Genomic DNA, 288,358 nt, shown 5'->3' with positions numbered 1-288,358 from the left:
TCAGGTCGTTCTTTCAGGCATTGCTGTTTCTTGATCATACATCACGGGACACAAAAGCTCATTACATAGTGGGTTATATAGGCACCTCTGGTGATTGGACACTGGTTAACCCCAATTAAGGAGAGTTCCTCCCCTATATAACCCTTCCCATATGGGAGGCACCTCAGTTTTTTCGCCAGTGTCTATGGTGGTTGGTCACGTAAAACCATGTGCTATGAAGAAAGCTCTGTGCAGGTCCCTGTGGGGGGCCTAAGGGCTACAACAAACCGGATCCATACCTCGGGCCTATATTTGACTCCCAAGATGGTATGGTACCCGGTCTTCGTCATCCGAAAAAATGAGGTTTGGCCTGTAAGTCCTCTACTATTGGAAGACTGGGCTCTGGGTAAACCAGACTTGGTGTACTGTTTACACATGTGGCACGAAAGTTTCTGGCAGAGTCTTTTACAAGGTCCAGGTAGGAGGTTCTTCTGAGAAAGAACCCCAGAAAAACCTGAAGGTTGGCAAACTCTGCCCGCCGTGATGGGTGAAGGCTGGAATCTGTCTGTTTTCAGCAATTCCTGCGGCGAGGACAGGTAAGGGAAGTTAATCCTATATATAATTATATGATGGATTTCTTAATTTGAGTAGTTGTATGTCTTACCTGGTTTCCACCAATAGAGTGAGTAAGAGCAGCCTGATGCATACTTACATGCCTTTCAGTACACACGCTCAGTGAAGCCTGGTTCTCCAGAGGTCTCACGTCTCCACTGCAGTCCCTGCCACAATAAGGTAATACAGGGGTCCCACGTAGTCTGGGGGTCCCACGCAGCTCTGATGAGATTCATTCCCCCCCCCCCTAGATTCCGGCGGTCCTCGTGCATGCGCGCCGAACGCGCTCCCGGGCTAATGGAGGAGGGGGGAGTGTGGTTGTGAGCCGTGCACGTTGGTGTGCACGGCGCTGTACTGCGCCAGGCGGCAGTTTTAAAAGCCCAGAGCGTCAGGGGGGCTGTAAGTGAGAGACACAGGAGCTGTGAGCAGTAAGCATCCCAGGGGATTGGATCCAGGCAAACTTTAGACACCTACTCAGCATCAGGTTGTGCAGTATTAAAGAGGGATTCCACCAAAAAAAAAAATATTAAAGCCAGCAGCTATAAATACTACAGCTGCTGACTTTTAATAAATGGACACTCACCTGTCCCGGGTTCCAGCGTTGCCGGCAGCCGAGGCCGATCGATCGCTCGGCCCTCGGCTGCTGCCGCCACCATTCTAGGTGAGGGAATCAGGAAGTGAAGCGAATTGGCTTCACTTCCCGGTTCCCTACTGCGCATGCGCGGGTTGCACCGCGCAATAGGAAATCTCCGCGCTGTCACTGGGACCCGTGTGTGTCCCAGCAGACAGCACGGCAGGGCAGGAAATGGCGTAGACTCCCACGGGAGTCTATGCCCGGAAGTGTCTTTGACAGGTATCTCCACCCCCCTCCCCCCTGAAAGGTGTCAATTGTGACACCGGAGGGGGGGGAGGGATCCGATCAGCGGAGGTTCCACTTTAGGGTGGAATCCCGCTTTAAGCATATATATTTTATTGTGAGACTTTTAGCACAACAGTGATTGCACTTTGTATTAGTACCTCTGCTTTGTAGCTTAGGACTATGTCTCCTCGTAAGAGGGTCTCAGGGGGAGGTAACAAGGGCACTGGTAAATCACTGCCTAGGTCCAGGGGTTTATAAAAATGCCTGTAAGTTACCATCCCCCCTGCAAGACTGGAGCCAGCCTCACAGGATGAGTCAGTGCCCCTGTCAGGTTTTGCAGCCTCTCCTAATGTCTCAGCCCCGGTATACGTCACTGAGGACTCCCTTAGGGCTACATTGGAGGGTTTTGAAGGGAGAATCATGAATTTTATTTCTGCTTCCCTAAAAGATAGCAGGAAAAGGGGTAGATCCCCTCCCTCTGCTAAGATTCCTCTTTCAGATGATTCTTCTGACAATGAGGAGAGATCCCTATCTTGGGACAGGGATCTTGAGTAGTCGGAGGAATCCGAGGAAGAGGAGAGTGTCCCCTCCTCCCAGGCATTCAGAAAGCAGGTGCAGTATTATACTGAATTGGTGCGTACCACATTCAGAATGCCTGCTGCTGAAGTTGCTATGTCCTCTGTTTCTTCCCTGGGAGTCAGGAAAATCCCACAGACTGCTTTTTCCTTTCCAATTCATCCCTTAATGGATAAATTGATGTATGAGGATTGGGGACATCCCGATAAACTGTTTGCTCCTCCTAAAAGGTTTCTATGCATTATCCTCTGGAGGAAAGTTTCACCAATAAATGGGGGGTCCCATCTGTCGATGCGGCTGTTTCTTGCGTGAATAAAAACCTGACCTGTCCATTGGATAATGCTCAGGTATTTAAAGATCCAACTGATAAGAGGTTGGAAACATTATTAAAAGCCTCCTTTTCCATGACTGGTGCTGTGGTGCAACCTACAGTCGCAGCCGTGGAGTTGTGTCAGTTCCTCAAGGAACAGGTTAAGCAGATGTTTGGCCTCCTTCCCAGTGAGGAAGTGGAAAATTATGCAGAAATACCTCAAATTCTGTGTTTTATGATTGATGCAATTTTGGACTCTGTCCAACAGGCATCTCGTTTTGTCTCTCCTATTGGTACACATGCGAAGGGCCCTGTGGCTAAAGAATTGGGCTGCCGAGCTATCATGCAAGAAGCATTTGATTGGGTTCCTGTTTAAAGGGGAAAGTTTGTTTGGAGAAAAATTAGACAAATTCATCCAAAAAATTTCAGGGGGTAAATCTACTCTCCTTCCAGTCAAAAGGAACAAACGTCCATCTTTTAGGCGTTCTCTCTCTCCCGGAGCATCAAGCTCTAAGCAGTGGCGACGGCCTTCTCAACCCTCCTCTACAGGAAGGGTTCAGGGCCAGGGGCAGAAAAAGACTTGGGGGCGAAAGCCTGCCAAGCAGAGCCCAAAAGCTTCCTTGTGAAGGGGCGCCCCCGCTCGGCCGAGTGGGGGGAAGGCTTCGGCAGTTTGCGGAATCCTGGCGGGAAGAGATCCGGGACAAGTGGGTGATCTCTTCTGTATCTCTGGGCTACAAGCTAGAGTTTCAGGAGATTCCACCTTCTCACTTTCTAAGGTCAAGGATCCCCAGGGACCCAGTAAAGCAAAAACCGCTATTTCTGGCCTTAGATCATTTACTATCCCAGGGGGTGATAGTAGAAGTGAACCCAAAAGAACAAGGTTTAGGGTTTTACTCGAATCTCTTCACCGTTCCAAAGTCAAATGGAAGTGTCAGACCTATCCTGGATCTGAAGGATCTGAACCGGTTTTTACGCATCCGGTCCTTCCGAATGCAGTCAATTCGCACTGTGGTCTCCTCCCTGCAAGGGGGAGAATTTATGGCATCAATAGACATCAAGGATGCATATCTCCATGTGCCAATTTTTCCCGCACACCAAAAGTATCTAAGGTTCACGGTAGAGCGGCGCCATTTTCAATTTGTGGCCTTGCCGTTCGGGCTCGCTACGACCCCTCGAGTCTTCGCAAACATTCTGGACCCTCTCTTGGCAAACCTAAGAGCTCAGGGTATAGCTGTCATGGCTTATCTAGAGGACTTGCTTCTCATGGAGAAAACAGTAGCGTTCCTGAAGCTCAGTGTTTCCAGAACGCTAGAACACCTGCAGCGCCTAGGTTGGATTATAAACCTAGAAAAGTCGTCCCTACAGCCTGCTACCAGGTTGGAATACCTGGGTATGTTAATCGACACCGCTCAGGGCAAGGTGTTTCTTCCAAGGCCAAAAGCCTTGGCCATTGGGGATCTGGTGCGCCTAATTCTGGGCAGGAGATCTTCCAGCATTCGCTTGTGCATGAGACTGTTAGTGAAAATGGTCGCCTCCTTCGAGGCCGTTCCATTTGCCCAGTTCCACTCAAAGCTTCTGCAAAGATGCATCCTTGCGGCTTGGAACAGGAAGCCCCAATCCTTGGATCTTCCTATGCGTTTATCCCCAGGGACACACAAGAGTCTCGTCTGGTGGTTACAAACCGAGAATTTGCTGAAAGGCAAAACTTTTCTTCCTCTTCAATGGAAGGTTATTACGACAGATGCCAGCCTGACAGGCTGGGGAGCAGTGTTAGAGGAGGCGTGCTCGCAGGGGAGATGGTCTGCGATCGAGAAGCTATTGCCCATAAATGTCTTGGAGATCCGGGCAGTTTACATGGCTCTCATAAAGTGATCTTCCAGACTACGGGGTCTCCCTATTCGGGTTCAGTCCGACAATGCCACAGCAGTGGCCTATATCAATCACCAGGGCGGTACCAGGAGTCTGGTTGCGCAAAAAGAGGTGAATCGCATACTTGTTTGGGCAGAAAAGCATGTTCCATGCCTTTCTGCAGTCTTCATTCCAGGAGTGGAAAATTGACAGGTGGATTTTTTGAGCCGCCAGCGGTTGTGCCCAGGAGAATGGGCTCTGCACCCCGACGTGTTTTTGGACATATGTTGCAGGTGGGGTACTCCAGGCGTAGATCTGTTTGCGTCCAGGTTCAACAGAAAACTGGATAATTTGTGTCACGAACAAGAGATATACTTGCTCAGGGGTCAGATGCTCTGACAGTTCCCTGGGATCAGTACAATCTGATTTATGCCTTCCCCCGTGCCCGCTTTTATCGCGGTTCCTGGGAAGAGTCAAGAGGGAGACAAAATCGGTCCTTTTGGTAGCCCCGGCTTGGCCCAGGCGACCGTGGTATGCAGAGATCATGAAGTTGGCAGTAGGCAGTCCATGGATCCTCCCTCTCCGGCCAGATCTGCTCTCACAGGGTCCGATTTACCATCCTGCTTTACACAGTCTGAATTTGACGGTTTGGCTGCTGAGACCCACATTCTGAGAGATCGTGGGCTTTTGGGGCCAGTCCTTTCTACTCTCGTTAATGCCAGAAAGCCGGCCTCCAGGCTTATTTACTACAAAATCTGGAGGACATATGTTTCCTGGTGTGAACTCAGGAAATGGCATCCTAGAAAGTATGTCATTAGCAGAATCCTGGCCTTCCTCCAGTCAGGCCTAGAAATGAATTTGGCCGTAAGCACTATCAAGGTGCAGATTTCGGCCTTGTCAGTGTTTTTTCAGAAGCCACTTGCATCACATTCCCTGGTGCGGGCTTTCATCCAGGGGGCTATGCGGATAAGGCTGCCAGTCAGACCTCCGGTATGCCCATGGGATCTGAATTTGGTTCTCTCGGCTTTGCAGGGGCAACCTTTTGAACCTTTGCATCTGGCTTCATTGGTTCTTTTGACCAAAAAATTGATTTTCTTGGTAGCCATATCCACGGCTAGAAGAGTGTCAGAACTAGCAGCTCTCTCCAGCAAAGAGCCGTATCTAATTGTTCATAAGGACCGGGTGGTCATGTGCCCCCAACAGGTCCTTTCTACCTAAGGTGGTTTCGGGATTCCATTTGAATCAAGATGTAATCCTACCATCCTTTTTTCCGGACCCACAGTCCGCAGAAGAAGAATCTTTGCACACTTTGGATGTGGTTAGGGCAATCAGTATCTATCTTCAAGCAACTGCTCAGATAAGGAAAACTGATTGCTTATTTATTTTGCCAGAAGGGCCAGGCGGCATCAAAATCCACTAGACAGACTATTTCTCAGGCCTATAGTGTTAAAGGGAAAATCCCTCCTTTTCAAGTGAAGGCGAACTCTACTAGGGCTGTAAGTGCTTCTTGGGCAGTGCATCACCAGGCCTCCCTGGCTCAGATCATCAGTCCACACATTCACCAGATTCTATCAGGGGGATGTCAGAGGGCAAGAGGATATCGCCTTTGGGCGCAGTGTACTGCAGGCTGCAGTTTAGGTCCTCCGGCCCATGGCGGTCTATAATTATGATCTGTGTCTCCCTCCCCTCAATCTGAGCATTGCTTTGGGACATCCCACTATGTAATGAGCTCCTGTGTCCCGTGATGTATGATCAAGAAAATAGGATTTTTATATACAGCTTACCTGTAAAAATCCTTTTCTTGAGAGTACATCACGGGACACAGGGCTCCTGCCCCTCTTGTTTTTTTTTTATGTGGTTTCCTATTGCTTTGCTACAAAACTGAGGTGCCTCCCATATGAGAGGGGTTATATAGGGGAGGAACTCTCCTTAATTGGGGTTAACCAGTGTCCAATCACCAGAGGTGCCTATATAACCCACTATGTAATGAGCTCCTGTGTCCGTGATGTACTCTCAAGAAAAGGATTTTACAGGTAAGATGTATATAAAAATCCTATTTTATCAGTGCTTTCTGTTGTCCGTTCTGACCAGCCGACCGTTTTCAAACCATGTTTCGTCTACGTACTCGTCATAGAGTTTGTGCTGTGCAGGGGCTTCGTGTTGGGGTTCTTACTTTGACACAAGCCCGGTCCATGAACAGGGAGGGGAGGCGTTTGTGGACCAAGAATTGGTTGCGCCAGCGTGACCAGTTCTCACACATGCCTTTGCTCCGTGAGATCCGGGAGAATAATCCTGATGATTTCAGGAATTATCTCCGGATGACGGACCCCGTTTTTCACCGTCTGCTGGCTTTGCTGACCCCTTATATCAGCAGGCAGGATACCTGCATGCGGCAAGCCATCACTCCAGAGCAGAGGCTCATCGCCACGTTGCGCTATTTGGCGACAGGGAGAAGCCTTCAGGACCTCAAGTTCTCTACAGGCATCACCCCCCAGGCTCTGGGGATCATTATTCCAGAGACCTGTTCTGCCATCATTCAGGTCCTGCAGAAGGACTATATGAAGGTAAATTTTCTCCTTTAACATCACATTCTATGTATTTAATGATTGCTAATGTCTTGCATTTCTTCCCTCATTCCCTAATTACCATCATTGCAATATGCTCTAATTCATATGCTCTGCCCCCTTGTCCTCATGCATATTTGCCTCACTAACTTCCCGAATCCCCACCATGCTCTTCTTGGCCCATAAAACTATAATCTTACCAATGTCTTTTGTCAGCTCCATAGTATTGCTTTCCCCTAAACACCCCCTAAAATGTCTACAAATGTTATGTGTGTGCTTCAATTCATGCAAAGTGACATTTTTTTTGGTTGTGCCAAACTCATTAGGAACCCCCGCTCCCCAACTGCTAGCTCAGCTGCTAGCAATCCTCTATCTGCTGACTTTACCAAACCCAATACACACTATATCTACCTTTTTGATGATCACATTTATGGACGAATTCACCAAAGCATGTAGTGCAAGGGCCTGCCTCAATACTTTCAAATGCTGTCATTTTTTTTGATTTTTCCCCTATTATTATCTTGATATGTAATAGCAGAATGTCAAAATGTGCTTCCATTTTGTTTTCTTTTTGTTATTATGACACTTCTTACCTGTCCGGTGGGCTGCCAATAGTGTAAGTAAAGGAGGGGCTTCCCAAAGTATCACACATTATTTAGGCATTCAGCTCTCAATCAAGTGGAGAGGGTTAGCTGTCCAAAACATCCCCCCCCCCTAATTTTTTAGCAAGGGCCCATCAGATGGGGGTGATGACTTTTATAAGGGGACCTTATACTTAAGGCTTTAAATACTCAGTTCCCAAAATGTTATACTGATCTTGGCCAAAAATGTTGGTGTCTAATCTGCTTGCAATGTTGGTTTGCAAAATTACAAATTTTTGGTCTTGTTTCACTCCACAGTGTCCTTCAATGCCACAGGATTGGCAGACTGTGGCCTCCCACTTTGCCAGTCGTTGGGACTTTCCCAATTGTGGAGGTGCGATTGATGGGAAACACGTCCGCATCGTCCAACCACCCAACTCGGGGTCGTACTATTATAACTATAAGGGGTTTCATAGTATCGTGATGTTGGCAGTGGTGTCTGGGACATATAAGTTTTTGTATGTGGACGTGGGGCAAAATGGCCGGATGTCGGATGGTTTAGTGTTCGCACGGATGGAGTTCTACTGGCGTCTCCAGAGTGGCAGTATGGGCTTGCCACCCCCAGAAGAGAATCAGGAAGGACTCCCGTTCGTCTTCATCGCGGATGAGGCGTTTGCCCTGGCAAACCATCTGATGCGGCCTTTCCCGATGAGGACCCTCACCCCGGACCAGAGGATTTTTAATTTCCGCCTGTCCAGAGCCAGAAGAGTGGTGGAGAACACTTTTGGTATACTGGCCAGCCGGTTCCGCCTTTTTTTAACGCCTATTCACATGGCGGAATACAAACTAAATCACATTGTGCTGGCGTGCTGTGTTCTTCACAATTTCCTAAAAAGACATTCTGCAAACTATGCAGTCTCAGTTGTCCAAGAAGCAGACTTGCTTGAAAATGAGAACCTCACGGGCCTTGAAGCTGCTCATCCTGGCTTGCCCCCCCAAAGCGCCCGTGAGGTTAGAAACCAATACATGGAATACTTTGTGGGTAGGGGGGCCATTGATATGCTAGACAATGTCTGAGCGGCATTTTAGGAATACATTTTTCTTTGAAACTCCAATATTTGTTTTCATTTACTGCTTGGCTTGGTTTTAGGTGTCTCCTAGGTAAATTTATGTTTTTTCTTGTTGTGCCTTTTTCTACAACAGTGCAAACCCAAGTTCTGAGCGAGATGAGGGGACAGTCTCTTCTTCAGATAATCTTATTATGTTGTGGGTCTGCTACACACACACCTTGTTTTTGTTAACTAATGTATGTAGTGCATTACTGACCAAAATCTTGCTCATTTTCAGCACCATGACAGAAATCTGTGGGCTCAGGAAAATGGCATGATTGTGAAAATTAACACATCACTGTGGGTGTTATTTACTAAAGGCACATTCACTATGCACTACAAGTGCACTGCAAAAGTACACCTGAAACTGCACTTGGAGTGCAAAGTGGAGTTGTCTTTAGTAAATAACACCCATTGTCACAGAAAACAACAACTTTACTACAAATACTGCTTTTCCGCATTGAAAAAGGAAGCCACACATTGTTGATAATTTAACTTTTTAATCAAAGCACATTCACATGTGCGTTTAAAAAAGTGTTTTACAACAAAACAAGAAATTGGGTGTATCAAAAACATTATTTCAGGTAATTTTTTTGTAACTTGGTGTTTTTGTGTAAACAGGCATGTATCAAAGCGTAACATACAGAACACAGGAACTTACAAAGTTCAACTTTGAAAAGTGAAGACAATATCAGACATGAGTATGTACAAACTGGGCTGATATTGCTATCATCACATGGGGTGTCACCCCTGGAAAAGCCAAATTTGGAAGATGCACACAGTGTGTGAACATGTGCTATCTCCCATCATGGGGGATCAATGTACATGTTTTGGGGCTGCAACCCCTTCATCTCAGCCACTTTCCACAAAACACGTACATTGATCCCCCATGATGGGAGATAGCGCATGTTGACACACTCTGTGCATCTTCCAAATTCGGATTGTTATAAAAGACAAAAGTTGTTATTTAAAAGCAAAAAAATAAAACACAAGCTAGTTTGTGGTGTTTCACACTCTCCCCAAAACATCAATGATGTTCTTCATTTTATTTTTAACATCATTGATGTTTTGCTGTATATTTTCTAAATCCCGATTGCACCCCATTATCTCCCCAATCAGGATCTGGGCACTTTCACTGGTAAAATGTGATTCTTCTTCCACATCACCTACAAAACAAAGCAAAAAAACACGCCATATATTATAAATATGACGACATACATTGATGAGCTTACCGGAAGCTGTGTTCTCCGACACTCACCTGTTGTAGGACAATTTGTCCAACTTCAATGATCTCTCCTTCCTCCTCCTGCTCCTCTGCTTCTAGTTTTGGAATTTTGCCTTCTTTGGGAGGGGTGGGGTCCCTGGTGTCCCCAGACTTCCCGAGTCTTCTCTCCCCTATGAGAATGTAAAAAAGGAATAATTAGCACACAGAGGGCAGAAATAGGAATATGAAACATTGTTTGTTAGTGTTGTACAATTGTGTTTTTTGTCCGACTTCAACGGTGAGAACATTATTGTGGACACTTTTAAGCTGGAATACTTACCTGCAGAACGATGTTTCTTACGAACGAATGAAACCATGAACTTGAAAGTGGCCATTTTAAACTGCACAACATGAAATCAAAGCACATGGAGCAGTATGCAAGCAAGAATAATCATATGAACACACGACAACTACTTACTTTTTTGAAGAACACGCTTGATTCTTCTGTACTGATCGTGCTCCCTCAGTTTCAGGTCTGACCAGCGTTTTCTCAGTTGATCCTTGGATCGGCGTACCCCAAAATTCTTCTGAAGACTCTTCACAACTTTAGTCATGATCTTGGCCTTTCTGATATTTGGGTTTGGGTAAGGTCCATACTTCCCATCATAGTCGGTCCTGTTCAATATGTCCACCATCTCCAACATCTCTACAAAAGACATATTTGAGGCCTTAAATCTTCTCTTCCTGGATTGGGACGTTTCAGGCTTCGGGCTTTCCTCACCCTCCTCCTCGTTAGTGGAACTCTGATTGCACATCTGCGTTCTCTCCGCCATGTGCTCTCCCCACTGCGCCGAAAGCGAAGGGGCGATGAATAGTCTAGAAAGAAATAGAATAGAATAGAACTAGAAAGTATATAAAGCGCAACACGCGTGTGTTGTCCGTACGATCTGTGAACAGAATGAGGAGCTGACGCGACGATCGTGCAAACGAAGGTAAAATTTTGAACTTTGTACATCACTAGACTAGACTGTTTCTATCTAGGCCAATGTTGGGACAAGATTAGGAGGGTTTATCATGGCATTATTAGTATTTTAGGGTTTGTCTTGTGTTGTGTCTTGCAGACAAGATGGATCCCTTCCAAAACCCCAATTTTATGGGGCTATTCCTTGAAGTGTACAGGGAGCTGCCCTGCCTGTGGCAGATCAATAACCCTTTTATCACGACTGAAGAAAGAGGAACGCAGCGCTGGAGAAACTTCTTTCTTTGGTGCGGATCATGGTCCCCATGGCAGACATGGCCTATGTGAACAGGAAAATTGGTGCCATGAAGATTACATATCTCAGGGAGAGAAAGAAGCACCTGGAGTCCCTGAGATCAGGAGATCCAGATGCCATTTATTACCCCAGAATGGTTTACTTCGAGAGGCTGCATTTTCTGGTAGACCAGGGGGAACCCAGGCCACCACTCTCCAGTCTTCCTTCAAGGCTTGCTTCACCCCCAGCTGAGGCTTCCAACGTCCAACCTGAGCCTTCCAGGCAACAACATGTGGTGGGGCCCAGCTTGAGACAGGTATTGCGTTGTTGAACATATTTCTTGTTGTACATTTAATGATGTTAACTAGATGTGATTATTGATCAGTAAGTTGTGATTTAACAAAGTGGTTTACATATCAATAGACAGTAGTGACCAAAAATGATTGGGACAAGAATGAAAAATGCTGGGCTCAGAATGATAGTCTGTTCTATTTGGTAACATTCAATTTGCAACAGTCATGAGCTAAAAATGGTGTGATTGATGAGCAAAAAACTAAAACTATGTCCCATTTTCATACACAGGAAGACCTCAGCCGGGGGGAGGTTGTGGCAAGTGGCAGCCAGGAGGTCGACCAACGCCCTCCTTCTCCTCCTCCTGCCACAACTACAGGAGCCCAGCCACAGCCTCGAAGGATGCCTGGCAGGAAGTGCCTAAAGAAGACGAGAGAGTGATGGTCTGGGTTCAGTCTGGTCTGACAGAAGATGCAGCCTCTTGAAGAACCACATCCTGGGGACATAGATGGCATCTGCTTTTCCTGATCTCTAGGACTTGTGGACCAGACTTCTCTCCCTGAGATATGTACTCCTCAGGCCACCAATTTTTCTTTTTCTAATTAGTTCATGTCTGCCCTGGGGGCCAAAGGCTTCTCCAAATTGACAAGTTTATCCAGCGCTGCCTTCCTCTTTTTAGTTGTTTGAGACCTAAATAAAGTTTTTTTTGGTTTGAAGAAATACTTGTGTATGTGTTTTACTTCAAAAAGGCCAGTTTAGTTGTGAGCAGGCAGGTACATTTCAAAAATACTAAGTGAAATGAATAGCAAGGGGTACCAACACTAAACAACCTCCTGTAGATTAAAAAAGAAAATATAAAAAAGATAATAATGTTGTTGTGGTAAGTTTACACACAAAACACACCCCAAAAAATGGAAAGATGAGCAAACTGTCAAAAAAGGAGATGTTTATGAAAACAAACAAACACAAAATTCACCCAAAAAACAATAAACAAAAAATAAAATTGTGTAGATGTGACGATTTCAAAAATTGTATTGCTGAAATGAGTAAAAAAGAGTCAGGAAATACGTTCTGGAGAAGTGTGTGTGACTATGAGCATCAAAAGAAGTTCATTCTTGCAGCATTGTAAAGAACAAGAGGATGCGCTTCATGAAAGAATTTTTAACATTGCAGCATGACGAATGTGCTATATCGATTATGAGCAGTAGTTTTACCTGAGTGATCGCTTCCATGTCGGAATTTGATTGTGAGCATGCGTGGCACCTTGTCCGTCGGAGTAGGTTACACATGATCGGAGTATATCCGATCGGAGCATTTTGTCGGAAAATTTTACCGGCAAGTTGGAAAAGTTGGTCCGTCAGATACTCCGATGGAAACAGTCCGATGCAGACCACACACAGTCGGAATATCCGACAAAACGCTCCGATCGGAAAACATTCCGTCGGAATCTGCGACCGTGTGTACAAGTGCTAAGAGCTGTGAAAAATAGGATTTTTATATACAGCTTACCTGTAAAATCCTTTTCTTGAAAGTACATCACGGGACACAGGAGCTTCATTACATAGTGGGTTATATAGGCACCTCTGGTGATTGGACACTGGTTAACCCCAATTAAGGAGAATTCCTCCCCTGTATAACCCCTCCCATATGGGAGGCACCTCAGTTTTGTAGCAAAGCAATAAGAAACCACGTAAAACCCAAGAGGGGCGGGAGCCCTGTGTCCCGTGATGTACTCTCAAGAAAATGATTTTACAGGTAAGCTGTATATAAAAATCCTATTTTCTTGATCATACATCACGGGACACAGGAGCTTCATTACATAGTAGGATGTCCCAAAGCAATGCTCAGATTGAGGTGAGGGAGACACAGATCATAATTATAGACCGCCAGGGACTGGAGGACCCAAACTGCAGCCTGCAGTACACTGCGCCCGAAGGCGATATCCTCTTGCCCTCTGACATCCACCTGATAGAATCTGGTGAATGTGTGGACTGATGACCAAGTTGCAGCCTTACAGATCTGAGCCAGGGAGGCCTGGTGATGCACTGCCCAAGAAGCACTTACAGCCCTAGTAGAGTGCGCTTTCACTGGAAAAGGAGGGATTTTCCCTTTAACACTATAGGCCTGAGAAATAATCTGTCTAATACACCTTGAGAGAGTGGATTTTGACGCTGCCTGGCCCTTCCTAGGGCCTTCCGGCAAAATAAACAAGCAATCAGTTTTCCTTATCCGAGCAGTTGCTTGAAGATATATATACTGATTGCCCTAACCCCATCCAAAGTGTGCAAAGATTCTTCTTCTGCGGACTGTGGGTCCGGAAAAAAGGATGGTAGGATTACGTCTTAATTCAAATGGAATCCCGAAACCACCTTAGGTAGAAAGGACCTGTTGGGACGCATGACCACCCGGTCCTTATGAATAATTAGATACGGTTCCTTGCTGGAAAGAGCTGCTAGTTCTGATACTCTTCTAGCCATGGATATGGCTACCAAGAAACCAATTTTTTAGTCAGGAGAACTAATGAAGCCAGATGCAAAGGTTCAAATGGTTGCCCCTGAAAAGCCGAGAGTACCGGAGGTTTGACTGGCGGTCTTATCCGCATGGCCTCCTGGATGAAAGCCCGCACCAGGGAATGCGATGCAAGTGGCTTCTGAAAAAACACTGACAAGGCCAAAATCTGCACCTTGATAGTGCTTATGTCCAAATTCATTTCTAGGCCTGACTGGAGAAAGGCCAAGATCCTGCTAATGACATACTTTCTAGGATGCCATTTCCTGAGTTCACACCAGGAAACCTATGTCCTCCAGATTTTGTAGTAAATAAGCCTGGAGGCCGGCTTTCTGGCATTGACCAGAGTAGAAAGGACTGGCCCTGAAAGGCCACGGTCTCTCAGAATGTGGGTCTCAGCAGCCAAACCGTCAAATTTAGACTGTGTAAAGCAGGATGGTAAATTGGACCCTGTGAGAGCAGATCTGGCCGGAGAGGGAGGATCCATGGCCTGCCTACTGCCATCTTCATGCTCTCTGCGTACCACGGTCGCCTGGGCCAAGCCGGGGCCACTAAAAGGACCAATTTTGTCTCCCTCTGGACTCTTCCCAGGAACCGAGACAGAAGCGGGCTCGGGGAAAGGCATAGATCAGATTGTACTGATCCCAGGGAACACAGGGAGCATCTGACCCCTGAGCAAGTGCATCTCTTGTCCTTGACACAAAATTGTTCAGTTTCCTGTTGAACCTGGTTGCAAATAGATCTACGTCTGGAGTACCCCACCTGTGACATATGTTCCGAAACACATCGGGGTGCAGAGCCTATTCTCCTGGGCACAACTGCTGGTGGCTCAGAAAATCCGCCTGCCAATTTTCCACTCCTGGAATGAAGACTGCAGAAAGACATGGAACATGCTTTTCTGCCCAGACAAGTATGCGATTCACCTCTTTTTGCGCAACCAGACTCCTGGTACCGCCCTGGTCCTGGTACCGCCCTGATTGATATAAGCCACTGCTGTGGCATTGTCGGACTGAACCCGAACAGGGAGACCTCGTAGTCTGTAAGACCACTTTATGAGAGCCATGTAAACTGCCCGGATCTCCAAGACATTTATGAGCAATAGCCTCTCGATCACAGACCATTTCCCCTGCGAGCACGTCTCCTCCAACACTGCTCCCCAGCCTGTTAGGCTGGCATCTGTCGTGATAATCTTCCATGGAAGAGGAAAAAAGTTTTGCCTTTCAGCAAATTCTTGGTTTGTAACCATCAGACGAGACTCTTGCGTGTCCCTGGGGATAGACGCATAGGAAGATCCAAGGATTGGGGCTTCCTGTTCCAAACCACAAGGATGCATCTTTGCAGGGGCCTTGAGTGGAACTGGGCAAATGGGACGGCCTCGAAGGAGGCGACCATTTTCCCTAACAGTCTCATGCATAATCGCATGGGGAATGATCTCCTGCCCAGAATTAGGCGCACCAGATCCCCAATGGCCAAGGCTTTTGGCCTTGGAAGAAACACCTTGCCCTGAGCGGTGTCGATGACCATACCCAGGTATTCCAACCTGGTGACAGGCTGTAGGGACGACTTTTCTAGGTTTATAATCCAACCTAGGTGTTCCAGTTGTTTTAGCGTTCTGGTAACACTGCGGTTGAGGAGCGCTACTGTAAATCATCTAGATAAGCCATGACGGCTATACCCTGAGCTCTTAGGTTTGCCAAGAGAGGGTCCAGAATCTTCGTGAAGACTCGAGGGCCTGTAGCAAGCCCGAATGGCAAGGCCACAAATTGAAAATGGCGCCGCTCTACCGCGAACCTTAGAAATTTTTGGTGTGCGGGAAAAATTGGCACATGGAGATATGCATCTTTGATGTCTATTGATGCCATAAACTCCCCCCCTTGCAGGGAGGAGACCACAGTGCGGATTGACTGCATTCGGAAGGACCAGATGCGTAAAAACCGGATCAGATCCTTCAGATCTAGGATAGGTCTGACACTTCCTTTTGGCTTCGGAACAGTGAAGAGATTCGAGTAAAACCCTGAACCCTGTTCTTTTGGGTCCACTTCTACTATCACCCCCTGGGATAGTAAGTGATCTAAGGCCAGAAATAGCGGTTTTTGCTTTACTGGATCCCTGGGGATCCTTGACCTTAGGAAACGAGAAGGTGGAATCTCCTGAAAACTCTAGCCTGTAGCCCAGAGATACCGAAGAGATCATCCACTTGTCCCGGATCTCTTCTCGCCAGGCCGAGCGGGGGCACCCCTTCACAAGGAAGCTTTTGGGCTCTGCTTGGCAGGCTTTCGCCCCCAAGTCTTTTTCTGCCCCTGGGCTCGGCCCTGAGCCTTTCCTGTAGAGGAAGGCTGAGAAGGCCGTCGCCACTGCTTAAAGCCTGATGCTCCGGGAGAGAGAGCGCGCCTAAATGAAGGACGCCATAGGGCCCTTCGCATGTGTCCCAACAGGAGAGACAAACGTGATGCTTGTTGGACAGAATCCAAAATCGCATGAATCATGAAACACAGAATATGAGGCATTTCTGCATAATTTTCTACTTCCTCACTGGGAAGGAGCCCAAGCATCTGCTTAACCTGTTCCTTGAGGAACTGACACAACCCCACGGCTGCGACTGTAGGTTGCACTACAGCGCTAGCCATGGAAAAGGAGGCTTTTAATAAGGTTTCCAGCTTTTTATCAGTTGGATCTTTAAATACCTGCACATTATCCAAGGGACAAGTCAGGTTTTTATTCACGCAAGAAACAGCCGCATCGACAGATGGGACCCCCCACTTCTTGGTGAAACTTTCCTCCAGAGGATAATGCATAGAAAACCTTTTAGGAGGAGCAAACAGTTTATCGGGATGTCCCCAATCCTCATACAACAATTCTTCCATTAAGGGATGATTCTGACTCACAGGGAAGAAACAGAGGACGTAGCGACTTCAGCAGCAGGCATTCTGAATGTGGTACGCACCAATTCAGTATACTACTGCACCTGCTTTCTGAGTGCCTGGGAGGAGGGGACTCTCTCCTTTTCCTCTGCATCATCCGACTGCTCATGATCCCTGTCCCAAGATAGGGATCTCTCCTCATTGTCAGAAGAATCATCTGAGAGAGGAATTTCAGCAGAGGGAGGGGATCTACCCCTTTTCCTGCTATCTTTCAGGGAAGCAGAAATAAAATTCATTATTCTCCCTTCAAAACCCTCAAATGTAGCCCTAAGGGAGTCCTCAGTGACATAAACCGGGGCTGGGACATTAGGAGAGGCTGCAAAACCTGACAGGGGCACTGACTCGTCTTGAGAGGCTGGCTCCAGTCTTGCAGGGGGGGATGGTAACTTACAGGCACTTTTAGAACCCCTGGACCTAGGCGGTGATTTACCAGTGCTCTTGTTACCTCCCCCTGAGACCCTCTTACGAGGAGACATAGTCCTAAGCTACAAAGCAGAGGTACTAGTACAAAGTGCAATCACTGCTGTGCTTAAAGTCTCACAATAAATATATATGCTTAAATTGCACAACCTGATGCTGAGTAGGTGTCTAAGGTTTGCCTGGATCCAACCCCCTGCAATGCTTACTGCCCACAGCTCCTGTGTCTCACACTTACAGCCCCCTGACGCTCTGGGCTTTTTTAAAACTGCCGCCTGGCACCTGCGCAGTACAGTGCCGTGCACACTGACGTGCACGGCTCACAACCACACTCCCCCCTCCTCCATTAGGCTGGGAATCCAGGGGGGAAGGAAGACTCCATCGGAGCTACGTGGGACCCCTGTATTACCTTTATTGTGGCAGGGACTGCAGTGGAGACGTGAGACAGCTGGAGAACCAGGCTTCACTGAGCGTGTGTACTGAAAGGCATGTAAGTATGCATCAGGCTGCTCTTACTCCCTCTAGTGGTGGAAACCAGGTAAGACATACAACTACTCAAATGAAGAAATCTATCATATAATTATATATATAGGATTAACTTCCCTTACCTGTCCCCGCCACAGGTATTGCTTGAAACAGACAAATTCCAGCCTTCACCCATCACGGAGGGTAGTGTTAGCCAACCTTCAGGTTTATCTGGGGCTCTTTCTCGGAAGAGCCTCCTACCTGGACCATGCAAAAGACTCTGCCAGAAACTTTCGTGCGCTCTGTGTAAACAGTACACCAAATCTGTTTTTCCCAGAGCCCAGTCTTCCAATGGAGAGGACTTACAGGCCAAACCTCGTTTCTTCGGCTGACGAGGCCCGGGTACCATACCATCTTGGGAGTCAAATATCTGCCCGAGATATGGATCCGGTTTGTTGTAGCCCTTAGGCCCCCGCAGGGACCTGCACAGAGCTAAAGTTTTACATGACCAACCACCATAGACACTGGCGAAAAAACTGAGGTGCCTCCCATATGGGAGGGGTTATATAGGGGAGGAATTCTCCTTAATTGGGGTCAACCAGTGTCCAATCACCAGAGGTGCCTATATAACCCACTATGTAATGAAGCTCCTGTGTCCCGTGATGTATGATCAAGAAATGTGGAATAGACTCCCTGCAGAGGTGGTTCTGGCCAGCTCAGTGGATTGCTTTAAGAAGGGCCTGGATTATTTCCTAAGTGTACATAATATAACTGGGTACTAACATTTATAGGTAAAGTTGATCCGGGGAAAATCCGATTGCCTCTCGGGGGATCAGGAAGGAATTTTTTCCCCCGCTTTAGCAAATTGGATCATGCGCTGCTGGGGTTTTTTGCCTTCCTCTGGATTTAACTGTGGGTATGGAATTGGGTATATGGGATTGTATGATATTATTATAATTTTTTTTTTTTTTTTTGTGGTTGAACTTGATGGACATGTGTCTTTTTTCAACCTGACTAACTATGTAACTATGTAACTTTGCCTTTTGGAGTATAAATGGCCATAACAGCCTTTAAATAACAAATAATAATAAATAACTCCCATCTCAAAATATATACAGGTATATATAAGCATAAACAACATAACCACACACATCGTAACATTTTAACCCAGATTATTGGTCTCTGACGGCGACCCACCTTTTTCCATATGTTTATCTCACCACACACTGCGGGACCATTTAAAATCAGTTAGCCTACAGCTGTGACCGCTCGTATACACCCACCTTCCCGCAGTGCTACCATTACCAAATTCCAGCCCCCTTGCTGGAAACCACTGGAGGGTCTGATCAGAGATGAGCCCCCCACCCCATTTTTCATCACATACGTTTACTGCCACCAACCAGTAACACCGCCACAGCTGTAGTCACGTCCCCGCTGTTATGACGAATCTGCCGCAATCTGAAAGAAAAGAAAGCCAACAACCCGCAATATCACAATGCACGCATGTCCACAGGAAAAACAGGGAGGGAGGGTGGGAAAAACTGCCTCCTCTTGCTAAAACTTTCTTCAACAACCCGTTCCTGACTCCTCCTACCCCTTTTATATCATCGCTCTCCCTCTCACCAAATGTTCCTCTCCCCCTCCTACTTCCTCTCCTCACACTGTCTCAGCCAGAGTTAACCCTTAACATGTTCCTCTCTGTCCACACTGTCATGCCCGGCTCTCTGCTACCATTCCTTATATTCTTTTCGCTCCGAGCCTCACTTTCATAGAAGGCCTGATTCAGCTAAGTACTGGGAGATTTTATCTTGTTTGTCCTTAGAAGGTCTCTGTAAAATTCTGTAAAGATCTCTGTAAAATTCACAGAATTGTTTCTCCACTGTATGAAGTAAGCCTCCCTTTCCAGAGTCTATAGACTGAATGTAGGAACGTGCCCTCGCTTCCTTGAGAGCTAGGGTCCCGGACAGTTCGGGTTTGGAATCATGCCTTCAGGTTTCAGACCACCTGCAACCCGGACACATTATTCAGACCAGACTATGGCTTCTCAGCAGGGTTGCTGGCTGCAGTTGTGTAAGCTGAGAGTGTCTATTCCACTCTTTCACACTGCCCAAAGCCAGAATTAACAACCCCCCCCCCCCCCCACACACACACACACACACACACAGACGGGAGAGGAGAGAGGGCTTGATCTGCTCCTCTTTCTCCCTCCCCTACTCCTCTGTATCTGTCCATACTTCAATCCCTGGCACTTTGCCTCAGAAAAGGGAAGTGGGGGCCAGAAATTTGAAGTCTAGCAGTCTCAGCTACATCTGGATGAGAGGTGCTAACTGCCAAGGCGTGAGTGAGCTCACCATGCATCCCAGCCTGTGACTGAAGTCTCCCCCTCTCTCTCTTGCCTCTAAATGAGTACACTAAGGTAAATCAGGGTTCTCAGAGCACCCCTTACATCAGAGTTCCCCTTTATGCCAGGGGCCACAGTGTCCCCTCTTACATCAGAGTCAGGATTCTCAGAGCATCTCTTATGGCAGAGTCCCCAGAGTTCTCCCTTACATCAGAGTCTCATGAGTCCCCCCCCCCCCTTACATTGTAGGGGAGCTCTGTGAGTTCAGATTTAAAAGAGGAACTCTGTGGACTATGATGTAAAGGGTGACCCTTGTGATTAATTTCATTTGATTAGAAATGTTATTTAATTGCAAAATATATGTATAGTTTATACTATAAAAAAAAGATTGCTGTGCGTCACTAAAGTGTTCGGGCTTGACTTAAATAAAAGGTGGCAACCCTACTGAGAGCTGTTGTTGGGAGCCTGCCTGTTTGTTTCCCCACACTAACATTTTTTGCCTTACTCTAGAGAGATTATTTTTTTAACTTTATTGAGAAGATGCTCGTTCGACTTGTAATGAAATATACTGTATGTACAGTAGCTGAGTTAGAGCAGACAGAGCCAGGGTTCTTTAATGTACTATTTTTCGTTTTTGAATCTGAGACATCAATGCGTATATCTGTTGTGATCTAGTTATTTAGACAGGATTGTTGGGAAATAAGAATCCCAATGATCACACATTGTATGTGTTTCCCAAATTGTCATTGAGGTAGAATCTGTGTGTCTGTGATTTTGGAAAACCAAGGTAAAAAATTGGGAACAAAGAAAACTCAGGATGATGGCAAAAGGGGAGGAAGGAACGGGGTGAAATAGAGGAAATATTAACACATTAGACACATGCATACAAACGTGTACATGTATGTTTGCTGTCTGGTGATGAAATAATTTATTCACTAACTCTGTATTCTTCTTGTGGGTCATAAATCCTCCCCTGTACATTTCTGATAAAATATTCAACATTTCAGTCCAACTTCATGAAATGATAATCACATTTTTATACTGACTACTAAAACGCTTATTACAATGGAGCAGGTTTGATGTAAAGATTAATACATATACTCAAAAATATTTTTTATTTATATTGCCTGTATAAACTTGTAGACATCAGCAGAAATAAATAATTAGTTTTTTGGAAAATATAATAATATCTTACATGCTTTACCTATAGAGCTTTGTTATTCATTAAGCTTGTTATTAACTAACCACTGACCAGATTTTGTATGTCATTTTTTACTAATTCTGGCGTGCTTTTGTTTGACCACTAGGTGTCTCAGTTGTAATGTAAAAAAAAACATAAAGTCTGTCAGGATTGGAAGTAGATACTACATAACTAACTGGCTGCTGGCCATGGAAAAGTTTGTTGAACGTTCTAGCATTTTTATTCCAACAGGCCCTTACTGGAGGTACATTACATTTTCACTTTTGAAAACTGGAGTGGTGGTTTTGAACATGGGAGTTTTCATGCCAGGATTTTTAGCTCAAACAATTTTGGAATCAATAATCTACCATTTGTCATTTTGGCAAAAAGGACATTTTCCACAAGTCAGAAACAAATTGCTAAACTGTAACTTAAGCATGATCTCTAAACATATACCTTAGCTTAAACCTAAATGCTTCTCCTCTTTAGTGTGAATCTAAAACTACTCCAGACTCCTTTGGCAACATTTACACTTTCATGGTAGTAAATAGTATATTACTATTGGTGTATAAAGCATGAACATTTGTGATGTCTATATTTAAACACAAAGGTTGTTCAGCAATGATTAATTACCGAACAACCTTCAACGGAATTCCCACGGTCAACTCAAATCTTGATCTTGCCAATGTTTTGCTGGTCCGCATACCCTACTCTCTAGTCTAGCCAATGGATCCTGAGATTGTAAAATGATACATTTTCATTATAGGGGGTGTGTACATCTCTAAAGACAGGTCCTAGAATAACAGATCTTAGTAATTTTTATTTAATACACCTTAGCTGAGGAATTTCTCTAAGCCTTACCATCAATGGCCTACTTATGAAAATGCTCATCACTGGTTTCTATACACCTGTGTGCTTTATGTCATGCTAATATATTTGTCAAGGAGTGCTTTGTACAATCATTATTGTACATGTTAGACCCTTTCTGGAGTTGTCCCCAGCAAATTCAACTGTGAAAATATTCTAGGACAGTCTCTGATGAGACTGATAGGATTTTAAAACTCATAGGTATGCAAATACCATAAGAACTTTAGAGCTAAAGTGAGCATAGCCTGCCCTGACTAGCTGTTAATTTCCTAATTTAACTGGTATTAGCTAATGCAAGATTAAATAAGCACCCATGAGCTGCTTCTAAAATGATTGCTAGAGATGATTTTATTAGTGGGAATGCGCTCTACTTGCATTATTTATTTTGTTCTGCCACCCAAAGAATGTATTTTCTTTCTAATCTAAGCCTCTTGTTTCATCTCTGCAACCCTGAAATAAATCCAATTTTTCACAGCTGTTTCACAATTGCAAAGAATTTAAGGTTTTTTTTTTTTGTTTTTTTGTTTTTACAAATATTTTGTAGGATTTAGTTTTTTTTTTTTTCTGCACCAATAACACCCCAACACAATATATCTGCATAAAACAAATGATTCCGGATGGCTGCACTTCCAAAAATCCTCTTTATTAAAGATTCATGTGAAAGGTGGTTAACAGACAGAGCAGGGGACAAAGAGGTAGAGGAGTTTTGTGCAAATGTTAGTGCATATTCGTTACCTCATTACCTTAGGTAAAGACTAAGCCCTGACATTTGTGCGAAATGCGTCTACCTCTTTGTCCCCTGCATCCATCTCTTAACCACCTGTCACATGAAGCTTCAATAAAAAGGATTTTTGGAAGTGCAGCCTTCAGGAATTGTTTGCTTTATGATACACAGCATGAGAGCTGGGCTAGCACCCGACTAGTGTATTAACTGGAGAGTCAATGAATATATTCAGTCCAAACGGCTTTTAATAAGGCATGATCACATCACAAGCAAGAGAGTGCAACGTTTCCGAGTCAAGCAAAACCCCTTTGTCAGGCATGTGACTAGAGAATCATTCACCTGGAGTGGCTTCCTTTGTTTCATTGAGGACAACTTTTCCATTGAACTTGGGCATTGCAGGCCCCCAGAGCTTTTTAATATGCTATTTTCAAATTCTTTGTTAATTTGTTTGGCACTCTTTTGGGGGGGGGGGAGGAGAACCCCTTACTTCCCCTGCAGTCTTTTGGGATAAATTACAGGTCCCAGAAGACTACGGAACTATTCACAAGGTTGCAGCATAACTCACGCATGCGCAGTAGGAAACCTGCTGTGACGCCACAAGATTTTACTGTTTCCCTTACTTCAGATGCTGGCACCTGCACCTCAAAGCCGATTGAAGACACAGCTTGGGTGAAGACATCACTGGATCCAGGGGCAAGTAAAGGTCCTTATACTAAAAGTCAGCAGCTACACTACTTTTTTTTTTTTTGGGGGGGGGGGCAGCCTGGAGCTCCTCTTTAAGCAATCTACATATCCTTGGTGAGGTGTTATTGACATCTGACCTAGGGAAGTGACAAAGGCCAGCTGGACAGATAGTTGAGCTTCCTTCCCAAACATCAGGAGGTACAGTGAATAGCCCGTAGCGTTGTTTTCAGTGCTATTATAAGCATGTTTTACAGCTGTAATGTGCCTACACCAGTGCTGATTCTTTTTGCCTAATAGAGACTCAAGCATTTCTAGAAGGGTGCAGTTGAACAGTTGAATTCTTATGGCAGGGGGGTCCCCTTGAGAATGATAGGGGGTTCTGGATTTCTGAATACCCAGCAGATCTAACAGTCTTTTGATACGCTTACTCTCAAAGTCTCTTCCCTGATCGGAATGGTTACACTGAGGCAGGCCATAGTGGACAAAGAACCTTTCCACAAGAAGTTTGGCTACAGTTAAGGTTTGTTCATCTTTGGTTGGAAAGCCTGGGCATACTGAGTAGAGTGGTCGATTACTACCAGCACATTTCCTTGCCTTATCTAGCCAGGCTCCTGACACAGGAAGTCAATCCACACCAATTTTATTGGTCTTTGACTTTGGAGATGGCCCATGGGTTGGTTGGTTGGTAAAGACTTTTGCTGAATACACCTCAGGCAAGAGTGACAGTAACCTCCAACTTTAGCTTTCATACAAGGTTAATAAAAGCAGTCTCTGACTAGCTTGAAAGTCCTCTCTGGGCCTAGGTGGCCATGCTCATCATGTAACCTGTTAATACGGTCTTTCAGTTTTTCTGTTAGGGAACAGCTGTCATCTGTCATCATGATTTCCTGTGGGGCCTCTTCAGTAGATCACCCCATCTATCAACTACAACTGATTCCACTCCCTGTGGACTCATTGTACTTTCAGAGTATCTGTTAGTAGCAAGTCTGGGTTTTGATTCTCTAGAGTTTCAGTATTAAATTGACGAGGGGATCTTCTTGTTGGTCTTTATGTAGATCCTTTTTTGACAACCTGGGTAGGCCTTCACCTCTTTTTGGGAAAGTTCACAGTAATATTTGGAAACACCAGCTGCGGTGACTCTGAAAACTTCAGCACCTCTACCGCAAAGCTCCAACCTTTGACACAGAACTTGTACCCATTCTGAAGTTAGTTGCGTCCAGCTATCTGTGGGGACGTCTGAACCATAGGGCTTTCTGGAGAGAGCATTGGCATCCCTGTTTCTGACTCGGGGGTAATACTTGAGGCTGAATTGAAACCCAGACAGAGCAGCCAACCATTGGTGTCCTGTCCTCTAGTTAGGCCGTGGTGAGTACATACAGTAGGTAAATAGGTTGTTGGTTTTGACCAAGATGTCTGCACCATACAGGGAGTCCTTTAGCTTGTCCACCACTGCCCACTATAAGGCCAGAAACTCTAACTTGTGAGTGGTGTAGTTGCTTTCCGCAGGGGTCAGACTTCTGCTCACATATGCGACTGGATGCCATCATGCACTTGGTGTAGTACCCCACCTAGTCCCTCTTTGCTAGCATCAATGTGTAGTTCCTGTGGTTTAGAAGAGTCAGCCTAGGCTAGCACTAGACTGTTGGTTAGACTCCTCTTCAACTGGAAAAAACCTGATTGCACCAATCTGTCCTCTGGTCTTGAATACATTTTCAAGTCTTTTTTTGCTTGGCTTATATGGCTTGGGTGCATTTTCTTCCTCATTCTTTAACAACTTATTGAAGGGTTGGGCAATTTTAGTGAACCCTTCAACAAATCCTTGGTGGTAGAGACAAAATCCTAAAAATTACCTTAGTTCAGTGATGTTGTTTGGTCTAGGCCAGGAAGTGACAGCTTGTAGTTTTCTGTGTCAGTGGTGACTCCCTCTATGGAGACAACATGCCTCAGATAGGTGACTAAGGGTTGGTAGAATTGACATTTCTCAATTTTCCCTTCTTCATGCAGTACCTTTTTCAGTCGCTTCTCGTGTTCCTCAAGGGTCTTCCCGAAGATGATGATATCATCAAGATAAGTGGTAATAACTGCTTTTCAGATCTAACCACTTCACCTCAATAGGCACTGTGGAGCTTCCTCTATCCATGGAGTGGTGTATTGGTAAGGAATTGTTTCTTGGTTGAGTGTTCGATAATTGGTGCACATTCTGAGAGAGACATTCTTCTTCCTTAATGCCACAACGGGGGAGGCATAAGGGCTTTGCAACGTTCTGATTATCCCTGTCTGCTTCAACTATGTTGCTGAATTCAAATTCTGTGTTGAACACAGCCCATATTGTAGTAATTTTTGGAGAACATCTCTTGACATTTAAAGACACACCCTTTGACCCTCTCCTTCCACTCCTGGGGAGTTCTAACGGTAAAATCTGTCTTCTGATATTTCCTCTGTGGCTCCCCCCACCAAACCAGAAGGTGCCACTAAAGTAACTGTCTGGGAGATCTTTATTGTTTTGGATACTGACAGGGATCTTTCTGTGATTTCACTGCAAGGCTTTAGTTGACATTACCTAGGTAATCGGCTCCACTTCAGTGTCCTCTCCCTGAGAATTGGCTACAAGGGCAACAAATGGCCCAGGTCTGGTCCTAGGTTAGCTTCACAGTGGCTCTCAAGCAAGCTATTTACCCAGTTTGTGGGATTCTTTCATCAGAGCTGAGTCTACAGAGCTTTCCTACCCCTTCCATTGGGGCCTTCTGCTCTTGCAGAACACGTTGTTAAGTGTGAAAAAACAATATAAAAAACGATACTTAATAAAAAGTCCACTTTATATATAGCAGCGCTTATCACTTTTCTCTAAGTGAAAAAAACCTCTATCTGAATTTAAATTTTGTTAATGAGGTAAGCATGTTAGGAGTGATTGAAAAGTTCTTATTGTGGTTGACAGAGAAAGCTTCCACCCAAATTTTCACCACTCGTGGCTCGGGAATCCCCTTTGGGGATGCACTCACCAAAACATCAGAAATAATAGACCTTCAGAAAATCATCAATCCCTTGTTGATTCCTCCTTATCAACTAAATGTCACTATTAGCGGGTTGGGGCTCCGGTGTACCATCTGGAAGGAATAAAACATAGAACCATAGTGTAATCCTGCTTTACCCTTTTATTGATACAATGGCCCCCCAATAATCATTAAGCGTACCAGAAATTATCTATTGAAACAGCAGTTAAAAATCAAGTGCACTGTGCCTTTATACCTATCCTGGTTGCCGGAAGAGTGTCGAGCATTCGCTGTGTACATCAGCGAGTCACTTCCTGCTACTCTGGCTTGTGGAATGCGGGGATGAGGCGCATGTGTCACTTTCAGTTGGCTATGTCACTGACGCGTTTCGTCATATCTGACTTCGTCTGAGGGCGTAACCAACTAACCAGAAGTGGTTGTTTATATACACATCGAATTTTCAGCATCCAATCAATTCGATGTGTATATAAACAAGCACTCCCGGTTAGTTGGTTATGATGAAACGCGTCAGTGACGTAGCCAACCGGAAGTGACGCATACGCCTCATCCCCGCATTCCACGAGCCAGAGTAGCAGGAACTGACTCGCTGATGTACACAGCGAACGCTCAACACTCCTCTGGCAACTGAGATTGGGATAAAGGCACAGTGCACTTATTGGGGGGCCATTGTATCAATAAAAGGGTAAAACAGGATTACACTATGGTTCTATGTTTTATTCCTTCCACATGGTACACCGGAGCCCCAACCCGCTAATAGTGACATCTAGTGGACAAGAAGGAATCAACAAGGGATTGATGATTTTCTGAAGGTCTATTATTTCTGATGTTTTGGTGAGTGCATCCCCAAAGGGGATTCCCGAGCTACGAGTGGTGAAAATTTGGGTGGAAGCTTTCTCTATCAACCAGAATAAGAACTTTTCAATCACTCCTAACGTTTACATCATTAACAAAATTTAAATTCAGATAGAGACATTTTTCACTTAGAGAAAAGTGATAAGCGCTGCTATATATAAAGTGGACTTTTTATTAAGTATTGTTTTTTTATATTCTTTTTTTTACAGGTATACTATATTTTAAAGCAGCTGCTTGATTTAGATATTGATTTTAATTATTGTAAAGTAAACTGGTTATCCATATAAATTAATCCATAGGCGCTGAGTTGTGTTCAAATAGGGCGCAATTTTTTGGGCATACTGTCTTGTATGTTGTTAAGTGTGACGTAGGTTATATAGTTACATAGTTAGTCTGGTTGAAAAAAGACATACAGTTCAAGCAATAAAAGGAAAACAAATGTATACAATCCTGTATACACACAGTGATGCAATTTGCTCCAGCAGATGTAAAAAATCCTTCCTGATTCTCCAAGAGGCAATCGGATATTCCCTGAATCAACTTTATCCTTAAATGTTAGTATACAGTTATATGATGTACATTTAGGAAAGAATCTAAGCCTTTTTTAAAACAATCTACTAAGCTAGCCAGGACCAGCCCCTGAGGAAGTATATTCCACATTTTCACAGCTCTTACTGTGAAAAAACCTTTCCATATTAGAAGATTACATCTCTTTTCCTCCAGTGGTAAAGAGTGCACCCTTGTCCTCTGTAATAACCTAAAATTTAATAACTCTACACCAAGTTCACTATATGAACCACTTATGTATTTATGTACAGAATCTCACAAAAGTGAGTACACCCCTCACATTTTTGTAAATATTTTATTCTATCTTTCATGTGACAACACTTAAGAAATTACACTTTGCTACAATGTAAAGTAGTGAGTGTACAGCTTGCATAACAGTGTAAATTTTCTGTCCCCTCAAAATAACTCAACATCCAGCCATTAATGTCTAAACCGCTGGCAACAAAAGTGAGTACACCCCTAAGTGAAAATGTCCAAATTGGGCCCAAAGTGTCAATATTTTGTGTAGTCACCATTATTTTCTTGCAATGCCTTAATCCTCTTGGGCATGGAGTTCACCAAAGCTTCACAGGTTGCCACTGGAGTCCTCTTCCACTCCTCCATGACGACATCATGGAGCTGGTGGATGTTAGAGACCTTGCGCTCTTCCACCTTCCATTTGAGGATGTCCCACAGATGCTCAATAGGGTTTAGGTTTGTAGACATGCTTGTCCAGACCATCAACTTTACCCTCAGCTTCTTTAGCAAGGCAGTGGTCGTCTTGGAGGTGCGTTTGGGGTTGTTATGTTCGAATACTGCTCTGTGGCCCAGTCTCTGAAGGGGGGGATCATGCTCTGCCTTCAGTATGTCACAGTACATGTTTGCATTCATGGTTCCCTCAATGAACTGTAGCTTTCCAGTGCCGGCAGCGCTCATGAGCCCCAGACCATGACACTCTAACCACCATGCTTGACTGTAGGCAAGACACACTTCTCTTTGTACTCCTCACCTAGTTGCTACCACACATGCTTGACACCATCTGAACCAAATAAGTTTATCTTAGTCTCATTAGACTACAGGACATGGTTCCAGTAATCCATGTCCTTAGTCTGCTTGTCTTCAGCAAACTGTCTGCAGATTTTCTTGTGCATCATCTTTAGAAGAGGCTTCCTTCTGGGACAACAGCCATGCAGACCAATTTGATGTAGTGGGCGGCGTATTGTCTGAGCACTGACAGGCTGACCCGCCCCACCCCTTCAACCTCTGTAGCAATGCTGGCAGCACTCATACTTCTATTTCCAAAAGGAAACCTCTGAATATGACACTGAGCATGTGCACTCAACTTCTTTGGTCGACCTCAGAGAGTTATTTGCCATGAGGTGCTATGTTGAACCTTCAGTGATCAGTATAGTTTCATAGTTTCATAGTTAGTAAGGTTGAATAAAGACACCAGTCCATCCAGTTCAACCTGAGTGAGTGTCTACAATCACCCCTGCACACTCACATCGGTCCCTACCCTCAAAGAGCCTACAATCCAAGGTGCCTAATTAATATACTAGGGCCAATTTTAGACAGAAGCCAATTAACCTACCTGCATGTCTTTGGATTGTGGAAGGAAACCGGAGCACCCGGAGGAAACCCACGCAGGCACAGGGAGAACATGCAAACTCCAGGCAGGTAGTGTCGTGGTTGGGATTTGAACCAGCGACCCTCCTTACTGCTAGGTGAGAGTGCTAACCACTACACCACTGTGCCGCCACTGTGATAGAGTGAGAGCGATAACACCAAATTTAACACACCTGCTCCCTATTCATACCTGAGACCTTGTAACACTAACGAGTCACATGACACTGGTAAGGGTAAATAGCTAATTTGGCCCAATTTGGACATTTTCACTTAGGGGTTGTACTCACTTTTGTTGCCAGCGGTTTAGACATTAATGGATATGTGTTGAGTTATTTTGAGAAGACAGCAAATTTAAACTGTTATAAAAGCTGTACACTCACTACTTTACATTGTAGTAAAGTGTAATTTCTTTAGTCGTGTCACATTAATAGATATAATAATTTATTTACAAAAATGTGAGAGGTGTACTCACTTTTGTGAGATACTGTATGTTGATTAGGGATGAGCCGAACACCCCCCGGTTCGGTTCGCACTAGAACTTTGGAACGGACCGCAAATTCGTGCGAACATTAGAACCCCATTGAAGTCTATGGGACTCGAACATTTGAAATAAAAAGTGCTAATTTTAATGGCTAATATGCAAGCTGTTGTCCTAAAAAGGGTTTGGGGACCTGGCTCCTGCCCCAGGGGACATGGGTCAATGCCTAAAATGTTTTTAAAAACTGCCATTTTTTTCGGGAGCACTGATTTTAATGACGATTAAAGTGAAAAAAAAGTGAAATATTCCTTTAAATATCGTGCCTGTGGGGTATCTATAGTATGCTTGTGAAGTGCCACGTGTTTCTTGTGTTTAGAACAGTCCCTGCACAAAATGACATCTTACGGAAAAAAAGTCATTTAAAACTTCTTGCGTTTTTTTTTTTTTTTAAATCAACCAGGTTTATTTCGATTCACAGTGCATGCATGTTACAGATTACAGTTACAAAAATGCTACAGATCGTACAGCTCCTCAGATAACAATTGTATAACCATCTCAAATCGTCAATGTCACATCACGTTTTATGTATGAAATAACTAAAGCCAAAAGGTACCTTGTGTCAGTGGTTTGGGCTACTTCACTACCCAGAGGCCGGAGGATCTACTTGTCATTTACATTACTATGTATTGTGCATAGACCGGCTATGAACAAGTGCTAGACTCCTGCAGCCACCTGTCCCAAATTTTGTAGTATTTCTCAGGACAACCCCTATTGGTGTATATACATTTTTTGTAGGGGAGGGTGTTGTTTATTTCTGCTTTCACTTCTTGCGGTTTTAATGTAATATCTGGTTCTGGCAATATGGATGAAAATCATTGAGAAAAATGGCATGGGTAGCCCGCTCTGCCTATTACCAGCCCCTTTGGGTTTTGTACGGATATTAAGGGGAACCCTGTACCCATATTAAAAAAAGGAAAGGCTTGGTGCCCCCAGGCCCTATATACTCAGAACAGCAGTATACAGGCGATGCAAACAAGACAGGGACTGTGTAGGTTTGTTGTGTTAAGTAGAATCTGTTTGTAATTTTGAACTGGTACATTTTTAAAGTGTAGCTCCAGTCAAAAAAATAAATTTTTAAGCTTTTTGGAAAACATAGGGAAGGGTTATCACCCCTGTATAATTTGTTTTGCTGTCCATCTTTTTCAATCTCACTTCCTGTTGTCTCCTTCCGTTTGCAAGTAGGAGACGTTTGTAAGTTGGATGTTTGAAAGTAGGGGCCTGCCCTATATGCTCTGCAGAAATGGCGGAACAAGGTGTTGGTGTTGCCACAACATTGTAAGCCCTCAAAGTGACTCTTGGTGGGCGCTGGAGCGCCCTGCTGTGAACGATTATATCAAGAATTGTAATTACATGCCATTGTTGAACAGTGGTAGAAAAATTGGGCCTTTGGTGGTGGTGGTGGTGGTGCTGGTGCCAGAACACTATAAGTCCTCACAGTTACTCTCGGTGGGCACAGGAATGGGCCCTGCTGTGAAATATTATATCAAGAATTGTAATTACATGCCCTGTTGGCTGAAAAATTGGGCCTTAGGCACTGGTGCTGGTGCCACGACACTGCAACCTCTCCTATATACTCTAGTTGTAGTGCAGGAATGAGCCCTGCTACAAAGCATTGCTTCAACAATTGTAATTAAACGCTCCTGTTAAACAGGGGCTGAAAAATTGGGCCTTAGGCACTGGTGCTGGTGCCACGACACTGCAACCTCTCCCATATACTCTAGTTGTAGTGCAGGAATAAGCCCTGCTGCAAAGCATTGCTTAAAAAATTGTAATTAAACGCCCCTGTTAAACAGGGGCTGAAAAATTGGGCCTTAGGCACTGGTGCTGGTGCCACCACACTGCAACCTCTCCCATATACTCTAGTTGTAGTGCAGGAATGAGCCCTGCTGCAAAGCATTGCATCAAAAATTGTAATTACATGCCCCTGTTAAACAGGGGCTGAAAAACTGGGCCTTAGGCACTGGTGCTAGTGCCACGACACTGCAACCTCTCCCATATACTCTAGTTGTAGTGCAGGAATGAGCCCTGCTGCAAAGCATTGCATCAAAAATTTTAATTACATGCCCCTGTTAAACGGGGCTTAAAATTTGGGCCTTAGGCACTGCAACCTCTCCCATATACTCTAGTTGTAATGCAGGAATGAGCCCTGCTGCAAAGCATTGCATCAAAAATTGTAATTAAACGCCCCTGTTAAACAGGGGCAGACAAATTGGGCTGGTGGCATCACTCAGAACCAAAAATGTTCTTCCAAGATATCAGCGGAGGAGGAAGAGGATAGACAGTCAACATAACAGGACAGTCACTCAGCATCAGCATAGGCAGTCTTGAAGGGATGTGATATTTAAAAAAAAATATTCGGTTACATCAGCTTCAGGTGCTTGGTAGCTGTGGGTGATCCAAGACTGATTCATCTTTATGAAGGTCAGTCGATCAACCGAGTCGGTGGACAGGCGCATCCTATGATCGGTAACAAAGCCACCAGCAGCACTGAAGGTGCATTCCGAAAGAACGCTGGATGCAGGACAGGCCAGTAGCTCAATTGCATACTGTGCAAGCTCTGGCCAGTGATCCATCCTCAAGACCCAGTAAGCCAGAGGATTTTCGGTGGGAAAGGTGTCCAAGTCTGACCTTGCCCCTAGATATTCCTACACCATGTAAATCAGACGCTGGCGAAGGTTGCTGGAACCAATCATACCTTGGAGCTGCGGACTAAAAAATTGTCTGAACGCATCGGTCAGACGGCCACCTTCTCCACCGCTCCTTCTGACCGATGCCTCAGCAACATGTTGTCCAGGACCAGGAGTTTGCAACCTCCCAGTCTCTGGGAACGCATTGCAGGGACCTTTCTGCAAGGCCTCCCGGAGATGTCTCATCCTCTGCTCCCTCTGCGACGGCAAGATAAGGTCGGCAACCTTACCCTTGTACCGTGGATCAAGGAGAGTGGCCAGCCAGTAATGGTCCCTCTCCTTGATCCGAAGAATACGAGGATTCTTCTGCAGGCTTTGCAGGATCAGGGAGGCCATGCAGCCTAGGTTAGCTGAGGCATTCGGTCCGGAGTCCTCTGGGTCACTAAGGACAACATGATCCGCAGCTACCTCCTCCCAGCCACGTACAAGTCCACGGGTTTCTTGGGACTGTAAATCATCCCTACAAGACTGCTGCTGCTGCTGAGTGCCATCCTCCACCTCCATGCTGACACAATCATCCTTCTCCTCCTCCTCTTCCTGTGTGATGGGTGGGACAGCAGGAACACTGTCTAGATAAAGGGGGCCTTGAGAGGCAAGGAAGTCCTCCTCTTCCTGCCTCTGTATTGCCTCAAGTGCCCTGTCCATTATTCCACGCAGCGTATGCTCCAACAGGTGGACAAGAGTTACAGTGTCACTGATGCATGCACTGTCACTGCTCACCATCCTTGTGGCCTCCTCAAACGGTGACAGGACAGTGCATGCATCCCTGATCATGCCCCACTGGTGTGGTGAGAAAAAACCGAGCTCCCCTGACCCTGTTCTGGTGCCAAAGTTGCACAGGTACTCATTGATGGCCCTCTGCTGCGTGTGCAGCTGCTGCAGCATGGCCAACATTGAATTCCACCTGGTGGGCATGTCACATATAAGGCGGTTCTTGGGCAGGTTCAACTCCTTTTGGAGCTCAGCCGCCGAGCACAGGCATTAAATGATCGGCGGAAATGCACACAGACTTTCCTGGCCTGCTTCAGGACATCCTGTAAGCCCGGGTACCTGCCCAAGAACCGCTGCACCACCAAGTTAAGGACGTGAGCCACACAGGGCACATGGGTCAGTTGTCCCTGTTGGAGGGAGGAGAGGAGGTTGGTGCCATTGTCACAAACCACCAATCCTGGCTTAAGCTGGCGTGGCGTCAACCACCTCTCGGCCTGCCCCTGCAGAGCTGACAAAATATCTGCCCCAGTGTGGCTCCTGTCCCCCAAACAAACCAGCGCAAGCATGGCATGGCATCGTTTTGCCTGCGTACTTGTGTAGGCCCTTGAACACCTATGGAGCACCGCTGGTTGAGAGGACAGAGCACTGGAAGAGGCCACAGAGGAAGAAGAAGAGGAGGGTGTGGAGGAGAGAGGTGTGTCATAACCAGTAGTAGCATTTTGGAGGCGTGGTGGCGGAACAACCTCCAACACTACTGCACCTTGTCCTGCATCCTTCCCAGCTGCCAGAAGAGTGACCCAATGGGCTGTGAAAGACAGGTAATGTCCCTGTCCATGCCTGCTGGACCATGAGTCAGCGGTAATATGCACCTTACCGCTGACTGCCCTGTCCAGCGAGGCAAGGACATTGCCTTCCACATGCCGGTAGAGAGCCGGAATCGCCTTCCGTGAGAAAAAGTGGCGTTTGGGGACCTGCCACTGAGGAACCGCACATTGCACAAACTCACGGAAGGGGGCCGAGTCTACCAACTGAAAAGGCAGCATTTGAAGTGCTAGCAATTTAGCCAAGCTAGCATTCAACCGCTAGGCATGTGGATGGCTGGGAGTGAACTTCTTTCGACGGTCCAGCAGCTGGGGCAGGGAAATTTGCCTGCTATAATCGGACGTGGGTGTACTGCTAGCAGACTGCCCGCAAGCACTTGGCTGTGACACACCTAATTCTACACCTTCATTCCTCTCAGCACAGGTTTCAGAGAGGACTGGAGGTCTAGTGGGGTTGGAGATCCCAGCTGATGAGGAGCAAGGAGAGGTCCGCTTTGTTCTTTGGTGTGAGTCTTTGAGGTACGCTTGCCAACGAGCTGCATGGCAGGTCAACATATGTCTGGTCAAGCATGTGGTGCCCAAGCGGGCTGATGCTTTGGCCACGTGAGATACGCTTGAGACAAATGTTGCAAATAGCAGCGGTGCGATCTGATGCACTCGTCTCAAAAAAGGCCCACACCAAAGAACTTTTAGAATAACCCGCAGAGGCAGCGCCCTGCACAGGCGGAGCTCTGCAGTGTGATTCAGGGGGTGTGCTGCCCCTAAGCTGGCCCCCGGAGGGCATCCTGCCTCGTTGGAGATGTGCCTCCTCCTCTCTCCTACCAGGCACCCACGTGGAGTCAGTGCCCTCATCATCCCCTCCCTCTTCATCGCCGGAGCAAACCTGGCAGTATGCTGCAGCTTGTGGAACATGATGCCAGATTGCTGTCCTTCTTGAACATCCCCTCTCTCTGCGCTCACGCTACTGCCTTCCTCTAGCTGAGTATCATCATCAGAGCCTACAAAACACTGGGCATCCTCCTGGAGCATGTACCCAACACTGTGCTCAAAGAGTTCAAGGGACTCCTCAGGAGGACGTGGTGGGTCTAGGGAAGGAGTCACTGATGATGACATTGAGACGAGGGAAGAGGATGCGTTGGCAGCTGCTTTGCTATTACCCTGAGCCTGGGTGAGAGAGGATGAGGAGGATGAAGAGGGCTTGGTCATCCACTCTACCAAGTCTTCGGCATGATGCGGCTCAACACATCTAGCTGCCAAAAATAAGGACAAGCGTGTCCCATGGCCACGTGCTGATGACTATGCACCGCGTCCACGACCAGCACTGTTGTCTCTAGACACAGAGCCTGCTTGCCCTCTTTTATTGGCTCGTGCCTGTGTGCCTCTCCTTGTTGGCCTTCCAGACATGGTAATGGCCTGAAGGGAGATGGGAAAACCAGCAATTGGGTAGTGTATATTGTGCTGGAGGCACACAACACCCACTAACTCCTGCAGATGCCTTTATTATAGAACAACAGGAATTAAAGGGTAGATGCCGGTGTATACTGTGCTGTGCTGGAGGCACTCAACACCAACTAACTCCTGCAGATGGCAGATGGCTCAATTAGAGAGGAGCAAAACAGGTGGATAATGGTGTATACTGCACTCAGGTCACACAGACAACACCCACAAACTCCTGCAGATGGCTGAAAGCTCAATTACAGAAGAGCAATATAGCTGTATAAGTGGATGTTGGTGTATACTGCACTCAGGTCACACAGACAACACCCACAAATTCCTGCAGCTGGCTGAAATCTCAATTACAGAAGAGCAATATAGCTATATAGGTGGATAATGGTGTATACTGCGCTCAGGTCACACAGACAACGCCCACAAACTCCTGCAGATGGCTGAAAGCTCAATTACAGAAGAGCAATATAGCCATATAGGTGGATAATGGTGTATACTGCGCTCAGGGCACACAGACAACACCCACAAACTCCTGCAGATGGCTGATAGCTCAATTACAGAAGAGCAATATAGCCATATAGGTGGATAATGGTGTATACTGCGCTCAGGGCACACAGACAACACCCACAAACTCCTGCAGCTGGCTGAAAGCTCAATTAAAGAAGAGCAATATAGCTATATAGGTGGATAATGGTGTATACTGTGCTCAGGGCACACAGACAACACCCACAAACTCCTGCAGCTGGCTGAAAGCTCAATTACCGAAGAGCAAGAACGCTAAATTGGTGGATAACGGACGGTGTATACTGCGTTGAAGGTACACAGAGAACACCCACTAACTCCTACAGACGCCAACACACTTATATAGTGTGGGGCATGTACTACACAGCCTGAGCTATAATTGGCCACAGGCAAACCTTCCTGTGGCCAATCATGGCTCTCCTCGCTGCCGGCGCTGTGATTGGCAAAGCATGCGGGGTCAGAGTGCATGCTTGGCCAGTCATGAGCCAGCAATGCACTGCGATGGCGCAGTACATTGTGGGCCGTGAGCGCCACACGAATTTGTCGTGAACGGCCCACAGAGTTCTGGCTTCGCCGAACGGGCGAACAGCCGGTGTTCGACTCGAACACCAAGCTCATCCCTAATGTTGATCATATAAAAAATCTATAAAATCAGTTCAGCTAATCTTTCCTCATAGCTGAGCTCCTCCATGCCTCTTATCAGTTTGGTTGCCCTTCTGCACCTTCTTCAGTTCCCCAATATCCTTTTTGTGAACTGGTGCCCAAAACACAACTGCATATTCCAAATGAATAGTGTAAGGCAAAACTGCGCTATTCAAACAAACCACCCTGTGAGCAGCAGCTCAAATCGTTATACTACGACACTCAGAACTCTATAAAATAAGGAGCTGCGCTAAATACAATGAAAATTTTTTTTTGTGGCAAAAAAATCATAAACCAAACCACATACAACAAATATTGTATACTACCACCCACACATGTACAAACTCATAATGTGACTGAATAAATAAATCAATAAATAAATATATAATATCTCATTAATGTGAATAAGTTAATTATATATACAAGATAAATAAATGAATAAATTAATTAAATAAATTCATATATATAATGTGAACCAAATTAATACACTAAATTAAGGGACTTATAGTCCATATTCCAGTGTACAACCCATAATGAACAAAAAAAAAAATTATATAATAGTCCGAGCAAATCGCAAAAGATTTAGCATGCAAGGGCTCTTATGAAGTCCAGTGTTAAAATGGAAAATAACACCAACAGGAATACGTATTGAAAGAAGTCCAAAGAAGCACCGCCACCAATAAATAATTCTGGCCGCTTACCAGAGCACAAGATCTCAGGTTTAGATGAGATCAGAAATCGCATATTCACTCACATTATGAGTTTGTACACGTGTGGCTGGTAGTATACAATATTTTTTTCATTGTATTTAGCGCAGCTCCTTATTTTATAGATATTCCAAATGAAGTCTTAGTAATTATTTGTACAGGTCTAAATTATGTCTGTCTTTCTCTGGAGTCGTTACCTCTTAATACAAGAAAATATTTTGCTAGTTTTAGAAATTGCAGCTTGGGATTGCATGCTTTTATCAAGTCTATGATCTACCAGAACACCCAGATCCTTCTCCACCATTGAATCCCCCAGCTGTTCTCCTTTTAGGATGTATAATGCATGCTTAGTTTTAGCCTCCAAGTGCATTACTTTACCTTTATCAACAATAAACCTCATTTGCCACACAGTTGTCCAATTATACAGGGAATTAAGTATGGCTTGTAAATTGGAGACATCAGGTAAGGACATAATTGCACTGCATAGCTTGGTGTCATACTTTTAATCCCAGACCCTATATCATGTATAAATATTGTATGTTAAAACGTAAGGGTCCCAACACTGAACCTTGGAGTACACCATCAATAACCTTGGACCATTCAGAGTATGAACCCTTAACCACTTCCCGACCGGTGCACGCCGATGTACGTTGGCAGAACGGCATGGACAGGCAAATGGGCGTACCTGTACGTCCCTTTAAATTTGCCACCGTGCAATCTGGTGCACGCTGGTTGGGACCTCCATGAGTCAGTGTCACTGATTTCTGCTCCCTGTCATCGGGAGCAGAGATCAGTGACGTATCACACACAGCCACGCCCCCCCACAGTTATAAACAAGCCCCAGTACACACTTAACCCCTACACTGCCACCTAGTGGTTAACCTCTTCACTGCCAGTGTCATTTACACAGGAATCAGTGCATTTGTATAAATAAAATTAAAAAATCAAAGGAAATACAATTTCCTTTGATTTACCGCTTGGGTTTCTTTTAGCTGTCTTCTAGGTTCTCCAATGGGCTTTTCTTTTTGGCCATTTTCTTCAATAGTGCAAACATAATTTATTTGATACATGAGGTGACAATCTCTTCTTTAGCTAACTATTATTATGTTGCGGGTCTGCTACACTCACGCCTTGTTTTTGTTGTTAATGTATGTAATGCATTACTGAGAAAAATATTCATAATTTTCAGCACCATGAATGAATTTTTGTGAGTCACGAAAATGGTGTGATTGGGGCAAATTATAAAGCACTATGGGAGTTATTTACTAAAGGAAAATCCACTTTGCATTCCAAGTGCACTGCAAAAGTGCAATTGAAATTGCACTGAAAGTGCACTTGTAGTGCAAAGTGGATTTGCCTTTAGTAAATAACCCCCATTTCAGTGTAAACACCAGCTTAGTCCAAAAAATGATATTGAAAGAAGAAGCCACACATTGTTGAGTAGAAAACGTTTTACTCTGTGCACATTCACATGTGCATTAGAAAAGTTTTTTTGAAACAACCAAGGTGGCGGGGGTAAGTAGTAGCCAGGAGGTGGCCGGGCCCAGTAGCCGGCCCGAATCCCAGGTCCCTCCCCTCTGCCTTCAAAAAAGAAGTCCCAGGAAGACGAGTAACCTGGAGGAGGCAGCAATTGGCCTATTTCGGAAGGCTATAGGAGCCCTCAGAACCCCCACTCAATCATGAAGACGACTATGCCTACATGGCAGCCTACAAAATGCAGGAAATGGAGGAGGGCCAACACCTCTTATGTGAGGAGGTGATGTTAAAAGCCCTAAATAAGGGGATGAGGGGTGAACTCACAAGCCAAAGCAACATTTGTGAGTTCAACCATGGACCTCCTCCTTCACCTCCTGCCACAACTCCAACACCAGAGCCACAGCCTGGAAGGAAGCGTGTAAGGAAGACAAGAGAGTGATGGCCTGGGTTCAGTCTGATCTGACAAAAGACACAGGCTGTTGTAAGACCACAGCCTGGGGACATATATGTCATCTGTTGCTGTTCCTGATCTCTTGTATTCCTGGACCGGATTGTGCTTACTATTATAAGGAATACCCAGGCCACAAATTTTGACTGTAAAATAATTGATATGTGCCCTGGGGTACAAAGGCTTTGCAAATGTCGCCAGTTTCTCCAGCATTGCCTTCCTTTTTATTTTGTTATGAACCAGAATAAATGGCTATTTATTTTTGACAAATACTTGGCTATGTGTTTTACTTCAAAAAGTACAGTTTGTTTGTGAATAGGCAGGTACATTTCAAAAAGACAATGTCAAATTAACAAAGGGCACCAACACCAACCAACCTCCTTGAGGTTAAAAAATAAAAGATAATAATGGTGTTGTGGTAACTTGAGACAAAAAAAGCTTGAGAAAGAAAAAATTATGGAGATCACTATAAAAAAAACAAAAAAAACCCCACTATAACCAAAAATTCTAAACATTATTATGGAGATCTGATGAAAAAAAATAAAAAATTCATGAGATCACGAGAAATAATAAAGAAATCAGTTTGTTAGAAGTCTGTGTGAATAGGAGATGCAAAACAATTTCATTTTTCTTGCATTCTAAAGAAGAAGAGAATGCGCTGCATTAAAAGATTTCAAAATTTGCAGCGTGACGAATGTGCTATCTCCATTACGAATGCTAGTTTTACCAGACCGAGCGATTCCGTCTCGTAATTGATTCAGAGCAGTGTGTAACTTTGTGCGTCGGAATTGTGTACACACGATCGGAATTTACGAGAACGGATTTTGTTGTTGGAAAATTTGTGTGTCAGAATTTCCGACAGAAAGCTCCCATCGAACATTTTTCGTTGGCAAATCTGACCGTGTGTACGCGGCATAAGAGTCATTAACCTCTACTCTCTGAATTTTGTCTTTTAGACAGTTTTCTGTCCATTTACAAATTGATCCTTCTAAGCCTGTAGACTTTACCTTACATATGAGTGTGGGGAACTGTGTCAAATGCTTTTGCAACATCCAAGTATACCACATCCACAACCACGCCTCTTTTACTTACCTCCTTATAAAAAGAAATCAGGTTTGTTTGACAACTTCTGTCTTTCATTAATCCATGCTGTCTGTTGCTTAAAATATTTTTTATTAAACTCGCCAGTATCTTCCCGATTATAGAAGTTAAACTAACAGGTATATAGTTACTTGGTAAAAACTTTGATCCCTTTTTAAATATAGTCACCACATTGGCCCTGCGCCAATCCAGTGGTATCATTCCAGTTATTAAAGAGGAAGTAAACCCTGATGGACCTACAGGTAAGCCTTAATCTAGGCTTACCTGTAGGTCAAAGTTGGTTGTAAGGGTTTACAACTAAGGATGGCCGAACGGTTCGCCCGGCGGTCGTTTCGCGGCGAATTTCGGCTGTTCGCGGTCCGCCCGATCGGCGGACTTCCATGTTTACTGTGTAAAAGAACTTTGACCTATGATGACACATCCATCATGGGGTACAGGACAGCCAATTGAGACATTACAGCACATGGACACTTGGACATTCCCCCTAACTTATAAATAGACCCGATCCGGCGGCCATTTTACATTCTTTCTTCTGTCACTATAGGGAGAGGTTGCTGTGTGGAGCAGGTAGAGACTGCAGTGACCCAAATCGCTAGCTATTAGGTCCACAAAAGTTATTTTAAGGACTGGTATCATGGTATAGGTGTTAGGTGTAGCTCGGGATATAGGTTTGAGGCACTGCTATGCTATTGATTGTTGCAGCAGCCTGTCTTTTGTCAGTGTAGAGAGAGGGACAGGACGCTGTGTGCAGCAGGGACAGTCAGTTTAATCATTAGCTGTTACTATTAGGTCCACAAAAGTCCTTTTCAGGACTGGTATGGTAAAGTAGTACAGGATATAGTTTTGAGTGCTATTCAAGTTATTGTTCCAGCAGCCTGTGTTTTGTCAGTTTAAATAGGGTCAGGCAGGAAGCTGTGTGTGGCAGTGAGGGACAGTCAGTTTAATCAGTAGCTGTTACTATTAGGTCCACAAAGGTTCTTTTCAGGATTGGTATGGTAATAGGCTTGTACACGTATAATATTCTTTCTTCCAAATATAGAAAGAATATTATACTTGACTGCTGCCCTTCTGCTGCAGTAGTCCTTTATGAGTATAGGGACTGAGGTACAGTCTGCTAATCATTCACAACCTACTAGTTCCACAAAGGTCCTTATAAGGACTGGTAAGGTATAGGGTACTACAGTACATAGGGTTGAGTGAGGTACAGTCTGCTATTCCTTAAGGACTGGTATAGGTCCACAATATATAGGGTTGAGGTGCACTACTGCTGACTGCTGCCCTATTCTGCAGCAGTCCTTTATGAGTATAGGGACTGAGGTACAGTTTGCTAATCATTCACACCCTACTAGTTCCACAAAGGTCCTTATAAGGACTGGTAAGGTATAGGGTACTAAAGTACATAGGGTTGAGTGAGGTACAGTCTGCTATTCCTTAAGGACTGGTATAGGTCCACAATATGTAGGGTTGAGGTGCACTACTGCTGACTGCTGCCCTTCTGCTGCAGTAGTCCTTTATCAGTATAGGGACTGAGGTACAGTCTGCTAATCATTCACAACCTACTAGTTCCACAAAGGTCCTTATAAGGACTGGTAAGGTATAGGGTACTACAGTACATAGGGTTGAGTGAGGTACAGTCTGCTATTCCTTAAGGACTGGTATAGGTCCACAATATATAGGGTTGAGGTGCACTACTGCTGACTGCTGCCCTATACTGCAGCAGTCCTTTATCAGTATAGGGACTGAGGTACAGTCTGCTAATCATTCACAACCTACTAGTTCCACAAAGGTCCTTATAAGGACTGGTAAGGTATAGGGTACTACAGTACATAGGGTTGAGTGAGGTACAGTCTGCTATTCCTTAAGGACTGGTATAGGTCCACAATATATAGGGTTGAGGTGCACTACTTCTGACTGCTGCCCTATACTGCAGCAGTCCTTTATCAGTATAGGGACTGAGGTACAGTCTGCTAATCATTCACAACCTACTAGTTCCACAAAGGTCCTTATAAGGACTGGTAAGGTATAGGGTTGAGTGAGGTACAGTCTGCTATTCCTTAAGGACTGGTATAGGTCCACAATATATAGGGTTGAGGTGCACTACTTCTGACTGCTGCCCTATACTGCAGCAGTCCTTTATCAGTATAGGGACTGAGGTACAATCTGCTAATCATTCACAACCTACTACTTCCACAAAGGTCCTTATAAGGACTGGTAAGGTATAGGGTACTACAGTACATAGGGTTGAGTGAGGTACAGTCTGCTATTCCTTAAGGACTGGTATAGGTTCACAATATATAGGGTTAAGGTGCACTACTGCTGACTGCTGCCCTATACTGCAGCAGTCCTTTATCAGTATAGGGACTGAGGTACAGTCTGCTAATTATTCACAACCTACTAGTTCCACAAAGGTCCTTATAAGGACTGGTAAGGTATAGGGTACTACAGTACATAGGGTTGAGTGAGGTACAGTCTGCTATTCCTTAAGGACTGGTATAGGTCCACAATATATAGGGTTGAGGTGCACTACTGCTGACTGCTGCCCTATACTGCAGCAGTCCTTTATCAGTATAGGGACTGAGGTACAGTCTGCTAATCATTCACAACCTACTAGTTCCACAAAGGTCCTTATAAGGACTGGTAAGGTATAGGGTACTACAGTACATAGGGTTGAGTGAGGTACAGTCTGCTATTCCTTAAGGACTGGTATAGGTCCACAATATATAGGGTTGAGGTGCACTACTTCTGACTGCTGCCCTATACTGCAGCAGTCCTTTATCAGTATAGGGACTGAGGTACAGTCTGCTAATCATTCACAACCTACTAGTTCCACAAAGGTCCTTATAAGGACTGGTAAGGTATAGGGTTGAGTGAGGTACAGTCTGCTATTCCTTAAGGACTGGTATAGGTCCACAATATATAGGGTTGAGGTGCACTACTTCTGACTGCTGCCCTATACTGCAGCAGTCCTTTATCAGTATAGGGACTGAGGTACAATCTGCTAATCATTCACAACCTACTACTTCCACAAAGGTCCTTATAAGGACTGGTAAGGTATAGGGTACTACAGTACATAGGGTTGAGTGAGGTACAGTCTGCTATTCCTTAAGGACTGGTATAGGTTCACAATATATAGGGTTAAGGTGCACTACTGCTGACTGCTGCCCTATACTGCAGCAGTCCTTTATCAGTATAGGGACTGAGGTACAGTCTGCTAATTATTCACAACCTACTAGTTCCACAAAGGTCCTTATAAGGACTGGTAAGGTATAGGGTACTACAGTACATAGGATTGAGTGAGGTACAGTCTGCTATTCCTTAAGGACTGGTATAGGTCCACAATATATAGGATTGAGGTGCACTACTGCTGACTGCTGCCCTTCTGCTGCAGTAGTCCTTCATCAGTATAGGGACTGAGGTACAGTCTGCTAATCATTCACAACCTACTAGTTCCACAAAGGTCCTTATAAGGACTGGTAAGGTATAGGGTACTACAGTACATAGGGTTGAGTGAGGTACAGTCTGCTATTCCTTAAGGACTGGTATAGGTCCACAATATATAGGGTTGAGGTGCACTACTGCTGACTGCTGCCCTTCTGCTGCAGTAGTCCTTTATCAGTATAGGGACTGAGGTACAGTCTGCTAATCATTCACAACCTACTAGTTCCACAAAGGTCCTTATAAGGACTGGTAAGGTATAGGGTACTACAGTACATAGGGTTGAGTGAGGTACAGTCTGCTATTCCTTAAGGACTGGTATAGGTCCACAATATATAGGGTTGATGTGCACTACTGCTGACTGCTGCCAATTCTGCAGCAGTCCTTTATCAGTATAGGGACTGAGGTACAGTCTGCTAATCACAACCTACTAGTTCCACAAAGGTCCTTATAAGGACTGGTAAGGTATAGTGTACTACAGTACATAGGGATGAGTGAGGTACAGTTTGCTAATCCTTAAGGACTGGTATAGGTCCACAATATATAGGGTTGAGGTGCACTACTGCTGACTGCTGCCCAATTCTGCAGCAGTCCTTTATCAGTATAGGGACTGAGGTACAGTCTGCTAATGACAACCTACTAGTTCCACAAAGGTCCTTATAAGGACTGGTAAGGTATAGTGTACTACAATATATAGGGTTGAGTGAGGTACAGTCTGCTATTCCTTAAGGACTGGTATAGGTCCACAATATATAGGGTTGAGGTGCACTACTGCTGACTGCTGCCCTATTTTGCAGCAGTCCTTTATCAGTATAGGGACTGAGAGTTTTGTCACAGGGTCATTTAAAAAATGACAGGCAGAGGAAGAGGCAGGCCCTTCCACAGGGGTGGTAGGGATAGGGCAGGAGCAACAGGCTTGAGCCAAAGTGGGAAATTGCAGAAGGTATGTGCGATTACGTCAAAGGAAGCACCAGAATTGGTTGACTGGCTCACTCAGCCTTACTCTTCTGCATCCTCCTCATCCTCTCGATCTGCACCCTCTTCTTCACTCTCTGCTATGTGCACCCCCAAAGACACTACCACCAACAACACCACCACCACCACATACCTTCCGCTTGAGTCACAGGAATTATTTTCCGATCCATATCAAGACATTTCTGATGCGCAGCCACTCTTGGCATTGGATCAGGAAGAGGAGGTAGCAACAACCGCCACTCAGCAGTCTGACGACAGTACCCAGATCAGCCCAAGGAGGAGGTTGGTCCCCGGTGTTGCTGCCTACTCCGAGATCTCTACTTATAGCGGTGGGGAAGGTGATGTCGATGATGTGTCTAGTGATGTCACGTGGGTGCCCACAAGAGAGGAAGAGGAGGGGAGTTCAGAGGGAGATATGGACCAGCAGATAGGGAGGAGAAGCAGGAATAACTTACATTGCACAGGAGGGACAAAGCAGACTGCTAATGTATCAGGAGCGAGTCATCGACCATGTACGGTCACATCTGGCGCTCCCAGGACGCCGACACATGGCTCCGCAGTGTGGGCTTTTTTTAACGTGTCCACTGCTGACAATAGTGTTGCCATCTGCAATCTTTGCAGTCAACGCATTAGTCGCGGTAAGCCCAACACTCACCTAGGGACGACCACCTTAAGAAGGCACATGAGCTGCCATCACCGAGCCCAGTGGGAGCAACGGAACACACAAAGCCACACTCTAGGCTCTCACCGTCCAGCCTCGTCTTCTACTTTTCCTTCTCCTCTCTCCTCACAATTGTCCTCCACTCCACCTTCCATCATGCCAAGCTCACGTTTTTCTGCAAAAAGGCAGGCTTCCGTGAGCCTAATGTTCGAGCCTAAAAAAATGATGACACCGGATAACCCTCTTGCCCAACGGTTGACGGCTGGCTTGTCAGAACTAATAGCCTGCCAACTACTGCCATAAACTGGTGGACTCTGAGGCCTTTCGAAAATTTGTGGCCATTGGAACACCACAATGGAAGGTCCCAGGAAGGAAGTGCTTCTCACAGAAGGGCATCCCAGAGCTATATGGCCATGTTCAGCGGCAAGTGAATGTATCTCTGGCACACAGTGTCGGTGCCAAGATCTGACCACAGACACGTGGTCTAGCAAACACGGGCAGGGAAGGTATATCACTTTTACTGCCCACTGGGTGAACCTTCTGACGGCCATCAAACATGTAACCCATAGACATGGGCGCCGTCAATAAATTAGTTTCCTTCAGTTCCGTTTCGATTCGTAATAAAATTAATTTGTACTTCGTATTTCGTGTCCGAAATTCCGTTCTGTTTCGTACGAAATACGAATTGTCGTTAGGTTCGTTAACGTGTACGAACGTTCTTTACGATGAATTTAAAGGCAAAAACATTGCTCATTATGCTTATTATGACTTGCAAAAGACTTCTGTGATAGAAGTCAATGTAAATTGCCTGAAGACATCAGTGAAGGACTTTCCTCCTCTCTGGGCAGGCTGCCAAGAAAAGAACAAAGTGATACAATGTTTCTTATTCAATGGGCTGAACTCTGTGTGTAGAAGTTCTCAGTTTAACCATTTAACCACTTGGGATCCGCGCTATTGCCAAATGACGGCATTAGCGCGGACCTACTTTTCCGGGACTACGTCTATTGACGTCGTCCCGTGCACGAGCGGCCTGCGCGCCCTGTGATCGGCGAGTCCATGAGACTCGCCTGATCACCGATCCGTGCAAGGGGTCGATCCCGACCCCTTATCACGTGATCAGCTGTCAGCCAATGACAGCTGATCAGGTGATATAACGGAGCCGGTAATCGGCTAGCTGTCAGCGCGAGGAGAAAAAAAAAAGCCGATCACCGGCGGCCGTGATCGGGACATCAGTCCCGATCACGGCCAGCAATGCAAGCGCCCACCTGCCCCCTGCCAGTGCCCACCTGCCCCCTGCAGTGCCACCCTGATAAAAAGTAAGTGCCCCCGTCAGTGCCACCCAGCAGTGCCCATAGTGCCACCCAGCAGTGCCCACAGTGCCACCCAGCAGTGCCCACAGTGCCACCCAGCAGTGCCACCCACAGTGCCACCCACAGTGCCCACAATCTGCCTCAAAGGTGCTGCACCCCAGTGCTGCCCATCAGTGCCAGCAGTGCCACCCATCAGTGCCCAGCAGTGCCACCTATCAGAGCCACCTATCAGTGCCACCTATCAGTGCCCATCAGTCCCATCTATCAGTGGTACCTATCAGTGCCCATCCGTGCCACCCATCCGTGCCACCCATCCGTGCCATCTTATCTGTGCCCATCTTTGCCCATCAGTGCCGCCTTATCTGTGCCCATCGGTGCCGCCTTATCTGTGCCTATTAGTGCCGCCTTAACTATGCCTATCAGTGCCCACCAGTGTAGCCTATCAGTGCCCACCAATGCAGCCCATCAGTGCCCACCAATGCAGCCTATCAGTGCCGCCTAATCAGCGCACTTCAATAAAGGAGAAAAATGACCCGTTTGCAAAATTTTAGAACAAACTATGAAAACATGATTTATTTATTTATTTTTTGCATCTTTTTTTTGTTTGTTTAGCAAAAAATAAAACTCCGAGCTGTAACTAAATACCACCAAAAGAAAGCTCTATTTGTGGGAAAAAAATGATAAAAATTTCATTTGGGTACAGTGTTGTATGCCCGCGCAATGGTCATTCAAAGTGCATCAGCGCTGAAAGCTGAAAATTGGTCTGGGACTGAAGGGGGTTTAAGTGCCCAGTAAGCAAGTGGTTAAAGACTAAATCTTTTCTGACGCTTGTTGCTTACAAGTAAAATTACAGTATTTTCTGGTAGAAAATCACTCAGAAGCCCCAAAAATTATATATATTTTTTTAGTAGAGACCCTAGGGAATAAAATAGCGGTTGTTGCAATATTTTATGTGACGCGGTATTTGCGCAGAGGTCTTTCAAACGCAAGTTAGCCCTTTTTTTTTCGGTCGACCTCTAGAGAGCACTAACATTAGCAGCGTGACATACAGCAATGACACCTGCACCGTGATAGAGTGATCTGACACCAGCACCGTGATAGAGAGCACTGACATCAGCAGCGTGACATACAGCAATGACACATGCACCGTGATATACAGCACTGACACCAGCACAGTGATATACAGCACTGACACCTGCACCGTGATAGAGTGATCTGACACCAGCACCGTGATAGAGAGCACTGACACCAGCACCGTGATATACAGCACTGACACCTGCACCGTAAGCAGCCCCAGGAGGAAGTCAGCATAGCACAGGGATGGTGGGAGCCCCTCATAATAAGCAGCCCCAGGAGGAAGTCAGCACAGCACAGGGATGGCGAACTTTACAAACCTACAGGTCATATTTGCCGCCACAAAATAATTACTAGCTGTGCACACATAGTCCCACCACATGGCCAATGACATAACACATGTATGAGGTGAATCTGGAATCGACAACTACAAGCATTCTTTTTTTACATGTGAAATTCTGAAAATTCAGGAATCTTGAGACAATGGAGGCGAGGGAAGGTGAGGGTAGGCAAAGAAGAGGGTGCAGGAGATGATCACCAGCACCGTGATATAGAGCACTGACACCTGCACCGTGATAGAGTGATCTGACACCAGCACCGTGATAGAGAGCACTGACATCAGCAGCGTGACATAAAGCACTGACACCAGCACCGTGATATACAGCACTGACACCTGCACCGTAAGCAGCCCCAGGAGGAAGTCAGCATAACACAGGGATGGTGGGAGCCCCTCATAATAAGCAGCCCCAGGAGGAAGTCAGCACAGCACAGGGATGGTGGGAGCCCCTCATAATCAGCATAGCACAGGGATGGTGGGAGCCCCTTATAATATGCACAGCAGAGGACGGTACAGCCCCAGGAGTAAGTCAACATAGCACAGGGATGGTGGAAGCCCCTCATAATAAGCAGCCCCAGGAGGAAGTCAGCATAGCACAGGGATGGTGGGAGCCCCTCATAATAAGCAGCTCCAGGAGGAAGTCAGCACAGCACAGGGATGGTGGGAGCCCCTCATAATGAGCATGATCACAGTGCAGGTGTCAGTGCTCTATATCACGGTGCTGGTGATCATCTCCTGCACCCTCTTCTTTGCCTACCCTCACCTTCCCTCGCCTCCATTGTCTCAAGATTCCTGAATTTTCAGAATTTCACATATAAAAAAAGAATGCTTGTAGTTGTCGATCCCAGATTCACCTCATACATGTGTTATGTCACGGTGCTGGTGTCAGATCACTCTATCACGGTGCAGGTGTCAGTGCTCTATATCACGGTGCTGGTGCTGCTGATCATCTCCTGCACCCTCTTCTTTGCCTACCCTCACCTTCCCTCGCCTCCATTATCTCAAGATTCCTAAATTTTTAGAATTTCACATATAAAAAAAGAATGCTTGTAGTTGTCGATCCCAGATTCACCTCATATATGTGTTATGTCACGGTGCTGTTGTCAGATCACTCTATCGCGGTGCAGGTGTCAGTGCTCTATATCACGGTGCTGGTGCTGCTGATCATCTCCTGCACCCTCTTCTTTGCCTACCCTCACCTTCCCTCGCCTCCATTATCTCAAGATTCCTGAATTTTCAGAATTTCACATTTAAAAAAAGAATGCTTGTAGTTTTCGATCCCAGATTCCCCTCATACATGTGTTATGTCACGGTGCTGGTGTCAGATCACTCTATCACGGTGCAGGTGTCAGTGCTCTATATCATGGTGCTGGTGATCATCTCCTGCACCCTCTTCTTTGCCTACCCTCACCTTCCCTCGCCTCCATTATCTCAAGATTCCTGAATTTTCAGAATTTCACATATAAAAAAGAATGCTTGTAGTTGTCGATCCCAGATTCACCTCATACATGTGTTATGTCACGGTGCTGGTGTCAGATCCCTCTATCACGGTGCAGGTGTCAGTGCTCTATATCACGGTGCTGGTGATCATCTCCTGCACCCTCTTCTTTGCCTACCCTGACCTTTCCTCGCCTCCATTATCTCAAGATTCCTGAATTTTCAGAATTTCACATATAAAAAAAGAATGCTTGTAGTTGTCGATCCCAGATTCACCTCATACATGTGTTATGTCACGGTGCTGGTGTCAGATCACTCTATCACGGTGCAGGTGTCAGTGCTCTATATCACGGTGCTGGTGATCATCTCCTGCACCCTCTTCTTTGCCTACCCTCACCTTCCCTCGCCTCCATTATCTCAAGATTCCTGAATTTTCAGAATTTCACATATAAAAAAAGAATGCTTGTATATGTCGATCCCAGATTCACCTCATATATTTGTTATGTCACGGTGCTGGTGTCAGATCACTCTATCGCGGTGCAGGTGTCAGTGCTCTATATCACGGTGCTGGTGCTGCTGATCATCTCCTGCACCCTCTTCTTTGCCTACCCTGACCTTCCCTCGCCTCCATTATCTCAAGATTCCTGAATTTTCAGAATTTCACATTTAAAAAAAGAATGCTTGTAGTTGTCGATCCCAGATTCCCCTCATACATGTGTTATGTCACGGTGCTGGTGTCAGATCACTCTATCACGGTGCAGGTGTCAGTGCTCTATATCATGGTGCTGGTGATCATCTCCTGCACCCTCTTCTTTGCCTACCCTGACCTTCCCTCGCCTCCATTATCTCAAGATTCCTGAATTTTCAGAATTTCACATATAATAAAGAATGTTTGTAGTTGTCGATCCCAGATTCACCTCATATATGTGTTATGTCACGGTGCTGGTGTCAGATCACTCTATCACGGTGCAGGTGTCAGTGCTCTATATCACGGTGCTGGTGATCATCTCCTGCACCCTCTTCTTTGCCTACCCTCACCTTCCCTCGCCTCCATTATCTCAAGATTCCTAAATTTTTAGAATTTCACATATAAAAAAAGAATGCTTGTAGTTGTCGATCCCAGATTCACCTCATATATGTGTTATGTCACGGTGCTGTTGTCAGATCACTCTATCGCGGTGCAGGTGTCAGTGCTCTATATCACGGTGCTGGTGCTGCTGATCATCTCCTGCACCCTCTTCTTTGCCTACCCTGACCTTCCCTCGCCTCCATTATCTCAAGATTCCTGAATTTTCAGAATTTCACATTTAAAAAAAGAATTCTTGTAGTTGTCGATCCCAGATTCCCCTCATACATGTGTTATGTCACGGTGCTGGTGTCAGATCACTCTATCACGGTGCAGGTGTCAGTGCTCTATATCATGGTGCTGGTGATCATCTCCTGCACCCTCTTCTTTGCCTACCCTGACCTTCCCTCGCCTCCATTATCTCAAGATTCCTGAATTTTCAGAATTTCACATATAAAAAAAGAATGCTTGTAGTTGTCGAACCCAGATTCACCTCATACATGTGTTATGTCACGGTGCTGGTGTCAGATCCCTCTATCACGGTGCAGGTGTCAGTGCTCTATATCACGGTGCTGGTGATCATCTCCTGCACCCTCTTCTTTGCCTACCCTGACCTTTCCTCGCCTCCATTATCTAAAGATTCCTGAATTTTCAGAATTTCACATATAAAAAAAGAATGCTTGTAGTTGTCGATCCCAGATTCACCTCATACATGTGTTATGTCACGGTGCTGGTGTCAGATCACTCTATCACGGTGCAGGTGTCAGTGCTCTATATCACGGTGCTGGTGATCATCTCCTGCACCCTCTTCTTTGCCTACCCTCACCTTCCCTCGCCTCCATTATCTCAAGATTCCTGAATTTTCAGAATTTCACATATAAAAAAAGAATGCTTGTATATGTCGATCCCAGATTCACCTCATATATGTGTTTTGTCACGGTGCTGGTGTCAGATCACTCTATCGCGGTGCAGGTGTCAGTGCTCTATATCACGGTGCTGGTGCTGCTGATCATCTCCTGCACCCTCTTCTTTGCCTACCCTGACCTTCCCTCGCCTCCATTATCTCAAGATTCCTGAATTTTCAGAATTTCACATATAAAAAAAGAATGTTTGTAGTTGTCGATCCCAGATTCACCTCATACATGTGTTATGTCACGGTGCTGGTGTCAGATTACTCTATCACGGTGCAGGTGTCAGTGCTCTATATCACGGTGCTGGTGCTGATGATCATCTCCTGCACCCTCTTCTTTGCCTACCCTCACCTTCCCTCGCCTCCATTATCTCAAGATTCCTGAATTTTCAGAATTTCACATATAAAAAAAGAATGCTTGTAGTTGTCGATCCCAGATTCACCTCATACATGTGTTATATCACTGTGCTGGTGTCAGATCACTCTATTGCGGTGCAGGTGTCAGTGCTCTATATCACGGTGCTGGTGCTGGCGATCATCTCCTGCACCCTCTTCTTTGCCTACCCTGACCTTCCCTCGCCTCCATTATCTCAAGATTCCTGAATTTTCAGAATTTCACATATAAAAAAAGAATGCTTGTAGTTGTCGATCCCAGATTCACCTCATACATGTGTTATGTCATGGTGCTGGTGTCAGATCACTCTATCACAGTGCAGGTGTCAGGGCTCTATATCACGGTGCTGGTGATCATCTCCTGCACCCTCTTCTTTGCCTACCCTCACCTTCCCTCGCCTCCATTGTCTCAAGATTCCTGAATTTTCAGAATTTCACATATAAAAAAGAATGCTTGTAGTTGTCGATCCCAGATTCACCTCATACATGTGTTATGTCATTGGCCATGTGGTGGGACTATGTGTGCACAGCTAGTGATTATTTTGTGGCTGCAAATATGACCTGTAGGTTTGTAAAGTTCACCATCCCTGTGCTGTGCTGACTTAGTCCTGGGGCTACCTATTATGAGGGGCTCCCACCATCCCTGTGCTATGCTGACTTCCTCCTGGGGCTGCTTACGGTGCAGGTGTCAGTGCTGTATATCACGGTGCTGGTGCCAGTGCTGTATATCACGGTGCTGGTGTCAGTGCTGTATATCACGGTGCTGGTGTCAGTGCTTTATGTCACGCTGCTGACGTCAGTGCTCTCTATCACGGTGCTGGTGTCAGATCACTCTATCACGGTGCTGGTGTCAGATCACTCTATCACGGTGCAGGTGTCAGATCACTCTATCATGGTGCAAGTGTCATTGCTGTATGTCACGCTGCTGATGTCAGTGCTCTCTATCACGGTGCTGGTGTCAGATCACTCTATCACGGTGCAGGTGTCATTGCTGTATGTCACGCTGCTAATGTCAGTGCTCTCTAGAGGTCGACCGAAAAAAAAGGGCTAACTTGCGTTTTAAAGACCTCTGCGCAAATACCGCGTCACATAAAATATTGCAACAACTGCTATTTTATTCCTTAGGGTCTCTGCTAAAAAAACATATATAATTTTTGGGGCTTCTGAGTGATTTTCTAGCAGAAAATACTGGATTTTTACTTGTAAGCAACAAGTGTCAGAAAAGATTTAGTCTTTAAATGGTTAAACTGAGAACTTCTACACACTGAGTTCAGCCCATTGAAGAAGAAACATTGTATCACTTTGTTCTTTTCTTGGCAGCCTGTCCAGAGAGGATGAAAGTCCTTCACTGATGTCTTCAGGCAACTTACATTGACTTCTATCACAGAAGTCTTTTGCAAGTCTAATAAGCATAATGACTGAGTCGTCGTCCGAAATCCGGAATTCGTAAACAAAAGTTCGTATTCCGTACAGAATTCAGACGCACGGCAATTCGTATTTCGGATCCTCCCGAACGTACGAATTTTTAGAAATCGAAAACGAATCGCACATGTCTAGTAACCCGTGGCACCCGTATAGATTTGGTTTTACCGCCACGGATTGCATGCAGGCCTGGCTCTTCTTCTCCTCCTCCTTCTACTCCATCCTCCTCCCTCTTCTCCTCGGCTGACTCCTCCTTTTCCACTGCTAGCGTCTCTTCCGCTGCGCCGCCCAAGCTCCCCAGAACCTATTCGACATGCCAGGTGAGATGTTGCCATGCCGTGCTGCGTCTGTTGTGCCTGGAAGCCAAGAGCCACACTGGCCCGGCACTCCTTCCAGCTTTGTGTTCACAGGCAGATCAGTGGCTAACACCGCTCAATTTGACAGTTGGTAAAGTGGTGTGTGACAACGGTGCCAATCTGCTTAGCGCATTGAAACAGGGCAAAATCACGCACGTGCCATGCATGGCACACGTCTTAAACTTGGTCGTGCAGCGATTCGTTGTCAAATACCCTGGGGTCCAGGACATCTTGCGGCAGGCAAGGAAAATCTCGGCCCATTTCAGAAGATCTTACACGGCCACAGCTCGCCTTGCTGACATTCAGCGGTGACACAATCTGCCGGTCAGACGTCTTATTTGCGATTGCCCGACGCAATGGAACTCAACCTTCTATATGCTTGATAGGCTGCTCCAGCAGAAACGTGCAGTTAACGTCTACCTGTATGAACTCTGCGGCAGAACAGGTTCTGGGGAGCTGGGTTTTTTTTCACTGCGCCAGTGGCTGCTCATGAGCGACACATGCAGACTTCTGTGGCCATTTGAGGAGATCACCAAACTGGTCAGTCGCAGCCATGGCGCCATCAGTGACATGGTACCTTATGCCTTCTTTATGGAGCGTGCATTGCGTCGTTTCATTGATCAAGCTGTGGAGGAGCAGGAGCGGGAAGATGAGGAAGTTGCAATGCTGGATGAATTCCGGGGGGGCTACTCTATCTGAGACAAGTGAACAACAGGAGTCTGAAGAGGTGTCAGAGGAGGATGGTGCCGGGGCGGATGAGGAGGAGCAAGAAGAGCATGCTTTAAACCTTTCTGGGATCCCTGTTGTTGTGCGTGGATGGGGAGAGGAGAATGAAGAGGACGACATTATCCTGGATGATGAGCAGGAGCCAGGCCACCACACCGCTTCCAGTTTAGTGCAAATGGGGGCCTTTATGCTCCAGTGTTTTAATAGGGACCTCCGTATAAAAAGCATAAGGGTCAAGGACCAGTACTGGGTGGCAACGTACTTAGACCCCCGGTACAAACATAAAATGGCGGAAATGTTACCGCCGTCACAGAGGGCTGTCAGAAGGGAGCACTTCCAGGCCTTGCTTCGAGAAATGCTGCATTCTGCTTTTGCGTGCACTGGCAGAGGAGCAATTCCCACTCCCAGAGAAGGAGTTGCAGGTACCAATCCAACAGCGCCTGCAAGAAGAGGCCAGTTTGAAGATGTGTTGGTGACTTCTGATATGAGGTAATTCTTTCAGCTGACCCATCGACAGGTGTCATCCTGATCCAGCATCAGGGAACGCCTAGACCGTCAGGTGTCCGACTACATCGGGTTAACGGCCGATGTGGATGCTCTGAGGAGTGATGAACCCCTGGACTACTGGGTGGGCAGGCTTGACCTCTGGCCAGAGCTTGCCCAATTTGCAATCGAACTGTTGGCTTTCCCCTCGTCCAGTGTCCTGTACGAAAGGACGTTCAGCGCAGCAGGGGGGATCGTGACCAATAAGCGTACTCGCCTAGCTCACGACAGTGTTAACTACCTCACATTTCTAAAAATGAATGAGGCATGGATCTCGGAGGAATTCAACACATGTGACCAGTAGACCATGTATATGTCTATAAACGATTTTTTTATTCGAGCACACAGACCTTCTTTCTTCATTTGGCTCACTTCCTTGTCCAAAAAAAGCACACCGTACTATATGCCCGTACCCTCCTCTTTGAAGAGGTTGAGCGGTGTCATATTTCTACTGGGGCTGCTTATTATGAGCGGCTCCCACCATCCCTGTGCTGTGCTGACTTCCTCCTGGGGCTGCTTATTATGAGGGGCTCCCACCATCCCTGTGCTGTGCTGACTTCCTCTTGGGGCTGTACCTCTGCTGTGCATATTATGAGGGGCTCCCACCATCCCTGTGCTATGCTCATTATGAGGGGCTCCCACCATCCCTGTGCTGTGCTGATTTCCTCCTGGGGCTGCTTATTATGAGGGGCTCCCACCATCTCTGTGCTATGCTGACATCCTCCTGGGGCTGCTTATTATGAGGGGCTCCCACCATCCCTGTGCTGTGCTGACTTCCTCCTGGGGCTGTACCTCTGCTGTGCATATTATGAGGGGCTCCCACCATCCCTGTGCTATGCTCATTATGCGGGGCTCCCACCATCCCTGTGCTATGCTCATTATGAGGGGCTCCCACCATCCCTGTGTTGTGCTGACTTCCTCCTGGGGCTGCTTATTATGACGGGCTCCCACCATCCCTGTGCTGTGCTGACTTCCTCCTGGGGCTGTACCTCTGCTGTGCATATTATGAGGGGCTCCCACTATCCCTGTGCTATGCTCATTATGAGGGGCTCCCACCATCCCTGTGCTATGCTGACTTCCTCCTGGGGCTGCTTACGGTGCAGGTGTTAGTGCTGTATATCACGGTGCTGGTGTCAGTGCTTTATGTCACGCTGCTGATGTCAGTGCTCTCTATCACGGTGCTGGTGTCAGATCACTCTATCATGGTGCAGGTGTCATTGCTGTATGTCACGGTGCTGATGTGAGTGCTCTCTATCACGGTGCTGGTGTCAGATCACTCTATCACGGTGCAGGTGTCATTGCTGTATGTCACGCTGCTGATGTCAGTGCTCTCTGTCACGGTGCTGGTGTCAGATCACTCTATCACGGTGCAGGTGTCATTGCTGTATGTCACGCTCCTGATGTCAGTGCTCTCTATCACGGTGCTGGTGTCAGTGCTGTATATCACAGTGCTGGTGTCAGTGCTTTATGTCACGCTGCTGATGTCAGTGCTCTCTATCACGGTGCTGGTGTCAGATCACTCTATCACGGTGCAGGTGTCATTGCTATATGTCACGCTGCTGATGTCAGTGCTCTCTATCATGGTGCTGGTGTCAGATCACTCTATCACCGTGCAGGTGTCATTGCTGTATGTCACGCTGCTGGTGATCATCTCCTGCACCCTCTTCTTTGCCTACCCTGACCTTCCCTCTCCTCCATTGCCTTCATGCGCTCCATAGTCCTGAATTGTCACAATTTCACATATAAAAAAAGAATGCTTATAGTTGTCGATCCCAGATTCACCTCATACATCTGTTATGTCATTGGCCATGTGGTGGGACTATGTTTGCACAGCTAGTAATTATTTTGTGGCTGCAAATTTGACCTGTGGGTTTGCAAAGTTCGCCTCCCATTGAAGTCAATGGGGCCCGCCGCGAACGTTACGGTTTGTGAACTATCGGCCGCGTTCGCTGTCCGCGTTTGCGAAACGTCCCGTCGGAAGTTCGTCCATCACTAGTCCCTGGAAAGCACAAGTTGGCTGACCGCAGGAAGTTGCAGCCTTATGTCATTTGCAAACAGCTGCCAGGACTCCCAGTGTATCAAATCCGGCCAGAAGGGAGCACAGACTTGGCACTGCCACCATCTATTGCCTCGGTCAGGAGCAGTTCATGTGCCACCACAGCCAGATTCACAGTCCACATCCATAGTCTCTCAGAGATCCAGATCGGTGACTAGGTCTCAGTCAGTGCCTCTTGCTGAAGAGGATGAGAATAGTAAGGATGAAGAGATGGGAATGGATTTGCTGTGGCCATCCCAAATATCAAGTCCGGCCACCCCCTTTCTTCTCCTCCCAAGGCGACTGACATCGGGATCCTTAGGCCAGAAGCTCCTGAGTTTGTGCCTCTTGAAGGGTTGGAAGACCCCCAATCTCCTCTGCCGACAGTAGATCCCGGAGACTTCCCATACTTTACTGAGGAGGAAGCTGAATCTGATTTGCAGGAAGGAGAAGATAAAGCTGTTGATGAGGAAGAGACCAGTGTGCTTGGAAGCCCAGAGCCAGAGAGCAAAATGTTATTCACCCACCAAAAAGACTAACATATGACATTCTGGGTGAAAACACTGAGGAGGTCATCCTCACCTCTCAAAGGAGATGCCTGGTTCTTCCACCACAGATTTGGTGGAGGACAACCTCAACTCACCCCCTGGCACATCAATGGGGGGTCACACCAGCATTGGTGGCTTTTGCACAAAACAACCTCCCTTCCACTGACAATTGGTGGGAGGTTAATCTGTCGAATTTATGTCAAGACATGAGCTGAAGGAAATCCCATTTCCTCTTTTTCAATTCAATAGGGATGAAAGCACACTGCTACACCATTTTATCCTCAATACCATCTGTGACTTAACTCTGCCATTTATTTTTATTCCATACAGGGGCCCACTCTGTTAGTCGGGGTTGGGTAATCATCCATTGTCCCCGGGAGCTGCGACTCACACCACATACTTCCCCTCCCTTGTTTGGAGGCGGGGCAGTCTCCTGCTGTGGGTCAACGCCATGCTTGCACGTCATGCATCACGATGTTAGTTATGAAGTTGCGGTGCTGACTTGTATGTCTATTCTGCGTGTACTATGTCATGCCATAATGCCGAGCATCGGTTTTCTGCTCAGGCAATGGTGCCGCCCTCCTTCTTCGCATTGCGTGTCATTGGTGGTTGCCCTCAGTTGATTGGCTGCAATTTACATCCATATGCACCGTGCCATCATCATTGGTTTGTTCGTCTCTCCTTCACTGGTGCACCTCTTGTCATTCCTCCTTTTTACCGTTCCAGGTATCCTATGGACTTCCATACTTTGTCACTCATTACACTTCTTTCACTTGGCTGGTTTCGCACCATACTACCTATTTAACCATTTCACACCCTATTCATCACTATATATTAACCACTTGACCCCTGGGCACTTAAACACCCTTAATAACCAGACCAATTTTCAGCTTTCGGTGCTCTCACATTTTGAATGACAATTACTCAGTCATGCAACACTGGACCTATATGAAATTTTTGTCCTTTTTTTCACACAAATGGAGATTTCTTTTGGTGGTATTTAATCACCGCTGGGTTTTTTATTTTTTGTGCTATAAAAGAAAAAATACTGAAAATTCTGTAAAAAAATGAATTTTTCTGTGTTTCTGTTATAAAATTTAGCAGATTAGTAATTTTTTCTTCATAAATTTTGGCCAAAATTTATACTACTACATATCTTTGGTAAAAATAAGTACAAATTGGTGGATATTATTTGGTCTTTGTGAAAGTTATAGAGTCCACAAGCTATGGTGCCAATATCTGAAAATTGATCACACCTGAAGTACTGACGGCCTATTTGAATTCTTGAGACCCTAACATGCCAGAAAAGTACAAATACCCCCCAAATGACCCCTTTTTGGAAAGAAGACATTCCAAGGTATTTAGTAAGAGGCATGATGAGTTTTTTGAAGTTGTCATTTTTTCCCACAATTCTTTGCAAAATCAATATTTTTTTTACTTTTTTTTTTTTTTTTCACAAAATTGTCATATTATCAGTTTATTTCTCACACAGCATATGCATACCACAAATTACACCCCCAAACACATTCTGCTATTACTCCCGAGTACGGCGATACCACATGTGCGAGACTTTTACACAGTGTGGCCACATACAGAGGCCCAACATGCAGGGAGCGCCATCAGGCGTTCTGGAGCACTCAGGACAATTCTGACATTTCTCTCCTACATGTAAAAATCATCATTTATTTGCTAGAAAATTACATAGAATCCCAAAACATTATATATGTTTTTTTTAGCAAACACCCTGGAGAATACAATGGTGGTCGTTGCAACTTTTTATCTCGCACGGTATTTGCGCAGCAATTTTTCGAATGCTTTTTTTTGGAAAAAAAACTGTTTTTTGTGCTTAAAAAAAAAAACACAGTAAAGTTAGCCCAATTTTTGCATAATGTGAAAGATGAAGTTACACCGAGTAAATCGATACCTAACATGTCACTCTTCAAAATTGCACAGGCTCGTGGAATGGCGCCAAACGTCGCTATTTAAAAATCCCCATAGGCGACGATTTAATTTTTTTTTACTGGTTATATGTTTTGAGTTACAGAGGAGGTCTAGGGCTAGAATTATTGCTCTCGCTCTAACGTTCGCAGCGATACCTCACATTTGTGGTTTGAACACCGTTTTCATATGTGGGCGGGACTTACGTATGCGTTCGCTTCTGCATGCGAGCACATGGGGACAGGGGCGCTTTAAAAAAAAAAAAAAATGTTATTGTTCATTTTACTTTATTTATTTTAGTTTGACATTTTTTTCCCCCCCAAAAATTTTTTTGATCACTTTTATTCCTATTACAAGGAATGTAAACATCCCTTGTAATAGGAATATGTCATGACAGGTCCTCTTTACAGTGAGATATGGGGTCAATAAGACCCCGCATCTCACCTCTAAGCTGGGAAGCCTAAAAAAAAAAAAAATTCTGGATTTGATCGTATTGGCGAGTCGGTAGAAGCACCGGAGGGCGGGGTGTCTATGGCTGGGTATTGCAGTTTATCACCGACTATGGCTGGGTATGGCTGGGTATCTCAAAGTATGGCGTTGCAGAGTATTGCGTTGCAGAGCATTGCAGGATATTGGAGGGTGTTGCAGAGCATTGCAGTGTTGCACGGTATTGGCGGGTGTTGCAGAGCATTGCAGAGTGTTGCAGGGTATTGGTGGGTGTTGCAGAGCATTGCAGAGTGTTACAGAGTGTTGCAGGGTATTGGCGGGTGTTGCAGAGCATTGCAGAGTGTTGCAGAGTATTGCAGAGTAATGCAGAGTATTGCAGAGTAATGCAGAGTATTGCAGAGTAATGCAGAGTGTTGCAGAGCATTGCAGAGTGTTGCAGGGTATTGGCGGGTGTTGCAGAGCATTGCAGAGTGTTGCAGGGTATTGGCGGGTGTTGCAGAGCATTGCAGAGTGTTGGCGGGTGTTGCAGAGTGTTGCAGGGTATTGCAGAGTGTTGCAGGGTATTGCAGAGTATTGCAGGGTATTGCAGTGTAATGCAGAGTATTGCAGGGTATTGCAGAGTATTGCAGTGTATTGCAGAGTATTTCAGAGTAATGCAGAGTAATGCAGGGTATTGCAGAGTATTGCAGGGTATTGCAGAGTAATGCAGAGTATTGCAGAGTAATGCAGAGTATTGCAGAGTATTGCAGAGTAATGCAGGGTATTGCAGAGTATTGCAGAGTAATGCAGAGTGTTGCAGGGTATTGCAGAGTAATGCAGAGTAATGGCAGGGTATTGCAGAGTAATGCAGAGTAATGGCAGGGAATTAAGGGGTTAATTTTCGGTGAGCAGCGATGTGGGCACTGCAGATGCAGCCCACATCGCTGCTGACACCGATCTCTTCCCCCTCCGCTGTTCCGATCGGTACAGAGAGGGGGAGGGAGGAACCGGCGTCATAACATGACACCGGTTTGTTTACAAGTGATCACTCCGTCATTTGACGGAGCGATCATGTGGTAAACGGCGGTCACGGATGCTCTCGAGTGCGCGCCCCAGGGGGCGCGCAAGAGCGGAATTCTGGGAGGACGTCATATGACGGCCTCCCAGAGATAAGAAACCGCCCTGTAGCCGTCATTTGGCTATAGGGCGGTTATTAAGTGGTTAAGCATATTCGGTTGTGGTTTTTATCCCTCCTTTACAGCTACTTCCTTATCTCACGGGCTATCATGCTCACTTACCTTAAAACACATTGATTCTCAGTCACACCCTTTGGTCTGATTTATGTTACTTTCACACCCATTTTTCCATCACACTTGTTTTCTCATGTCCACTTGGTTGTGGTTCTCCCTCTCCAGCTTTCAGCTATATCATCAGCTGATCGTTCAATTATCTATCTTTACAGAAATTCTTTGGAATTATCTATATTTTGAACACTATACATTACTAATCATACAGATTACAGCTGAAGTACTGGAGATCCCTTTCTACATGCCTTCCTTCTGGCCTTGGTGCTGCCACCATGTCTCAGGGGTATACCACATCAGTTCCCGGGGATGACGTTATATCTAGCAATGCTAAATTATGGTCACCATTTATAATATTTTTACCCATATACTACAACTAGGTAAGAGTGGTTGTGATCCTTTTTGCTGCCCCTCTTTCTTTTATGTTCTATATTTTGTTTTTTACTATATCATTTTTGGTAATTTTTTCTAGATATTCCCAAAACCCTGCATCTGCTCCTGACGAGTGGTATAATAACCACGAAACGCCTAGAGCTTTCCTATGATGCGACATCACAGTTTCCCATGTTTTACCATCTTACCTGATTACCATCACAATATTATGATGAACCAATTCATCATTGTTTATATATTCATATGTTACTATCACAATCTGGTTTACATACCCTAGGTCCATTATTATGTTTATTGTCTTGAGTTTAATATGTAATATTTACCGTTTTTTAACATACAAGTTCTATATGTGACCTATTATTGATTATGCTATTTTAATTAATTTATTAATTAATTTATTTATACTATGTTACAATGTTATGTATGCCATGTGTACTAATTAAATAATGTTTACATTGATTGGCTCTAATTATGTTATGTAGCAGTGTGCCTCATATAAAGTCCCAAATCTCTCTTCTTATTCCAGGCAAGACACTCTGTCCTTTCCCCTACTTCTTCATTGTCAGAGGAAAGACAGTCAATCAAGGGAAGACTGTAGGAGGAGAAAGGAATTTTGGGATATGAAGTTCCAGCACAAAGCAGCCTGACTGACTTTTCAGGTGACAGGCTCACTGCAGAGTGTCAAGAAAATTGTGGGGGAGACTATAAAAGTAAAGGTGGACTAGGCCCAGGCTCTTTGTTTCCTGGATCCTCACATGTAAACACCATCCTGTTGCTGTGAGAGGGGGATTGCAGCCTACCACGAGATCTACAATGTTCCAACCCAGATGAGAGGGGCCTGGCTCTTCTTGCTGTTCACCTGTCTTCCATCCAGCACCACTTGGGTCACCTGTCAACCTGTGTACTGAGCTTCACATTGGGAGATCGATATGGCGGATCTGCTGCAGGAATGTTGCTACAAGAGCTACTGTCCAGAAGCCATCGAATCGGCCTGGTCATTGGTGAGAGGGCAGTCATCCACATTTACAAATCCTTTCTCATGGTTTCACTGGAACACTTTGCTCTGCAATAGGAATACTTTACTGAACCTACTTTGAACACTGTGCAGAGACACCTTTAGCTCTCCTCATTTTGAGAAACCTATTGCTTGCTACTATACCTTATTAGATAAAAGTTAATGAGCTCCTCCGTGCCGGTGAAGACAATCAGATCAGCAACTGGGACATTAATGTCATTGCTGCTGTAAGGCCCTTATACCACTATTTTTAAATCAGACCTCTTATTAGAGTTAACGGTTAATAGTTTGGCCTGGATTTCTCCTTTAGTATTGGTAATATCTACAAGTACTCAATGGTTTTGAAGAAGGTATTTATGGATTATCTGTCACTGACTGTATTGATGCTGTCTATTTGCATATTTGTTTGAGCACTATAAAAATCACTTCAACCAAATCCTGGTTGTTTGTCCGGGATCTGGCTGACCAATACCATTTTGAGTTCTTGCCTAAGTAAATAGAAAGAAAACATTAATACTTGAACTGTGTCAGTGGGGTTGATTTACTAAAGGCAAGTCCACTTTGCACTACAAGTGCACTTGAAAGTGCAGTCGCTGTAGATCTGAGGGGAAGATCTGAAATGAGGGGAAGCTCTGCTGATTTTATCATCCAATCATGTGCAAGCTAAAATGCTGTTTTTTTATTTATTTATTTATTTTTTATTTTCCTTGCATGTCCCCCTCAGGTCTACAGCGACTGCACTTCCAAGTGCACTTGTAGTGCAAAGTGGATTTGCTTTTAGTAAATAACCCCCAGTGTGTCATTACTGTGGTATTCTATTAATCACATTGCCAGGTTTGCCAGAGGGGCTGAGGACATTCCTGGGGTTGAGAGGCAGAGTAACAGACTGAACCAATTTAAGCAGCTCCTTCGGGAGTATCAATATAAGAAAATGTATTACATGAAAAAATACATATATTATTATTATATTATTATTATTATTATTACAGTGAAAAAACATAATCAAATTGCATTCAGAAACCTTCAAGTTTGAAAAGACCTGACATCAACATATGGCAACTGAGCGTCTGAGAAGAACACTAAGCAAATCCTCATCAGTAAATCTTATTTGACTGGGAAAACACTAAATATTCTTTCTCTCCCTCTTATATAAAATATTTGTATTATTATATTCTGCCTTTTTCCAGCAGGGAGGGTGGCAGCTATGCGCTCATAACCAGTTTTGCCAGCTTGAGATGAAGTGGAAGACATAGCACAGGTGCGGCTGAGACCTGTCAGCTTGAAAAACTTGTTTCGCTAACTAGTCTGTACATGGGTCTGGCTGCCATTCCCAATACATTTGCTTGAAGTATCTCTCAAGGGAGACTTTGAGAGATGGGACTTGATGTTCAGTAGTAACCAGTTTCTTTCTCAAGTACATTTTAAAGAATTTTGCTAGCTTCACATGGATCATTTGTTGAACTTCCTTGTGGTAACTTGCTGGGAAAGAAGAAAAAGCCGTAGCTGTGGATTATCTAAGAACCGATTGTACAACTACTGTTGTGTCTTCCTAAAGGATTTGTAAGGGCAACCTAAAAGGAATTTTGGGAAGGTCTAATTGACTTAGAAATATCTTGGTTTCTATCAGACATAATCCAGAAAAAGAGTGTTCCTCTCAGTTTACTCAACACAGCAGACTTGTTTTGGAGGCTTCTGTCTCTCATCTGAGGCTTCACTGAATAGAAGATGAAACTGTCACTCAGGTGAAAGTGGAGGATTGGGGTCTGCCAGTTTGGACACTTGGTGTTAACTTGTGATATGCCGTGGTGGTGTTTGTGGTGCTTCTGCCCTCCCTGTCTGTCTGAAGATGACAAAGCAGCACTGGCTATTAACAGAGAAATTAACAGGGTGCTTAAATTTCACAAGAGCCGGGATCGGAGAGAGTTAAAACTTCTTCTTCTAGGTAAGTGTCACTGATAATTACTGTCCTATAGCATAGGTGCATACATGTCTTTTACCTTGATGGGGTTTTTTTTCTTAGTGTGGCTATCTTAGGTAAATTGAAGCTGTCCTGGTAGTCAATTACAATGAAAACCTCTGCTGAAGAGGGATGTTTCAAAAACATTTTTTCAAAAATTGTGTAGAACTTGGGAGCCACAAATCAACATGCTAAAAGCATCACATAGGAGTTAATTTAATGAAGGAGAAGAAGCTGTTCACTGAGCATGATAAGCTTAGTTAGCTGAACCAGCGTTTACTTCAGTCAACCAATCATGACCAGAATAAATCCTGTTATTTAATTTTCCTTGTACGTAGTGGGGTATTCGAAGCAAACAAAGGGTCACCTTCTATACTAACATTTATGTTTCAATTCAAACATTCACTTTTCTAATGGTACAGCTTATTCCTTTTAAAGTATCCCCGTTGAAGCTGATTTATGAATACTCGTGCAAAAGTGAATTTTATTTTTGCTTTAGCATTTAATTGTCAGCTCCCCTTTTGGTAAAATTTATGTTGGCGCTTTCTTCTGAAATCAACAGTCCCATGACATTTTTAAAAACAATATTCACTATGGAAGATGTATTCTGAACTGATGTTTTAAATAAGTAGTATTGTTGTTTTAAATAAGTAGTATACCAAAAAAGCTTATAGAAGATTTCTAAAAGAGGAACCAATTTCCTTGCTTGCTTCCCTCCAATGATTCTACATCTGCTAGGTCTCTCGCTAGCATCTTTTCCTTGGATTCTTCTGGGTGTCAGGCCTTTACTGTCTTGATTGGCTGTTGCAGGATGATGTTACTCTTATATGTGGGCAGGAGGTCATTCATCCATCATACCATTCTGAGAATGTGCCCTGAACTGCACATGTGCAGCTCAGAGTACATTTAAAAAAAGTTCTGCGAATTGGCAAGTAAGTTTATTTTTTGCAGCAATGACAAAGCATGTCTCTTATACAATTAATTTCCTGACTGTTTGCAATTGTTTTTTTTTCATAGGTATAGTTCCATTTTAACAGCTTGATGTCCTTAGATCGTTTTAAAATGTCCTTGACTTCAAGTGGTTAAAGCAAGCTATTGGTAGCAGTTGCAGCTGCAGCCATAAGCTTGGAATTATTTTTTTTACTTGGTGATTGGCTGTTTAATAAAAGTGATCTGGGTCTCTCTACAGCCACCCAATCACTTTTACAGCAGTGAGAAGGGCAGCTACCGCTCCTCCACCACTGCTCCTTGCTGCTTGTGGTGGTTCCCGGGTTCTCCCTTTCCTCCGGGGAGCCCAGGACTGCTGAAATATGCCCCATCCATTAAGCAGAAGGAGATTGCAAGTAATGAAGCCAGAAGCTAAAATGGTTTAGAGCTGTCATTCCCCATAGACTGCAGCCAGGGAAGCAGTTAAACAAGCACACGATTTGTACTTGATTAGCTGCAGTGGAGGGCAGGGGAAAGATTGTGTGTCCATGTCCCCCCCCCCCCCCCCTATATACATGTTAATGTGAATGTTCATGCAGGGCCTGTGCATGTATGTAAACAGCAATTTTGCCACACATGAGGTATAGACCTGAACATCAGAGTGACAGAGTGTTTACAAAAGCACAGAACTCTGTGTACAGTAAACAGCAATCTGGAGAATAAACAGCCAGATAGTAAAGTAACAGCAGCACACATTACATACATTACACATTGTTCGGCACACAGCTAACCCCTTAATTGCCCCTAAATGCTAACCTCTTCCCAGCCAGTGTCATTGTACAGTATTATCACTGATCACTGTATTAGTGTCAGTAGCAACATTGGTGTCAGTGACCTTCCCAGATAGAGTCTGTTAACGTCAGATTGCCGCCACACTTATATTTACTGGGATTTGTTTTTACCAAAGATATGTAGCATACAAGTGTTGAATAGCAAAATATGCCCTGGTCATGAAGGGGGTAACACCTTTCAAAGGTCAAGTGGTTAACATCATTTTCCAGCAATATATGCTGATTTTAACATGTGTCTGAAAACTAAATTTAGTGGCATAGTGGTTAACCCCTTCCCAATGCCACCTCCCGGACGTTTAAGAGGTTTTAAATGCCGGGAGGCAGAAACGGGCATTCCAATCACATGACCGCTGTGATCGGCTGTCACAGCAGTCACATGATCGGAAAGCTCCTCATTGAACTTATGTATTGGGAGCTTTCTGGTACCCCCTGGTCTGTCTGCTGGGAGTGCAGGGTTACATAGTTAGTCAGGTTGAAAAAAGACACAAGTCCATCCAGTTCAATCATACAAAATAAATAAATAAAATAAAAAAAAACATACAATCCCATATACCCTATCCTATACCCACAGTTGGTATAAATGTTAATACCCAGTTATATTATGTACATTTAGGAAATAATCCAGGCCTTTTTTAAAGCAATCTACTGAGCTGGTCAGAACCACCTCTGGAGGGAGTCTATTCCACATTTCCACAGCTCTTACTGTGAAGAAATATTTCTGTATTTGGAGATGAAATCTCTTTTCCTCTAGACGTAAAGAGTGCCCCCTTGTCCTCAGTGTTGACCGTAAAGTGAATAACTCAACACCAAGTTCACTATATGGACCCCTTATATATTTATACATGGTGATTAAATCCCCCCTTAATCTCCTCTTCTTGAGAGTGAATAAATTCAGTTCCTCTAATCTTTTCTCATAGCTGAGCTCCTCCATGCCTCTTATCAGTTTGGTTGCCCTTCTCTGCACTTTCTCCAGTTCTCCGTTAGGCCCCTTTCACACTAACGTCCCGTTCAGGCCCGCCTGTCAGTTTTTCAGGCGGACCTGAACGGGTGCTCCATAGAGCTCTATGGAGCGTCGGATGTCAGCGGTGACATGTCCGCTGACATCCGACCCGCTCCGATCCGAAAAAGTGTGACGGAGGAAAAAGCTATTTTTCCATCCGTCTGCGGATCGGATCGGGTGACGACGGGCACTGCGGTCCGTCGTCATCCGATCTCCCATAGGGGAGAACGGCGCTGTGACAGGTCCGTCCCTGCGCAGTGTGCAGAGACAGACCTGTCATCTCCCTGCTCAGCGGGGATCGGCGGAGTGATCCCCGCTGAGCAAACGGACATCCACGGGGCGGATCAGAACTGATCCGCCCCGTGTGAAAGGACCCTTACCCTTTTTAATAACTGGTGCCCAAAAGTGAACTGCATATTCCAGATGGGGTCTGGCTAGTGATTTGTACAGGGGCAAAATTATATCTTTCTCTCTGGAGTCCATACCTCACTTAATAAAAGAAAGTACTTTGCTCGCTTTGGAAACCGCAGCTTGGCATTGCATGCTATTATTGAGCTTATGATGTACCAAATGCCCCAAATCCTTCTCCACCATTGATTCCCCCAGTTGTACTCCCCCTAGTATGTATGATGCATGCATATTCTTAGCCCCCAAGTGCATAACTTTACATTTATCAACATTAAACCTCATCTGCCACACAGTCACCCAATTAGACATTGGGGTCAGCCTGTAAATTGGAGACATCCTGTAAGGATATTATTTCACTGCATAGCTTAGTGTCATCTGCAAAGACAGAAATGTTACTTTTAATCCCACACCCAAAATCATTTATAAAGATATTAAAAAGTTAGTGTCCCAATACTGAACCTTGGGGTACACCACTGATAACCCTAGACTCTCTGAATTCTGACAGTTTTCTATCCATTTACAAACTGATATTTCCAAGTCTGTAGACTTTACCTTACACATTAGCCGTGTGTGGGGAACTGTGTCAAACGCTTTTCCAAAATCCAAGTATATCATGTGCCACCCCTCTCTCCAAGGTTTTACTTACCTCCTCAGTAAAAGAAATTGGGTTTGACAACTTCTGTTTTTCATGAATCCATGCTGCTTGTTGCTTAAAATATTTTTTTCCAGCAAGAATTCATCTATGTAGTCTTTTATTAAACTCTCCAGTTTCTTCCCGACTATAGAAGTTAAACTAACAGGTCTATAGTTATTTGGTAAAGACTTTGTTCCCTTTTTAAATATAGGCACCACATTGGCCCTACGTCAAACCAGTGGTACTATTCCCGTAATTAACGAGTCCTGAAAAACTAGATACAATGGCATTGTAATTACAGAGCTCAATTCTTTCAGGATCCATGGGTGAATGCCATCTGGTCCAGCTGCTTTATCCACCTTTCTTCTGTCTAAATATTTCTGGGCCATATCCCTTTTGAGCCATTGTGGATCATTTGGGGCTATGTCACTACCACCCCCATTATGGACATGAAGTCCCCCATGCTCCTTTGTATACACAGAGCTGAAGAAAATATTTAATACATTTGCCTTCTCTTTGTCCCCAGTCACCCATCCTAGATTATTTTGTAAAGGGTCTACATGCTCAAACCTGACATTTTTACTATTAATATATTTGAAGAATTTTTTGGGGTTTGTCCTACCATCTTTTGCAATCTGTCATTCGTTTTGTTTTTTGCGTCCTTGATTTCCTTTTTACATATTCTGTTATATTATTGTAACATTTAAACAACACTAGTGTTCCTTAATTTTAATATTTTTTAAAGCTCTTTTCTTATTGTTTATAGCTTTTTTAACTTTGGCCGTGAGCCAATAGGTTTTATTTTTAGCCTTTTAACCACTTCAATACCAGGCACTTAAACACCTTCCCGCCCAGACCAATTTTGAGCTTTCAGCGCTGTCGCACTTTGAATGACAATTGCGCGGTCATGCTACACTGTACCCAAATGAAATTTTTATCATTTTTTTCCCACAAATAGAGCTTTCTTTTGGTGGTATTTGATCACCTCTACGGTTTTTATTTTTTGCGCTACAAATAAAAAAATACCGAAAATTTTGAAAAAAAAAATGTTTTTTTTGTTTCAGTTTCAAAACTTTGTAAATAAGTACGTTTTCTCCTTCACTGATGGGCACTGATGGGGCTACACTGATGGGCACTGATAAGGCGGCACTGATGGGCACCAATGATGTGGCACCAGTGAAGTGGCACTGATGAGGTAGCATTGATGGACACTGATAGGCGGCACTGATGGGTGACACGGATGGGCGACACAGATGGGCGACACGGATGGACACTGATAGGTGGCACAAATTGGCACTGATAGCTGGCACGGATTGGCATGGATGGGCGGCACAGATGGGCATGGATAGGCGGCACAGATGGGCATGGATAGGCGGCACAGATGGGCATGGATAGACGGCACAGATGGGCATGGGTGGGCACTGATAGGCGGCACAGGTGGGCACTCATAGGCGGCACAGGTGGGCACTCATAGGCGGCACAGGTGGGCACTCATAGGCAGCACAGGTGGGCACTCATAGGCAGCATTGGTGTTATACTGTACTAATGGATGCCAATCAGTGCCAAACAATAATGCATGCCAATCAGTGATGCCCATTGTGGGCACTGATTGGCATCCATTATAGGCACTGATTGGCATCCATTGTGCTGACTGGCATCCCTGGTGGTCTAGGGAGGATTACCTTTTGCTTAGCATCCCTGATGGTCTGGTGGCGTCCCTGGTGGTCCAGTGTGGGCATCCTCGGGGGGGGGGGGGCTGTGCTGATAATCGATCAGCACAGACCCCCCCTGTCAGAGGAGCAGCCGATCGGCTCTCCTCTACTCGTGTCTGACAGACGCGAGTGAGGAAAAGCCGATCACCGGCTCTTCCTATTTACACTGTGATCAGCCGTGATTGGACACGGCTGATCACGTGGTAAGGAGTCTCCGTCGGAGACTCTTTACCGAGATCGTAGTTGCTGGGTGTCAGACTGACACCCCGCAACAACGATCGCCGCGATGCACGCCCCCGGGGGCGCGCAGCGGCTCATAATCCTGATCACGTCATATGACGTCCGATCAGGATTATGAAAACACTTTGCCACCGTCAATTTGTAATAGGGTGGGCGGCAAGTGGTTAAACATATTGGCCATGGGAATACACTTTGCAGTGAGTTCACAAAGAGTCACTTTGAAGAATTCCCATTTCTGTTCTGTGCCCATTGATGCCAATATTCTCTCCCAGTCCAAGTCCTGGAGAGCAGCCCTCATCCTTGGATGTTCCTTTATATGAACCTTAGTAGTATGAACCTTAGTAATAAGCTCTGCATGGTTTGAGATTACCAGGTCCAACAGATCATCTTTCCTAGTTGGGGCTTCAATAAACTGGACCATAAAATTGTCCTGTAATAGGTTTATACATTTTTGCCCTTTAACTGTCCCAGCAGTGCCAGTACTCCAGTCAATTTCTGGGTAGTTAGAATCCCCCATTATTATCACCATCCCAGCCTTTGCAGCCCTTTCCATCTGTGCAAGGAGCTGAGTCTCCACCTCCTAATTAACATTGGGTGGTCTATAACAAACTCCAATGATTAACTTTGAACTACGCACATCTATATGCAGTTCCACCTACAATGCTTCAGACTCATCAGACTCTCCATCAGCCAGGTCTTCTTTCACACTCGCTTTGAGATCACTACTCACATAGAGACAGACCTTGCCGCCTTTCCTTTTTACCCTGTCTCTCCGAAAGAATGCATAGCCAGGAATATTAATAGCCCAGTCATGTGAGGAATGAAGCCAAGTTTCAGCAATACCGATTACATCATTGCTCTCATCATGCACCAGAGCTTCCAACTCGCCTATTTTGCTTGGCAGAATTCTGGCATTGGTGAACAAACACTTTAATGCATTATTACATTTTGCTCTGGTGTTTTTCATATCTTGTTTAGTAGTACAAATGGTACTATAATTTCCAATGGTTGATTGCAACATGGGAACGTTCTTGTCACCTTTCACAACCCTCCCCCCATCTATCCCCATTCCACTGCCCGATGGAATTCTAGTTCTAGTGACCCTCCTCCATTATTCCTAGTATAAATACTCCTCCAGCCTTCCCATAAACTTCTCCCCCAGCACAGCAGACCCCCTTCCATTCAGGTGCAAACCATCTTTTGCATATAGGTTGCACCCTTATGAAAAGTCAGCCCAGTTCTATAGAAACCCAAATCCCTCCTCCCTACTCCAGGTCTTTAGCCATGCATTCAGCGCTCTAATCTCCTCCTGCCTTTCCTAATTTGCGCATGACACAGACAATATTTCAGAGAATATCACCTTGGAGGTCCTTCCCTTCAACTTGCAGCCTAGTTCATTAAATTGATTCATAAGAAGCCTCCCCCTTCCAAATGTTATGTCATTGGTTCCAATGTGAACCAAGACAGCTGGGTCATGCCCAGCCCCTCACAGTAATTTACCAACCTGGTCCACCACATGCCGAACCCTAGAACCAGGGAGACAAATTCTTCTGTCAGTCCTTCTGAGTATAGAATCCCCTATTACCTCTAACTGTCTAGGCCTATCTGAACTTCCCTCATCACCTCTACTAGATGGGCTGCTCTCCCGGATGTTAGGGGTATCAATGACATCTAGGGCTACCACCTCTGTGTTTGCAACCTCCACAACTTCACCCAACTTTGCAAATTTGATTTGATGCACAAATACAGGACTGGCCTTCCTTTTCTGTGAGCCCCTTCCACTCTCTCTAATTACATTAACCCATCTTCCTATCTGATAATCCTGACTTGCCCCTCCACCCTTCACATCAACCCTTCTGTCCACCTGCTCACCGAGCAGAGGACCCCTTTCAAGGTTGTCCTTACTGTCCAGTGTTGCAACTTGCCCCTCCAGATCTCTAATGCGAGCTTCCAGAAGGGAAACCCGCTCACATCTGTCACAGCGGTATCCATCCTGGAGCTGTTGCACCAATTTTGCATACATGTGGTGGACTGTGCACTGAGCAAAACCTTCAACCCTGCTAGCACTCATTTCCCAGTTACAACATAATTACTAATAGGAAGTTTAAGATGTTACAGGTTAGAAGACTCCTGTCCTTTCAACTCCTGGTTATTAACTCTCCACTTTAGTTCAAAATTGCACTCATATTTAGGGTGTGTACTCTTAGTGCCAAAAGATGTTTACATAGAGGCGCATATATGCGGCCTCTCAGCATTAAAGCCAACCTGCTGAGTGACCGCATCTATGTGTATGGCCGGCAGCAAGAGGTTAGTTTATCTGTAGTTAAAACATTTTACTGTGTATAGAATAAGGCAGTCCTTTCTTTCCAGGGTTCCTTCAGAGGGTGCTAGGGTCTCCTTGAGATGTGGATTACTGACCTCTTATTTGATGGTGCCTGCATGGTAACAAGTACCAAACTAGAACAAAATTGAGTGGGACTTTACATGTACCTTGTAGGGTTTAAAACACGCACAAATCAAGATTTAAAAGAAAAAGTAAGCATCATTTTATTCTGCACATACAAGTGGTTAGGTTAAAAAAGAGACAAAACTGGTTAAAATCACAGTTACAATTAGGTTGTCCAGGGTGTTGTTGTCCTGGCTGAGGAATCCGAAAAATTGCCTATGCATTTCGCAGGATGACCCACTGCATCAGGGCCTCGGATTATAGTACAAATTATACATATACTGTAATGATACACAAGCATATTATTAGCATCAAATTTTTATAGTGATTAAAAAGCTTTACATTGAAATTTGCAGCAATGTTAGCTAATAATATCACATTTCATTCTAATTATAGTTTAATAGCTTAATAAATCTACCCATTGGAGCATGATAAAGCCTGTTACATGCGCTGCAACAAGCCATGGGGGAGGAAGGAGAGAGAGAGGTCAAACTTCTAAGGCACAGTGCACATATAGGTAAAAAGGAAAAATACAGCGCTATGACCAGGAGAAATAAAAATATACCAAGCAGCTGCTAGAGGTGAGATATACACATAGATAAAATAGAGAAAATGATAGCAGTGCTAAATAAGTGAATTGATAACCAAATTAAACATTAATCAAAACATGAAAATTAAAAACACCCACAATAAATTAATCAATATTGTGAAAAAAATGTGAACAAAGTGAATGTGTGTATATATATATATATATATATATATATATATATATATATATATATATATATATATATATATATATATAAATCCTTCATACATATAAACTATGACGTAATATACATATGTGAACCAGACCTATATACACTCCAAATAAATGATTGGAGATAGCAGTGGAGGATATTATAAATAAAAGAGTCCAGTGAATAATGGAAATGGTGATTTAAAATTCATCAACGATGAAATTAATCCCAGTCCATATGCAACTCCTCAAATATGTGACTATTCCACCACCGCAACCAAAATGTGACCACCTTAAAGCGGGAGTCCACCGGGACTCCGCGTTTTTTTTTAAAAGCCAGCAGCTACAAATACTGCAGCTGCTGACTTTTAAATAGTGACACTTACCTGTCCAGCGCGCCCGCGATGTCGGCACCCGAAGCCGATCGCTCGCTCGGCTGCCGGGTCCCGCCGCCATCTTGGGTATGGGAATCAGGAAATGGAGCCTTTCGGCTTCATTTCCCGGTTCCCTACTGCGCATGCGCGAGCCGCGCGGCGCAATCCGGACGGTCCCCGCTGCCTCTGGGAGCTGTGTGTTTCCCAGCAGGCAGCGGGGCACTTGCTGAAGGGGGCGGGCGCTTGCGGAACGGGGGCGTAACCTACGCTCGTTCCGCAGACAGCTAGCCCGGAAGTGGGTGCAGTTACCTGGATTATCCAGGTAACTGCACCCCCCTCCCCCCTGAAAGGTGCCGATTGTGGCGCCGGAGGGGGGGGGGATTCCGATGAGCGGAGGTCCATTTTAGGGTGGACCTCCGCTTTAAGAAATGCCAGCTTACCAAATGGTAAGCTGATTAAGCTTGCAACCAATACCCGGTCTGGGCCTTTATCCAAAAGTTGGAAGTCAATGCCCCCAAACGAAGCTGTGATCCTGGAACAGAGCCCGATCCCTCTAAGCAGCGATCAACAGAAGCTTCAACACGGTGGTTAGATGAAAGAGGAAAGAGACTCGCCATAGCGTAATTCCAATGAGACATATTTATTTAAATAATAAAAATACACTTACAGTGTTGAAGATAAAAGTAGCAAAATAGCTGGCCGGCTGTGTGTGAACGCCCGTCCACTCAGACACAAGTACGCGATGACGTCAGCACGTCTCCTCCCAACGTACGTTTCATCAAATAATGACATAATTTGGGGCACCTATAAACCTGTATTATAAAATATATTTAAATTTGAAACACACAATAGGCATAAATGACTGTAAGTGCATATTAGAAGATTCACCTGTAAAATGTTAGTGATTGGTTTGATGGAGGTTTAGCTTGGGGAGCCCGTGGGGATTAGCTTTGCACCCTCTCAGCAAAGAAAGGTATTCCCATATATTGATGGCAATTCGTATAATCAAGGTAAGATTGGCGACTATATCTAAAGAGGTGGCTGAATTTTAGAAGGTCTACAAAGGGGAGGGTAGGGAAGGGAAGGGAAGGGGGGAGAGGAGGGGAAGGGAAAGAAAAAGGGGAAGAAGGGAAAGAAAATGGGAAAGGGAAGAAAAGGGAAAAAAAAAGAGAGAGGAAAAAGCAAAGGAGGGGTGAAGGAGGGGGGGGGGAAGGGAAAGGAACGGAAGGGGGAGGGAGGGAAAGGGTAAAGTGGAAAGGGGAAAGGGAAATGGAGGGAAAAAGGGAAAAGGTAGGATGATGAAGGTATGAAAAAAAGAGAGAGGGGGGGGGGGGGGGGGGTTGGAGGGATGAATGATAAGGGAGTGTGTTAGGAGACCTTCCCTTAAAAAAACATGGATATCAATGTAATCGCCCCAAACCTTAGGGGGAGAGGACATGGGAGAGTGGATAAAACCACTTAGAAAATGTTTGCTAGTAGTTTCAAAGTGTATGAGGCCTTAGATAGATCTAAATAAAGATCAACCATAGGCCAATCAAATAGCTGTAAGCAGTGGAATAGATATAAGATGGCAAGGGGTAACATAGGAAGGGAGTGCATGCATCAATAAGCAGAGCATGGAAAACATCCATGCATAGGCTTTAGCATCACAGAATATTTCACAAAATTCCTTACCTAGACTCCAAGTTCTCTGAGCAAGAAAGCTATCTTCACCTCAGGGGCGGATCCAGGGGGGGGGCAACGGGTCAATTGCCCCCTCCGAGAATACCGCCAGCTGGTCCAATCGCGGCCGGTTCCGCGGGTCCAATCGCGGCCGGTTCCGCGGGTACCCGCGGGCCGGTTCCGCGGGTCCAATCGCGGCCGGTTCCGCGGGCCGGTTCCGCGGGTCCAATCGCGGCCGGTTCCGCGGGTACCCGCGGCCGGTTCCGCGGGTCCAATCGCGGCCGGTTCCGCGGGTACCCGCGGCCGGTTCCGCGGGTCCAATCGCGGTCCGTTCCGCGGGTACCCACGCGGCCCGTTCCGCGGGTACCCGCGCTGAGTGGACGGGTGAGGGGGGGGCAGCTGGGCGGCTTAGGAGGGCTGCTGGCCAATCAGGAAGCCAGCAGGCAGGGGAGCAGGGAGATGACATCATCTCTCACTGCCCTGCGTCCCTCCAGTTCCGCCCTCACTGTGTAGGAAGCTGTGTGCAGCAGAGAGATTGCATCATCTCTCTGCTGCCTATCTTCACTCTGGGACCCAACAAAAGACCACCAGTAGGTGACAATCCGCAATGTGTGGCAGGCTACGTGGCAAGTGGCAATCCGCAATGTGTGGCAGGCTACGTGGCAAGTGGCAATCCGCAATGTGTGGCAGGTGACGTGGCAAGTGACAATCCGCAATGTGTGGCAGGTGACGTGGCAAGTGGCAATCCGCAATGTGTGGCAGGCAACGTGGCAAGTGACAATCCGCAATGTGTGGCAGGTGATGTGGCAAGTGACAATCCCCAATGTGTGGCAGGTGACGTGGCAAGTGGCAATCCGCAATGTGTGGCAGGTGACGTGGCAAGTGGCAATCCGCAATGTGTGGCAGGTGACGTGGCAAGTGACAATCCGCAATGTGTGGCAGGTGACGTGGCAAGTGGCAATCCGCAATGTGTGGCAGGCTACGTGGCAAGTGGCAATCCGCAATGTGTGGCAGGCAACGTGGCAAGTGACAATCCGCAATGTGTGGCAGGTGACGTGGCAAGTGGCAATCCGCAATGTGTGGCAGGCAACGTGGCAAGTGACAATCCGCAATGTGTGGCAGGTGATGTGGCAAGTGACAATCCCCAATGTGTGGCAGGTGACGTGGCAAGTGGCAATCCGCAATGTGGGTCAGGCAACTTGGCAAGTGACAATCCGCAATGTGTGGCAGGTGACGTGGCAAGTGGCAATCCGCAATGTGTGGCAGGCTACGTGGCAATCCGCATCTGGTGGCAGGCGACGTGGCAAGTGACAATCCGCAATGTGTGGCAGGTGACGTGGCAAGTCACAATCCGCAATGTGTGGCAGGTGACGTGGCAAGTGACAATCCGCAATGTGTGGCAGGCGACGTGGCAAGTGACAATCCGCAATGTGTGGCAGACTACGTGGCAAGTAACAATCCGCATTTGGTGACAAGTGACAATCCACATTTGGTGGCAGGCGACATGGCAAGTGACATCCTCAGGGCTCCCACTGATTCTGCATTATGGTGAGTTGAACCATTTAATTTTATATTGCAATGTATTAATAGAAATAATGCGCTTCAATCATCCTGACACCATAACAACCATGGTGCCGTAATGATTGAAGCGCCAATACCAGCCATTTCCCATATAAATTGCCCCCCAAAAAACATATTTTATAGCAGTGCCCCTCCCGAGATTAGACTCTGGATCCGCCCCTGGTAGGAAGCTGTGTGCAGCAGAGAGATTGCATCATCTCTCTGCTGCCTATCTTCACTCTGGGACCCAACAAAAGACCACCAGTAGGTGACAATCCGCAATGTGTGGCAGGCTACGTGGCAAGTGGCAATCCGCAATGTGTGGCAGGCTACGTGGCAAGTGGCAATCCGCAATGTGTGGCAGGTGACGTGGCAAGTGACAATCCGCAATGTGTGGCAGGTGACGTGGCAAGTGGCAATCCGCAATGTGTGGCAGGCAACGTGGCAAGTGACAATCCGCAATGTGTGGCAGGTGATGTGGCAAGTGACAATCCCCAATGTGTGGCAGGTGACGTGGCAAGTGGCAATCCGCAATGTGTGGCAGGTGACGTGGCAAGTGGCAATCCGCAATGTGTGGCAGGTGACGTGGCAAGTGACAATCCGCAATGTGTGGCAGGTGACGTGGCAATCCGCAATGTGTGGCAGGCTACGTGGCAAGTGGCAATCCGCAATGTGTGGCAGGCAACGTGGCAAGTGACAATCCGCAATGTGTGGCAGGTGACGTGGCAAGTGGCAATCCGCAATGTGTGGCAGGCAACGTGGCAAGTGACAATCCGCAATGTGTGGCAGGTGATGTGGCAAGTGACAATCCCCAATGTGTGGCAGGTGACGTGGCAAGTGGCAATCCGCAATGTGGGTCAGGCAACTTGGCAAGTGACAATCCGCAATGTGTGGCAGGTGACGTGGCAAGTGGCAATCCGCAATGTGTGGCAGGCTACGTGGCAATCCGCATCTGGTGGCAGGCGACGTGGCAAGTGACAATCCGCAATGTGTGGCAGGTGACGTGGCAAGTCACAATCCGCAATGTGTGGCAGGTGACGTGGCAAGTGACAATCCGCAATGTGTGGCAGGCGACGTGGCAAGTGACAATCCGCAATGTGTGGCAGACTACGTGGCAAGTAACAATCCGCATTTGGTGACAAGTGACAATCCACATTTGGTGGCAGGCGACATGGCAAGTGACATCCTCAGGGCTCCCACTGATTCTGCATTATGGTGAGTTGAACCATTTAATTTTATATTACAATGTATTAATAGAAATAATGCGCTTCAATCATCCTGACACCATAACAACCATGGTGCCGTAATGATTGAAGCGCCAATACCAGCCATTTCCCATATAAATTGCCCCCCAAAAAACATATTTTATAGCAGTGCCCCTCCCGAGATTAGACTCTGGATCCGCCCCTGCTTCACCTGTGTCTCCATGTGAATGGTCAACCATACTGCAATGCTGAGGGAGGGTGGAGGAATCCCTGTGGCTGCCCCTGTCGCCCGGATCAAAGGTCCAGAATGACCTAAGGATCCGGAGGGACGGGAGCAGGCTCATCTTCCCACTAAAATTCCAAGTGTGTGGTGTGTACCAGGGCTGCGGTGCACATCCCATATGTGATCCACCTCCAGAGTGCGCTAACCGCCGCAGGGATGATGCGGCAGGTCCTGCCCTGCCGTTCTTGGGCAGGAAGGGGAGAACAATGAGCTGGAACCTGAGGAAGGGAGGACCGATTCCGGCAGAGCATCAGATATGATGTAACCAGAAGGTGCGTCCCGGTAATGGGAAAAGGAGTGAGAGCTATAACAGCAGCTCCCTCATTTGTCCACAGGCAGTGGGGAGACACGGGCTGAGCCAATGCCAACAATGCCGGAAACGGAAAATAAATAAGCAATCAATGTTTCAATAACATATGTATCAAGGAAGAAGGGAAAAGAAGGGAACCATAACAGGAACTCAAATACAGCCTATCATGGATCAGCCAGGGTTTACAACTGTAGCACCCTCTAGTTAGGGAGGTGCTATAGTGAGTATTTTCTGTCAGAGTAGGAAAATTCAGGCAGACCTATCTGATGGCTAGGCCTGTTTTCATTCTGGGCTGGGAGTGACTCAGGGCAGCAGCTGGTGACTCACAGGCAGCACCATTGTCCTCTCCCTCTTCGTTCTAGAAGGTCCTGGAAGGAGAGAAGGAGGAAAGAAGGGGTGGAGCTGCCTGGGGTATTCTGGGGAGCCCTGACCAACCCCCAACTTGGATTGGCAGGGGACAGGCCTCCTGAAATACCTGGGGTAAGCCCAGCTGGGGAGGAGTTGTCAGGTGGAAAAGCTGGAGTGAGTGGAGTAAGAGAGTGTGGAGGCTGTCGGGGCACACGGGAGCTCCCCAGTCTGGGGTGGATGGTGGGAGGGTGGGCAGTTGACCCTGGGCTGGTGATCAGGTGCATCCAGGAGGAGTGACGAGATCCTGGAAGGAGAGGCACATGAGAGAGCAAGTAGAGGACAGTGGGAGAGAACACTTCTAAGAGTCTCCAGGGAGGACTACTGGTCACATTCGGGAGGGCTGGTGACTAAGCACAGTCAGGAGGACTGAGGATGCAAGCCAGGTTGAGATGGGTGCAGAACCAGAAGAGAGGACTGTGAGAAGGGCAGTGGAAAGAGGTCTTTGCAGCCGGGCTGGTTGGCAGGGCTATCTTGGAGTGGTAGCTGAATAGAAGACAGCTAGCACCTGAACTATTTCTACACCACAGGGGCCAAGGTCCCTGCCCACAAAAGGCAGTTCATTGAGGCCTGGCTGAAGCAGTATCAGGCCTACCCATGCGGTGCTAGCTAGTCTGGAGGAGTAACAGTCTGCAGCAAAGGAAGTGCTGGTGGAGCAACAGTCTGCAGCAAGTGAAGTGCTGGAGGAGGAATGGTGTGCAGCAAGTGTTTGTGCTGGAGAAAGGATTTGAGTGTATATACTGGAGTCTATATAGAAGTCCCAAGTAAGTTTGCACTGAACATTTCTGGGCATCCCATAATTCCCAATTTTCCATCCAAGTTTAATCCGGTCAAATAAAAAAACAAAACAAAGCTATGGACTGGTCTATGTCTGAGTGACTGAGTGACTGAGAGACTGAGAGACTGAGAGATGGATGTTTGGCCGGCCAGGGTGACGGGTGAACCATTACATTCAGCAACCCCTACGGGGCATGGCTACACAACCAGTTTAAGGTGCACTCTTGTAAAACTCTCTCCGTTTGTTGTGAAAGCACAACATGGATAAATGAACTCTAGACAGAAGACAACTTTCAGAGACAAATTAATAATATGAAAAGTCATTTGCCCAAATCCCATCCTACAGAACAAAGCAATATCTTTTTTCTGGGGGTTTTGGACAAGGAAGCAGACACTAAATGCACTTTGATCCAACACTAAAGCCTCCACATCTACTTTCTCTGGTCAAAGGAAACTGCCCTCATCAGTTGTATAAGAATTGTCCAAATTTGCAATATCCAAGTAGTTGTGGAGAAAAAAAATCTTAACATTATGTAAGTTTACTGGTGAAGTAGCACAGTCAACTAAATCATATAATATGAAAAATAACATCTCCCTGCAAAATAATACAGTTGTAGATAGAGGGGGAAGTAAAATATCCAATAGTAGCACAGGCAGTAAAAAATGCTTTTTAAAGCGGAGTTCCACCCGGTTCTGTGTTTATTAAAATTCAGCAGCTACAAAAAGTGTAGCTGACTTTTAATAATCAGACACTCAATCTACGATCCAGTGATGCGGGTGCCAAAGCCTCGCTCCTCTCCCCCGCCTGTCCGTAGTGCTGGCATCATTACTGTGGGCACCCGCCTGCGTCAGCTTGCAGCTTCACACCTGGGTGCGAAACTGCTCATGCGTGTCTCGCTCTACACATCGTGAATGGCCATGCAATTATCTGGGACCTGTGACGTGTCCCAGAAGATTGCAGGGAGGGAGGGGCCACCTAGGGGGAGAGGAAAAGTCGCCTAGGCAGCCTGGAGCAGAAGTGGGAGCTGGGTACCTGTCAAAAAAAAAATGACATGCCAAATGTGGCATGTCCTGGGTAAGAAGCACTTAAAGTGGAAGTTCCACTTTTGTGAACTCCGGGGGGGGGGGGGGGGGGGTGTAGTTTCTGTTGCAAATTTCCCCTCACTACCTGTGTGGTATGAGAAGATCTCTCTAACATGCCCTGGATAGCAGTAAAAAACAGACAGGTGTTTTTCCACCCTCATCCAAAACGACACAGAAAATTATTGCTGGACAAAAAATGGTATACTTATTTTCCAAAAAGAATCCATACTAGCTACTTAACGGCCCTATAATCTGTTTTTCATGAAATTATTTCCTATTGTAGTTTTTTGCCTCCCTGTAAAGTACTGTGAGCTCCCAAACCTATCCTTCCCACTCACTTCCATTTTCTTGTTGCCTGTTAGTTGCAATCATGTACACTGTTCTATGTACACTACAGATCTCATAGTCATAGTCTATAGCAGGTGTAGGCAACCTTAAAGAGATGGAGATCTACCTGAACAACATGGGAGAAGTCAAAGTTTACCGGGCAAAATGTCGCCTCCTTGCACCTGATTTAAACCTCTAATTGGCATGATTGCCTTGTTGTAATCCAGTGCATTGCACAGCAATAATGGATTTAAATCTGGTGGTGAGGAGGCAACATATCATCTCCTCACCACCTGTCAAACATACTCGGACTGCTTTTCAGAGGAGCAGCAGTGATTTAGGGCACGTTCACACATAAAGTTGGGAGGGGGTATAACCCTGCAGTTGAGTCACGGTTTTAACACGCCCCACCTCCTTCAGCTCCTGAGGCAGCAGCCAAAGGTACACATGCCCCAGCAGGAAATAAACTTCCTGTTGCTTTTGGCAGGTGCTACCGCCTGCCAATCGGTACTTATTCAAGTAAATGGAGCTCATCTGCAAGCGCCCCGCAACTGCATGCTTCTGCAGGGTCCAAGAGGTTAAAGCAGGTGGTGAGAAAACAGGGACGTAGATAAGGGGAGTTAGGGGGATTGAACCCTCCCCCTAGAGCATTCATCCACAATGCAGCTGCTAGGCTATTGTAGCCTTTGAGTTGTGGGAGCCACACATCCACACAAGCAGCATGTTTCCTCCACGTGCTGCTAGGACAGTGCAGACGGATATGCTTGCCAGCTGTCCCACAGCTATGTTCCAGGATCTGAATTCTGAGGACAGCTGCAGTGTGCCCTTAATCCCTTTGTGTTCTTAGAATGTAGTGTACAGCAGAATGCCAGGCACTGGAACGCTCTCTGAGCGCCAGCATCCAGCACTGAAAAGAACACTGTACTGTACTAGGCAACCTTAACCACTTCAGCCCTGGAAGATGACCAGGGGATTTTTTTGTGATACGGCACTGCGTCGCTTTAACTGACAATTGCGCGGTTGTGCGATGCTGTGCCCAAATAGAATTGATGTCCATTTTTTCCCACAAATAGAGCTTTATTTTGGTGGTATTTTATCACTTCTGCAGTTTTTATTTTTTGCGCTATAAACAAAAGAAGAGCGACAATTTTGAAAAATATGCTGTAATAAATAACCCACATTTTATTTAAAAAAAAAAAACAATTTTTTTCCTCAGTTTAGACCGATATGTATTCTTCTACATATTTTTGGTAAAAAAAAAAAAAAACGCAATAAGCGTATATTGATTGGTTTGCGCAAAAGTTATAACGTCCTCAAAATAGGGGATAGATTTATGCCATTTTTATTATTATTATTATTATTTTTTTACTAGTAATGGCAGTGATCGCCAATTTTTATTGGTACTGCGATATTGCGGCAGACACATCGGACACTTTTGACACATTTTTGGGACCATTGACAAATATACATCGATCAGTGCTATAAAAACTTACTGATTACTGTATAAATGTCACTGCCAGGGAAGGGGTTAACACTAGGGGGTGATCAACTGTGTTCCCTCATTGTGTTCTAACTGAAGGGGAGAGGGAACTGACTAGGAGGAGACAGAGATCGATGTTCATACTTGTATGAACACACAATCTGTCTCCTCTCCCCTGAAAGAACGGGGATTTGTGTGTTTACACACACAGATCCTGGTTCTCTCTCTGTCATGAGCGATCACGGGTGCCCGGCTGTCATTGCGCCCACAGGGCACACACTGCGGGCGCACGCCCCTACTGGCCAAAATGCAAAGCGATGTAAGGTAACGTAGTTTTGCCCAGCCGTGCCATTCTGCCACAGTTGAACTGTGGCGGCTGGTCAGCAAGCCGTTAAAGAGGTGGAGATCTACCTGAACAACATGGGAGAAATCAAAGATCACCGGGCACAGTTATCTCCACCCACAGTACAAGCAAAGTCCCTGCCTGGAGGGAGAGAGAGCATGCGCAGGAACCTGTAAATGATCCACAATCTGTCACCCTGCCCAGCCCGGCATTCACCTCTCAGTCACTCTTGAGGCAATGAACAGCCTGTGCTTGTTTTTTTTTTGTTATTTTATTGAGGGGATTTGAACTTGGATGAATAAGGGGTTTATGGGATGCCCAGAGGAACCAATAGGAACATCTATGTACACTTTGCAACTCCAGTCTCCTCCAGCACATCACTTGTTTGCAGACTGTTACTCTCTCCCTCTCTCCTGCACAACACTTCACTTCCAGGCACAGCTAGCACATGGTTAGGCTCAACTCTGATACAGTCAGGCCTTAGCAACTGCCATTTGCAGGCAGGGACCGCGGGCCCCTTTTTATGTAGCAAAAATATTAGGAAACTCTTTAGTGCTAGCTGTTTCTCCCACTGGCTCTACATCCATCTCAGACTGCACACTCCCAGTCCGCTCTGCCATGCCTCCCCAGCTTTGCCAACTGTGCCTGTCATTCACCAGTCCTCCTGGCTGCACTCCGGTGGATCCCTCCTGGAGACTTTCCAGGCGACACTAACTCCCGTTGTCCTTCTCGGTCCCTCTCTGTGCCTCCTGTCCAGGTCTTCTTTGTTTCTCAGAAAGGCTTTGACTTTCACCAGAACCCCACAGGCCCAAGGTAACCCCCCCCCCCCAGACTGGGGAGTGTCTCAAAGGCCCTGAGAACCTAGTGCTCCATCTCCAGCTTCTTCCACCCAACAATTCCTCCCCAGCAAGGCTGAACGTAGGTATTTAACCACTTCAGCCCTGGAAGACTTTAACCCCTTCCTGACCAGAGCACTTTTTGTGATTCGAAACTGCGTTGCTTTAACTTACAATTGTGCCGTCGTGTGATGTTGCACCCAAACAAAATTGGCACCCTTTTTTGCCAACAAATAGAGCTTTCTTTTGGTGGTATTTGATCACTGCTGCGGTTTTTATTTTTGCACTATAACATTTTTTTTTTTTTTAAAAACACATTATTTTTGACTTTTTGCTATAATAAATATCAGTTTAGACCGATACATATTATTCTACATATTTTTGGTAAAAAAAAAAAAAAAATAGCAATAAGTGTATATTGATCAGTTTGCGCAAAAAGTTATAGTATCTACAAAATAGGGGATCGTTTTATGACATCTTTATTATTAATTTTTTTTTACTAGTAATGTCGGTGATCTGCGATTTGTATTGGGATTGCGTACATTATGGCGGACACATCAGACAATTTTGACACATTTTTGGGACCATTGGCATTAATACAGCAATCCGTGCTATAAAATGCATTGATTACTGTAAAAATGTCACTGGCAGTGAAGGGTTTAACACTAGGGGGTGATCAAAGGGTGATGTTGAGACAGTAAATGAAAAAATGTGGGATATCAGAACATCACTTTGTGGTAAAAGTGGATATCCCAGTATAATCCTTAATGGAAAAGCGGCAACGTCCGTAATAAGTGCATACAAGAAACAAAACTACTGGGGGGACTTATGGACTTTATAGGTACCAATATAAGACAACAATTTCTTATTATTAAACAATTTTTATTATTCCAAGAATATACAAAAACGATTAAAAGCCAGAAATGGATGGTACATTCATGCGCAGAGACCACAATCAGCAATACATATCATATTACAACTCATATGATAATTAGATTTAGTAAAATAGCCAACAATAAGCCATTGGAGATTAGAGTGTACATATATATTCACAGTAATGATATGCTGATGTGGGTCCCATGCTTATGCCCGACATGTTTTGCGTCCCATCGACGCTTCTTCTGGGGCGCAGTGAGGTTCTTAAAAGCAGAGAAGGAACATGCGTCACAAATGAAATAAAGTAAATAGCACATCGGCATTCAATTTATAATACCTGACGAATAGCAAACAGCTAACATAACGCAAGGTGCTATCAAGAGGCGATATGAGTGTGCAATGCATAGACAGTCATTTTAGGGCACTGTGGGGGCACACAACAATATAGTATTGAAACAAAGTAAAGATAAAATTTAATTGATAAAGATACCAAGATTAAATTACCCTCTGGAATAGGGGCTGGGGAACAGGTAATGTGGCATCTGGATCGCAAAGAGATAGAGAGTCTGAAGATCAACAGCTAGAGATAAAGTATTGGAAGAGAAAAATGCCAGTGTATTATATAATATGTGTGTATATATATATATATATATATATATATATATATATATATATATATATATATGTCTATAATGTATATGATGATATGATAATAGCATTATAATAAGCTCACCAGCATTTAATAATCCATTTTATACATTTCAAAGCAGTCAAATGCATGAAGATAGATATGGAAGTCACATTTGAGTTCCAGACATCAGATATAAGAAGGCAGCCCGCAGACACATCCAGTAAGACAGACCACATAGGGCTGAGTGTCTGGAAAGTATCATTTAAAAAAAGATATCAGTGAAGAAAAAGAAAGGAGAGAACAATGGTGAATAATGTACTAAAGTCAGAGTATATAATCCACAGAAATAGATTACCTGTGTTAGAACCAAATATAGAGCGCAAATGTCCGAACATCCAGAGGGAGAGTGTAAATGAATGTTTCATCTCGAGGAGACGCTTGTACGGCGTCTCCATAAATGTGAGTGCCCCACCCCCCGTCATCCAATAGGCAGACAGCTAGTGATGACGTTGGGTGGGCCGGCGTGTGTCACGTCCAGCCACTCATTCCCCAAAGCGCCTGCGCAAAGTAATTCCAGACGTAGGGGATGAGGGGGAGTGAACAATACCGTTGGAGCGGGGTCTCAGGGGTCGGAGAGATAGAAAGTATATCGGCCAACAAGAGATCCATGACCGTCAACAGGAAAAGACCTGTGACGCTGACTGGCCACACAGCGCCCAGGACCGGCATAGCGCGGCCACCCACACCGCCTCTTAAAGACCAGCACCGCAGATAAATAAAAATTGATTACAATTGACACAATGACAATTACTAGTATCAGAAGAGACTGTACTATATAAAAGTAATAATGTATAATGGGAAATACAATCAAGTGGACAAACAGAAGAAAAAGCATGAAAATTATATATAGCTAAGTAGATATCTATTATATCAGTATAGTTTTTGTTGATGATTCTACCAAAATGTGGTGCTCAAGAGATAGAGGAAAAGAATGTGGAGCAAGTATGTAAGGTTTATAAAAAGGGTTTGTAAGAATGAGATTCATTAATACCCGGGGGAAATATAGCATTTCATTTTTCAATCCATAGAGTTTTTTTTATTTTTATGGATTTGTCCCAGTCACCCCCACGTGGATTTGGAGGGACTACGTCTAGTGCGATAAATTAAATGACTGAAGTGTCAAATTTATGGTACAAATCAAGATGTCTGCTAATGGATGTCACCATTTTGCCACCTGACGAAAAATATACGTGATCTTTTATCCGAGCCCGGAACTGTCTGATCGTCTTACCTACATAGAAGGCGGAACATTTGCAGACCATAAAGTAGATGACTCCACGTGTCTTGCAATCTGCGAAGAATTTGGGGACAAACCGTTCCCCATTAGGTAATATAAAGGACTGACCTGTTCGGATCAGAGGGCAAAAAGGGCATTTGCCGCATCTGAACATTCCAAAAAGAGGCCGATTTGGGGCTGTGCGAGTAAAATGACTAGAGGTTAATTGGTCCCGTAGAGACCTAGCTCCACGAAAAGTGATGTTAGGTTTAGTATTAATGTATTTGGCCAAGATAGGGTCCTCCCGTAGGAGGGACCAATGTGTAACCAATACTTCACGTAATTCGGAATGATGATTAGAATACCTCGTTATGAACCTCACAGTAGGAATTTGTGCAGGATTTTTTTGTTTGTACAGAAGGGAGCTACGGGATTGACATAGTGCCCTGTTGTATGCTTTGCGTAAAATGGATTTCCCGGAACCCCTTAGTTTTAATCGCTCCCGTAATGAATTAGCTTGAATTTTAAAATCTATGGTATGTGTACAGTTCCGTCGTAGCCTGATATACTGAGCATATGGGATGCTGCGTAGTAGGGGGTCTGGATGCGCACTTGTTTCGTGTAGCAGTGTGTTGCCCGCAGTCTCTTTCCGATAGAGAGTAGAGGCAATATATCCCTGATCATCCTTGATTATTGTAAGGTCAAGAAAAGTGATTTTAGAAATGTGACTGGCAACAGTGAATTTCAGATTAAAATGATTTTTACTGAGTTCTGTCACAAAGGTTTCCAGTTCAGCATTGGTACCTGTCCAAATGATGAACACGTCATCGATGTACCTCAGCCAGCAAATAGCGTGGCTGGTGTACATCGACAAGGTGTCATCAGAAAATATGTATCGTTCCCACCCCCCCAGGTACAGGTTGGCATAGGCCGGGGCACATACAGTGCCCATAGCCACCCCCTGCACCTGGAGGAAGTGGGATTCTCCAAATAAAAAACAATTGTGGGTAAGAATAAAGTAAAATAAATCCAAAATGAATTCACAGAATTCCCAGCGCTGGTTAGTTTGTTCAAAGAGGAAGGTACGGGCTGTCGCAACGCCCTGCTCGTGAGGGATGCTGGAATACAGTGCTTCCACATCCAATGTCACGAGCAGGGCGTCGGGAGGCACGACCATTCCTTCAATGTGTTTTAGAAAATCCATTGTATCTTTCACGTATGATGGTAGAGAGCATACATGTGGACTCAGAATGGAGTCCGCCAATCTACTTGCATTTTCTGTGAGTGATCCTATACCTGATATAATAGGCCTTCCAGGAGGATTGGTAGGGTGTGGTATGTATTTTAGGAAGAACATAAAACGTGGCAACTTTGGGAAATTTTATATTTAGAAAGTCGTATAGATCCTTATCAACAAGGGCCTTTTGGTACGCAAGTCCAAGCAAATGTAGGTATTCATTTTTAGAGGTTTGGATATATGATGGTGGAATAGGTTTGTACCAATCTTTTTTTGCACAAGATTTTATGTGCCATAGCGGCGTATAAATCTTTGGTCATTAATACAATGTTACCGCCTTTATCAGCAGGTTTGATTTCTAGATCAGGATGATTTTTTAATCGAGAGATTGATTGTAATTGAGAATTGGTCCAATTGCTAGGTTGAGGTATAAGTCGCAGTTGCTTGATAGCATTTACAGAACTTTTTAAAAAGGCCCAAATATTGGGGTTAGACATCAAATCTGGGAAGCGTTGGGACTTAGGTTTAAAGTAAGGAGTCTTGAAAAATGGGGGATTAACAGAGTTGGGCGTCTCGCGACCAGATAGTTCCTCCACGGGATTCTCCTCGAGGAGGAGCATCAGGTCACGAAGGGCCCTAAAATCATCCATGGTGTAATTTTTGACACATTCCGAAATTTGCTTGTCTTGCAAAGAGCGAAGACGATCATTGTCAAATAAGTATTTATATGTCAGGTTGCGTGCAAAAAGGTATACATCCTTTATAGCTTCATATTTGTCCATACTAGTAGATGGACAGAAGTTTAAGCCCAGACGTAGGACTTCTAGATCTTGGGTAGTAAAGGTATAGGGAGTGAGGTTGATGACCTCAAGATTAGAAATTATGTGAGTGTTGGAGGGTGTGGAGTTGACTGAAAATTTACAGATGGAGAAACATGTGCATCTAAGGTGCTTTGTCGGGTAAACATTTGCAATTGTGCAGTGTGTGGTAAAGAAGGTAGTGAATTAGTCGTCGCCATGTTGATTACGTGTGAATTATTAACAAGTGATGTGGTCACATTGGTTGAGGATCCACCAGGGATCATATTTGATAAAGTATTTTTTGACTGGGTCTGTGAATTCAAGAGGTGAATGGCTTGAAGGGCCGTGGTGCCTAGATATTTACCTTGGGAGTGGGTGTTGGTGCCGAGAGATGAACTATTATCTTGTAGTGATCTGTGTAGGGTGAGAGTGGTGTCAAGAGTGGGGGGACGCTTTTTTGTGTAGGGTGTGTGAGACCCACCACCAAGATCCCGCTTACGTGTTCCCGAGTGAGAAGGATAAGAAGGACCACCACCTTTCCGGAAAGGACGCTGTGAAGGAAAAAGGGTAGAATCTGATTCAGTATCGTCATCAGTAGTAGAGTAAACGGCAACATTATTTTTAGGAGTACGGAAATTGGGTCTTGTACGTTGCCGAGCAGGAGATTGCCAGCGATAGGCAAAGCCTTCGCTGAACGCCAATCTGTCTTTTGAGAGTTTGTTATGTTTTAAAAAAATGATATCTTTGGTAACTCGCCTGATGCAATCCCTGAGGTCTTGTATGCGTCTATCGTAAGATGAATGTGTTTTCAAAGTTTCACTAGTAGATTGTAGAAGAGAGATTTCCTGGTCTAGAGTTTCAAGTTCAATTTGATGTTGTGTAATAAGTAGTTTCATCAAATTGATACTACATGTAGTTAAAGCGGGAGTCCACCGGGACTCCGCGTTTTTTTTTTTTTTTTAAAAGCCAGCAGCTACAAATACTGAAGCTGCTGACTTTTAAAATAGTGACACTTACCTGTCCAGCGCACCCGCGATGTCGGCACCCCGAAGCCGATCTCTAGGTCGTCTGTCGGGTCCTGCCGCCGCCATCTTGGGTATGGGAATCAGGAAATGGAGCCTTTCGGCTTCATTTCCCGGTTCCCTACTGCGCATGCGCGAATCGCGCTGCGCAATAAGGACGCTCCCCGCTGCCTCTGGGATCTGTGTGTTTCCCAGCAGGCAGCGGGGCACTTGCGGGAAGGTGCGGGCACTTGCGGAAAGGGGCGTAAGTTACGCCCCTTTCCGCAGAGAGCTATCCCGGAAGTGGGTGCAGTTACCTGGATTATCCAGGTAACTGCACCCCCCTCCCCCCTGAAAGGTGCCGATTGTGGCACCGGAGGGGGGGAGGGTTCCGATGAGCGGAAGGTCCACTTTAGGGTGGACCTCCGCTTTAAGGCATTTTCCCAAGCCACTCTAAATTCAGGGGTCACATTTTGAATTGGTGGAAAAATTTGTACTCTCAGACCCAAGGGGCTGATTTTTTCTTCAACATATTTGTTGAGAAATTCGATATGCCAGTATAAATAGTTTTTTTTCTTTAAAAGACGTTTTAATTTAGATGTAAACTGATTGATCCCAATCTCCTGCTCGGCATCGACATATCAGACATATATCCTGCCCATGCAGTGCCTGTAAACTCCATAACTTTACCTCTTGGCTCAAAAAAAATATATGAATATAGAACCTATTTAGATAGTGATGAAAAAAACAATATAAATTTATCCACAAGATATATGTAAAAAAGAAAAAACAAGAAAAAAGGGGGTAATATTAAAAATATTCTACCACTAGGAAAGTGAGATCCTAATATATAGGGATCTTACACGATGCCCGGGTGTTCCCACCCTTAATTGAGACAGTAAACAAAAAAATGTGGGATATCAGAACATCACTTTGTGGTAAAGGTGGATATCCCAGAATAATCCTTAATGAAAAAGTGCCAACGTCCGTAATAATTGTATACAAGAAACAAAACTACTGGGGGGACTTATGGACTTTATAGGCACTGTAACATTGGGGTGTTTAGCTCAAGTGGTTAGAGGCATTTTTCAGTCCACATCAGGCAGGCGTTTATAGTTAAGGGCCTGGTAGCCCACGTTTATTAAAAGGAAAAACAAAATAGTCCATCCAGGAATCCCACGCAGGGGACCAATCTTAAATTAAATACACACAATCCAAATGAAAAATGCTAGCCCACCTGGCTACTCTTCAGCAGTAGTGCTGCTATAAGTACTTGCCCCTCAAATGAGCTGCTTGGATACACACAGTCTTAGGCTCCTTGGACGCACACAGCTTCAACCCTTCAACGCACACAGCTTTGGGCTCTTTGGACGCACACAGCTTCAACCCTTCAACGCACACAGCTTTGGGCTCTTTGGACGCACACAGCTTCAAGCTACTCCACCATCCTCCACACTCCATTCCCAACAGCCCTTCATTATATGGCCTGTGTGCAGCTGGGCACACACCCTGCTCGTTATCATCAAGACCTGGACACAGGGCTGGAGATATGCAAACTCTGTCTCTTTTTCCTCCGATTTCATAAGGACAGAGCCTCGCTCTGTCACATATCCCCCCCCCCTTTGTTTCGATCCGGAGGGAGGAACACCAGCACCCATCATGAAGGTTGGGACACCTCTGTGCTGGCTGTCAGCCACGTAGGCCCAACCTTTTTTCCGAGTGTGCTTCCAGGCACGCCTTACCCTGGATCGCAACGGGGTCCTACAGTTCTGTATCCGCAGCCTACTTCCTCTGTCCTTGGGGTTCCTGAGCTCCCATTTATTTTCTGGTGGCCCACCGCCTTTCCTGCTACTTCCTTTCAACTCTGTTTCCAGATTCCGTAGGGAACCTGCTTCAGACACTACACCTGATGAGGAACTACCTTTTCCCCCACTGGTACCTGTGTTCCCCATCACAACAGGTCTCTTGGGTTTACCAACTCCTTTGCCTTTACCCTTGACCACCAACTCCCCAGAGCTTAACGTCTGTGTATCACGCTCATTTTCCAAGAAATTATTCATGTTCATATCAAGGCCATTATTTAAACTAACATTCAGGAATACACCACCATTTCTCCAATTACCAATACTGTCAGTTCTTTCTTGCTCGGGATTTGTTAGGGCCAGGCCCAAGGAGGGACAACACACAGGTGAGCAGCTATCCCCTATGGGATCTTCATAAGGCTTCACTTCACCTGTTGTCCAAATCTCTGTGGGCAATTGTCCTAACAATTGACATTGAACAACGCATGACCTATTTTCACCAGTATCAATCTTTGCCAGCTCACACTTTTCCATGTCACAATTTTTGTTCCTCTCCATACTATATTTGAGAGTGTCTCCGGGTACCCAAACTTGTACCTCTCTGCAGGTGATAGACAGAATCTCTGCTTCTGCCGTGTCCATATCTGGCCCTTCCTTCTTACGAGGTCTAGCGGGTATCGCAGTATCCACACCATTTACTGAACCCTGCTCAGCCGCACCTCAGACTGCACCAGCAGACATGTCTATCACTGCACCAGGCGGAGAGACCTCTGATGTCTCCAGCAGCCCCCTAGAGCGCCTTCCGTACTGAACCGTATCCGGAAGCACTCTCACAGGGAACGGTGAGATCACTTTCCAGACTATTAAGCACCATACCACCCAGTTCCACTGGTGATTAATGTTACCCAGCACAGCTTGCATTACCTGGCTCCACCGTTTGGTACCATGCAGCATTACCACATCTGACTGTAACAGAGGCACCCATGTGTACAAGGAATGTGCTTTCATCAGTTCAAACAGTTCTACTAGCATATCTGTAAATTCTACACACTCCACATCAATATGCAAAACATTTTCGGGGACCTTTCCCTTATTAGAGACATAGAGGGGCTCATTCACTTCAGCGTGAGGGGCCACGACATTTAAGGGGGCCTCCACCTCACTGGAGGTATCCATCACAACCTGATGCTCCTCTGGAACACTGTTAGATGCATGTCTCCCACTCATCCCCTCTAACTCACCAATAAGCCTCTGCAAGTCAAAATGTATTACCGTGTCACCTTGACACTTGACATTTAGCGGCTGGGTTGTGAGCACCACATCTGCCATGCATGCGCCCTGATCTGGTCCTTCCGACAGGAGGGAAACATCCCTTGCAGTGACCAACGCACCCTCAACCATCGGTCGCTCTGCAAACTCCCTGTCTGGCATAGCAGTTGTTGTATTCAGACCACTGTCACTCAATATAGCCTTGTCTAACATGGCTAGTAATTGTTTGTCCCAATCCATTGTGCTCCCATAATGAGGGCTCAGCAGTACCTCTTCTGCTTTAGGAGGCACCTGGGATTCTGCAGCACAATCAGTACCTTTGTCAGCTCTATATAAATCACATTTTGACAAGATGCTTTTATTCTTTGCTAATGCTTCAGCAAACAAGGCAGGGTGCAACACACCATCACCACCTTGCTTCTGGGGTGCAAGCACACTCAGCTGTGTACCTTCAGCTTTGGCTAGTGGACTTAACCCCTTACCAACTGGGTTACACATATGGTAACCAGACTGCTCACACAAACTATCACTGCATGGTGTAGACCCAGTCTGTTCCACCAGAGCAAATTCAGTGCTGTCCTGGAAAATCTCTGGCTCAAACGCATGGAGGGCCCCTGAGACTTCCATGGACAACCCCGTGGCTCTGCGTCTGGTTATCAAGGGAGACATCCCTCTTTCCTCATTACTTTTGAGCAAATCAGAATAAGTACATTTATCATCAGCAATACCTTTACCATCAGCATTGATAGACATAGCAGTATTATTAGCTTTAACAGGCTGTTTTTGGTCTGTACACTCAGTACACTCAGCACCCCGTGTACCACTCAGCACACCACCCTTCCTCTCCAAAGGCATTATTTTGGCTATTAGGGCGGCTTCACAGTTGTCCTGGGAAACCACGTGCCTCACCACTGCGGGCTCCTGGTAGGTTTCCCTGGGCATCTCTGTAGCACCAGTCACTAGGGAACATGGCATACAAACTGTATTGGTCACCCCTAGGTTACCACTTCCAGCACTCTGGTGGATTACACCAGGCACACACAGAGTCCAGTCTTTTTGAGTTCCTAACCTTGCTGCAGGTTGAGCTTCAACCTGTGTCTCTCCACTACTCAGGGTAACACACTGCAGCAAGTCCATTTTTACACCTTCTGCTGATCTTCCAGCCGGATATACTCCCACTTCACTGGAATCAGTCCCACAATAATCTGTAGCAGGTAACTCTGGCTTCATTTGAGTACGTGGTCTCTCCTTTATCGCGCTTTTACTGGCCAACTCTCCCTGGTGGCCATGGAACGAAACTGCAGCAGCCACTTCTGACTCCTTAGCACCCCCTGCAAGCACAACAGGTACTTCCTCACTGTTGCCAGAGGTGACTGACAACATGTTTGCACAAAAATCTAGGCTTGCGGACAAAGACTTCTGCCCAGTAACTACATCTCCAGGCATGTTCCATAACCTGGGACAAGAAAAAATACCATGCCCCAGTTGACCACATTCCAGGCATGGTACATTTCTGTACATATCTTTAGGGGGACGCCGCTCCACATCTCCACTGTAGCTCCTCCTTCCGGTTAACACCCCATCTCTTGTTGCCAAGGGAGATGGCACTCTTCCAGCTGTACTTTGACTCTCCCAAATGCAGCGATTTTGCACTCCTTGAAGCATTGTTGCTTTCACCTTGCCACAATCCTCTGCAGGCCATACTTTTCTCACGTGGTCGTCTGCAGCCTTCACATTACCACGGTTGCTACGGGCAACCACATACTTATTGAACTTCTGATCCACCTTTTGGGCACTCCTGGGACTCAAATCAGGTTTCCTAAACATTTTTGCAGACCTTTGTCCGGCCGTGTCACTTTGTATTGGAGACAGAGACAATGGGCATGTGGCGACAACATGACCCCACTCTCTGCACCGCAAACAGCGCTCTTGTTTCAGAACCTTAACAGGGCTTCCCCAATTGCATCCTCTTTCAAAATTAGGCATCTGCACATTGATAGCTGGCCTGCTTGCACCAGCGTTGTCAGGGGCAACAATATGCACGTCCCCTTTAACTGGGGTTGGTGTAGCAAAAAACAGTCTGCAATACTCACCAGCAGGCTCAAACCCTTGCTTCATCTTTGCAGTCTCTCCACCAGACTTTTGCGCCTTCCAGCAAAAAAATTTAACGCTGTCACTTTAAAGCAAGTTGCTTTTCTCTTCGTGCAAGCTCTCCTCAGCTGCACACACAGATTGTGCTGTCTCATGCACACAAACACAGTTCATAGCAACAAAAAAAAAATTTGACTTTTCATTCACAGGTACACCACCTGCAACACGCAATGCCTTTTGCACAATGCTGTTCGCCTGGCTGCCACACACAGTTAGCAGTAGTTCCTGATGCGACTCACCATGGAGCAAGGACCCGGATTCCACCGTCTACATGCCCGCATTCGAACACCACTTGTGACATTGGGGTGTTTAGCTCAAGTGGTTAGAGGCATTTTTCAGTCCACATCAGGCAGGCGTTTATAGTTAAGGGCCTGGTAGCCCACGTTTATTAAAAGGAAAAACAAAATAGTCCATCCAGGAATCCCACGCAGGGGTCCAATCTTAAATTAAATACACACAATCCAAATGAAAAATGCTAGCTCACCTGGCTACTCTTCAGCAGTAGTGCTGCTATAAGTACTTGCCCCTCAAACGAGCTGCTTGGATACACACAGTCTTAGGCTCCTTGGACGCACACAGCTTCAACCCTTCAACGCACACAGCTTTGGGCTCTTTGGACGCACACAGCTTCAACCCTTCAACGCACACAGCTTTGGGCTCTTTGGACGCACACAGCTTCAAGCTACTCCACCATCCTCCACACTCCATTCCCAACAGCCCTTCATTATATGGCCTGTGTGCAGCTGGGCACACACCCTGCTCGTTATCATCAAGACCTGGACACAGGGCTGGAGATATGCAAACTCTGTCTCTTTTTCCTCCGATTTCATAAGGACAGAGCCTCGCTCTGTCACAGCACCAATATAAGACAAAAAATTCTTATTATTAAACAATTTTTATTATTCCAAGAATATACAAAAACTATTAAAAGCCAGAATTGGATGGTACATTCATGCGCTGAGACCACAATCAGCAAAAAATATCATATTACAACTCATATGATAATTAGATTTAGTAAAATAGCCAACAATAAGCCATTGGAGATTAGAGTGTACATATATATTCACAGTAATGATATGCTGATGTTGGTCCCTTGCGTATGCCCGACATGTTTCGCTTCCCATCTGCGCTTCTTCTGGGGCGCAGTGAGCAGAGAAGGAACATGCGTCACAGATAAAATACAATAAATAGCACATCTGCATTCAATTTATAATGCCTGACGAATAGCAAACAGCTAACATAACACAAGGTGCTGTCAAGAGGCGATATGAGTGTGCAACGCATAGACAGTCATTTTAGGGCACTGAGAGGGCACACGACAATATAGTATTGAAACAAAGTAAAGATAAAATTGAATTGATTAAGATACCAAGATTAAATTACCCTCTGGAATAGGCGCTGGGGAACAGGTAATGTGGCGTCTGGATCGTGAAAAGATAGAGTCTGAAGATCAACAGCTAGAAAGTATTGGAAGAGAAAAAGGTTTGTATAAAAATGCCAGTGTATTATATAATATGTATATATATATATATATATATATATATATATATATATATATATATATATATATATATATATGTCTATAATGTATATGATGATATGATAATAGCATTATAAAAAGCTCACCAGCGTTTAATAATCCATTTTATAAATTTCAAAGCGGTCAAATGCATGAAGATAGATATGGAAGTCACATTTGAGTTCCAGACATCAGATATAAGAAGGCAGCCCACAGACACATCCAGTAAGACAGACCACATAGGGCTGAGTGTCTGGAAAGTATCATTTAAAAAAGATATCAGTGAAGAAAAAGAAAGGAGAGAACAATGGTGAATAATGTACTAAAGTCAGAGTATATAATCCACAGAAATAGATTACCTGTGTTAGAACCAAATATAGAGCGCAAATGTCCGAACATCCAGAGGGAGAGTGTAAATGAATGTTTCATCTTGAGGAGACGCGTCTCCATAAATGTGAGTGCCCCACCCCCCGTCGCCCAATAGGCAGACAGCTAGTGATGACGTCGGGTGGGCCGGCCGAATGCTCCGGCGTGTGTCACGTCCAACGACTCATTCCCCAAAGCGTCTGCGCAAAGTAATGCCAGACATAGGGGCATGTCGGGCATAAGCATGGGACCCACATCATCATATCATTACTGTGAATATATATCTACACTCTAATCTCCAATGGCTTATTGTTGGCTATTTTACTAAATCTAATAATCATATGAGTTGTAATATGATATTTTTTGCTGATTGTGGTCTCGGCGCATAAATGTACCATCCATTTGTGGCTTTTAATCGTTTTTGTATATTCTTGGAATAATAAAAATTGTTTAATAATAAGACATTTTTGTCTTATATTGGTGCCTATAAAGTCCATAAGTCCCCCCAGTAGTTTTGTTTCTTGTAAAGGGTTAATGTTGTTCCCTAGTTTGTGTTCTAACTGTAGGGGGGAGGGGACTGTGCAGGGGAGATGACAGATCGCTGTTCATACTCTGTATGAACAGACAATCTGTCTGTTCTCCCCTCAGAGAACCTGGCAACTGTGTGTTTACACACACAGATCCCAGTTCTTCGTGTGTCAGCGCTTACATCGGCTCAGGGGGCTCTAGTGGCCACAGGGTGAAGCAACATTACATAACTTGTTTCACCCAGCCATGCCGTTCTGCCTCAGTACAACTGCGGCAGCTGGTCGGCAGATGGTTAAGGAGGCCTGCCCCCGCCAATCCAAGTTGCGGATTGGTCAGGGCTCCTTAAAACACCAGAGGCAGCTCCTCCTTCTCTCTTCTAGAAGCCAGAGGGAGGTAACCGAGAAGTGATGGATGCATGTGAGTCACCTGCTGCTACCCTAGGCCACTCCCAGCCCACACAGATCAAAACAAACAGGCATAGTTTACAGCTAGGCCTGATTAAATTTACCTGCACTCACGAAAGTCCTACATCTAGCGCATACTTAAAGTAGAGGGTGCTACTGTTACCGGCCTCAAAATGTGAATTAAGAGAGCCGATGATTGTAGACGCGATGAGATAAGGTGATCAGCTTGGCGTGGACTGCAAAGAATCACACAAACAGCATGAGATATGACCACTGACTTTATGGCTGGAAGTAGTTTAATTTTTACATAACAATACATCTTTTACATTTTTATAGTCACATGTTTATAACCATTAACAATATATATAATACAGATTTTAACTAAAGTATTTTAAAACGTAGTTATAACAATGAACATTACTAAATTTAATAACATATATATCCCTGTTATTCAGTGTTATAGATAATTATCTTTATCTCTCTGGTACACTTTAAGTGTGCAATAATCATACTAGCAATGCATTGCTTTAATACAAATATTATCATGGTGGTACTCTTTTTTAACCACTAGATGGTGCACATTGCATGTCTGTATGATGCAATACATAAGCTTTACATACAATAGGTTTTTTTCTATATTAAATAACAGAAAACATGTGCTTCTATAAATCTATGCAATTTCCAAAAAATCAGGTTTAAATATACCTATTTAGAAAGGTTTAGTGTTTATCATAGACATTTGTTCTGACTAATGCAGTATTTTCATGTTCTTATGCACTTTTCACTTGTTTCTGACACATGCTTTTCTAAACTTCTAATTACAGCAAAACTATAGCATAAAATCTGCTGAGACTTTTTCTGCATCTGCTCAAGATGTTTAGGAATCTTTCTATCACAGGTTAATACAGATTAGGAACAATTTAGAGTACATACCTGCAAAGAATCACACAAACAGCATGAGATATGACCACTGACTTTATGGCTGGAAGTAGTTTAATTTCCAGTCACATGGTGTGTGGCCTTATATAGACTCTGTTTGTGTACCTTCTCTGCCATCTACTGGTTATTAATAGAATAGAAGGGAGATGTTTAGAAATATATAAAAAAATGAATATGTACTTTGCTTTGGGGTGTCTGTTTTGTGACCATATAAACCCCAGTCCGTCACACTCTCCCCTCCTTCAGTTAATGGCTCCCGACATTAAACTCAATTGGTATCTGAACACTATTTAGTGATTTAAGTAACCCAAATAGGTACTTGTTGCCACCAAGGAGCTACGTTAACTACCTGGCATGTCCTGGGAGTAGCTAGCATTGTGTGAGTTTGTATGGTGTGAATCTGACTTGGTATGTATCTTGGCTGACCTAGTGTGTCATACGTAAAGATCTCTTTGGGCTTAGCTTGTCTGGTAGATCTTCTGACAGGAGTTGAGTCTTCTCCATCAACATCATTTTCCATTTGCATATCTTGGTTCACAGGTAAGTTTTGACTTAATGAGGGTAATTCTGCAGTGTCTAGTCCCACCATGTCTGTAGCCCAGATTTGGTCGCCAACTACTGTTCCATCATTTTGTTCTTGTTCAACATTGGGTGTGGTAGTTGTAGGATAGAACTCTTCAGCAGAAACTCTTAATGGGATTTTCTCTACGTTTTGAGAGTTTGGTTGAGACACTACACGATCATGACTTTCTGTAGTCTCTGGTATATAAGAATAATACCATCTTTCTTCATCTGAACATTCCTCCTCCTGGTCCACATCCATTCTGGTATCCTTTCTGTTACTTGATTGTCTTTGTTTCATCGGTACTCTTGGAATGTGTCCTTCAATTGGTAGGTCATTTACTGGTAGTAAAAGATTTCTGTGCAGTACTCGAATAGTCTTTTTACCACTTTCAGGCTGAATTTTGTACACAGGCCCATCTTTGATTCTTTCTACCACTTTGTGTACTGATTCTTCCCAGTATGAACGAAGTTTACCAGGTCCTCCTCTTTCAGAGAGATTTCGTACTAAGACCCGATCACCCGGTTGAAGAGGTGCTCCTTTTATCTGTTTGTCATAGTACTTCTTCCCTTTAGCAGATGATTTTTTTCTATTCTCGGATGCGATTTTGTAAGCTTCTTGCATTCTAGATGCCCATTTATGAGTAAATGTTGGTTGACTTTCTGATTCCTTTTCCAAATTTAGGTTGAGCATTAGGTCAATTGGCAAACGAGGAGATCTTCCATACAATAGAAAGAATGGTGAGTATCCTGTGGCTTCATGCCTGGTGCAATTATATGCATGAACCATATGTGGAAGATGTTCTTTCCAATCTGACTTTTTCTCTTCCTCTAAGGTGCGAAGCATCTGTAACAAAGTACGGTTCAGTCTCTCCACTGGGTTACCCTGTGGATGGTATGGAGTAGTTCTTGAATGAGAAATCCCTGCCAATCATTGCAATGTCTGAAATAAGTTGTTTTCAAATTCTCTTCCTTGGTCATGGTGGAGTTTCTCTGGATAGCCAAAACGTGGTATGAAATCTTGAAAGATCTTTTCTGCCGCCGTTTTTCCAGATTTGTTCTTAGTTGGATACGCTTGTGCAAAGCGTGTGAAATGGTCAACTATTACAAGTATATACTCATATCCTCCTTTGCTTTTCTCCAAGTAAAGATAATCAATGGATACTAACTCCAAAGGTGAACTGGTAGTAATCGAACCCATAGGTGCTCTTTCGGTGATATTTGGACGCTTTTGTTTGATGCAGCTGCACTTCTTCAGCACATATTCATCAATGTCTTTTTGCATAAATGGCCAGTAAAATCGTTCACGTGCTAGGTGGGTTACCTTGTCAGTACCAATGTGACCCATGTCATCATGAAGATTTCTTAAGACCAATGGTTTTAACTTTTCTGGTAGAACTAGCTGTTTTCGGGTTCCAGAGTGTCGGTAGAGGATTCCTTCATCGACTCTGAGTTTATTCCATTCATGTATCAAACGTCTTGTTTTGCTGGTCATACTCTCCTTTTCTTTGTGGTTTGGAATCCAGTCGTTCTCCTTAAGCCAGACCACTTCTCTAATGTTGGTATCGTCTTGTTGTAATGCTCTGATATTCTCCTGAGTCATTGGGCAGATTGTCTGTCCTTTCAGCAATTCTTCGGCCACATCACTTTCTGAGTGAAGAGTCAATGAAGCCACCCATAATGCCTCTTCTTCGTCAACAGCTTTGCTCCCTTGCCACATAGCTGACACAACCTCAGATGGTACAAGCTCTGTGTACTCACTCAGATTCTTCGTGAGTTCCACTGGAAATCGTGACAGTGTATCTGCGTCTGCATTCTGTTTACCTGGCCTGTACTTGATATCGAAGTGGAAATCAGCCAACTCGCCAACCCAGCGATGACCCACAGCATTCAGTCTGGCAGTACTCAATACATATGTCAATGGGTTGTTGTCTGTGTAAACGGTGAATGTTGGAGCGTAGTACAAGTAATCTCTGAATTTGTCACAGACTGCCCACTTGAGAGCTAAAAACTCAAGTTTACCAGAGTGAAGATGGTAATTGCGCTCTGCTGGAGTCAATGTTCTGGAGCCAAACTCAATAACACGAAGTTTTTCTCCTTGTCGTTGGTATAGTACAGCACCTAGGCCTTCATTGGAAGCATCAGTGTGTAAGACGAAGGGTAAGTCAAAATCAGGGTATGCTAGAATTGGTGGATTGGTTAGCATGTCCACCAGTCTGGATACTACAGCTTGATGTTTGGGTGTCCATTGAATCAGTGTTTTAGATGGCACTTGTGCTTTGTTCCCGTTTTTCTTTGTAGATTCCCTCCGATTGTTTTTGGGGATGGATGTAGCAGATTCTTTCTCAGTGTTCTGCAAAAGTTCATACAGTGGTTTAGCAAGTCGAGAGAAATCTTGAATGAAGGACCTGTAGTAGCTCAGGAATCCTAACAAAGATCTGACTCCTCCCACTGTTTTTGGTTCTTTCCTTTTCAAATGTAATACCGCTTCAAGATCTTTTGGGTCAATTTTTATGCCTTCTTCTGACACCATTCGTCCAAGGTATCGAATCTGTCGTTTAAAGAGTTCACACTTCTTCGGTCTAAGTTTGATACCATGCTCACGCATTCGACTAAGCACTTGTCTAATATCATTGACATGCTCCTGAAAAGTTTTGGAGTAGCAAAGTACATCATCCAAGTATGGAGAACAACATTTGTCTCTGATGCCCTCTAATACATTCTCCATGCATCTCTGAAAAGCTGCTGGGGCATTCGTTAATCCAAATGGAATACGGTTCCACTCCAGGAGTCCCCAGGTGGTGCTGAAAGCCGTCAGATGTCTGGAGTCTTCATGCACAAAGCCTTGATGATACGCACTACCCTGGTCCAGGATTGAGAACCACGTAAATCCTCCTAAGCTATCCAGCAGATCTTGTATTCTGGGTAGTGGATGTCTATCTGGGATAGTCTTTCGGTTTAACTCCCTAAAGTCAACACATAGTCGTAGGCTACTGTCCTTCTTTCGAACACAAACAACTGATGATGAGTATGCGGAAGAAGATTTTGTTACCCAACCTCGGTCAAGAAGGTTTTGGATATATTCTTTCACTTCTTTGTATAGGGTTTTCGGTATCGAATTGTAGCGTTTCTGGACAGGAGTTTCATCTTTCAGATTTATCCTCAGTTTCAGGTTAGGGATGCATCCTATGTCTCCCTCATCTCGAGCAAAGACATCTGATTCATCATATAACATTTGTCTCGCTATCTCCTGTTCTTCTTCTGAGAGATCTTCCAAATTGACAGGTGGGTGCCACTTAACAGATTTGTTAGTGGGTAGCTGATTTCCAGTGTCCACTTGATTCAACTGGTTTACATGAAACACCCTTTTCTTCTGGTCAATTCCCTTTCCATCGTCTTTGTTTGGAGACAATGGTAGAATCTCAGCTGCTGGAGAGATGGTACCCAATACTGTTCTGGGTGGAAGGTAGATGTCATGTTGAGCATGGTTCAGTATAGGTATCTTCACCAGTTTAGAGAACCCATTTGGCACATCTACCACTGAAGGAAATAGTTCAAGTCCTTCCTCAATTGGGTATTCGGGAAGTGGTTCAAATGGCATGATTCCTCCTTTCGGCCACGCTCTAATTCTGCATTTGACTTCACAGAGCTCGCCTCCTTTAATCTGGAGTCCCTTCTTCCCCACTTTGACCATACGATTATCGAATATTTCTCCTGGGTCAGTTGCTTGACTGACAGCATTGACAATGTTATTCGCTACACTCTGTCTTACTTTCATAGCTTCACTCAGCAAGATAGTCAGGTTTTGGGTGCTGTTTGGTCGGTCACGGTTTTCTCTGATCAATTCTTCGATAACATTAAACCCAAGAATTGGATTGTCATTACAGCAGTCACTCACCAGCATTGGCACATAAATGGCTGAGTTTCCATGTCCACTACTTTCGAATTCCAGGCAGACTTCAATCCATCCGATGAATGGAATGATAGAACCATTTGCAGCTGTAATGGATAAGTTGTCATCACAAAGTAAATCTTGGATGTGCCTAATGGAGACGCTGGGTAGAAACTTTTCTAACCACGCCTTCCCGACAATGCTGACCTGAGCTCCTGTATCCATCAACATGTCAACCGGAACACCATTCATCCGACATGACAGTAGGCATTTTCCTCCAATTAATTGTGTTACGTGTTGTTTGGAGAATCCATTCTCTTTTGGGAGTGTTCTAGTTGACCGGTGGGTGAATACCCTGTTTACCTTAGCATGGGACAGATCATTTGAGGTGGTCACTGGTTGTCCCTTTCCCAGTGACCGTCTGTCGTTTCCCGACTGCCTTCTTTTCTTCAAGCAATCAACCGCTCTGTGTCCTGTCCAACCACAGTAGAAACAATGGTAGCAGTTCTGACTCTCTCGTTTAATGCAATCATCACACCTGGGCTTGCAGTGAGTTGTATCTGGAACTTGAACATTGGTTAGTGGCTTAGTCATTTGGTTTCCAACAATAGGAGTTAGCTTCATCATCTTTTCCAGGTTCTTTGTGAGAGCAGAGACCTGTGTTGTTAGTTCCATTAATGCAGTGTGATTTGCTTTAACATCTCCCTCAACTCTCTTTTGCAAGGTGTCTTTTTCACTATTACCTGGTGTCTGTGATGAATGAACAGTAATAGGTTTATGTTTAGGAGCACTGTTTAAGCGTCTCTGCCTTTCTGTTTCCTCATCAACTGATCTGGTGACTTGCTCTATGATAAAGTCATCCGTTACTGTCAAATCAGACACGTAAGGCTTGATATCTCGTCTAACATTAGAATTTTTCTCATTTAGTCCCTGATACAGTGTATGAAGGAATATGCCTTGCACCAGTTTTTTGTCATAGCTAAGCTCTCGCCTATCATGTTGTGATGTAGACAGAACTTTTTGTTTTAACCCCACTAGCCTGTAAACAAATTGTTGTGCTGTTTCTCTTTCTTGCTGGGTAGCATTGCTAAGGTCCTGAAATAACTCATTACCACTTCGTTCTCTCATATGCGACTTCAAAAACCTTTTCAATTCAGCAACAGTAAGGCCGCGTACACACGCACGGACTGTTTGCCCAACCTTGTTCGTCAAACAGTTTCGGCAAACAGTCCGCTCAAAATTTGCATGAGCGGACTTGCCCACACACGAGCGGACTGTTTGACGAACAAGGTTGGGCAAACAGTTCGCTCAACTTTTGAAATGAACGGACTCGCCCACGTAAGGAGGAGGCAAATCCGCCCATTTCGAGCGCGTGTACAGGTAGGCGGGGCCCGCGAAGGAGACGTCGCGGGCTCCGCCGCCTGGAATGGGCTTAAAGGGGAACCCCAACGCCGAAAAAATCGGCGTGGGGGTTCCCCCAAAGTCCACACCAGACCCTTGTCCGAGCACGCTACCCGGCCGGCCAGGAAAGGGGGGCAAGCGAGCGCGCCCCCCCTCCTGAGCCGTACCAGTACGCGTGCCCTCAACATGGGGGGTGCCTTGGGGAAGGGGGGGCCGCGCGGCCCCCCCCACCCCAAAGCACCTTGTCCCCATGTTGATGAGGACAAGGGCCTCTTCCCGACAACCCTGGCCGTTGGTTGTCGGGGTCTGCGGGCGGGGGGCTTATCGGAATCCGGGAGCCCCCTTTAAGAAGGGGGCCCCCGGATACCGGCCCCCCACCCTATGTGAATGAGTATGGGGTACAATGTACCCCTACCCATTCACCTGTGAAATAAAGTACAAAAAAAAACACAACACATGGAAAAAGTATTTTATTGCACAGCTCCGGGGGTCTTCCGTCTTCGGGGGTCTTCTCGCAGGACTCCTCCGCTATGTGTGTGTAGCTCTTTTGCTAGCGGAGGAGTCCGGCTTTCTTCCTCCCCGCCGCCGGCCTCTTCTCCCGACTTCGGGGGTCTTGTCCCCCTCTTCGGTTCTTCTGCCGGGCCACCGCGCCTGGTCCGGTGGCCCGGTCTTCTGTCGCCGTCTTCCGTTCTTCTGTCGCCGCCTTCGGTTCTTCTGCCGGGCCACCGCGCCTTCTTGTAGCTCTTTTACAGGCGGTGGCCCGGTCTTCTGTCGCCGCTGTCGTCGCCGTCGCCGCCGCCGCCGCCGCCTTCCGTTCTTGTTCTTCTTCTTGTTCTTCTTCTTGTTCTTCTCCTGGAGATGTTGACTCGACGATCTCTCCGGCCGGAATGCCAGAGCCGCGCTGTGCGGTCACTTATATAGTGACAATGGGGCGGTGTCACATGGTATATGTCACATGGGTTGGTCACATGGTGACCCCGCCCCCTTACGATGTCATAGTCCCCATGTGACATCAACCCATGTGACCAACCCATGTGACATATACCATGTGACACCGCCCCATTGTCACTATATAAGTGGCAGCGGAGCGTGTCCCTGGCATTCCGGCCGGAGAGCTCGTCGAGTCAACATCTCCAGGAGAAGAACAAGAAGAAGAACAAGAACGGAAGGCGGCGGCGGCGGCGACAGAAGACCGGGCCACCGCCTGTAAAAGAGCTACAAGAAGGCGCGGTGGCCCGGCAGAAGAACCGAAGGCGGCGACAGAAGAACGGAAGACGGCGACAGAAGACCGGGCCACCGGACCAGGCGCGGTGGCCCGGCAGAAGAACCGAAGAGGGGGACAAGACCCCCGAAGTCGGGAGAAGAGGCCGGCGGCGGGGAGGAAGAAAGCCGGACTCCTCCGCTAGCAAAAGAGCTACACACACATAGCGGAGGAGTCCGGCGAGAAGACCCCCGAAGACGGAAGACCCCCGGAGCTGTGCAATAAAATACTTTTTCCATGTGTTGTGTTTTTTTTTGTACTTTATTTCACAGGTGAATGGGTAGGGGTACATTGTACCCCATACTCATTCACATAGGGTGGGGGGCCGGTATCCGGGGGCCCCCTTCTTAAAGGGGGCTCCCGGATTCCGATAAGCCCCCCGCCCGCAGACCCCGACAACCAACGGCCAGGGTTGTCGGGAAGAGGCCCTTGTCCTCATCAACATGGGGACAAGGTGCTTTGGGGTGGGGGGGCCGCGGGGCCCCCCCTTCCCCAAGGCACCCCCCATGTTGAGGGCACGCGGCCTGGTACGGCTCAGGAGGGGGGGCGCGCTCGCTCGCCCCCCTTTCCTGGCCGGCCGGGTAGCGTGCTCGGACAAGGGTCTGGTGTGGACTTTGGGGGAACCCCCACGCCGATTTTTTTCGGCGTTGGGGTTCCCCTTTAAGCCCATTCCAGGCGGCGGAGCCCGCGACGTCTCCTTCGCCGGCCCCGCCTACCTGTACACGCGCTCGGAATGTGCGGACTTTCCGAGCGGGAACAGTCCGCTCATTTCGAAAGTACAGCGGACAGGCCCACACACGGGCGGACTGTTCGCTCAAACACAGTTTCAGCGGACAGTTTTTCGGAATTTCCGAAAGACTTTGTCCGTCCAACTGTCCGCTGAAACTGTCCGCTGAAAGCCCACACACGAGCGGACTGTCCGCCCAAACACTGTTCAGCGGACAAGGTTGGGCCAACAGTCCGCCCGTGTGTACGCGGCCTAAGATCATCTTTGTCAGTCAACATATCTTTAAAATGACCAGGTTTGATTATTCTCAACACTGTGCGTATAATTTCAGATTCAGGGAATTTTTCTGTTAGACCCTCGTCAATTTGTCTGCACACGCTACTGTAACTCATGTCCGAACCATGATCTGAAATTACACCACCATGCATTTTAAATTCTCTATGTGGCAATAAAGCAACAACATCAGTTAATCTCACCACCTCCGATACCTGTTCAGTCCTTGCAGTTCCACTACTTATTTTTTTTGCAGCAGTTGCAATGTCCACAGTTGGTGTACTTTCCTTGTTAAGTTTTAGTTCATTGATCTTGTCTTGGATAATGAGTAGGTAAGACATACCTTGATCTTCCAACTTTTCCAGCTGATCACTTCTCAAGTAGTCTTCAATAAATTCAACAAGTTCCATTTCGTTGGTACCAGTCACTGATGGAACGTCCACGTCTCTTTCATCTTCCAGCGTAATAGCGAGGCTATGCAGCTGTTCTTCATTAAGCAGATGAATTTGTTTCTGGATATCCCACATCAGCGCACGACGAGGAGACGCCATCTCTGTTGCAATCTGAAGACTTGCACTCACGAGGCAGACGACACTCACGACTCTCCTTGTAGCTCTGTAGCAGGCTCACGCTTGTCTCGCGCTTCCCTCTCACTGGTAACCCAACGAATCCCGGACGAGCCCCCAAAATGTTACCGGCCTCAAAATGTGAATTAAGAGAGCCGATGATTGTAGACGCGATGAGATAAGGTGATCAGCTTGGCGTGGACTGCAAAGAATCACACAAACAGCATGAGATATGACCACTGACTTTATGGCTGGAAGTAGTTTAATTTTTACATAACAATACATCTTTTACATTTTTATAGTCACATGTTTATAACCATTAACAATATATATAATACAGATTTTAACTAAAGTATTTTAAAACGTAGTTATAACAATGAACATTACTAAATTTAATAACATATATATCCCTGTTATTCAGTGTTATAGATAATTATCTTTATCTCTCTGGTACACTTTAAGTGTGCAATAATCATACTAGCAATGCATTGCTTTAATACAAATATTATCATGGTGGTACTCTTTTTTAACCACTAGATGGTGCACATTGCATGTCTGTATGATGCAATACATAAGCTGTACATACAATAGTTTTTTTTCTATATTAAATAACAGAAAACATGTGCTTCTATAAATCTATGCAATTTCCAATAAATCAGGTTTAAATATACCTATTTAGAAAGGTTTAGTGTTTATCATAGACATTTGTTCTGACTAATGCAGTATTTTCATGTTCTTATGCACTTTTCACTTGTTTCTGACACATGCTTTTCTAAACTTCTAATTACAGCAAAACTATAGCATAAAATCTGCTGAGACTTTTTCTGCATCTGCTCAAGATGTTTAGGAATCTTTCTATCACAGGTTAATACAGATTAGGAACAATTTAGAGTACATACCTGCAAAGAATCACACAAACAGCATGAGATATGACCACTGACTTTATGGCTGGAAGTAGTTTAATTTCCAGTCACATGGTGTGTGGCCTTATATAGACTCTGTTTGTGTACCTTCTCTGCCATCTACTGGTTATTAATAGAATAGAAGGGAGATGTTTAGAAATATATAAAAAAATGAATATGTACTTTGCTTTGGGGTGTCTGTTTTGTGACCATATAAACCCCAGTCCGTCACACTACAATTGCATTCACTGACCCCAATGTAGGAGGTTATTATTGCACCCACTAACACCAATGTTGGGGTTTATTAATGCTTCCTCTGACACCAGTTTTGGGGGTTATTCTTGCTTCCATTGACTCCCGTGGTGGGGGTTATTATTGCAGCTACTGACACCAATGCTGCATTGGTGTCTCCCCTCCTCACCTTGTCCATTCAGAGAATGCTTTTTATAAATTCTTTATTTTCGCAATGTAGTGATATAATATTCCATATCTAAACACGTCCACACCTACATCTTATGTTTAACACAGTGCCATTCATCATTTAATCGTGCTTAATTTATTCTATTACATTTCCATATTTCCTTCTACTCACTATTACATTTTCCTTAACCTGGGATAACCCTGGTTATCTGTCTTAAAGAAAGAAAGACAAAACAAAAAAAACACAAAAAAAAAAGAAAAGAGAGAAAGGAAAAAGAAAAAAGAAAAAAGGAAATTCGTCCTCCCCTTCCCCTACCCCGTCCCATAAAAAAAGAAAAGAGAAAACCCTATCTAAGGATTTTGTTCCCTATATATAATATAGGGCTTCCACACTTCATGATACCTATCTTCTTGCTCTCTCAGTATCATAGTCAAATTTTCCATTTGCTGAATCTCCGATACCTTGCTCATCCATTGTGATTTGGTTGGAGCCACCGTGGTTTTCCATAAAGCTGGAATGCATGCTTTTGCTGCTGTAAGCAAATGCCTTAAAAGAGACTTTTTATATTTCTCTATGGATAACGGAACATCAAGAGAATGCTTTTCATTGATTAAGAAAATGCAAAGCATTTTCTCAATGGCACCTGTGCTGAGTGGCAAACCTCCTGTGTTCAGAATGCAGCAGGCCAGTCACTAGGTGCAGGACTCCGGAGTAAGTGGAGATCATGGGAGTAACAGTGTCTATTCCAGTGATTTCCAGCTTCCACGGGCTTTGGCCAGGTAAAACATAGTTAAAGCGGGATTGCACTGTGGAAAAAAATATTAAAAGCCAGCAGCTACAAATACTGCAGCTGCTGACTTTTAATAAATGGACACTCACCTGTCCCGGGGTCCAGTGATGCCGGCAGCCGAGACCGATCGATCGCTCGGCTCTCGGCTGCTGCCGCCACCATTCTAGGTGACGGAATCAGGAAGTGAAGCGCTGCGCCTTCACTTCCCGGTTCCCTACTGCGCATGCGTGAGTCGCGCAGCGCAACAAGAATTGTCCGCGCTGTCTCTGGGACCCGTGTGTGTCCCAGCAGACAGCGCGCAGGAACAGGAAGAGGCATAGACTCCCATGGGAGTCTATGCCCGGAAGTGGGTGTAAATACCTGTCTTTGAAAGGTATCTGCACCCCCCTCCCCCCTGAAAGGTGCCAATTGTGACACCGGAGGGGGGGAGGGTTCCGATCAGCGGAAGTTCCACTTTAGGGTAGAGCCCCGCTTTAAGGTACATGGACTGTGGCATATGTTACTGTGCACACAGTGAGTAGGTTAAAATTTGTGGTGTTTCACCCCCCAAAAAAAAATTTAAAGCCAGCAGCTACACATACTGTAGCTGCTGGCTTTTAACAATAGGACACTTACCTGTCCTGGAGTCCAGCGATGTTGGCATCGCTTCTGATGTTTCCATCAGCTGTTGTGTGTTGCCATTGCGGGTAAGGGTACCCGGCAGTGTAGCCTTATGGTGAATTAAGGTGAAAAAACACAAGGGTTTACAAGCCCTTTAAATATATATTTTTTTAGTCTCATGGATCCTGACTTGCTGAGTTAACAGCAGAAATATTGCCAAATGATACTTTCTACAGATCTATAGACCTGAGATGATTATATGACAGTTAGGATTTCTGTTGCCCCTGGCCAGAATTGCATCTGGTCTGGATGTTTGTATGAAATTGGAATTTACAAGACAGGATGTGGATTTTGTTTGTGTTAAATAGACTGGTATTAACCTGCTACCACTATCTATTACAGGCTTTAGGGGCAAAACATGAAATTAATATCCTCCTGTTTATCTACTGTATGAACTCAGAGGCAGCTCATAACAAGGCAGAGACAGTGAAGGATGAATCAAATGACACGTAAGAAATAGTCAGGTAGAAAAGTATAATCTACACAGAGATAAGAAAAAGTGTAGGTGTACATGAAAACACCTTGAGGTATATACAAAGTGACACTACTGGGAAAATATGAGCATCTGCCTTGGTCTTTTTTTTTTTTTAAGATAACTATCAGTCTTCATGTACTTGGGGATTTTATTAAGAATATTATATACCTAGTGTAATGTCCACATGCTTTCTGACAGCTAGAAATATCAGTGGTAGCTTATTTTAAAGCTCATTTACTACTTGTTAAGAATATGAGAATGTTTTCATGTACATGAGCCTTTCCCCTTCAAATTTTCGAAAATGGTGGTGCAAGGATGAATAACAGCATAAAAATAAAGTAAAGTCACAAGGGCTTCTGGCCAATCAGGAAGTAGGTTTTGAGACCTGATTGGACAGGGAGTCTCAGGACCCACTTTCTGTTCGGCCGGGAGGAGAAGTAATGCCCCCTGAGCGAAGAGCGAGATCCCTGTCATCTGCCTCCTAAGGTAAGGAGGCCTCACGCCCATCTCCCGATGCGCGGGGAGGAGGGAGGGTTGGGGGCTCGCCATCTTCCGGGTCTGTCTCCCATAGGGGAATTGGTGTGTGGGGATCGCCTAATGTCTAACACGGTGGGGTTGACATTGGTTTGCCTCCACACCCAAAATATTAAGCACCAGTCACCACTGCACAAGGGCATAGGTATACTTGTGTATTTCTCCCTCAAAATAACAGAACATTTACCAGCTAGTCTGTAACAAAACCAAATTAGTCCCTTCTAACAGTTCACGTTAAAACAGAGGTTTAGCACACATATGCAAACATATGTGAAAGCCACAGTGCCTTTGTATACTGTGGTCCTAATTCTATAGTTTTGAGAGTCTCCAAATTGGAGCACATATAGCAGTGCATAAATTATGGGCAGAATTATTTGCCCATGGGTAAAAGGGGGAGAAAAGGTCCTCTAGAAGTCAAAACAGGGGAAGGCTCCATGCACAGTATCATTTTTTAAGCTCCTAGAAGCTATTATGAGCATCTTTTTACTCCAAGAAGCTAATCATGTTATCCTATATGTCCATGCACACTATTTTATGCTAGAAGCATTTTTCAAGCTTCAGCGTTTAGGAGCAGAAAAAAAACGCTCCTAAATGCTTATAAACACTACTAAAACACTCCCAACAAGTGTTCTTTTTCTTCATGTACTGTAAAAACACTGATGTAGCACCCTGATGTTTAGGCAGGGTTGCTCTTAAATTTATTTGCCAAGTGATAGTTGCTTTGGTCAATTGCTAGGAGGTAACTGACTTCTGGAATTGCTGCACTTCTCTCTTTTGCCTCTAGGTGGCTGCGTACCTGATGGCATTAGATAAGACAAGGGCATTGCGAGGACAGATTGGGAGTATATGGTGTATCTCAGCCAATGAGCAGGGATTTTCTTGAGTCCCTTGACCTGCTGGGAGAGCCTATTTATTTGGGTGGAGTCAGGTGATCAGGGGTTCACCTGTCAGCTGATTTTTCCTTTTTTTTGTGTGCGTTTTTGCACTTTTTTGCCCATTTTTGAGCACTTAGGTGTCTTTTCTGCTCGAAAGAGCCTCTCTGTAAGAGCGCCTGCCTGTAAGAGCATATGCCTGAAAAAGCCATAGTGTGCATGGACACATTGGCTTGCATGGAGGGGAGTTTTAAAGGGATATTATATGCGTACGTGCCGCGTACAGCCTGCCATACAAAAGAATGGCCTTATGTGGCCACACTCTTGTGAACACATCAGGTAAACGCATTCCAGTGAAGGCAAACACACTGCGTCTGCAACCTGCATTTGGGGTGTCGTTAGCACAATTTGTCACAATGTGGCAGGCACATTCTCTTGTTATTGTTCCATGGGTACACAAGACTGAACCCCCCCCCAGGAAAAACAATGATCTCCGACCCTGCCCTGGAGGTTGCGGGCGGGGGAGGGAAAACTTATGCTGGTCCTTGTTTTGTCAGGTACCCCCCCCCAAAAAAAAGTTCTGAAAGGGGAAAAGGAGGATCAGCTGAACCTTGCTTTAGGTGTGATGTTCCTCTTTAACCTCCCTGGCGGTAATCCCGAGTCTGGCTCGGGTTAGGATTTTACTATCATAAGCCGTAACCCCGAGCCAGACTCGGGATCGCATCGCTGGATACACGGAGAGGTTACTTACCTTGTCCCCTGGATCCAGCGATGTCCTCCACGCTGTGTGTGAGAGCTGTCCTCCGCTCGATTCACACAGTGCCCGAGTGCCCCCGAGCTCGACGTTACGGCGCACGGGAGCGGAGATCGGCGCCAAATTCAAAAAAGTTAAAATACACAAAACACACACAGTACTGTAATCTTACAGATTACAGTACTGTATAAAAAAAAATTACACACCCCCTTTGTCCCTAATTGTCTGTGCAGTGCCCTGCATGCACTTTTATATTATAAATACAGTTTTTTCTGCCTGGAATTTGGAGGTTGTCCATAGCAACCAAAAAGTGTCCCTTTATGCCAAAAGTGATTTTAAACCAACTAGAAAACAGCGATAATAAATTATAATCACTTGCAGAATTGAGCTATAGCGATTTGTGGGGAAACTCGTCATCAAACACTAAATCTAATGACAGCGACAATTCTGCAAATGAGCAAATATCAGTGTTTTTGGATTTGATTACATTATTGAATCATTTTTATTATTATTTATTATATTATAAACTTTATCATACCTGGGATGTCTGCTAGACTCTGGCTTGAACAGATTTAAGAGAGTTATTCCTAAGAATTACAGGACTACAATATAAAATGCCAAATTTCCATGCAAAATAATTGTACCGCTTTCAGCACCTAAAACCAGAATGAATCATACCGCCAGGGAGGTTAAAGAAGAACTAAAGGAAAATGTTTTCTTTATTTTTTTTTAAGGTTAAGGCAAGGTTATAATCCTGTTGGTTTATTTATTTATTTATTTTTTTTCTGTTTTTTTTTTTTTATCTGTGTCTTTCTGAGGCAATTTTCCTTCCTGTCCCACAGCTAAAACAGGAAGTGGAAGGATATTCCCCCAAAGTGAGGGAAGCCCTGTTTGTCACCAGGGTCACCAGATCAAGTGTCCCTATTGGAGATTTTGCCCTCTATTCTGGGATGATCACTTTCAACTATAATGGTAAATAGGACAAATAAGGTGAATCTTTCTTTAACGGGGACACAGACAGCAATAAAAACCTGACAAGTGTTCGAATCCCTCTCCACTCTATCCAAAAAAACATTTTTCCTCAACTTTTTAACTGCTACAAAATGTGTTTGTAAAACCCTGTGCACCAGTATGTCATTTGTAAGACAGTAAAGTTTTCCTGAATAAAAGTGTCAGTGCCTTCCTGTAATCCTGTTATGCCCTGTACACACGGTCAGACATTCCGACTACAAAATCCGTCTGATTTTTTCCACAGATTTTGGCCCAAACGTGTCTTGCATACACACGGTCGCACAAAGTTATCGGAAAATCCGATCGTTCAGAATGAGGTGACGTTAAACATGTACGACGAGACTATAAAGAGGGCAGTAGCCAATAGCTTTCGTCTCGTAATTTATTCTGCGCATGCGTGCCACTTTGTCCGTCGGAATTGTTGGAAAATTTTAGATCCTGCTCTCAAACTTTGTGTGTAAATTCAGATGCAAAAAGTCAGATGGAGCCCACACACGATCGGATTTTCCGACAACAAGATCCGATCACACATTTTCCATTGGAAAGTCCGATGTGTGTACAGGCCATAAGTGGTAACAGTCCATGTCTGTTAATTTTTCCCAGATTTGGATAGGGGGCTATTTTTTTTGCCTCATTGGTCTTTTTTTACTTCTTTATTTTCCAATGACATTTTGCCTTAAAGTGATTGTGAGGAAACATTTATATACATACCTGCTCTGTGCATTGTAATTGCACAGATCGCCCCCAAACCTCCTGTTCTCGGGTCCCCTGCTGGTGCTCCTGGCTCCTCCTCTTTGTCCAGTGCCCCCACGGGAAATGGGTTCCCATGGGAACATTTGTGTATGCTTGCTCCCGAGCCACGCTGCTGCGTCCATTGAAACAGAGAGCACTACTCGGCCCCGCTCCCTCGTTACTGGCTTTGATTGACAGCACTGGGAGCCAATGGCTCCTGCATGCCCCAGCAAAGCCAGTGAGACACGGAAGTGAGGGAAGAAAAGAGCTGCAGACATGCACAGCACTGGATCGAATGAGTGCTCAGGTAAGTATAAGGAGGGTGAGAGGGACCAAAACATTTTTTACCTTAATGCAAGGAATGCATTAAGGTAAAAAATGTTTAGGCTTTAGAACCACTTCAACTCGATTTGTAGTGTATATGTGGGAATTATTTTGAACTGATCCATAGAAAACATTAGATATTTTCAGTGATACTTTGGTGACAGGGTGCTATACCAGTAGTAATGTGGATATAAATAAATAAATAAATATAAATATATATATATATATATATATATATATATATATATATATATATATATATATATATATATAGTGGAACAATGTCTACATACATATGTTAAACTTTACATGCTCATTTTTCTACAAAGTACTAGTATTAGTAAATGTATACATAAGTCAACAACATAATTGTTGTTGAGCACTGTATAATAGATAAGCAGCTAGCACATAAAAGTTAACATACAACCTTCAGTAATCAATAAAACAAAAAATGGTGTGTAGCACTCAGCTGTTATGCACAAACAAAAAAACTCTTATTCCGTGTACACACGACCGGACTTTCTGGCAGAAAAGGCTGACTTTTGAACTAACGGACTTGCTCACACATGAACGGACTAAAGTCCATTCGAAAGTCCATTTGTTTTGAACGTGATGACGTACAACGGGTCTAGAAAGGGAAGTTCAATAGCTAGTAGCCAATAGCTGCCCTTGCGTCATATTTGGTCCGTCGGACCAGCATACAGACGAGTGGTTTTCGCGATAGGAATTGAGTCCATTGGACAGATTTGAAGCATGTTCTATTTTTAGGTCCGTTGGAATTTTTAAAAGAAAAATCGGATTATCCCACACACGATTGGAATATCCAACTGAATGATTCCGTCTGACCTATTCTGTCGTGTGTACGCGGCGGTAGTAAGTGATAAACAAATATAGTCCTACAAAAATAAATCTGTGATGGATTGCAGAAATTCTTCCGTGTTCAAAATAATTCAAATGGTAGGTGTGCTCTGTTCAAAATACTCACCAGAAATCAAATGAAAAGTTAGACTGCCACGATCGCACATCTCCACCAATCTAATTGCTTCACACGTGGCCACATATTGGCTCTTACATAATTACATAGTAGGTGAGGTGGAAAAAAGACACGCGTCCATCAAGTCCAACCTATGTGTGTGATTATATGTCAGTATTACCTTGTATATCCCTGTATGTTGCGGTCGTTCAGGTGCTTATCTAATAGTTTTTTGAAACTATCTATGCCCCTGTCAGAAACCATGAATCAGACTGTGACAGAAGTACAATTAAATCACACTTTTTTATGAATAAAAATAAAAAGGTAAATAGAAAAAGCGTAGTCAACCATAGCCAGAGTCCAATAACCAGATCGGGTAGTCAGCCAGTCCAAAGTTCAATAACCAGATCGGGTAATCAGCCAGGCCTGAAGTCAGGGATCCAAGTAGAGCAACTGCAAGCAGGATAAGGGGCCAGGAGGGATGTCAGCAAGCCAGTCTTGAAACAAACCGCAGGCGATGGTTCCTTGTGATGTGACCAACGCGAAGACAGAGGTGAAGTGAGCTGGAAGGCTTTAAGTAGGCAGGTCAGATGAGCATCATCGGGAACAGCTGGTAACTGTGGAGAGAGCTGGCAATTAGCCGACAGCTGAACGGCCAGCCCAGAGAAGGAAGGGCTAAGCCAGCCCTGACAGCCCCCTGCTTAGACCACCACCTGTGGAAGGGAATTGCATATCCTTGCTGCTCTTACAGTAAAGAACCCTCTTCGTAGTTTAAGGTTAAATGTCTTTTCTTCTAATTTTAATGAGTGGCCACGTGTCTTGTTAAACTCCCTTCCGCAAAATGTTTTTATCCCTATTGTGGGGTCACCAGTACGGTATTTGTATATTGAAATCATATCCCCTCTCAAGCGTCTCCTCTCCAGAGGGTTTGCATACTGTTGATGTTAGGCTAACTGGTCTGTAATTCCCAGGGATGTATTTTGGGCCCTTTTTAAATATTGATGCTACATTGGCTTTTCTCCAATCCGCTGGTACCATTCCAGTTGGTAGACTGTCAGTAAAAATTGGGAACAAAGGTCTGGCAATTACTTGACTGAGTTTCCTAAGTACCCTCGGGTGCAAGACATCCAGTCACGGTGATTTGTTAGTGTTACGTTTCCCAAGTCTAATTCAAATTCTGTCCTCTGTTAGCTATGCTTCCTGTGATGTGTCATGAGGATGAACACTGCAGTTTTGGTTACTGAAGCCCCCTGATTCCCATGTGAAGACGGAGCTGAAGAATAAATTCAAGACCTTTGCCCTCTTGTCCTCTTGTCCATAATGACTACATTGCCCTCCTTATTGGAAGGCTTGATGAAAATCTGGTCTTTTTGGACAAGATCCTTTAAGGCCTTCTGCTGTGTGTTAAATTAGGAGTAGGAGTAGTTTTTAGGCCGGGTTCACACTGGAACCGGCTGCAGATTGCACAGGAGAGCTGTGCCTCCATGTTCCCCGTTTCAGGGATGAATCAGGGCCGAATCTATGGCTGAATTCCGCCCTGAAATGGAGCCAAAGATGCACATCGTTTCTGTGCAGTGCGCTCCGTAGCCGCAACAGAGATATGTGAACCGGCTGCATAGGGAGCCGGTCACATTCTCCTGCTATGCGAATTGGCTGTGGGGAAATCTGCATCTAATTCGCATAGGTGTGAACCCGGCCTGAAGGAAAGTTTTTTAACCTCCTTAACTGTTTGTTTGAGGAATGTTTATACATCCGGGCAGGATTGAACTTGAGGAAATTTGGTAGATTTAGCTTAGAAATAGAGGAGGAAGAATATTCTTCCTTAGACATTCCAGCCTGTTTATTCTCATCTAAGAGTTGAATAAGTATTTTTTGAAGTTCGGTAAGCCTGGACTGTAAAGCCCTTATAGGTATCATCTTCCTTGGTCCAAGCATATGAAGCCATAAAAACTGTTCAGAAAAGACTTACAAGAATAGCCGCTGTTCCTACTCCGAGGACACGGTGGCAATGACGTCAGCACGTAGGCCCCTCCCAGTGTAGGATCCTTTTGGATATCACCACCTGATAATGGGCAAGTGTAAGGATTTGAGCAACTTTAACAAGGGCCAAATCGTAATGGATGGCTATAGGACTGGAACAAAGCAATTCCAAAACTGCAGTTCTTGTTGAATGTTTCAGGTCTGCAGTGGTCAGGACTGAAGACTGGTCAGAGTGCCCATGCTGACCCATGCTGACCCATGTTGATAGCCAAAACAATCTACAATTGGACCATGGAACAATGGCCTGGTCTAGAGAATTCAAGAATGGTTTGAGGAAAACAGCGAGTTTGAGGTGTTGACTTGCCCCCCAAGATCTCTAGATCTCAATCCAACGAGCATCTGTGGGATGTACTAGAAATACAAGCCTGATCCATGTCCCCACCTCTCAACTTACAGGACTTAAAGTGGTAGTAAAGATAAAATGGTTTCTGTGTATTAAGGTTGAAATCCTTCTGTGTGAAGTTTCCCCTAACCAGGCCCCCTTATACTTACCTGAGCCCGATCTTGATCCCAGCGATGTGCTGAGTGCAGAGTCTCTCTCTGCTCACACTATTCTCACTAGACATGAAGGCACTGAATCCTGCTGCTGTCAATCGCAGACAGTGAGCAGAGAGCGGGGGCAGGGCCGAGAATAGCTGGGGATTGAGCCGGCTGTGGCTTGCTATAGGGGTACTCATCAGGGGGGAGAAGCCAGGAGCACTGGTGGGGGACCCCAGAAGAGAAGGATGAAAGTTACTCTGTGCAAAACTATTCCACAGAGCAGAGAAGTATAAGATGTTTGTTAATTTATTACATTGATAAGTAAGTTTACAATTACTTTAAAGAATCTGCTACTGATGGCTTGGTGCCAGATACCACATCATACCTTAAGAGGTCTAGTGGAGTCTGTCTCAACGGGATATGGTGGGTGGTCATAATATTATGGCTGATTGGTGTTTTTATATAGTTTTGGTAAACAAAAAACGTAATTTATCAGGTTTTGTCTAACAGAGAAATTTAGGACATTACACAAGCTTATTTTATGCCACTGCTTTGAAAAATCAGATGGTGTTTTTGCTAAGTTATTGTGCAATATGACAGACATTTAATGCAACCTGATTCAAAACTGGTAATATGAGTTACAAGCTCTTGCGATTTTTCCTTGACGTATAGTTAGCATTTCACAACAGGAAGCACAGATGTATAATATTCAATTTCTTGGAAAAACATCCCTAATTATTTTTCTTTTTTCCTGTACAAACAGCTTACATGTTAACGGTAGCCCAAAGAGACTTTATTTAAAAAAATATTTTCTATTCAAGTGTAGCGCTTACCCCTGAAGGAGCTGCTGGTTTTGATTGAGCCTGTACTCTACCTAGAAACCCCACTAACTTGACTCAATCCCCTTGGCACAGCTGTGGTGCAATGTAATACAGTACAATATAAAACAATGCAAAGTACCTGTATTTTACCCTCAGGATCCACTGGCTCCACCTGGTGGGGAAAACAATACACCACACAACTGGATACTTAACCAGAAATATTGTTTACTGTAGAATATTTAGACAGGTGGTTACAGTAATTGTGCTGTCATCCCATAGCACAATATATTTCAATATAACAGAATATAACATATGTGTGTGAATATATTTATATTAACCTGGGAGCTCCCTCTGCTTTAAAGGCTATACGTGAGGCCTCACTTAAAGTACTTCAATCCAGGGTCTTCTTTTCTTTGCTAGCTAAAGTCACTCCTTTGTATTTGTAATCCAAAGTAATGTGGAAGATTAAGCTGAAATGCTCCTGGTGTAATTCCAGTAACTTATTTACATACGCTGAGGCGCCAAAGTAAATAGGCCCCAAGGAGGCCTGTATGAGAGTCTAACTACGTGCAAAGATTAACAAACAGTGGGCCGTAACACGCTCACCAACTGGATCAGAGTTCCATGTGATCACTTTGGTCCGGTGACTGTAACTTGTCTTTCCATCAGCTGGGCCAGATGCTCTGTATTGCTTCGCTGAATCGACCTGGTTCTCTGATTCTCCACCGAGTGTCTTTGGACCTTCTCAATCCGGCTACCGTCTCTCAGGCTCCGTCAGGTCACCTCACAAGAACAAACAGGCTAGCGCTCCACTATAGCTGTCGGCCGCTGTCTCTCGGGACACCCCTCCACAGATCCGCACAGGCAGGTAATGTGGTCCCAAGAGACCTAAAATGGCTGCTCCTGTCCCTTTTATCCCCTACCCAGCATGAACTGCGTAAGAGAGTGTTCATGGGTAGGTCACACGGACTCCTGGGTAACAAGGTCAACCTTCCGAATCCAAAAAAACAGTTACTCCCTGTACAAGTGTTTAGGTTGCTCTGAGGTAATGATAAACAGGTGCGTTACCCATATTTGGTCACTAGACGGTTCTAGTACAAAACCACAGTAATGTCCATATACCTCACATTAAAGCATGTATAATCACATCAATAAACAAGGATGACAGCGCTACACACTCCCCCTGCTTTAACTCTTTGGTCCCCAAAGAGGCTCAAATTGCTGGCTCTATCCTGTATCTTAGCATCTATACGATCAAACAATACGGACAGAGGAGCTTCCCACCAGTTGTCATATGGTGAGGAGCTATCCTGTGCACTCACAGCTGATACTACCATATATCTGTTTATGCAAACTAGGTCCATTGGGCCCTGACTCTCCAGGGGGTCCATCGGGGCAGCCCTCTGAAGCAATGTCTTCCGTTATTTGCACCTGAGGCAGGAATGACAGTAATTCTCCACTTCTTTCCTCATGTAGGGCCAGTGGAATCTGACAATGGAACCACATGGGCAGGCTGTAGAGGTCTCCCGTCAAGAGCCTCAATGGCAAGTGCAGTGTCACGCAGCTGCAGCAGAATCGAGTGCTTCGATACAAAGGCAGCATCAATGAAGAGGCCTGCAGCCACAGAGTTACATAGTTACATAGTCAGTCAGGTTGAAAAAAGACACAAGTCCATCCAGTTCAACCACAAAAAAAATAAAAAATAATATCATGCAATCCCATATACCCAATTCTATACCCACAGTTGATCCAGAGGAAGGCAAAAAACCCCAGCAGAGCATGGTCCAATTTGCTAAAGCAGGGGAAAAAATTCCTTCCTGATCCTAGAGGCAATCGGATTTTCCCCGGATCAACTTTACCTATAAATGTTAGTACCCAGTTATATTATGTACACTTAGGAAATAATCCAGGCCCTTCTTAAAGCAATCCACTGAGCTGGCCAGAACCACCTCTGCAGGGAGTCTATTCCACATTTTCACAGCTCTTACTGTGAAGAAACCTTTCCGTATTTGGAGATGAAATCTCTTTTCCTCTAGTCGTAAAGAGTGCCCCCTTGTCCTCTTTGTTGACTGTAAAGTGAATAACTTGACACCAAGTTCACTATATGGACCCCTTATATATTTGTACATGTTGATCATATCCCCCCTTACTCTCCTCTTATCAAGACTGAATGAATTCAGTTCCTCTAATCTTTCCTCATAGCTGAGTTCCTCCGTGCCTCTTATCAGTTTGGTTGCCCTTCGCTGCACTTTCGTTCCTCAATATCTTTTTTGTGAACTGGTGCCCAAAACTGAACTGCATATTCCAGATGAGGTCTTACTAATGATTTGAACAGGGGAAAAATTATATCTCTCTCTCTGGAGTCCATACCTCTCTTAATACAGGAAAGGACTTTGCTTGCTTTGGAAACCGCAGCTTGGCATTGCATGCTATTATTGAGCTTATGATCTACCAAAACCCCCAGATCCTTCTCCACTATGGATTCCCCCAGTTGTACTCCCCCTAGCATGTATGATGCATGCATATTCTTAGCCCCCAAGTGCATAACTTTACATTTCTCAACATTAAACCTCATCTGCCACATAGTCGCCCAATTAGACAGAGCATTGAGGCCGGCTTGTAAATTGGAGACATCCTGTAAGGACGTTATTCCACTGCATAGCTTGGTGTCATCTGCAAAGACGGAAATGTTACTTTTGATCCCACACCCAATATAATTTATAAAGATATTAAAAAGTAAGGGTCCCAGCACTGAACCTTGGGGTACACCACTGATAACCTTAGACCATTCAGAGTAAGAATCATTAACCACTACTCTCTGAATTCTGTCTTTTAGACAGTTTTCTATCCATTTACAAACTGATATTTACAAACCTGTAGACTTTACCTTACACATGAGCCGTGTGTGCGGAACTGTATCGAAGTTGATTAGAGCCTGTATCTCAGCCCAAGAAAGGATGACCAAAACCAGGGGCCGATCCTTCTGGAAAACTGGGGATGAAACAACACCACCTAAGGTCTGTCTGTGACAGGATCTCAAGGTTTGGGCCTTCCCTGGATGGGTAGGACAAGACTTCAAAAAATAACCTGCCTGGCCACAATAAAGGTACAATCTCTCCCTCCTCCTAAAAGTTCTCTCATCTGCAGAGTGACACGTGAAACTCAAGTGCATGGTGTGACAGACCCCGTACTCAAGATGTCCACTGTAAATGCTTCCTCTGTCCGGTACCTCACAATCCAAGACCCCTTAGCTTTCCCATTCACTAGTCGTAGCTCAGTGTAGGGTAAAATATCAGACCACACCAGTCTTGGAGTACTTAAGGAATAACCTTTTATTTGAGTGTAGCACTAACCCCCAAAGGAGCTGCTGGTTTGATTGGGCCTACCGTTACCTTCTTCACCTCGATTTGTGTCTAGGGGTTCCCGTGGCAGATAGCCCAGAAACTTTAGAGACTGACAACAGATCCGCTCAAAGGGATTTTTATTTGCAAAAACGTAGTTAACGAACAGTCTCTTAGAATAGGATCAGAGGGTTAGGAGGACAAGTTCAGGTACTCTTATACCTCGTACACACGATCAAACTATCTGGCGGACCTTTTTTTCCTCAAAAGTCCAGCCATGTTTGTGCAAGTCCGCCGGACTTTTGAAATGAACAGACTTTCCCGCACACGGAGGAAAGTCCGTTAATTTTGAACGCGGCTCCAGGTAGCCGGGACTAGTAAAGGAAGTCAATGTCGCCGCCTTCGGCGGTGAGATTGACACGTCGCTGGCCCCGTTACCTGGTATGGACTTAAAGGGGAAGAATGAAAAAACTGCGTGGGGGTCCCCCCCAAGGTCCATATAAGACCCTTATTCGAGCACACAGCCCGGCCGGTCAGGAAAGAGGGTGGGGGTGAGCGAGGGTGAGCTCCCGGATTCCAATAAGGCCCCCGCCCGCAGACCCCGACAACCAACGGCCAGGGTTGTCGGGAACAGGCCCTTGTCCTCATCAACATGGGGACAAGATGCTTTGGGTGGGGGGGGGCGTGACCACCCCTCCCCCAAAGCACCCCCCATGTAAGGGGCACGCGGCCTGGTACGGCTCAGGAGGGGGGTGCTCGCTCGTCCCCAACCCCTTTCCAGACCAGCCGGGCTGCATGCTCGGATAAGGGTCTTATATGGACCTTGGGGGGGACCCCCACGCCAATTTTTCGGCATAGGACTTCCCCTTTAAGTCCATACCAGGTGACAGGGCCAGCAACGTGTCAATCTCGCTGACAAAGGCAGCGACATTGCACTCCTGCGCTAGTCTCGTCTACCTGGAGCCACGTTCAAAATAAACGGACATTCCTCCGTGTGTGGGCAAGTCCATTTATTTCAAAAGTATGGCGGACTCCCGCCATAGTTTGGCGGACTAGGTCACGTGTGGACAAGTCCAGTCGTGTGTGGGCAGGTCCGCTAGTACGGAAAGTCCGGCGGACTTTCCGGTGGTTTGTCTGCCAGACTAAGTCCGCCGGATAGTCTGATCGTGTGTATGCGGCATTAGTGTCAAAGTCAGTGATAAAGAACTCTCTTACTTTGACTAAATCCAGAGAATAGCCATTCACAGCTGGATGTTCACTCAAGTTGGATATTCCCTCTCTCACAAGGCCTAGCAGCCAACAAGGTGCTTAAATCAGGAACAAGTCTCTGCCACAGACGTTGTTGTAGAACATGTAAGGATAAGTCTCTGCAACATGTAGGAAACTAGAACTTGTAGAACACTCGTGTAATACCTGGATCTCCTGGAGCCGGTTTGGCGATATCCACAAGATTGGCTTCACTTAGGTACTTCAGCCTCATCAGGCTCTTGCTAAGAAGCCAACCCGTAAGTGGCCTTCTTCTGAAGAGTCCTCCCCTGGATAGCTACAAAGTTGCTGGGCCTCTCCATGACTGGAGACAGCACCGGACCACCCCAGAATCCTTTCTTTAGTTTCCTTGCCTCGGGCTAACCAGCCCCGAGACATAAAGTTGGGCGGATCTGAACCCCAGGCCATAGCCTTCCTGGGAGCTGGTCAGGAGGACCAGGACCATTGAGTCAGAACATACTTTCTGGACCGGAACCCCGAACCACGTGACATCCGCATCTTAAGTACCCTCTCCCAGAAAGCACAGCAAGAGTGACACTCCCACTGGGTGGGTACTGAGCGAAAGTAACCTTAAAGCACCCAACCAGACTGTGGTTCCATGCCTGCCAGAAGAGACAGTGCCCCCAGTGGCCAGGCTGAACACCCTATAGTCCAGTCAGACTGATGCTGAGGTCAAAATTTGGAATAATCATACCCAAACCAAACTGCAGTTCAGGTGTAACCTTAAATTTCAAAAACATAGCGTGTGCTCTTCAGGAGCCCGTGTTCTGTCAAAAAATGTCCGCTATCAAATACTGTCCGCCCCGTAATGCGCAGGCGCAGCTATTGCGCAGTACAGAGCACAAGGAGATTCGGAAAATCTCAGAAGATGAACGGAGCCTGCGCCGTGAATCCAGGTGCAAGCCCCACCATCCAAGTGGACATAGGGCTGCACATAGTTAGAGGGCCCCTCGCGGGCTCGCTTCGCTTGCCACTCTTCGGGCACGGCCTCGCTTCACTCAGCTCTTTTATATTCTAACTCTATGTCCACTTGGATAGTGGGGCTTGAACCTGGACACAGTGCGCAGGCACCGTTCATCTTTGGATATTTTCGGAATCTGCTTGTCATGTGTACTGCGCATGCTCAGTACACAGCGGACACTATCCGACGGGGGACAGTATTTGACTGGACACCGGCGCTACATGAGATTTTCACAGAAATATATACAGCAGGATGTCAAACTGTAACCAGAAACCTAATAAACATGAGCTAATTATCTAATCCTTTAGACAGCCTAAGTGACTAAGAGACATGACCTTTAGGACAGACTTGCCATCTCTTTTAGCTCAAAAGACACAATAATCAACATTATCAACACAGAACTCCTTCATACAATTGCAGGGTTAATTAGAACAAACAACAATGGGTGAAAGACTCTTAGAAGCTGTGGCCAGCCAGACTAGACTCGTTTACATTATAGAGACAGGTGGCTGGAGTTGATGACATTAGCATCTAACAGTATGTGTCCCAACAGTACGAATCAGTCACTATTTGTAATATGGCAAATACAGCATTCCCAGAGTCTGTGTGTCTTGGGGGGATATGGACCTGAATCCAAAGTAACACCACCTCAAGGGTCCCCAGGCATACAGCTCACAAAGAGCACCGTTCCCCCAAATGCCAGGGCCCATGATTGGTCGGCAAGAGGCTAGCATTCAGTCCTCTCCAAAAGCCTCTGTCCTGGCTAGGTCTGTCACACATCAGTTCGCCTTCACCGACCGACTCAGGACCAGGAGGCATGGGAGGTGAGGAAGGCATGGGTGGGACTGCAAAGCTCGGAGACAAACGTATAGGAGGCTTCCGCAAGCGCTTCTTAAAAGAGAATCTTTCTCTGAGTCTGGAGTCAATGAGGATGGCAAAGGTGATCAAATTCTCCAGCTCGGTGGGTAAATCTCAGGCTGCTATCTCATCCTTGATGGTATCCGAGAGACCATGAGAAAAAGCAGCCAGGAGGACCTTATTGTTCCACGCAACCTTTGCTGCCCGAGTACAGAATTCAGTGGTCGGCAACAGTTCTCTTACTCTGTTTGATGGACATGAGGCCCTTGGCAGCAGAAGCTGACCGTGCGGGAACATCAAATACCCTTTTAAACAAAGCCACAAACTCAGGGTAGCTCAAGACAACAGGTTTTTGCGTCTCCCATAGAGGGTTTGCCCAGGCCAAGGCTCTCTCAGAAAGAAAAGATATCATGAAACCTACTTTGCTTATGTCCGTGGGAAACACCTGGGGCAGCATCTCCAAGTATATCTGAACCTGGTTGAGAAACCCTCTGCATTGGACTGGATCGCCCCCAAATTGCTGGGGAAGCAGAGCAGAACCAGACATACCTCTTATAGAGGTAGTACTTGAGGCGAATGCCTGCACAGAGACAGCAGGGTTGGCCTGCAACATAGGTTTTACCGGGGTGGCCAGAGTGGTAGATTCCAGGTGAGCCGTGTGACTTAGGAGCGTTTGTAACGCTATGGCAAACTGATTCATGCAGTGATCCAGTTCATCCAATCTGGAAAATGTATTACCAACAAGTGGATTGTCTTCATCTACTGAATTTATGGCCTTCACCTACTGTGAGAAACCATGAAATCAGGCCGAGACAGAAGTACAGTTAAATCACACTTGTTTAATAATAAAAGTAAAAAGAACAAACGTAGTCAAAACATAGCCAAAGTTAAGTAATCGGAATGGATAGTCAGCCAAGCCAGGAGGCAGGGATCAATGTAGTGGAACAGCAAGCAGGATCTGGAGCCAGAAGGGATGTCAGCAAAGCAAGTCTTAAACAGCATCGCAGGAGATAGTTTCTGTGATGTTGACCAAGGTGAAGGCAGAGATTCTCTGGACTGGACGGCTTAAGTTGGGAGGACTGACGAGCAGGATATCATCAACAGCTGAGTAACGGTGGAGAGATAGCAGCTGGCAATTAGCAGACAGCTGAGTGGCCAGCTCAGAGAAGGAAGGGCTGAGCCCAGCCCTTACAGGAGCCTCATTTTTGCAATGGATGACAGTGCTACACTGGCCAAAATTAAATACTACAGATTTGAGTCATCTGTCTTTAATATTGGGAGGGGTACCCATCAAGGTTGCCCACTCTTGCCACTTCTCTTTGTCTTGGCATTGGAACCCTTGACGGAGGCAGTTTGTTCCCATCCGGATATCAGAGGTATCGCTATAGCGGGCCCCACACATAAAATATCTTTATTTGCCAACAATTTTTTACTAAATTTATCTTCCCCCAGAATCTCCCTACCAAACCTATTCTCTCTTTCAGACACCTTTGTTTCCCTATTGGGACTAAGCATTAACCCTTCTAAATCCAAGGCATTGTCGGTTAATATCACTCCTCCAGTGCTGATGGACTTGAAATCAACTTTCCCATTTCACTGGCCTTCTTCCTTGCCCTTCCTGGGAATTCGTCTCACTTCCTCCTATGCTTGTATCAGGCTAACTTTCCACCCTTGCTCAAAAGATTGTCTGATATGTTATCCTCCTGGTCCCACTTACCTCTTTCTTGGTTCGGTAGGATAACTGCAGTTCACATGTCTTACCTTCCGAAATGACTTTTTTTCGAGTTTTGACCATTCAAGTGCCTTCACATATTTTATGTATACATCAACGTAAGCTTTTACACTTTAAATGGGGATCCACCCATCCTCAAATTAGTAAACAAATCTTGTATGCTAGGAGGATCAATAGTGGCCTCTTGGTTCCTAATCTACAGGCCTATTATACCGCAGCGAACATAGCACCGCTGTTTCACCTTCATGAAACATATCAACTACTGCTATGGGCCACAATAAATCCTGTTGATTCTGATCCCATCTCGGTGTCTTCCCTGCCCTGGCTCCCTCCGTTTTTTCTTTATCGTACATCACAGAGCCATAGTAATGACTATATGGGTTATAGGCCACCTTTAGGTGAATGGACACTGGTATAACCAAAAAGGAAACAGGAAGTGCCCCTCCCTATATAACATCCACTTAGCAACAGTGGATTTTGACGCTGCCTGACCCTTTCTAGGGCCTTTCGGCAACACAAACAAAACATCAGATTTCCGTGTCTGAGCAGTCACTTTCAGATAGGCTTTAATTGCTCTCACTACTTCGAGAGAATGTAATAATTTTTCTTCTGCAGAATGAGGTTCTGGGAAAAAGGAAGGTAAGGAAACATCTCCTGTAAAGAGCCATACTTAATCATTGACAAGGATAAGGTTGTGCTGTGTCTGCACCCAAACATCTTGCATCTCTGCTAAAAATTAGAGATCTACAACTCATGATACAATTGTGTGATGGTCAGTAGGATCAATGGTCCTTACACTTGTGGTCATTGGGAAGAATTACCTCCTTACAAATAGCTAAAAAGATCAATGGTGTCAGTGGGAACTTATCTGAGAGGCAGAAATTGCCGAATGCTGAAGGAACCCCTAGCAACCTTTGGAGGAACCCTAGGGTTCCATCGACCCTGGTTGAGAATCACTGATCTAAGGTGTTGGTCAGGGTTGATAAAGTGCTAAGAGAGCTTCGCTAAGTAATATCTGACGGGATCAAGGGGCTGTGCAAACGGATCCATCTAAAGTGCTTGAAAGCCAAAAGGATGGTACCCAGGCCTCGTACAAGAAGAAACAAGGTTTTTGCCTGTAATGCTTCTCTTTCGGTCATGTTAATACAGCCAAAGAGTTTTCCGGCAGTGGTGCTGTACAGGTTCAAGGGAGTGGACCCGTTAATGGGGACCCGATCCTTGAAAGTCTGGCATGACATGGCCCGCCGTGATGGGTGAAGGCTGGATCTGTCTGTGATAATTTCCAGCAGTCCTGCGGCAGGGATCAGGTAAGTCAGAAAGATAGGGAATTTGTATATATACTGTATATGATTCACTTGATCTTTCTGGTGTATGTGATGCCTTGCCTGTGTTTTGCCACTAGAGGGTGTAAAAGCTACATACCTGGCTTCCAGCATTCCATGCTCCCCCTGTGATGTTCTCAAGTGTCAGGCTTCCTGCAGCAGCATTGCTATTTCTCCTACTCTGTCAGCCATTGTCAGGGGTTTGGGGGGACCATCCACCATCAGAGAGGTCAGGTTCCCCCCTGCTGAAGACCCCCCCCCCCTCGATCCACCCTTGCTACAGGGCCGGCTATCTCCACACAAAGTGTGGGAAAAGAATCCTTAAAAAAAAGGGGGGGCGTGGCGGAGCCTAAGTCCACGGGGGCATGGCGTAAACGCAGCCGGTGTGCATGTGGAGCACAAGGCTCACTGCTTAAAAGCTTTACACTCTGGAAGTGTCTGGTTGACTGACAGAAGGACACAGAGTATACAATTGATATGTAAGCTGTATGGGTATGTGGATAAAGGCATTTTTAAGGGGCACGTTTTACTCAGCATTGAGACTGAGCATTTATAGCAGCATGTTATGTAATTGCTAGACTAAAGCTTGGCAGTAGCTGCATTTTGTTTAGTACCTCTGCTTTTTTTGTGCTTAGCATTATTTCTTTCCCCAGGAGGGGTAATTCATCAGGGGGGAGTGCAAAGTCGCTGTGGTCAGAGCCCGAGGCTCCTAGTCGCACGCCCGCAGGTCAATCCTCCCCTGAAAGACCTGGATCATCTGGCGAATCTGAGGCATTTTGTCTCACAGGCATGGTGGCTACCTCTAATGTCCCAGCCTCTGCATACGTCACTAAGGGTGATTTGGCTTTGGCTATGGCTGGTTTGGAAGGGAAAATAGCCGAGATGTTAGCGTCTTCCTCCCAGGAGGTGAGAAAATGCAGCAGACCCCCTTCTCCTGCCCTTGAACTTCCAGTATTGGAGCAACAATGGACAGATGATATTAAGGTATCTTTGAGAGAAGGAGGTTCAGGTGACTCCTCTTTGGAGGATTCAGTGTCTGAAGAACCTTTCTCAATTTTGCAATTGCAGAAATTGCTAATCCAATCCCTTACGGACTTAGTTCATTCTGGATATAAGTTGCCTCCTGCAGAGGTGGATGAGGAGCCAGTGACGAGCAGTGCGGTGTGTGCACTGTTGGCATGTGAGGAGATCCCAGCTGTTAGCTGTAATCAACTGGCCTTACCATATGCAATTCATTCTGCTGGAAAGTGTGAGTGAAGTTTACCCTTAGTTTATAGGGAATATTCAATGTACTGTCTGCGCAATGGTATTTATATTTGTTGTTTCATACTGTGATAGTTCTTTGAAAGCCAGAAGCCAGCCCATGCTAATGAGCAGCTGAATATATGAGCAAGCCCTCTATCATTGGGGTTACTCATTGAAACCTGTCTAAACTTATCAATCACTAAAGACATTTATTGTGTTTAATAATTTATCATGACATTGATATTTAGTTTTAGGATTTTGTTATGGTGAAGGATGTTATGTTATTTATAATAGGCTCCATTTGCTTATTTTGCGCATGATTCACTGATTAACCATTAGGAGGTTACACAGTGTTATATTGGGAGGTTAATATTAGTGCATTATATATTCTAAATATAAACAGTCCAGGAAAGGGACTCAGGCAAAGGTCAATGCTGTAAAAGAGCTGGTCCAGACAGTCAAGGCAAAGAAGGGTCCTTCCTTCCGCCTTTGCATGAGATTATTAGGGAAGATGGTAGCTTCTTTCGGAGCAGTTTCCTATGCCCAGTTCCATTCAAGACTGTTACAACACAGTATACTGTCTGCTTGGAACAAACAGATCCAAGCCTTGGATTATCCAATGAATCTGGCTCCAAAAATACGTCAGAGGCTCAACTGGTGGTTGATAACTAGGAATTTACAGGATGGGAATCCCTTCATTTCAGTTTCCTGAAAAGTAGTAACTACAGATGCCAGCCTATGGGGCTGGGGAGCAGTTCTAGAAGTGACCATGGTTTAAAGGAAGTGGTCAGAGTCCGAGAAGACCTTGCCCATCAATATCTTAGAGATTCGGGCAGTATGTCTAGCTCTAATAGCCTGGACATCCAGGTTGCGGAGTGCACCTGTCAGGATACAATCCAACAATGCCACAGCAGTGGCCTATATCTATCACCAAGAAGGCACCAGAAGCCACGCAGCCCAAAGGGAGGTCGACCATATTCTGTCTTGGGCAGAGAAACATGTTCCTTGCCGATCTGTAGTCTACATTCCAGGAGTGGAAGATTGTCAGGCAGATTTCTTGAGCCATCAACAGCATTTGCCGGGAGAATGGTCTTTACAACCCAAGGTAATTTTGGCCTTATGCCATAGATGGAGTAGATCTTTTGGCATCCAGGTTCAACAAGAAGTTGGACAACTTTGTGGCGAGAACAAGGGATCCACTTGCACTCGGACTAGATGCATTAGTGATCCCGTGGAATCAGTTTTCACTGATTTGTGCATTACCTCCAATTCAGCTGCTACCACGGCTGCTTTACAGGATCAGGGATGAAGGGAAGCCGGTAATCTTAGTGGCCCTGACATGGCCCAGAAGACCCTGGTATGCAGGGGTCGTGAGAATGGCAGTAGGGGAGTCTTTGACTCTTCCATCTAATTCGGACCTGCTGTCGTTATTCCATCCTGCCTTACAAGCGCTAAATTTAACAGTGTGGCTTTTGAGGCACCATTCTAAAAAATTGGGGGCTTTCAGGTTCGGTAGTAACCACCCTGATTAATGCCAGAAAGCCGGCCTCCAGGACCATTTATTACAGGGTCTGGAACGCCTATGTCACTTGGTGTGAAATCAAGGGTATGGGATCCTCGTAAGTATGTTATAGGAAGAATTCTGGCCTTTATACAATTAGGAGTAGAAATTAAGCTGGCCTTGAGTAGAATCAAGGGTCAGATTTCGGCCTTGGCAGTGTTTTTCCAAAGGCCACTTGCTTCGCACTCTTTAGTCCAGGCATTCATATAAGGGGTAACTCGGATAACTCCGCCAGTTAGAATACCCTTGTGCCCATGGGATTTGAATATGGTTTTGTCGGTGTTGCAAAGACAACCCTTTGAACCTATACGGAATATTCCTTTGATCCTTTTGACAAGGAAGTTGGTATTCCTTGTTGTGATAACCTCTGCAAGAAGAGTATCAGAATTGACTGCTTTCTCCTGTAAAGAGCCATACTTAATCATTCACAAGGATAAGGTTGTGCTGTGTCTGCACCCAAACTTTTTGCCAAAGGTAGTGTCTGGTTTTCATCCAAATCAAGATGTTTCCTTTTTCCCAGAACCTCATTCTGCAGAAGAAAAATTATTACATTCTCTCGATATAGTAAGAGCAATTAAAGCCTATCTGAAAGCAACTGCTCAGATATGGAAAACTGATGTTTTGTTTGTGTCGCCGAAAGACCCTAGAAAGGGTCAGGCAGCATCAAAATCTACTGTTGCTAAGTGGATGTTATATAGGGAGGGGCACTTTCTGTTTCCTTTTTGGTTATACCAGTGTCCATTCACCTAAAGGTGGCCTATAACCCATATAGTTATTACTATGGCTCTGTGATGTAATTTCAACAAGAAAGCCCCCATTGAGGCCATATCATCTACAATGGGAAAACGAACTAGGGAGGCAGTTAGACCCAGAAGATTGACAGATAAGGACTATAGCACTTTCAAAGAGTTCCCAAAATGTCCTTATATTAGAGAATGCCTATAAAGTATTGTATAGGTGGTACTACACACCTGCTAGATTGGCTCAGTTAATCCCAACCTATTCTCCTCTCTGCTTTCGGGGGTGTTCACAGAAGGGCACATATTTGGTGGTCATGCCCAAGGGCATGCAGGCTATGGGTCAAAATCTATACCCTTCTTTGCAATTTATTTCATGTTAACCTCAAAAGGGATCCCTATGAAGCCCTACTAGGACAGGCAATTGTTGAACTACTACGCCTGGAAAGGCAACTGGCCCAACATCTATTTACTGCAACTAAATTAACAATTGCCAAGACATGGAAGACTCCCGTGCTTTGCTTTGAGGCTGTCAAAAATCGCATGAACGATGTCATGGTAAATGAGAAACTAATGCCCATTCTCTCAGATACACATGATAAATTAAAAAGAGTTTGGCAACCATGGATCACTTATTTTCAGCCCTCCTGGTTCGACAGTACGCTCCGCTCAATTTAACGCTCCCTGAAACGTACCCCGTGGACTCTTCTTTCTCTTCTTTCTTTCCTTTTTGGTCTTTCCCCCGTCTTTCAGGTTTCTTATTTTCCCGTTTTTTCTTCTCTTTCTCCTTTTCCTTTTCCATTCAATATGCTTTATGCATTAAGTTAATATCTTTATCGGGCTTAGGATGGTTATTTTCATAATAGTGCTTTTTGTGTTATCTTTACATTTTTCCCTTTTTTTTTTGTTCTATCCTCTCCAACAGGGAGACTCTAGACTATGCATGCCTTTGTTCAGATATCCCAGATTCTATAATTTGACATTTAGGTCTGTAGGCATGGTATGACCTCCATGATACCTCGAAAGGCTGCTGTGTTGGATTGTCTATTAATAAAACCTTTGTACAAGAAAAAATGCCCAAACACTATAAGCACCTAGAATTAACATGCGTTTAAATGTGTTTACCTGTTTTTTTTTTTTTTTTAAGTTTTAAATTTTTTATTGAAGTATTGAAAACACAACATAGACTTATCTCCCGCGCAGGGGATTTCTGGTAACATATTGCTTGATAGGCATGACAGAGTAAAAGAAACTAATTGAAGACCCTTCCCTATGAGGGAGAGGCCTCATGCCTAACAACATAGAGACCGTCAAACAGGTATAATTCCAGGGCATTAACCAGTATTCAGAGCCATGTGAACAAAAAAGCACTCCAGATAGAAAAGAATAACCAATCTAAAAGTAATAAAAAAACATAAGAGCCAATAAAAACATCCTCTAGGTGGACCGAATCCCCGACACCCCAACTGGGAACACGCTGTGTCGGAGTCTCAGGTCCCCCCAGACCTGAAGATAGAACGGGAGGCCTTATTGCTTAACCTTAGCGTAGAGGGTCTGGACTGGTTAATAGCTCAAAAAGAAGTTAATTGAACCTGGCAGGGACACCTGAAAGTCCCAAGTTTTAACATAGTTTAAGGCAACATGTGATGATAGGCCCCAGGAACGGTAAGATCGATATTGCCAAGCTAGCGAGTTTAAGGCCATGTGGAAATAAATATGTCATGGCCTGTTCTGAGAACTAATATCCCGCATTTCCCAGACCAGCTGGGGCTGAGGGAGGGAGTAACAGAGACGAAAGAGGGAAAGAAAGAAAGAGAAAAGAGAGGGTGGAAGGAAAGAAGGAGAGATAGGTTTACAGAGAAGGGTGCCTAGGACAAGGAGAGTCTATGGAAGCCTGGGTACGGTTCGGATCTGGGAGCTAAGCATGTAAAGAGCCATGAATCCGGGCTTATAGGAGAATCCCAACATAATTGGCCCAAGGTTCCCACACCCGTTTAAATTTGTCCATTTTGTCAAGAATAGAATTAGAGGTTTTTTCTTGAAACATAATCCAAGTAATTTTTTGTTTAAGCAGTGGGAAGGAAACCCTGGGGGACTTCCAAGATCTGGCTATCGTCATTTTAGCTCCAATAAAGAAAAAGTGGATCAGGACTCGGCTATTTTTGGGGGTTAGGGGTATCGTTTGATTCAGGAGGGCGATTGCTGGGGATTGAGGAACGGCATGTCCAGTGACTTTACGAATTAGGCCAAAAGTCTTGTTCCAATAGTTTCTGATTCTGAGGCATTCCCATAAGATGTGGAGGAGCGACCCTAGATGACCGCAACCCCTAAAACATAGGGGGGAGGACTGGGGGTAAAATTTAGCTAGACGAGTCGGGACCAGGTACCAGTGGGTAAAAACTTTAACATCCGCCTCCATCAGGGAAGTGTTGAGGATCCCCCTGAAGGCAGTCGTGAAATGGGAGTGCCAAGAGTCCAAGTCCCACTCAATACCCAGGTTGCGTTCCCAGCTCAGCATGTATTGCGCTTTTTCCTTTGGTTCGGCCAAAGCAGAGTAAATCAGGGAGATACCCCCCCTCATGTCCGTGGCTGATGAGCACCAGAGTTCATACGGGGATACAGAGAGGGGGAGGGGGTGGTGGGAAGTCAGAGTGTACAGGAAATGTGCTATTTGATGGAACCTAAATCTTTCTGAGTCCGGCATCTCCAGTTTAGAGATGCAGTGACTAAGCTTGAGTGGCCCAGACGGGTTGAGAAAGTGTCCTATTTAAGGCCTTTATCTATCCACCACTGGAACGCCCTAATATCCATCCCTGGTGGGAATGAAGGGTTATTAAAGAGATGTGTAAGAGGTTGCCATTTCGAAGTAAGGATGTTAGATTTATGTACCGTGTCGCATAAAGTCAAGGAGTGTGAGAGGGTGGGGGACATGACCGGGGGTCTAGATTTCGGGGGGCGCCACAACAGAAAATCAATAGTGTGCTTGGGGACAGCTTGTCTTTCCATCTCTAGCCATTCAGGCTTTGGACCTCTCGAGTATACGTTAGAAATCTGGCAGAGTTGCGCCGCCTGATAGTACCACCAGAGGTTAGGTAACCCTAGTCCGCCCTTCCGTCTAGGTCTAAACAACGTTTTCTTAGGGAGTCTTTGGTTAGACTTGCCCCAGGTAAATCTTATAATCGCAGACTGTAGGGCTTGGATGTGGGATTTGGGGACCGGTATCGGTAGTGAGCGGAAAAGGTACAGTAACCTAGGGAGGAGAGTCATCTTGACGGCATTGACTCTCCCGATCCAGGACAACTTGTGGAGAGACCATTGCTCAAGGTCCTTTTTGAGTTTCTTAAACATGGGCGGGTAGTTGTGTTTGAATAAATGTTCAATGGTGGGCGTGAGCTGGACCCCTAAATAGGGGATGGAAGAAGAGCTCCAGGAAAATGGGAAGTGCTCCTTGAGCCTGTGTACTGGGTCAGGGGGTACAGAGATATTGAGGGCTGTCGACTTGGCCATATTAACATGAAGCCCGGAAACCTGTCCGAAGTTTTGGAGGAGTTGGAGGATATTAGGGGTAGAGGTGAGGGGAGAGGTGACAAAGAGAAGGACATCGCCCGCGAACAAGGCGCATTTATGTGTTGATTGTCCACATTTAACTCCCTGAATGTCTGGGTGATTCCTGATGGAAATAGCTAATGTTTCAATGCCAATGGCGAAAAGGAGGGGGGAAAGCAGGCAGCCCTGTCTAGTTCCTTTGCGAATCAAAAAGGGGTCTGAAAGGTGGCCTTGGAGTCTGACCCGTGCCCTGGGTTGGGAGTGTGTTTACCTGTTTTTAAGCGTGACAAGTGTTTTTTATGCACAAAAGCTCCTCTCCTGAACGCACAAGCGATGTTTTTTTTCTGCCTCTAAACTCCTGTAAACGCATAGACACATAGGTTAACCTGGAGGGGAGTTTTGAGGCAGAGAAAAAAACCTCTAACACTGTTTTCATATTTCTCAATATAGTGAGACCCAAATTATAGAGGAGCGTCATGACTAGAGCTGCTTCACAAAATACTGTAATGTACTGGAAAAAATACAAAATTTCAAATGGTAACAAAAAGATAATCACAGGGACTCATTTCCAGCCACTAACTCTTTAATGACTGCAAATTCATTTTGCAATATGTAAATTCCTTTGCTAATCAAGTATTAACTTTTTATTGTATTATCACAAAACTTGTACTAGGGACAGATTTAGAATTTGAAATAATGTATTATTATTGGAAAAATCAGGGAATATCCATAAAAAGTATGTTTAAAAATGATCTTATACATTTGAGCAAACAATGGTTTTTGCTGTCAAAATGGAACTATATAAATATATTCTGCTGTTTGTTCTGATACCAAACTTGTATGTGTCACTCATTTTATGTTTATTACCTGGTTTCAAAATAGGAACACACATTTCACTTTGTTATGTCTATGTGCATATGAATACAAGGAAATGCTCTACATTAGAAAACCACATACATTTTGCAAAATGTGTCCATGTGCAGTAGTATCATCGACATATGTATTTTTATATACTGATGCAACTTTAACCACTAGATTTCCAGAAGGATTTACCAATTTATGACCAGGGCATTTTTTTTGCTATTCAACACTGTGTTACTTTAACCTCTTCAGCCCCGGAAGGATTTACACCCTTATGCCCCGTACACACAATCAGAAATTCCTCCAGCAAAAGTCTGAAATTAGATTTTGGTCGGAAATTGCGACCGTGTGTATGCTCCATCAAACTTTTGCTGGCGGAATTCTGCCAGCAAAAGATTGAGAGCAGGTTTTCAATTTTTCCAACGGAAAAAGTTCAGATAGGAAATTCTGATCGTCTGTACCAGTTCCGATGTGCAAAATTCCTACGCATGCTCGGAAACAATTCGACGCATGCTCAGAAGCATTGAACTTCATTTTCTCGGCTCGTCGTAGTGTTGTATGTCACTGCCTTCTTGACGGTCGAAAGTTCAGAGAACTTTTGTGTGACTATATGTATGCAAGCCAAGCTTGAGCAGAATTCCGTCAGAAAAACCATCCAAGATTTTTCTGACAAAAAGTCTGATTGAGTGTACGGGGCATTAATGACCAGGCCATTTCTGCGATACAACACTGGGTCGTTTTGACTGACAACTGCAGGGTCATGCGATGTTGTACACAAATAAAATATACCTCCTTTTTCCCACAAAATGACAACCTCTGCATATTTTATTTTTTGCGCTATAAACAAAAAAAAGCATACATTTTGAAAAAAAAAACAATATTTTTTACTTTTTGCTATAATAAATATCCCCCCCCCCCCAAAAAAAAAGTCTTTATCCGTTTAGGCCAATATGTATTCTTCTACATATTTTTGGTAAAAAAAAATGCAATAAGTGTATATTAATTGGTTTGCACAAAAGTTATAGCATCTACAAAATAGGGATTATATTTATGCCATTTTTATTATAATTTTTTTTTTTACTAGTAATGTCAGTGATCAGAGATTTGCAACATTGCAGCGGGCAGATCAAAAACTTTTGACACTTTTTTGGGACCATTGACATTTATACAGTGATCAGTGCTATAAATAGTCACTGATTACTGTATAAATGTCACTGGCAGGAAAGGAGTTAACACTAGGTGGCGATCAAGGGGTTAAGTGTTCCTCAGGGAGATGTTTCTAGTACAGCATCATCATATGACTGGTGTGGCAGTGATCAGAAATACTGTTAGTTTATTATTTTATATGTTTAACTTTTTTTTTTTACAAACTTTTATCAGAGGAGTTCGTGATCAGGTTTTTTTTTTTACACTGCCATTGCTTATGCTTATAACAGTCATGATCACTGTTATAAGCAATAGTTAACAGTCATGAACGGCTTTCCATTCATGACAGCATGCTTACTGTTGACATGCTGTGATTGGCTATAGCTAACATGGTACAGGATGCTGTGATTGTCCCAGGTACCATGCTGGGAATGGAAGCCACTCATAGCTGTTTTGTTGACATTGTAATCATGTGATTGCTATGACCAATCATAGTGATCACATGATACCCCAGCTCACAGTGGCTGGGTACCGAGCCGTGGAGTGGAAGCCACTCATAAATGTTTTGTTAACTTTGTAATCATGTGATCGCTATGACCAATCATAGCAATCACGATCTTCTGTGACTGCGGTCACAGGATCACGCTGCTGCATGCCACTGTGCACCCTAAGGGGCATGCTGATGTGCATGTGCTAGGCAACGAACCAGTGCGTCACCTAGTCCGGCTGGGCCGCACTGTTGCAGTAGATGTACTGTCGGCGGGCTGCAAGCAGTTAAATATATTCTGACAAAAATGCCAAAATGCTACTTTAAATATATTCTACATATTCTGCTGTTTGTTATGATACCAATCGTGTATGTTTTACACATATTTTATGTTTATTATTTTATTTCAAAATGGGCACATTTCTGTTTGTTATGTCTATGTGCATATGCACACTGTACACGGAAATGCTCTATTTTCCTCATGCAAAAAAAAAAAAAAAAAAAAAAAAAAATATATATATATATATATATATATATATATATATATATACACACACACACACACACATATAAATATATATACACACAGTAGCAGTAACCTAAATGTGTAATTTTGTATACCAGCGAATAAAAAAAAATTTTTTTTTCAACAATCCTTGTTCAGCTTGTACAAATTACATAATCAAATACTTATGCTGTTTGCTGAAATACCCCACATATTTTGCGTGTTACCCCCAGTGCTACCACCCACAATCCATAGACGAGCATTTAGACGAATATTTTGACAAGTTTCTACAACCCCTAGTCAGATCTTATTTATAAGACAGTATACAACTGATTACATTATTGGAGATAAAGGATGCTGACCATTGCATTTTGGCCACTATAGATGTCAATAGTATAAGTCAGTGTTGTACAACTCCAGTCCTCAAGGCGCCCCAACAGGTCATGTTTTCAGGTTTACAATTATTTTGACAAGGTGATTTGATCAGTTTCACTGCCTTAGTAATTACCACAGCCGTTTCATCTGAGGAAAATCCAGAACACATGACCTGTTGGGGCACCTTGAGGACTGGAGTTGAGAAACACTGGTATAAGTTAAAAAGCATGGAATTGGCCTTACTATACATGGTCAAACAAATTTGAAACAGGAACACATACATTTTATTTTGGAAGGTCTCAAGTTGGCCATGGAATGTAATTATTTTTGGTACAGAGGAGAGTATTATGTACAAACAAAAGGAGTAACCATGGGAGCTAAGTACACTCCAAGTGTTGCTAACCTCTTCATGAATAAATGGGAGGAGGAGATATACAGTAAAAGCCCCCCACAATTGATGTTTTACAAGCAATATATAGATGACATAGTCATCCTGTGGGAAGGCATTGCAGAATCACCGCAGGAGTTCTTTGAAGATATAAACTACAACAAATATAATATTTCTATAAAAAAATATTTTAAATACTCATGTTACGTGAAATAAAATAAAATCAAAATCAAAAACACTGTAGCTGCTGTCCACAAAGTGCTAAACCACTTCAAAATGAAATAAATAAAAATAATAAAACAGCTCTTACAGTCCAAATTGCATAACAGTGACTACTAATAATGCATATAACATGTGATTTCAAATCTCACATAAAGTGCTTTGAGCTCCAAAAAAATGCTGAAGTGGTTCAACACGTTAGTTCAATTTACAAAACAGTGACAAATAATGATACACTAACATAACATATAGACCAAAATCTTGTATAAAGTGCTCGGTCCTCCAAAGTCTTCTAAAGTGCTTCAAGTAAACAAGCTGTGCAAAGTGCCACACTCCCCCCTCGTATCCCCACTCAACAGATAGAATGGACTCTCAGCTTTTCAGCCTGGGGTTCAGACATCCTTAGTATCTGGTGTTAGGAAATCCCAGGTGCTGATGTTATAGGCAGCCGGAAATATTCACCAGGAGAATCGCTGTAACCAATAGGCATTAAGAAAATAGTGAGGCTCTTACAGATTCGCCGCAGCTCGGTTTGCGCTCCATGGAGGGCAGAAGTAAAATCTACAATCTTGGAACCGTAACTTGCGTCAACGCATTTCGCCCCTTCCACAGGGTGTCATCAATTACATCTTTATCACTGTTATTCAATTTGGACTGTAAGCTCTGTTTTGTTATTTTTATTTATTAAATAAAATATTTAATTTACTGGAGGTTGGAATTATCAAAATATCAACTATCTTAAGCTGGAGATATTTAAGAATAATGGGCTCCTGTTTACAAAACAGATGGACAGAACTGGCTATATACCAACATCTAGCTGCCACCATCCCAAATTCATAGGCAACATACCTAAGGGTCAGTTAATGCAATTACGCAGAAATTGTCAGTCTATCAGAGATTATGATGAACAGGCAGAAGTGTGATTGAAAAGGTTCCAGGAGAAAGGCTATCAGGAAATATATTTGGAATCCATCAAGATATAAGTAAGAAGTATGAAAAGGGAACCTACCTACTAGAAGACTAAAACTATAACTATAAAAATAACTATGAAGTAGCGTTCATTACAGGATTCAGTAGGCAGTACAAAACACTTGAGAACATTATAAAGAAACATTGGCCTATCTTGTGATGGGATTCTACATTATCCAACATATTAACTAATAGACCTAAATTAATTTATAAGAGAGCTCTTAGAAACTATCTGGTACATAATGTAGTGCTGGGGTAGGCAACCTTAAAGAGGTGGAGATCTAACTGAACAACACAGGAGAAGTCAAAGATCAGCGGGCACAGCGTCACCCAGTTTCACCTCCTCACACCTGATTTAAACCTCTTTAAGCAGTACTACCGTTTGCAATTGTGTGCATTGCACAGCAATCATAGATTTAAATCAGGTGGTGAGGAGACAACATATTGCCTCCAAAGGAGCAGCAATGCCTGCTGCACTTTTGACTGAGCCTTTAGTTGCATTCTGCAGCAGCACACTTAGGGCTAATTCACATGTAAAGTTGGGGGGTAATAAAACTATAGGATAAAATAGAAGTCTATGGCTAAGAGCAGCAAACCCACAGGAAAAATGCAGGTACACTGCACTGCACCTGCTATGTGGGTAAACTGCAGTGCATCAGTGTTAAAGCATCCCTATACCATTATGCTCAGTGTATTGGTTCACACTGACCTGAAGATCTCTTCTTTCCTGCTGTTGGCACCACTCTGGAGACCGCTAGCTGGGATAAGAGGTGGGGTACAGTTGGTATTAATCTCCGCATTGGGACAGGAGCCAGCACTACAGAGAAGGCATTGGCTTATGCGGGTTTTGCTTCTTACTACAGCCCCAACTTTACAAGTAGTCCCTCTGCATTGCACTCTGATACAAAATTCAGTGATAAGCTGTGGCATCAATTGTAAAAGATATTTTGTATAAGTGTAACTGTCGCCTTTAAAGTGATGAACCACTTTTGAACTAATTCGAAAAAAGACAAAGGTGTGGCATTACTACATCTGGCTGGCTGGCTGGGTGGGGGCCACAGGCCCCCCCCCCGAAAGAAATTTGAGCACCAGCCACCACTGATATGTAACATATATCATTGAATGCTGGCTCCAATAAGTTTGGAGAACCATTGAAAGGCGCTCCATTATAATTAGAGCTAGTTGGAGTGAGGTGTCAGCCAACTGGAGTCCAATCAATGAGATGAGATTGGAGGTGTTGGTTACAGCAGCCCTGCCCTATAAAAAACACACATCAGTTCTGGGTTTGCTTTACACAAGAAGCATCGCCTGATGTGAATGATGCCTTGCACAAAAGAGCACTCAGAAGACCTACGATTAAGAATTGTTGACTTGCATAAAGCTGGAAAGGGTTATAAAAGTATCTCCAAAAGCCTTGCTGTTCATCAGGCCACGGTAAGACAAATTGTCTATAAATGGAGAAAGTTCAGCAGTGTTGCTACTTTCCCTAGGAGTGGGCGTCCTGTAAAGATGACTGCAAGAGCACAGTGCAGACTGCTCAATGAGGTGAAGAAGAATCCTAGAGTTTCAGCTAAACCACTGCTGTCCAAAAAAAACATTGCTGCACGCTTACAGTTTGCACAAGAGCACCTGGATGTTCCACAGCAGTACTGGCAAAATATTCTGTGGACAGATGCAACCAAAGTTGAGTTGTTTGGAAGAAACACACAACACTATATGTGGAGAAAAAGAGGCACAGAACACCAACATCAAAACCTCATCCCAATTGTGAAGTATGGTGGTGAGGGCACCATGGTTTGGGGCTGCTTTGCTGCCTCAGGGCCTGGATGGGTTGCTATCATTGAAGGAAAATGAATTCCTAAATTTATCAAGACATTTTGCAGGAAAACTTAAGGCCATCTGTCCACCAGCTGAAGCTCAACAGAAGATGGGTGTTGCAACAGGACAACGACCGAAAGCATAGAAGTAAATCAACAACAGAATGGCTTAAACAGAAGAAAATACACATTCTGGAGTGGCCCAGTTAGATTCCTGACCTCAACCCGATTGAGGTGCTGTGGCATGACCTCAAGAAAGCGATTCACACCAGACATCCCAAGAATATTGCTGAACTGAAACAGAAATGAACTGAAACAGTAAAGAGAAATGGTCAAGAATTACTCCTGACCGTTGTGCATGTCTGATCTGCAACTACAGGAAACGTTTGGTTGAAGTTATTGCTGCCAAAGAAGGTTCAACCAGTTATTAAATCCAAGGGTTCACATACTTTTTCCACCTGCACTGTGAATGTTTACATGGTGTGTTCAATAAAAACATGGTAACATTTAATTCTTTGTGTGTTATTAGTTTAAGCAGACTGTGATTGTCTATTGTTGTGACTTAGATAAAGATCAGATCACATTTTAGGACCAATTTGTACAGAAATCCATATCATTCCAAAAGAGTTTACATACTTTTTTTTGCAACTGTAGACATAGACCTCAATTGCTTTATCTCTAATTATTGATATATTGTGTAAGGTTTGCTTTCGTTAATATGTTTTTAAGTATATAATTTTTTATGCCTCTTTTATGACTATTTATTTATTTTTTATTATAGCTTACTTTTTTTTTTAATCATTGTTTTATAACATGCATTTCTATTGGTGATTTGAAAAGTGTTACTAAGTATAGTTTGCATACCATAGAGGGCCCTTTAATCAAGGTGGACTACGATCCTGCTACATAGGAGCGGTATAGTGGCACGCTCTGCCTCTGGCAGTAGCGTAAGCTTAGCTTAAAGGGGTTGTAAAGGTAAATGTTTTTTCACCTTAATGCATTCTATGCATTAAGGTGAAAAAACATCTCACACTGCCAGCGCCCCCAGTCCCCCCGTTTTACTTACCTCACCCCTCGAAAGTCCCGCGCTGGCCCTGCCGGCCTCTTCGCTGCTCAGTCTGGCCGCTGACTGGCTAGAGTGGATGGATTGAAGGCAGCGCAGCCATTGGCTCGCACTGCTATCAATCACATCCAATGACGCGGCGCGCCGGGGATGGGGCCGTGTGATACAACGAGCAGCTATAGCCACCGGCTGTATCACGGGAGCGCGCCTGCACGTGCTTCTCACCATGCGAGGGAGCTCGCATGAACGTGAGAAGTACCTGCGGGAAGAAGCAGAGACAGCCACTGAGGGACCCTAGAAGAGCAGGTTCGGGGCCACTCTGTGCAAAACGAACTGCACAGTGGAGGTAAGTATAACATGTTTGTTATTTAAAAAAAAAAAAAAAATTTACTTTACAATCCCTTTAACATCTAGGGATGGCAATCCCCTAGTGCGCAGCACTGGTCTGTTTTTTCCACACTGGGATGTGCAGGGGTATAGTGGACTGAATGTGGACTTCGACAAAATGACCACTGATCACATGGCGAAGCCACTGCTAGGTAACGGCTGTAAAGGCAATATGGCGCCGCTCTTGATGACATCATAATGATGAAACGCATTGGGTGGGGCTAATTGCGTCACTTCTTGGTTTATCATACTGGTCTGAGGAACGCAGGAGCGACCCGCACATTGTATTTTTAAAACATCAGTGTATACTTTTAGCTTGTAAGTGCAATTTTTACACATTCATTTAATAAAATAAATGGTATAACACTAGGAAGGATTCCCTCTTTTGATTTACATCACATGGTCTGGTTGGAGGAATAAGGAGAGAATTGGAACTACAACCCTTGTGGGGGAGCCTGGAGCCAGTGGACACTTTATCTACAAGTGCAATTTGACCTTCTTATTTACAGTATCTCACAAAAGTGAGTACACCCCTCACATTTTTGTAAATATTTTATTATATCTTTTCATGTGACAACACCGAAGAAATTACACTTTGCTACAATGTAATGTAGTGAGTGTACAGCTTGTATAACAGTGTAAATTTGCTGTTCCCTCAAAATAACTCAACACACAGTCATTAATGTCTAAACCTCTGGCAACAAAAGTGAGTACACCCCTAAGTGAAAATGTCCGAATTGGGCCCGGAGTGTCAATATTTTGATTGGCCACCATTATTTGCCAGCACTGCCTTGACCCTCTGGGGCATGGAGTTCACCAGAGCATAACAGATTGCCACTCCATGACGATATCATGGAGCTGGTGGATGTTAGAGACCTTGCGCTCCTCCACCTTCCCTTTGAGGATGCCCCACAGATGCTCAATAGGGTTTAGGTCTGGAGACATGCTTAGTCAGTCCATCACCTTTACGCTCAACTTCTTTAGCAAGGCAGTAGTCATTTTGGAGGTGTGTTTGGGGTCATTATCATGTTGGAATACTGCCCTTTCGCCCAGTCTCCGAAGGGAGGGGGATCATGCTCGCCTTCAGTATGTCTGAACTATAGCTCCCCAGTGCTGGCAGCACTCATGCAGCCCCAGATCATGACACTCCCACCACCATGCTTGACTGTAGGCAAGACACACTTGTCTTTATACTCCTCACCTGGTTGCCACCACACATGTTATGAACCAAATTATTTTATCTTGGTCTCATCAGACCACAGGACATGGTTCCAGTAATCTTCTATTCAGCAAACTTCCTTTTGGGGTGACAGCCATGCAGACCAATTTGACTTAGTTTGCGGTCTATGGTCTGAGCACTGACAGGCTGACCCCTCACCCCTTCAACCTCTACAGCATCGCTAGCAGCACTTATATGTCTACTTCCCAAAGACAACCTCTGGATATGAGGCAGAGCACGTGCACTCAACTTCTTTGGTTGACCATGGTGAGGCCCGTTCTGAGTTGAACCTGTCCTGTTAAACCTCTGAATGGTCTTGGCCACCGTGCAGCAGCTCATTTTCAGGGTCTTGGCAATCAATCTTCTTATAGCCTAGGCCATCTTTATGTAGAGCAACAATTCTGTTTTTCAGATCCTCAGAGAGTTCTTTGCCATGAGGTGTCATGTTGAATTTCCAGTGACCAGTATGAGAGTGAGAGCGATAACACCAAATTTAACACACCTGCTCCTCATTCACACCTGAGACCTTGTAACACTAACTAGTCACATGACACCGGGAGGGAGGGAAAATGGCTAATTTGGCCCAATCTGGACATTTTCACTTAGGGGTGTAGTAACTTTTGTTGCGAGCGGTTTAGACATTAATGGCTGTGTGTTGAGTTATTTTGAGGGGACAGCAAATTTACATTGTTATACAAGCTGTACACTCACTACTTTACATTATAGCAAAGTGTAATTTCTTCAGTGTTGTCACATAAAAAGATATATTAAAATATTTACAAAAAATATATACAGTTGTGCTCATAAGTTTACACAACCTGGCAGAATTTATGATTTCTTGGCCATTGCAGTCATCTTGCCATCAATTTTGACCAGATTTGCTGTGCCTTTGTAGCTCACATAGCCCCAAAACATCAGTGATCCACCTCCATTTTTTACAGTAGGAATGGTGTACCTTTCATAGGTCTTGTTGACTCCTCTCCAAATGTAGCGTTTAAGGTTGTGGCCAAAAAGCTCAATTTTGGTCTCATCACTCCAAATAACTTTTTGCCAGAAGGTTTGAGGCAGTGTTGCCAACCTACCACACTGAAATTTACTGGCACGACACCCAAAATTTACTGGCACATCCACGTTTTTACTGGCATTTCCAAAAGCTACAAAATTGAAATTTTAAGTTCAAATTTCAGTATTTAAGCTACAAACAAGTACAATATATAATTAGCAATGCGATTTAAGGTAGATATTAAGGTAAAAAAACTCTCATGTTTTTTGATATAGTAAGGGTGGTTTGTTATAACCCATATAGTTTTTGGCACCTATGCCCACAGAGAGAGACCGCTTTGCATTTGCCCCCACAGTAAGGGCCAAGAAAGCCCCTCAGCCAGTCTGCAAAGCCCACCAAACAGACCGCTGCCCCCCCAACCCTTTCCTGGCTCAGGAAGGGCATGATATGATGCCTGGGGGCCAGGGCCGCTGATAAGCCAGTACAACTGGCCCTGTAGTACCGGGCCTGGCCAGCAGGGGGCCCTGGAAATATACTGTAAAAAGGGAATGAAAGAATGCAAAGTAAAAAAAAGTGTTTCCCTCCCCTTTTCCAGCCCGCTCACATTTCACTCTAAACAGTGCTGGAGTGGGGCTGAATGTGAGAGCGAGGAGGGAGACATACGAGGTATGACAACAGCAATACAAGTTCTGCAAGGACACGCAGCTGTGGCTGAATGGAAACAGGATAGTCAGGACCACAGTAACATGAAACTAGTCGGCTGCAGTGTCTTCCAGATATCTGTGTCAGTGAACAGGATGATCAGCCTCCCCTCCCTCTTGTCTTGCTGATGACTTTTTTCTCTTTTATCTGCCTAACCTGACCTGCACATTGTCTGATCACACTGATATGATCTCTGGAAGACTCTGCAGCAGCTGTTAACCATTTCAGTTTATAATCAGCTATTTAGCCAGAGCTCTGTGTGTGCTGCACAGATTGTTTTTTTTTTTTTTTTTTTTGAGGATTTACTGCTGGTTTAGGCTATAAGCTTCACGGCCCCATTAACTGGTTACTGCCCTCCACTAATCCTGACCAGTTCACTGTTTGTAAGAAAATTTGTATTTTGGAAATTGGATGTGAAGCTGTCTTCTGTCACTTGGTTGTACCTTCAAAGGAAAATCACTGACTTGATTTTGCAGAGCTGGTTTAAAAAGAGTGGATCAGTCTCTAACCATCTCCTGTACTATGTCTGCAGTCTCTGATCATCTCCTGTAGTATGTCTGCAGTCTCTAACCATCTCCTGTACTATGTCTGCAGTCTCTGACCTTCTCCTGTACTATGTCTGCAGTCTCTGACCATCTCCTGTACTATGTCTGCAGCTTGTGATCATCTGTTGTACTATGTCTGCATTCTCTGACTATGTCCTGTGCTATGTCTGCATTCTCTGACTATCTCCTGTGCTATGTCTGCAGTCTCTGACCATCTCCTGTGGTATGTCTGCAGTCTCTGACCATCTCCTGTATTATATCTGCAGTCTCTGATCATCTCCTGCTGTACTATGTCTGCAGTCTCTGACCATCTCCTGTGGTATGTCTGCAGTCTCTGACCATCTCCTGTATTATATCTGCAGTCTCTGATCATCTCCTGCTGTACTATGTCTGCAGTCTCTGACCATCTGGGGCAGGTCCTGGGTGGGGCTGAAGGAGGGGCCAGGGGCGGGGCCAGGGTGGGGCTGAAGGAGGCCCCATCAGATCGGCTGTACGGGGCCCCATGATTTCTATCAGCGGCCCTGCTGGGGGCCCCTTGGCACATTATGAAATTGACTGCCTGCCTTTCTGGACAATGAACCCCTCAGTGTCAGTGACATTTTCAGGCAGGTACCAACCCCCCCCCCCCCCCCAACCCTGGCTCAGAGACAGACAGGAGGGCAAGAAAATTTACTCTGACAGCATGTGCAGCTGCACAGATGATGATGACACCCAAGTGTGACTAACTGTGACCTAATCAGACCAACACGAGCGACACACATGTCCCCTCCTCCAGTGACACTGTGACAGTTTCTTTCCACTACTCTAGATGGATGGCACAGGGTGGAGACATTTGGAGTATACAGTATAGCATGCCACAGAGTTAAAGTATAGAGCTTTAAAATATATACAGTAAAGTTCAGTGTACAAAGTGTAGTGGTTAGCAGTAAATGTACAGGATGAGGAGTATATAATGCACAATATGCAGAATGGAGTAAAGTGAAGTGCAAAATATCTAGTTAGGTATACTGAGTGGAGTGGCTGTGCAGTATAAAATATACAGCAGCAGAAATTGAGTGGAGTGGTGGTGTGGTGTTCTGTATAAAAATTACAGTATAAAGGGGTGGTGTGGCATATCCATATAATTGTAGTGGAGGTGTCAGAGAACAGACCATACAGCACAGTGCAGAGTGGAGCCATTCTGAGTATTGAATGCAGGGAACACTGTACAGTAGCCAAGCCATGTAGGGCAGTGGTCATCAACCCTGTCCTTAGGGCCCACTAACAGGCCAGGTTTGCAAGATAACTGAAATACATCACAGGTGATATCATTTGCTGCTCAGTGATTGCAGTATTCTAGTCTGCATCTCCCCAAGGTAATACATAAAACCTGGCCTGTTAGTGGGCCCTGAGGACAGGGTTGATGACCACTGATGTAGGGTACAGAACAGACAGGTCATTATCTAGAGCAGAGTGAGTAGTAGAGAATATATCATTCCTTTTAGTGTGGTATTCATCAGGGTTATGGGACAAGATGTCCAGGAACAAATCTCCACAACATGGGTCTATTGCCAATTATGTACATTTCAGCACTTACTATTTGCACAAAGGTATAATGGCTCGAAGAATGAAAGATATCAAAATGTGAAAGCCAATTCCACAATAACTTAACTAATCTGCCATCTCCAGAAGTCTTAATGCCATACCTTGCTTGTATTATCTCTGAGTATACAGTCCAGTCTTCTATTATGCCAGCCAAGACAGGTGGCCACTGCTCCCTCTAGAGTGCAGACTCCAGTCCAGTCTGCCATTGAGTCACTGACTGTCTGACTGACTCGCTCGTCTGTCTTGGCTTGCCGAGCTCCCGAGTCACGTCTGGTCCTGTCCAATCCACACACATGAGGCCACACTCCGCTTGGCTTCTGAGTCCTGGGGGATTTTTTAGCGTCTGGATAGTGGTGGTGGCAGGAAATGCACCATGCTGAGGACATCACGCTTGCTCGGGTACCAGCTCCGCCTCTATCAGACTCGTCTGCGCCGAACACACCACACTTTCGTCTGCCCGCATCATCTTGTCAAATGTGGTGGGCTGCAGGAGGAGGGCGAGTTTCAGTAATGCTGATTGGCTGAGAGGCCATGGTGGGCAGAGCAACTATCAGAGGTGCAGATCGGATTGTCTTGGCAGCTGGCTCTCGGGCATCTCCGGGAAATGTGCATGCGCAGTTCCAAGCTGAGCTGGTCACAGACATTTTTACTGCCACTTTTCCCATGCTACGGACATTTACAGGCGGGGTAAAAGTGCCCTGTTTTTACGGGCTGAACGTAAAAATACAGGCAGTTGGCAACACTGGTTTGAGGTTTGATTCTTGTCTTTGTGCTCTTTGGCGTATTATAAGTGGGATACTTTGTGGCATTTGTGTAGTTATGGCTTTCCTCTGGTGACTTGACCAGGCAGCCCATCTTTCTTCAAGTGCCTCCTTATTGTGCATCTTGAAACAGCCACACCACATGTTTTCAGAGAGTCCTGTATTTCACCTGAAGTTATTTGTAGTTATTTGTAGTTTACATACTTATATGTGGTTTACATATAGTGGAACCAATTGTTTTCAGAAGTCACCTAATTAGTAGAGTCCACCTGTGTGTAATTTAATCTCAGTATAAATATAGCTGTTCTGTGAAGCCCTTCACAGACGCTCTCCATCCAATCTGACAGAGTTTGAGCTGTTTTGCAATGAAGAATGGGCACAAATTTCACTCTTTAGAATTGCTAACCAGGTAGAGACATCCCCAAAAAGACTTGCAGCTGTAATTGCAGTGAAAGGTGGTTCTACAAAGTATTGACTCAGGGGGGTTGAATATAAATGCAGGCCACACTTTTCAAATATTTATTTGTAAAAAAAATTAAAAACCATTTATTATTTTCTTTCCACTTCACAATTATGTGCCACTTTGTGTTGGTCTATCACATAAAATCCCAATAAAATACACTTACGTTTTTGGTTGTAACATGACAAAATGTGGAAAATTTCAAAGTGTATGAATACTTTTTCAAGGTACTGTATATACTGCTGATGCAAAAATGTATTTAGTATTTAATATTTACTAAAACTTCCATGCTCTACGTACTGTGGGAGACCAGATATAGTGAGGGGTCCTGGGTTTAGTAAAACTTTAACATATATAGTGATGTGAAGGGGACTAATAATAAGATGTTGTGCTTATATGTTTTAAGCCGCGTACACACGGGCGGACTGTATGGCCTACTTAGTCCGTCATACAATCCGACGGACAGTCCGTCATACTTTCGAATGAACGGACTTGACCACACACGGATGCACAAACAGTCCGTCGAAAGCTTGCGCGATGACGTGTACAGCACGTACGACGGGACTAGAAATAGGAAGTTCAATACACAGCAATGCAACCTTTCGCCGTGTAAATCCTTTCTGAGCATGCGCAATTCCTAGTCCGTCGAACTAGCCTACTGACGAGCGGATTGTCCGCTGAAACCACAGTATGACGGACAGAATTTCGAAAATTCCGAAATACTTAGTACGCCAGACTGCACGCTGAAAAAGTCCGCTGAAGCCCACACACGAGCGGACTGTCCGCTGAAATGTGTTTCGACGGACTAAGTAGGCCATACAGTCCGCCCGTGTGTATACGCGGCCTTAGGGGTTCTGTTTTCGTGTATTGTGTTATTGATAAAAAAGGGTTTATTTGTTGACACAGTTTTGTCCGTGGTTCTTCTTTTTTGGAGGGTTTAAAGAATATCTGCAGAATACCAGTAGAATAGTGCACAGCAATCGATCTGGCAGTAAATTTGGCTCTTTAATATTTTTGGGTTTTGCAGATGTGAAAATGTATGTACTTGAAAGAAGGGCAAGGTGTTTTTATTTAATTGGGAATGAGAGAGCTGTATGTACTCCTGAGATGTAGAATATATATGTTTTGTTTGGTAAGTGTAGCTAGAGAGGTATATACTGATACAGGTGTAAAAATACATTTCTCTTCCTTGGAACTTTACTGCAGCAACATACAAGGTTTTTCATAAAACAACATTATTTATTGTACAATAGTTACATAGTTAGTCAGGCTGAAAAAAGACACGTCCATCCAGTTCAACCTTAAAAACAATAAAAAAAAATTAAAAATGCCGTACAATCCAATATACCCAATTTTATACCCACAGTTGATCCAGAGGAAGGCAAAAAAAAACCAGCAGAGCATGATCCAATTTGCTACAGCAGGGGAAAAAATTCCTTCCAGATCACCCAAGAGGCAATCAGATTTTCCCTGGATCAACTTTACCTATAAATGTTAGTACCCAGATATATTATGTACATTCAGGAAAGTATCCAGGACTTTCTTAAAGCAATCTACTGAGCAGGCCATAACTACCTCTGGCGGGAGTCTATTCCACATTTTCGCAGCTCTTACTGTGAAGAAACCTTTCCGAATTTGAAGATGAAATCTCTTTTCCTCTAGACGTAAAGAGTGCCCCCGTGTCCTCTGGGTTGACTGTAAAGAGAACAACTCAACACCAAGTTCACTATACGGACCCCTTATATATTTGAACATGTTAATCATATCCACCCTTATTCTCCTCTTCTCAAGAGTGAATAAATTCAGTTCCTCTAATCTTTCCTCATAGCTGAGCTCTTTCATGCCTCTTATCAGTTTGGTTGCCCTTCTCTGCACTTTCTCCAGTTCCCCAATATCCTTTTTGATAACTGGTGCCCAAAACTGAACTGCATATTCCAGATGAGGTCTTACTAATGATTTCAACAGGGGCAAAATTATATCTCTCTCTCTGGAGTCCATACCTCTCTTAATACAAGAAAGAACTTTGCTCGCTTTGGAAACAGCAGCTTGGCATTGTAGGGAAATTCAGCTTCTAGGACCACCCAGCTAGGTTCAGGTAATGCAGGAAGACTTCCGTAGACCCCCAGGCCCGGAGATATCAATAAGTGAAACAGGAAACTGGCAACCGTTCACTTTATTGAGGTATCTGGCTTAAACCAGGTCACAATGGTACTTTTATGTGGTCTTGAGATGACATAGGAGGAGTTTCTGAAGTGGTACACGTATACAGAAGAAATAGCTTCAGTCAATATTTTACTTATTAGCTGATGCCATGAGCCAAATTTTTACATCATCTTTACTACAAAATATATGTATTCTTGAACAGATGTCGTTATCTTATCTAAAACAAACGTAAGCCTGAGCTAAGTCAAACTCCACGGTCTTAATATATATATCAGAACGACCTCGAGAACATTTCTATAGATAACACTAGAAACATGTGTGAGTTTCAACTTAAACTCATATCTGAATTCAAGAGTGGTCATGTAACACATAAAATCTAATACAAAATGGAGTCTATCTTGCTATCATTCTTTACAGTTCCCCTCTTTGAGGCATTTATATGACTCACTACATTTCACAGTTATGTAATCTTTCTTCTATCATAATACATACTAAGATAAACTCTATTTGCAGCAGCAGGATCAGGGGTTCGGGATGCCTTAACAATTATGCACATTATAAGCTTATAACAGGCATATAGGAACAAAACTAAAAGAATAATCATAGTTATAGTTATGGCAGCACTTTTTAACCATGTAAGTATTCCTATTCCAGAACTTAGGTTTGCAAAAGGATCCCATGTCTTAGCAATGTTTCTAGCTTCATCTTGTAATTTGCTTACTTCTTTCCGGTGTTGTGCAATTATATCGTAGTAATCCGGTACCTCAATACTTGTGTTATGAAACCAGGTACAACACTCATAATCTTCTGTGTTTTCACATATCCCTGTTAAAGCAGCACTCATGCTTTCTATGGCTAACTCGTGTAGTTCTAATTGTTTTCTAATTGCCCTAGTTTCTATATTTAAATTAGTAATATCCTCAGAATTCTTTTCCATTACTTCATCAATGATTCCAGTGTATTTATTCAACCTTTTCATGAAGTCTATTCCCCACCCAGTCCATGAGGGGAACCAAGCCCATGCCATATCTTTTTCAAGAAATAACTCTCTTTTATTGCGGTGTTTGAGGGGGTACCTAGGATGCATGCTAGCTTCAAGGAGGTGTCTTCCCTTGCTATCTCCTACTACGCCCATGATGGGAACTAGGGCTGCGAGATAACACCATCCTTGGGGTTCAGTGGGGATCCAAGGGTGACAGATTTTTCCACAACAAATATAAATACTGTTTCCTAGAGCTAAAGATCGTTTGTTGAATATTGTCATCATTTCATCAGAAAGACTGGAAAAGGTTAAACTCGACAATAATTGTCCTACTGTGGAACCGGAACTGGAGCTAAGAAAGTTTATCAGAGTGGTGTTTAGGTCAGATTCTGAAGTGTGAAAGAAAGGACTTTCAATTGATGTCATTGAAAAGTTAATGTTAGCTTGTTGGCAAACTTCAGCTCCGTTTGTGGAGTTTCCCAACCTAAAACACCAGTCTGGGAAATGACTTCTACCAATAATCTGGAAAGTAAGGGTATTATTTGAAAGCATTCTTGTGACAGTTGTAAGAACGACAGGAGGAGTGCCATTAAGGAGAGGGGTGAAGTTTAGAGGTACGGCCATTAAGGGGATCCTAGCCGTGCTAGGATGGAGTTTACTACATATCCAACATTTTTCAAATCCAGACTTCTGGGCGTAGCTATATTTAAACTTCAATAATAACATTTTATCTGTAAAACTTTCTGAGTATTCATTTCTCTTGTGTCTGTCATGTGTGTTATTCATATTATTCTGTTGTAGAGTGTTAGAGGCTCCACAAATACTCTTTATGGGTCCCAAATCTTCAGGATGATAAATACAGTTAGTTATCAGCAAAGTTGGCAGGAACACAATCAGGGCAGCCCAGCATAAGAGGCACAAGGCCTTCCCAGAAGTCCGTGGTGAAATAAGCGAAGTCATCTTGTTCAGAGTCTTGACTATCTGCTTCACTTCTCTGTGCTTTATCTTTGTCTTTGCCTTGCTTCTTAGGTTCCTGGTTGACCTTCTTTACACGACTTGCATGAATCCAGGCCTGTTGTCCCTCTACCAGAATAGCTGTGCGGGTAACTGCGATCACTGTGGTTGGGGGTCCAAAGGGATACTCCTGTTTCTTGGTGCGTTTCAATTGCTGGACCACCACGGTGTCACCCACCTGAAAAGGGTGTGTAGGTTCCTGTGAAGAAGAAGGAGAGGTGCGAGCAACGTTCCTTTCAACTTGATCCAAAGTTTCAATAAGTTTTTTTACATATTCTTCCTGAATAAGACCTAGGTCCCCTCTTTCTATCATAAGTGGCTGTCTGGCCCATGGGGTGGGGAATGGCCTACCCATTAAGACTTCAAAAGGAGAGTATCCTGTCTTTTTAGAGGGTGTCATTCTTATCTCGGCTAGTACAGCTGGGAGGACCTTCTTCCAATTTGCATACGTACCTCCAGTGGCCTTCCTGATCTTATCCTTAATGGTTCTGTTCATCCTTTCCACTATACCTGAACTCTGGGGGTGGTAAGGAATATGAAATTTCCATTCTATTTTCAGTGTTTTTACCAGGTCTTGACAAACTTTGGCCACAAATGCAGGACCATTGTCAGAATTGATCTGTAGTGGGCAACCCCACCTTGGAATAATTTCTTGTATCAGAATCCTCACTACTGTTTGTGCATCTTCCTTTGTAGTTATAAATATCTCCAACCATCTCGAAAATACGTCCAAAATTACGAGCAAAAATTCTTGCCTTTTACCTAGTTTGGGCATGTGTGTAAAATCTATCTGCAGGTGAGTGAATGGTGTAGATGGATATATCAGATGTTCATGTTTTACTTTGTGAGGGTTCCTAGGGTTATTCCGAATGCATGTGATGCATCTGGAAACATATGCCTTTACAAGAGAGGGAAGACCTGGAATGTAAAAATCCTTATCCAAAAGTTCACATGTGACTTTCCACCCTCTGTGACCTATCCCATGGTATTGTGAAATAAAAATGGGTGCGCTGGCTACAGGGATACATGGTCTCCCCTCTTGGCAGACAAGGTCAGTTTCTGGGCTTGTCTGCACACCTGCTGAGTTCCATTGCTGGATGTCTTGGTCTGTGGCATATGCTTGGAGGTCACGCAATGTTTGATCCAAAAGAGGAATTTCTGGTGAGAGTAATGGCATTTGTGTGTTTGCAGGCTGTGTGAATGCTGCTTCTCTTGCTGCTTTGTCAGCTAAAGCGTTGCCTTTGGCTATGTCATCCTGTTGCCCTGTATGTGCCCTACAGTGTAATATAGCTATGGACCTTGGCAATTGTATAGCTTCTAGCAAACTTGTGACAAGAGTGGAGTGTGAGATGGATTTACCATCTGCTGCTATGTAGCCCCGCCTTTTCCATATAACTCCAAAATCGTGTGCAACGCCGTAAGCGTACTTGGAGTCTGTGTAAATGTTGACATCCTGCCCTTCAAAAAGCTGACAAGCTCTAGTAAGAGCTATAAGTTCTGCAGCTTGTGCTGATTGGAATGGGACAGGGTTTGCTTCCAGTATTTTATCAGGCAGCTGAACAACAGCATACCCTGCATGGTATGTATTATCATTTGGTCTTGAACAAGACCCATCCACGAAGACATTCTGTGCTCCAAGGAGAGCAGTGGAAGACATGTCTGGTCTCGGGGATGTGTCTTGGTGGATGAGGTCCATGCATTCATGTTGAGGCACTACCTCATCTTCTTCACCTTTCAAGCCTAGCAAGGCATTCAGGATTGGAACTGGGCCAGAAGTGGGAGAGGCATATTTTATCTCAAGTTTTGGGTTAGAAAGTAAAATGACTTCATAACCACTCAGCCTCTGGGCTGACATGTGCTGGGTATGGATGTTTTTTAGTAGGATGGATACATTGTGAGTGGTATGCAGTGTGGTGGCATGTCCTAGAGTGAATGATGTAGCCAATTCCACGACCATCGCACACGACGCAAGAGCTCTGAGACATGCGGGCATGCCCTGTACCGGCATAGGCACAACCTTTGAAAAAAACGCAATAGGGCGGAGTTTGCCCCCATGCTCCTGGGCCAGGACCCCCGCCATAGTTTTACAATTGTCCCTTGCAAACAAGTGAAACATTTTCCCATATTCAGGTAGTCCAAGTCCAGGAGCTGTGACCATTGCAGTTTTAAGATACACAAAAGCATTGTACATTTCATCATTCCATTTCACACAATCTGGCATGTCAGTACCTGTGGCTTGCCTCAGGAGATTATCATAGTAGGAACAATCAGGTATCCATTGGCGGCAGTAACCAATCATACCAAGAAAGGATAGCATGTCCTTCTTAGTAAGTGGGCGGGGCAGACCCACGAGAGCCTCAGCTCTCTTGTGACTGATTTTCCTTTCTCCTTTGGAGAGTACAAAACCAAGGTATTCAACAGTTTCCTGACACCATTGTAGCTTTTTCTTAGAAACCTTGTGACCATTGTCTGCTAACCAATTTAACAGATCTAAACCATCATTTTTACATGCTTTCTGGCTTGGACTACACAACAACAAATCATCAACATATTGAAGTAGGACGGAACCATGGCGGGGTGCCCAGGACCGCAGGGTTGCTTGGAGGGCCACTGTATATACTACAGGGGAGTCTACATACCCCATTGGCATTCGACACCACGTCATTTGCCTTTTTCTGAAACTGAACGAGAAAATAGGTTGTGTCTCTTCGTCAACAGAAACTGAAAAAAATGCATTACAAAGGTCAATGACCGAAAAATACTCTGCATCGGATGGTATGGAGGTTAGGAGTGATGGCACGTCAGGCACTATGGGAGCAATGGGTACCACTAGGTTGTTTATAGCTCTGAGGTCTTGTACAAACCTGTAAGAGCCATCCGGCTTCTTTACTGGGTTAATGGGGGTGTTGTAGGGTGAGAGTATCTCTTTAAGAATTCCTTGCTGCAGGAACCTTTCTACCATTGGAGCAACTCCTTCCTCTTTTTCTTTTGAAATGGGGTATTGTTTGTGATAAACCGGCTGTGCCCACGATTTTAAAGTTGCCTTGTATGGGGTACAAGAAATAAGACCTACATCCAAGGAGCTTTTAGACCATACCGGATCATCTGGTGGAGGGAGATCACTATCCTCAGTGTAATATATTGGTATTACCTTGGAGTGTACGAAGACCCCTCCTTCAGTGGTCATTTTCAGTGTTATACCCAATCTTCCCATCAAATCTCTTCCCAAGAGGTTCACGGGACAGTTTGGTATAATCCTGAAACAATGATGCAAGACTGTTGCACCTTCCCCTTCACCATCACTTACTGGTAAAGGCGGTGTTTTGTATGTTTTGGTAAGTATCCCATTAATTCCCATAGAAGGTTCAGCAATTTTGGTCTCACCTCTGTAGTAGTCCTCACTGAGGGTGCTCCGAGTCGCTCCTGAATCGGTTAAAAACGGAACAGGCCTATATTTAACATATAAGGTCACAATTGGTTGCTCATTGTAAGAGTGTGAGATCAAGGGAAATGCTGGGATACTACCTTCTGGGCAGCTTCATTTCAGTTGCTGTTGATTCCACTGTATAGGGAATCGGGGACCCTGTTGTTTTGGGGCAACATGATTCTGTTGGCTAGATTGGGGTCCCTGTGTATGCATTTGATCTTGATCTTGAGTATTCGGGTCATTCCATTCATAAGGACATTGATTTCTCCAGTGCCCCTCCTGCCCACAGTTAAAACAACATGTGCGTGACTGCTGGGGGGGTTTGGAAAAACCATGTCCTTTCCCTCTTATTTTTCCTCTTCCTCTGCCTCTACCTCTATTTCCACTGTCCCATTGTCCACCATTAACTTGGGGAGGCTGGGCTTGCACTCCACCCTGATAATGGGTACTCACTGCTTTCTCTTTTATTACATCGAAACACCCTGCTGCTTCTTTCTGTATTAAAGTTTCCTGAAATTGGTCAATCGTCTGTGTGGTCCATTCCGATATCATCTGTTTGACCACCAAGGCGAACTGGGGTTTTAGATTATTCATATAAGTTTGAATAAACAAAGCTCCCACATCAGTAGTTGTAGCTAATCCAGCTTCTGTTGTCCAATTTTCATGAAACCTTTTCCAGAACTCAACTACAGTCTCTCCTGACTTTTGTTTGCATGCTATGGCAGTAGGGAGGGAACTTTTATTTTTAAATACTCTCATCATTTCAGTCTCTAATTCCGTCCACATGGTGTTCCTACCTGGTACTGTGTTTAACCCATATGTTCCCGCATTTCTAGTGTCAATAGTGTTTATAGTTGCAACATTTGCCCAGTTCCAGGAACTGGTGTGTCCTATGATGCCATCAATGATAAGACGCATATCTTCCTGTGTGTAATTTCTACCCTTACAGGCCTTTTTTAAGTAAGTTAAAGTACCTCCTGCAGAGGCGGTGGGTTTGGGGCAATGTTTTACTATCCTGTCAATGTCCTCAATGTCTATTGCCTTTTTCAATATTTCATTTCCAATGGTCATGAAAGGCACTTGAAGATTAGGGTTACAATATACAGCTCCACTCTTTGTTTTAGGGGGACTGAATATTCTATCCCTATCAGCGTTTTCCTGTTCTTCCTCCTGCTCTTGGCCAGGTGGTGAAACTACCTCTCCTATAGCTCCCTGATCTTCTGGTTCAGCTACCTGGACTTGGGCTCCCGCTTCTCTCCTCTGTGGGTGCTGTCTATCTTGTTGTGGAGCAGGAACAATCTGCTGTTGTGGTTGTGGAGCGGGAGGGACCTGCCGTTGTCTGGTTGCATAATGTCCAGCCAGAAGATCAATATCTTCCTTTGCTAAACTTGGATAGACATGTACATATGCGGGTGGAGGATGACTGACTGTTGGCAGAGATGGGGCTGTTGGGTCAGGGAAAACTCTCTTTCTATCGGCTTCTTCTCTATGTTTCTGGTCATAATCTTCCTTACTTAGACATTTGGTGGGCTTTTTCTGTTTCTTATTTTCCCTCTCAAACCAATATGGGGCGTATTTTAACCAGTTCTCCCCTCCCTTTTCCATATAATCCATATCCCATTGGGGATCCCCAGGGTACCAAGGGAAAGTTCTCTTATCTCCTAAACACAATCCTTTAATCATATCCATATGAAAATTATCATTGTTACCATTCCGGGAAAAGGGGTCTACACTGTGCATGGTTTCGGTCCAGCCCGCTAAATTTGAAACCCATGGGACTATAAATTCATAATTAGTACCACAAACTCTGGCTACAAAATCTTTACATGTTTCTCCTGGGTTGGGAAGAGGGGGAGGATCTTCTTTACCTTGTTTCTGACCCATATTGACAGTGGGAGCCGACTGTTTTACCACGCAGCCTTCTGACCCACACAACAGATAATCTTATAGTTTTTAAGCAATAGAAAGAATAAGCAAAAGATTTTGGGGTCACCGGAGTCTATTTCCTCATTAACCTTCTCATATTTCTTCCCAAAAGAAATGTATCTATATATGTGTATGCAGTACTGCTTATCTTTGTGGATTTCCCAAAAACCCTCCAATATTAACCTCTGGCGTGATCCTATCCCCTACTAATTTACGGGTCTAAAAAAACATTAAATCAGAGCTGGGGTAAGGAATATTTTGTCAATAAAGACAAATTAAAAACTTACCCTTAAGCTGATGTTTGTTTAATGTTTTGTATCCCGGACAAGGAGCCCCCAGTTGTAGGGAAATTCAGCTTCTAGGACCACCCAGCTAGGTTCAGGTAATGCAGGAAGACTTCCGTAGACCCCCAGGCCCGGAGATATCAATAAGTGAAACAGGAAACTGGCAACCGTTCACTTTATTGAGGTATCTGGCTTAAACCAGGTCACAATGGTACTTTTATGTGGTCTTGAGATGACATAGGAGGAGTTTCTGAAGTGGTACACGTATACAGAAGAAATAGCTTCAGTCAATATTTTACTTATTAGCTGATGCCATGAGCCAAATTTTTACATCATCTTTACTACAAAATATATGTATTCTTGAACAGATGTCGTTATCTTATCTAAAACAAACGTAAGCCTGAGCTAAGTCAAACTCCACGGTCTTAATATATATATCAGAACGACCTCGAGAACATTTCTATAGATAACACTAGAAACATGTGTGAGTTTCAACTTAAACTCATATCTGAATTCAAGAGTGGTCATGTAACACATAAAATCTAATACAAAATGGAGTCTATCTTGCTATCATTCTTTACAGGCATTGCATGCTATTATTGAGCGTATGATCTATCAAAACCCCCAGATCCTTCTCCACCACAGATTCACCTAGTTGTACTCCCCCTAGCATGTATGATGCATGCATAGTCTTAGCCCCCAAGTGCATACAATTATATCTCTCTCTCTCTCTGGAGTCCATACCTCTCTTTAACAGCTTGGCATTGCATGCTATTATTGAGCTTACGATCTATCAAAACCCCCAGATACCTCTCCACTATGGATTCCCCCAGTTGTACTCCCCCTAGCATGTATGATGCATGCATATTCTTAGCCCCCAAGTGCATAACTTTACATTTATCAACATCAAACCTCATCTGCCACATAGTTACTCAATTAGACAGTGTATTGAGGTCGGCTTGTAAATTGGAGACATCCTGTAAGGAGGTTATTCCACTGCATATCTTGGTGTCATCTGCAAAGACAGAAATTTTACTTTTGATCCCAGACCCAATATAATTTATAAAGATATTAAAAAGTAAAGGTCCCAGCACTGAACCTTGGGGTACACCAATGATAACCTTAGACCATTCAGAGTAAGAATCATTAATCACTATGCATTAAAAATTACTATATACATCAATACTCTGGTATATCATATTAAAATATCACAAGTAAAACAAAAGAAGGAAAACCCCTACTAAATTAGGCAGGAAATTGTTATTTTGTAGACTTGATACTGCCAATGTTTCCAACGCGTTTCAATTGACCATCACAATCTTTATCAGGATGTATCAGGGGTTTTTCTATGAAGGCAAAATGATATGCAAATAATGATACAACATATACAAACAATATATGAAATGTACAAACAGTTGAACATTTTGCACAGAGATATGTACAAAATCAGTATTTAAGTAAAACATTCCTCAAAAAAAAAATCAACACAGGGCTTTTAACCGGCCACAAGTCCTTGCAACAAACCCTACAAGGAGCCACTCGTTTTGACCATGGGGAGTCCTGGTGTGGGAACAATCATGACAGAGGTCTAAAACATAAATAATCATTCATTTGAAGATGTCCACCAAAAGATGAAAAAACAATAAATATGTAAAACATTAGAATTTCTAATCAGTAAGAAGAGATCTTCAATATCAAGCCAAAAGGGGAGACTGGTGTGGGGCTCAACAGAGGGGATGTTACCCCTATAATGGCGATAACCCAATATATAAGGTACAAAAAGATATACAGTGCCTTGCAAAAGTATTCACCTCCCTTGGCATTTTTCATGTTTTGCTGCCTCATAACCTGGATTTAACATGGATTGAGGATTTGCAGCATTCAATTTACAGAACATGCCCATGACTTTGAAGATTTTTTTTTTATTGTGAAGCAAACAACAAATAGGACAAAATAACAGAAAAAGTCAATGTGCATAACTGTTCACCCCCCTAAAGTCAATACTTTGTAGAGCCACCTTTTGTGGCTATCGCAGCTCCACACCGCTTTGGATAAGTCTCTATGAGCTTGCCACATCTTACCACTGGGATTTTTGCCCATTCCTCCTTGCAAAACTGCTCCAGCTCCTTCAAGTTGGATGGTTTACGCCTGTGAAAAGCAATCTTTAAGTCTGACCACAAATTTTCTATTGGATTGAGGTTTGGGCTTTGACTAGGCCATTCCAACACATTTACATGTTTCCCCTTAAACTACTCGAGTGTTGCCTTATGCCACGTACACACGACCGGTTTTCCCATCGGATTAAACTCTGAAGGTTTTTCCGACGGAGTTCCTCTGAAACTGTTGTGTGTACACACGATCACACCAAAGTCCGATCGTTAAGAACGCGGTGACGTACAGCATGTACGACTGGACTAGAAAAAGGAAGTTCAATAGCCAGTAGCCAATAGCTTCTGTCTCGTACTTGCTTCAGAGCATTTGTCGTCTTTGGTCGGAATAGCATACCGATAGGAATTGGTTCCGTCTGAAATATTTAAAACATGTTCTTTTTCTAGGTCCGTCCGAATTTTCATTAAGAAAAGTTAGATGAGGCATACACACGATCCGAATATAGCCTCCGTCTGACTTTTTCTGTCGGACATTCCGCTTGTGTGTATGCGACATTAGCAGTGTGTTTGGGGTCTTTGTCCTGCTGGAAGGTGAACCTCTGTCCTAGCCTCGAGTCACACACAGAGGGGTACAGGTTTTGACCAAGAATATCCCTGTATTTAGCACCATCCACCTTTCCCTCAACTCTGACCAGTTTCCCAGCCCGGACTGCTGGAAAACATCTCCAAAGCATGATGCTGCCATCACCATGTTTCACTGATGGTGTTCTTTGGGTGATGTGATGTGTTTGCGCCAGACATAGTGTTTTCTTTGATGGCCAAAAGGTCAATTCTTGTCTCATCAGACCAGAGCACCTTCCTCCATACATTCTGGGAGCCTCCCACATGCCTTTTCACAAACTCAAAACATGCCATTTTGTTTTTTGCTGAAAGTAATGGCTTTCTTATGGCCACTCTGCCATAAAGCCCAACTCTATGGATTGTACGGCTTATTGTCATCCTATGTAGAGATACTCCAGTCTCTGCTGTGGAACTCTGCAGCTCTTCCAGGGTTACCTTAGGTCTCTGTGCTGCCTCTCTGATTAGTGCCCTCTTTGCCCGGTCCGTGAGTTTTGGCGTATGGTCGTCTCTTGGCAGGTTTGCTCTTGTGTCATGTTCTTTCCATTTGGTTATGACAGATTTGATGTTGCACCTAGGGATCATTTTTTTTATAGCCTAACCCTGACTTGTGCTTCTCAACAACATTGTCCCTTACTTTTTTGGAGTGTTCCTTGGTCTTCATGGCAGTGTTTGGATAGTGGTGCCTCTTGCTTAGGTGTTGCAGCCTCTGGGGCATTTCAAAAAGGTGTGTATATGTAATGACAGATCATTGTGAAACTTATGCCACGTACACACGATCGGACTGATGTCACATGGATGCCGGAGGATGCTGGGACTGTGACATCATAAGGGGGTGGGGTCACCATGTGACATCACCCAATGACCCGCCCACTGTCCCTATATAAGTCATCGCACAACGCGTCCCTGTCATTGCGGCCAGAGAGAGCGTTGAGTCAACATCTCAAGGAAGAAGAGAAGAAGAGAAGGCGGCAGCGACAGAAGACCGGGCCACTGCTAGTAAAACAGCTGGAAGAAGATAGTGGAGGCCCAGCAAGAAGAACCGAAGAGGGGGACAAGACTCCCGAAGAGGGGAACAAGATCCCTGAAGTCAGAAGAAGACCCCCGGATGGTGGCGGCGACGACGAAGAAAGCCGGCCTCCTCAGCTAGTAAAAAAGGTAGCAGAAGATAGCAGAGGAGTCCGGCGAGAAGACCCCCCAAGACGGAAGACCCCCGGAGCTGTGCAATAAATTATTTTAAAAACATGTGTTTTTTTCTTTACACTTTTTTTCACCAGATGAATGGGTAGGGGTACATGGTACCCCAATACTCATTCACATAGGGTGGGGGGCTGGTATCTGGGGGCCCCCTTATTAAAGGGGTCTCCCGGATTCTGATAAGCCCCCCCGCCCGCAGACCCTGACAACCAACGGCCAGGGTTGTCGGGAAGAGGCCCTTGTCCTCATCAACATGGGGACAAGGTGCTTTGGGGTGGGGGGGCCGCAGGGCCCCCCCTTCCCAAAGCACCCCCCCATTTTGAGGGCACATGGCCTCGTATGGGTCAGGAGGGGGGGCGCTCGCTCGTCCCCACCCCCTTTCCCGACCGGCCGGGCTGAGTGCTCGAATAAGGGTCTGATATGGACTTGGGGGGACCCCCACGCCGTTTTTTTTTAGGGCTTCCCCTTTAAGTCCATACCAGGTGACAGGGCCAGTGAGGTGTCAATCTCCGGCAGACAATTTTGAATCAAAACTTCTTTCTAAGTCTGCTGGACTTTTGGAAAGAAAAAGTCAGCAGAAGCCCACACACGGGCGGATAGTCTGATCGTGTGTACGCGCCATTAGATTGCACACAGGTGGACATCATTTCACTAATCTAATTACGTGACTTCTGAAGGTAATTGGTTGCACCAGAGCTTTTTATGGGCTTCATAACAAAGCTGCTTACCAGATATGTATGACCAAAGATTATAATAGTCATACAAGCATGTTGTACCTCTAATGCTACGTACACACGATCGGAATTATGGTCGGAAAAAGGTCTGATGGTTTTCTCGACGGAATTCCAACGGAATTTCACTCAAGCTTTCTTGCCTACATGCGGTCACACCAAATTCCGACTGTCAAGAACACGGTGACCTATAATACATACGATGGGACTAGAAAAAGGAAGTTCGATAGCCAGTAGCCAATAGCTTCCATCTTGTAATTGAATTTGAGAATGTGTGAGTTTTTGCGCGTCAGAATTGCATACACACGATCAAAATTTCCGCTAGAACGTTTTTCCATTGGGTGAATTGAGAACATGCTCTCAAATTTTTGCTGGTGGGAATTCGGCCAGCTAAATTTGGATGGAGCCTACACACGGTCTACACACGGTTGGTGAAAAGCTCTCATCGATCTTTTGCTGGCCTAAATTCTGATCGTGTGTACGCAGCATAAGGGTTAATGGCTTCACCAGCAAGATAAATCAATAGGATTGCCACTTGAACTCCACATCAATACCAGCAGACATGATTCCACACCATAATCAAAGTAGCATGAAAAAAGAAAGCAAGCTCCATAGTATAAAATCACTATAGTGCAAATTTATTAATTAAATTTAGTAAACACATATAAACTCCTGTAAGACAGTGTTTAAAATACCCAAGTGCTCCTGTATGTGAATCAGCGTTTGATACGATCACTGATCGAATGAGCAATAACGTTACGTCCTAAAACTCTGCCCGACTGGTTCTGCTGGAGATAGCATCATCAAGAGAAGTAGCCAGTTCCCTTGATGATGGTGTCTCCAGTAAAACCGGTCGGGTAGAGCCTTAGGATGGGATGTTATCTTTTTTTTATGATGGCACAACAGAATCATCTAGTGCCAAGTCCACTGAGTAGATACATGTAAAATACCTTTATCTAGGAGCTGTGTATTTTGCCATAGCCTCTTCTGATTAGAAAGAGAGGTTTGGCCCAAGGTGGTATGGGAGGCATGCAAGGCAACATGAGGGAGGCTCAGCGAATATCACCAAAATGCATAAACAGTCCAAAATATTGGGGTGGAACCCCAAATGTTTACAAATAAATTCACCAATTGGTTTGACATGATCTAGGGCAAAAGTCATGCCAATTTGGTGATCTAGTAGTCTTCATGTGAAGTCCCATTCAGCAAATGACTATATTTATGTTAGTTATCATATAAGCTAACATATGATTGGTTGTTGTAGGATTTAAAAGGCTTCTTTACCCATGTTAAACTTGTAGTGCTCTTTAACTTAATTGTGGAGATCCAGCGTCTTCTTTATTCAATGTTCTTGTGATGAAACTGGGCCTTCACATTGAAAGCACATGGCAAGTACATGGCAAGTATAATCCAAATCGCTGATATTGCCTTTTGTACTACAGTACTTCTATCTTTAAGTAAGGTGTTATTAATTAAAAAAAAAAATACAGTACAGTATACTAATTTGTATTGTTTCCTATAGGAACTGGAGAGAGTGGAAAGAGCACATTTATAAAGCAGATGCGAATCATCCATGGAACTGGGTTCTCAGTAGAAGATCGCAAAGTGTATGCAATACTCGTGCATCAGAACATAGTTACCTGTGCTCAGTCTTTGGTGGGAGCTATGGAAACCCTACAAGTGCCTTACACCTTGCAAGGAAACATGGTAATATTGTATCTGAGCAGTGTTGAAGTGACACACAGTAAATAACAGTTCTACTTGTTGCATGAATGTTTAGTAAATGGTCCCCAAAAGATCCCCCTTTAGAGCAGGTCAGGTCAGGGTCCCCCATAGATCCCCCTTTAGAGCAGGCCAGGGCAGGTCTGCCATAGATCCTCCTTTAAAGTAGGCCAGGGCAGGACCTCCATAGATCCTCCTTTAGAGCAGGCCAGGGTCCTCCAGGCCTCCTCCAGCACCTTCCTTTCTTGTTTCCTCCTCCTCGGCTAAGTCGCCTCTCGGCTGTTCTCCTTCTCCCCGTCCCGGGCTGGTCGGCCTATTCACTGACAATCACTGTTCCTGCTCCCTCCAACAGAACACAGATATATCACTCCGCAGTCTGCAGCAGCATACACTCCTCCACTCCACTGACCCCTTGCTTCCTCCTCCTTGGCTGCTTGTTCTCTATCGCTGGGTGGCCCCTGCACAGACTACTCCCAGTCCCTCCTTTCAACAGATTACTCCGCACTCCACGCCACTCCACTAGAGTGGGCGGTGCCAGCTGGCCGGCTGGATCTACTTAACAATACACAGGAGAAGACTCTGCACTAAAAAGTTTGTGGCGGCCGCAGACACTGCGAGGGCCGCTCACGGACACCAGTGTGCGGACACCTTGCCGATCCCTGCTTGGAAGTGCAGTGCAATGCACTGTAGGTCTGAGGGGAAAATGCAAGGACAATAAAAAATGCATTTTTGCTTGCACATGACTGGATGATAGAAATCAGCAGAGCTTCCCCTCATTTCAGATCTTCCCCCTAGATCTACAGCGACTGCACTTCCAAGTGCACTTGCAATGCGCTTGCAGTGTTTCTAATTTTTCTAATTTCAGTCTGCTGCTTTATACAAAGCAAATGTAGTAAACATATTTTAAGAGTCTGTTAGCTTACAATTTGGACTTATTGGTCCTAAATTATTATTATTATTAGCGCCAACAGTTTGCGCAGCGCTTTACAACACGAGGGCAGACATTACAGTTACATTACAATTTGGTACAAGAGGAATCAGAGGGCCCTGCTTGTTAGAGCTTACAATCTAAAAAGGAAGGGTCATAAAAGGCTGGAGTTAAATTTCTTGAACACCAGATGTCCCTTTTCACATCCCATGTGTATGGAATATTCTCTTTTTTGAATACATGGAAATCGCTTCCTTTCTCTTTCCAGACTAGCTAGCACTGTAGACCTGACACTGGCTCAGCCAGGCCCAAAGCAAAGGCCCTTTACAGGCAGGGACCACGGGCCTAAAAATAGAAAATTCCAGTGCTAGCTGTCCCTGTGGCTACTGCTCCCAGAACCACCTCTTATGGGCACTGCCAGCCCTCCTGACTGCAGCTGCCTCGCTCCACTGTTCATGACACCACCATCCTCCAGACTGGCTTTGCACCCATCCCAGACTGCTGCATCTTAGTCCTCTCAGGCGTGCCTCCCAGTCCTCCCAACGGTGTGCTCACTCACTAGCCCTCCTAGCTGCCTCTGTGGAACCCCTGGAGACCTGCCCGGCAGTGTTCTCCCACTGTCCTCTTTTGCTCCTCTTGTGCCTCCTGGCCAGGACACCTCTGTGGGTTGTAAGAGGGTCCCGTCTGCACCCGAGCCCAGGCCCAAGGTCAGCCTTCCCCAGACTGGAGAGCTCCCTCAAAGGCCCTGACAGCCTAACACTCCATCTCCATCTTCCACCCAATCAACTCCTCTCCGGCTGGGCTGAACCTGGGTATTTAAGAAGGCCTGCCAATTCAGATTGGGGATTGGTCAGGGCTCCTCAGAATACCCCAGGTGGTTCCACCTCCCCTCTCCCACTCTCTTTCCAGAAAGCACCAGAAGATTCTGAAAAGAAGTGGGAGGTCCTAGTGACACCACATGTGAGTCACTCAGGTCTGCTCTCACAAGCCTGGAAATTTACCTGTTGTCACAAAAAACTACATTACTCTTCTAGCACATTAGAGGGTGCTATATGCACCTCCCACTAACATCCAGCTAATCTCTTAACTGGGAAAATTTACAAAAAAACTAACTCCTGGGCCTAGGAGCAAGGGCATCCCAATAAAAAAAATGTACAAATGAGATGGGGAAAAGGGAACAAACTGTGACAGGGCTATTCACAAACAAATACGTACAAAAATAGAAAATATTTGGTCAGTTACATCATATACAACAAACGCACACCTGACTACAGATCCCTGTAGCTAACATTAACACATCATAACAACACATTTTGAGTCAGATCATCTCTTCCTAAAGAGAGACACTCGCAAAGGTCTTCACTCCAGCCGGAGATGGATGGACAGCCGTCCCATCTGAAAAAGTCCTGCGACACAAACCCACAACAACATCCTATGCTAACAACTACCTATAAATTTTTACAGCGTTTTCTCTCAGGAGGGGATTTTAAACCTACTGACAGAAACAATTGCATCAAAACAGCATACATCACTTCAAACATATTTTCCTTCTTGTTCTGTCAGGAGGGGGATATGACTTGCTACAACGGATCCAGGCACTGACCACCACAGTCGGTATCCGGCGTTCTGGACACAACAGGCACAGTCGCTCCATCCCATCAGTCATCCCGAGGGCAAACCCCCTGCGATGTTCCATACGGACACTGGTGTCCAGCAGTGTCCGATCCTTCAAGTCAGGCAACCAGGTCAGAGCTGGGTATACAAGACCACCCTCCGGCATCTTGCTCCTCCGCCTCATGATCTCTGCTAGCAGGGAACGCTGGGTCTCCTCTAGGGTGTTGCACCGCCCCTTCACTTCCAGACAGGCTGGCGTCTGTAAAACTGATAACCAGGCTCCTCCCCTGCTGCTGTAACCTCTCATTTTAAGATGAACTGAAGTTTCCAGGCATGCTGAAACTAGCATGAATTCTCCTTGTCTTTCAGCACCAACTGTGCCCGAGCAAATGAGGGCAGATGACCGCTGACTTTCCCGGTGGTTGCCGGTAGCAACAATAATGTTTGTACCCATGCCTCACTGAAGGAACACTTCTAGCACAGTGCTGCAGGCTGACCCGAATCACCCCGGGCAACAGTGGACACTTCCAGGCAAAATTTACAGTTTAAGACCCCTTTCATACCAGGCAATCCACCCTAAAGAAGCTGCACCATTGTGTGTAGTGTGAAAGCCCGAGGGCTTTCACACTAAAGCGTTGCGCTGGCAGGACGTCAGAAAAAAGTCCTGCCAGCAGCTTCTTTGGAGCGGTGAAGGAGTGGTGTGTTTACCGCTCCTCCACCGCTGCTCCCCATTGAAATCAATGGGGTAGCGCTGTAATACCGCCGGCAAAATGCCGCTATTGCGGCGTATTGCCGGCGGTTTTAACCCTTTCTCGGCCGCTAGCGACACATTTGTAATCCATCCAAAATTCAAAAACAGAATCACTGAGTTGGAAAAAGAATCACCCCTTCTTAAAAATTACTTTTAACTCAATCAGGTGTAGCTAATCACCATCTCAATGGCACACAATGGCCATTTGAGTTTCAACTGTGATCAGCTGTGGTCATTTTGATTAGCTCAGCATGAAAATAGCTTTCAGGCTCTGATAGTGCAACTAAAACAAACAATCCACTATGGGAGGCAAGGCACTGCCAAACGATCCTCAGGATAAAGTTGTCAGAAGATAGATACAATTTTTTTTTTCAAAGGCTCTATCAATGCCTAGAAGCACAGTGAAGTCTATTATTAATAAGTGGTATTTGGTACAACACAGACTCTCCCTGGATCAGGACGTCCCTCCAAACTGGATGAAAGAGCCAGGAGGAAACTGGTCAGAGAGGCTACCAAGAAAGAGACCCATAGCAACTCTGAAGCAGTTGCAGGAATTTATGACAACGAGTGGTCATTGTGTGCATGTGACAACTATATCACAAATTCTCCACAAATGTGGCTTGTAAGGGAGGGATGCAAGAATGGCCACATGCAGTCATGACTATAAGAGTCTGAGGTCACATGGAAAAAGGTGTTATGATCAGATGAGACTACAATTTAATTATTTGGCCTCAACACCAAACAATATGTCTGGTGGAAATCCAAGAAAACTTACCATCCAAATAACACCATTCCTACAGTAAAGCATGGAGGTGGTAGTATCCTGTTATGGGGGGGTGTTTCTCTGCAGCAGGGACTAGAGCACTTGTCAGGAGAGAAGGTGAAATGGATGGGGCAAATTCTTGAGGAAAATCTGCTGCCCTCTACCAGAAAGTTGTCAATGGGAAGAAGAAGCACGCCACAAAAATAACCACACAGTGAGTGGTCAAAGCAGAAAAAAGTGAATGTCCTTGCATGGCCTAGTCCGAGCTCAGAGTTGAACCCCATTGGAAATCTGTTGAATGAATGCAGTCCACAAAGTGTCACCATCAAATTTTACTGAACTTGAGCAGTTCTGCAAAGAAGAGTGGGCAAATATTGCAAAGTCTACTGTAGATGTGCAAAGTTAGTAGAGACCTATCCCAACAGACTAAAGGCTGTAATTAAAGCAAAAGGTGGTTCAACAAAATACTGACACAATGGGGGGATCCTTTTTCCAACTCAGTGATTCTGTTTTATAATTTTTACTTAATTTTTTCTGCCATTTTGGTGTTATAGAATAAAAGCAGCCGGCAACTCCATACCATCAAGCATATTTATTTTCAAGCCTTCACAGTGAGTACAGTCAGCAGCAGATAGGCCTTGTTTACAGCATTCACACAGCTACTTTTGTTGTTATATCTTTCACGTTGATGTTATAAATTGCACTGCGTAAATACAGATGGATAAAACAAAAACTGTGTTTGTCTTCATTTCAGGCTGAAAAGCAACACAATGTGATTATTTTAAAGGGGGAGGGGGGGCAGTATCCCACAAAAATTAGTACACCTTTCACATTTTTGTAAATATTTTATTATATCTTTTCATTTGACAACACTGAAGAAATAACACTTTGGTACAATGTAAAGTAGTGAGTGTACAGCTTGTATAACAGTGTAGATTTGCTGTCCCCTCAAAATAACTCAACACACAGGGATTAATGTCTAAACTGCTAGCAATATAAGTAAGTACATCCCGAAGTGAAAATTTCCAAATTGCGCCCAATTAGCCATTTTCCCTCCCCGGTGTCATGTGACTCATTAGTGTTACAAGGTCTCAGGTGTGAATGTGGAGTAGGTATGTTATATTTGGTGTTATCTCTCTCACTCTCTCATACTGGTCACTGGAAGTTTAACATGGCACCTCATGGCAAAGAACTCTCTGAGGATCTGAAAAAAGAATTATTGCTCTACATAAAGATGGTCTAGGCTGTAAGCATATTTGTATGTGTATATATATATATATATATATATATATATATATATTTTTTTTTTTTTTTTTCTTTTACATTATCATTTTTTTTTACAAATGGGAGCATTCTTTAATAAGGTTGAGAAATACTGTCAATACTAATTCTTAGCCTAAATCCCTCTCCTCACACTGATAATGTCATTGTATTCTTTTTTCATAGATGAATGGGAAACTGATCAAAAGTTTGGATGTATATAATGTAAAGCAAATAGAAAAACATCATGTTGCTGCCATAAAGACATTATGGAATGATCCCGGTGTTCGCAAGTGTTATGAGAAAAGAAGAGAATTTCACCTGCTTGACTCTGCTTACTAGTAAGATCACGAGAGGACTAGAATATGTGAGAAATAAGAAGTTCCAAACCTTCCCAGTGGAACACAGACAACTATTAAAGCCCGAAAGAGGTTCTAACCCTTTACAGCTCTATCTTAACCAAAAAAAAAAAAGACAGAAGTTCCACTTTAAGAATAGAGTTCTGGAAAGATTCTTTGGATTTTCAGTTTCTGCATATATAATACATATTTAACCCTGAGAACACCATCAATTATACATTGTAATGTTTTCTTTGTTCATACTAATTTAATTGTTCCTGCAATTATTCTATGAGTCACACACCTAATTTGTCAGCAATTTTCATTGGAGTAGAATTATATCACAACCGAGAAAAAAATGAGTCATGCTGACGTATATGGAATGTCAGCATAGATAAAGAGAACAAGAATAAATAAAGACCAGAACTGCTCTTAACAAGTACTAAGCATCTAATACCCAGACCCAAGTATTACAACACAATAGGATAGTAACATTCTGGCTGCATGTAAAATAGTAAAGACTATATAGTAAGGATTTCACAAAAAAAAAAAAAAAAAAAAAGACTATAGGCCCAGATGGAAATGTTCAGCAGGTCAACTGTTCTTTCTGTTATTGAATATTTAAACTAGTTAATGAAGACCACATGAGAAGTAAATAAATTAATTTGAAAGTACTAAACAGTAACAACAGCAATAAAAGCAAACCATTTTTATCAAAATAACAATTTTAGAAAAGATTATTTTAAATTTTGTGAAGCTGACAAGATTAACAAGCTTGTTAAGAGAGGAAATTATAAAATTGAAGTTTAATAAACTTACCGATAAATATCAGGCATGATATTTAATCAGTGCTAAAAGGTACAATAACAAGTCTTGTATTAATAGCATTTGTTCTAAATCATACTTTTTATAGATTAAAGTGATTGTAAATGATCACCTTGTAAAACAACCCATTCAGTTTAAAATACAAATGACAAAACAAAAAATGTGTGTTATAAACAAAACACCATGAAAATAAACTTTTTTCTTTTTTTTTTTAAAGTGATCTCATTCCCTCTGTTCTGAGTTGCATACGAGCTGGGGGAGGAGAAGCAGCAGCACACCGAGCTTGCTAGTATTTGGAGGAGAGCAGGCTGAGTTCCCAACACAGCTAGAGAACTGAACACACTGTGCTCTCATGCTTGGGGTGGTCAGTTTTTAATAGGAACGCAGAGAGACTGTCAGGAACACGAGGGATTTCACACAAAGGAAGCAATACAAAGAGAACAGGAGACTTCTTCATGCCAGTACATGGTACAGCAAGCACATATCAGGAATATGAAGTGTTGGGGTAACAAACACTTTAAATGAGGCTTAACCACTTGCCACCCGCCCTATAACAAAAGCACGGCGACAAAGTGGTTTCAAAATCCTGACCAGACATCATATGACGTGATCAGGATTTTGAGCTGCTGCGCGCCCCCGGGGGCGCGCATCGCGGCGATCGTTGTTGCTGGGTGTCAGTCTGACACCCCGCAACTGCGATCTCGGTAAAGAGTCTCCGACGGAGACTCTACCACGTGATCAGCCGTGTCCAATCACGGCTGATCACAGTGTAAATAGGAAGAGCCGGTGATCGGCTTTTCCTCACTCGCGTCTGTCAGACACGGGTAGAGGAGAGCCGATCGGCTGCTCCTCTGACAGCGGGGGTCTGTGCTGATTGATTATCAGCACAGCCCCCCCCCCGAGGATGCCCACACTGGACCACCAGGGACACCACCAGACCACCAGGGATACCCAGCACAAGGTATGCCACCCTAGACCACCAGGGATTCCAGTCAGTGCCCACAATGGATGCCAATTAGTGCCCACAATGGATGCCAATCAGTGCCCACAATGGGCATCAATGATTGGCATGCATTATTGTTTGGCACTGATTGGCATCCATTAGTACAGTATAAAACAATACAATGCCGCCTATCAGTGCCCATCCGTGCCGCCTATCAGTGCCCATCCATTTCACCTATCAGTGCCCATCCGTGCCCATCTGTGCCGCCTATCCATGCCAATCTGTGCCAGCTATCAGTGCCAATTTGTGCTACCTATCAGTGCCCATCCGTGTCGCCCATCAGTGCCGCCTATCAGTGCCGCTTATAAGTGCCACATATCAGTGTCCATCAATGCCACCTCATCACTGCCACTTCATTGGTGCCACCTCATCGGTGCCCATCAGTGGCGCCTTATCATTGCCCATCAGTGTAGCCCCATCAGTGCCCATCAGTGAAGGAGAAAACTTACTTATTTACAAAGTTTTGAAACTGAAACAAAAAAAAAACATATTTTTTTTCAATATTTTCAGTATTTTTTTATTTGTTTAGCAAAAAATAAAAATCGTAGAGGTGATCAAACACCACCAAAAGAAAGCTCTTTTTGTGGGAAAAAAATGATAAAAATTTCATTTGGGTACAGTGTAGCAATTGTCATTCAAAGTGCGACAGCGCTGAAAGCTGAAAATTGGTCTGGGCAGGAAGGTGTTTAAGTGCCCGGTATTGAAGTGGTTAAAGTACAACTGTGTCTTTGTACAGGTTTCCAATGATAAATTCCCCCCACTCCTGAAATGCTGCCTACTAGATAAAATAATTACCTCTAGCACGGATCCAACAATCTTCACTGTGTGGTCCTGGTCTGAGTTGCATAGCTATTTCCCTAAAAATTACTGGAATAAAGGTGCCCAATGTGAAGGTAGCAAAAAACATCCCCTCCTCTTTCCTCCCACTGTACTTTCTCAATTAATTACATGTCACCCTGTATCCTGACACCACTTTATAACAAATATTACCATTTTCAGATAAATCCTAAAAGAGCCACATCAAAATTGTACAAATAAATTCTGCAATAGCTATTAGCCTTGTTTGAGGAATCTGTTTTTTTATTTTGTTAGGCTGAACGAAAAAAAAAAAAAAAACTATCAGTGTATGGTCAGTTTAAAACTGTGGTTGATTTACTAAAGGCAAATTGACTACTCTTTGCAAGTGCAGCTGCACTCTTAAAGTGTAGTTCCTCCAGAGGTTAGTAAATAGTTAAGTAACAAACATGTTATACTTACCTCCACTGTGCAGCTTGTTTTGCACAGAGTGACCCCGAACCTGCTCTTCTAGGGTCCTTCGGCAGCTGTTTCAGCTCCTCTCTGCAAGAAATAACCACCTTCATGCGAGCTCTCTCGCATGCATGGTGGTTAGTTCTTGCGGGTTAGTATGGTGGTTCGTTTTTGCGGGCGCGCTCCAATGATAGGGCTGGCGGCAATAGCCGCACACTGTATCACTCGTCTTCGCCCCCCAGTGTGCCACGTCATTGGATGTGATTGACAGCAGCGCGAGCCAATGGCTGCTTTCAATCCATCCACTCTAGCCAATCAATGGCCAGGCTGAGAGGCGAAGAGGACATCGGGGGCGAGCGCAGCAGGTAAACGGGCTCAGGTAAGTAAAAAGGGGGGGCTGGGGGGGGGGGCGGTAATGTCGGATGTTTTTTCGCCTTAATGCATCGTATGCATTAAGGTGAAAAAACGCGAACCTTTACAACCCCTTTAATTAACCAGGTTCCTTCCTGCAAATCGCCATATGTGTACGTTGGCTCTTTTAAGAGCTATAGCAGGCGCGCATGCACCGCCTGAGGCACGTGTGCCCACTGCACCACAGGGGAGCCGATGCACATGGCCACCCACCATTGCTCCACAGAAATCCAGAACGGGCATAAGTCAATGTGAACAAAGAGATCCCCATTCTGACAGGGGAGTAGAGAGAGTTTGTCCGTTCCTAGTGATCAGGAACAGTGATCTCTCCCATCCTCCAGTCAGTACACTTCCCCCAGAGTTAGAAACACCTCCCAGGGAAAGCATTTAACCCCTTGATCACCACTAGTGTTAATCCCTTCCCTGCAAGTGTAATTTTTACAGTAATCAGTGCATTTTTATAGCACTGATTGCTGTATGTGGTCCCAAAAAAGTGTCAAAAATGTTGTAGTCCCACTAAAAATTGCTGATCACTGCCATTACTAGTAAAAAAAAAATGAATAATACAAATGCCATAAATTATCCCCTATTTTATAGACATTATAATTTTTGCACAAATCAATTAATTGCTTATTGCAATTTTTGTTTACCAAAATTATGTAAAAGAATGCATATTGCTGAAGAATTTTTTTTTTGGGGGGGGGGGGGGGGGGGGGATATTTATTATAGCAAAAAGTTAAAATTATTATTATTTTTTTTTTTAATTTTAGGTCTTGATCAAATACCACCAAAAAAAAGCTTGATTTATGGGAGAAAAAGGACATCAATTTTTCTTGGGCACAGCGTCACACGACCGTGCAATTGTCAGTTAAAGCGACGCAGTGCCGTATCACAAAAAATGACCTGCTCATTAAGAGTGAGAAAAAAAAAACGAGCGTTCTAAATACCTATTTACAGCTGTCTTCAGGTCAGTCACATGTTTTGTGGCCACTTTAAAGCTACGAGACAGGGCTTCTGCGGGAGGAGCCGAGCGGCCACGTGATCTTCCCAGCTGACATCAGCCAGGGAGATCACGTGGCCACTCGGCTCCTCCCGAAGAGGCCCTGTCTTGTAGCTGTAAAATGGCCGCGAGTCATGTGACCCACCTGAAGACAGCTGTAAATAGGTATTTAGAATGCTCGTTTTATTAAATAACTTCCATAGTGTGGTATGCCAGGCTCTAATAGAGGGTCTGGCAGTGACAATTTTAGGTTTTTAATTTTTAAAAGCGGCGGGGGCGAAGACGCAGACAGAGAGAGGGAGCTGTCAGGCAGGAAGGAGGGGGTGAGGGGAGAGAGAAGAGCAGAGGGGACAACAGCGTATAAAGGAGAGACGCACTCTGACTACGGTGGTCACGGCTCAGTAGCCCTGGTTATCGTGGTCAGTATAGAGAGGGCATACAGGAAGTGGCAGGTTCAGGGAGTTTTTAATACAGTTTAGAGGATGGCAGATTACGCAGCACAAGCACTGTGCTGTTTAATCTGCTTTAACTGATTCAGCCCCGGAAGATTTTCCCCCCTTCCTGACCAGAGCACGTTTTACAATTTGGCACTGCTTCACTTTAACTGACAATTGCGCAGTCGTGCGACGCTGTACCCAGACTAAATTTGCATTCTTTTTTTCCCCACAAATTAAGCTTCCTTTTGGTGGTATTTGATCCCCTCTGCAGTTTTTATTTTTTGCACTATAAACAAAAAAAGAGCAACAATTAAAAAAAATATTTTTTGTTTTTTACTTTTTGCTATAATAAATATCCCCAAAATGTTTTAAAAAAAGCAAATTTCTTCATGAATTTAGGCCAATATATATTCTTCTACTTATTTTTGGTAAAAAATCGCAATAAGCGTATATATAGATTGGTTTGCGCAAACATTATAGTGTCTACAAACTATAGGAAAGATTTATGGCATTTTTATGTCATTTTTGATAATATAATTTTTTTTTTACTAGTAATGGTGGTGATCTGCCATACTGCGACATTGCAGTGGGCAGATTGGACACTTTGACACATTTTTGGGACCATAGACATTTATACAGCGACCAGTGCTATAAATATACACTGATTACTGTGTAAATGTCACTAGTAGGGAAAGGGTTAACACTAGGGGGCGATCAAGGAATTAAATGTGTTCCCTCGTTAGTGTTTCTAACTGCATGGGGATAGGACTGACTGGGGGAGGAGACATATCGCTGTTCCTACTTACTCGGAACAAACAATATATCTCCTATCCCCTGACAGAACAGGCATTTGTGTGTTTACATATACAATCCGGATGTGACTCTCATGCCTACGATCGCGGGTGGCCAGCCACATGCAACGCCCCCGGCCGTGCCGCAGGCGTGCACCTCTATCGGCTCTTAAAGGGAACAACGTACCCATACATTGTTTTGCGCAGCCGTGCCAATCTGCTAACGTATATCGGCGTGAGCCAGTTGGCAAGTGGTTAAGGGACCACAATATGTATTTTTTTTTTGGTTAACAAACACTTTAAGATGTTACATAAACAATAAAAAATCATTGAAAAAAATATATACACTTTAAAACAATTACAATAAAAATTACTTAAAACCATTATAGTATCTTCTCATGCCAAAGTACTGTTTGCAGCTTCTGTGTTACTGTGATGCTGTTATCAAATTCATCACAGTCAGACTTAACGCCACAATCTGGTAGATTTCAAATAGATTTTATCCTGTTTTGAAACAGGCTTGTGCATGGTCTGAATCATATTAGGCAACCCTGAGGTATAACAGTTCTTCCAGACAGGAAGTGACAGCAACACACAAATAAAATATATTTTTTTTAGTAGAACAGAGATGGTTAGAACCCCTGCCCCATATTCATAGTTGCCAACTGTCCCGAATTTCCCGGGACATTCCCAGGGGTATGGGGGGGCCAATCTGGATATCACAGGGGGGCAGTCCGGATGTCAAGGGGGGCCAGTCTGGATGTCACAGGGGGGCCAGTCTGGATGTCACGGGGGGGCCAGTCTGGATGTCACAGGGGGGCCAGTCTGGATGTCACAGGGGGAGTATGGGGGGGGGCAGTCTAGGTGTCACAGGGGGGGCCAGTCTGGATGTCACAAGGGGTAATCTGGATGTCATGGGGGGGCCAGTCTGGATGTCACGGGGGGCCAGTCTGGATGTCACAGGGGGAGTATGGGGGGGCCAGTCTGTATGTCACAGGGGGGGCAGTCTGGATGTCACAGGGGCAGTCTGGATGTCACGGGGGAGCCAGTGTGGAGGCTGGATGTCACAAGGGGGGCCAGTCTGGATGTCACGGGGGACAGTCTGGATGTCACAGGGGGGCATTCTGGATGTCACGGGGGGCCAGTCTGGATGTCACGGGGGGGCATTCTGGATGTCACGGGGGGACAGTCTGGATGTAACAGGGGGGGGGGCACCAGATGTTAGGAGGACTGATGGGGACACCAGATGTTAGGAGGACTGATGGGGACACCAGATGTAAGGAGGACTGATGGGGACACCAGATGTAAGGAGGACTGATGGGGACACTAGATGTTAGGAGGACTGATGGGGACACCAGATGTAAGGAGGGGCTCCGCTGATGCAGACACAGATGTAAGGAGGAGCTCCGCTGATGGAGACACAGATGTAAGGAGGAGTTTCCGCTGCTAGGGACACAGATGTGAGGAAGGCTCCGCTGATGGGGCACCTGATGTAAGGAGGGACTCACACAGCTTGACATACACTTGTCTCGCTTGCAACTCTGTCACTGGAGAGAACTCACCAGTGACAGGATCACTAAAATGTAGAGGAAAGGCACTCATCTGTTTTGAATGTGTCCCTGCCAAAAATGCTGCAGAATATGTGTCACCAATAAGGAAGCAACATGTCTTTCATTCAGCTGGCGAGGGAGTGACACATGCAAGCAGATGAGTGTCTCACCTCCCTGCTGCATCCTCCATAGTGATCTTGTCCTGACACGGTTTGGCCAGTGACAGGATTGCAAGTGTGACATTGGACTAAGGCCGCGTACACACGGGCGGACTGTTCGCCCAACTTTGTCCGCTGAACAGTGTTTGGGCGGACAGTCCGCTCGTGTGTGGGCTTTCAGCGGACAGTTTCAGCGGACAGCTTGACGAACAAGGTTTTTCGGAAATTCCGTAAAACTGTCCGCTGAAACCTTGTTTGAGCGAACAGTCCGCCCGTGTGTAGGCTTGTTCGTCAAACTAAGTTCCGCGCATGCTCAGAAAGGATTTACACGCCGAAAGTTATAATGCAGTGTATAGGACGTCGTATTTTTCGTCCCGTCGTACGTGCCGTTCACGTCATCGCGCACGGTTTCAGCAAACTGTTCGTTCGTCGTGTGTGGCCATGTCCGTCCATGCTAATTTTGAGCGGACTGTTTGCCGAAACTGTTTGACGGACAAAGTTGGGCGAACAGTCCCCGCGTGTGTACGCGGCCTAAGGTGTCCGTTTATGAAACAGAGAAAAGCTTTGATCCTCAGGATCTTGGTTGATCTCTGGTTTATGTAGCTGAGATGAGCAGAGAACATGTTCTCTACCTCTCATCACAGCACACAACCATTCTGTGACAAAGGGCCAGTTTATGAAAGTGAGATCTGAAGATCTCACTGGCCATTACTCTGAAATATCTCCGTCCCAGATTCTCCAGCTCAGAGCTGGAGAATCTGGGAAAGAAGCTGGTGTGATTAGAAAAAAAAAGACTTCTTTCTTCCTTTACTGTATATCAGAACCAGTGGGTTAAAATTAATATTTTAATTATATATATATATATATATATATATATATATATATATATAATTAAAATTAATATATATATATATTTTCATTTATTAAGGGAAAAAAGCTGTTCAAACATGCCTGGTCCTATGTGAAAAAGTAATTGCTCCCTCCCATGCTGAATCATGAATGAACTGTGATTAACCACAATTTTTTGGAAAGTTGAGTTAAATTTCACTTGCCACACCCAGGCCTGATTACTGTCAGACTTGTTGAATCAAGAAATCACATAAATAGAAGCTGTCTGACAAAGTAAAGCACGCTAGCAGATCACAAAAAGCCACACATCATGCCACAATCTAAAAAAAAATTCAAGAACAGGTTAGAAACAAAGTAATGTACATGTATGGGTCTAGTAAGAGTTTCAAAGCCATTTCTAAGGCTTTGGAACTCCAGTGAACCACGGGGAGAGCAATTATCCACAAATGGAGATAACTTGGAACAGCGGTGAACCTTCCCAGGAGTGTCCGGCCTACAAAAATGACTCCATGAGTATGATAACGACTCATCCAGGAGGTTATAAAAGAACCCAGAACAAAATCTAAAGAACTGTAGGCCTCACTTGCCTCAGGTATGATCAGTGTTCATGATTCAACAATAAGAAAGAGACTGGGCAAAAATGGCATCCATAGGAAGAAGGCCACTGCTGACCAAAAAGAACACAAAGGCTCATCTCACATTTTCCAAAAGATTATCCTCAAGACTTTTAGGCAAATATTCTGTGGAATCTTTGAATTCAGCTCATGATAAATAGGGGCAAACAGAAAAAGTGTTTTGTTTATTATTTTGGTCAGTATATATATATATATACATATATATATATATATATGTATTATATATATAATAAAAGTGAAAAATACCGCGCTAAATATCAAAAAATAAAAAAATAAACAAAAAAACTAAGCAGCTGCTAAAAACGTGGGATATACACATATACAAATATAAAGTTGAATAAAGCAACGCTATAAAATAAAAAATTGAAAATAAAAATAATATTAATTTAGTCCGAAAAAACACAATGAATATGTATGAACTTCTAACACAACAGCAACCTATGTGTTACACAAATTCAGTCCATAAAGTGTGCACCAGTGTGTAATCTTGTAATGAACACCACTAAGAAAACTGCCAAGAAAACTGAGAGAAAACTTCTCAGTTTAACCACTTGACCACTGGGCACTTAAACACCCTTAATAACCAGACCAATTTTCAGCTTTCGGTGCTCTCACATTTTGAATGACAATTACTCAGTCATGCAACACTGGACCTATATGAAATTTTTGTCCTTTTTTTCACACAAATGGAGCTTTCTTTTGGTGGTATTTAATTACCTCTGGGTTTTTTATTTTTTGTGCTATAAAAGAAAAAATACAGAAAATTCTGTAAAAAAAATTAATTTTTCTTTGTTTCTGTTATAAAATTTAGATTAGTAATTTTTTCTTCATGAATTTTGGCCAAAATTTATACTACTACATATCTTTGGTAAAAATAAGTACAAATTGGTGGATATTATTTGGTCTTTGTGAAAGTTATAGAGTCCACAAGCTATGGTGCCAATATCTGAAAACTGACCACACCTGAAGTACTGGCGGCCTATTTCAATTCTTGAGACCCTAACATGCCAGAAAAGTACAAATACCCCCCAAATGACCCCTTTTTGGAAAGAAGACATTCCAAGGTATTTAGTAAGAGGCATGATGAGTTTTTTGAAGTTGTCATCTTTTCCCACAATTCTTTGCAAAATCTAGATTTTTTTTACTTTTTTTTTTTTCACAAAATTGTCTGATTATCAGTTTTTTTCTCACACACAGCATATGCATACCACAAATTACACCCCAAAACACATTCTGCTATTACTCCCGAGTATGGCGATACCACATGTGTGAGACTTTTACACAGTGTGGCCACATACAGAGCACCAACATGCAGGGAGAGCCATCAGGCGTTCTGGAGCACCCAGGACAATTCTGACATTTCTCTCCTACATGTAAAAATCATCATTTATTTGCTAGAAAATTACATAGAATCCCAAAACATTATATACTTTTTTTTAGCAAACACCCTGGAGAATACAATGGTGGTCGTTGTAACTTTTTATCTCGCACGGTATTTGCGCAGCAATTTTTCGAATGCTTTTTTTTGGAAAAAAAACAGTTTTGTGCTTAAAAAAAAAAAAAAAACACAGTAAAGTTAGCCCAATTTTTGCATAATGTGAAAGATGAAGTTACGCTGAGTAAATAGATACCTAATGCCGCGTACACACGACCAGACTTATGTCCGACAGACTTTCGAAGGAGTTCTGACGGAGTTCTGACAGAGTTCTGACGGACTTTCCGAATGAGCGGACTTGGCTACACACAATCACACCAAACTCCGACGGATTCGAACGTGATGACGTACGACTGGACTCAAATACGGAAGTTCATAGCCAGTAGCCAATAGCTGCCCTAGCGTCGGTTTTTGTCCGTCGGACTAGCATACACACGAGCGGATTTCTCAGTAGGAACTCGGTCCGGCAGAGTTCTGGCGGAAAAATTTGAAGCATGTTCCATTTCTAAAGTCTGTCAGACTTTTGCGAATCAAAAGTCCGTTGCAGCCCACACACGATCGAATAGTCTGCCGGAATCATTCCGTCAGACTTTTGATGTTGAAAAGTCCGGTCGTGTGTACGGGGCATAACATGTCACTCTTCAAAATTGCACACACTCGTGGAATGGCGCCAAACGTCACTACTTAAAAATCCTCATAGGCAACGATTAAATTTTTTTTTACTGGTTATAGGTTTTGAGTTATAGAGGAGGTCTAGGGCTAGAATTATTGCTCTCGTTCTAACGTTTGCAGCGATACCTCACATGTGTGGTTTGAACACCGTTTACATATGTGGGCGGGACTTACATATGCGTTCGCTTCTGCATGCGAGCACATGGGGACAGGGGCGCTTTAAAAAAACATTTATTTTTTATTGTTCATTTTACTTTATTTATTTTAGTTTGACATTTTTTCCCCCAAAAATAAATTTTTTGATCACTTTTATTCCTATTACAAGGAATGTAAACATCCCTTGTAATAGGAATATGGCATGACAGGTCCTCTTTACAGTGAGATATGGGGTCAATAAGACCCCGCATCTCACCTCTAAGCTGGGAAGTCTGGAAAAAAAAAAAGATTCTGGCTTTGATCGTATTGGCGAGTCGGTAAAAGCACCGGAGGGCGGTGGGGGGGGGGGGGGATGTCTATGGCTGGGTATTGCATGGTATCACCGACTATGGCTGGGTATGGCTGGGTATCTCCGAGTATGGCTGGGTATCTCAGAGTATGGCGTTGCAGAGCATTGCAGGGTATTGGCGGGTGTTGCAGAACATTGCAGAGTGTTGCATGGTATTGGCGGGTGTTGCAGAGCATTGCAGAGTGTTGCAGGGTATTGGCGGGTGTTGCAGGGCATTGCAGAGTGTTGCAGGGTATTGGCGGGTGTTGCAGAGTATTGCAGGGTATTGGCGGGTGTTGCAGAGCATTGCAGAGTGTTGCATGGTATTGGCGGGTGTTGCAGAGCATTGCAGAGTGTTGCAGGGTATTGGCGGGTGTTGCAGGGCATTGCGGGTATTGGCGGGTTGCAGGGTATTGCAGAGTGTTGCAGAGTGTTGCAGAGTGTTGCAGGGTATTGCAGAGTGTTGCAGGGTATTGCAGAGTGTTGCAGAGTGTTGCAGAGTGTTGCAGAGTGTTGCAGAGTGTTGCAGAGTGTTGCAGAGTGTTTCAGAGTGTTGCAGAGTGTTGCAGGGTATTGCAGAGTGTTGCAGGGTATTGCAGAGTATTGCAGAGTATTGCAGGGTAATGGCAGGGAATTGAGGGGTTAAATTTCGGTGAGCAGTGATGTGGGCACTGCAGATGCAGCCCACAGCGCTGCTGACACCGATCTCTTCCCCCTCCGCTGTACCGATCAGTACAGAGAGGGGGAGGGAGGAACCGGTGTCATAACATGACGCCGGTTTGTTTACAAGTGATCACTCAGTCATTTGACGGAGCGATCACGTGGTAATCGGCCGCGATGAGCGGCCGTTTACTGCGATCCGTGATGCGCCGGGTCCACTGGACACGGCGGTCACGGATGCTCTCGTGTGCGCGCCCCAGGGGGCGCGCGAGAGCAGAATTCTGGGAGGCCGTTAATTAACGGCCTCTCAGAGTTAAACAACCGCCCTGAAGCCGTTAATCGGCAATGGGCGGTTGTTAAGTGGTTAATAAATGTACTAATGCTAATTCTACACACGATCAGACTATACGGTGGACTTAGTCCAGCGGATAATCTGCCGGACTTTCCAAACGAGCGGACTTGCACACACATGACCACACACGAACGGACTTTCTGGTGGACTAGGTCTGGCGGACAATCCTCCAGACTTTTGGCGAAGGTCCAATGGACTTTCCAAATGAACGGACTTGCCCACACATGGACTAAAGTCCGTTCATTTTGAACATGACTTCAGGTAAGACGGGTCTAGAGAAGGAAATCAATCTCGCCGATTCCATCGTTGGTTGTCAGGGTCTGTGGGCGGGGGGCTTATCGGAATCAGACAGCCATCTTTAATAAGGCGGCCCCCAGATCCCCAGATGTGAATGAGTAAGGGGTACATTGTACCCCTACCCATTTACCTGGGGGAAAAAGTGTTAATAAAAAACACACTACACAGGTTTTTAAAGTATTAGGCAGCTCCGGGGTCTTCTATGGTCTTCTAAGGGTCTGGTATGGACTTTGGGAGGACCCCACCCCGTTTTTTCGGCATAGGGGGTTACCCTTAAAACCCATACCAGGTGACGGGGCTTGCAAAGTGTCAATCTCGCCGATGAAAGCGGCGACATTGACTTTCTTCTCTAGTCCCGTCGTACCTGAAGTCACGCTCAAAATGAGCGGACTTTAGTCCGTGTGTGGGCAAGTCTGTTCATTTGCAAAGTCCATCGGACCAGCATACATACGAGCGGATTGTCCGCTAGAAAGCTGAGTCCGGCGGGCAATTTTGAAGAAAGTCTTCTTTCTAAGTCCGCCGGACTTTTGGGAAGAAAAAGTCTGCTGGAGCCCACACATGATCGAATAAGTCCGCCAGAAGTCCGATCGTGTGTAAGCGGCATAAGAGTGACATAAAAAATTACTAAAGGCTAGACCTGTGAACTCTTGGATTGCTTAGCAGAAAAAACCTTTTGGACTGTTGTAGGACAGGAAAACTTTATTAAACCTACATTTTGTAAAAGCCAAAGTGTTTTAGGCATTTGAACCTTCATGTTCCGGTATTCTTTGTATGTGATGTATAAAAACAATAAGTATAGAAATCTTTTTACAGGCATACCCCACTTTTAAATGCACAATGGAGTTTGTTTACTAAGGCTGGAAAGTGCAGAATCAGGGTCACTTCTGCATATAAACAATGAGCTTCCAGGTTTTATTACCAAAGCTTAATTGAACAAGCCGAGGTTAGAAGCTCATTGGTTTCTATGCAGAAGGTAGCCTGATTTTGCACTTTCCAGCCTTAGTAAATAAACTCCATTGTGTACTTAAAAGTGGGGTATGCCTGTACTGATTGTTCTTATTAGGGGTGCAACGGATTGTCACGAACCGTGATCCAAATGGGTCACCCCGTTTGGATCGGCACACGCTGCGATCCGCGGAGCGCTCCACGGCCTCGGCCTTAGGAGAGGCTGCGGCTTTGGCCTAGCTCCGGAGCGGCGGCCATTTGGTGTACCCGTCTGCCGTTTACAATGTGATCGCTCTGTCAAATGACGGAGCGATCATATGTAAACAAACCGGCGTCATGATGACGCTGGTTCCTCTCTCCCCTCTGTGTACAGATCTGTACAGTGGAGGGGAGAGATCGGATGGCAGCAGCGCTGTGGGCTGCATATGTAGTGCCCACAGCGCTGCTCTGTGACAATTGCAGTCACAGCCATCCCTCCATACTCTGCCAATACCCTGCCAATACTCTACCATACCCTGCCAATATTCTGCAACACCCTGCCAATACTCTGCCATACCCTGCCAATACTCTGCCAATACCCTGCCAATACTCTGCCATACCCTGCCAATACTCTGCCATACCCCGCCAATACTCTGCCATACCTTGCCAGTACTCTGCCATACCCAGCCAATACCCTGCAATACCCTGCCAATACTCTGCCATACCCTGCCAATACTCTGCAATACCCTGCCAATACTCTGCCAATACTCTGCCATGCCCTGCCAATACTCTGCAATACCCTGCCAATACTCTGCCATACCCTCCAATACTCTGCCATAACCTGCCAATACTCTGTCATACCCTGCCAATACCCTTCCAATACTCTGCCATACCCTGCCAATACTCTGCCATACCTTGCCAATACTCTGCAATACTCTGCTATACCCTGCCAATACTCTGCCATACCCAGCCAATACCCTGCCAATACTCTGGCATCACTCTGCCATACCCTGGCAATACTCTTCCATACCCTGCCGATACTCTGCCATATCCAGCCAATACTCTGCCATACCTAGCCATACCCTGCAATACCCGGTAATACCCAGCCATACTCGGTGATACCCAGCCATGATCAGCCAATATTACAGTGGGGGAGATGATGTGGATATTACAGTGGAGACTATATGGTGGTGGAATTTTCACAGGTTTTTGCAAATTCAATTATTATTTGCTGATCTGAAAAATGATCCGATCTGTGACTCTGATCCGAGGAACAATCCCAACCGTGAGTTTTTTGCACCCCTAGTTCTTATACATCACATACAAAGAGTATTGCAGAAAAAACCCATAGATATAAAATATACAATAAATTTTTTTTGATATTTTATGTGTAATGCACAAAATGTGCTTCATATACAGTGGGGATCGAAAGTTTGGGCACCCCAGGTAAAAATGTGTATTAATGTGCATAACAAAGCCAAGGAAAGATGGAAAAATATCCAAATGGCATCAAATTACAGATTAGACATTCTTATAATATGTCAAAAAAAGTTAGATTTTACTTCCATCATTTACACTTTCAAAATTACAGAAAACAAAAAAATGGCGTCTGCAAAAGTTTTGTCACCCTGCAGAATTTATAGCATTCACTGCCCCCTTTGCAAAGCTGAGACCTGCCAGTGTCATGGATTGTTCTCAATCATCGTCTGGGAAGACCAGATGATGTCAATCTCAAAGGTTTTAAATGGCCAGACTCATCTGACCTTGCCTCAACAATCAGCACCATGGGTTCTTCTAAGCAGTTGTCTAGAAAACTGAAAATAGTTGACGCTCACAAAGCTGGAGAAGGCTATAAGAAGATAGAAAAGCGTTTTCAGAGCTTGCAGGATTGTGAGAAAAGCAATTCAAACCCCACGTTTGACTGCACGATCCCTCCAGAAAGATCTGGCAGACACTGGAGTTGTGGTACACTATTCCACTATAAAGAGATACTTGTACAAATATGGTCTTCATGGAAGAGTCATCAGAAGAAAACCTCTTTTACATCCTCACCACAAAAATCAGCCTTTGAACTTTGCAAATGAACATATAGACAAGCCTGAGGCATTTTGGAAACAAGTTCTGTCGACCGATGAGGTTAAAATATAACTTTTTGCCCGGAATGAGCAAAGGTACGTTTGGAGAAGAAAGGGCACAGAATTTAATGAAAAGAACCTCTGTCCAACTGTTAAGCATGGGGGTGGATCAATCGTGCTTTGGGGTTGTATTGCAGCCAGTGGCACAGGGAATATTTCACGAGTAGAAGGAAAAATGGATGCAATAAAATTTCAGCAAATTTTGGATGGTAACTTGATGCCATCTGTGAAAAAGCTGAAGCTAAAGAGAGGATGGCTTCTACAAATGGATAATGATCCTAAACACACCTCAAAATCCACGGGGGATTACATCAAGAGGCATAAACTGAAGGTTTTGCCATGGCCTTCACAATCTCCTGACCTCAACATTATTGAAAATCTATGGATAGACCTTAAAAGAGCAGTGCGTGACAGACAGACCAGAAATCTCAAAGAACTGGAACACTTTTGTAAGGAAGAATGGGCAAAGATACCTCAAACAAGAATTGAAAGACTCTTGGCTGGCTACAAAAAGCGTTTACAAGCTGTGATACTTGCCAAAGGGGGCAGTACAAGATATTAACTCTGCAGGGTGCCCAAACTTTTGCAGACGCCATTTTTTTGTTTGCTGTAATTTTGAAAGTGTAAATGATGGAAATAAAATCTAACTTTTTTTGGCATATTATAAGAATGACTAATCTGTAATTTGATGCCATTTGGAGATTTTTCCATCTTTCCTTGGCTTCGTTATGCACATTAATACACATTTTTACCTGGGGTGCCCAAACTTTCGATCCCCACTGTAGATGCATACCGGCTGAAGATTTACAAAGAAACCAGTTATCAGTCAATGGTAAAATAAGAATGTACATGGCCATGTGTTGTTTTTCCATAGGTGACCAAACAGTTCAATATATAGTACACAGAGTAAAATGTACAGCTGCAATGGATTACAGATATTGTAAAACAATACATGTTATCACAGTATTACATAATGTGATATACAAACCTTGCTTATCTCAGTTAACAATGTCTTCCTGTCTTGCAGCTACTTGACCAATCTGGAACGGATCACAGAGGATGGATATCTACCAACTAATGAAGACATCGTAAGGGTCAGGATGCCAACTACAGGAATCAACGAGTATTGTTTCTCTGTGGATAATGTTACTCTTAGGTGAGAAACAAGAAATATATATATGTATATATTTACAGTATATATACATATTACTCAAGTTTAGTCTGTTTGAAAGTAAAAGTAAATGAGATGTAACATCTTCAATTTGTAGATTGTTAACAGATCAAACATAATCCAAATTATATTTATGCAAAAAGATTGTTTCAATGCTTTCTTTCGGTTTATTAGTCATACATATCACCCTCTGATGTGATCCACTAAGCTACTATAAATTGTTCCAGTGTGTGTTAATTGTATTTACTAAATTATATTAACTAAAACTGCATGGTGCAAAATCTGGTGCAGCTGTGCATAGTAACCATAACCAATCAGCTTTCAGGTTTTATAATTAAAGCTTAATTGAACTACCGGAAGTTAGAAGTTGATAGGCTGCTATGTACTGCTGCAGCAGATTCTGAGTGCACCGGTTTTAGTAAATCTCCCCCCTATTCTTCAAAATGTACAAACTTTAGTTTTTTTTACTTTGCTTTCTTCCTCTGAACAGCTCTGAGTTTGTGGCTAAATTCAGAAACTGTACTATAGGGGGAAGCATGTGCATGGATACATTCAGAGAAGTCAAAAGACTAACTATAGTTCAAAAATCATGAGGCATCCCACCTTTCTCTTGTTTGTAGGCCCATACAGTAACAAAGTAGCTGTAAGTATAAATCAGACAGTATGGGGTTGATTCACTACAACTGGAGAGTGAAAAATCTGGTGCAGTTGCACATGATAGCCAATCAGCTTCTGACCTCAGCTTGTTCAATTAGGCTTTGAAAAAAAAAGCTAACTGGTTTCTGTGCAGACTTGCACCAAGTTTTGCACTATTTTAACCACTTGATGGGCACTAATTATCAGTAATGATGGGCACTAATGATCACTGATTGACAGCACTGCTAGGTGGCACTGGTGGGCACTGATAGGTGGCACTGATGGGCACTAATTATCAGTGCTGATGGACACTGATAGGTGGCACTGGTGGGCACTGATAGGTGGCACTGGTAAGCACTAATTAGCAGTACTGGAGGGGACTGATTAGCAGCACTGGTGATCACTAAGGGGACCAATGCTTCTCTAACAGAAGCCGGAAACCGGCTTTTGTTTACGTCTGTGATCAGCCATCTTTGGCTGACAGCTAATTACATGGTAAAGGGCCTGTTGTGATTGGCCCTTTACCCTGCTCTGTGATCAGTGGAGTCCCAAGGACTCAGCGATCACAGAGCGCACCGCGTGTATGCCCTAAGTACGGGGGAATGTCCATGTATGGCCTCCTGGTATTTTAAGCCTGCGCTGTAGCCATCTTTCGGCTATAGCGCGGGTGCAAAGTGGTTAAACTCAATGGGTTGTTTTACAAAGTGATCATTTACAATCACTTTAACCTACCAGCATGTCTTTGGACACATGGGACAGCACACCAGCCAATGATAATGACTTTATCCAGATTACATTTAAAAACGTACTTCTGTCAAAATTGTTCGTCAAGCACTAAAATACGCACAAAGAACACAGTTTTCTTGTTGTTGTTGTTTTTATCTGGATATAGTGGCAGTGCACCAAGTCACACCATTATTTTGCGATCATTGAATATCATCATTGTCAGAAATCTGGGAACTCTAATTTCACCAATATAAAATCACAGTCAGTCAGGCAGGGGAAAAAGGGAATATAGGCAGTCCCCGAGTTGCAAACAGGTTAGGGACTGCCTGTTTGTTCTGAAGTCAGATTTGTTCGTAATCCGGGTGCGCATGCGCAGAATGGCGTTTCTGATGTTTTCTGACATAATTTTCTGATGTTTTGAGCTGTTTTCCGACGTCGTTTTCCAATGTTTTCTGATGTGTAAGTTGGAGTCGTTCTCAAGGCGGATGATCATAATTCACGGACTCTCTGTACACTGAATGCTTTTCCTAATGATTTTACTGTTAGTGCAAATAAAAAAGTAAAGAAGAGTACTCATTTTTTTTTGTCTCACCCATGTGGAAATTCAGGAATGGCAGTATTAGTCCAAACCATTGTAGTATCCCTATTTTCCCACGCTCCCCTCATGCAAAGACTTTAATGTATTAAAGTCACCACTAAAATTTGAAGTTTGAAGATACAGTATGCCAATATGGCAGTGCAACAGTTTTATTTGTAGTTATTGCAACATTTGTACAGTATTTGGTTTTCTGAGTGCAGCTGTTTTTTTCAGTATTGGTTTGTTTGGCTTTCAATGATCAAGCACCTATTTAGGTGTATTTCTATTACTCCATAGTGATATGATGTACATGTGTTTCATTTTAACTTCATTTGGCTAGGACAATGTTGCATAGGCACTCTGCTTTTAAAGCTAACTTTGCTTATTATATTTTTCCCAGGCTGGTGGATGTAGGGGGGCAGAAATCTGAGCGCAAGAAGTGGATCCACTGCTTTGAAAATGTGAATGCTCTCATTTACCTGGCATCTCTCAGTGAATATGACCAACAGCTAGAAGAGAAGAAAGATGAGGTAAAAACCTTTTTAATACTAAGGGCAGATTCACACTTTTGTGTTGCGGTAACATTGCAGCATCATTCATTTTGAATGGTTCCCCAATGCACCTGTGAAACAACTGTGCTTTGTAATTCAGTATGAAGGAAAATTGGTGCAGGTCCATCAAAACCTGTATCGTAGTGCATTGGCAGGGGATTCAAAAGCCTAAATGCAGCCTACATAATAGACAGGGCACCTGAACGCAATGGTATACCTAGCATATTTGACACCTGAAACTAATTATTTTATAATGCCACCGTCCTGTATACGACAAAATGATTTTTATTAATAATTATAAAGTAAAATGAAAACTCATAGAAAAGGAACAGACAGTGGAAATTTACTAAACAGACCCCTGATGTCTCACATTTGAGACAGAGAAAAGGGCAGAAGACAGAGATTTACCAAACCCGTTTTCTGCAGCCTCAGCTGCACTGGAGAGTGAATGAATGAAGCATAGTAAACACAGCTGGAGGAAGAAAAAGGAGGAGACGCTGGCAAAGCTGCAGGGGGAGCCACAAGGGTTGGTAAAAGGCACTAATGCAGGTAGGGTTGCCACCTTTTCTTCAAGCTAAACCGGAACACCATAGCGGCACAGGGTACTTATTTTTCCCCGTAGCATACACTATAGGATTACACCTTTGGGTAACCCAAGGTCAGTAGGAATGCGGCATGCTATGCATGGTGAACAGTGGGTGTGGCCAAATTGTTCTTGCTGATATCATCACCCCATGCCCCCCCGCCCCACCAGTGATGCAGAATATGCCCAAAAACAGCTGTCCGCAGCTCCGTATGGCTATCTCAGTAAATAGGGGAGCCACAGCCCGGTTTACATAATGTGTCTGGGTTTCAGGCAGACTGAAACCTGGACACATGATTCAAAAGCCGGTCTGTCTGGGTGAATCCTGGACAGGCGGCAACACTAACTGCAGGTGCCCAGGACCCGCTTTTTGAACTGATGGGGCCAGGGCCCGGTATAGGAGGGCTGGCTGTACTGCCTTATCAGCAGCCCTGACAGTAGTCATTATTACAATATGGTGCTGCAAATGGACAATCATTTTAAAACAAGGGCAACAAACAGCTAATCAGCTAGGGCGGAAAACAGGCCATTGTTACAATATTGTCCTCAAAGATCACTAATGTTGAAGGGATTATTTTTCTGTTGATGGCCAGTGTGAAGTATGATTCTTTCTCCTGCTGACCACTGACGTAGGGGGGATTCTTCTTCCCATTGACCAACAATGCAATTGCAAGAGAAGGACAGACTCAACGGTATTGGCAAAAGTAAACCATGCACAGGACAGGGACAAGCAGGATTGCACTGCATTATTTAACAAGACAGCATAAAACAAAATATGTGCTGGTCCAAGTCTCTAACTGAACTTAGATTAGTTCCTGACTAATAGGGTGTTCCCTAAAAGGTTCCTTAACATAAGAAGGCAGCCCTTGTACCTTTTTGGGAGGTTTTGTCCACACTGAGCCTTTTCAGTAGTAGGCTCTTGCAGTAGAGATGATGAGAAAGAGCCATGAGCATTAGTTCCCGACTATTTCCTGACTCTGGCCACATATGGTACTGCATACAATAGAAGTCGGGGAACAAATTATCTGAGTTTCCATTGACTTCTATGGGGAAACTCGCTTTGATATAAATTTGGATTACAAGCATTCTCTTGGAATGATAACAAAAGGAAAAAGCCGCACACATACATAAATACTATGAATAAATTAAATATAAACACCAATGAGTGATTAATTAATTGATTGCAATAAATTGATTGCAATAATAGTGGGAAAATTGATCTACCCCTCTAATAAATCAATCAAATCAATAAAATCAAGCATAACATAATTTATAAAAAGAATTATAAATAACAAGTGTTAATAATGAAATGGCTCATCCCTAGTTATCATTTAAGAATAGATGTTTGCAAATTATGGATGTTAGTGAATATTAGGGATGCACCGAAATTTCGGCCGCCGAAACATATCGGACAAAAATGGCCCTTTCGGCAATTTGCCGAAAGGAAAAAACGGCCGATAATTGAGCCGAAAATGGAGCGGGGCCTGGGCGGGGGCGGAGCACCGCCCCCGCCCCTGGTGCCGTCCATCACGGGAGGTGTATAGCGCAGGAGAGCCACCTCCGCCGTCTGGTTCAATAGAGCGCCGGGAACATCACAGCTTTAATTTCAATAGCTGTGTGTTCTCCCGTCGCGCGCCGTCGCATACAGCCCCTCCCCCTTGTTCGGGGAACTTTGATAGACAGATCACCCGTCCAGATTGGGGGGGAGGGGCTGTATGCGACGCCGCTCGACGGGGGAACACACAGCTATTGAAATTAAAGCTGTGATGTTCCCGGCGCTCTATTGAACCAGACGGCAGAGGCGGCTCTCCTCTCTCTTTGCTGCATCACTGGCTGCACGGGGGCATCACTGGCTGCACGGGACACAACACTGGCTGCACAAGGGGACACAACACTGGCTGCACGAGGGGACACAACACTGGCTGCACAAGGGACACCACACTTCTCTCTTTTAACATGACGCCAGTCTCTGACCACCTCCTGTACCATGTCGCCAGTCTCTGACCACCTCCTGTACCATGTCGCCAGTCTCTGACCACCTCCTGTACCATGTCGCCAGTCTCTGACCACCTCCTGTACCATGTCGCCAGTCTCTGACCACCTCCTGAACCATGTCGCCAGTCTCTGACCACCTCCTGCACCATGTCGCCAGTCTCTGACCAACTCCTGTACCATGTCGCCAGTCTCTGACCACCTCCTGTACCATGTCGCCAGTCTCTGACCACCTCTTGTACCATGTCGCCAGTCTCTGACCACCTCCTGTACCATGTCGCCAGTCTCTGACCACCTCCTGTACCATGTCGCCAGTCTCTGACCACCTCCTGTACCATGTCGCCAGTCTCTGACCACCTCCTGAACCACGTCGCCAGTCTCTGACCACCTCCTGAACCACGTCGCCAGTCTCTGACCACCTCCTGAACCACGTCGCCAGTCTCTGACCACCTCCTGAACCATGTCCCCAGTCTCTGACCACCTCCTGAACCATGTCCCCAGTCTCTAACCACCTCCTGAACCATGTCCCCAGTCTCTGACCACCTCCTGTACCATGTCCCCAGTCTCTGACCACCTCCTGTATCAAAATATTTTTTAACCACTTCCCGACCAGCGCACGACGATGTACGTCGACAGAATGGCACGGGCAGGCATATTGGCGTACAGGTACGTCCAATATTCAATGCCGCCCTGCCGGTGGCGGCGCGCTCCCGCGCTGGTCGGGACCCCCGTGAGTCCGGTCGCGGGACCCGCAGACTCGATCGCCGCTGGCATCCCGCGATCGTCTCACGGAGCGGCCGAATGGAGGAAATGCCGTGTAAACAGCATTTCTCCATTCTGCCTAGCAACTAGTGACGCTGATCTCTGCTCCATGTGATTGGAGCAAAGATCAGTGTTCACTAAATGAAAGCCCAACCCCCCCACAGTTAGTAACACACCCCTAAGAACACTTAACCCCTACACTGCCACCCACTGGTTAACCCCTTCACTGCCAGTGGCATTTACACTGGAATCACTGCATTTATATAGCAGTGATTACTGTATAAATGACAATGGTCCCAAAAATGTGTCAAAAATGTCCCCCACAATGTCGCAGTCACAATAAAAATCGCTGATCGCCGCCATTACTAGTAAAAAAAAAATAATAATAAAAAAATATTAATAAAAATGCTATAAAACTATCCCTATTTTGTAAACGCTATAACTTTTGCGCAAACCAATCAATAATCGCTTATTGCGATTTTTTTACCAAAAATATGTAGAAGAATACGTATCGGCCTAAACTGAGGGAAAAAAATGTTTTTTTATATATTTTTGGGGGATATTTATTATAACAAAAAGTAAAAAATAATGCGTTTTTTTTAAAATTGTCGCTCTATTTTTGTTTATAGCGCAAAAAATAAAAACCGCAGGGGTGATCAAATACCACCAAAAGAAAGCTCTACTTGTGGGAAAAAAAGGACGTCAATTTTGTTTGGGAGCCACGTCGCACGACCGCGCAATTGTCAGTTAAAGCGACGCAGTGCCGAATCGCAAAAAGTTGTCTGGTCTTTGATCAGCAAAATGGTCCGGTCTGCCAGTGGTTAAAAACAGTCATTTTCGGTATCGATTTCGGTTTTCGGCCTAGTGTATTTTTCATTTTTGGTATCGGTTTTCGGCACCAAAAAACCCATTCGGTGCATCCCTAGTGAATATGGAGGTGAACTTTACTGGAGAAAACATTTCTTTTTAGTTTTGGATAGTGGATCTGCATCCTATTTACCTAACATTACAGATGTATGGAAAATCTTGTGAAAAATCCCTAACGTGGGCCAGGTAGCATGATCTCAGTATGGAAGCTTTTTAGACTTTATTAAAACAAATTCTGTGTTCAAAATGATGACACAGTTGCTAAAGATATTTATGATGTTTGATGATCTGCACGTACAGTTTGTTTTCCTTGGAGTGTTTGCAAACACTTATTCATTTAAGTGGCAAATATTTAAAGTATGTGGTTGAGAGCCCTTCGTTTTTCAGGTATGGAAAAACAGATAGATTTGTGAAAAAAAAAAAAAAGCCCAGAGGGCTTTCACATTAGAGCGATGTGCTGGCAGGATGGTAAAAAAAGTAATGCTAGCAGCATCTTTGGAGCGCTGAAGGAGCAGTGTATACACTACTCCTGCCCATTGAATTTAATGGGGCAGCGCGGCTATACCGGCGGCATTTCGCTGCTACAGCAGCGCTTTGCTGTGGTTTTAACCCTTTCTCGACAAAAGAGCACTGCTAGTGGCCGAATAGTGCAGCGAAATTGGCGGTAAAGCGCAGCTAAAAATAGTGGCTCATGTCAACCGTGCTGCCGGAAAAAAAACACCCTTTGTTAATGTGTTTCACCCTAGATATTGCAGGGAAAAGCTTGTGAGGGTGAAAGGGTTGGCCTTTTCCAGGCAGGGACTAGCAGCATGAGTTCTTTGTTAAAATAAAGCTTGAAAGAAGGAGGTGACATTATTGGTGTACAGCCTTTCTGTTTCCTGCACAGGGAGTAAGGATGGGCTCCTATGGCCAGCACCTAGCATACTGGGAGCTGAAGGGAATATTGGAGAGTAGTGGGTGCTTTTCTGAATTGTACAGCTAATTTCCTCTATATTAATCACACAGAAAATATTATTTCTATTTTATAAAACTATCATTTTAGAGCAAAATTAAATATATGTCAAACATCTTACTCATTTTAATTGCGTGTGTAATTACCAGCTTTTCTAAGTAAAGCAACTTTTTGTTTGCTTTAGGCTTACTATACTTTCAATATAAAACATGACAAGTGATGAATTATAACATAGCTTCTAAACAAATTAAACACTTTTTTTTCCCTCAAAGACCTTTAATTCTGCCATACATGGGGGAGATGCATGCAAAATCTGGTACAGCTCTGCATAGAAACCTGTCACAGCTCAAAGGAGATCTGCATATGCCGTCACTGCACCCAGCCTCGTAGGCCCCATTCACACCTGAGCGTAGCGCTTTCAGGCAGAAAGTTGCACAATTTTACCATGATTTTGCAGCGATTTTTAACCGAGATTTTCACGTGTTTTTGCAGAAAAACACCTCAATCTGCCTAAAAAAAAGGTTCCAGAACTTGTTTGAGTTTCAGGTGTTTTGGAGCTTCTGGCTTCAGGCATTTTGGAGTGGAGATGACAACCATCTCCATAGAGAATATTTGATTTTTTTTCCCCTCTAGTATTTTGTAGCTTCAGGCTTCAAGCTACAGAACGCTCAGGTGTGAATGGGGCCCGAAGCTCAAACAAGTTCTGGAACTTTTTTTTTATGGCAGATTTGGGCGTTTTTCTGCTTTTTACATTGGTGACCTTTTGACCTGTACAAAATTGCGGTAAAAACAGGTCAAAATTGCTGTAAAACCGTGGCAAAAATCATGGCAAAATTGCAACTTTCTGCCTGAAACCGCTACGCTCATGTGTGAATGGGACCTAAAGGGAGTCAATATGCTGATCACGTACAGAGGCATGTATTAGGCTTTTCTTCACCAGGTCCCACAAACAATTCCAAATAATAAAAGGTATTTATAAAACCTAGTAAAACCAAGTAATAGTATATAGTCTAAAGGTTTCAAGTCTGAGGGATGAGGGGACAGATGTTTATTGAGTGCAAATCAATATCCAATGCTGATCGCTAGAGTGATGCAAATTTATGTGGAAGGTGGTCCAACGTATGCTATTGCACACAAGCCTACTGCATTCAGAAAATTCCCTGTAAACAAAATAAACCTTTTTTTTGTCACTGCTGGTTGTAACGCTATACCCCTGAAGCCTAAAAATATGGGCATTTCCATAAGAGTACAGCCAGCACTAAGCCCTATTGCCTGCCTATTCTGCAGCTGCTGTCTCCTCATCTGTCCTGTTTAGTGCACACAGATACTAGACCTGCAGTCTGTTATTCGGGGGAATAGAGAAAGTGAAAACTGTTAGCTTGTTTTGTGAAGGATTGCAGCTCAAGAAGAGCACTTTCATTTACAAAAAACACAAGCTGTCAACAGGACACACTGGCTACCACATTAGTAGTAGCAGTACCCGGCTTTTGCTGTTGTCAGCTTGTGTTTTTGTGAATTAAAACATCCAAGGCATTTTCTCAAAGTCATAATGAGTCTTTTGAAAATTTATTTATTACACAAAGTTATCAATCAATAAGCTATTTCTAACACAGAGAATAGCCATAATTAGAATTACACACCAAAATACATTCTGCTACTCCTCCCGAGTATGTTGATACCAAATGTGTAAGATTGTTTCACAGCCTAGCACCTTCAGGAATTCTAGGAGCATAAATTACACATCTAATTTCCTGACTACCTCTCACATTTTTGTGAGACACTGGAGCATCAGGACAGTGGAAACACCCACAAAATGACCACATTTTGGAAAGCAAAAAGGTATTTTCTTAGAGGCATGTTGAGTTTTTTTTTGAAGATTACATTTTTTTGCCACAAGTTTTTGGAAAATGCAAATAGAAAATAATAGTTGTCAAGTTGTCAAAACACATTCTGCTACTTCTTCCAAATATATCGATACCACATGTGTGAGACTTTTCAATGTTTGTACTGATTGTGTACTGCACATTGTATCTGTTATATCACACAAATCAATCAATTGTATCAAAAACAGTGTACTATAATGGTTGCTTCTGTACGACTGGTCAGGGAATAAAGCTTAATGTAGCTTCACCTATTGCAGTCCCCGTTCCTATAAGCCAAGCAAACCTAGCCTACTGGTATGCGAGTGCCCCCAGAAATGCCATGGTAATTGGACAGGAAATACAAAAGGCTGAAGAAAAGAAGAACAAAAGAGTGTAGTGCAGTTGTCTGCAGGGGTTGGCTGGGACCTGTGTCTCCCAAGAATGTAGTTAGTCAGACGTGCAGATGGAACAGTTCATGTGGTAGGCAAAGACATAGTCAGCAAACAATTGGTCTAGGTAGCAGGCACTAGTCTGGTGGTAATCAGTAACACTGATTCTAGGTACAATGCTCTGGTGTAGTGTGGTAAGGGACACTGTGACTGGTGTGGTCGTAATCTGAGACACTGACTGGTGCAACAGAGATTAGGGACATTGACTAGCAGCACTGATTTATTGGCATTGTACTACTGTGGTGGTGATCAGAGACAATGACTGGTAGCACTGACATTGATATCAGAACAGCCAGCCATTGTACATGATCAATGTCACAGCAGTACAATGTCATCATAGTGATACTGCACATGCTCTGCTAACAGCATGTAAGAAAATATATATATATATATATATATATATTTTTTTTTTTTACATACTGCCACCATAGCAGTGCAGTATCCCCATAGTGGCTCTAAGAGGAGTGAATGTTTTTTTTTTTTTTTTTACTGTGAATACTCACATAGTCATAATCACTGTGTAAGCAATCAATAACACCATTCAAAGGCTTTCATTCATACAGCCTTTGTTTACTGCTGTGATTAGTCACAGCAGCCACATGGCACAGGGCCAATTTCCCACACACTCAATGGATAGAGTGGAAGGGCCCTTGGGTACATCCTCTAAGAACAGCGTTTTCCTCACCTGACTGTATATGTACAGTGTCCAGGCAGGAAGCAGGTAAGGCTGAAATAAAATCCTAAGAAAAACCTTTTGATCATTCAATGGTAAAATTAAGCCACAAAAAAAAAAAAAAAAATAAATAAATGGGGTGTATGGAGGGTAATATCATTTTAAGGTGGTACCCCTTCAAAGTTTCATACATATGCAAAAGGCTCAGATATGCATAAAAGTTGCCACAATGGACTCAAAAGTCCCCAAAAATGGATGCAACAATGCTTAAAATGCAAAAAAAGTAATGGTGAGGGAGGTTAAAAGGCCATTTTCAGTTTGAAAACCTCACTTTCAGTTTCAGGAAATGGCAGTTTACCAGCCAATTGCTTGGTAGCCCCGGGACCGACTCATATGAAATCCCTCTGCTCATTCCATGGTAAAATAAAGCCAAAAGGATAAAAAAAACAGGGGTAGTGCCCCTTTACACAGTTGAGTCCAAGATCTAAAAATAGATCAAATGTTCAGCCCAGGATCTAAAAATGGACTAAACAGATGAGCCCAGGAACTAAAAATAGATAAAACTGTTGAGTTCAGGATTTAAAAATAGCATGAACTTTTGAGCCCAGGATCTAAAAATATATTAAACTGTTGAGCCCAGGATCTGAAAATAGACCAACCAGTTGAGCCCATGATCTAAATATAGATTGAACAGTTGAGCTCAGGATTCCAAAAAAAATCTATTTTTTGAACTCAGGATCTAAAAATTGATTTCATTTTTATTTGTCTGGAAAACACTCAGAGAAGCAGTAGAGGTGTCAAAACAGCCTCAAAATTCCCCGAAAAGGGTGCAACAATACTTACAATGCAAAAAGTCATGGCAAAGGGTTGAAAGGCTTTTTCTGGCTTTCAAAGTCTCTATTCTGTTTTCAGAAAATGTCAGTTTCACATCCAAATGCTTGGCTTTAGGCTGCAATCAACTCCTACGGAATCCCTCTGGCCATTCCATGGTAACATGAAGCCTCAAAAAAAAAAGTTCTTTATTACATTTTTTGTTGTGTCTGTAAGAGGCTCAGAAATGCAGAAAAGTTGTCAAAATGGGTCCAAATATCCCAAAAAGGGATGTTTAACATGCACAAAAGTCAGGGAAAAAAAGGTTATGCCCTATACATATGGTCGGACATTCCGACCACACCGAAACTGGTGTTGCATACACATGGTCGGACAAAGTTGTCAGAAAATCCGATCATTCGGAATGTGGTGACGTTCGTTGCTTAAGACGGAACTACGTGAGGCTAGTAGCCAATAGCTTTGGTCTTGTAATTTGATCTGAGCATGCGTGGCACTTTGTCTGTCGGAATTTCTAAAAACGATCGGAAAAAGTCAGATCAGATTTTTTTGGGGGAAAATTTTAGATCCTGCTCTCAAATTTTGTCCATCTGAATTTCTGACGGAAAAAAGTCCGCTAGAGCCCACACATGATTGGATTTTCCGACAATATAATCTGATCGGACCTTTTCCATCTAAATTTACGACCGTGTGTACAGGGCATAAGAAGGCCACTTCTGGTTTCAGGAAATGGCAGCTTCCCAGCCAATTTCTTTGCTTTTAAGGCTGGAATAAACACATATTTAATCCCTTGAGTCTTTTTCCTTGGTAAAATGAAGTCTAAAAGGGCAAAGAAAACCCATAAAAAATAAATTTAGGGAGTGGTGCCCCTTTACATTTGATGCATTTGAAAAAAGGCTCTAAGCCTCTAAAGGAGCACAAACTCCCAAAATTAGTTTTTTTTTTTTGCCCTTTTTGGCTTCATTTTACCAAGGGAAGATCCAAGAGATTAAAAATGTATTGATTTTAGCCTTAAAAACCAAAGAATGGAAAACAAGTGTCAAAATTGGCTCAAAAGTCCCTAAAACAAATGGAACAATGCTTAACCACTTCAGCCCAGGAAGATTTTACCCCCTTCCTGGCCAGAGCACTTTATACAATTCGGCACTGCGTCACATTAACTGACAATTGCGCGGTCATGCAATGCTGTACCCAAACAAAATTTGTGTCCTTCTCTCCCCACAAATAGAGCTATTTTTAGTGGTATTTTATCACCTCTGTAGTTTTTATTTTTTACGCTATAAATAAAAAAAGACCAACAAATTTGGAAAAAAATATATATATATTTGTTACTTTTTGCGCTAATAAATATCCCCCAAATTAAAAAAAAAAAACATTTCTTTATCAGTTTAGGCCAATATATATTCTTCTACATATTTTTGGTAAATAAAATCGCAATAAGCGTATATTGATTGGTTTGTGCAAAAGTTATAGCGTCTACAAGCTTTGAGAAAGATTTATGGCATTTTTATGGCATTTTTATTATTAGTTTTTTTTTTACTGGTAATGGTGGGGATCTGCGATTTTTAGCGGTACTGTGACATTGCGACGAACAGATCGGTCACTTTTGACACATTTTTGGGACCATTAACATTTATACATGCTATAAATATGCACTGATTACTATGTAAATGTCACTGGTAGGGAAGGGGTTAGCACTAGGGGCGATCAAGGGGTTAAATGTGTGTTCCCTCAGTGTGTTCTAACTGTATGGGGATATAACTGACCGGGGGACTTAGTAGGAACAAGGATATGTCTCCTCTGCCCTGACAGAACAGGGATTTGTGTGTTTACACACACAAATCCCTGTGCTTACTCTCGTGCACGCGATTGCGTGTGGCCTGTCGGCGACCACGCGCATTGGATCCCCTGCTGTGCTGCGGGCACGTGCACCCTATAGTGGCTTCTAAAGGGAAAGCCGTACCCGCTCGGGATTTCGCCCAGGAAAACCATTGCTCGGCAGCCACGCGCATTGGATCCCCCGCGTGCACCCTATGGACCCTATGGATGCTACTAAAGGGAAAGCCGTACCCGTACGGGGTTTCGCCCAGGAGAGCCATTGCGCTGCAGTATATCTGCGTGAGCCAATTGGGAACCAGTGAAAGTACAAATATTCATTAGACAACAGGGTTAAAATGTGACTTTCAGTTTTAGAAGCCTCCCTTGTAGTTTCAGAAAACGGACAGCCAATCTCTTAAATTTTTTAACTGATTGTTCTGTTTTGGGGCACAACTTTTGTTGCAGGTTTTTGGCAACCCGTAAACAGAAACTAAAGATTTTTTTTTCTTACATATCTGCTAGCATGTTCAGTGCTGGTATCTATTTATCATCTAATAGGGTTCACCTGAGGTTTAGGGTACGAGTTCATGCTTAACTCCCAACTGTCTCTCAGACTCTCCCTCTTTTGGGACCAGTCCCTTGTTCTTCCTCAGTTATTCCTCATTTTAGTCTTATGTGTAGACCTAGATGCTTGGGCCTAGTGACAAATTGCTTGGTCACAGCACTGTCACAGGTTTGAAGATGGGCTTCTCTGATCCTTGTGAGCTCTGACAGAAGCCGACACTGAATATTTTGATCAGGTTTGTAACAGGGAAAGGATTAGCAGGGGAACACTGCAGAGGTTGGGCTTTACAGACATAGCAGTTGCTTACCTTGCTATCCTCCTTCTGAAAATGCTAGTTATGCTAATCCAATGGTTTCAATACTTTATTTTTGTATTATTTTATATACAGAAAGAAGTACAAACACCTTCAAATAACAAATCCTAATAAAAGGATCAGACTGGTTATACAAAAGCAATAGTGAGGGTGGAAACGGCAAACTTAACACCACATGTTTTTAAAAGTCCCGGGGTTTGTCTACCCCATGTTCCCTTCTTTGCTGTTGATCAGACTGGTTGTTAACTAATGATTACAATACTCTCTAAGTGTTCTACCTGTATGTGAATGAGGAGTTGATATGTATGAAACTAACGCCATAAATTTGTTTTTTAAAAGTTTTTTTAGTTTTTATAAACAAAGTGGGTACAAAATACAAAGTCAAGTAGTCTATGGCAAAACTATTTTGAACAAAATACAACATTAGTGTGGTGATCAGTGGGAAAAATGGTCCTTACACTTGTGGTCATTGGGAAGAATTACCTCCTTACAGATAGCTAAAAAGATCAATGGTGTGAGTGGAAAGTTATCTGAGAGGCAGAAATTGCCCAATGCTGAAGGAACCCCTAGCAACCTCTGGAGGATCCCTAGGGTTCCACAGAACCCTGGTTGAGAATCACTGATATATATACAGTACATTCATGAATTTAAAAGTCAAGTGTATGTCTAGCTAAAACCTTTTTCCTTATTTTTTAGGACCCTTGTCAGGCTTTTAATGCTATCCAGGGCTCTGTTAGAGAGATTTGCCCTCACTGCTGACAACGTTTTATTAGACAAGAAGTGATGAAAACTTTTTAATAGCAGCACAGATGGAAAAACAAAGTTCTGTAGTACAGTAGGGGAAGGCTAGGACCGCTGTCTGATTTTTATTCTGTTGTATTTATGTTTTAAAATGACGATTTTCCTATCTTCCTTTATAATGAAACCATTGACAGCAGGATGGGAAACTAGGGTAATTCTCTCTAACACAACCCAGATAGTAGTAAAACCCTGGCAGGAGTTCTAATACTTCACTACTGTTTTCAAAACTAGAGAAAAGATTTTTGGTCTTGATGTGTGTCCAAATGCCTGGCACCCAAACATACAGATTTTCAGAAGTTGAAAAGAATGTACTACTTTTTACAAAAATCAAGTGCCCTTTTGTAAAGTAGCATCGAAAGCTTTTCTTGACATTCCCTATCTTTTCATTATAGAATCGTATGAGAGAGAGCTTGGCACTCTTCAAGCAAATAATGGTGCTTCCTTGGTTTAAAGAGACTCCTATTATCCTTTTCCTCAACAAGACTGACTTGCTGGCTGAGAAGATCTACATGTCTGATTTGGCTACATACTTTCCCAAATTCAAAGGTACATTTCAATGTCAGAATGATAGGGTATTGAAAGAAACCTGTGTTTGTTTAATATAAAAATGTAAGAAAAAAAACAATAACATTCTACCAAATAGATCCTGCTGATATAAAATAGATGCATGAAATAGATATAATAAATATTGTTAATAATAACAGCAGGGCAGCACAAATTTGGTATGAAAGACGTGTGTCTTGAGGTTGCTGATAACAAGCAGTGGTGTAATCTAAGATTACCTGATAAAGTTCTGTGGAAGAACTAACAAAACCACAGAATATTTATTGTGAGGAGTCAAGCAGAGGAGAAATAACTAAAAAAGGAACATAGGGCTGAATAGAAATGGTTGGTTTAGTCATGTAAATCTCCTATACAAAATCAGGAATTTAAGCTGCACAAAAAGATATATTTTAAGAGAAAAAGTGAGAGCTAGCTGAAGACATTCATAATTGTCCAAGCATAGCTCTAAACCCAAGAACATAAATTGTATTTTGCAGCTTATCAGTCTTTAAAGTGTAACTAAAGGTAACACTTTTTTCATTTTGTATAGAGTAGTGGAAGAATTATAACTCAGTTTTTTTCCCCCATCTGTGTCCCATTGCGGAGATTTCCCTTCATTTCATGTTCAGTAGCCAAATCGGGAAGTGACAGGAAATCCCTCCAATGTGCAGGAATCCCAGGGTGTCACAAGGGTCGCCAGAACTAGTGTCCCCATGGAACGATTCCCTTTCCGTTCCCGTTCTGATGTCAATCCAAAATTTGTGACTTTCTTTACTTTGGCTTTTGAAGATAGTGGTACACAAAGAGAAAGGGGGAACCTCCCTAACAGGGGCACAGGCAGCATTAAAGTGTTACTAAACCCTGCATTCACTATATCTGGTCTCCCACAGTACACAGAACACGGAAATGCAATTATTTTGAAAATATAAACTGCTAAATACCTTTTTTCATCAGCAGTATATAGCAGTCTTCTGATTTCTGTCAGTTCCTGCTAAAGCTTGCAGGAGGAGATTTCATACTGTACTGAGATGTCCTATCAGGATCCAGGACCCCTGACCTTCTGTCTGGACAGTGCTGATTGGCCCTGTGCTGATCATATGCACTCTCCTAAGAAAAAACTCACTAGAAATACACACCAAACTGAGTGTGTGCAGCCTGACTCCAAAGGCTCTGTACCATCCAGACATGTTCTGGAGTCAGCGGAAGAAGAGGAGGATCTGTGCATACAAGATCAAGCAGCCTTTTTACACAATGCAGATGATTAACCCCTTAGGTTCTACAGTGAGTATAATAAGCATGCTTTACTGCATATACAGATTGATTTTACTGTTGTGGGTTTAGTAATACTTTAAAAGCCGACAAGAGTTCTAATCCTTCCCCACTCTAAAGCTAAGAAAAAAATTGCCTTTAGTGACATCTTAACCGCTTAAGGACCGCCCCATACATATACTGCACGTGAATTCTTCTTTCTGGTCTGGGCACACGTTCACCCCACCGGAGACCTGCTCTCACTGTCATTGGACACAGCGGGAGCCAATCAGCGGGTCTGGGGAACCGATGTCCGCTGAGATCCTGGCATTAGTTTGGAGTCAGACCACGTTCTGCCAGAGGGGAAAATGGAGATCTTGTGTTTATGCTAAGCGGAAACACGGATCTCTGTTTTCCTTTAGTCAAAGCACATCCCCCACAGAGGGCGCCCCCCAGTCACGCATTTAACCCTTTGATTGCCCTGATGTTAACCCCTGCCCTACCTCTGTCATTAGTACAGTGACAGTGCCTTTTTTTAGCACTGATCACTGTATTGGTGTCACTGGTCCCCAAAAAGTATCACTTAGTGTCAAATTTGTCCACCACAATGTCGCAGTCCCGCAAAAAATTGCTGATTGCTGCCATTACTAGTAATAATTATATATAAAAAAAAGTCCCTAAATCTATCCCATGGTTGTAGACACTATAACTTTTGCGCAAATCAATCACTATTCGCTTATTGAGATTTTGTTTACCAAAAACATGTAGCAGAATACATATTGGCCTGAATTGATGAAGAAATTCGATTTTTTACTTGATATGTTTTGTAGCAGAAAAAAAAAATCGTTTTTTTGTTTTTTTAAAGTTGTCGGTCTTTTTTTTGTTTATAGCGCAAACAATAAAAATTTGTAGAGGTGATCAAATACCACTAAAAGTAAGCTCTATTAATCGGAAAAAAAACGACATCAATTTTATTTGTGCACAGCGTCACACGACCGCGCAATTGTCAGTTAAAGTAATGCAGCCCCATATAACAAAAAATGGCCTGGTCAGGAATGGCCAGAGCTGAAGCGGTTAAACATGGTGTCTGCATCAGCCTTTTCAGTTGTTTTTTCCTTTTTTTTTACCTGATGAACTTTCAAATAACACACTTCTTTTCCTAGGGTGACAACTATGTTGGTATATCTATTTAGAAACAGCATTGTCACCATAGGCTGCTATCCTGATTTTGGCTACAAGCACCTTCCCATCTAACCAACTCCATAGCCTAGGGGGAATGCTTGTTCTGCCACCCCAGTCAAAGCATTCAGTCAAAGTATGATCTCAAACAAACCAAATTTTAAAGAGGGAAATTCACAATAACAATATGTTTTCATGCATTGGGCCGATTTAGGTGGCCTATTAAAAAACAATATGCCGTAACACAGTAACACACCAAACTTTTTGATCTGTTGTATTTTTTCCAATGTACTATAATGCACACTGAATAGAAAAAAATAGTAAGATAAACTCCATCCGTTTGTCAGTGGCAGTCATAGTAACTCCCAAGATTGCTATCAATGACCAAAATAATACCTTGGTGTCAGAGGCAAAAACAGTCCTTTCTCACGCGTTTTAAATATTCAGGTGGAGTGGGTTTATCCAATTTCAAGGCTTATCATACTGCCAGTCTACTGCAGTGTATAGTTGGAATTGCAACGCATCACAAAAAGATTGGGTAAAATTAGAAAAAGATATTATGGGTATCTTGATAACTGTTCTCTATTAGACCCTCCGGGTCCACAGTTTTACTATAGCTAGAGAATTTATTTTAGTCAATACTCTTAATTTCTTCAGTAGCCTAGAATTTTAATTTTTCTTCTGTCCTCTTCCTCTTGATTCCCTGGCTAATAATCCAGACTGTCACATACCTGGTGATGGAGCCTGACATGGAGAAGAAGGCAATCTCTTACACCTCTGGCTCTGTAAGGTAACAGGAGGTACAAGAGCATGGAGTGGCACGAGTGCCTGCCAGTTCTGGTGATGGCGGTTCCAGATGAGAGGTCTGTGCGCACTTGGATGCAGGCTGGATTGTAATGCATGACAGCAGGTGCAGTAGGTTAAAAGACAGTCAGCAGGCACTTGGCGGCTGGTTGGTCATGGGTAGCAAGACCGGCAGGTGGCAGACAGCAGGTAATTGGCATACTGCAGGAGTAGGGATGGCCTCCACAGGCTAGACACAGAGAAGAGTCAGGCAAGCCAGATCAGTAAGTAGCGGGCACGTCAGGTACAGAGCAGCAGGCGGAAGAATAATCAGGTTTTGGCTGGAGTTGGAAACGGTAAGCAGATAGGCAGAAAAATCAGGCAGGGACCTGGACAAAGAGCAAGCCAGGGGCGGTTCAGGTAGAGTTCAAGCATGGTCGGACAGATAGCAGAACGACAACAGGAAATCAAGCACAAAAACAAGTAAAAGGTAGCAGACCATTGTAGACCATAAGACAAGGTCCTAGTGCAGCAGAGGTGTTTGAATAGCCCACTTGGTGCCAATCTAGTGGCTGGCGTTCATGTAGGCATTTGCACATGCACATTTGCATAAGTGCGGCTCTGGCTAACAGGAATTTGCTGTTCATGCATAAATATGTGCCTGTGCACATTTGGTCTTTCCTGACAATAGGTCTGGCTATTAGGAATTCTCCGTCTGCGCATAATTATGCTCCTGGGTATATTTTGTCTTTGCTGACACAGACTTTCCACCTGGTAACCATATTCAGAGCCATCCTATTGAACCCTCCACTAGACCTTGATTAGTAAAGGATTTCATAGACATGGGAATTACCCTAAGACCACCAGATAATGATGACCACATTGATAACCACATTCTGAATGTTGCACACAAATCCTTACCTCCATTTGACATCTCTATTCAAGAGCCAGCCCACAAGCCTTTATTAAGGGGGTATAAAACACCCCAGTAGCTTAATAACAATTTTCCACCTACAACCTTACAACAAATGTTGGCAAAACTGTGGTGGAACAGGTTCCTTCCTCATATAACCCCTGTTTTCAAGTTAGATTTATATCCTTACCTCCAAGATTGCATGTCAAGCCCCACCCATAGACCCAAGCTTATATTTACTACACAACTTCACCCAGTATAAGAAGCATCAGTACTGTTAGCACCATTCTCCACCCAAGCATCTTTCATTCTTTCCTGTGAAAAAAATACTTTAATAAACCATTTTCAGCAAAAAGGAGACAATTTTCTTTTAAAAAAAAAACAAACAATAAATAACTACTAGTTTGTTCTCATTTTAGCTTTAATGTTCCAATTACTGACTCATTGAAAAAGTGTTTTTACACAGCAAAACTTGAAGTCTGTTTTACAGAAAAAATATGTTGATAATTGTAACAATCGATGATTTTGATTGTTTCTAAGACAAAAAAGATGAGACAGCTGGTTTCACAGCAAATGCAGAATAGAACAGAAATTGTAAAATCTATGTTTGAGTATGTTGTGCCATTGGAAATCATACTGTGGGCTTTTAACTGCTTAAGCCCCGGGAAGGATTTACCCCCTTTTTGACCAGAGCACTTTTTACAAATTGGCACTGCGCTGTTTTAACTGGTAATTGCGCGGTCATGCAATGCTGTACCAAAACAAAATTTGTGTCCTTTTTTTCTCACAAATAGAGCTTTCTTTTGGTAGTATTTGATCTCCCTCCCGTTTTTATGTTTTGTACTATAAACAAAAAAAAGATCGAAAATTTTTTAAAAAATATGATATTTTCTAATTTTGTTAAAAAAAAATCCAATAAACTACATTTTAGTCATACATTTAGGCCAAAATGCATTCAGCCACATGTCTCGGGTAAAAAAAAAATCCAATAAGCGTATATTTATTTGTTTGCGCAAAAGTTATATCGTCTACAACTAGGGTACATTTTCTGGAATTTACGCAACTTTTAATTTATGACTGTCTATCTAATTTCTTGAGGTACTATAATGGCAGGGCAGTACAACATCCCCCCCCCCCAAATGACCCCATTGTGGAGAGTAGACACCCCAAGGAAATTGCTGACAGGCATGTTGAGCACATTAAATATTTTATTTTTTTCTCACAAGCGATTGAAAAATGACAAAAAATAAATAAATAAATAATAATTCAACAAAGTTGTCAATTAAATTATATATTGCTCAAACATGCCATGAACTTATGTGAAATTACACCCTAAAATACATTCTGCTGCTTTTCCTGAGTACAGGGATATCACATGTGTGAGACTTTTTGGGAGCCTAGCCGTGTACAGGACCCTGAAAACCAAGCATCGCCTTTAGGTTTTCTAAGAGCGTAAAGCGGTGATTTCACTCCTGACTACCTATCACAGTTTCGGAGGCCATGATATGCTAAGATAGCACAAAACCAACATATCGGCAACAGAAAATCAAGCACAAGAACAAGTAGCAGGTAGCAGAAAATTGTAGACCATAAGACAAGGTTCTAGTACAGCAGAGGTGTTTGAATAGCCCACTTGGTGCCAATCTAGTGGCTGGCGTGTATGCAGTCATGCAAACGCATTTGCACATATGCATTTGCATGAGTCCGGCTCTGGCTAACAGGAATTTTCTATTAGTGCTTAACTATGTGCCTATGCACATTTGGTCTTTCCTGACAATAGGTCTGGCTATTAGGAATTCTCCGTCTGCGCATAATTATGCTCCTGGGTATATTTTGTCTTTGCTGACACAGACTTTCCACCTGGTAACCATATTCAGAGCCATCCTTCTGAACCCTCCACTAGACCTTGATTTTTAAAGGATTTCATAGACATGGGAACACCTCACAAAATCAGAATTTAAATTACTCACCCTAGAAAGAGAAATTCTTTCTGGGCCTACCTCTAAAATAGAGATTATTAAACAACAGAAGGAAATGTCAATTTTCCTAACATCTATGCCCCATAAACAGAACTCTAAATCAGATGACTATCTTTATTTCAAAGCACTTAGAGAAAAAATACCCTTAGCCCTTGTACACACGGCCAGACATTCCGACAACAAAATCCATCGGATTTTGCCAGACGGATTTTGTCCGAAACTGGTGTTGCATACACACGGTCGGACAAAGTTGTCAGAAAATCCGATCGTTTGTAACATGATGATGTTATTTAGTTATGACGGGACTACATTCAGGCTAGTAGCCAATAGCTTTGGTCTAGGAATTTGATCTGAGCATGCGATTGCGTGGCACTTTGTCCGATCATAATTCTCTACAAACGATCGGATCATGTTGTCGGAAAATGTTTATATCCAACTCTCAAACTTTGTTGGTCGGACATTCCGACGGAAAAAGTCTGATGAAGCCCACACACGGTCGGATTATCTGACAACACGGTCTGATTGGACATTTTCCATCAGAATGTCCGACCGTGTGTACAAGGGCTAAGACTACCAGATAATGATGACCACATTGATAACCACATTCTGAATGTTGCACACAAATTCAACAAACAAACTCCATTTGACATCTCTATTCAAGAGCCAGCCCACAAGCCTTTATTAAGGTGGTATAAAACACCCCAGAAGCTTAATAACAATTTTCCATCTACAACCTTACAACAAATGTTGGCAAAACTGTGGTGGAACAGGTTTCTTCCTCATATAGCCCTTGTTTTCAAGTTAGATTTATATCCTTACCTCCAAGATTGCATGTCAAGCCCCACCCATAGACCCAAGCTTATATTTACTACACAACTTCACCCAGTATAAGAAGCATCAGTACTGTTAGCACCATTCTCCACCCAAGCATCTTTCATTCTTTCCTATGAAAAAAAAATACTTTAATAAACCATTTTCAGCAAAAAGGAGACAATTTTCTTTTTAAAAAAACAAACAATAAATGACTACTAGTTTGTTCTCATTTTAGCTTTATTGTTGTGTTCCAATTACTGACTAAAAAAGTGTTTTTACACAGCAAAAATTGAAGTCTGTTTTACAGAAAAAATATGTTGATAATTGTAGCAATCGATGATGAAACAATTTTGATTGTTTCTAAGACAAAAAAAATGAGACAGCTGGTTTCACAGCAAATGCAGAATAGAACAGAAATTGTAAAATCTATGTTTGAGTATTTTGTGCCATTGGAAATCATACTGTGGGCTTTTAACAGCTTCAGCCCCAGAAGGATTTGCCCCCTTCCTGACCAGAGCACTTTTTACAGTTTGGCACTGTGCAGCTTTAACTGGTAATTGCGCGGTCATGCAATGCTACACCACAACAAAATGTGTGTCCTTTTTTTTCCATAAATAAAGCTTTCTTTTGGTGGTATTTTATTCCCTCTGCAGTTTTTATTTTTTGCGATATAAACGAAAAAAGTCTGACAATTTTGAAAAAAAATTATATTTTCTACTTTTTGTTATAAAAAAATACAATAAACTAAATTTTAGTTATACAAAATGTATTCAGCCACATGACTCAGGTAAAAAAAAAAAATCAAATACAAGTGATTGAAAAATGACAAAAAGTTGTCATTAAATGATATATTGCTCAAGCATATCATGGGCATATGTGAAATTACACCCCACAATAAATCCTGCTGCTTCTCTTGAGTACAGGGATACTTCATGTGTGGGACCTTTTGGGAGCCTATCCGCGTACAGGACCCCATAAACCAAGCACCGCCTTCAGGCTTTCTAAGGGCGTAAAACCGTGGTTTCACTCTTCACTACCCATCACTGTTTCGGAGGCCATGATATGCCAGGATAGCACAACCACCCCCCCCCCCATGACCCCATTTTGGAAAGTAGACACCCAAGCAGTTTGCTGAGAGGCATGTTGAGTATTTTATAGATCTCACTTTTAGTCCCAAAGTTTTGAAAATTAAAAAAAAAAAATGCAATTTTTTCATTCATTTTCAAAAACAAATGAGAGCTGCAAAATACTCAATGCCTCTTAGAAAATACCTTGGGGTGTCTATTTAAAAAAATGGGGTAATTTGAACTTTCAAAATCAAAAGTGCTAATTTTAAAGGCTAGGATGCAAGTTATTGTCCTAAAAAGGGTTTGGGGACATGTATCAATGCAAAAAAAAAGTTTTAAAACTGACATTTTTTCGGGAGCATTGATTTTAATGACACTTAAAGTGGGAAAAAAAGTGAAATATTCCTTTAAATATCGTGCCTGGGGGGTGTCTATAGTATGCCTGTGAAGTGGCAAGTGTTTGCCGTGTTTAAAACAGTCCCTGCACAAAATGACATTTCGAATGGAAAAAGGTCATTTAAAAACTGCTTGCGGTTTTAATGTAATGTCTGGTCCTGGCAATATGGATGAAAATCATTGAGAAAAATGGCATGGGTACCCCCCTACCCCTGGGTTTTGTACAAAAAAATTAAAGTACCAAAATTAAAAAAAGGAAAGGCATGGGGCCCCCAGGCCCTATATACTCAGAACAGCAGTATACAAACAAGACAGTGACTGTGTAGGTTTGTTGTTAAGTAGAATCTGTTTGTATTTGTGAACTGCTAAATTTTTAAAGTGTAGCTCCAGTCAAAAAATCTATTTTTAAGCTTTTTGGAAAACATAGGGAAGGGTTATCACCCCTATAACATTTTTTTTCTGACCGTGCACCTCTTCAGAAGATTTCACCTTACTTTCTGTCCCAATGACCAATGTTTTTTGAAAATTTGGGGTTTTTAGTAAAACAAGGATTGGGATAAAGCTTTAGTGGAGAGGAGAAACGTTTTTTTCCCATATCAACTCTTACAGTAGAGAATTTCCCTTCCTTCCTGTTGTCTCCTTCCGTTTGCAAGTAGGAGTTGTTTGTAAGTTGGATGTTTGAAAGTAGGGACCTGCCCTATATGCTCTGCAGAAATTTGGGCCTAAGGTGTTGGTGTTGCCACAACACTGTAAGCCCTCAAAGTGACTCTTGATGGGTGCTGGAATGCCCTGCTGTGAACTATTATATCAAGAATTGTAATTACATGCCATTGTTGAACAGTGGTAGAAAAATTGGGCCTTCGGTGGTAGTGGTGGTGCTGGTGCCATAACACTGTAAGTCCTCACAGTTACTCTTGGTGAGCGCTGGAACGGGCCCTGCTGTGACATATTATATCAAGAATTGTAATTACATGCACCTGTTGAACAGGGGCAGAAAAATTGGGCACTAGGCACTGGTGCTGGTGCAACGACACTGCAACCTCCACAGATACTCTAGTTGGAGCGTAGGAATTAGCCCTGCTGCAAAGTATTGCATCAAAAATTGTAATTACACGCCCCTGTTAAACAGGGGCTGAAAAATTGTGCCTTAGGCACTGGTGCTGGTGCCACAACACTGCAAACCCTCACAGATACTCTAGTTGGAGCGCAGGAATGAGCCCTGCTGGAAAGTATTGCATCAAAAATTGTAATTACACGCCCCTGTTAAACAGGGGCTGAAAAATTTGGCCTTAGCGCAAAGAACTAAAAATGTTCTTCCAAGCTGTCAGCAGGATCATTGAGGAGGAAGTGGATAGTCAGTCAGCATAACAGGATAGTCAATCAGCATCAGCATAGGCAGTCTTGAAGGGATCTGACATTTAAAAAAAAATTATTCGGTTACATCAGCTTCAGGTGCTTGGTAGCTGGTGGTGATCCAAGACTTCATTTTTATGAAGGTCAGTCGATCAACCGAGTCAGTGGACAAGCGCACCCTGTGATCGGTTACAAAGCCTCAAGCAGCACTGAATGTGCGTTCCGAAAGAACGCTGGATGCAGGACAGGCCAGTAGCTCAATTGCATACTGTGCAAGCTCTGGTCAGTGATCCATCCTCAAGACCCAGTAACCCAGAGGATTTTTGGTGGGAAAGGTGTCAAAGTCTGATCCTGCCCCATGTAAATCAGACACTGGCGATGGTTGCTGGAACCGATCATACCTTGGGGCTGCGGACTAAAAAATTGTCTGAATGCATTGGTCAGACGGACACCTTCTCCACCGCTCCTTCTGTGACTGACTGAAGCCTCAGCAACACGTTGTCCAGGACCATTAATTTGTAACTTCCCAGTCTCTGGGAACGCGTTGCACAGACCTTTCTGCCAGGCCCCCCAAAGATGTCTCATCCTCTGCTCCCTCTACGAGGGCAAGATAAGGTCTGCAACCTTACCCTTGTAATGTGGATCAAGGAGAGTTGCCAGCCAGTAATGATCGCTCTCCTTGATCTGGTGAATATGAGGATCCTTCTGCAGGCTTTGCAGGATCAGGGAGGCCGTGCAGCATAGGTTAGCTGAGGCATTCGGTCTGGAGTCCTCTGGGCCACTAAGGACGACATGATCCGCAGCTACCTCCTCCCAGCCACATACAAGTCCACGGGTTTCTTGGCACTGTAAATGATCCCTAAAAGACTGCTGCTGAGTGCCAGGCTCCACCTCCATGCTGACACAATTCTCCTCCTCCTCCTCCTCCTCCTCCTCTTCCTGTGTGATCGGCAGGCCAGCAGGAACACTGTCTGGATAAAGGGGGCCTTGGGCCCAGGAAATTTGTGGTATGCAAATATACAAATAAACACCAAATTTAGAGTGTTTTTATTGTGTTCTCCTAATTAAAATAGTTAATTAAAATGTAGTGCTACCCCTGCAGGAGCCAGTTGGTATGATGGGTTCTCTGTTCTGCCACAACTCTTAAAGGGGTTGTAAAAGTAAAAGTTTTTTCACCTTAATGCATTCTATGCATTAAGGTGAAAAAAATCCGACAGTGCTGGCCCCCCAGCCCCCCCGTTTTACTTACCTGACCCCTCGAAATTCCCACACTCGCCCCTGACGTCCTCTTCACCGCTCACCCTGGCTGTTGATTGGCTATAGTGGATGGATTGAAAGCAGCACAGCCATTGGCTTGTGCTGATGCTGGTAATCACATCCAATGACTCGGCTCACTGGGGGGCGGGGCCGAGTGATAAAGTGAGCGGCTACGGCCGCCAGCTGTATCATGGGAGCGCAAGCACTCCACATCATGCGAGGGAGCTTGCGTGAAGTTGTGGAGTCCTTGCGGGAGGGAGCCGAGACAGCTGCCGAGGGACCCCATAAGACCAGGTTCAAGAAAGCCCGGAAACAATTTACTGAAGACAAGCAGATTAATGACATGGATTACTGGAACCATGTTCTGTGGTTTGATGGGACCAAGATAAACTTATTTGGTTCAGACGGTGCCAAGCGTGTGTTGTAGCAACCAGGTGGGGAGTACAAATACAACTGTGTCTTGCCTACAGTCATACATGGTGGTGGGAGTGTCATGGTCTGGGGCTGCATGAGTGCTGCCGGCACTGGGGAGATACAGTTCATTGAGGGAACCATGAATGGCAATATGCACTATGACATACTGAAGCCAAGCATTAACCCCTCCCTTCGGAGACTGGGCCGCAGGGCAGTGCTCCAACATGATCATGACCCCAAACACACAAGACGACCACTGCCTTGCTAAAGAAGCTGAGAGTAAGAGAGTAAAGGTGATGGACTGGCAAAGCATGCCCCAAGACCTAAACCCTATTGAGCATTTGTGGGGCATCCTCAAATGGAAGGTGCAGGAGTGCAAGGTCTCTAACATCCACCAGCTCCATGATGTCGCCATGGAGGAGTGGAAGAGGACTCCAGTGGCAACCTGTGAAGCTCTGGTGAACGCCATGCCCAAGAGGGTTAAGACAGTGCTGGAACTTTGGGCCCAATTTGGACATTTTCGTTTAGGGGTGTACTCCCTTTTGTTGCCAGCAGTTTAGCCATTAATGGCTATGTGTTGAGTTATTTTGAGGGGGCAGCAAATTTACACTGTTATAAAAGCTGTACATTCACCACTTTAAATTGTAGCAAAGTGTAATTTCTTCAGTGTTGTCACATGAAAAGATATAATAAAATATTTACAAAAACTTTTGTGAGATACTGTATGTAGCACTATTACCCGGAGGGGTCACTGGAAATGAATTTGGTCCCCCTTACCAGTTAGGAGGCTGCCCCCTGGTTTTCATTCCCAGAAATACACTGACAAATGCAGGACTAGTATAGGGTTTTTCTTTTTTTTTTCCTTTTTACTACATATCTATAGAAAAAAGAAGAGTTAAGACTAAAGGCAAAACTTTTTTTTTACGTTTTTTTTAAATCAATCAATTGGACACAGATGGTGAAAAAAATTTGACAGGGGTTATAACCCTCCCTTGCCTATAGTTCTACTTTAAAGTGGTGTTCTGGGAAAAAAAAATTAAAAGCCAGCAGCTACACATACTGCAACTGCTGGCTTTTAATAAATGGACACTTACCTGTCCTGCAGTCCCTCAATGTCGGCACTGCAGCTGATGTTTTCATCAGTTGTCCGGTGCTGCCACAGCCATTGCGGGTAAGGGAACCTGATATTGAAGTTGGAAGAAGACCCCCGGGCAGCGGCGAAGAAGAAAGCCGGGCTCCTCCGCTAGTAAAAGAGCTAGCAGAAGATAGCGGAGGAGTCTGGCGAGAAGACCCCCCAAGACGGAAGAAGACCCCCGGAGCTGTGCAATAAATTATTTTAAACCCTTGTGTGGTGGTTTTTTTTTACATTTTTTTCACCAGGTGAATGGGTAGTGGTACATTGTACCCCTTACTCATTCACATAGGGTGGGGGGCCGGTATCTGGGGGCCCCCTTATTAAAGGGGGCTCCCCCGGATTCCGATAAGCCCCCCGCCCGCAGACCCCGACAACCAACGGCCAGGGTTGTCGGGAAGAGGGCCTTGTCCTTATGAACATGGGGACAAGGTGCTTTGGGGTGGGGGGCAGCAGGGCCCCCCCTTTCCCAAGGCACCCCCCCATGTTGAGGGCATGCGGCCTGGTACGGCTCGGGGGGGGGCTCTTGCTTGTCCCCACCCCCTTTCCTGACTGGCCGGGCTGCATGCTCGGTTAAGGGTCTTAAATGGACTTTGGGGGGACCCCCGCGCTGTTTTTTTGGCGTAGGGCTTCCCCTTTAATCCATACCAGGTGATGGGGCCAGCGACGTGTCAATCTCGCCGCCGTCGGCTGCGACATTGACTTCCTTCGCTAGTCCCGGCTACCTGGAGCCGCGTTCAAAATGAACGGACTTTCCTTCGTGTGTGGGCAAGTCCGTTCATTTCAAAAGTACAGTGGACTCCTGCCATATCCGCCGGTAAAGTTCGGTTGTGTGTGGGCAGGTCCGCTCGTTCAGAAAGTCCGGCGGACCTCCGCTTCAAAGTCCGGCGGTTTGTCCGCCGGGCTAAGTCCGCCGGACAGTCTGATCGTGTGTACGCGGCATTAGGCTGTAATTACTACAAAACCCTCTTCCTTTCCATTACAGGAAATAGCTGTAAAATCTGATGACAATGTTTGCTATTCCAGTCCAGTGCAGAGGAATTTATAAGGATGCTGGAATTATGGCAAAATTACCAAGAATTTTCTGTGTTTGCAGAAATTTTACTTAGCCTAAAAGAATAAAAAAAAATACATCCAACGCATTTAAGGACTGGTAAGATACAATATATGACATTTTTTTCTTGAGTTTAGATATGCTTTAAAGCTAAACTCCAGGTAGATATGAAATATGTCCGTCAAGAGGCATTAAATACTCATAAGCTTGACACAAATCTGCAAATGACATGTAGGATTGTAGAAATAATAATATAAATATTAAGTAACATACGGGTTGTATAATTTCCTCTTTTTATTTCTAGGGCCTCGTCAGGATGCTCAAGCTGCTACACAGTATATCAGGGATTACTACAAAGATATCTTTAATAAAACCAAACCACAGGATCTTTCAGAAAAGGATAAGAAAGATGCAGAGCGTACACTTTATATCCACGAAACCTGTGCTACAGAAACTAAAAACATCCAAAGAGTGTTTGAAACTACAAAAGAAGATGTACTCCGAAAGTATCTTAAAGAGTTTGGAATTGTATGACTGCCATTGCCAAAAACCCTAATTTGCTTCTTTATTTATCTGCCACTTGCACAAACATAGAGGAATTGTATCTTTAGACATTGGTGCACCTCCTTTCAAGTATTTACCTATTTGAACAGTTATCATGCACAGAAATTGACAGAAGACTTGGGCTTGGCTGACCATTGGGTCAAATCTCATGATCAATATGGCTTCCTTGCGTGATGGATGTTTTATGAAAGATAAACGAGCCATGTCACAGCTGTGTGTGGATCCAAAAGACAGAGCTTTCTGAGCAAGCTTCCATCTCTGTATTCCTGTAACTTCATAACAATTGTGTATCCTATTATATAAAAATCTATGTGAAAAGATACAGACTAAAGACCAGTACAATCAGCCAGTACAGTAGAAACCGTCCGAAATTCCACCTGTGTGTATAGGCCCTTGCCCAACAGAAGCCAATCTTCCGTTGGGCAAAAAAAAAATCTGAGCTCCTCAGGTTTTTTTGGTTCAGCCCACTGGGTTGAATGAAAAAAAAAAAGCATTGTGTACCAGGCAAAAGGCTTTCACAACTAACTGTGATTGTTGGAACTTGGGCATGTAACAGTAATAAGTAAGCAAGATGCATCTACGAATTTGCATGCTTTCAGGTGGTTGCTTTTTTTTAGCTTGTTTCATAGAGTACAATCATAGTCCAAGGAAATCCAAGAGAAATCCCGAGAGCATGAATAGACAGATAGTATGGCTGGCCACAGATGGGTTTTTGTTTTTTTTATTTTTGTTCAGCTAGAAGACTGTAACTGCATGTTTTGAAGTCTATTTAAGCACACCTGATTGAGGCTATGGGGGTTATTTACGAAAGGCAAATCCACTTTGCACTACAAGTGCACTTTCAAGTGCAGTCGTTGTATTTCTGAGGGGGACATGCAAGGAAAATAAAAAACAGCATTTTAGCTTGCACATGATTGGATGATAAAATCAGCAGAGATTCCCCTCATTTCAAATCTTCCCCTCAGATCTACAGCAACTGCACTTCCAAGTGCACTTGCAGTGCAACGTGGATTTGCCTTTCGTAAATAACCCCCTATGTGTGCAGTTGTTGTACTGAGCAAAAAGTAGAGGCTGCAGGCTAATTAATTGTTAGACCTCTTTTACCCGGAAGCAGTTTTCAGGCGTTTTAGTGCTAGAAATAGCTCCTGTAAAGTGTCTGAAAACTGCCTCCCATTGCAGTACGTTCGGAAAGCTCCTGCGAGAAGCTACTTTGGGACGGTTTGGGAGCACTGTATGCAGCCCTCCCAAAACGCCCTTGCCCATTGCAATGAATGTGCAGCGCTTCCAAAGAGCCTGAAAAGTGCTTCAGAAGCAACACAAAACGGGAGTTTTTAACCCTTTTTTGGGGGGTTAAAAGCACCCCACTAGCGGAAGAAAAGCAGTGCAAAAGCGCTTAATGGTGTGAAAGCAGCCTAAAGCCTCATACAAACGGTCGGATTTTCCGACACCAGCCTGTTTCCCATTGGAAAATCCGATCGTATGTATGCGGCTTATCAGTTTCATATGTTGTAACACATTTTGACAAATATATCCAAAATATAGATGTCAAAAGCAAATACCTTCCCTTATCTTTATAGACCAATGCACTTGCAGCAAGATCCCTCTTTTCTTTTCAGAGTAGTTTAATGTTAAATCAAACAAGCTTCAAAATATTCTTATGCCATGTATACACGATCGGGCTTTCCGGTGGAAATGGTCCGATTGGATTAGGTTGTCGGAAAATCCGATCATGTGTGGGCTCTATTGGACTTTTTCCGACGGAAAGTTTCGGACAAAATCCACTGGAAAAAATCAGATGGATTTTGTGGTCGGAATGTATGTACAGGGCATTTTTTTTTAAAGTTCTTATGAAGTAGTTTAAAAGAACCTGGGAGCTACTATTAGACCCCTTTCACACTGGGGTGTTTTCAGGTGTTTTTCAGGTGCTTTAGGGTTAAAAAAAGCGCCTGTGAAGCGCTTGAAAGAAGCCTCATCTGCAATCCCAATGTGAAAGCCCAAGTGCTTTAAGAGCCCTTTCACAATGTCAGCCCCCGAAAAACGCTCGTAAAGTGGCGCTAGCATCGCTTTACCAGCGTTTTTTGAGCGCTATTGGGGCGCTTTTAACCCCTGCTAGTGGCCAAATAAAGGGTTAAAAGCGCCCACAAAGCGCTGCTGCCAAAAGCGCTTTTCAGGTGTTTTGCGGGCGCTTCCCATTGATTTCAATGGGAAGGGGGCTTTAGGAGCGGTGTATTCACCGCTCCAAAAGCGCTGCAAAGAAGCTGCTTGCAGGAATTTTTTTGATGCCCTGCCGGCGCAGCGCCTCAGTGTGAAAGCACTCAGGCTTTTACATTGGGATTGCAGTTGCGGCTTCTTTCAGGCACTTTACAGGCACTTTTTTTTTTAAAGCTAAAGCACCTGAAAAATGCCCCAGTGTGAAAGGGATCTCGGTATGAAAGCACTCGGGCTTTTACATTGGGATTGCAGATGAGGCTTCTTTAAAGCGCTTTACAGACGCTTTTTTTAACGCTAAAGCGCCTGAATAACGCCCCAGTGTGAAAGGGGTCTTACTGCCTTTTTTTTAAAAGTACCCGTGTCAACAAGGGTGTCACTGCAGAAAAACAAAAAAATGTCCTTGCGTCAATTGTGTCACTGAACAGAAAATAAAATTCATGTGTCGATGGTGTCACTGGAAGGAAAAAATGCCCTTTGTCCATATTGTCATTTTAAACAAAATTCCTGCTGCGTCATTAGTAGGAAAATAAATGTTGCTGCATGGTTGTTGGTAGGGAAAAAATGTTGCTGTGTCATTGGTGTCAGTCTGAGGAGGACTAATTTGGTATCCTATTCAGTGGGATAAAAGAGGGGAGTTGGTAGGTTGGGGGGCTCTGTGGGTGCATTTAACTAAACAAGCCCATTTCTAGACAGTCTGCCTCCATTAGCCTTGTCTGTTGCTCTAATTCTAAAGCTGGGCATAGATGGATGGAAAACTGGCCAGTACAGTACAGATTAGCCAAGCGACTTCTGTCAAACAGACACACTGGAAAACTTTTGTCTATTAGCAACTGTGGCCAGTCGACTGCAGGCACTGAACAATATATTCAGACAGTAGTGGGAGTGTCAAAATGCAATGTCCCGCTGGGGGGGTATTCCTCCATCCACCTCACTTGTGTGAATGAATGAATGTTTTTTTTGTTAAGCTTGGTGACGGAATGAAGAAAAAACTAACCATCTATGCCCAGCCTAAGCTTAAAGCGGAGGTCCACCCTAAAGTGGACCTTCCGCTCATTGGAATCCCCCCCCCCTCCGGCGCCACAATTGGCACCTTTCAGGGGGGAGGGGGTGCAGGTACCTGTACAGTACAGGTATCTGCACCCACTTCCGGCGTAGATTCTGCAGAAGGTATGCCCCTTTCCGCAGAATCTGCGCCCCTTTCCGAAAGTCCCCCGCTGCCTGCTGGGAAACACACGGATCCCAGAGACAGCGGGGACCATCCTTATTGCGCAGCGCGACTTGCGCATGCGCAGTAGGGAACCGGGAAATGAAGCCGAAAGGCTCCACTTCCTGATTCCCATACCCAAGATGGCGGCGGCAGCACCCGAGAGACGATCGAGAGATCGGCTTCGGGTGCCGACATCGCGGGTGCGCTGGGCGGGTAAGTGTACTTATTTTAAAAGTCAGCAGCTGCAGTATTTGTAGCTGCTGGCTTTTGAAAAAAAAATGGCGGAACTCCCGCTTTAAACAGCTTCCCTGCAGCATTAACCCTATGCTGCCTACCACTGGGAGTGTTTAAAGGGGCTTGGCTCTTTATTGATTGGGTACATAGCCTGCCAGGCTGGATATATCACGCTTTTTTATCTCTGTTTGCGATCACGTTTTGTACACTTCATGAGCGATGCTGTTGTACATTTTTTAAGTATTTTACTCCAATAAACCTTTTATACTGGAGTTATCTGCTCTATGTGGAGGCCTTTTAGTTTTTTCTTCTCATGATACACTTTGCCGGGTGGATGATGTAACATACCATCTCTCTGGGATTCGAATAATTACTATTCCATATGGAATTTCCTGGATGTGGAAGCTGTCACGCCTTACCTGGTCTATAAGAAATCCTGGTTGGAAGACTCATTGTGGGGTATCATTCCATGCTTGACTGACTCACCACCGTCGGTGTGTGGGTCCACACCCTGGGGTAAAGGTACCCATTGCCTTTTTCTTATTACCCAATGCACATCTGTCATTATCATTTGTAGGGTTATGCTTACCATCTGAGCCTTTAGGAGAATTACATCATGCTATTTCCTATATAGAGACCTCACTGACCATAATGTTATTTCTTATATGAACTGTATATGAGTTTCACGATAAGTTAACTATTGAGGAGACTTGTGCTGATTAGACTAGGACTTTAGGTGTGGCCACGTTGATCTAGTTGTTTATATATGGGACTATGATATGCCCATTTTTTTTTGTTGTTGATGTACATATTTAATATATTCACATATATTTTGTATTCACGTACACATTTAGTGAATGTTCTTCCCTAAAAGGTATCTTTTGGGTAGACTTATTCTCTTAGCACTGCATTTTTATTTTCTTTCACTGTTTTCACAATTTTTATCATTATTGATGCTGGCTGCTATTATTTGTTGTTTTCCATTGGTAGTGCAACATTGTTTTATTTCTATCTCTATTGGTCTGGACTGGGGGGACAGCAGTCTTTTTTACTGGCCAGGCTGAACTACTGCACCAGTAGAAGGGAATGGGTTGGTGAAAGGAACAGACCAGGGCTCTTACAGTGTGGTATGGCAGTGTAGGAGTGCAGGAGACGGAACATATGTATTGAGAAAAAAGTGTGTTCTCAGTGGATTCCCTGCTCTCTTCCACCGACAGAAGGCTGATATTGAAGGAAGAACAGAGCAGAATCCCTTTAGCAGCTGTGGAGACTGTAGCACGTGGCCTTGCCTGACATAGAGAGCCGTTTTCTTTGACAAGAGTGACACTGCTCATCACTCCTGTTTATAAGATAGTCGAAAAAAGGAGCAGCTGCAAGCTCCCTGCAGCCCCCCCCCCCCCCATAACAACATTGTGCCCAGGGCACGTGCCCTCTCTGCCCCCCTCATTATCCCGTCACTAATTCTGGGTCATTGACTCAGTTAAGAAAGCATAAGTATGACAACCCTTCAGCTTTCACCTTTAAACATTTGTCAGCTGCTACTTAAAAAAAAAATTAAGAATGCAAAAAATTGTAGTTGATGTTACCTTCTTATATAATCACATTTCAGACTTTAACATCTTTGTGTAGTCAGGCTACTGAAAAAAAAAACATTTCTGATTAATTGCTTTGGGTAACCACACTTTTCTTATTGCCCAATAAGCTTATAACAAGGCTAAAATAGTCAAGATGACACATGCTGTAATTAGCTAATTTGAAAGGCAAAGCAGCCATCAATGAAAATCCCAAGCCATAGTTGTCTTCGTGTTCATTTGTATAGTGAGTGCATGTGAACGGTGTGATAAAATGGAAAATTTCTATCAAATACTTACCATCATTTTCCTTTCCTGATGGACTCCATGGCAGCCTACGTGTGATAAAATGGAAAATTTCTATCAAATACTTACCATCATTTTCCTTTCCTGATGGACTCCATGGCAGCCTACGTGTGGGTTAACCCCATCCCCTCATATCTCATAAGACCCTTCTCCCATAAATCTTTGCTCCGGGCCAGAGGCCATGTTCCATAATTTAGCCTACTCCAGCCACTGGGACGGAACTCCTGCTGCCATGGAGACCATCAGGAAAAGATAAATTACGGTAAGTATTTGATAGAAATTTTCAGTTTTTCTGACAGACTCCATGGCAGCCTATGTGTGGGAAATAACTAGCCATACACACCTGGGTGAGCAAAGTGCTGGACAAAAGAAAAAAGGTTTAATTGGCACTATCAACAGAAAAGATATAGTATCTCACACAAATGAGTACACCCCTCACATTTTTGTAAATATTTTATTCTATCTTTTCATGTGACAACACTGAAGAAATTACACTTTGCTACAATGTAAAGTAGTGAGTGTACAGCTTGTATAACAGTTTAAATTCGTTGTCCCCTCAAAATAACTCAACACACCGCAGGCAACAAAAGTGACTACACCCCTAAGTGAAAATGTCTAAATTGGGCCCAAATTGTTAATATTTTGTGTGGCCACCATTATTTTCCAGCACTGCCCTAACCCTCTTGGGCATGGAGTTCACTAGAGCTTCACAGGTTTCCACTGAAGTTCTCTTCCACTCCTCCATGATGACATCACAGAGCTGGTGGATGTTAGAGACCTTGCGCTCCTCCACCTTCTGTTTAAGGATACCCCAGAGATGCTTATTAGGGTTTAGGTGTGGAAAATGCTTGGCCAGTCCATCACCTTTACCCTCAGCTTCTGTAGCAAGGCAGTGGTGTGTTTGGGGTCATTGTCATGTCATGTTGGAATACTGCCTTGCGGCCAAGTCTCCAATGGGAAGGGATCATGCTCTACTTCAGTATGTCGCAGTACATGTTGGCATTCATGGTTCCCTCAATGAACTGTAGCTCCCCAATGTTGGTAGTATTCATGCAGCCCCAGAGCATGACACTCCCACCACCATGCTTGACTGTAGGCAGACACACTTGTTTTTGTACTCCTCACCTGGTTGCCGCCACACATGCTTGACACAATCTGAACCAGATAATTTTATCTTGGTCTCATCAAACCACAGGACATGGTTCCAGTAATCCATGCCCTTAGTCTTCTTGTCTTAAGCAAACAGTTTGTGGGCTTTCTTGTGCTTCATCTTTAGAAGAGGCTTCCTTTTGGGACAATAGTCATGCAGACCAATTTGATGCAGTGTGCAGTGTATGGTCTAAGCACTTAACAGGCTGACCCCCCCCCCCCCCCACCCCTTCAAGCAATGCTGGCAGCACTCATACATCTATTTCCCAAAGACAACTTCTGGATATGACGCTGAGCACATGCTCTCAACTTCTTTAGTCAACCATGGTGAGGCCTGTTCTGAGTGGAACCTGTCCAGTTAAATAGTTTTATGGTCTTAGCCACTGTGCTGCACCTCAGTTTCAGGGTCTTGGCAATCTTCTTATAGCCTAGGCCATCTTTATTTAGAGCAACAGTTATTTTTTTTAGATCCTCAGAGAGTTTTTTGCCATGAGGTGCCATGTTGAACTTCCAGTGACCAGTATGAGAGATTGAGACCAATAACACCAAATTTAACACACCTTCTCCCCATTCACACCTGAGATCTTGTAACACTAAGGAGTGACATGACAGCGGGGAGGGAAAATGGCTAATTGGGCCCAATTTGGACATTTTCACTTAGGGGTGTACTGACTTTTGTTGCCAGCGGTTTAGACACAGATCAGCTGCGGAACTGATCTGTGTCTCACCATTACTGCTGTAGGTCGGCTGGCACCTGTTGTTCCACTAGCTGGTGTTCAGCTCTGTGCAATCTGCAGCTATAGGTTTCGCCGCCCCTCACCTATTGCCTAATATATGATTCCTTCCTGCTACTTCCTGTCCAGTCCCTCATGTGCTTCTCTATTTAAATACCTTTCAAACCAGCTACTGGTTGCTTGAGCAACATTTGTTTCTGAGCTCCCTTTTTCCTAATTTTTTCTAATTTTTTTCCTAATTTTGCCTTAATCCTCCAGTCCCATCATCCTGGGCCTTCCATGGTTGCAGAAACACTCCCTGCATCTTGACTGGAATTCTGGACAAGTATTGGCTTGGGGTCCTCCATGTCAGCAACAATGTATTTCCAAGGTGCTACCTCCTCCTTCCATTCCTCTTGCTGAGACCTCCACAATTCCCATGTTGCCTGCCCAATATCAGTCCTTCCGAGATGTTTTCTGATCTTTTACCTGGGACCTCTCCTCCCCCAGGCCAAATCTACTCTCTATCTATGCCCGAGACACAAGCCATGTCCGAATACATTCGGGAAAACCTGCAAAAGGGTTTCATCAGGAAATCTAACTCACCTGCTGGAGCCGGGTTCTTCTGTTGCGAAAAAAGGTGGTTCACTCCGTCCATGCATCGACTACAGGGGTCTTAACGCCATCATCGTGAAGAACCGATACCCTCTTCCTTTAATTTCAGAACTCTTTGACAGACTGTGAGGTTCTCATGTATTTACTAAACTGGATCTTAGAGGGGCCTACAATTTAATAAGGAAGGAGACGAATGGATGACCGCCTTTAACAACAGGGATGGGCATTATGAGTATCTTGTGATGCCCTTTGGCTTATGCAATGCCCCAGCAGTCTTCCAAATTTTTGTTAATGAGATCTTTCGCGACCTTCTATATGTCTGTGTTATTGTATATCTAGATGACATTCTTATTTTCTCACCAGACTTTCTTACCCATCGTCTTCATGTGAAAGCTGTTCTACAGTGTCTACAGGACAATTGTCTATATGCAAAATTGGAGAAATGTCTATTTGAACAAACACAAGTTCCAATTCTGGGCTACATAATCTCATCACAAGGCCTCCTCATGGACCCAGCCAAACTTCGGGCCATCTCCGAGTGGCCCCAGCCCTCTGGTCTTAAAACCACCCTATGCTTTTTGGGCTTTACCAATTACTATCACCAATTCATTCGTAACTACTCGGCCCCTATTACATCTCTCAGCTGCAAAGGTGTCAATGCTTGGCTCTGGTCCCCTGAAGCAAACTCAAGGCAGCCTTCCTCTCCGCCCCAATTCTTCTACATCAGGACATTACAAAACCCTTTTCTTTGGAGGTAGATGCCTCTTCAGTAGGAGTCAGTGCCGTCCTACTCCAAGCTCAGCAGGGCAAGTCTGAGCCTTGAAGATTTTTTCCAAGAAGTTTTCTGATGCGGAGAAGAACTACACCATTGGGGACGATGAGCTACTCACTATTAAACTAGCTCTTCAAGAATGACGACATCTTCTAGAGGGTTCCCCCCATTGTATTACTATCTATACTGGTCATAAAAATCTGCAGTATTTACAATCCACGAAATGCTTGAACCCACGTCAAGCTCGCTGGGCCCTCTTTTTCGCTGCTTCAATTTTAACATTACTTTTCGTCCAGGTGCCAAAAACCTTCGAGCCGATGCCTTGCCCAGGTCGTTTGATGTCAATGATTCTAAGAATCACCTAGATCCTGGTCCCATCATCCCTCCCCATCATATTCTAGCCACTACTCAGCTCCAGTCTACACAGCCTCCTCCAGGTAAAACTTTTGTAGTTCCCGCACTTCGTCCCAAACTCCTTGCTTGGGCACATGACTCCAAGTTCTCTAGGTATCCTGGCATACCTCGTACTTGTGATCTTCTTCAGCGTCATTATTGGGGGCCTTCTCTTCGTAAGGATGTCAAGGAATACGTTCAAGCAAGTACGGTTCGCGTACTATCCAAATCTTCCACGTCTGCCCCTGCTTTTGCCCTTACCAGTGCCCAATATACCTTGGCATTGTATTTACATGGATTTTATCTCAGATCTGCCTCATTCAACAGGTTCTACAGTCATCTGGGTAGCGGTGGAGCGGTTCTCCAAAATGTGTCACTTGATTCCTCTCCCAGGCCTACCTTCTGCTCCCAGTCTTGCCACGACTTTTATTAAGGAGATCTTTCATCTTCATGAGATGCATTCACATATCGTCTCTGACAGAGGAGTTCAATTTACTGCTCGGTTTTGGAAAGCCTTGGCCAGCTCCTTTGGAATTAAATTGGATTTTTCATCTGCCTTTCATCCCCAGTCCAATGGGCAAAGGGAACGTGTCAATCAAAATGTAGAACGTTTTCTCCGTGCCCCCAAGATGACTGGGTGGACCTTTGGCCCTGGGCAGAGTTTGCCTTAAACATCACTCCAATGCCAGTTCTGGAAAAATCTCCTTTCTTCACTGTTTACGGGCAGCATCCATCTGTTCCCTTTCCTGTTCCCATTTCTCCTCTTGTACCAGCAGCAGCTGAGACCCAAAGGTCCTTCAACTCAATCTGAAAAGAAGTCTCTGGGAATCTTCATCTAGCTTCTTCCAGGCATAAAATGGCAGCAGATCGTCATCACCGTCCGGCTCCTAAGTTCCTGCCTGGTGAGAGAGTTTGGTTCTCTACCAAGCACATCTGACTCCAGGTGCTTTCAATTAAATTTTCCCCTCTCTTCATTGGTCCATTTCCTATTCTCTGTCAGATCAATCCAGTTCCGGATCAGTATCAGTATCAGTCTAACAGTGTCTTCTGGTACTTCCCTAGTGAGCAGGGTGAACCCGGGGGTCATGACCTGGGGTCAGCATGCAGCTAAGCCCAAACCCTTGTGAGGGGGTTCCTGGCAGAATACCGGCTGGCCCTTCGACTCCATGCCCTGGGGGACCCCGTGTCACCTGCTCGCCTGTGGGCTCACTGTAAGTAGTACCGTGACAGTTGTGTGTTCAGTTATTTTGAGGGGACAGAAAATGTACACCGTTATACAAGCTGTACACTCACTACTTTACATTGTAGCAAAGTGTCATTTCTTCAGTGTTGTCACATGAAAAGATATAATAAAATATTTACAAAAATGTGAGTAAAGCAAATTTAACAGAAAACAAAGAGGCTGGCTATACGCAGAAGTGCGTCATGAACGTGTTAATTGAAGACCACGAGGCTGCTTTGCAAATAACTTCTGGAGCCATGTGACGTGAAGACACCCATGATGTAGACACACTTATGGTTGAGTGAGCAGTCACTGCTTCAGGAGGCGCCAAGCCCTTAGCTTTGTAGGCCCACTGAATGGCCTGCACAATCCATGCTGCGATAGATCTGGAAGAGGCACGCAATCCCTTATTCTTTCCACTAAAAAGAATGAACAGCTGGTCAGACTGACGGAACGGAGCTGTAACTTCTAGATATTCTCAGAGCTTTCCTGACATCTAGGATGAACACTGGAATCTCTGGTAGATCTAAAGGTTGGAAGAGCAATCTCCTGATTGTCACGAAACAGCAATGATACTTTGGGGTTTGAACCCAACATAGAAATCAAAACTACCCGATCAGGAAAAAGGTTGGAAATGGCTAATTGCATCACAGAGAGCTGATTTCGGAGACCCTCTTGGCCGATGTTATAGCTACCAGGAAGGAAACTTTTAGAGAAAGTTCCTTAATAGAGGACTGATCTGTGTGTTCCAACTCTCTTCCTGAGAAGAAATCCAGGACAAGGGGAAGATCCCACATAGAAAATCTTGGCTTTTTCTGAGGTCTAAGCCTTGTTGTTCCTCTGTAGAAGAGGGTATCTAGCCCAGGAAAGCCCATAAATGCAGAAATTGCAGCGACTTGAACCCGCAGCGACTTGACAAGGAGAGATCCAAGCCTGATTGTAGAAAGCCCAGGATATCATGTATTTTTGGATTATTGCAAGACCTTGCAGTGGAGGAGGTGTAGTCTGCAATTTTTTTCCAAATCCTCTGGTAAACAATGTTGGTACCTGAAATTCAATACCGTGGAGATGGCCCCACCTGGACAGCCTAGGGCCTCCAGCCTTCCCCTCTCAAAAACCAAACTATCTGTTGTAGATGGGCCGGTCATGGATGTAGAGTTGCCCCTTGTGATAGTAGATCTGGTCTGGAGGGTAGAAGAACTGGGTCCCAGAAGCAGAGTTGCATCGCCAGGGGAATCCATGGTCTGTTTGGCCAGTATGGGACTATCGCCACTATCTCTGCTTCTTCCATCCTGAGCCTTGACAGAAATCAAAGAATGACAGGAACCGGGGGAAAGACATAGGCCCTGTGGAATCGCCAATGGTCTGACCCCAAAAAGCCTGGGGACAATGAGACCTTGTGTAGTATCTCTAGTCTGAAGTCACTTAGGGAGGCGAACAAGTCTACTTCCAGAATGTCTCCCAGGGACAGGACCCACTTGAAGACCTCGGGGGGGGGGGGGGGTGGGGTCCACTTATTTTTGTCTACAGAAACTCTCAACAGAAAGTCTGCATGAATGTTCTGGACTCCACGTAGATGAAAAAAACAAAGGGTTAATATGCCGCACTCTGGATGTGTCTATATACAAATAGTTACAAAAGGGGGGGCTTAAAGAGGGTATAGGGGACTAGGTGGTGAATAACAGGTATTTTAAAACAATTCCATAATAAATATGTCCATGTAAGGATAATAGATTGCTGAGTATGCAGAGGGCAGCCAGGCCAGGCTGAACACGAAGCCCCGTCCGCCGATCCCGGATGTGACGACACCACTACATCACGGAGCACCTACGATCAACTTCCCTGCCTCCCGGAAGCACTGTACACATTCAGTACAACCGCATAGCTACAGGATTGATGATTGTACCCACCAGCCCATGATTCTGATATAATTCGGGGACAAGCGGATGAACCACTGTATATTTCTTATAACGCTGGAATATCCTTGATCCCATGTGAGTGTTTTTAATCTATTTACATTAAACATATTGTAAAACATGCTGCATTTAGAGGGTGCCATTCTCTTTTCTTTTGTGTTACTACAGGAAGATAGACAGCTGTTAGGATGGCCAGGTTCTTCTGGGCCCAGGTCATGATGGGCTCTACTTCCTTCAACAGGGAGAGATTGCGAGTGCCCCCCATCTCTTGATGTATGAGACTGCTGTTGTGTTGTCCAGTCTTAGAAGGACTGATGCTCCTGCCATTAAGTGGTGAAAGACCTGTAGAGGGCAGAACGCTGCCCAGAGTTCTAGAACATTAGAGACTATCCTGTGAGAAGGAAAGCTCCATATGCCTTGGGCTACCTCTGTCAAGCAGAGAGCACCCCAGCCCCTGTTGTTGGCATCTGTTGTGATGGTGATCCAAGACACAAGTGCAATGAAAAGACAATGGAGGAAGTTTCTCTGCTGTAACCACCAAGGAAGGCTCTCCCGCATAGAGTGATCCAGAAGCCCTGGGTTGCGCTGCTGGAAGAAGCCCTTCTGGAGAGCCGCATTTTCCACTGTGCCCACTTTACCATGGGTGTTGTTGCTACCATGGTGATGATGATTTTTAGGCATTGTGAGGCTCGGAGATGAGAAGTGGACATTTCAAGCCGAACTCTGTCGCACATCACTGGAATTTTTTCCAGGGGTAAGGAGATGGTGCTCTTGAGAGTATCAAATTGCACCCCAAGGAATACCAGGGACTGCGTAGGATCTAGGTGGTTCTTTTCTGGGTTCAGTAGCCAACCGAACTCTAGTAGAGTGGAGATGACCTGGGATCTGTGGATTTGCAATTGCTCCCTGTCCTTAGATAACAACAGCAGGTCATCCAGATAATGATACAAATGGATACCTGTGGCCCTGATTAGTGCCACGACAGCCAACAAGAGTTTTGAAAACACACGTAGTGACTTCGTAAGTCCAAAGGGAAGACAGATGAACTGAAGATGGACTTGATTCACAGCAATGCAAAGGTATTTCTGGAACTCCGATGCTATCGGGACATGGAAATAAGCATCCTTCATGTATATAGACACGAGCCAATCGCCTGGCTGGATTGGCTGACAGATCGTGAGTAGTGTCTCCATCTTGAATTTCTCCTTCTTGATGAAAGAATTCAAGTGGGTTAGATCTATAACTGGTCTCCAGGAGCCGTTGAATGAATGAATGAATGAATGAAAAACTTGTATAGTGCACAATTCGAACTGAATCGCCTCTAGGCGCTGTGGCGAGCTTTGATCATCAGCTAAAAGAGGAAGGTCTTAAGTTTTTTCCTAAAAGCCAGGTGATTTTCTTCCAGACGGATGTCAATTGAATTCGTTTTTTTTTATTCTGCACTGACTGTCTTTGAAAATTGCCCCAGCTCCTGTTGAAGTCAAATTCGAGGACAAAACCAGGGGCAAAATTGGTCCGAGGACAGTGTCCTCAATCCGGGGACTGTCCCCTGAAACCGCGGACATCTGGTCATCCTACCCCAGAGGGCTCCTCGTCTGGCACATGGCCCTGGATGAGGGCCCTGGTGAAAACAGAGTGCCGGAGGCCGTAACCTCCGCATACACAGCAACCCTCATCTCCCAGCCTCGATCTGCTCACCTGGTCATCCATAAAGACAGCGACCTGTCTGTGCATCCAACCCGGTCCCTTGTATGCCGCTGCTGCCTGCAAACTCATCCGAGTGTCATCCCAGCCATGTTGGAGGAGCAGAGGAAAAACTGCCTCCTCCTTTCTTTCTCCACAAATTTCTGTTCAGCAGCCCAGTCCCACCTCCTCCTTATATAGTACCACTCCCCTTTGGACTTTACTCACTGTCCCCTCCACTCTTAGCTCTTCATATTAACCCATGCATTGTCTCCCCTAAACACACTGTCATGCCCGGCCCTGCACTACTTTTTCTTTTCTGTCTTTTCCGTTCCGGGCCTCACTGGACCTTCCTGAGACAATCGGCTATGTTCACTGATGCAAGCTTTCGTCTGCTTGTCTGCCAGTTGGAGTGGTTTGATTCATTCCCAGCTGGGGCTGGAGTGCACAGGACCAGACCTCTCCTGACTATGTTATTGCTGCCTTCCTGAGTCCCCCCCCCCCCCTTTTATGAATGCAATACCTATAGTTACTTTTTACTTCTTTTAACATACTAAATTAGTGATCCAGTTTGCACTGCTCTGTTTGTATTTCCTTTACATGTGTATGGAGCCCTATTCTCCAATCAACGCTGTAGCATGTGAATCCACTCGTAGTGTTGTTTTTGTATAGGGTTGCTTTTTATTTAGTGTTGTTTATATCTACTCCTGAGCCCTGCACTCTGTAATTAAAGGATATGTTTGCCAGTCAGTTTAACATATTCTTCCCAGAGAAAAGACACCTGAGAGACACTATGATAGTGATACCTCAATGGTGATTCTAGCATAGGGGGAAAAAATTCAATTTCAGGGAGTTTAAAGTGGTAGTAAAGTCCAATTTTTAACTTGTACTTACAGGTAAGCCTATAATAAGTCTTACCTGTAGGTACAGTGAATATCTCCTAAACATTGGGCGGTGTAGTGGTTAGCACTCTCACCTAGCAGTAAGAAGGTCACTGGTTCAAATCCCAACCATGACACTACCTGCCTGGAGTTTGCATGTTCTCCCTGTGCCTGCGTGGGTTTCCTCCGGGTACTCCGGTTTCCTCCCACAATCCAAAGACATGCAGGTAGGTTAATTGGCCTCTGTCCAAAATTGGCCCTAGTATATGAATGGGGACCTTGGATTGTGGACTCATTGAGGGTAGGGACCGATGTGGGTGTGCAATGTACAGGGAAAGGGACCATTTTAGACACTCACTCAGGTTGAACTGGATGGACTGGTGTCTTTATTCAAACTATGAAACTATTCCCTGTTTAGGAGAAACACACACAGGATGCAGTTGGTGACTTCACCAGCGCATGTGCTCTGAAGGGATGGCTTACCATATTGCGACAGCTGGAGCCCATAAACCCAGAAGGAATACCGAGTCAGGATTGAAGCCCTGTCATCGGTGACAGTGTGCCACTCGAGGGCTTCATTTTAAGGTAAGTACGCCATAATATTCTAGTATGTGGTGCATACTAGCACGTTATAACATTAACTTGCAGGTGGATTTTTTTTTTCTCTTTTCAATTACTATCGCTTTAAAAAGACACGTGGCCACTCAATGAAATTGGAGGAGACGCAGTTCAACCTTAAACTGCATAGGGTGTTCTTTACTGTTAGAGCGGAAAGGATGTGGAAATCCCTTCCACAATCAGTGATGTCAGCGCAAAGTATTGATAATTTAAAAATACTCTTAAATGGCCATTTTAGTGAACGCAATATACAGAGATATGGGAAATGGTATTGGCATAAACACACACACACACACATACACATACATACATCTACACAGGTTGAACTAGATGGACTGGTGTCTTTATTCAATCTTACCAACTATGAAACTATCATTAAAGTAAGCTTGGTTATGAACATATGATGCTATATAATGTAAACATATGATGCTGCTTAAAATTTTTATTAATCATGATGGTGATTATCTGACCAAACATTAATCATGACTCCTGTTACATTTCAGGACTAATGCTAACATATGAGTATGTTCATATAGATATTTAATTACCATAACAATCAGAAATTTGTTAAAAGAAAACAAATGTGGCCACATGAGCACAAACAGCATTGTTTAGAGTTTTTGGTCATTTTCTGACATGGTCTGTTTGATCCAATCCAAGTACTTGCCAACTCTTGCATAGACACCAGGGGGGTGATTATAACCAAATGACACTATACCTTCCTGTACCCCTTTACAAACCAGTGGCCCTCCGGAGTCTCCCTACAAGGAAAGATTAGAGAAATTACATTAGGTGAAAGAAATCAAGATAAACGGGACAGGTTTCATAAGTACTAGTATAACATCTAAGGGCCACAACAAGCTTATCAGAATGCTGTTTAAGGGACTGGATTCATTTTTTCCTGGATGCTAAGTAGTCTGCCCTTTCAGTTCTCTTTATCTCATTAATGATCCCATCCTTCTTTGTAGCCAATAAAGAATCATGGTGTGGTGAGCTCATTTATTGTAGTGTTTTAACGGTTTCTGTGGCACTCCAGAATGACCAGCATGAAGACCGATGGGCCAGCTAATACCTAGAGGATAGTCACAGGCATATATATATATATAATCTACTCTGGGGAGTGCATATACAGTGCCTTGAAAAAGTATTCATAGCCCTTGTAATATTCCACATTTTGTCATGTTACAATTAAAAAAGTAAATGTATTTTATTGGGATTTTATGTGATTGAATGGGATGCATTGGCTAATGTCCTTATTTAATATGCTCTTAAAGCAAACCCATCTCTCCTCCCTTTTCTTTATTCCTATAATTTTTGCCCAATTTCTAGCAAGGTTTGTAGTTTAGGGAAGTTGGCTCTTTTAAAAATTCAATGTCTTTTTATTCCCCTTATGTTTCCTATTTGTGTGATTTATACTGAAGCCAATTGACCTGTGATTGCTGTTACCTAAATTGCCCCTTATTTCCACATTCGTGATCAGGTCTGTATTGTTGGTAGTCAGTAGATCCAGTAATGCTTTATTTCTAGTTGGTGCGTCTACCATCAGACCCATAAAATTGTCCTGCAAGACGTTTAGGAACTGGTGAACCTTAGATGAATGCGTGGTTCCCTCCGCCCAGTCTATGTCTGGATAATTAAAGTCCTCCGTTATGATAACACTTCCCATCTTTGTTGCTAATCAGTGGCGGCTGGTGAAGTTTTAGGATGGGGGGGCGCAAGACCCCGCCCATCCATGGTTGGCCCCTCCCACTTCTCATAAGCCACACCCAGAATTTGTAGAATGATATTGGCGTGTATCCAGAATTTCATTGTCCTGCAAATACAGTAGCTGTGTACATAGACATACTGTACTAACATTATCTATCTATCCAGAAATACAGGGTTATGTATAGGCATACCTGTGTATAACCGTATCATTGCCCCAGAATTGCAGAGAGCTGTATAGAAACTGTATATATTAAAACAGTAGTGTAACACTGTAGCTGTGTATTCAGAATTACTGAGTTCTATATGTATAGGTGTAACATTATTCAGGATTACAGACTTCTGGATAGACACATCTGTGTGTATATGTGTGTACCACTACCCAGGATTGCAGAGTGCTGTATAGATATATACTGTGTATTTATAGGTATACCATTATTCAGGATAGCAGACTTCTGTATAGCTATGTATAGATGTGATATTATCCAAGTTTTGCAGACTCACATGGATACTATAAATAGATATATATACAGCACTCTGCAATCCTGGATAATGGTACATATATATAACTCTGAAATATCGGATTATGTTACACCTATACATATAGATATCAATACAGCACTCTGCAATCCATGTGAGTCTGCACAGTCAGTGGGCTCCGCAGTTCGATGAAGGATGTGATGGCAGCCACCAGAAGCAGCAGCACATCATACTGTAGCCAGGAGCTATAAGAAATAGTGCTGGTAAAACTCATAGCTAGAGGGGAGAAGGTCACTTTGTTGGAAACAGCACAGCCGAGCAACCATGCTTATGTCAGCACAAACACAACACATGGAACAGCTGTAATGTATCCATGACTGAGCAGGGAAACCAATACAAAGTAAGCAGGTAAAGTAACACCAAACCACTCCAACACCTGCACAGGGAGAAGCCACATTTCAACAGTCTGCACTTCTCATCATCACAAAAACCAACTTGTGCACAAATAACGAATGTGCTTTGTAAAGCCTGACCCTGCTGAGAACACACACACACCAGTATTTTGCCCACAGGCCTATTTCAGAACTGCAGAGGAAAGATTTTCCCCTTCAGAGTTCCCAATCACACCCTAAAAAGTCTCCGCTGATACCCAGCTGTGGCTAGGATGAGCTCATGGTGAAGCCATATCAGGAGGTCCTGGTGCTGAAGATGCCATGAGATGTAAGAGGCTGGGGAGAATTCAAACAGTAGAATGAGCTATTGAATTACTGGCCAGATCAGTAAGACCCAAAACACAACTCTGCTATAGAGGACAAAGCTATCATAATCTAATACTCCAGGTAAAACACAGAAGCTGCCTTTGTGGACAAAGAAAAGTCCTAGCTGCAAGGGGGTCCCTTGTGAATACAGGCCTCGGAATAATACTCTGAGCCCTTGGGGATCCAACACCACTTGTTCTCTCATGGGGCTATCCTCATACTTTGGCAAGTCCTGAGTTAAGTCCCAGGTCTTATCTGTTGCAGCACGATCCTGATTGCAGGTCCACATCAAGCATAATGCCCATCATGACTGTATTATGAACAATTACTACTTTACTTTTTTTTTTTAACCATTTCCTCCTTTCGTGAATCCCAGCACTCTTGATCGCCAGGCATTATATGAATGAAAGTTTTAAAAATAACACACACACACACACACACACACACACACACACACACACACACACACACACACACACACACACACACACACACACACACACACACACACACACACACACACACACACACACACACACACACACACACACACACACACACACACACCTTACCTGACTGTGTGCTCTCCGCAGCCGCTCCTCACACCGCTCTACTCCTCTTACTTCCTGTTTCCTCTCTCAGGTGAGATGGGAGAGAGAAGACAGGAAGTGACATCTGAGTCAACTCAGATGTCAATCAACCTGCCCGGCCGTAGTAACACATACTACAGCGCCGGGCGGAAGCTACTCAGCGCTTCAGAAAGCGCCCTGAGGCGGGCTAAACGCCCGCAAATGAAGCGCCACGCCTGCAATCTCATGATTGCATTGGCGTGGCGTTTCCCGGCGTGCAGTGTGACCGGCGCTCGAGCACTTCCTTAAAGAACTTTTTTTTTTTTTAAAGGGCCAGTTTTAAAACTTTTTTTTTTTTTACATTTTTTTTTTTTTTTTTTTACCACACAGGGGGGGCGGCGCCCGGGCGCCCCCTATGGACGGGCCGCCACTGTTGCTAATCTAGATTGCGATAGGAAGCTCTGTATGTGCGACTGGTTTATTCCATCATTCAAGTGTGGTTCACCTTTGGTGATTCAACAGGGAGGCTTTCTTATGGAATCAGGATGGAGATTTATAGATTGGAAGAATATATTTATTTATTTACCTGATTATAATGTTATTAACCACTTCAGCCCCGGACCAATTAACAGCCTAAGGACCAGAGGTCTTTTTACAATTTCGCACTGCACTGCTTTAACTGGTAATTGCGCGGTCATGCAATGTTGTACCCAAACAAAATTTGCGTCCTTTTCTTCCCACAAATAGAGCTTTCTTTTGATGGTATTTGATTGCCTCTGCGATTTTTATTTTTTGCGATATAAATGGAAAAAGACCGAAAATTTCGAGAAAAAATGATATTTTCTACTTTTTGTTATAAGAAAAATCGAATAAACTCAATTTTAGTCATACATTTAGGGCAAAATTTATTCAGCCACATGTCTTTAGTAAAAAAAATGTCAATAAGCGTATATTTATTGGTTTGCGCTAAAGTTATAGCGTCTACAAACTAGAGTACATTTTCTGGAATTTACACAGCTTTTAATTTACGACTGCCTATCTCATTTCTTGAGGTGCTAAAATGGCAGGGCAGTACAAACCCCCCCCCCAAATGACCCCATTTTGGAAAGTAGACACCCCAAGGAAGTTGTGGAGAGGCATGTTGAGCCCATTGAATATTTTTTTTTTGTCCCAAGTGATTGAATAATGACACAAAAAAAAAATAAGTTTACAAAAAGTTGTCACTAAATGATATATTGCTCACACATGCCACAGTTATATGTGGAATTGCACCCCAAAATATATTCTGCTGCTTCTCCTGAGTACGGGGATACCACATATGTGGGACTTTTTGGGAGTCTAGCCACGTACGGCACTCCGAAAACCAATCACTGCCTTCAGGATTTCTAAGGGTGCAAATTTTTGATTTCACTCCTCACTACCTATCACAGTTTCGAAGGCCATAAAATGCCAAAATAACACAAACCCCCCCAAATGACCCCATTTTGGAAAGTAGACACCCCAAGGAAGTTGTGGAGAGGCATGTTGAGCCCATTGAATATTTTTTTTTTTGTCCCAAGTGATTGAATAATGACACAAAAAAAAAAAAAGTTTACAAAAAGTTGTCACTAAATGATATATTGCTTACACATGCCATAGTTATATGTGGAATTGCACCCCAAAATATATTCTGCTGCTTCTCCTGAGTACAAGGATACCACATATGTGGGACTTTTTGGGAGTCTAGCTGCGTACGGCACCCCGAAAACCAATCACTGCCTTCAGGGTTTCTAAGGGTGCAAATTTTTGATTTCACTCCTCACTACCTATCACAGGCCTATCGAAGGCCATAAAATGCCAAAATAGCACAAAACCCCCCCCCAAATTACCCCATTTTGGAAAGTAGACACCCCAAGCTATTTACTGAGAGGCATGTTGAGTCCATGAAATATTTTATATTTTGCCACAAGTTGCAGGAATTTTACAATTTTTTTTTTTTTTTTTTGCACAAAGTTGTCACTAAATGATATATTGCTCACACGTGCTATGGGCATAAGTCAAATTACACCCCAAAATAAATTTTGCTGCTTCTCCCGAGTACGGGGATACCACATGTGGGGAACTTTTTGGGAGCCTAGCCACGTACGGGACCCCGAAAACCAAGCACTGCCTTCCGGATTTAAATATAAAATTCTACCAAAAAAACTGTTAGCGATCGCAGGGATCAGGCCTGACTCTGCGATCGCTGCAGTTATGTGTTTAGTGTTTTGTAAGTGACAGTGATCGATCGATACTGCACTTGGGTGGGCTGGGCAGAGGGGCAAAACGCAGGTGCCAGCAGGTATCTGGGCTGATCCCGCTAACAATGCGTTTTTTTGGAACCCTAAACTGCTGGGGATGCTAGTATAGATCTGATCAGATCAGATATTGATCTGTTCAGATTTTATACCACTACGGGAGGTTTATGCTTTGCGTGTGGGTGTTAGCGGTACTGGCACTAACCTAGCGCTGCCTGGGGCGACGCAGACCCTGACCCTAAAACCTAATTGATATCACCCGCCGGGTGATCAGGGGGTTAAACATTTATTGGGTAATAAATGGTGGGTGTCCTGATGCTATAAAAAGCAAACTAACCAGAGTCACCCGTAACACTTATACGGTGATCGCTGGTGAAAGGGTTAACTAGGGGCAATCAGGGGGTTCAAATTGTTATTAGGTAGTATATGGGGGTCCCTGGCGCTATATAAAAACCTGACGGGGAACCTAAATAACTGGCTAACCAGCGTCACCAGTGACACTTATACTGTGATCGCTGGTGAAAGGGTTAACTAGGGGCAATCAGGGGGTTAAAACCATTATTGGGTAGTATATGGGGGTACCTAGCGCTATAAAAACCTGGCGGTGAACCTAAAAAAATAACTAGCTACCTAGCGACACTAGTGACACTAATGCAGCGATCAGAAAAATGATCGCTTAGTGACACTGGCAAAAGGGGGTGAAAGGGTTAACTAGGGGCAATCAGGGGGTTAAAACCATTATTGGGTAGTATATCGGGGTACCTAGCGCTATAAAAACCTGGCGGTGAACCTAAAAAAATAACTAGCTACCTAGCGACACTAGCGACACTAATGCAGCGATCAAATCTGATGGTGCATAAGGTGAAACTCATTGGGCTCCTTCTTCGGAACGACTCCCAAAGGCGAGACCACCAAATCATCCAAGGGGGAATGAGGAAACGGGACGCACTTGCAGCCCATCAAAACTTCCTTAGTGAGTTTCTCATAAACCACTTCAGAGTGTAACATAGCCGACCGCAAGTTGTCAGCCACAGGGAGAATCCGAGGAAGGGAGCAAGGGATTAAAAAACTATTATCTATTTAGAAACGGTGACATCCTGTCTACCATCACCGAAGTCCGGCCTTTTTCCCGCAGCATCGTTGGGACGGGCCTTGTCAGCTTTAAGCAACAGGACCAGGCCCCCCCCCCCGCAACAAGAGCATTCGTGTTTGTAACGGCAGTTGGATCCTTTTTGTGGCCGCTTGACCAAGGGCGGTCGGACTCCCGGCCCCCGCTGGAAAAAACGAAGTAGAAGCCCGAGGAGAGAACATATGTTTCTTCCACAAACATATGTCCTTATGATCCCAGCAGAGCAAGGGATGTATCGCCTTGCGTTGACTAAACTGTTCATCATACCACAGCCAAGCCACACCCCCATAAACCCTCTGGGCCTCGCCAATGGAATCCAGAGAGCAAAAAAGTGGGGAACAATTCTCAGCGGATTTTCCCCCAATGATGCTTGCAAAAATGGCAAATGCCTGGAGCCAATTGCTAAACGTAGGCAGAATCAACCTATAACGACGCTCCTCCTCAAATTCCTTTGACTCTTCCGGTTTTACCCTATCAAGGTTAAACTTTTCCAGGGGGAACAATGTGAAAATCTCCACGTACTCCACCCGCCAAATCTTTTCCCTTATCTCAGATTTGAGATGAGCTCCCAAAGGAAACTCAAAACATACATACACGTCACATTTGGCCGAATCGACCAGGTAAACCGAGTCCATACTCATACTAGCTACCTTTGCGGAGTCTGCAGGAGGAGAGACACTTACCCCGGGTCCACTGTATCCCCTGGTGACACCACCACCACCGACCCCTGACCAGGCCCCAGCACTGGATTTTCTGCAACCTAGGTCACTGCGCAATCCGCCTCCAGGGAGTTTGAAATCCACGCCGACAACGGCATAGAGCTCACAGACGCGTCAAAATGTTGAACCAAAGAACGCAATCCGACCAAGAGGTTGTGTAAGACTGCAGCATTGCCCTTTGCGGCCGGCCTTGGGCCCACCGCCCTAGATGAGGGAAGGAAAGGAGGGGTCATAGCTGAAGTGACACCAGGACCCTCCCAGGGGGATGCTCACCCTTAGCACCTAAAACAGGGGACACGAAAAACTGCAAGGAAGGTACGACATTAGACAAGGACTTACCGGGCCGACCAGAACGAGATCCCTCAGCCACCATTCTGGAATCCACCGTCGATGACCTCCACGGAGTGACATGCTTTTCTCCGCTGGACAGCTCACCCTCAAAGCGGGAGGAATCCTGGCGACCGTCAGGAGACTGGACTGGCAAAGATACTCCACCCGCAGAAGGCCCCAGCTGCTCGCTGTCTTTTTTGTGCCTCTATCCCCCAGAATTGGTGGGCCCGGCTGTGGCTGTGTGGCTCCTCTTCACCCCCCGCTGGTGGATGGGGCCCTGCTGCTCCTGCCCATAGTGGAGGTCCTCAGATCCCGACTGGATCCGGGTGTGATGGGGTCCCTGGCTCCACCTGATGTACCATGACCCACAACACGACTCCTCCCTCGCTGAGCCGCCATTAGGGCTGCGACCCCATCCCACTGAGCTCCACCCCCGACAGGGATTCCTCCCAGCACCCGAGCCTACTCCACACAGGAAAGGCTGAGCCGGATGGGCTGGAGGGTCCGAGTCTGGGCTCCCTGCATGATGTTGATCTCGAGGGGACTGTGAGGGACTGAAACTCTCCGGGGGGGGGGGGGGGCGTGCCCGCCGAGCACATCTCACCTGCTTGCGCCGGAGCTGTGGCAGTCGTCCCCTGCAGGGATGCGATCTTGCTCTGTAACTAATTGCATCTGCCATCGATCGGAGTTGCTCCACCAGGCACCGGGAATCAACCATCAGGAGCGCAGAGGAAGGCACAGCACGTTTGAAATAGAAGCCCTCACTCCCTCACTCACTAGTAAATCCCCCTTCCATCCTGTTTGACAATCCAGCACAGCCTATAGTTTCCTGCTGAGAATTAACCCCCACTCCCCTATTCATGCAGCCCTGTGCTATTTTTTTATTTTATTTTTTTGCTATGGGCTGTACATACCCAAAAAGAATTGCAGCTGTAATTGCAGTGAAAGGTGGTTCTACATGGTATTGACTCAGGGGGCTGAATACAAATGCACACCACACTTTTCACATATTTATTTGTAAAACATTTTGAAAACCATTTATCATTTTCCTTCCACTTCACAATTATCTGCCACTTTGTGTTGGTCACATAAAATCCCAATAAAATACATTTACATTTTTGGTTGTAACATGACAAAATGTGAAACCTTTAAAGGGGTTATGAATACTTTTTTCAAGGCACTATATGGTGGTGAAGACACATAATTGTTGATTCTCTTCACGTGGTGGACATCAATGTTTGTTTATATGCCATATGCCTTTATATCATGGATTGCTAATAAGCGCATGGGGACCGTGAACTTGTGTTTTTTTTTCTGCAGATTCCTCATTGGACTAATGAATTTAACTCTTCACTTTTTGTTGGAATAGTGTATATATCACCACACTTACATTGTGATTTTTTTCATTTATTTATTTTTTATTTTATTTATATACTAAGTGCTGCACATTATTTTGTTTTATATTGCATTCTGCCTATTAGAAATTGAGTAGTACATCCTTAGAAATCACTGTAGTAACACCACTAAGTCTAGGTTCACACCTATGCAATTTTTAGGGCGTTTTGCATTTTGCAGAAACACACTACAGTCCATTTAACATGGTTTCCTATAGTACACGTTGGCATCTATGCATTTTTCAGCCACTGTGCTATTTGGAGGTCAGGGACTTTTTTTCCAGCAGCAGATTTGCGTTTTGCATGTAATAGACTTTAATGGACCCGCAGCAAAAATGCAAATGTTGCTTTTCTGATGCATTTTTAAATGCATCTTTTTATCCTTAAATTATGAATAGTCGGTTTATTCCTTTAATTAAAAAAAATGAAATATCCCCTGGTGTAGCTCCAGTGTCAATAACGATGAACGCCGCTATTGACCGCCCCCCCCACCCCCCGCCAAAAAAAGCTCCACACTCGTTGCCAATAGGCAGGGCCAAACAGTGATGTCACAAGGGTTTTTTTGGGGATGTCATCGCTTGGTGAATGTGGCAGCGTTCATCGTAATTGAGGCTGGATCGACACTGGGGGGGGGGGGGAGTTGTTTTTGTTTTTTTTTAATAAAGGGAATGTCAAAAACTGTCTCTGTTTTATTTATTTTGGACACTTCTCTTGGTGAATGAGTAGGGACACAATGTACCCTATTCTCATTCACATAGGGGAGCAGGATCTTGGTGGGGCCACCTTGTTAAATGAGGCTTCCAGATTCTGATAAGCCTCCTGCCCGCAGACCCTCACAACCACCGGTCAGGGTTATGGGGAAGAGGCCCTGACCCAAAGCACCCCCCATATTGAGGGCATGTGGTCCAATATGGTTCAGGAGAGAGGGGAGCTGCCCCCTTCTCCCCCACCCCCTCTTTTCTGGCTTGTCAGGTTGCATGTTCGGATAAGGGTCTGGTATGTACTTTGGAGAGGACCCCATGTCTTTTTTTTAAATTATGGTGTGGGGTTCACCTCAAAATTCATACCAGACCCAAAGGGTCTTTTTTTTTCTTTGCTGGCAATTCTTTTTTCTTACTTAACTCATTGGTTGTTAAAGCAGAGTTCCAACCAAAAGTGGGACTTCCACTCATTGTACTCCTCCCCCCCCCCCATTTGGCACCTTCCGGGGGGGGGAGGGCAGGATACCTGTCTTTCACAGGTATCCTTCCGCACTTCCAGGAGCCTCAGACGTGGATATTTGCATCACCGCTCGGGCTCCCTGCTCCTTCCCCGGCCGCCGGACGAGTAGGAGAGAGGAGCAGAGCTACGCGCATGCACAGTAGGGTTCTTGGCATGAAACCGTAAGGCTACACTGCCGAGTTCCATTACTTGCAATGGAGGTAGCAGTACCCGACAGCTAATGGAAACATCAGCTGCGGTGCTGACATTGCTGGACTCCAGGACAGGAAAGTGTCCGATTATTAAAAGTCAGCAGCTGCTGGCTTTTAATTTTTGGTGGGCAGACCTCCGCTTTAAGGGCACGGCCAAGGACTGAGCCAAAAATAGTTTGTTAAAGGAGCTCAAAACATATATCTGGGGAATATCCTAAATGTTTCTTTGATGTTCTTACAATGACAAATTTAAAGTGATATTAAAGTAATTTTTTATTAATCAGATGCCAACAATATAACTTACATGCATCTGTTTGTTTTTCTTGTTTTATTAAATTATTTATTTATTTAATTAAATTTCCTCCTCTGAGCTTTCTTTGAAATGGTTCTCTAGTCGTGCTGCCACACTCCCGCTATATTTGTACCCCCTGTTCTTCCACAACCTATGGAGTCCTGTAGGACAGTGGTCTCCAAACTGTGGCCCATGGTTCTCTGCTTCATCTGGCCTTTAGGCATTATTCCTCCCACTGACGTGAGGCACAATTTCTCCTACCAACATCAATGATAAGGCACCATACCTTGCGCTGACATCAACAGTGAGGCATAATTTCTTTCACTGACTCTAATGATGAGTCACTATTCCTCCCACTAATACCAATGATGGAGCACTGTTTTTTCCACTACCACCAATAATTGAGTACTATTCATTCCAATAGCACCAATGATGGCGCACTATTCCTTCCACTGACATCAATAATGGTGCACTATTTCTTCCACTGACATCAATGATGGAGCACAATTCCTCCCACTGACACCAATGATGGAGTACTATTCCTCCCAGTGACACCAATGATTGAGAGCATTTCCTCCCACTGACACCAAAATGGGGTACTATTCCTCCTGATGACACCAATGATGGAGCACTATTCCTCCCACTGATACCAATGATGGGGCACTATTCCTCCCACTGATACCAATGATAGGACACTATTCCTCCCACTAATGCCAATGATGGAGAACTATTCCTCCTGCTGACACCAATGATGGGGCACTATTCCTCCCACTAATACCAATGATAGTGCACTAATCCTCTCATTGACACCAATGATGGGGCAATATTCCTTTCACTATAACCAATAACTAACCAATAATGGGGCACTATTCCTTCCACTGACACCAATGATGGTGTGCTGTTCCCTCCAATGACACCAGTGATGGTGCACTATTCCTTCCACTGACACCAATGATGGTACATTATTCCTTCGTCCTCCTTAATTGTTCCTGATGGGAATAATTCCTCATCCTAATGACCACCAAGGCAGAGCCACTGACATTGAGACATTTTTTAACTTCCAATGGCCACAGTCTGGCCCCCATAAAGTTTGAAAGACAGTAAATTGGCCCTTTTTTTTAAAAGGTTTGGAGACCCCTACTGTAGGAAATTCCTTTACATGTGCTCCCTCCTGAACTTCAACTGTACATTAATCAGTTCAGAGTGCCACACTCACAGGCAGTGCGAGGACACAGAGCAGCTGCAAACTTTTCCTGCAAATAGCATCATACGGGGCCTTTACAAGCATATTAGTAGTGATTTACCTGTTTGACATTGATCCAAAAACAAGCATATGCAAACATTCTCTTGATAGCAAACCTGGTTAACGTTACCTTGCATATTGTGTTGGGCAGTCCATTAATTTGAATACCACACCAAAAAGCACCAAAAAAGGTGCATATAACAATTTTGGCAATGTAAAGAAACACAACGTATGTTATGCTGCAACACAGCTGCATCAGCAAAGTGCATCAGGATGCTATTCTGAACAATTGGGTTACTGCAGTGCAAATCTGTGGACCTTAGAATGTTTTTGTCCTGACTGGCATACTCCTTGAACTTAAAACAAATGTCATTACATTACCTGACTAGAGTCTGTGATTTTTGTATTGCTCCCTGCGCAGATCATCCCATCAGTCAAATCATGATAATAACGGTGGCATAACCTTCGGCTTACAATAGTGACGTTGGTCTCAAATAATTTGTCAGTAGAATGGATCTTGTCAATCAGTCCCCATCCAGCAACACTGCAGGGAATGTCCTTTGGAAGGTCTCTGTTACTGACTGGAAGTTTAATCGTCTGCACATAGCGATTTATCTCGGCTGGGGACATGAGCTGGTGGGAATAGGAATTAAGAAAACTGGTAAAGAAAAAACAGTATTTGACTAAGTCCCTTAGGACCAACTAGTAAACATCACAATTTAAATATGACCAGTTAGTAAACATCATAGGTGACATATGACCAATAGCCATGGGTAAATCTGCCCAAGTTTGATTCTACAAAGTTCCAGTGAGTCTTCTTCTAAAATCTGTCAAACTCAAACTTAGAGGCATATCTGTTCTTTGACCTCTCTTATTTTCAATCTACACCTCTTCCTGGGTCAGCTGATTGCCTCACATGGCTTTCAATATCATTTCTATGCTGGTCACATCCAAATCTACCTCTCCACCCCTCAACTCACTCTATCTCCTCACACGTCACTAACTTACTAACAGACATATCTGTCTGGATGTCACACCACTTCCTCAAACTCAGCTTGCCCAAAACCGAGCCCATAATATTTCCTCCCCATACGTGCTTCTTCCCCTGACTTTTCTGTCAAGAGCAATGGCACAACCATCCACCCATCCCCACATACCAGGGTGTTAGGTGTTATCCAGGACTCTGAACTTTCCTTTCAGCCCCACATCCAATCCCTTTCCAAAGCTTGCCGCCTCAAGCTCCGCAACATCTCCAAACTACGTCCCTTCCTAACCAATGAAACCACAAAGCTCCTGATTCACTCCCTGGTTATCTCTCGCTTTGACTACTGCAACTCCCTCCTCATTGGCTTACCTTTAAATAGATAATCCCATCTTCAGTCCATCATGAATACTGCTGCCAGACTCATCCACCTTACAAACCGCTCAGTGTTTGCTACCCCTCTCTGCCAATCCCTCCATTGGCTGCCACTTATCCAACAAATTAAATTTAAAATACTAACAATAAGTTACAAAGCCACCCACAACTCTGCCCCCAGCTACATCACTAGCCTAGTCTCAAAATACCCACCTCTTTGTTCCTCACAAGACCTCCTGCTCTCTAGCTTCCTCATTACTTCCTCCCATATTCGCCTCCAGGAATCCCATCTTCTGGAATACCCTACCCAATCTGTCAGACTATCTCCAAACCTATCCACTTTTAGGCGATTTTCTCTTTGGAGAAGCCTATCCTGCCTCCACCTAACAACTGTACTTTAAATTTCTTCATCAGCTCAGAGTTATTACCCTTTCGTATCACATGACCCTCCCTCTTTGATTGTAAGCTCTAATGAGCAGGGCCCTCTGATTCCTCCTGTATTGAATTGTATTGTAATTATACTGTCTGCCCTACTGTTGTAAAGCACTGAACAAACTGTTGGCTCTATATAAATTTTGTATAATAATAATAATATCTCATTGAAGGTTATGTGAGCAAATCTTGTGATTAAATTCTGGCCATTTTTAGGGCTAACAGGCAAACTAATGTCAAAAAAGGCATGGAAAGCTGGGCACTGGCATAAGGGGCATGTACCTATACAAAAAATATACAGTGGGGGGAAGGCATTTCCATGCCATTTAGAGGGCAACATTAGAAATCCAACATGCATATCGAGTATACCTTGAAATTATATGTGGTTATAGAACAGTATGGGTTTCATGGACAGTCTCAGTAACAGAATACTTTGGGAGCGTATATTTGGCTTTTTTTTTTCTCTTTTACAATTAGCTTACATACAGCAACAGCACTCTAATATGAATAATTTCAGTTTTAACAAAAATAACTTTTCTCAGGTAGTTTTAGCAGCAAAGCATGCTTTTTCTGAAATTACACACAAGTGTTTACTCCAAGAAATAAGAGACTACAGACAACACAGCAGTGGAAAAATGGCCAACAACAGCATCATTATAAATAGGAAGACTAGGCCCAAATTTATTAGAAGAAAAAAAGCACAGGCTTGAGCTTTACCCCAAAAATTAGGATTCTGTACAATTTTAATCAGAGATAATGTTTTAAGCCTAAAAAAGATAGACAAAAGAGAGGGCACACCAGCCTAGTGCATTATCCAAATTACATATATTTATTGATAAAAACAAAGTAAAAACTACTCACAAACATGTGGAGAAATATTGCTTGTAAAAGCCACCTATTTGTGGCAATCAGACCTGAAACCAACAGTCTCCACGTGACAGAGGGGAGGACATCAGGACCGCTACTGGCTGATGCGTTTCAAAGGAGTACCTTCTTCCTCAGAGCCTAGCAGTAATGACTCCTTCAACTTGTTATAAACACATATATATTCATAGGACATATCATAATAAGCATAACTGGCGCGTACACACGATCAGAGTTTCCTGCAGACTTGGTCCGGTGGACAATCCGCCGGACTTTGCAGCAGAGGTCCGCCGAACTTTCCAAACGAGCGGACTTGCACACACACAAACTGACTTTCCGGCAGACTAGGTCTTGCCCACACACGGAATAAAGTCCATTCATTTTGAATGTGACTCCAGGTACGACGGGACTAGAGAAGGAAGTCACTACCCCCGAGCCCCGTCCCCTGGTATGGATCTTAAGGGTAACCCCCTACGAAAAAACGGCGTGGGGGTCCCCCCACCAAAGTCCATACCAGACCCTTATCTGAGCACGCAGCCTGGCCGGTCAGGAAAGGGGGTGGAGACGAGCACGCAGCCTGGCCGGTCAGGAAAGGGGGTGGAGAAGAGCAAGCACCCCCCCCTCCTGAACTGCACCAGGCCGCATGCCCTCAACATGGGGGGGTGGGTGCTTTGGGGAATGGGGGTCGCCCTATGGTCCCCCCACCCCAAAGGACCTTGTCCCCATGTTGACGAGGCCTCTTCCAGACAACCCTGGCCTTTGGTTGTCGGGGTCTGTGGGCGGGGGGCTTATCGGAATCCGGGGGCCCCTTTAATAAGCGGGCCCCCAGATCCCGGCCCCCCACTCTATGTGAATGAGTATGAGGTACATCGTACCTTTACCCATTCACCTGGGGGAAAAAGTGTCAATAAAAAACACACTGCACAGGTTTTTAAAGTAGTTTATTAGGCAGCTCCGGGGGTCTTCTTCCGACTTCTCCGCGCTTTCCGGTTCTTCTCGTCGGGCTCCTCCGCTATCTTCTGCTCTTTTGCCGCTCTTTTGGGGCTCCCGGATTCCGATAAGCCCCTGCCCGCAGACCCCGACAACCCTGACGGTTGGTCCTTGTCCTCATCAACATGCTGACAAGGTGCTTTGGGGTGGGGGGTCCCCCCATGTTGAAGGCATGCAGCCTGGTACGGTTCAGGAGGGGGGCGCTTGCTCATCCTCACCCCCTTTCCTGACCGGCCAGGCTGCGTGCTTGGATAAGGGTCTGGTATGGACTTTGGGGGACCCATACCTTTTTTCTCGGAATAGGTGTTCCCCTTAAAATGCATACTAGACCTAAGGGCCTGGTGTGCAGTACCCTATAGCCGAGAACCAGCGCAATCCTATCATTCTCCTATCATTCTCGCGGGCAGGTGCTGTAGTTGCCGTTGCGTCATAGTTGGTCTGTCGGACCAGCATACAGACGAGCGGACTTCCCGACAGGAACTGGGTCCAGGGGACTTTCGGCGGGAAGATTTAAAACATGTTTTATTTCTAGGTCCACCGGCCTTTGGGGAAGAAAAAGTCCACTGGAGCCCACACTCGATCGAATTGTCCGCCAGACCAAGTCTGCAGGAAAGTCCGATAGTGTGTACGTGGCATAACATTTATTTTACCTATGGAAAGAGGTGGGTGTGGTAATGTGAGTGATAAATTGTAAGGTGGTAAGCTATGATGGAGATTTTTTTTACTCTCATTGACATCAATGATATTGAGTCTATTTTATTCCACTGGCACCAATGATGGGACTTGTTTTATCTCACTTTCTGCAACAATAGTGCTTGTTTTATCCCACTGACACCAACAATGTACAATTTATTTTATTCCACTGACACCAACAAAAGGACATATGTTGTTCCCTTAGACACCAGTGATATCCGGTTTATTATTTTCTGCCCATATGGGGTTATTTTTAATCATACTGACACTAATGAGGGGACTAAGTTTATTCCCATTTTCTATTGAGTGTTCCTCCATATTATTTACAAATGTTGGCAACTATGTTGCCACTATACAGTGCTTGCACCCCCCCCCCCCCCTTCCTGCTTTATGAAGTGATGCATAAACTGTTGAGAGATGAAGTGTGGGATGGGAGTAAGAAATTGCATAAATGCACCTATCAGTACATGTCCCAGTTAATATCCCTGTTGTTTTTTTTTTTCATCTGTGTACCATTGGACAGATATCCCTTCACTTTCCGTACTGTAGACTGTTACTGGTAAGTGTCTCCACTACAAGGTTTCTGCTCTTTATACTTTCAACGTTTGGATTTTGCCTCACTTTCATTGCTGATGGCTGTAAATCTCCAACATGAAATATGAACAAAGCATATCCCTCTATAGTATATACTTGTCTCAATCCATAGCGCTAAGTGTAATTTTTGTCTGCTGTCCTCCTTTATCTGCATGAGTCACCTTTGTCAAGTTTTCCTGATACCAAGTGGTAAAAACGTGACAGGAGAGGAAGCTCCACCACACAACCTGTGATTGTCTCAGCTCTGTTCCTGTGTGAAGGGGAATGCCCCTTCTCTCCAATCAGCTCTTTCCTCACTGAGGTCTACAGAGTGTAACTTCAGCTCCCCACCCCCTGCTTTCTGGAAGGGTTTTTTTAATCTCTGTATATCACCTGAGGCCAGTCACTTCCCTGGGTTTAGGTAAGGCTTTACAACCACTTTAAGGCAACACAGACAACAATAAAAAATCTAATGTGTGTTCTAATTTTCTAATCCCCTGTGATATCATTCTTAAAGTTGTCCAGGGATTTGTCAAAGAGGCATTCCCTCCCAAAAGGTATTCGCCTTTTGTTACCAACACTTGAGCCAAAGGGTCCTCCACATGGGTACCAGGAGCCTGGATGCCAATTTTGGATATCTGGTGTATTGTACAAGTGTCCATCAACACAATAGATTAGATCCACAAGCATGAGCGCCTGCTGCTGGAGGACAGAAGGATTCATAAGGATAGATCCTGAGACATAACCTTAGACCAGACAGCCAAGGCTGGCAGATGTATATGGTCACAATGACAGGTTGCAGGGCAGGATCTGCAAGAAAAATAAAAGGCTTTAGGCCTTCTTGTCTTTTCAAAGAAAGAGGTATCCTCAACATGACCCTTACAGTCTCAATAATACGAAAATGGCTGGGTAAACAATGGGGGCTGTCCATTTCTTTAGGAATCTCTCCTTCATAGGATATTGTTGGGCAAAACATGTAGGAGGAAGAAATACTTTTTTCCAGGATAGGTCCATCACTATACAAGTCAAGCTGCAAAAGGAATGGTCTGAAAAACTGATGGCTTTTTAGAGGAACCAGGCTAGCAACTTTATGCATAGATGATGCAAGTAGCTGCAAATCTAGACATGTGTGGACTGTGTCCATAAGGACAAAATTGTAACCTTAGGTTTTCTAGTTGTGTCTGCAGACTGAGACTCCTCTAATACCAACTCCTAGAATAAGGATAAGGTGCAATCCTCCTCATCCTTGGTTGACTGTGCGGGCCAGACTGTCTTTTGAGGAGGCGGCATGGAATTATGCTTGCAGTCCCTCTGTTCTCATTCTATCATGGCAGCAATTTTGTCCAAAAACTCAGACACAGAAGCTGGGAATTCTTCCCTAGATGACATCTAGCAAAGAGTAGCCCTTGATGTAGTTAAGGAAGACTCAGAGGAGTGCTGTGACTGGGGACAATGGTCCAGCTAACCATGTCAGGTCCTTTGAGGGGACACTACAAGACCCCAAAGCACTCTTTGTTTATCTCAATTCGTCCTGTCTCCTGCAACCCCATAGGTACAGAGTGAAGGATTGATTACAAGGGTGATCACAAAATCCCTGCTGAAGGTCACTATAAAGCAACCGGGTTGTCCACGTAACATCAGTAAAATTGTAGGGCTGATGTAGGTGCAGAGAAGATGGTGGGAAGCCAACACAGTCCATGTGCACCTGGAGAAAAGGTGGAGTATGACCACCATAGTGGAAACTCACACAGGAGAAAGGACCAAGAGCCAGCAAAGCAGCAAAAACGGCTGGTCAATTTTAAAACTGCTGCCGCTCCCATTCTTCCCACCAGCCATGTGATCATTAGTGTTGCTGAAAGAGCCTTACAGCTTAACCCCTTAGGTGAAGCCAGGAACACATACACTGAGCAGGCTCTCTGTATGATATGGCAAAAGTCCCTATTCACAGTAGATGAGATCAAAAGGAAGCCTCGCAGCACCCCAGAAAATACATCAGGGGTGAGAGAGGCCAGATCCAGGAAGCATGTTGCTCCTGAGTCCTGACAGCCTTTGATCCTCCAGCAGGCACACCCTAAATGGTCTTTAAGGAAAGGGTTCCACCAGATGGGTATACCACAGCCCCGAACCTGTATAGTACTCTGTGACTGACTCAACATGTGGCACATAAGGACTCAGGCTAGTGTCTTCAGCAGGGTTTAGTATTAAAAGACACATAATGGAACAGCCCAACTTTTTGCTCAGTGGGTCACAGATACAGCTTCTGTGTCATGCAGAGGATCAGAAAATTCAGAAAGCTGCAAAATGAACCGTTCTGGTCTTCCAACTACTGAAGAAACTTACTAGACAGGATAAAACAAATAAAAAAAGGTTTCTCTTCTCTCAGAGAGGAAAAGACATGAGTTTTTTCCTTGGACACTAGCAAAAAAACTGAGACAAGCTTGAAATGGGAGTTACACTGTACTGTCCTTACAGCTCTGTTTACCAGTGTGGAATCTCCAGAAGGCAACATAATAACCCAGTGTACCTGAATACTTCATCCTGTGTCCCTTAATTTACAATTAAGAAAGAAAGTTTTCTTCTCACCTTTAACAACATGATATCGTTATTTATAATTTCTGGATCATACTCTGGGTGAACGTAATAGTTCTCCACACCCAAGATCTGTTGACTACTTTCGGGTTCAGATACATCATGGGCCCCAAGGATAACTGTGGTTTCCCTGTACAGACAAAGCCAGCAGGGTCAATGAAATTCAATAAGGTGTCTTTCCTATTAAGATTGCATAAACAGTAACAAGCTTTCCAGGCGGCAGTGTTTTGCTCAGATATAAAAATATATATTTTGTTTAACCACTTCAATACCGGCATTTTCACCCCCTTCCTGCCCAGGCCAATTTTTAGCTTTCAGCTCTGTAACATTTTGAATGACAATTGCGCGGTCGTGCGACAAAATGAATTTCTCCCCCCCCCCCCCCCCCCCACAAATAGAGCTTTCTTTTGCTGGTGTTTGATCACCTCTTTTTATTTCTTGCACTATAAAACACAAAAAAAAAAAAATAATTTGAAAAAAAAAATCACAATAGTTTTTATTTTTTGCTTTAATAAACATCCCAAGTTAAAAAAAAAAAAACTTTTCCTCAGTTTAGACCAATATGTATTCTACATATTTTTGGTAAAAAAAATTGCAAGCATATATTGATTAGATTGCGCAAAAGTTATAGCGCCTACAAAATAGGTTATTGATTTATGCCATTTTTATTATTATTATTTTTTTTTACTAGTAATGGTTGTGATCTTCAATTGTTATCGGGAGTGTGTCATTTCGGCAGACACCCACAATCGTGGGTGACCAGCAGCCGCTGAGTGATGCGGCGGGTGCGTGCGCATCCCTACAACGCTGGGAAGCTGAGGGCGTCATATGACACCCGCCCAGGATGGCAGAGCCACTCTGCGCCTGTCATATTACAATGGATGGGATGGGAAGTGGTTAATATGACTAAATGATTCAGCAATCCTGGTTTTTTTTTTATGTTCAATTAAAGACACAGATAAATAACACCCAATAAGCATTGTTGACAATGTTACTGGAAAGTGGGGTGTTCTAAACACACTGAGGGTTATTTACTAAAACTGAAGCGTGTAAAATCTGGTGCAGCTCTGCATAGAAATCAATAAGCTTCCAGGTTTTATTGTCAAAGCTTAAATAAACAAGCTGGAGTTAGAAACTGATTGGCTACCATGCATAGCTGCACCAGATTCTGCACCAGTGTTAGTAAATCTACCTCACTATTTAAACACACTATTTAAATTAGCACAGCCCTTGTCCTAAACTGCACCCCGCTGGATTGAACATATTATCAGACTCAAATGCTCTTACTTTCTGTCAGGGGACATAGCTCTTGGGGAACCACCAAAACCACAACGTGGAAGCACCATAACACCCGGTTGATTTTTATAACAATATTACTATTCAACTGATAAGACCTGAAAGACCTGTTATCTGCCGCTTAACCTATTAGGTCATTTTAAAACCTTAAATGAAGAGTTGGGACGGAAAAGTATCCCACTGCACTTTCCAGAATTAAAGTGTTTGTAAACCCTTACATATACAGTGCCTTGTGTTTTCATACCCCTTGAAACTTTCCACATTTTGTCATGTTATTAGTTTTTTGTATTTTTGTTGTTTTGTATTCTGTTGGGATTATGTGATAGGCCAACACAAAGTGGCACATAATTGTGAAGTAGAAGGAAAATGATGAATGGTTTTCAAGATGTTTTACAAATAAATATGTAAAAAGCAATCATGTTCAGCCCCCCCAGAGTCAATATTTTGTAGAACCATCTTTCGCTGCAATTACAGCTGCAAGTCTTTTTGGGAATGTCTCTACCAGCTTTGCACATCTAGAGAGTGACATTTTTGCCCATTCGTCTTTGCAAAACAGCTCAAGCTCGGTCAGATTGGATGGAGAGCATCTTTAACCACTTGACCTTGGGCACTTAAACACCCTTAATAACCAGACCAATTTTCAGCTTTCGGTGCTCTCACATTTTGAATGACAATTACTCAGTCATGCAACACTGGACCTATATGAAATTTTTGTCCTTTTTTTCACACAAATGGAGCTTTCTTTTGGTGGTATTTAATCACCGCTGGGTTTTTTATTTTTTGTGCTATAAAAGAAAAAATACAGAAAATTCTGTAAAAAAATGAATTTTTCTTCATTTCTGTTATAAAATTTAGCAGATTAGTAATTTTTTCTTCATAAATTTTGGCCAAAATTTATACCACTACATATCTTTGGTAAAAATAAGTACAAATTGGTGGATATTATTTGGTCTTTGTGAAAGTTATAGAGTCCACAAGCTATGGTGCCAATATCTGAAAATTGATCACACCTGAAGTACTGACGGCCTATTTCAATTCTTGAGACCCTAACATGCCAGAAAAGTACAAATACCCCCCAAATGACCCCTTTTTGGAAAGAAGACATTCCAAGGTATTTAGTAAGAGGCATGATGAGTTTTTTTGAAGTTGTCATTTTTTCCCACAATTCTTTGCAAAATCAAGATTTTTTTTACTTTTTTTTTTTTTTTCACAAAATTGTCATATTATCAGTTTATTTCTCACACAGCATATGCATACCACAAATTACACCCCAAACCACATTCTGCTATTTCTCCCGTGTACGGCGATACCACATGTGTGAGACTTTTACACAGCGTGGCCACATACAGAGGCCTAACATGCAGGGAGCACCATCAGGCGTTCTGGAGCACCCAGGACAATTCTGACATTTCTCTCCTACATGTAAAAATCATCATTTATTTGCTAGAAAATTACATCAAATCCCAAAACATTATATATGTTTTTTTAGCAAACACCCTGGAGAATACAATGGTGGTCGTTGCAACTTTTTATCTCGCACGGTATTTGCGCAGCAATTTTTCGAATGCTTTTTTTTGGAAAAAAAACTGTTTTGTGCTTAAAAAAAAAAAAAAAACACAGTAAAGTTAGCCCAATTTTTGCATAATGTGAAAGATGAAGTTACACCGAGTAAATCGATACCTAACATGTCACTCTTCAAAATTGCACAGGCTCGTGGAATGGTGCCAAACGTCGCTACTTAAAAATCCCCATAGGCGACGATTTAATTTTTTTTTTACTGGTTATATGTTTTGAGTTACAGAGGAGGTCTAGGGCTAGAATTATTGCTCTCGCTCCAACGTACGCAGCGATACCTCACATGTGTGGTTTGAACACCGTTTTCATATGTGGGCGGGACTTACGTATGCGTTCGCTTCTGCATGCGAGCACATGGGGACAGGGGCGCTTTAAAAAAATAAAAAAAAATGTATTGTTCATTTTACTTTATTTATTTTAGTTTGACATTTTTTTCCCCAAAAATAAATTTTTTGATCACTTTTATTCCTATTACAAGGAATGTAAACATCCCTTGTAATAGGAATATGGCATGACAGGTCCTCTTTACAGTGAGATGTGGGGTCAATAAGACCCCGCATCTCACCTCTAAGCTGGGAAGCCTGAAAAAAAAAAAAAAAAAAAAAAAAGATTCTGGATTTGATAGTATTGGCGAGTCGGTAGAAGCACCGGAGGGCGGCGGGAGGGGGGGGTGTCTATGGCTGGGTATTGCAGGGTATCACCGACTATGGCTGGGTATGGCTGGGTATATCAGAGTATGGCTGGGTATCGCAGAGTATGGCGTTGCAGAGTATGGCGTTGCAGAGTATGGCGTTGCAGAGTATGGCGTTGCAGAGTATGGCGTTGCAGAGTATGGCAGGATATTGGAGGGTGTTGCAGAGCATTGCAGAGTGTTGCACGGTATTGGCGGGTGTTGCAGAGCATTGCAGAGTGTTGCAGGGTATTGGTGGGTGTTGCAGAGCATTGCAGAGTGTTGCAGAGCATTGCAGAGTGTTGCAGGGTATTGGCGGGTGTTGCAGAGCGTTGCAGAGTGTTGCAGGGTATTGGCGGGCGTTGCAGAGTGTTGCAGGGTATTGGCGGGTGTTGCAGAGCATTGCAGAGTGTTGCAGAGCGTTGCAGGGTATTGCAGAGCGTTGCAGGGTATTGCAGAGCGTTGCAGACTATTGCAGAGCGTTGCAGACTATTGCAGAGCGTTGCAGGGTATTGCAGAGCGTTGCAGACTATTGCAGAGCGTTGCAGGGTATTGCAGAGCGTTGCAGACTATTGCAGAGCGTTGCAGACTATTGCAGAGCGTTGCAGACTATTGCAGAGTGTTGCAGACTATGGCAGACTATGGCAGACTATTGCAGACTATGGCAGACTATTGCAGACTATGGCAGACTATTGCAGACTAATGGCAGGGTATTGCAGAGTTTTTGCAGGGAATTGAGGGGTTAATTTTCGGTGAGCAGCGATGTGGGCACTGCAGATGCAGCCCACATCGCTGCTGACACCGATCTCCTCCCCCTCCGCTGTTCCGATCGGTACAGAGAGGGGGAGGGAGGAACCGGCGTCATAACATGACGCCGGTTTGTTTACAAGTGATCACTCCGTCATTTGACGGAGCGATCACGTGGTAAACGGCCGCGACGAGCGGCCGTTTACCGTGATCCGTGATGCGCCGGGTCCTGTGGACCCGGCGGTCACGGATGCTCTCGAGTGCGCGCCCCAGGGGGCGCGCGAGAGCGGAATTCTGGGAGGACGTCATATGACGGCCTCCCACAGTTAAGAAACCGCCCTAAAGCCGTCATTCGGCTATAGGGCGGTTATTAAGTGGTTAAACAGAAATTTCCAAGTCTTGCCGCAGATTCTCAACTGGATTTAGATTTGGACTTTGACTGGTCCAGTCTTATACATGAATATGCTTTGATTTAAACCATTCCATTGGAGCTCTGGCTGTATATTTAGGGTCGTTGTCCTGCTGGAAGGTGAACCTCTGCCCCAGTCTCAAGTCTTTTGCAGACTCTCACAAGTTTTCTTCTAAGATTGCCCTGTATTTGGTCCATCCATCTTCCCATCAACTCTGAACTGCTTCCCTGTCTCTGCTGAAGAAAAGCATCCAAAACATGATGCTGCCACCACAATGTTTCACGGTGGGGATGGTTTGTTCAAGGTTATGTGCAGTGTTCATTTTCCACCACACGTAGCATTTTGCTTTTAGAGCAATTTTGGTCTCATCTGACCAGCGCACCTTCTTCCACATGTTTGCTATGTGCCCCACATGGCTTCTCGCAAACTGCAAATGGGACTTCTTATGGCTTTCTTTCAACAATGGCTTTCTTCTTGCCACTCTTCCATACAGGCCAGATTTGTGGAGTGCAAAAATAAGTGCAAAAATAATAGTTGTCCTGTGGATTCTCCCACCCTCCCAAAGTTTGGGATTTTTTTTTATAACCTAATCCTGCTTTAAACTTCTCCACAACTTTATCCCTGACCTGAATGGTGTGTTTCCTGGCCTTCATGATGCTGTTTGTTCACTAAGGTTCTCTAGTCTAACATACACACAGATGAACTTGATTTACTAATTAGGTGACTTCTGAAGGCAATTGGCTCCACTAGATTTTGAGTATCAGAGTAAAGGGGGCTGAATACAAATGCATGCCACACTTTTCAGATATTTCCTTGTAAAAAAAACATTTATCACTTTCCTTCCACTTCACACTTATGTGCCACTTTGTGTTGGTCTATCACATAAAATTCCAATAAAATACATTTATAATTTTGGTTGTAACATGAAAATATTTTAAAAATGTCAAGGGGTATGAATACTTTTTCAAGGCACTGTGCCCAGTGAAGTGAATATCCTCATGATACACAAAGATAGAACAAATCCTTCTACATAACTTTTACCTTTTTACTTTTACTTTTGTACCTTTTAATTGTTAGGCTTTTCGGTTCTACCTTTGTTCAAAATCCAGAATTTATACAGGTTGTCTGAGAGATCATACAACTGAATTAAGAGCCTATGTTAGGCACCTGTGAACAAAAATACATAATTTCCATGTGAAATAGTTCATGAAAACTGAAAAAGTGAATGCTTCACCTTTAAGGAGAATGCATTCATGTGGATAGGTAATGGAATCTTCAAAAGCCACCCTCAGCCAAGACAGAATCACTGTCAAGAGTGCAACCACCACCAGCAGCAGTCTTTTGCTGCGTACACACGATCGGAATTCTCGTCGGAAAAAGCTCTGATGGTTTTCCCTACGGAATTCCGATGGAATTCCAACGGAATTCGGCTCAAGCTGTCTTGCCTACACATGGTCACATCAAATTCTGATCATTTATAACGCAGTGACGTACAACACGTGACTAGAAAAAGGAAGATCAATAGTCAGTAGCCAATAGCTTCTGTCTCATAGCTGAATCTGAGCATGCGTGATTTTTGGTGTATCGGAATTGCATACACACCATCAGGAAAATTGAGAACATGCTATCAATTTTTGGCTGGCAGAGATTCGGACAGCTAAATTCCGATGAAGCATGCACATGGTCGCATTTTCCGATGAAAAGCTCTCATCGGTCTTTTTCTGGTCAATCGTGTGTACGCGGCATTAGGGTACTCTTATCGGATGTTGTGGGTTACCTGCCAACAGCGAGATATTGCGCTTACATCAAGACTAGCAATATAGGCACTGTAAATTATGTGATCATGGAGTCAGCACGATACAGTGCTTTGCGAAAGTATTCGGCCCCCTTGAACTTTTCAACCTTTTGCCACATTTCAGGCTTCAAACATTATGATATAACATTTTAATTTTTTGTGAAGAATCACCAACAAGTGGGACACAATTGTGAAGTGGAACGAAATCTATTGGATATTTTAAACTTTTTTAGCAAATAAAAAACTGAAAAGTGGTGCATGCAAAATTATTCGGCCCCTTTACTTTCAGTGCAGCAAACTCACTCCAGAAGTTCAGCGAGGATCTCTGAATGATCCAATGTTGTCCTAAATGACTGATGGTGATAAATAGAATACACCTGTGTGTAATCAAGTCTCTGTATAAATGCACCTGCTCTGTGATAGTCTCAGGGTTCTGTTGAAAGCGCAGAGAGCATCATGAAGACCAAGGAACACACCAGGCAGGTCCGTAATACTGTTGTGGAGAAGTTTAAAGCCGGATTTGGATACAAAAAGATTTCCCAAGCTTTAAATATCCCAAGGAGCACTGTGCAAGCGATCATTTTGAAATGGAAGGAGTATCAGACCACTGCAAATCTACCAAGACCTGGCCGTCCCTCTAAACTTTCAGCTTAGACAAGGAGAAGACTGATCAGAGATGCAGCCAAGAGGCCCATGATCACTCTGGATGAACTGCAGAGAACTACAGCTGAGGTGGGAGAGTCTGTCCATAGGACAATAGGTCCATAGGACAACAATCAGTCGTACACTGCACAAATCTGGCCTTTATGGAAGAGTGGCAAGAAGAAAGCCATTTCTCAAAGATATCCATAAAAAGTCTTGTCTAAAGTTTGCCACAAGCCACCTGGGAGACACACCAAACATGTGGAAGAAGGTGCTCTGGTCAGATGAAACCAAAATCCAACTTTTTGCCCACGATATGTTTGGCGTAAAAGCAACACAGCTCATCACCCTCAACACACCATCCCCACTGTCAAACATGGTGGTGGCAGCATCATGGTTTGGGCCTGCTTTTCTTCAGCAGGGACAGGGAAGATGGTTAAAATTGAGGGGAAGATGGATGCAGCCAAATACAGGACCATTCTGGATGAAAACCTGTTGGAGTCTGCAAAAGACCTGAAACTGGGACGGAGATTTATCTTCCAACAAGACAATGATCCCAAACATACAGCAAAATCTACAAAGGAATGGTTCACAAATAAACGTATCCAGGTGTTAGAATGGCCAAGCCAAAGTGCAGACCTGAATCCAATCGAGAATCTGTGGAAAGAGCTGAAAACTGCTGTTCACAAACGCTCTCCATCCAACCTCACTGAGCTCGAGCTGTTTTGCAAGGAAGAATGGGCAAGAATTTCAGTCTCTCGATGTGCAAAACTGATAGAGACATACCCCAAGCGACTTGCAGCTGTAATCGCAGCAAAAGGTGGCTCTACAAAGTATTAACGCAAGGGGGCCGAATAATTTTGCACGCCCCACTTTTCATTTTTTTATTAGTTAAAAAAGTTTCAAAAATCCAATAGATTTAGTTCCACTTCACAATTGTGTCCCACTTGTTGGTGATTCTTCACAAAAAATAAAAATGTTATATCTTTATGTTTGAAGCCTGAAATGTGGCAAAAGGTTGAAAAGTTCAAGGGGGCCGAATACTTTTGCAAGGCACTGTATGTCCTGATGCATTTCGTCTACTCTCCAAATACTGGTACCGGTGACCCTCAAAGTTTTCCAGTACTGTTTGTTTGGCTCCTTGCTGTTGGCAGGTAGCCGACAACATCCGGTAAGGAGTACCCTAAGACTTCTGCTGGTGGTGGTTGCACTCCTAATGGTGATGATTCTGTCTTGTCTGAGGGTGTCTTTTGAAGATTTCATTACCTATACACATGAATGTATTCTCCTTAAAGGCGGAACATTCTCTTTTTCAGTTTTCATAAACTATTTCACTTTTGGTTCATCCACTGATGTTTATATTTCACTACTCTTTTTAACGGAGTATGATGGACATTATGCATTTATGTTCACAGGTGCCTAACATAGGGTCTTAATTCAATTGTAGTAAGGATTTACTTATTGTATGTATTCTTTGCACATTTACACATTATTTACCTCAAACCCTATTGCACAATTCGTATAATTGCAGTGTCAGCAGCAATTACAATTTATTGGGTGGCGCAGTAATTAAAAAAAAATTTGTTGTCTGAGAGTTCAGAAAGCTGTGGGTGGAGAGTGGAAATTATACTCTTCAGAGCTCAGTAAGGAGAGGTCTGAGAGCTGATTGGAGGGGACATACACACTACCCTCCAAACAGCTCACAGGAACAATCCAGTCAATCAGCTGGAGCTCTCTCCCCTTGCCTTTTTTTTCTCTTGGTGTCAGGAAAACTTGTCAGAAGTGACTCATACTGATAGACAAGAACAGAGCAGCACACAAAAATGACAATTAGTGCTTTTAATCAAGACATGTGCACACTATAAAGGGATGTGCTTTGTTCATATTTTATGTCTGAGGTTTACAAGCATTTTAAGTCCCACAGTCCCTGCAGCATCAACCCCTGTGCCTCTTCCCTGTTCATCTAACCTTCACCTCCACACCCTAAACTCATAATTTACCCCTCTCTCTTGGACCTATACCCACCAATAAGGATGAGCCCAACACCTCCCGTTTCGGTTCGCACCAGAACTTTCGAACGGACTGAAAATTCGTACGAAATTTAGAATCCCATTTAAGTCTATGGGACTCAAACGGTCAAAATAAAAAGTGCTAATTTTAATGGCTAATATGCAAGATATTGTCCTATAAAGGGTTTGGGGATCCAGCTCCTGCCCCCAGGGGACATGGGTCAATGCCCAACATTTTTTTAAAAACTGCAGTTTTTTCAGGAGCACTGATTCTAATGATGATTAAAGTGAAAAGAAAGTGAAATATTCCCTTAAATATCATGCCTGGGGGGGGGGGGGGGGTGACTATAGTATGCCTGTGAAGTGCCATGTGTTTCCCGTGTTTAGAACAGTCCCTACACAAAATGACATTTAACGGAAAGAAAGTCATTTAAAACTGCTTGCGGTTTTAATGTAATATCTGGTTCCGGCAATACGGATGAAAATCATTGAGAAAAAAATGGCATGTGTAGCCCCCCTGCCCATTACCAGCCCCTTTGGGTCTTGTACGGATATTAAGGGGAACCCCGTACCCAAATTAAAAAAAGGAAAGGCGTGGGGCCCCCAGGCTCTATATACTCAGAATAGCAGTATACAGGCGGTGCAAACAAGACAAGGACTGTGTAGGTTTGTTGTGTTAAGTAGAATGTGTTTGTAATTTTGAACTGGTATATTTTTAAAGTGTAGCTCCAGTCAAAAAATCTATTTTTAAGCTTTTTGGAAAACATAGGGAAGGGTTATCACCCCTGTATAATTTGTTTTGCCGTCTGTCTTTTTTCATCTCACTTCCTGTTGTCTCCTTCCGTTTGCAAGTAGGAGACGTTTGTAAGTTGGATGTTTGAAAGTAGGGGCCTCCCCTATATGCTCTGCAGAAATGTGGGCCTAAGGTGTTGGTGTTGCCACAACACTGTAAGCCCTCAAAGTGACTCTTGGTGGGCGCTGGAGTCGATTAACCAAGTCGGGGGACAGGCACACCCCTGTGATTGGTTACAAAGCCTCCAGCAGCACTGGAGGTGTGTTCCGAAAGAACGCTGGATGCAGGACAGGTCAGTAGCTCAATTGCATACTGTGCAAGCTCTGGCCAGTGATCCATCCTCAAGACCCAGTAAGCCAGAGGATTTTCAGTGGGAAAGGTGTCCAAGTCTGACCTTGCCCCTAGGTATTCCTGCACCATGTAAATCAGACACTGGCGATGGTTGCTGGAACCGATCTTACCTTGGGACTGCGGACTAAAAAATTGTCTGAACACATCAGTCAGACGGCCACCTTCTCCACCGCTCCTTCTGTGACTGACCGAAGCCTCAGCAACATGTTGTCCAGGACCAGGAGTTTGTAACCTCCCAGTCTCTGGGAACGCGTTGCACAGACCTTTCTGCAAGGCCTCCCGGAGATGTATCATCCTCTGCTCCCTCTGCCATGGCAAGATAAGGTCCGCAACCTTACCCTTGTACCATGGATCAAGAAGAGTGGCCAGCCAGTAATGGTCCCTCTCCTTGATCCGAAGAATACGAGGATCCTTCCGTAGGTTTTGCAGGATCAGGGAGGTCATGCAGTGTAGGTTAGCTGAGGCATTCAGTCCGGAGTCCTCTGGGTCACTAAGGACAACATGATCCGCAGCCACCTCCTCCCAGCCACGTACAAGTCCACGGGTTTCTCGGGACTGTAAATCATCCCTAAAAGACTGCTGCTGCTGATGCTGAGTGCCGGGCTCCACCTCCATGCTAACACAAGCCTCTTCCTCCTCCTTCTCCTCCTCTTCCTCTGTGATGGGTGGGACAGCAGGAAGCCTTGAGAGGCAAGGAAGTCCTCCTCTTCCTGCCTCTGTTCTGCCTCAAGTGCCCTGTTCATTATTCCACGCAGCCTATGCTCCAACAGGTGGACAAGAGGTACAGTGTCCCTGATGCATGCACTGTCACTGCTCACCATCCTCGTGGCCTGCTCAAATGGTGACAGGACAGTGCATGCATTCCTGGTCAAAAACCAAGCCCCCTGACCCTGCTCTGGTGCTGTAGTCGCACAGGTACTCATTGATGGCCCTCTGCTGCATGTGCAGCCGCTGCAGCATGGCCAACGTTGAGTTCCACCTGGTGGGCATGTCACATATAAGGTGGTTCTTGGGCAGTTTCAACTCCTTTTGGAGCTCAGCCAGCCGAGCACTGGCATTAAATGATCAGCGGAAATGCACACAGACTTTCCTGGCCTACCTCAGGACATCCTGTAAGCCCGGTTACCTGCCCAAGAACCCCTGTACCACCAGGTTAAGGACGTGAGCCACACAGGGCACATGGGTCAGTTGTCCCTGTCAGAGGGCGGAGAGGAGGTTGGTGCCATTGTCGCAAACCACCATTCCTGGCTTAAGCTGGCATGGCGTCAACCACCTCTCGACCTGCTCCTGCAGAGCTGACAATATATCTGCCCCAGTGGGGCTCCTGTCCCCCAAACAAACCAGCGCAAGCACGGCATGGCATCTTTTTGCCTGCGTACTTGCGTAGCCCCTTGAACACCTACGGAGCACCGCTGGTTCTGAGGACAAAGCACTGGAAGAGGCCATGGAGTAAGAAGAGGAGGGGGTGGAGGAGAGAGGTGTGTCACAACCAGTAGTAGCATTTTGGAGGCGTGGTGGCGGAACAACCTCCAACACTACTGCACCTTGTTCTGCATCCTTCCCAGCTGCCAGAAGAGTGACCCAGTGGGCCGTGAAAGATAGGTAACCTCCCTGTCCATGCCTGATGGACCATGAGTCAGCGGTAATATGCACCTTACCACTGACTGCCCTGTCCAGTGGGGCATGGCTGCCTTCCACATGCCGGTAGAGAGCCAGAATCGCCTTCCATGAGAAAAAGTGGCGTTTGTGGACCTGCCACTGAGGAAGCGCACATTCCACAAACTCACGGAATGGGGCTGAGTCTACCAACTGAAAAGGGAGCAGCTGAAGCGTTAGCAATTTAGCCAAGCTAGCATTCAACCGCTGGGCATGTGGATGGCTGAGAGTAAACTTCATTCGACAGTCCAGCAACTGTGGCAGGGAAATTTGCCTTGTACAATCGGACATTGGTGTACTGCTAGCAGAGTGCCCGCAAGTACTTGGCTGTGACACACCTAATTCTACACCTTCATTCCTCTCAGTGCAGGTTTCAGAGAGGACTGAATGTATAGTGGGGTTGGAGATCCCAGCTGATGAGGAGCAAGGAGAGGTCCGCTTTGTTCTTTGGTGTGGGTCTTTAAGGTACGCTTGCCAACGAGCTGCATGGCAGGTCAACATATGTCTGGTCAAGCATGTGGTGCCCAAGTGGCTGATGTTTTGGCCATGCAAGATACACTTGAGACATATGTTGCAGATAGCAGCGGTGCGATCTGATGCACTCATCTCAAAAAAGGCCCATGCTTTGCGGTGTGATTCAGTCATGTGCTGCCCCTAAGCTCGCCCCCGGAGGGCATCCTGCCTCTTTGGATATGTGCCTCATCCTCCTCCTCCTCCCTCCTATCAGGCACCCACGTGGAGTCAGTGACCTCATCATCCCCTCCCTCTTCATCACTGGAGCAAACCTGGCAGTATGCTGCAGCTGATGGAACATGACTGCCAGATTGCTGTCCTTCTTGAGCATCCCCCCTCTCTCTCACGTTACTGCCTTCCTCTAGTTGGGTATCATCATCAGAGCCTTCAAAATGCTGGGCATCCTCCTGGAGCGTGTACACAACACTGTGCTCAAACAGTTCGGAGGACTTCTCAGGAGGACATGGTGGGTGTAGGGAAGGAGTGACTGATGACATTGAGACAGGGGAACATGATGCGTTGGCAGCTGCTTTGCTAGTACCCTGAGCCTGGGTGAGATAGGATGAGGAGGATGAGGAGGGCTGGGTCATCCACTCTACCAAGTCTGCGGCATGATGCGGCTCAACGCGTACAGCTGCCGAAAATAAGGACAAATGTGTCCCATGGCCATGTGCTGATGATGATGCACCGCGTCCATGACCAGCACTGTTGTCTCTAGACACAGAGCCTGCTTGCCCTCTTTTAATGGCTTGTGACTGTCTGCCTTTCCTTGTTGGCCTTCCAGACATAGTAATGGCCTGCAGGGAGATGGGAAAACCAGCAATTGGGTAGCTTTAGGTGCACACTGAGCAGATGACACAGTACACCGACTGTAATTACTGCAGCTGCCTGCCTGTGTTACAGAAACAGAACAACACCAGCGATAAGGGGTAGCTTCAGGTGTATACTGTGCAGGAGGCACACAACACCCACTGTAAATGCTGCAGATGCCTGTATTACAGAACACCAGCAATAAGGGGTATCTTCAGGTATATACTGTGCACACCTATTTTAACTGCTGCAGATGTCTGTATTACAGAACACCAGTAATAACGGGTAGCTTTGGGTATATACTGTGCTGGAGGCACACAACACCCACTTTAACAGCTCCTCCATTCATTTGTTCTTCCCCAGACCTTGCTTTCTATCCAGTTGTTATCTACAGAGTATTTCCGATAACTGTACTGATACTTGAAAGATATCATCATCTAATATTCATATCAAACTTTCTATTGTGGCAAAAACAGTAATTGAAGTGAAGGGGCGTGGCAACAGGACAATCAATTGCACTGATGTGAGACGCCGTTCAACTGAGAAGTTACACTGCCACCGAAAGCAGTTACCCAGGAGTGGGTGAGAGATTACGCTTGAGCACACACTTCTGGTCCGCCGAGGCCGCAGTACACCACTGAACCATTGGCTTTTGTTTGCTGTGTGTTACACTTAAGGCTTTTTTTTTCTACTATGTGAAATGTGAGTGCAATCACTGGAGTGTTGGTGTGATTTAATAAACTGGTTGTAACGTTATCACACTATGTGGAGCACTTATTTACTTTCTTTTACATATGGAGTCACCTTGTTGAGTTAAAACGTGGATCAAGTGGATGGTCACCCTTTACCCCAGGTGTGGGTTTAATAGTGTAGAAGCCGAACACGAGAGTGGGAGGAATTGCAAGTCGGTGAGTGTGCTCTTCAGAGGGAGAGGTGTCAGAAGTACACGGTGTGGTGGAAGATTCAAGAATTTATGAAGATAGTGTCTAGATCATACTACCAATTTAGGACTGTCTGGATCACATTCATTTTTGTGATTTACTACACTAGCGCTACTAGTTTTACTTGATATTTAATCTATAGGTTTAATTGCAGTTTGACAGAAAAACAGTGATTGCCAAATATTGGACAGGATACACTACAGACAGAATATTTAATACATAACAAGTCTTAATAGAAACCACGTTTTAAATGGAATATGGTGGTTTGCCTTTAGTTTATTTATTTATTATTGCTAGGGCCAAAAATGAAAATATGAAATATTATATACAGTAGACATATTAGGTATATTCATTTTCAGCCAGTAGGTGGAGCTTTAGGCTCCTTTACCTGTATATCCTTAAAGCGGGAGTCCACCGGGACTCCGCGTTTTTTTTTTAAAAGCCAGCAGCTACAAATACTGCAGCTGCTGACTTTTAAAATAGTGACACTTACCTGTCCAGCGCGCCCGCGATGTCGGCACCCGAAGCCGATCTCTAGATCGACACTCGAGTGCTGCCGCCGCCATCTTGGGTATGGGAATCAGGAAATGGAGCCTTTCGGCTTCATTTCCCGGTTCCCTACTGCGCATGCGCGAGCCGCGCTGCGCAATGAGGACGCTCCCCGCTGCCTCTGGGATCTGTGTGTTTCCCAGCAGGCAGCGGGGCACTTGCGGGAAGGGGCGGGCACTTGCGGAAAGGGGCGTAAGTTACGCCCCTTTCCGCAGAGAGCTATCCCGGAAGTGGGTGCAGTTACCTGGATTATCCAGGTAACTGCACCCCCCTCCCCCCTGAAAGGTGCCGATTGTGGCACCGGAGGGGGGGAGGGTTCCGATGAGCGGAAGGTCCACTTTAGGCTGGACCTCCGCTTTAAAGCAAAACTCCAGGTATGATATGTTTCTGTATACTTATATTTCATGCTTGTGGGGCCACTGGGGAAGATGATAATTACTGTAGTAGTCAGCCCCACTGCAGTAATAGTCATGATTTTCCAGATCTTGTGTCAAATGCTTGGCAATGCTGTCATTCATAGAATGATTTGCATTTTTTCACTGAATACCAGGCATTTTTTGATTGGAAAAGGTGGAGAGGAGGGGCGGTGATGTCACAATCTCCAGAGACAATATCACCCAATCAGAGAACACCTTACGTTCAGATCTGTGAAACAGATTCTACCAGCTGAAATCACAGGTATATGTGAACAACTGCAGTCAGGAAGCATGTACAAAGCTTTGACCGTCTGGGAGGAGCCATGGCTGTCCACAGCTGTTCACATATATCCACACATTTTAGACTGAGCAGCCAACTTTTCCAGGGATGGGGGGGGGGGGGGGGGTGTTGGTAGACATTTGCGGGATGCCACTGTAATGTGCAGGGACACTGTGATATAAAGGGGACTGCACTGTAAAGGGACGCTGAAATGATTACAGTGCAGTCCCCTTTATATCACAGTGTCCCTGCACATTACAGTGGCATCCCGCAAATGTCTACCAACACCCCCCCCCCCCCATCCCTGGAAAAGTTGGCTGCTCAGTCTAAAATGTGTGGATATATGTGAACAGCTGTGGACAGCCATGGCTCCTCCCAGACGGTCAAAGCTTTGTACATGCTTCCTGACTGCAGTTGTTCACATATACCTGTGATTTCAGCTGGTAGAATCTGTCCTATTGTGGCCATAGTGACACTGACCTGCTCTCTTTTTTGGTCCTGGACAGCACAGCGCTCTCATTCTGGTGTTGCGGTACAGCGTGGCCCGGGTACAGCGTGGCTCTCTGGTGGTGCGAGTACAGCGTGGCTCTCTGGTGGTGGGGGTACAATGTGGCTCTCTCTGGTGGTGTGGTTACAGCGTGGCTCTCTCTCTCTCTTTGGTGGTGTGGGTACAGGGTGGCTCTCTCTGGTGGTGTGAGTACAGCGTGGCTCTCCCTGGTGGTGCATTTACAGCGTGGCTCTCTCTGGTGGTATGGGTACAGTGTGGCTCTCTCTGGTGGTGCGGGTACAGGGTGGCTCTCATGGCTCTCTGGTGGTGCGGGTACAGCGTGGCTCTCTGGTGGTGCGGGTATAGCATGGCTCTCTGGTGGTGCGGGTACAGCGTGGCTCTCATGGCTGTCTGGTGGTGCAGGTACAGCGTGTCTCTCTCTGGTGGTGTGGGTACAGCTTGGCTCTCTCTGGTGGTGCTGGGGCTATTAGTTCCTCAGCACAGTCCTCTTTCTTTTTCCATGTCTCCTGTAGTGCCTGCTTGTTTAAGGTTTTCTCTCCCCCCCCCCCCCCCGACAGAGTGCACGCTGGCAACTGTAGCCGTCTCACTGCTGATATCAAATGGACCTCTTATCTCTACTACATTTCCCATGATGCCCCGCTATTTTTTTCTGATTGGCCCTCTGCTGTGGCCAATTGGGAGAGAACAACAAGCAGGAAACTTTCTTCTCTCCCATGCTGCAAACAAGCCTGACATGAGAGAGGTGGTGACATCCTGACAGCGGCCCACAGCCTACACCCCCCCACCCTACTGTGCAGAGGGACACCTATGGCTGGAGGAAGAGGAGCAGTAGTCCGTAGGGGCCGAGAGCGGTACTGTCAGCGCGGCTCTGAGGCTGAGCTGTGTGTGAGAGACACACAGCTCAGCCCATGCAGCCTCTAGTCCCGCTGGAGAACGCACAGGCCGCGGCCGAACAGCGGTAGGCGAGCAGCAGCCGCTGCTTACCTCCCGATGTGTGGCCTGATCATCAACAGGCTGTGGAGCGGGTGGCCCACTGGGCAAATGCCCGGTCTGCCCTATGGCCAGTCTGGGCCTGCCTGGGGTAAGGTCAGATGATTGGCCATGAACGGAGGCAGATTAAATCAAATGCACACAGATTCCACGTATTAAAGTGTACTATAACCTTTTTCTGATAAAGTGGCCACTAAAGAGCCACAGAATGCGTTGATGGTGTTTAAACCTGTTTTCATGATCAAAGAGGTACCAACCTTCCTGAAGAATCCACTTGTATGCACTTTTTTATTGCATGAGCACCTCTGCTGACTATACAATGGTTCCATTTTGGGACCTTATTCTATCTACCATTGTTCACCCTACCTGATCGCAACCTAGCATGGTGCAAGAATTTCCATAAAACCCAGATGAACATCGAGTGCGACAGTCATATTCTCCACATGTTCTAAAAAGAGCTTGCTTGACCTTAGAATGGGTATCCAGTAACCTTATGAATGTGAGTATATGCTTACTACACTTTTTGAATACATTTTCTTATACGTTCAACTGAATAACTACCCTTAGAAGGATCACTCTTGTGGCTTTTCATCCAACCTTTTTTTGTCTTTCTCCTCGTCTCTGCTTATCTGAAGCACCACTGGTTTACCATTCAAATGAACGGGCTGGTGATGCACCAAAATGTCCAAAATGAAAACACAATGCACCACAGAGGAAAAGTTTGAACCCAGTACAGTTGAAAGAATTGCCATTTCATCAGATGTATGGAAAATAACATATTTAACATGTTAGGTTGAATCTGGTGTTTGTGGGAACAAAAAACGAATGATTTGATACATGCAGATTGTTGTTCTATATAACCAGATCAGCTTCGCTGGAAGGTTTCCAAGAAACATTGTGAACTGAATGCATGTAAGCCCAATTTTGTTTGCGACAGCATCAATAGATATATTTGTGATATCCACAAACATTTGATTCAGGTGTATCTTCCATGTGCATGTAGTGTAAGCTACAGTGACATATTCACCTGCAGTGAATATTTAGTAAAGATCACATTCATTGCTTTATAATATATGCCCCATAAGTTGCTTTCCATATCTGAATCTTATGTACTTACACTTGATAAAAATGCTAGGATAATATCTGGTCACTTACCCGAAACAATGGGCTGCAGACAACACCCAGTTTGGAGCAATGAGTGAGCCTCCACAAGAGAACTGACCCATGTCTAAATATGCCATGTAAGGCCGTGAATGTGGTTTTGCCTCATCACCTCCAATAATCCCATAGCGGGACTTCCCTGCAAAATACATTGAAATTTGTCAACATGCATTTTTTAGGAAATGTTTTAGTTTCATTTTGTTGGGCTTTTCAGACACATGCAAATCAATGAGACTGGCTTGCTATAGGGGTTCAGAGTCTTCATTCATAAATTAAGAGAATATTCACTTAATTTTTCCAATCATAAAAAAAGCTAATTCCTGATAGCTATGTATAGCCAATCATGTGCAGATGAAAAAAGTAAACGGTAATTTCCTAAGGAGTAAATTAAAAAAGGAATAAAAACAATTTATACCAGCTATTTAAACCAGGCAATATAAAGCCTCAGCACCCAGGGCACTCAAACATTAGGGAGATTTACACCCAACAGTGGAGTTCTCCATCCATCCACTAAAGCTATAACCTGGTGGGTATGTGGGCGGGGCCTGCTTCATGTACCTTGTGACTGGGACATAGATCTCAGCAACATGGGTTCGGATCCGGTTGCTATTGGATGCAGACCATTCAGGAGGGAGCCAAACAACAAGCCCCTCGCTACCAGAGGAGCTGCCACCTTACCAGGTACCATGCCTAACGACTGGCTGCTTGTATTGTGCTCTTCTACTTGGTAGCCCATAGCATCTACACTGTTCATTCTTGTCTTTCTGAGAGATGTTTTTTCTAGAGGTGTTACTTCATACCTTATAGTGCTTTATAGATTCAAAGGGGTGCATGTTGATTTTGGTGTATGAAAAAACCAAGTTCTTTTGATACACCAAAACCAACATGCACCACTTTGAATAAATTTAGATCAGTATCAAACAGTTAATGTAACTTTACTGAAGAAATTCAGCATAATAGTTCAATATGAACCACGTCCTACCCATAATTCTAACTAGAATAGTGTAGTGGCCAAGGCATACCTCCATGAGGTGAGAGTCCACCATTATGGCATTGTCCATGATTTCAAAATAGAAAATCTTCAATTAGCACAACCCTTTAAAATAAAATATATAAGGTGAAATTGCCACTAACACCCTAAAGTGCTGTGACGGATGTCGCTCTATTTCCAAATCTTATCCTAAATCACAATGTATTTATAAATATCTGAACTAATGCATGTTTAAAAATAATGTGCATCAGTGTCTGTGCTTACAACATATTATACATAAGTCTCCTGTGCTTAAAATTAATAACAACCATATAAACAAATCCAAAATAAAGTGCTTCAGTGCCCGTGCTAAACCTCAATATACATAAAGTATCCGTGCTCCAAATGATGGAATACTGATATCAGAATAAAAGCTTCAAGATATAAATACGGAGCTGGTTGTGACCATTTGAAGCATGGACACTTTATGTATATTGTGGTGTATCACGGGCACTGAAGCACTTTATTTTGGGTTTGTTTATATGGTTGTTAATCATTTTAAGCATAGGAGACTTATGTGTAATTTGTTGTAAGCACAGACACTGAACCCCTTAAACATTAATTAGTTCAGATATTTATAAAGACATTGTGATTTATGGTAAGATTTTGAAATTGTGGGACATAAATCACAGTGTTTAAATTGTCCATGACTTGGATGTCTTCTGAAAACTGCTATTCCTTCAGCAGGGCCAAACAAGTGTGCTCACAGCTGATGCTGTAATTCACCAAACCCACCAGAACCTGCAACTTTGAACTCTGAACTTAGAACACGTGGACCTCAGCCACCTCCCCCCCAGTGTAGGTGGGCTGACTGGGACCAAAAGCTTGGGAAATGAGCTAGAAACATCTAACACCCTTCCCCAGCCTAAGCCAGCAGCTGGCTCACTAGACTATACACATTTCAAGCTATTTACAGGTAATCCAGGAAACCACGTTTTCTAAGTAATGTGCTACAGACACGAGCATGGACAGACAAAATGAATGGGTTGTTGACTAGGATAGTGTTGTCCTGAGGGGTCAGAGGGTGGAGTTGACCCAAAGGCAAAGTTTGCAGCCACCATATTCCCTTACGTTAAATGTATTTGAATCAACCTCGTCCTCAATTGGTCCTAGAGAAAGTGTAAATGCATGAATGATTGCTGTAGGGGCAATAGATTGCAAACTTCACCTGAGAAGGGGCTAAAATTAATTCATATACTCTTAGGTAAACAAACAGTCTGTTGGCCCTGTCTATATATAAAGAATGAATCTATCAACATTTAACACATTTAAATTGACTTAAAGTGGTTGTAAACCCTTACAACCAACTTTGACCTACAGGTAAGCCTAGATTAAGGCTTACCTGTAGGTCCAAGAAATATCTCCTAAACCTATACGGTTTAGGAGATATTTACCCGAAGACAGCCACCACTGTCTACGGGGCATGCGCCGTAGACAGCGGCGCGCAGGCGCACTGGGCAGGCCGCAGATTGCGGCGATATGCCGCAGATTGCGGCGATATGCCGCAGATTGCGGCGATATGCCGCAGATTGCGGCGATATGCCGCAAGTGTCGGCTCCCGTTCGCATGCGCGGGAGTGACGTCATTACTGCTCCGGCGCAGGAGCAGCAAGACCCGGAAGTCACTCCAGGACCCATGTCAGTGCCGGACATGAAGATGAAGGAACGCTTCGGGGGCTTCGTTCTCAGGTAAGTTATTCATAATGAGCTAGTATGCTATGCATACTAGCTCATTATGTCTTTGCCTTACAGGGTGTGTTTTTTTTTTTTAGCTTTTACTTCCTCTTTAACACCATTTTCTTTCGAAGATGTGATCAGAAATCTTTTCCAGTGCATGTAAAATTGCTGCAAGAAGAAATCTTGGTTTAGATTTACACTAGCAGGAATTAGATTCACCCCATGCATAAGTCATACAAACATTCAAAATTTTGTAAGCTTTTATAGTGTGAACATGATGACAGAACTGAGTAAATATAGTAGAAGTAAAACAAATACATAGAAAGCACATTGTTACATTATGATATTCTAACTGTACATAAAAATGTGATGTTTGTCTCTTTTGCAACTGTAAATATGAAATGCAAAAAAAAAGTGTAGCCCAAAAAGATTTTTTTTTAATATTGATGGATTCATCTGCTGGGCATCTTCCTTTATTGTGCTTTATAAGTTGACCATACACTGGTATTATAGATTTTTGGACATTTGACAATGTCAAAAAAGCCTTAACAAGTCGTTCAAAAGTACTTTTTTCAATTTCCATAGATTTTAACATTCGATTTTGGAATGAACATAATTTCCTGATTGAAAACCACATTCACTGTTAAAATTTCCATCCTGCTCCTCTGAATATTCTTGTCACTACAGTCCTAAACATTTGTAAACTTGACCCCACTAACTATTAGGAAATCAAACAAATGTTCTGAAAACACAAATTTTCTAATGAAATTCTACTAGTGTATGGCCAGCTTTACTCTAATGTATGTGCATAGGCCGTCTGCACCCAATATTTTCTGAATGAATCTGCATCAGTGAATCATTAGGTCTTAGCCACAATAGATTCACCCACTATGAGTACCTGGCAGTGAACTGACTTTCTGTAACGGGCAAGTGAACTATTTGAAGGAACAGCTTCCTATGGACTGCACTCTGACCACCATAGTATTTAATTTTGTGAGCACATCGATAGCTGGATAACAAGGACATCTTAAGCCCCATACACACTATCAGAATTTCTGCTGATTTTTGTCTTCAGATTTACCAAAACCTTATAATATGAGGTCAAACCTTAGGAGTTTCAATTTGCATGCAATCAGACAGGCCCTTGCACTACATGGTTTTCGTAAATCTGAAGACAAAAATCTGCAGAAAATCTGATAGTGTGTATGGGGCTTTACTATTACATTGTACACCTTATTTCTTTAACACATTAGCATGACCAATTCTGACATTGACACATTAATGTATTTATTTCCCCTGGATTAGCCTTATATAAAGCTATGTAAGCTATGTATTATGTATGACTTGCATGTGTTTTCCCATGGCAGTGTAACACCTATTACCTGGATAGGCAGATCATGGCACACATGTAGAACTAAATTGACTACTTGGACATTAGTTCAATTTCGCAGTAAGTTTTTATTTTTACATTGGCTCCACTACACTAAGGCTAGGCTCACATCTATGCATTTTTTAGAGCATTTGCAGATCTTCAGAAAAGTAGTACAATCTATTTCACATCAATTCCTATGGCTCCAGTTCACATCTTTGCAGTTTCCTGAAATGTGTTTTTTCCAAAGGTGCAGGGATTTATTTACACGCTGAATGGTACATCCCACTCCCATCTTGCCATCCTCGCCCTCCTCCTTCTCCCAGTCTCAGGTGACATTTTTCCTAATCCTTGACCGCCATTTTCCAACTGCAAGCCACATATCCAAAACCCCTCCTCCTCTGGCAACCACCGCAATACACTCAGTTTAATTTCTATCTCCCTGCTTCCTCAAAGCAGCCCACCTATCTCATGCGCCCTTTGGAATGCTCGCTCCATCTGTAACAAGCTAACTTCTGTAAATGACCTCTTCATCTCTCATGGCTTTAACATTCTCGCCATAACTGAAACCTGGCTTCAAAATTTGGACTCAGCTTCTCCTGCTGCTCTCTCCCATGGTAGCCCCCATTGGACTCACTCCCCCAGACCCAATGGACAAAAATGAGGTGGAGTTGGATTCCTTCTATTCCCACAAAGCACCTTCCAAGTCCTTCCTATCCCTCCCTTTCTATCCCTCTCTTTCAAGATGCACTGTATGTGTCTGTTTTCTCCAATTCCTCTGAGGGTTGCAGTAATTTATCGCCCTCCTGGACCGGTATTGCGCTTTCTTGATGACTTTGCTGCCTGGCTACCCTACTTTCTCTCCTCTGAAATACCCACAATCATTCTTGGTGACTTCAACATTCCTGTCAATGTTAACAGCCCAACTAAAGCTAAACTTCTCGACTTAACCTCATATTTTGACCTAACACAATGGACACATACTTTCACTCACTCCAATTGTAATACCCTTGACCTTGTATTCTCCCATCTCTGCAACCATGGCAACCTCACAAACACCCCCTTTCCTCTCTCTTATCACAACCTCATTAGTTTCACTGTATCCTTGCCTCCAACTATCCATCTCTCCAAGCAGCAAACAATTACTTATAGGAACCTTCGCTACCTTAACCCTTCTTTTCCCTATTCTGCTACTGACCACCTATATGACATAATCTCTCCCCTGTCCTATCCTGTCTTGACTTGGCCACCTCTGTCTACAACAGTTCACTCTCATCATCACTAGATGCACTTGCTCCTCTAACCACACACAGAATTAGGCCTGACCGTTACAACCCTGGCAAACTGACAACACTAGAAATCACAAGAGACACTCTTGTGCTGTTGAACGACTGTGGCGTAAAACCAAATGCCTGCAAAACGTCACCCTATATACAGTAAATCTTCCCTTCTAAAATACAATTCCTGCCGCCATACTGCCAAACAAGCCTACTTTGTCTCTTGCACTAATACTTTGTCATCCAGTCCCTGTTGGCTCTTCTTAACCTTTAACTCTCGGCTTCGTCCCCCAGCCCCTCTACTCGCTAACTCACTCACTGCCCAAGAGATTTCCAATCACTTAAAAGATAAGATTGATGCAATTCGTGAGGACACCTCCACTGTGCTCCTCAATCACTCCCTTGTTATCTCTCGCCCTGACTATTGCAACTACTTTCTCATTGGCCTGCCTCTCCATAGGCTACCCCCTCTTCAGTCTATCATGAATGCTGCTGTCAGACTTATCCACCTTACCAACTGCTCAGTGTCTGCCATCCCTCTCCTCCAATACCTACACTGGCTCCCAATCACCCAGCAAGTTCAATTCAAAATACTAACCACAACATATAAAGCCATTCACAACAATACACAACTGTCCCGAGCTACATCACCAATCTTGTCTCCAAATATCACCCAAATCTTCCTCTCCGCTCTTCTCAAGACCTCCTACTCCTCCTCCCATGCTCATCTCCAGAGCCTCTCCCATCCTCTGGAACTTGCTTCCTCCACTGGTCCGGCTATCCCCTACTCTTGCTACCTTCTGGCGATCTCTGAAAACTCATCTCTTCAGGAAAGCCTGTCACGTCTCCAACTAATCTTCTACCACTGCCATCTGCTCATTTCCCACAGGTACAACCTTTTGTACCACTTGCCCCACCCTATTAGATTGTAAGCTCTTCTGAGCAGGGCCCTCTTAATCCTCTTGTATTTTATTGTATTGTAACTGTATTGCCTCCTTTTATATTGTAAAGCTCTGCGTAAACTGTTGCCACTATATAAATCCTGTATACGGTAATAATAATGATACTAATAATAATGATTTTTGGCTTCCTTATCTTCAATAAAACTGCATCGTGTACATGCTTTTTCGGTAGAATTATGTATTTAACAACCAGTCTCTTCCTCCTACCAAAAAATGCAAAGTATGTAATGCATTAAAAAAGAAACCGCACACGCATAGATGTGAACCTAGCCTAAGTGTGTACCTGGGTTCTGATAGCAGGTAAGTGGATAGAATGGCACATACCCGATGCCTGAATATGGCGATTTTGTATATTTGGCTGATTGGTTTCAGCTGTCCATTACAATAATATCTTGGTTAAATAGTGAAAAATATCAAGCTTGCAGAATACAAGTAGGGAACAACTGATGCTGGTGGCTGACACTTTGTCTATTGCAACAGAAAAGTCCTATACATGTCATTAAGCATTAGCTTGCAATTCAATGGTAGTTAACATGCTTACCTGCACGTGATGATGGCACATTAAAAATAGAAATTATGAAGATCACAAGGAGGACTAGGCGTTGCTCCATATCACAGTTTTTTTTAAACTGTGGCTCCTGCAAACTGCCAGCATGCCTCTCCTTTTATATTCTACTCAGCACAGATAGTCATCTTGTCACATCCCACCCTGTCACTAAGCTATTACAGGCATATAATATTTGCTATAAACAGTGTATATTTAATAACATACATTTTTCTTTATAAGCTAAATGTAATAACATTTACAGTATACATACAGCTGCACAATGTATGAAATGAGAATCACACTTTTTTTGCTTAGAATAAAGATCATGATTCTCTCTTTATTCTGAAGAACTTTTTTTATTTTAAAGATTTACAAACCCTGAACATTAGGCTATCAACCACATGGAAATAAAATAAGGCATAATACTCTTTGCCTCAATCAAATTTAAAGAAATGTAATGGAAAATAATTTAATGTGTAAAGAAAGAAAAAAATTACCATTAAAACGGAGTTCCGTTTGGGTAAAATATTTTTTTTTAAGTCAGCAGCAGCTACAAATACTGTAGCTGCTAACTTTTAATATAAGGACACTTACTTATCCTGGGAGCCTGCGATGTTGGCACCCGAAGCTGACCTGTCCTTTGGCTCCGGTTGCAGGCATCATTACTAAGGGGAACAAGAAGTGAAGCCTAACAGCTTCACAACCTGTTTCCTACTACGCACGAGTCACACTGCACTTTCTGAATGGTCCCTTCTGTGTGTGTCTCCCAGAAGGCAGCAGGGAAGGGGGGGAGGGGCCAGACATTACGTAGTTCGCTGCACAATGTGTGGCAATCTTTCCCCGGAAGTGGGAGCAGTTACCGGGATTTGACAGGTATCTGCTTCCCCTCCCCCTTGAAAGGTGCCAAATGTGGCACTGGAGGGGGGGGGGGGGGGATCCAATAAGCTGAATTCCATTTATGGGTGGAACTCCACTTTACATTATATTAGGGCCTTTTTTTTACTACTTGCCGATACCAATTACCAATACCTACCGCAACTTTTTTCTTTACACTTCAGCTCTCAGCAATTGTACAAAAGCATTAAAAAGTTATTTTACAAATGAAATATATTTTACAAATGAAATATATATTTTTTATCATTTTGTGCTTTTTTCAATGTGAAATGTGTAATATGTTAAAGGTGTAAAAATATTAACAAAGCAAACTTAAAACAAGGAAATATCCCAGATAGCGAGGATAACATGCCACACATTTGTGGCAGTATTGAATTGTAAGTCTTGTGAACTTGCTGCACATTTTCCCTGTCAAGTTGTACACTTGCAGATCACTTGAAGGACAAGTTCAAGTTGACACTTTTCCAATTTGTAGCAAATTTGCATGGCAAGTCTCTAGCAAGAGCAGCGTTGTAGTGCCTAGTCCTGCAAGTCTATAGCAAGAGTCCTGCAAGTCTCTAGCCAGAGTCACATAGTTAGTCAGGTTGAAATAAGACACAAGTCCATCTAGGTCAACCATAAAAATAAATAAATAATAATAAATAGCAAACCATCACATATACCCAATCCTATACCCACAGTTGATCCAGAGGAAGGCGAAAAACTCCAGCATAGCATGAAACAATTTGCTACAGCAGGGGAAAAAAAAAAAGATTCCTTCTTGACTGCTAAGAGGCACTTGGATTTTCCCTGGATCAACTTTACCTATAAATGTTAGTACCCAGTTATATTGCATGCATTTAGGAAATAATCCAGGCCTTTCTTAAAGCAATCTACTAAGCCGGCCAGAACCACCTCTGGAGGCAGTCTACTCCACATTTTCACAGCTCTCACTGTAAAGAAACCTTTCCGTATTTGGAGATGAAATCTCTTTTCCTCTAGGCGTAAAGAGTGCCCCCTTGTCCTCTGTGTTGACTGTAAAGTGAATAACTCAACACCAAGTTCACTATATGGATCTCTTATATAATTTGTACATGTACATGATCATATCCCCCTTAATCTCCTCAAGAGAGAATAAATTCAGTTCCTCCAATCCTTCCTCAGAGCTCCTCCATGCCTCTTTTAAGTTTGGTTGCCCTTCTCTGCACTTTCTCTAGTTCCGATATCCTTTTGAGAGCTGGTGCCCAAAACTGAACTGCATATTTCAGGTGAGGTCTTACTAATGATTTGTACAGTTGCAAAATAATATCTCATTCTCTAGTCCATACCTCTCTTAATGCAAAAAAGGACTTTTCTCTCTCTTTAGAAACTGAAGCTTAGCATTGCGTGTTACTATTGAGCGTATGATCTACCAAAACTCCCAGATCCTTCTCCACTACGAATTCCCCCAGGTGTACTCCCCCTAGTATGTATGATGCATGCATATTCTTAGCCCCTAAGTGCATAACTTTACATTTATCAACATTAATGCCACATATTCGCCCAATTAGACAGTGCATTGAAGTCGGCTTGTAAATTGGAGACATCCTATAAGGACGTTATTCCACTGCATAGTTTGGTGTCATCTGCAAAGCACTGTTTTAATCCCAGACCCTATATCATTTATAAAGATATTAAAAAGTAGGGGTCCCAGCACTGAACCTTGGGGTACACCACTGATAACCATAGACCATTCAGAGTAAGAATCATTAACCACTACTCTCTAAATTCTGTCTTTTAGCCAGTTTTCTTTCCATTTACAAACTGATATTTCCAAGCCTGTAGACTTTACCTTACACATTAGCCATGTGTGGGGAACTGTGTCAAAAAAAGAAAAGAAATCAGATTTGTTTGATAACTTCTGTGTTTCGTGAACCCATGCTGTCTGTTGCTTAAAATATTTTTTTTCCCAATAAGAACTCATCTATGTGGTCTTTTATTAAAATCTCCAGTATCTTCCTGACTATAGAAGTTAAACTAACAGGTCTATAGTTACTTGGTAAAGACTTTGTTCCCTTTTTGAATATAGGCACCGCATTGGCCCTACGCCAATCCAGTGATACTATTCCCATCATTAATGAGTCCCTAAAAATTAGAAACAATGGCTTTGAAATGACAGAGTTCAATTCTTTTAGGATCCGTGGGTGGGTGGATGCCATCTGGCCCAGTTGCTTTATCGACCTTTAGTCTGTCTAAATATTTCTGGGCCATATCACTTTTGAGCCATTGTGGATCATTTGGGGCTGTGTCAATACCATCCCCATTATGGGCTTGAGCTCTCCATGCTCCTTTGTATACACAGAACTGAAGAATGCATTTAATAAATTTGCCTTTTCTTTGTCTCCAGTAGGGATGAGTTTTGTGTTCGAGTCAAACCCATGTTCGACTCGAACATCGGCTGTTTGGCCATTTGCCGAATTGGGAACGTTATTGGCCGTTCGCACCAAATTGGAGTGGCGCGTCACGGCCCATAATTCACTGCGGCATTGCAGTGCATTGCTGGCTGTTGATTGGCCAAGCATGCACTCTGACCTGCATGCTTTGGCCAATCACAGCACAGAAAAAAATGGAGAGCCATGATTGGCCAACACCAGGGTGGCTTTGGCCAATTAGGTCTCAGGGGGTTAAGTACACGCCCCACACTATATAAGGCCGCCTGCGTGGCAGCCTTGTGTAGTGTGTTGCGGGCGGCGGTGGTTAAAGACAAACAGAGAGAGAGACATAATTTAATTTGAGTTAGATAGAGTAGGCAGGCGAGTCAGTTAGCTTTAGTTACAGTGTGTAGAGGATATATATAGAGGATATATATGCATCCCAGGTGTGTTGGGTGTATATATTTTTTTTATACACTGTATTCAGTTTAGCTAGATCCGTTCCTGTTCTTCTCTTCATAATATACTGACAAGCAGGGAGCTGCACTATTTTCACTTGGTGTACTGTGTCCTTTGCACAGTGTGCACTTAAAGCTTTACCTGAACCAAGAATTAGAACACCCCTAGTGGTGGACTTTAGGCACATACAGTAAGTATCAAGTATATAAGGTACAAAGAAAGTTTTTTTATTTAAATGGTATTATAAGAAAGCATATAAAACATGGAATGCATCAGTACATTAATAATCAATATACACACTAATCGCTTAGGATACCCTATGCGTTTCGGAGAGTCTGAATCTCCTTCTTCAGGGTAAGGTATAAGATATAAAAAATGGTCTACTGGAAAAAGATATGTATTCTATTAGAACGGAATTAGTCTTATACAGAACATACACTGTACTCATGTTAATATTTTAGTATACACTTACATATTTAAAATAGTGTGTTAGATAAGCATTCCACGAAACTCGTGATTAAACACAAGACGGAAAAACAGGATGGATGTTGCCGATGACTATTTTCCCCTTGAGGAACTCCCAGTGTGGTCACTCCAGCAAAAATGGCCGAGAAGGTCTCAAGATGTTGATGGAAGACCAACCCCCTATTGCAGGTGGGTAGATGGAAAAAACCCCGGGAGAGGACTGGGGCAAAGCAGTCAGGCCTGTAAAGAATAAAGTAAGGATGTGTTTTAATTCCATTGAGAAGAAAAAAGGAAATCCTTTCCCTCCCAGTGCGATTTTTTTATATGAAAAAAATTCCTCCCTTAATAAGACAAATAAAGAAAAATTAAACAAAAAAATTAAACAAAAAATTATATAAGAGATTGATTGAAAAATATATCGTACCTGAGAAACAGTGGATATTACGGTAATAATACAGGCAGATAGAGACCGCTCCTAATTTTGTCTGATATATAATTGACAATTAGGGTCATAACATGATGGCTCTATATAGCAACTAAATTGTATGACACTCATGTCTAATGTCAGGATAAATCAAATTCATATGACATTAATCCATGAATATTTCAAATCCATGAGTACTTTAACCACTAGGGATCCGCGCTATAGCCGAATGACGGCTACAGCGCGGACCTACTTTGCCGGGACGACGTCTATTGACGTCGTCCCATGCACGAGCGGCCTGCGCGCCCCCTGAGGGGTCTATGAGACTCGCCTGATCACGGATCGAAGCAAGGGGTCGATCCCGACCCCTTACCACGTGATCAGCTGTCAGCCAATGACAGCTGATCATGTGAGACAATGGAGCCGATCACCGGCAGCACTGGCAGGGGGCAGGTGGGCACTGGTAAGCTGGCCGTGATCGGGACTGATGTCCCGATCACGGCCAGCTTACCAGTGCCCACCTACCCCCTGCCAGTGCCACCTCAGTAATAAAAAAGTGCCCTCCATCAGTGCCACCCATCAGTGACCATAGTGCCACCCATCAGTGCCCACAGTGCCACACATCATTGCCCACAGTGCCACACATCAGTGCCCACAGTGCCACCCATCAGTGCCCACAATCTGCCTCAACAACGGTGCTGCACCCCAGTGGCACATATCCATGCCCATCAGTGTCATCTACCAGTGCCCATCACTGCCGCCCATCAGTGCCCAGCAGTGCCACCTATCAGAGCCACCTATCAGTGCCCATCAGTCCCATCTATCGGTGGTACCTATCATTGCCCCTTAGTGCCACCCATCCATGCCACCCACCCGTGCCATCTTATCTGTGCCCATCTTTGCCCATCGGTGCCACCTTATCTGTGCCTATTAGTGCCGCCTTAACTATGCCTATCAGTGCCCACGAGTGCAGCCTATCAGTGCCCACCAGTGCCGCCTCATCAGTGCACTTCAATGAAGGAGAAAAATTACCTGTTTGCTAAATTTTATAACAAATTATTAAACATGATTTTTTTTTTTATCTTGCATCTTTTTTTGTTTGTTTAGCAAAAAATAAAACTTCCAGCTGTAATTAAATACCACCAAAAGAAAGCTCTATTTGTGGGAAAAAAATGATAAAAATTTAATTTGGGTGCATCAAAGTGCATCAGTGCTGAAAGCTGAAAATTGGTCTGGGCAGGAGGGGGGTTTAAGTTCCCAGTAAGCAAGTGGTTAATGGAAGACCAAATTAATGTTTTTAATATTAATATTTTTAATTATTTAATTTTTAATTATTCATTAGTATAGTGTATCAAAAAAAACTAAAAACTTGATAATAAAAAAATCAGTTGATTGATATTTTAATATAGTTGCCAAGATCAATTCATATAGTTAACATCATTTATTAGTATAATTAATTGAGTATAGTCCCCATTCGGACCATATATTACAGAGGCTTATAGAGAAGAGAAGAAAAAAAATTTTTTTTTTTGTGTTGTTACTTTAAATTTAAAGGAAATACCTTTAGACCATGTACATTCAACTGTCCGTCGCGGCTTCCAACATCCAAATATGAAGGACGCCGAACGGATAGTGGATGTGTCTCTATAGTAATCCCCATCCAATCAGATGCAACAAATCGCAGCAGCTGATGGATGGGGAGGGGAGACCGAATATGTGTCTGCCCCCGAGTTAAGTGCGCACCGCCCCGTCCACAGCGCGCATGCGTATGCACGTTGGAACGAGGCCACGCCCACTCCACCCGCCGCACACCAAAGGTTTCTCCCAGTGGCATAATAACATAATAAACATATCATTAACATATGTACAGCATTGTATTTAACAATACGGAAAAAAAACAAAAAACAAAGTGTGTACATAGTAATTCATACTTTCCAATAATTTATGTTGTTTAGTATCGATTGGCCTTTATAGATAATGAAAGAAAAGTATATCTAAACAATGTATCTAGTATATGCTGTTAAATGGTACATAAATTAGAAAATGTTATTAAAATGGTTATTTCTTCATTTCCCTTGGGGAAACCCCTCATGGAAAGGTTTAAACCAGATGGTTTTATTTAAACCTGGGGGTTGTGTGGCCTTAAGTCTAGGATTACATTGGGATTCTAGTTGTAAAAGGGCCTTATTCCAGCTCCCCCCCCCCCCCCCCCGCGGGGTCAGGATGTGCACGGTCCAAAATAAGGAATTTGATTTTGGGAAATTTCCCATTTTGTACTATACTGGTGTGTCTTCCCAGGGGGAGGTCAGGGTCACAGGTTTGCATACTTAGAATATGTCTATATGCTCTACGCCAGAATTCCACTTTTGTTTTGCCAATATAAAAGCATGTGCAGTCACATAGTAGTAAGGAAACCACCCCAACCATCCTGCAATTGGCAAAATGCTTGGGGTGGAAAACCTGGCCATTGGGTAACCTTGGGTTCTTTTGAACCCACATGTATATACAATAGTGACATTTGCCACAGATGAACGTCCCCTTATATTTACAATGCGTCTTGGCAGTATCACCTCGAAATTCACTACTAACCACCCTGTCTCTGATGGATGTAGCGCGTTTAAAGGTGAAAAGAGGTTTAGTAGGGACAAACTGTCCCAATATTGGATCCAGTGAAAGCAGATGCCAATATTTTTTCATGATATTTTGAATTTTCTTTTGCTGGTTACTGTACCTAGTGATAATTCTTACAATATTTGCCTCCTTCTTGGATTTGTTAGAGTAGAGGAGGTTATCTCTATTTTGTAAAGAAGCTTTCTTTAAATGAACGTTTCAGAGAGGTATGAGAGTATCCCCATAACAATAGCCTGTCAGAGAGCTTGTCTGCTTCTGCCTTATAGGTGTTGTCGCCCGTATAATTACGCCTTACCCTAAGGTATTCACTGTAAGGGATCGAGTCCATCAATGGCTTCGGATGGAAACTGGAGACATTCAGGATCGCATTGCCAGCAGTAAGCGTCCTATCAAGCTTACTCATGATGGACCCTCCCTCTCCCCTGTAAATCTCTACATCTAGAAAAGGTGACCCGATGTTTGTCAAAAGACATAGTAAATCCTAAATTAAAGTCTTTTTTTGTTCATTCTCAAAAGGCATTCTTGCAAAAAATCAGAAGGTCGTCCCAGACGATGAACACGTCATCAATATACTCAGGGGTCAAGTCCTGGGGAAAAAAGTGTGGGAACTCCCACCCAAGATCCACTCCCCTACCAAAAAAAAAAAAAAAAAAGATACGCTCATATGCATATATATATTTCACATAAAATACAGTGACTGCAAATGCGACATGCTACAAGAGATGACCAGACTGCGAATGTGACTACAGGAGATGACCAGACTGCGAATGCGACTACAGGAGATGACCAGACTGCGAATGCGACATAGTACAGGAGATGACTAGACTGCGAATGTAACTACAGGAGATGACCAGACTGCGAATGCGACTACAGGAGATGACCAGACTGCGAATGCGACTACAGGAGATGACCAGACTGCGAATGCGACTACAGGAGATGACCAGACTGCGAATGCGACATAGTACAGGAGATGACCAGACCGGGAATGAGACTACAGGAGATGACCAGACCGCGAATGCGACTACAGGAGATGACCAGACTGCGAATGCGACTACAGGAGATAACCAGAGTGCGAATGCGACTACAGGAGATGACCAGACTGCGAATGCGACATAGTACAGGAGATGACTAGACTGCGAATGTAACTACAGGAGATGACCAGACTGCGAATGCGACTACAGGAGATGACCAGACTGCGAATGCGACTACAGGAGATGACCAGACTGCGAATGCGACATAGTACAGGAGATGACCAGACCGGGAATGAGACTACAGGAGATGACCAGACCGCGAATGCGACTACAGGAGATGACCAGACTGCGAATGCGACTACAGGAGATGATTAGACTGCGAATGCGACTACAGGAGAGAACCAGAGTGCGAATGCGACTACAGGAGATGACCAGACTGCGAATGCGACTACAGGAGATGATCAGACTGCGAATGCGACTACAGGAGATGATCAGACTGTGAATGCGACTACAGGAGATGACCAGACTGCGACATAGTACAGGAGATGACCAGACCGGGAATGAGACTACAGGAGATGACCAGACTGCGAATGCGACTACAGGAGATGACCAGACTGCGAATGCGACTACAGGAGATGATAAGACTGCGAATGCGACTACAGGAGATAATCAGACTGCGAATGCGACTACAGGAGATGACCAGACTGCGAATGCGACTACAGGA

At 44.1% G+C, this 288,358-nt stretch overlaps 3 protein-coding genes across 3 annotated transcripts; 1 reads left to right on the top strand and 2 right to left on the bottom strand.

Moving 5' to 3' along the window:
- Positions 1 to 8,964: 8,964 nt before the first annotated feature.
- Positions 8,965 to 10,513, bottom strand: LOC143976036 (uncharacterized). The gene is made up of 3 exons (XM_077478537.1): positions 10,121 to 10,513; positions 9,697 to 9,833; positions 8,965 to 9,604 (listed from the first exon to the last, which is right to left on the bottom strand). The coding sequence occupies exons 1-3, from the start codon at positions 10,473 to 10,475 to the stop codon at positions 9,554 to 9,556; spliced, it is 543 nt and encodes a 180-aa protein (XP_077334663.1). The 5' UTR covers positions 10,476 to 10,513; the 3' UTR covers positions 8,965 to 9,553.
- A 53,254-nt stretch (positions 10,514 to 63,767) lies between these two features.
- Positions 63,768 to 223,056, top strand: GNA15 (G protein subunit alpha 15). The gene is made up of 7 exons (XM_077475585.1): positions 63,768 to 64,673; positions 166,592 to 166,776; positions 172,294 to 172,448; positions 189,339 to 189,467; positions 191,822 to 191,951; positions 204,830 to 204,983; positions 218,873 to 223,056. The coding sequence occupies exons 1-7, from the start codon at positions 64,529 to 64,531 to the stop codon at positions 219,100 to 219,102; spliced, it is 1,128 nt and encodes a 375-aa protein (XP_077331711.1). The 5' UTR covers positions 63,768 to 64,528; the 3' UTR covers positions 219,103 to 223,056.
- An 11,991-nt stretch (positions 223,057 to 235,047) lies between these two features.
- On the bottom strand, positions 235,048 to 279,487 carry LOC143974332 (mast cell protease 1A-like). Its single transcript, XM_077475584.1, has 5 exons — positions 279,395 to 279,487; positions 272,534 to 272,678; positions 254,422 to 254,557; positions 247,311 to 247,562; positions 235,048 to 235,384 (listed from the first exon to the last, which is right to left on the bottom strand). Exons 1-5 carry the CDS (start codon positions 279,462 to 279,464, stop codon positions 235,235 to 235,237), a joined length of 753 nt encoding a protein of 250 aa, XP_077331710.1. The 5' UTR covers positions 279,465 to 279,487; the 3' UTR covers positions 235,048 to 235,234.
- Between the last annotated feature and the right edge of the window lie 8,871 nt (positions 279,488 to 288,358).

This window comes from Lithobates pipiens, unplaced genomic scaffold, assembly GCF_037356315.1.
Source record: "Lithobates pipiens isolate NorthernLeopardFrog02 unplaced genomic scaffold, aLitPip1_a1.2 Scaffold_13, whole genome shotgun sequence".
NCBI lineage: Eukaryota > Metazoa > Chordata > Amphibia > Anura > Ranidae > Lithobates > Lithobates pipiens.
This window is presented reverse-complemented; position numbering and strand designations above follow the sequence as displayed.

Coding starts and splice junctions, on each gene's coding strand:
- LOC143976036 (XM_077478537.1), bottom strand. CDS start 10,475: ATGGCGGAGAGAACGCAGATGTGCAATCAGAGTTCCACTAACGAGGAG. Junction 9,834..10,120: donor CAAGCGTGTTCTTCAAAAAA/GTAAGTAGTTGT, acceptor ACATTCTCATAG/GGGAGAGAAGACTCGGGAAG. Junction 9,605..9,696: donor GACAAATTGTCCTACAACAG/GTGAGTGTCGGA, acceptor TTTGTTTTGTAG/GTGATGTGGAAGAAGAATCA.
- GNA15 (XM_077475585.1), top strand. CDS start 64,529: ATGCCGTGGTGGTGTTTGTGGTGCTTCTGCCCTCCCTGTCTGTCTGAA. Junction 189,468..191,821: donor GTGGATAATGTTACTCTTAG/GTGAGAAACAAG, acceptor TATTTTTCCCAG/GCTGGTGGATGTAGGGGGGC. Junction 204,984..218,872: donor ATACTTTCCCAAATTCAAAG/GTACATTTCAAT, acceptor TTTTATTTCTAG/GGCCTCGTCAGGATGCTCAA.
- LOC143974332 (XM_077475584.1), bottom strand. CDS start 279,464: ATGGAGCAACGCCTAGTCCTCCTTGTGATCTTCATAATTTCTATTTTT. Junction 272,679..279,394: donor TGTGCCATCATCACGTGCAG/GTAAGCATGTTA, acceptor TGTATTTTGCAG/GGAAGTCCCGCTATGGGATT. Junction 254,558..272,533: donor TCTGCAGCCCATTGTTTCGG/GTAAGTGACCAG, acceptor TTGTCTGTACAG/GGAAACCACAGTTATCCTTG.